Genomic DNA, 215,851 nt, shown 5'->3' with positions numbered 1-215,851 from the left:
CCCTTCTCTGTAGATGCTCAAGCAAATCTACATCCTTCCTAAAATGAGTCCTCCAGACCTGTACGCAGTACTCAAGGCATGGCCTGACCATTGCCTTATACAGAGGGACAATCACCTTCTCCCTGCTAGCAAAATTCCTATATATCATTGACAAAACCCCATGACCTGCCCTGGCAGCCTGTTTGCATTGCTCAGAAAACTTCATATCTGACTGCACAATTACTCCCAGGTCTTTTTCATTTTCTACCACCTTAAGTGTAGTACCACAAAGTTGGTACGCTTCTCTGGGGTTACTTCTACCCATATGCAGTACTTTGCATTTGTCAAGGTTAAACTTCAGTTGCCACTTCTTAGCCCATCTGCCCAAATTATCTAGATCCTGTTGCAGTAGCACACTGCCATTACTGTCATTAACAACTCTGCCAACCTTTGTATCATCTGCAAACTTCAACATTAAGCCTGATATACCTTCATCAATAATTTCGTATATCATTGATAAATATACGAAACAACAGTGGACCTAACACCGAACCCTGTGGGACTCCACTAATAACATTTTCCACGAAGAGCAACACCCATTGATTACCACCCTCTGTCTTCTCCCACTTAACCATCCTTTTATCCATTGTAGCAACTTACCCTTAATACCATTCTGCTCCAATTTGTACAGTAGTCTTCCATGTGCAACAGTGTCAAAAGCTTTCCTGAAATCCAAATATATGATATCAAAATTATTTTTTGCATCCAGTTCCTTTGTAACCACATCATAATATCCTATCAGATTTGTGAGACATGACTTTCTCTTAACAAACCCATGCTGTGTCTGAATTATTGCTGCAGTCTTGTCTAGATGATGCTGCAGTGCATCTTTAACCAGTGACTCCATTATTTTACCCGGAACAGAAGTTAAACTAACTGGTCTGTAATTACTCGTGTCACCCTTCGATCCCCCTTTGTGAATTGGGGATACATTTGCACATCTCCAGTCCGTGGGGACCTCCCTGAATCCAAGGATGCTCTCATAATTATGGCTAAGGGTTTGCTTAGTTGCTTTGCCGCCTCCTTTAATATAACTGGATAGATCCCATCCACCCCAGGTGCTTTTCTTATGTTTAACTTCAACAATTTCTCCTCCATTTTGCTTTCAGTTATTACAAAATCATTACGTATCCTGCTACAATTTGATAACCTGCCATTTTCAAACCTTGATAATTCCTCATGTGTGAATGTTGATCCAAAATACTCATTCAGTTTGTTTGCTATCTGAGCAGGATCATCAACAGTCGAACCATCGATGTCAAGTGGACCAATCAGATTCATCCCCTTCCTTTTAAAGTTTATATAAGTAAAGAAATCCTTGCTGTTTTTCTTAGCATCTTTTGCCAAGGATGTCTCAACCTTACCTCCATGTAGCAAGCTGTTTAGTCTCTTATGGCAGCATCTTATTGTCAGCTGATAAGATGGTTTTCCCATCTTGTCATTCAGAATGTCAGAGCACATTGAATGTGGGCATGTTGAATTTTTCTTTAAAATCAGAAATCAAACATTTCATCTTAAATTGGCATATGGAAATTTTACAGTGAATCATATGCAAGTTTTTTTTTTTACAAGAACTATCAGTTTGAAGAATGATTCTGTTGAAAGTGATCTGCAATCTGGATGGTACTCAACTTTGACAAATGATGAACTCATGTCTCAAGTATGAACTTGAACTATGTCTAATTCTTCCTTAACGTATGAAATAACTAAACAACTGTTTATAAAATCATTGAAGAAAATTGTATTGTTGGATCATGTCATTCCATTTTAACAAAGGAAATGTGTCCTGCACTTATGTGGTTCCAGTGAGAGCTGGCTAATCTTGCAGATTTAGTTTTGTTGGCTTCTTAGAAACAATGCAAACGGCTGACAAAAATACAGATGTTCATGTTGCATCTGTGTTTTAATTCAAGGGATGAGTGACCTTTAAAAAATATTAAAAAAACATTGTTATTGGTTTCTCTTTTTAATATTTTATATTTGAGTTTAACAAATAATGGAAGTAGTGTGAACGTATCTAAGGGGATACATTTGCATATGGGATTATTTTTTCCACCTAGTAAAATATCTAGGTGTCAAACATTATTTTTTTTTTTAAATTTGTTCGTTAGATATTAGCAGTTAGTTCTGGCTTCTCCTCTTACTATCATATTTTCTTATTTGTGAAAAGTAAGAAAATATGATACAACTAGTTTGGTTTGATTGTTTTGGGTAAATTCTAAGGCCATAAGGCATCGGTATATAGGATATTTGCAAACTGCAGCTCTGAATATAAAATGCCAATACAGAAAATTCTTTTCTGTGAAAAAATCTCAGACTCAAATGGATGGTAGTGAAAACAGATGGGGTTTAACATGATAGGCTGCTTATCAATTGGCAAAACTGAATGATGGGAATATTTTCATTTAAAAAAAAAAAAAAAAAATCCTTTTGAATGAATACATTTCATTACATTTATTACGCACTGTATTTGGCTGGCTTTGATCAGAGGTGTAGGAGTTTTGTGGTTTATAGGGTTTTTTCCTTCTTGCAAATGTACAGTCCCAACCTCTGAACACATGCAGTCACTTGCCCATCTCCTCTAATAACTTGTCATTTCTGACTGCATAATTACACCCAGGTCTTTAGCCTTGAATGTAGTACATGTATGCTATTCTGGGATTACTGCACCCCCATATGCAGTATCTTGAATGTGGGCAGCATTAATTTATCCTCTGATATTAAAATAATATTTCAATATTTGTACAGTGTACTCTATATTATTTTTCCTTAAACCAATGCTTCCCAGTATGCAGCTTCATTTCTGATGTTATAGATTCTCTGAAGCCATGCAGCCAAAAGTACCTAAACTATTATTAACCCAGTGGTGGTACCCAAAAGGTAGTAAAAATGGTGTAAGGTCACCTGACAAGTGCCCAACTTCAATTATAATTTTTGGAAAATATTTTGGGTTAATTTGAAAACAGTGCTCATATATATCATTTTTTCTTAATGGATTGCATTAATAAATTTTAAAACATGCTGTTTTACACCTTTTATTTTCAAAAAATAAAATAATTCTGCTAAAGCTTCTTTAAAAAAGAGAGAGAGAGAGAGAGCCCATATCTTATTTGCTTCCATTTTCCAGTTTACGAGACCTTTTTTAAATGCACAAAATTTCAAAATTGTGCATATATTTCTATGAATATAAATACTGAGTTCTGCCAGGAGGCAGAGATGTTATATGGTACACTCTACCAGCGAGAAGACTACACGTAGAAATCACCTCAAAATAGTACAGAACAGAATGCCCGATAAGAAACCAAATTGACTGTTTTAGTAAATAAAATGTTCCGAAATGAAATTAAATCAGTCAAAATATATCCGGATGCTGATATAAACTCTGATCACACCTTGCTATGTTCTAATGTAAAAATAAAGCTGAACACTGAGAAGGAACATCCTCACAAGAAAACTAAGGAATGAACAGATACGTGGGCAAGCAAGAACAATGTTGAACAATCATTTACTGCAATGCAATATCAGCAAGTATGATGTAGAAGATGGTTGGGAAAGGATTAAAAGCACAATTGTCAATACTTGTGAAGAGATTCTGGAAACAAAGTCAAAAATGATGCAAAAGAAATGGATGACAGATTTTGAGTCTGGATCACTGAAGAGCGATCAAGAACAATCATTTTTAATACAACAGAATTCAGAAATTGATTGAAATGAAGATAAAGGCAAAGGAGGAATGGATGGAGAAAGATGTGAAGAAATTGGGATTTTACAGCAAAAATGTGATGAATTTAATCTGCCCAGAAAATTAAAGGGAACTGCAAGAGAATTTTCAGAAAGAGAGAACTGACCTTCATAAGAAATACTGATAATGGATTGCTGATGGACCAAGATGAAAAGGTCAAGGCTTGGTAGGAATATGTTGGAAATTTGTTCAGTGATGTAGGTAGACTGGACACAACGAGAGACAGAACTGACATGGAGGGGCCAAAGATATTACAGAGGTGCGCTATGCCATCCAACAGGCATCAACTGGAAAAGCTCCTGGTCCAGATGAGGTTGCAACTGAGATGTTCAAACTTATTGATGATGATAACATAGGAAGGCTTACTGACCTATTCAATAAGGTATACCAAACAGAGCATATCCCAGATGATTGGCTTAAATCAACTTTCGTGACATCTCCTAAGAAAAGTAATCTTGTCTTGCGGCAACTTCCAACTAATCAGTCTTATGAGTCATGCTGAAAATATTACTAAAGGTGATTTGAAACTGCATATTCCCTAAATGGGAATACATGATTAGCGACACACTGCTTGGATTCCGCAACAGCCTTGGAACGAGAGATGCACCTATCTGCATGCAAGTGTTACTATGGAGATTCAGATTTTGAAAGGGCTTTTGACTGTGTACAACATGACAGCCTCATCAGCATATTACAATAGATTGGACTTGATGGTAAGGACATGCATTATCAAGGATCTTATTGGAAACAGCAATAGTCAGAGTGGGGGACACTAAGATGCAGGAGACAAATCAGTAGAGGAGTCAGGCAGAGCTGTGTACTCTCACCGCTACTTTTCAATACATACAGTAAGTCCCTGACTTGTGTAATTTTTTTTTTTTAAGGATTGTAAAATTTAAAACAGTAAAAAAAAAAAAAAAAAAAAATAAGCAATCAATAACGACGAACATGGAATGCACAAATTGCACATTTTAAGTTTACGAAACTTAGAAGTTAGGAATGAAGAGAGGAGTCTGAAAATTTGTTTTTTTTTTTTTTTTTATACGGCTGAAGATTTCAGCGAATGGGGATGCACATTTCACCATAACGTAAAACCCCAGAATTCCAGCTATCGGTATTATTGCAAATGCAATGAGATCCCGTTTATAATAGATTACAATAACCGGAAACTGCAAATTGTTTAATGGTCGTGACCTCCAGAAATATGCTTTAGTAAAATGTGAGCTCGCATGAGGTGATAGTGTTTCTGCTTTAACCCTATGAAGTTCTTTACAGAAAATTTCATTTTGACTGTTATCATGGTGCCGACTAAGAGAATAAGTGACAGCAGTAATAGTAAATCTACCAAGAAAGGGAAAGTGATTGATTTGAATCAGAAAATTAAAATAATAAGGATGTACGAAAATGGTCAATCATTAACAATTATCATGCGGAATTTAGATTTGTCAGTGTTAACAGTGAACACAATAATGGACAAAGACAATATGAAAAGGGATTGGCACCAATGAAATCAACTATAACCAAGGCTACAAAGTACATATCAGTTTTTACAGCACGATAACATGCATTCTTTCTTCCTTTTATGTTTTCTTTTCTTTTGTGCCACTCTGGCTACTTCACTGCTGTCCCCAGATAAAGGTTTTTTTTTTATTAAACTAATTGAAAAATATAAAACTTTTTCTTCATTCTTTTGTGGATATTAAGTGGCTTTTTTGTAATTTTGGCATATCAGGGATATAGCAGATATTTTATTAGTCATTCCCGAGTTACGTAAAACTCTACTTATGCAAGAAGTCCTGGAATGTATGAGGGACTTACTGTACTCCGGATGTATTGTCAGAAGCTGCGAAAAAGAGCATAAAAGTAAACGGACACATAAATAACATTCGTTATGGTGACAATACAGCATTAAAAACAAGTAGCAACAAGCAACTGCAAGAAATGTTATACAGCACTGGTTTCGAAAAAAAACCTTGCACTGGCAACTCGCATGAAGTTTAGAAGAATGCTGAGGATCCCCTGGATGAAGCAGATGATGAATGAGTGCTACAAATTATAGGACATAATTGGCAACTGATAAGCATCATAAAAAGACAATGCTTCTAGACGAGACTTATAGTGAAATACCTGGGACATATGAGAGGAAGGAAGTAAGAGTTGTTGCAGGGATATCAGGGCTTTCATATCAACATACAGAAAACAATGATTGCCAGTTGGAGTTGACGGGACATCTTATTTTAAATTGCAGGAGTATTGAACAAGTTAAAAGGTTCAAATACCTCAGCTTTTGGCTAAATGAAAGTTTTAGACCCTAATGAGTAGATCAAGATTAGAATTGAGATAGCGAAATCTGGTTTCATGAAATATAAATCACTGGTTTTGAAAAAACCCTGCACTGGCAACTTGCTTGAAGTTTAGAAGAATGCTGAGGATCCCCTGGACGAAGCAGATGATGAATGAGTGCTACAAATTATAGGGCATAATTTGCAAGTGATAAGCATTGTGAAAAGATGCTTCTAGACGAGACTTATAGTGAAATACCTGGGACATATGAGAGGAAGGAAGTAAGAGTTATTGGAGGGGAAGGGAAGATAAAAGTTTGCTGAAGGAAAATCTTATGGATGAATAATATCGAGATGGATAGGACTGGGGTTCAAAGAGCTTATCAGACAGGCTGAAGATGTTCAAAAAAAGTGATCGCAACCTCTGAACCTAGACGTTCAGGGGTTGCATTCACTATACAATATGGGGTAAGTGCCAGTTATTGTGATCCCATTTGTGAATTGAATTTTAATTGTATTAAATGCCAATTCTGATAGTGGATTATCCACAGGCTATAAAAGTAAAGATATAAAGCACAAATTTATGCTTTATTACGTTGCCAATTAATAAAAATGATATGTGGAAATCTGAACAATACTTTCCACAGGTTAGTTATAAAAATAAATTTACGTTTCTGTACATAGCTTATTACTGTCATAATGTGTACATGCTAATTGATATTTCTGCTCACTGAAGTTTTTCTTTTTTGTAAAATTTAAAACAGTAAAAAAGATAAGCCATCAATAACTAAGAGTATCGCATGCACAAATTACTATCAAGATACATGCATGTGAGATAGAGTAACAAGTTTACAAAAATTTTAAAAATAAGAACGAAGTGAAGATTCTGAAAATTTGTTTTTTATGATTGAAGATTCCATGGGAGGGGAAACACATTTCACCTTAATGACAATGTAAAAACCCACATAATTTTAGCTATCAGTACTGTTGCAAATACAATAAGATCAGGTTTTACTAGACATTTATAATAGATTGCACTAACAGAAAAGTCCAATAAACTGGAAACTGCAATTGTTTTCAGTTTATGGTCATGACCTCCAGAAATATCACAAAGGCATTCAAGATTGATTCTTATAACCAAACTTATGATAATGATGAAAGTGCATTGATTTGAATTGGTTTTCTGAATTTTGATTCTAGGAAGTGGCCGATTCTACTAACCAGTGGCAATGTTACTAACCAGAGATACCTACTTATTTCATTTTTCACTATGGGCTTGGCTTATGATTGTCTCCGAGCAGAGCACTCGATCCTTCCCCTCGGCCAATACAGCCTTTGTAAACGTGTTGACTACATGTTTTGTTTTGCATCTTTTAGTTGAAGTAATTTTTTGTGTTGCACTTTAATCAATAATTTTTTTTTTTTTTTTATCAATACATACAATTTCCATTATAAAAATCACCCTTTAGAGAGATAAATAGTTTAGTCATATAGCAAAAATTTCAACTTCCATGGTCTTGGAACGAATTACCAAAAAAACCTTTTGGGTTCACATTATATTTTCAGGATACAGAGGTGTCTCTAGAGCGGATTAATATTGTAAAGCGGGGGTTCACTGTATTACTTAAAAAAAAAAAAAAAAAAAAACATTCAATACTATTAATTACTTCTGTATACAAATTTCAAAATTGACATATTTCACGGCATGCAAAATTTGAAACTACACACTACCTGCAGTGTAGTGACCTTCTGATGAGAATATTGAGTTTTGTGATTTTACTTTGTGAAAACAAATATGCTAAAAATGCCGATGCTTATTAAAGTAGTGTAAGAAGAATAAGTAACCCTAAACAAATGTGTTGGCTGTATGGTTAGGATTGTCCGGTATTCTTGTAGGTAAATCAACAATCTGTGCAAGGTCATTAGTAACTGCAAAAGCCTCAGCATCTCGACCAGCTGGGTCGGTGTGACTAGAAAACGGAAGCCAGCTGGAGTTGTGAACATTAAAATCACCAAGGAAAATTACCTTGCTATTAGGAAAGTTGGACTGAAGAAAACCAAGTTGCAAAGAGAGGAAGTTGAAGAACTTCAAGTGATTAGTGGAGTTGGGAGAACAGTAGAGACAACAGGTGAATTTGACAGAATGAGGTAGAGAGATTTTAAGCCAGAGACGATCGAAGAAAGCAGATTCCAAATTACCAAGTCTCTGACAGTTAATGTTGGAATGGACGTATGCACAAGTACCACCTTTGAGGCAAAAAGAATCGTACAGCAAATAATTTGGGCAAATGAGATGAGCAGTAGTTGAATCAACTGATAACTGAGATTCTGTCATAAAAAGTACATGGAGTTTGGCAGACTGCAAGTGGAAATGGACATCGTTGAGATTAGAATTGATACCATGTATATTTGTGAAATGAACTAGGAAGTGTTTGGGAAGTTTAGATCTGTTCGCAGATAAGCTTACTCTTATTAGTTTGACAATTCATGGTGTATTCAATAGTAACTATATAGTATCGGTGTAAATACACCATAATTAAACCATAAACTTGAGCTATGTATGTAGCATGGAGATCATCGTTTTAATTGCATCTCATATTGTCGTTGCCTTCACAACAAGATAGCTGCTATTGCATTACTTCAAATAAATAACGCTTCTCTAGTAGAGAAGACTACTGTTATTATTTTCAGCAGTACCACCACCCAGACGATCGTTTCGAAGCTTTTCTTTTTGGCATCTCTCATATTGTGGGTATAACTTCGCAACTGTGATGGTTTGTATTACCTGCCCGCCCACTGATGATGAACCCCAATAGCTTCGAAACAATCGTCTGGGTGGTGGTACCGCTGAAAATAAATAACAGTAGTCTTCTCTACTAGAGAAGTGTTATTTATTTGAAGTAATGCAATAGCAGCTATCTTGTTGTAAAGGCAACCACAATGAGATACAATTAAAACGATGCCCTCTACACTACATACACAACTCAAGTTTAGGGTTTAACTATGTTGTATTTACACCGATACTATATAGTTAATTTTCAAACCCATAAGGATTGTGCCTACTGCATTTCGTTTTCAAAGTGGCGGGGGGTGAAATATGCTGTATGAAGTAATGAAATTTTTAGATATGGCATACACATGGCAAGAATATACCCAGATCCTTGACATAATATGGCCTCTACAATGGGAGTGTAAGTAGTGTGTATGCCCCCCATACACACTACTTGGGCTCCCAGTCACTATCTGGCAGAGTAGAGGTAGCAAGATTATACACTAGCTGATCCGGAAGCCTCCTAGAGTTACCAATAGGTTTGTTTCGGTGTACTAACTAGCGGCCTGCCTGTGAACGCAGTTTTAGAGTTGTACCCTCAAAATGTAAGGAAGATTGGATCTTGCCATGATGTCCATCATAACCTCAAAAGTCATTAGTCATACTGCATGATGAAAAGGGTTGACCGGAACTTAGCTCTGCAGACTAAACATGGTTTCCACCACTTCAACCCTCCAATAAGCAGTGGTGGTATTGCACCAGTTGATGATTTTTTTTTTGATTTGGTAGTTGTTGGTGCATCGGCTTCTGTGACCATATTGCACCTCCCAAAGTTTTTGCAGTACTTTGATCCAAGCCCGAGGTGGGAATCGAACCTGCGACCTTTGGGTTGCCGGGCAGGTACTTTACCCACTCAGCTAGCCCGGTCGGCCTGCACCAGTTGATGAGAGTCGTCTACCACCTAGTATTATCTGGTAACAGAGAGGGGCAGCATTTCTCCATGTGGTGTGGGCACCACACTTTGAACCCTGCTTATGTTAAGAAATTTATTATAGTTACACACAGAGCGTACAAATAAAGAAGAAATATATGAGCTTTCAGCTATATGGTAGCCTTCATCAGAATTAAAAATACATGAATGGCAGTTGGAATGGAGATGTGCACTGCCAGGTGCGTGAGACGCGAGGTTTAATTGTTTGTTGACGTTTGTGGCTGTGACGCATGATGACGTGGCCAGCGTTTGTCCAATGATAGAACTACTGACTGTGATCGGGTTGACTTGGCAACCACTGTTCCTGTTCAAGGATTGATCCGAAGATTTTATATTTAACTATTCCAACCAGGTACGCTTTAGGTAATGGTGGGATCTGTCTACCACCACGACATCGCGGTGTGGGTCGATGTCGTGGTGGGTTGTCCAGACATGCTCGGCGATAGCTGAGTGTTCTACATCCGCTAAACGGATCGCTCTTTTGTGCTCCGAGAGACGTTTCTCGAGTCGACGTCCAGTCTCTCCAAAGTAGCAGCTAGTGCAGTCACGGCAAGAGATGCGGTAGACCAAACCGCTCTGCAGAAGGGTGGGGACAGGTGTTTTCACGTTGGAAATGAAAGAACGCAGTTTCTTGTCTGGGAGTTGGATGCACTTTATCCCGTGTGTTCTTAGGATTCTACCGATCTGTTGTGACAGGTTGGGGTAGTATGGGATAAATGCCCTCGTGGATGGCTCGTCACTGTTGGTGTTGTAGCTGGTCGTCACGATGTCACGTGTCCGTAGATCACACCTGTCGAGGACGTCAATGGGGTAGCCACACCTCGTAAGGTCTACTTTGACCCTGGTGATCTCTTTGCGTCTTTCATCAGCGGAGCTGGAGTGTGTCCAGGCGCGAGTAAGCAAGGTTCGGGCAGTGGAGAGGAGGTGGCCTCGCGCGTGTGCTGACCGGAAGTTGGTAAACTGGCCAGCACACATGGGCTTACGATAAACTGTAGTCCTCAGGTATATGCCTTCACGTCGGACAAGTGTATCTAGGTATGGTAAAGAGCTGTTCGACTCCAGCTCAATCGTGAATTTTATGAAGGGGGATAGTGAGTTGAGGTATGATAGAAGTCGCTGACCTGAGTCTCTAGGGATGACCACGAACACATCGTCAACATAGCGACACCAAAAGGCGATGTGATCTGGTGCGTGTGTAAACGCACGTCCCTCTAACTCCTCCATCACGATGTTTGCTGTGACTGAGCTGACAGGGGAACCCATGGCCGTGCCATGTATCTGCTGGTAGACTGAGTCATTAAATATGATCGCACCCCCTGTTAAGCACAGTCTGAGGGCGGCGGAAATGTCATCGGGTGTGAGACCAGTTCTTTCGTTGAGGGTTCTATCATTGTCCAAGAGTTGTTTTGCACAAGAAATGGCAAGTTCCACAGGGATGGAGGTAAAGAGCGATATGACGTCGAACGATGCCATAACTTGATCCTGCGAGATGGATACAGTGCGAATCCTTTTTATGAATTCAACACTGTTGGAGACGGTGTGGGTGGTCTTGCCATCTAGAGGAGAAAGAAGTCTCGAGACAAATTTAGACAGCTCGTAAGTCGATGATCCACAGCAGGATACAATTGGTCTCAGTGGTGTGTCTTCTTTGTGCACTTTCGGTAGGCCGTAAAACCGTGGGATCTGACATCCGGAGGCACGGAGGTGATTACGGGTTGACTGTGATCTTCCCTTGTTTCAGCCAACTGTTGATGAGGATATTCACCTCTGATTCCCATCGTTCTAAAACTCTGTTGGGGTTGATGGTCAGGGGTTTGTATACGGTAGTATCTCGTAAAAGTAGTAGCGCTTTCGCCATGTAATCAGTGTGGTCCATTACAACCGTACGGCGGCCTTTGTCTGCCGGTAGAATGACGATGGACGAATCCTGTTTCAATGCCTTGAGGGCAGAAAACTGTGTACGGTTGAGGTTTGAAGAGACGGGGCGAGCACGGTGTAGAACTGCTGCAGTCTTCAAGCGGATTGTGTTGGCTACATCTTCTGGGAGGCGTGATAAGCTGGCTTCCACACCTAAGGCGATGTCGGTGATCGGCGGGTGCTTAGGAAGAACGGCAAATGTCATGCCAAGAGTCAATAAGTTTATTTGGTCTGCAGATAACTGTTTGCTGCTTAGGTTCAATACGAAGTCCGTGGAATTAGTGAGAGGGGTATTACGTTGGCTGCGAAATTGACGGGATTCATTAATCAAATTACAGAACTTACGTTTCTGTCGGGCGCAATAAAGATCTGATTCTCTGACGGCCTGGTGACATAAAGTGTTGACCACATCGGTGTAAACGGGATCGGGAATCAGAGTCTTAAGGTCGGCTAGTAGGGTTGCCTTGCTCGCTGAAGCACGTTGTATGTCATGATGGAGGCAGCCGATCCATATGCGCAGAGTTTTGAGGCCGAAGTTCCGACAGGCACGTCTCATGCGCTCATTAGAAAACGGTTGTTTGTAGCGAAACCCTTTCGGTATAATCTCGTTAGCTTTGCACCTATGCGCAAACCTCAGGTGTTGTCTGCTACGGGCTATAAAGATAAACTCTTTCTGTAGTCTCACGACCATGTCGTATGCTGGTTGGCCAAGAATAGTACGAACATAACGAAACAGGCCTACGCGCTCTGGATTCATTAAGAAATTTATTATAGTTACACACAGAGCGTACAAATGAAGAAATATATGAGCTTTCGGCTATATGGTAGCCTTCATCAGAATTAAAAATACATGAATGGCAGTTGGAATGGAGATGTGCACTGCCAGGTGCGTGAGACGCGAGGTTTAATTGTTTGTTGACGTTTGTGGCTGTGACGCATGATGACGTGGCCAGCGTTTGTCCAATGATAGAACTACTGACTCTGTGATCGGGTTGACTTGGCAACCACTGTTCCTGTTCAAGGATTGATCCGAAGATTTTATATTTAACGATTCCAACCATGTACGCTTTAGGTAATGGTGGGATCTGTCTACGAGAAACGTCTCTCGGAGCACAAAAGAGCGATCCGTTTAGCGGATGTAGAACACTGAGCTATCGCCGAGCATGTCTGGACAACCCACCACGACATCGACCCACACCGCGATGTCGTGGTGGTAGACAGATCCCACCATTACCTAAAGCGTACCTGGTTGGAATCGTTAAATATAAAATCTTCGGATCAATCCTTGAACAGGAACAGTGGTTGCCAAGTCAACCCGATCACAGAGTCAGTAGTTCTATCATTGGACAAACGCTGGCCACGTCATCATGCGTCACAGCCACAAACGTCAACAAACAATTAAACCTCGCGTCTCACGCACCTGGCAGTGCACATCTCCATTCCAACTGCCATTCATGTATTTTTAATTCTGATGAAGGCTACCATATAGCCGAAAGCTCATATATTTCTTCTTTATTTGTACGCTCTGTGTGTAACTATAATAAATTTCTTAATGAATCCAGAGCGCGTAGGCCTGTTTCGTTATGTTCCTGCTTATGTTGGTTCACACCTGGGTGATCACCCACAGTGTGCTTGTGCATGGCAGTTATACCCAGGATTATTAACAGTCCCACCATTGTGAAGGTGCAAGCAGAGGATTTGGCTGTCATATCAGTGTTTTAGACTCCCAAGTAGCAAGTATATATTACAAGATGTGTTCAAACTATGAAATAGAGACACTAAGCATACTTATGGAATGAGTGACAATACTTTTTGGTTGTATATTGTAATTTTATTATTACACAATTCCATTTGGAAAATATAATTCTAGCAATCATTTTCAAATACATTGCAGATATAACAAACACTGCAGTATTAAAGATTTTTTTTATTTTCCCTTTCTTGCCTGACTTAATCAGGAACATTAAGATTCATGGCAAAACTTCAATTAATATTGTTCACCTGAAACTTGGATATATCCCCAATATATCCTGATATGAATATATTCATATTACCAAACTGGTAATATGAATATATTACCAGTTTAGCCAAAGTAAATAGCCCGTCTCTTATTTGAGGTGGAATGAGTGGTCTTATTCTATTTCTAGAAAAAGTCCCCAGTCACTTCATGTTGTGAACTGTTTGGGTATTGATAGGCTAGAAAAGTTTATTTTTACAATTCGTACCAGATTACATTAAAAAAAAGTAAAATGTATTATAATTTCCAATTTTGAGGTTTATGAAATTTCCAATTAACATGCACACTGCCACATCTATATACAGTGGATTTCGGTTATTTGGGACAAATCTTAAAGAACAGAACCCAATCGAGAAAATAGGTAGGGTTTACTTCGCTTAATTGGGACAACATGCTCTTTAATCGATTTTGCACTGATATTTACAAATGAAAAGCCTTTTGTGGCAATGGGAAATTGTGGGAGCGAAGTTAAAAAATATGTAATTAATGATATTGAAATTTCGCAAGATTATTTAATGAAAAAACTTTCGAGCCTACAGACCAGTAAGGCTCCTGGAGTTGATGGAATATACCCTATAATCTTAAGAGAGTCGGCAAGCGAGTGCATTGAACCATTGAGGCTAATTATGCGAGCATCACTAGACTCTGGGGAGATTCCCTTGGATTGGAAAAGTGCAAATGTATCTCCCATACATAAGGGTGGCTCTAAAAGTGAAGTTGGAAATTATCGACCTGTCAGTCTGACTTCAGTAGTAGGGAAAATCATGGAGGCAATGATCAAGGGTGGAATTCAGGATCATTTGGATCGAATTGAAATTCTCAAGGATACTCAGCATGGTTTTGTAAAGGGAAAATCATGTTTAACAAATCTGGTTCGCTATTTCGAAAGGGTCACTCACGAGCTGGATTTAGGGAATAATTTCAACATTGTTTATTTAGATTTCAGCAAAGCTTTTGACTCAGTCCCACATGAGCGGTTGCTTTATAAGCTGGAATCCCTGGGAAAATCCTTAGATGGATAGAAGGATGGCTTCAGGGCAGGAGGCAGAGGGTTGTGATAAATGGCTATTCCTCAGATTGGGTTGATGTAAGAAGTGGGGTTCCCCAAGGATCAGTATTAGGACCACTGTTGTTTTTAATTTTCATAAACGACATTGATGAAGGGATAGAGGGCGTGATGTCTAAATTTGCAGATGATGTTAGAGTAGTTAATGAACACTGTCAAGCTGAGCTTCTTCAGAGAGACCTAGATAGACTTCAGGAATGGTCAGAAAAATGGCAGCTGTGCTTTAATCCAACAAAGTGTAAGGTATTACACCTGGGAAACAGCAATCCCAAAAAAAACTTATTCACTTGGTGGAGTTCAACTAAACCCAGTACTGGAGGAAAGGGACTTGGGTGTTACGATACGGTCAGACGTGAAATTCTGTGAGCATTGTAAACAGGTTGCAAGGAAGGCCCATGGTGTCCTATCGAACTTTTGCAAGTAGAGATAGGGACGTGATAATCCCATTATATAAGGCTTATGTTAGACCACACTTGGAATACTGTGTTCAAGTATGGAGACCGCACCTAAAGAAAGACATCGAGCTTCTTAAAAGGGTGCAAAGAAGGGTAACTCACCTGGTGAGATCGGCAAAAGGGCGTCCTTATGAAGAAAGACTTCGAATATGTGGGTTGCAGAGTTTGGAAACTAGACACCTTAGAGGAGATTTGATTGAGGTGTTTAAGGCTCTGAGAGGCAGTAAAATGAATGAGGACAAAATTTTCAAGATTATAAATGATGCTAGAACTAGGGGACATAAATTCAAGTTACGGGGGAAATGTTTAGATTGGACTGCAGGAAGTTTTATTTTAGCCAGCGAGTTATAAATTACTGGAATAAGTTGCCTTCATGGGTGGTAGAGGCCGACAGTTTGGGGAAATTCAAAGGTCATCTGGATAGTACTTTCGGGTAAGGGAAGCACATAGGATGATAGGTTTAATTTCCTTTTTATTTTATTTATTTATTATTATTTAGTTATTTTAATCATTGTTTTGTTCGGATTTTTTTTTTTTTGGCTGGTGCAGCATAAGCCATAGGCTTTCTTGCACCATGCGGCCGTTACTAATACTAATAGGGGCAGGAGACCCCAGCACTCGAGATTATCTTACGATTGTCTCCTACCATACCACATGGTTTGGTCAGATTTCTGGAGGTCACAATCATAAAGCAATTAGCAGTCCCCTGTTTATTGGGCTTTTCTGTTATTGCTTTGATCATATAAAAAAAATGAATTTTCTCTTCATTCCTATTTTTTAAGCTTCGTTACTCTGTTCTCACTTGCGAGTAGTATCGTGTTACTTGCGATTTGTGTGTGTCGTGTTCTTTGTTATTGATTGCTTATCTTTTTTTACTGTTATAAATTTTAAACCTCACCCACAAATGCCAGTGAACAGAAATGTCAACTAGTTAGTATGTACATATTAATTAAGCTATGCACGTAAGTGTAATTTTATTTTTATTTATTTATTATTATTAGCCATATGGTATAAAGAAGCCTGAGGCTTATGCTGCACCAGCCAAAAAAAAAATTCCTGAGTTACCCTGAGAGAGAGTAGAAAGGAATTGCCAAGAATGATGACATCCAGCTCAGGACCCTGGGTTTGCCAAGCCCATACTCACCAGATGCGAGCCCCAGGGGTTTGCTAACCTGTGGAAAATATTCTTCTGATTTTCACGGTATCGTTTAATTTTTTTTAATTGGTAATGTAATGAAGTCTAAATTTGTACTTAGTACAATATATCTTTACTTTTATAGTCTGTGGATAATGTTCCTCCTATTTTTTTCTGCTAATTAAAATCACTGTTTAATAGAATTAAACTTTAATTCATGACTGGCACTTACTCCATGTCGTATAGTGAATGGTATTTTACTATAGTGAGTCCATTGTAGCTTGATTTGATCGTAAAGCTGTATTTTTAACTACGTGAAACCTTGCATAATTGGGGCAGCCACGTAATCGGACCAAAATGCATTAGTCCCGATGTGTCCCAAATAACTGGAATCTACTGTTTATATATATATATATATATATTAAAAAAAAAAAAAAACCCTGAACACCTAGATCACTGTTATAACAAAACCAACCATGAAATACAGTAAATCTCACAGTCTTACTTGTTTTGGTGTAAAAACAGAACAAGTAAACTTTCAGAGTATTTAAATCCAGCAATGATAGGAGCAGAAATGTGTGAAATTAGTCTTTATATCTTCTTATGCAATCTAATACTGGAATAATGCCATTATCTTACATACAACTGTTTTTCTTTTTCAGTTACTGCTAGTTTAGTAAAAATGTACATTTAGTATAAAAAAAAAGTTATGTAGACGAAGTAACAGTTTATGTAAGTTGACAGTGACAAAGGACATCATGAATTGGTTCAAAATTTATTTTTATTTTATGTTGTAATAATGTTTCTTCCAGTATGAACTTTCCTCATGATCTTTTTTTTTTATCTTCTAAGAATTCAAGCATCAGCAGCATCCATTATAAAAAGAAAACTTAATCACTAACAAGGAGGTAGCCCTTTCATTCAATAACAAGTATGCAGATTTGAAATTTACTTGGTTTTTGTATTAATGCAATGGCACCTAAAGAGAAAAATATGGACTACCTATTAAATTTCTTCTAATAATATCTTTGTACACCACTTTACCCTCAGTGTGCAGAAACAGTACTGCACTGTCAATGTTGCATATAATAGGTTTTTGAACTGTTACTACAAAATTATATACTAAAAGTGATAAATAGCAAATTCAATTAAACTTTAAATTTTTTTATGTATACTGTGTAAAGTTTCCACACAAGACAAATCCCAACTAAATATTGTGACCTAATATGCAACTGGCTAACATTTTTAGTAGATGCAACTTTACAGTAACCTATTTTTACAAACTTCATTTGCAATTGTTTTTTTTTTTTTTTTTTTTTCAGCCCATGCTTTTATGAAGAGTTCTCATGGTAATCTTAATATTGCCATGGAGCATATCTAGAATAGTTTGGACTGGTTCCCTATGAGACAAATGGACTTGAACAATTTATATTAAAAAAAGTTAATATAAACAATTTCTAGCAATTTTACACTGATGTCACATGTAAAATTATTAAAATATTGTGTTTTAAATAATATTACTGGAATGTTGTCCTAGTTCCTGAAAATTGGGAATTTGGTTTGTCCCTTTAAAAATGAATATTATTATGGGCACAAAGTAATTGCTATTTTATACAAAGAAGAAAAAAAATTGCTAAATGGGAACTTAAAAATCAGTTTTCTTTTGTATTTTAATTATCCTTACCTTCTTTAACCAGGCAGCATTTGCATGGAATGTGACTCCCTTCAAATATATGTTGCAAATTAATCTTTAAAAATATGAAGTTTTTTTCCTACCTTACTAAATGTTTTGGAAATGAAAAATTTTTACTTGGAATTATAAATTCAAAGAACCTGCCAGATGGCACATAACTATTTACTTTTTCATTATTCTTAACATGTTGGTTTGTTTTCAGCATCTTGTAAAGAACACATTACATACACATTTATTTTGAAATTAGTGCAATGGCTGGCATGTGGATGCATCTGCTAAAGAAAGCAAAGAATTTCTCTTAGTTTCATGTGTAATTGTCATAAACAGTTTTTCTCCATTATTTTTTAAAAAATTTGTTTTGATTACCCTAGCCAACACAATAGCAATTTTATGCATAGATTTCGAAAATCTACCATGATGTCAGTTATTAAATATAGGAGGAGTTACGTTTTACCAAAATATGCCAATTTTGCATAATCTAGCCAGTATGTATGACATTCTGATTTATTTTAACCTATATAAGCTAATTCTCTTAATTTTAGCAATCGATTCTGGCCTCTGTTTTCTTGTGATAAACATAATCAGACTTCTACCTACGGTTCTTAGGTTCAAATTCCGATGCAACAATTTGCAATTTGAAGATAACGCACAGCGTTTTTGGTAAGGATTTTTGTAGGCTGTGCCAAGGTTTTCTAAGTATTAACTGATCATGACATGTCAGGGTTGTAACTCTATCCTCCACACATAAATAGCCCTTCGAGATTAGGAAGGTGCAATCCTTGTAAAAAAAATTTGAAATATTTTGCAAAGATATTATTGGACTTCTGAAAGAACTAGATGTCATGCATAAGTCAGATGAATGCCGTTTATTCATATATGCCTCAAAATCAAGTTTAAAAGCAGTTTTGCTTCATAACAGCAATGAATTTCCATCAGTTCCTGTGTTTCATTTAGTTGGACTTAGTCATGAAAGCCGTCTAAGGTTCTACATGCTATAAAATATCAGGATTATGGTTGGAACATATGCAGTGTTATTAAGGTTATTGGTTTGCAGGGGGGGGTCCACAAAATGTTTGTTTTTCATAGGACCCCAAATTAGGAAACTCCTGAAAGATGCTGTTTGAAACCCAGTTAAAGGAGGTTCAATTTGCAGCTTGGTGATCATTTAAGGCAATAGTACATGGTTTTTTTTGGTAACAGGAAAGAAGAAAACTATGATATGTTGGTGTATAATTTACTAGAGTTACAAAAGCATGGGCTGTCAAATGTTGAAAATTCATTTTTTTCTATTCCCATCTCGAATTTTTCCCAAAAAATCTGGGAGATGGGAGTGACGAACAAGGGGTGCAGTTTCGTCAAAATATTTCCACAATGGAAAAGTGGTACCAAGGTTGCTGGGAAAGTAATGATGGGGGATTACTTCTGGTTCCTTGTGAGGGAAAGTAAGCAGGAATACAAGACACTTAGTAACAAACATTTTTAAGCACATTTATAGGTATGCTGATTATATATTATTGAAATACAGTAACCCCCCCCACTATTCGTGGTATCTGTATTTGCGGTTTCGCGATCGCCGATTTAACCTAAAAAAATGTGAATTTTAAAGTGCCGTGAATATTTTCCACCATAAAAAAAACATGGGCGTGGCTAAAATTCTTTCCTGGTCAAAACAGCGCTCGGTGAGTGTGAGAGGGGAGTGACGAACAAGGGGTGCAGTTTCGTCAAAATATTTCCACAATGGAAAAGTGGTACCAAGGTTGCTGGGAAAGTAATGATGGGGGATTACTTCTGGTTCCTTGTGAGGGAAAGTAAGCAGGAATACAAGACACTTAGTAACAAACATTTTTAAGCACATTTATAGGTATGCTGATTATATATTATTGAAATACAGTAACCCCCCCCACTATTCGTGGTATCTGTATTTGCGGTTTCGCGATCGCCGATTTAACCTAAAAAAATGTGAATTTTAAAGTGCCGTGAATATTTTCCACCATAAAAAAAACATGGGCGTGGCTAAAATTCTTTCCTGGTCAAAACAGCGCTCGGTGGGTGGGGGAAGAGGGGTGACAAAATCGGGAGCGTGGATGTTTCTCGCTAATCCTTGTTCAGTATGTGTTATGTGCTTGTCATGGAAGATTTCATCATTTGCTTTTAATTTATATGCTTATAAATTGAATAAATTTATCAATTTATAAATTGATATGCTTACAAAAATGATAAATCTACCGTTTTGCAGTGTAAACAGACTTGAGTGTGTTAACAGAAGAAAGTGACTTTATTGTGGACAAGTTCTTTCTAACCCCTACAAAAATAGGGCTACGAATAACAAGAGAAATGTGAAAATATCAAAGAAGCTGATGACATTAGCAAATAAAATTGAGTTATTAGACAAAATTTCTAATGATCAAAGTGTCTCCTCAGTGGCAAAACATTATAAAATCAATGAGTCAACGGTACGATCAATCAAAAAATCGGAAAAAAAAATCCGCCGTAGTGTCCGTGAAAATGCGCTGATTGCTTCAAAAATTTGCTCTGTAACTTGTGATGTTAAATTAGAAAAGGCTTTAAATCTGTGGATAGAAGACCGAACTCAAAATAAAATTCCGTTAAGTTCACTCATCATTCGTGAAAAGACAAAACTCCTTTATCAACACTTTAGCGAAACTGGTGATAGCACTGGTGGGATAAGTTTTTTTAGATAGCAAAGACACTGGTTTGAAATTTCTAATAAATATTACATTTAATATTAAATTGTTTCTTATTTTCATTTAGATGCCATATGCTTGCATTTCACTATGTACTGTCTATGTACATAGTCATATTATGAAGGTACATATAATACATACATAGACAAAATTTTTGACTAGTTTTTCTGATATATTTCATACTTTGGAACGGAAAAAAAAAAAAGTAATAAATAATTGTACCACAAACAGAATTTAAAAAAAAAAACTTCCAGTAATAAAAATAAAGTTGGGCACCTATCAGGTTTTACATGACCTTATTTGTAACAAACTGTGGAATACTGCTGACAGATTAATCGTGTAAGGATAATTAAGCTGATTTAAGTTATGACAACATAAAGAAGCTCAGAAGAAAGTTAAAATATAACTTTTTTCTTTTAATGTTTTGAATAATTGATCCCATATTTCAACAAAAGTAGTTTATAGAAATATTTTTAAAATATTGACACTTTTTTTCAGTATCATTAAAAATTGTTCTACACTATTCTCCCTTCCCCTCATTCACACTGAGGATCAGTAAATAAAAATAATACAAAAGTGTTGTTGCGATAAAATATTGCATTTCATTCAAAACAAGTTCTAATAAATGTACTATTTCATTAGAATCACACTGAAAGCTTGGCATAAAATATACTGGGTAGGTTAATATGAAAACACTTGCTACAACCAAAGAAAAAATTAAATTATACCCATTGTGACTGAAAATAATATAAAATGTATACTGTTTTCTTACAAATGAATTTTTCTATTTACTAAATTTAAGATAGCATAAAGATGCCTATTAAAACAATTTCAAAGTCTAATTTAAAAAAAAAATGCATTTTATTAAAATAAGTTAAGACCCTCAACTTTCTACTTATTTAAGGAGTAGTTGATTTAATCTACAAATCACCACTTATAGATTACAGAGGAAGTTAATTTCTTGCAATTAAATTACTAAAAGGGGGGGGGAGTACTGATTTGTTAATAAAAAAACAATTCAGTACAATTTTAAAGCATTAATTTTAAAATGATAAATTTCATTTAAAAACATTTAGCAACTAAATGCTTCGTTACAAATCAGATCAATAATACTATTACCACAAGTGCAACAAAATGTAATAGCAATTTATGAATTAACATCATTTTCTTTTGCTCACAGCATCTACAAAAATTTTTCTATAAGCTTCAACAGCTGCTTCTAATTTCTTCACTTCTTCCCGTAAAGTTTCATTTTCCTTTTCTAAAACAGTTGCTCTACCTGCCATTTCTTTCTCTCTTTCCTTCCGTGACATTCTTGAACGACGAGATGCAATGTTGTTCTTCTGCCTCATTTCAAGGTACTTATGATTCCTTGCTCCATCTTCTTTCATCTTTGGGACCTTGCATTTTATTTCATCTTCACTTTCTTCGGATATGCTACTAGATTTGTGCAGTTCATTTTTCACACTATTACTATCAGTCTGTAAATCTGAAGTGTTATACAAGCAAGAATCTTCCACCTGAAAGAGAAGTGAGTGGGCTTTGGAGACTTGATTATCTACATTTTCCTGAGGAAGGATTACTGTGCTATTTTCTTCTGAGGTCTGATTATCCTTTAAAAAAAAATAATAATTTTTAGTTTCAGGGGGAAAAAAAAGTATATAATGTAGTGTCAAAGTGATATTAAAACGAAGGGATTCTTCAAACTAAATTTGGGAAAGTAACAACAAAAAAGGCACTTATGAATGTTGAAACTGGTTTATGTCTTATGAAAAAGAAAGGATAAAAAAAGCAACTATATTCCCAAAATATTAAGAGATCAACAAGGCTTTCATGAATGAAAGGAAGAAATATGTTTCAATACTCGATCTAATTATCAGCAGCAATTCTTCATGCATTAAGAATCTGCAGATAAAAGATCAACTGGGTAGCAGTGATCAGTGTACTGATGTGCAATTTACTTTAGACCAGTGGTCTCCAGAGTGAGGTGTGTGAATGATCCATGGGGTGATTTGGTAAGCAAAACGAGCAGTGCAATCCTTCCATTTGGATCCTATGCGAGGTGACTTTCTCTGCAATGACTATTATTAAAACCATGTTTAGAAATAAACTTGAAGATCTGGTTCAGTTCCAAGTTAAGTAGCTGTGTCCCAAAATATGAAACCAAACATGGCAATAATGAAAAATATTCAAGCGCATTGTTCCCACTAAAAAATGCTGTTGGTTTGAGTTTTCCACTTTGTACTTTAATTTCGTTTTGTATTTTTGCATCAAATTAGATTGTGATCTTTTCAAATTATATGCGAGTCTAGATATAATGCATACCATGTAAATAATTTATAAATAAAACAAATAGCATTACATTACATTTACTACACTTGTTACGTTAATGATTTCTTATCATTTTGTACTTGAGCTTCAATTTAATTTTGTTTTGTATTTTTTTTTTTATTTGTAATCTTTTAAAATTATATGTGATTTTAGAAATGCCTTCCATGTAAAAGATTTATAAATAAAAAATATATATATATTAAACTTATATATTTAATTTTTTATTCCAGGATGCGCGCTAGTCCTTTTAAGTAAAAAAAGGGTGTGTGACCAAAAAATTTTGGAGACCACTGCTTTAAATAACTACTGTTGTACTTTACTTTACTTAAGACAACTACTGTTAAGGGTAAAGGGAAAGGCTTTTGCAAGGGTGTCTACAGTAGTCACAGACAGCTTTTAAATTATATAGAGGAACCATCTGATGATGTTACCAACAGTATATTCTAAATGAGAAGCAATCATAGGAGCTACTAGGTTTTTCATACCACCTAAGAAATACCATTCCAAGCTTAGACATAAGTAGATGTCAGATGAACAGATTTGGGGCAGAGAAGAAAAATGCATGGGATGCATATAAATTATCAGGTGATACAAGAAACCTGTGGTAGAAATAAGCTAGTCTGTAACCGAGTCACAAAGGAGGTTAGGCAAACTAAGAGAAGTCTATAGCAAAGAAAAGCAGCAGACTCCTTTACTTATTAACAGTAGACGAAAGGGGTTGAATCACATTGATCCACTAGAAATCAATGGCTTAACTATTGATGATCTGCTCAGGTTGCTGACAAACTTAATAGGTATTTTGTATCTACATTCAAGCATGAGGAGTTTGTTAGGGAGGGGGTTACAAAATCTAACGGGGAGATAGATGATTTTATGATAACCTAGAGGAAAGTGGAAGAGAAACTGTTGAAGCCTAATGCAACAAAAAGGTGGATAATAGAGCCAATTATATTAAGGGATGCAGCAGAGGAGGCAAGTAAAGCCTTAGCCATAATTATGGGAGCATCTATGGATTGGTGATGTGCCAGCATATCACCAATTCATGACCAATCTGATTGGAGACCATGATGCAGGAGCAAAGGAACTGGATGAAAAAAATAATTTTGATATATACTTGGATTTCAGATTCTGTTACACATAAAAGATTGCTCTACAAATTGGAGCAAAATGACATTAAGGGCAAGTTATTTCTTTGGGTAAATGGATGGTTGTGTGGAGAAAGCAGTATGCTTATTAATGGACAGTGCTCTTCATGGATGGATTAATTTTATTAGCAGAGCCCCCAGGGTTCAGTGCTGGACCCATTGTTGTTTTCTATATTCATTAATGAGGTATATCAGGCTTAACAGCTACCTCTGTAGCCAAAATGGTCAGGAGAGGGAGTGCAATAGCACATGTTCTTTGAGTATACTGGGGTTCAAGCCCCTGACTGCTGAACACGGTCGATCTGCTAACCCACACTGGACCATCATGGCAGATTACAATCCATTTCCTTCAACATGAATTGTTGAGGAGGCTACCATACTGCAGTGGATTGATAACGGCTGCAATTTAGCTTTTATATATCTAACAGAATGAAAACAAGTGAAAGAAAGGTTTGTAACAAACCACTACAGAAGACAGCATTCGAACCCCCCCACTAGTTAACTAAATCAAGAGAATAAATCAGCTGTAAAAGCTGCTATTGTCTAATATGACCTTTTTTGTACTGATAACTCATAACAACAACAAAAAAAAAAAAAAAGAAAAGAAAAGAAAGGTTGAAAATTGTGAGACCATCAACACAAAGAAGGACCTGCAGAGACAATTTGGCAGTTACTTATGAACCACTCAAAGTAAATATCAACTCCCAAAAAGTTTTTTGAATAATTAAATTTAGTTGGAAAATCTCAATAAGCAAAATATTCTATAAGCTCTGTCAGACATTTTAGTCTCTTACATCACTTGTTTAGAAATAATTTTCTCCATCTTTACAGTTTGTTGGCAATTCTTTTACAACAGCAATCAATTCAGTACAGAATCACATCATTATGCTAATTCCTCATGTAATACCATCCCATACGTTCATCTTCAGAATATACTTTGCTAAAGAAGGCTCATAGGGTAGTAGAATTTTTTTTTTTTTTTTTTTTCCAGTGGTGGCTTGCACTTGTTAACAGTAGAGACTTTTAACAGAGACAGGATACACTTCAATTGGTAGGGTGCATCAAAAATATTTGATTAATGCTATTCAGGCAGTGTTGAGTGCTTTAGGAAAAGTAGTAGTTTGGTGGAAGGGGTAACAAACTAATAACATTGCCCAAAATGATTTTTACCTCCACTGATATAGCAGATGTTTGCAGTCAATTTTGATGTGTGGATTCCAACAATATTTTTAAATTATCAAATCACATCACAATTTCTACATATACAGCTCCAAGTTAGGGGAGTAGAGATAACATCAATCTATTGTACAAATCACAATGTTTGCACATGCCCACACATAGCAGTAATGTTGGAGAGGGTTAACATGTTTAGACTTTTCTGCTCCCTCCCACCTCTCTTTCAGTAATGGAAAGATTTATAATGAGAGTATGTGTACAGCTTATCTGCATATCTATTACATACTGTTCATTTCTTGTTTTGCTTAGCATTGTATTGTTAAAATTTATAATTTCTGATGTGCGTGTGTGCGAATTGTCTACAACAAAAACTAAGAGGAAGAAAATCTACAGTATTACTAAACTATGCTTTGTACTTTGGTTACAAGATTGGTGATCAGGACAAAGCTTGGTCTCCACATATGGTGCTGTATTACCTGCACTACAAATCTGAGAATGTGGCTAAATGGGAAAAATAAAAGTATGCCTTTTGCTGTTCCCATGGTGCAGTGAAAAATCACGCATCCACATTGACAATTGATTTCTGCATAACAAAAATATCAGAAATGTCCAGAAAAAGCAAGTGCAGCATAACATACCTGCAGTAAGGCCTGTTCCACATAATGAACACCTGTCAATACCAGATCCTTCCTTTAACCCAATATCATGGGTTAAAGGAAGCAGTAATGAATATAGTGAGGGCTCTTGTATTGCAGACTTTGCTGGATCATCCATTTCAACAGATTTGGACTATCAACCAGAAAATTATAATGCAATGCATTTAAACAAAAAGGGTTGAATGACTACATGATTTAAACTTATCTAAAGAGTAAGCACAACTCCTTGGTTCTAGGTTATAACAGTTGTAGTTACTTAAAGCAGAAACAAATTACAGTATATAGGAATACCTCGATTAGCACGGCTTCAAACAGCACGGGTTTCACCATAACACAGTTTTCAATTAAGTTTAAGTTGAAAATTTACTGTACATATTAAAACTCATTCAATAGCCTAGACACATGTATTCTACATATATGCTGCAGTGCCAACAGCTCCCCTCAGGCAGTCAGCGGCAACAACGTTCAGTATTCTCAATTCCATCCTGCCATGACAACATGATAGCTTTCAAACTTTTCATTTCACAATTTATTTTTCATCCCTTTAAATACGATCAAAAATAATATTTGCATCTTGGCTAGAAATCACTGCCAACAACACGAGTTCTGTTTGGCAGCATGTTTTGTCCCATTTTGCAAATGATTTCAGTGGTTTTGAATCGCAAATTCAGACAACTGCCGAAGACATTGTGAAGATCGGAAAAGACTTGGGATTCGAAACTTTGAACACTGTCAATGTATGCGACTGCACTGATTCACATGCAACTGGCTTAGATGATGCACCTCTCCTTGAAATTGATAATCAAACTGCATATGAAGAAGAGGAAAACAATTCTGAAGTGGATAACACTGAAATGGCACGAAAAGAAAGTTTTGGGGGGGGGGAGTTCGACATAGCCTGCGAGATTATGAATGGAGATCCAGATGTTGAATGTAGCATCAAGATACCGCAAATTTTACAAGATGGGATTTGATGCTACAAAGATGTGTACGCCAAGAAAAGAGACTTCTTCACCAGACTTTATTATTGAGATACCTAAATAAAAAGCTTTTTTTCTCATCTTTCAATGATGTTACCTTTTTATTAATAATATTTTTATAATTTAATTTCAAATTCTTTAAACTGGCTATCATGCTGAAATTGTGTATAGATTTATAATTTATTTATACTGTTTCTGTGGTAAGCATTCAATTTAAACCAACATGGAACAGTTTCGGTACCAATTATCAGTGCTATGCAGGGTATTGCTGTATATCGAATACAAAGTGTTTTTAAAATATTTTGTTATGGAACACAGCATGTATTTCTATAAAGATGTTAATGTTCTTCTGAACAAACTGAGCACTGAACACAGTCCTAATGAATATATCATATATTTACTGATGACCTAGATGAATAGCATATATTTACTGATGACCTAAATCCTGAGTACAATAAAGTACCAGGACTTTGCTTGGAATACCTGTGGTGATTCTAAGATAACTGGATTAATAACGGGCACTTGGGGAAAGTATCACAAAATACTATTGTTTTTTTATGTTTGTGGGACAGTCACACAACAGAAAAACATGTTACTATGCAGTGTTGGGAAAGAAGGAATTTTTACCAGGGTGAGCTACTACAAAATATGTTCCACTGATCGAACTAAAAAAGAATTAATGAAGAATTCTTTTAAAGCTCTGGATAAAGAAGAAAGTAGATTCTGCTTCCTAGAGCATGTTTTCTCAATTTAGCAGATGCAAAACTGAAAGAAGGAATTTTCATTGGGCCTCTCAAAGATGATGTATTAGAAACAAAGCTAAAGGATACTGAACTAGAAGCTCGGCAATTTTTTAAAGCAGTTATCCAAGGATTTTTTTTTTTTGAAAGAAAGATAATTATGAAATCTCTTGACTGCAATGTTATAAAGATACATGTTGCCAAATGTCTTTAAAAATTCATTTTCTTCATTCCCATCAGTTTTCCCTTCAAAATCTTTGGAGATTTAAGTGATGAGCAAAGAGAATGCTTTCATCAGAACATATCCACAGTGGGAAAGTGGTACAGTATAACCTCATTAATTCAATATCAGATTATTCAAAATGCTATTGTTATTGTTATTTGGTTTTTAGGAGCATTAGCAACTAAGGCCATATTGCTCCAGGAATATGTGGTGGTCATTCCCTTGACCTTTCCGCATCGTCCGTATTTGGTGGTGACGGGCTCGAACCCCGGTCTAATCAAGAAGCGTGTGCTACGCACTGCTGCTCCTTCCCACCTGGCTACGGAGGCGCAATTCAAAATGCAACAATTTTCAAAGTCACTACTGTTCCCATACCAGTATGGATTGTTTGAAATATGTCTACAATGAAATTTGAAATCTGAATCGTGTCTAGCAACTTGTGAACACGTGTACAATTCAAAAGGACTTAAATCCCTGCAAGCAAAAATCATAATGAAAATCTGCTATCATTATACAGTATATGGCATCTTTAAATTTTATTCAGTTCCCTAAAAGCTGCATGTGAAATCATAGAGAATTTGCCTGAAATGTCACTTGCATTATGGGTGCACATATAATCCAACTGGTTTAATTGCAAAGAGGGGAAAAAATAAAAATAAATAAATATAAATAAAATAAATAATAAATATAAACAAAATAAATAAAAAATAAAAACAAAACATGCAATTTTCCAACAGGTTTTGTGCATCTTCGTGTGTGTGTGTGTGTGTGTGTGTGTGTGTGTGTGTGTGTGTGTGTGTGTGTGTGTGTGTGTGTGTGCGCGCGCGCGCGCGCTCAATTTGAAAAGAATGTAATAAATGAACTTCAGATGAGGAGGGGGGAAATTTGACCATTGGAGGGTTTAAAAAAAAATAAATATTTCTTCTTAAGGAATTCACAGCAAGGTGTGTGAAATCTTTTTCAATTTCTTGCACTTAATAACAAAGATTGCCAAGATTAGTTTTTGCCACCATAACATTCGTGAAACATGATATATACGAAACTGTACATTGAAACAAGCATCGTGTTGTTTATTATGCATAATTACACATACCTTCTAAAAGAGAGATTACCCATATTTTGAGATATAATTTGATGTTTAATACTTTGCAATCCATGCAAAAAAAAAAAAAAAAGGGCGACGCTTATCTCTTCTAGCACTACCACTCATTCAGTAAACTTCATAACATAGTACTCAGCTACTCTTGCTAATTACAGCTACATATGCCAATTATACTGTGCTTGCACAAACCACTAACTAGTTTGATGTTACTGTAGAGCAGCTGAGCAAGTAAAGAGAACCGATGTGGGTAGGTAGAGTTTAAAATGGTACGTTTAATTAGTCATAAAATTTTAACTTAGTTGTGCAGAATTATTTATTTATTTATTTTTTTTTGTGTATTTTTTTAATTATGTGTCTGATGAATGGCGGCACCTGGAACGTCAGTTCAAATCTGACGTGGTGATAGAGGATATGCCTGTAGGTAGAAAAAGAGAACTAAACATGAAAAACCATTTCAGGTTAAATTAGGGATTCAAACCAAAGGAAATTTTGTGTTGAGTTTCTTTAAAAATGGGGGAACCATTTTAGAGATAGATAACCTGAAATAGTTAACCACTCAACTGTTTGCAAGAAAAGGAATTATACAGAAAATTACAATCTTAAACAAATAGTTATAAAAACATGTTTGCATCAAAAAAAATTATAAAAAAATTAACAAAATTATGCAGATACAAAATATATACATTATTATATTACAATTTAGAAAGGGGAGGGATTAACCATTAAAGTTAATAAATGTTCAGTCCAACAATAAATGTCTAATCAGTTCAAAACATGAACAGGTGTTCACATATTAAAGTTTACAAGGTAGTTATTATCCATGAGATTTCATAACGTTCAATTTGTGATTAAAATCAAATAACCAATGAAGAATTTCATCGTAATAAATATGGGGCAAACAGTTGAGATGAATGTTACAGCTTATACAATTTGTGCTACCAAGCTGATAGCAACGTGTAGGCTTTTGGATACTTAAAATTAAGAATTTAACAGATTTAGGGTAAAATCTTGGTGAAATTCTAAGAGAATTTGGGAACTGAATGAATTTAAGAAAGTTAAGTATAGGATTAAGCAAAATCGATAAATGAAAAATAGGTTTATAATTCTGACAATAATTGTCTTTTAAGAAAGTGTGAGAAATTCTGACATTACTGAAAGAAAATAGGAGAGGAAATGAAGACAGATTCCTGACCGGGGAGTAACGGGACCAGTGAAGGACAGTAACTGAACGAAATTCATTGTAAATAGGGCAAAAGAAAAGAATGTGGGTAGAATCTGACAGAAGTGCAAAGACAAAGTGCAGGATTCGAAAGATGGAGATAGGCAAGCTTAAAATTTAAGGAACCTTGTCCTGTTAAAAGAAAGCTAGAAAACTTGCTGGGGAAAAACCACTCAAAAGTAGTTTTATTAACAAATGTAACTTGTGGAATAAATAATTTTGTAATTAAACCTTTTTGGGAATCAGACCAGCAAAGCTGGCAACAGTCATGAAGAATTTTTAAAAATTCTTTGTTTTTCTTGTTTAGGACCAGAAGACACATTATTTTGAGTTCCAATGAATTCTGCAGGGAGGCCTTTATGAATGAAGTAAAGAAGTCCACAGTAAGTTAAATATAAGTCTAAAGGTAGTGAATCAGACAGAACTTGTAAGGTAGAGATAGTACAATAAGTCTCGTTTCTGTTGCCATTACAACTTGTTGTGCAGCCGACAAACTGTATGACTCACTACAATTGCAGAAAAACATCTTCGCAGTGTCCAATTACATGTATTGTTTGTGCACACGAGTAACTCGCTTTTATGAAAGGAATAATTACAAATTTATCTACGTGTTCTAACTAGTACTAGGAGGGAACTGCGCTGAAACAAACGATGCTTGGACCGAACTGTAAATCAATTTAGTGCATCTAAACCAGGCTGCACAGCATAAATGGTAACTGGTAAAAAAACAGCTTTGTATAGAGTATGCAAAATCTTATGGTTCAGATCTTAGTCCTGACAGGAAATGCAAACGATTGGAAAGACAAAAATTTTCCCACTTTGTCAGACATGTTTCAGATGGGGAAGAAAGGCAAGGCAATTATCAATCAGTAATCCAAGGAATTTTGTGGTAGTCACAAAGGGGAGAGATTTACAATTAATTTTTATAAGAGGAGGACAAGTTGGAGAAAGGGTGCCTTTGAAGACCATCACACAAGTTTTGCCACGAGAAATAGTTTTTTAAAGTGTTAACCAATCAAAAAGTTGTTGACGAACAGAATTCATGTTTTCTACTAGTGAATGGCGAGAATTTTCATAAAAAAAAACAAACTAAATCGTTCGTTTATGCAACTCATGAATAATTTGGGAAAACCTTTAACAACCACTGGTTGAGAACAGGATTCCAAAACAAGGATCCAAGAATAGACCATTGCAGACATCCAGGTGAGACTGTGTGAAAATATGATGTAACTTAACAGATCAATCTGAAAAATAATTCCTAATAAGACTGTATAGATTAGCAGGCAGTTTAGAGTTCTAAGACAGTTGAGAGCACTCTCTCACCAAAGAGGCACCCTCCAAGTCAATAAAAATTGCCAGGACATATTTAGAAGATGATTCATTAATTAGATTCAGAAGAGTAACAAGGGCATCTTCAAGACCAACTCCAGAAAGAAAACCACACTGATTATTAGAATAGCTGTCCATGTCCCAAAGCAAAGCCAGGATTCTATATGAGATCAAACGTTCTGGGACCTTACCAAAATTAGATAAAGCGATAGGTCTGTAAGACTGGGGAAAATTAGGAGACTTGCTAGGTTTCTACAGAATTCTTAAGATGGCAGATTTCCAGGAATTTGGGAAACAGACCACTGTAGACATCATATAAATTTAGAAGAACATTTGGACAGCAGAATGAAGTTTTATTGAAAACTCCCCTTCAATAAGGTCTTTGCCAGGACACTGATTAGGTTTAATCCTGGCGATGGCAGAAGATAATTTGACAGGTAAAAGGAGTAAAACCGAAGGAAGTGAAATACAGCCACTCCCCGACTTACCCAAGTCAGAATTTCACTAAATGCTTATGCAGCACTCGCAAATTTGATTGAAGCAAAAACGAAATTTCGGCGAACATGTAAATAGAATTATTTATTCAATTTTTTTTTATCTCACACACAGGAAAAATTATAAAATTACAAAAAGAGAGAGGAGACAGGCATAATGTCAGCAAGTTTCACCTTTTGAGCATCGTTGCCAGAACTCTCCAGCTGATAAGCACATTACTGCAGAAGTTGAGGGCTGTGGAGATTTAGAAGGGGTTTTTACCCAACATCACAATATTTCTCTGCATCTGCAGAATCGGCATTGGTGACTTCACTCAATACTTTAATGTTTTGGAAACCAGCACAATGCTTGAACCTATTAAACCACCAGTTGCTTGCCACAAACTTGGCTTCAGGTTCACGTTACTATCCTTAATATCTTCATAAATACTTCTTGCTTTTGCTTGAAAGCCCATTGGACTCAGGGGCACTTGCTTCTGAATCTGATTTTCCATCTTCAATATAGCACCTGAATGCCGTTTTGTGATTACTGTTGATCTTAAATGTGTTGATCCTTTAACATGTTCTTTTATATGTGCACTGTCCCTTAAAAAAAGTATTCACTATTGACGCAGCAAGACCTAATTTCGTGCAACAGATGACAAACTTTGTTCTGCATCGTACTTCCTAATTAATCATCTTCATTTCTAAATCATTTTTGTTTCGTTTCCTAACGCTGCCAGCACTTACACTTTCCATTGGCCCCTTAACCATTATATTAAGTAAATAGGAATGAAGAAAAGATTCTGAAAATTTGTTTTTATATGAGTGAAGATTTCAGTAAAGGGGAACTCATTTCACCATAATACTATAACGTAGAAACCCACAGAATTCCAGTTATTGGTATTATCACAAATTCAATAAGACTGAGTTTACTACCCGTTTATAATAGATTGTGCTAACAGAAAAGCCCAATAAACCGGAAAGTGCAAAAATTGTTTTTGTTTTATAGTAGTGACCTCCAGAAATGTGTTTTAGAAAAATATCACAAAGGCATTCAAAATTGATTCTTATAATGGAACATATGATAACAATGAAAGTGTAGTGCAATTTCCATTATAAAAATGACCTATTAGAGAGATAAATAGCTTAGATATATAGTGAAAATTTCTTCAACTTGCATGAAAGTTGGAACAAATTACCAAAAAAAAAAAAAAAAAAACCAAGTGTTATTGGGTTCACATTACAATGTTTTCCCAATACCTCCATTTAGTATTAGTAACGGCCGCATGGTGCAAGAAAGCCTATGGCTTATGCTGCACCAGCCAAAAAAAAAAAAAAAAAAACCCAAACAAAACAATGATAAAAATAAATAAAATAACTAAATAATAATAATAATTAATAAATAAATAAAATATAAATAAAAAGGAAATTAAACCTATCATCCTATGCACTTCCCTTACCCGAAAGTACTATCCAGATGACCTTTGAATTTCCCCAAACTGTCGGCCTCTACCACCCATGAAGGCAACTTATTCCAGTAATTTATAACTCTCTGGCTAAAATAAAACTTCCTGCAGTCCAATCTAAACATTCCCCCCCCCCCGTAACTTGAATTTATGTCCCCTAGTTCTAGCATCATTTATAATCTTGAAAATTTTGTCCTCATTCATTTTACTGATGCCTCCCAGAGCCTTAAACACCTCAATCAAATCTCCTCTAAGGTGTCTAGTTTCCAAACTCTGCAACCCACATATTCGAAGTCTTTCTTCATAAGGGCGCCCTTTTGCCAATCTCACCAGGCGAGTTACCCTTTCACAAGAAGCTCGATGTCTTTCTTTAGGTGCGGTCTTCATACTTGAACACAGTATTCCAAGTGTGGTCTAACATAAGCCTTATATAATGGAATTATCAAGTCCCTATCTCTACTTGCAAAAGTTCGATAGATCATCGATAGGATAGGACACCATGGGCCTTCCTTGCAACCTGTTTACAATGCTCACAGAATTTCATGTCTGACCGTATCGTAATACAAAAGTCCCTTTCCTCCAGTACTGGGTTTAGTTGAACTCCACCAAGTGAATAAGTTTTTTTGGGATTACTGTTTCCCAGGTGTAATACCTTACACTTTGTTGGATTAAAGCACAGCTGCCATTTTTCTGACCATTCCTGAAGTCTATCTAGGTCTCTCTGAAGAAGCTCAGCTTGACAGTGATCATTAACTACTCTACCAATTTTAACATCATCTGCAAATTTAGACATCACGCCCTTCATCAATGTCGTTTATGAAAATTAAAAACAACAGTGGTCCTAATACTGATCCTTGGGGAACCCCACTTCTTACATCAACCCAATCTGAGGAATAGCCATTTATCACAACCCTCTGCCTCCTGCCCTGAAGCCATCCTTCTATCCATCTAAAGATTTTCCCAGTGATTCCAACCTGTTCCAGCTTATAAAGCAACCGCTCATGTGGGACTGAGTCAAAAGCTTTGCTGAAATCTAAATAAACAATATCGAAATCATTCCCTAAATCCAGCTCGTGAGTGACCCTTTCGAAATAGCGAACCAGATTTGTTAAACATGATTTTTCCTTTACAAAACCATGCTGAGTATCCTTGAGAATTTCAATTCGATCCAAATGATCCTGAATTCCACCCTTGATCATTGCCTCCATGATTTTCTCTACTACCGAAGTCAGACTGACAGGTCGATAATTTTCAACTTCACTTTTAGAGCCACCCTTATGTATGGGAGATACATTTGCACTTTTCCAATCCAAGGGAATCTCCCCAGAGTCTAGTGATGCTCGCATAATTAGCCTCAATGGTTCAGTGCACTCGCTTGCCGCCTCTCTTAACATTATAGGGTATATTCCATCAACTCCAGGAGCCTTACTGGTCTGTAGGCTCGAAAGTTTTTTCATTAAATAATCTTGCGAAATTTCAATATCATTAATTACATATTTTTTAACTTCGCTCCCACAATTTCCCATTGCCACAAAAGGCTTTTCATTTGTAAATATTGATGCAAAATAACTGTTGAGTTCATCTGCAACGGCAGCTGGTGTATTTATTACTATCCCCTTTCCCTTACGTAAAGGTCCGATTTGGTTTGTCCTGCTCTTCTTGGCATTTATATATGTGAAGAATTCTTTATCCCCCCCTCTTTGCTCTGTTTGCTAGTGATTTCTCATAAACTGCCTTTGCCCGTCGAACCTTTTCTGTGGCTCTATTACAGATCATCTTGTAGCTGTTATAGGCTTCAGTACTTTTTATTGCTCTGTAACCTTTTCATGCCACCTTTTTCTGCTCAAGTAATGCGGCAACTTCACTATTCATCCAACTTGGAACCCTTCTCGTGGAGTATTTTTTTTAATGGTATATACGTTGGGGTATACGCATTCAGGGCATCTGTGATTAATGTTTTAAAAGCGTACCACAGTTCAATTGTATTCATTCTCTGTGCGATATCTACCCAGTTAATAGAGGCCATGTAGTACCTTAAGGCATCGTAATTTCCTTTTCTGAAATTAAAACCCATTCCTTTGCCTTTTACTTCTGCTACCTCTCTTGTCATCATCCACCGTAGAACTCCGTGATCACTTCCTGCTACTGGTTCCTCTACTGTCAGCCCTGTTATGTCATCTGATTCATGTGTGATGATGAGGTCTAGGATATTCTTTTCTCTAGTACTTTCCGACATGTTGATACAAATAACAGTCATCTAGTTGATTTAAAAATTTTGTTCCCCATGTCGAGTTTCCTTCCCATTTACTCCAATCAATGAGAGGCAAATTTAAATCACCCATAATAAGGCATTGACGCTTACTTGTCCATTCCATCCCATTTGCATGTAGAGGCTTTTGTCATAATCTTCACAATCACCTGGTCTGTAGATTACTCCTACTCGCATTATACCTTTGTTTCCAACTATCTCACACAATACAGACTCTATACTAGCATGTGAAATGTCTGAATCCGGGAAAGCTATCGTCGCACTCAGGCTGCTTCTGATAAGAAGCATTACCCCACCACCCCTTCTATCTAACCTTTCCTTCCTAAATACATTATACAAGCCGTACTGAAACTCATCATCCCCAATTTCCGGGTGGCACCATGTCTCTGTAAGCCCTATTATGTCCGCGTTACTTGTTTTGACCAGCAGTTCGAATTCGCTCATTTTATTGACGACACTTCTAACGTTACTGTATAAACAATTAAGATTTACTGTTCTTGTATATTTAACAACCCTAACACAACCCTTGAAGTTTTTTAGGCTCTCTTCCCTGATATTAGCTACCCGCTCACGTGAAACGTCTTTTCCCCCAGAACATCTAGATAATACGTCCAGTTGGGGTAACAGATAAGAACTCTTAAGGTATGTGCCAAGAGTTACATTGACCAATATTATCAGATAAACGCGTGTCAGTATTACCCACATCCCCCCTAACTAGCAGTTTCCCCTGAACCTTTAAGGTATCTTCAATAATACTGGCAAAAACTTTTGCACCACCTTTGTTTAAGTGTATCCCGTCTCTACAAAACAAATTCCTTCTACCTACAAGTGTGGGCCATGCTGATAGAAATTTACCCCCTAAAGCCTTGCAGATTCCTTCACAAGGCTCTTAACATATGATCCTTCCTATCGTGTCTGGGCAAAATTGCAGACACAGACATTATGGCCTAGCTCGCGACATTTCCTCGGCATGGTCCTGTATTTTTCCAACAAATCGCAGATCGTGTACATTTAATATCATTTGTCCCCACATAAATAATAATATTTTCTTTACCCCCTTTAAAATCTGACAATCTGTTGGTGACATCATCAATAGTTGCTCCCGGCAGACATACCCTGGTTCTGCTCCACCTATCTTTATTACAAAAAATATTCCCCGTTTCCCTGACAATGGAGTCTCCTAATAAAACAATGTCCTTTTTAACCAGAGTAGTTTGCACTTGGTTTTTCTGTTTTGAGGCTCGAATCGTGTGTGCATCACTTGGTAGATTGCTGGAGTTTTTTTTTAAAGTTTGTACCAGCTGGCAAAAACGCGTAAAGTTGAATTTCCGCAAGTTGAGTATTACTTACTCTTTTTTTTTATGTGAACCCCACACACGAGAGGTATTAGAACCTATAGTACTTAGTACCGTGCTTGAGTTGAAGGTTGAGAAGACAAAAGAAGATATTTGTTGACATTGGACTTGAACTTCTGTAGATTATAATTTTCAGGAAATACGTATGAAGAAAGGTTGTTCCAGAAAACGGCAGTTGAATGAATAAATGAGGAAGATGAAAAGTTGGTTCTGTGGGTTTGAAGTTGACAGTAAATGGATTTTGGCTAGTGGGCGGCAAATGTTCGGACTGTTTTGAAAGAGAGAGCGGAATTATAAGCCAATTCAGAAGAACAGTGCCCATGGAAGTATCTGTAGAAGAGGCATGCAGCAGAAACAGGGCGTCTATGAGAAAGCGAGTGGAGAGACTCTGTTAGAGATGAATCATTAATTAACCTAACTGCCCTCTTCTGAATGGAATCAAGAAGCCTGAGAGAGGTTTTGGGCCACCACCCCAGATGTGGGAACAATATTCCATGCAAGGCGGATTTGCGATTTATACAGAGTGAGCAGCTGTTTGGAAGAAAAGTAACGCCAAGGAGCGAAAGAGAAAACCAAGTTTTTTAGATGCAGAGGAAGCAATATTTGCAATGTGCTTGTGCCAAGAGAGATTAGAAGTCAGGGTAATCCCCAAAAGAGATATATCATTTTGCCTAGAAATCGGAGTGTCACTAAAGATAAGCATAGGAGCAGAAGAATCCTTTTTGCGAGATATAAGACAAGACTGAGTTTTAGAAGAGTTGAAATCAACCAAGTTTCTTTACCCCACTGCAGAATTACCTGAAGATTGGCATTTAAGGAATTGGTAGCAGATTTTCGAGAAGTTGAAGCTGATTGAGCAGGACAAGGTTCTCAAAATGGAAAGTTGAATGCAATGTGCTTCATCGGCAAAACTATGGATAGGATTTCCAGTCAATGGAAGAAGGTCATTGATATACAAAGAGGAAAGAATGGGGAAAGAACTGAACCTTGGGGGGCACTGGCATTAGTGGAGAAGTTAGAAGACAGAGATCCATCTACCATCACCCTCAGTGAGTGATCAGAGAGAAAACTGATAACCCATTACTAAAAACAGTTGGCAAACATAAGATGAAGCTTGTTTAGAAGACCTTTATGCCAAACACGATCGAAAGCCTTTGACATGTCAAGAGCAACTACTTGTGTTTTACCGAACCTTTCCATTGAATTAGTCCATAAATGGGTAACATAAGCAGAATATCACCAGTGATCGACACTGACGGAATCCATACTGGCGATCGTTGATCAGACGGAAGGTTTCTAGGTAGTTTAAGAGTTGGCGGTTAATTGATTTCTCCATTACTTTAGAAAGAGTAGAAGTAATTGCAATGGGACGATAATTGGATGGGAGGGATTTGTCACCCTTAAAAGGGTGGCCTGGATATGAGCAAATTTCCAAGCAGAAGGAAAAACACCTTTGGAATAAGAAAGTGAAAAAAGGCGGCAAAGGATAGGAGTAAGTTCAGGAGCACAGGTTTTGAGAACATGTGGAGAAATACCATCAGGACCTGGAGCTTTCTTAGCATCAAGATTCATCAAAATCCTTCTGATATCCTTTTGACAGAAGACCACAGGAGGCATTGAATGGAGTGTGTTGGAATGGTGGTGGTGTTTTACCAAGACTCATTAATACATTGGACTGGAAGAAAAATGGGATGCTAGCAGGTCAGCTTTATCCTTGGCCGAAGTGACAACAGAACCATCTGGTTTGGACAGAGGTGGGAGCAGAGATGGACTTAAGCTGGGGAGTGGCTGTAATTAAAATAAAAGTGATTGAATATCTTATGACAGGGCAAATCTAAAAAGGGATCATCAAATAAGAAGAGAGCATCAAGAATTAAAATGTCCAAGAAAGAGATTCAGCATTATTACTTCTTTTTTTTTTTTTTTTTTCTTGGTATGTGTAAATTAAGTCTCCATTTACGGAAGAGTAACCATGAAACTGCATAAGGACCTTTTCAATACTACTTTGCAAGCCAAGTTAAAGGACAAAACGTAAACTTACATGTTCAATTTGAACTGTTCTAAACATCCTGAAAATTAGGTTTTTTTTTTGCAGTATTCATTATTTTGTTTTAGTATGTAGTTTTGTGTAATATTTTTCCATATACACAGCTAACCTTTTCAGTAAATAGGACACTTATTTGCATGCAAAAAGGGAGAAAAAAAATAGATTTCATTTAATTTAGCTTTTCTGGGTATCTCTCTCTTGAAGATTTTGTATACAATTATATATAATAAATAAAATAGCATTTCTTGTTATGCGATGCAGAAGATAATTCGACAGGTAAAAGGAGTAAAAACCGAGGAAGTAAAATACAACCACTCCATGGCCTGTACATGTCAAACTGTATAACAGCAGCAATAAATGAACTCTGCAAACTTATTATCAATCTCAATGTAACACAGGTGCCAGCCAACAACTTTAATACCCACATTAAAAGTGAAGTGCATTACAGCCAAAAAAATTTTCCATTTTCCCCGGTTTTTTTTAACATAAATACACTTTACTTAGCAAATAAATACTTTACTTACTAATATTTTATGAGTATACAGATTAAAAGACAAAGCATAAAGGTTATATCATTCCCTTTATATTCTACTGATACACAATGCCATTATGGACTTACATTTTACACATCCATTCTGAAATAGTTGTGTAATTTAGTTTGCCAGAACTGATGACAGGCATATTTTTAAGTATTCCTAATAGTCATCAGGTGCAATACATGAAGACATTTCACTACCACTCTGATGTCCTAACCATGCCATCGACCTCATTAATATTTTAAAAACGCTTTAATTTCTGATGATTTTTTTTTCTTTCTTACACAAGTCATCCACATTATCCTCTCAGTCATTGCCTATGTCGGCGGCGCTTCTGTTCATCGATTGTCTTCCGACTGTTCACAGAGGTTGACTAGCATTACCATCATTGGTGTGAACTACCATACATTCTCCAAAGATAAACTACCAAGTAACTACCTTTGAACAGAGACAACCCCCAAAAGACAAAAGGTTTTCGTATACTTCTGGACTTGACTCTCACGGATGTGACCAATAAGACAATCTCCTAGATAAAGACTGACACCGGCATGCCATTTGATGTCAACTGCTTTTCTTGGCCAACTAGCATTCCGAACCGGGTACCCTAACTTGGTTCACTTTAATCCTCCCCTGGTAGGGAGAGGGAAGGGGATGGGTTTCTGTCTCCTCCCCCTCCCTGCCACCCACTTTTTTCTCCTGGTGGGGCCAGTCCCCACTGACCTTTCTGGGTTGCCTTCCTTATCTGTCCCCCCTTCCTCAGTCTTCACCCCTACTCTAACTGAATATGCATTTTATTTTATTTTTTTACTTTATTTTTATTATTACTATTTTTTTTTATTTATTATTATTTTTTTTTAATTTATTTTTTATTTCATTTTTGATCATTTTTATTTTTTTTTTTTTAGGCCCTTGCCACAAATCTTAGGAAATTAGGTGACAAGGCTGCCAGAGTACTTACTTCTAATACGATCTCTCTATGCCTGATCTGCCTCCTCGGGGTAAGTGTGGGCAATGGGGGGGTCCCACTAGGGGCCCAACGGCTAAAAGGTCAGAGGAACAACACATGACACTACACAACATAAACACATACCTTACACTTTTTAAAATCTCTGGCCTTCACAGTGTTCTGTTTCACAGAGAACACAACACGGAGATGGGGGAAACCTCTGGGGCCGTTACACAATGAACACTTTAACACTTCTTCAGTGTTTTAATTTCTTCCGTGCTCAAGTAATGTGAAACTAGAGCTTCTGCAGCCACTTCAATCCAAGCAGCGAAGTCATTTATTTTATTATTTTTTTTTAATAAAAACCCCAAATATGACAGTATTAGAACCTATAGTACTTAGTACTGTGCTTGAGTTGGGTTGAGAGATGAAAGAAGATATTTGTTTGACAATAGACTTGAACTTCTGTAGACTGTAATTTTCAGGAAATACGTATGAAGGAAGGTTGTTCTAGAAAACGCAGTTGAATGAATAAAAGAGGAAGATGAAAAGTTTGTTCTGTGAGTTTGAAGTTGAACAGTAAATGGATGTTGGCAGCATGTGTTCAGACTGTTTTGAAAGAGAGAGCGGGAATTATAGAAGCCAATTCAGAAGAACAGTGCCCATGGAAGTATCCGTAGAAAAGGCATGCAGCAGAAACAGTAAGTCTATAAGACAGAGAGTGGAGAGACTCCATTAGAGTCATTAATTAACCTAACTGCCCTCTTCTGAATGGAATCTAGAAGCCTGAGAGAGGTTTTGGGGGGCATCGCCCCAGATGTGGGAAGAATATTCCATGGTAGGGTGGATTTGCGATTTGTACAGAGTGAACAGCTGTTTGGAAGAAAAGTAACGCTGGGAGCAAAAGAGAAAAACCAAAGTTTTTCAGATGCAGAGGAAGCAATATTTGTAATGTGCTTGTGCCAAGAGAGATTAGAAGTCAGGGTAATCCCCAAAAGAGATATATCATTTCGCCTAGAAATCGGAGTGTCACTAAAGATAAGCATAGGAGCAGAAGAATCCTTTTTGCGAGATATAAGACAAGACTGAGTTTTAGAAGAGTTGAAATCAACCAAGTTTCTTTACCCCACTGCAGAATTACCTGAAGATTGGCATTTAAGGAATTGGTAGCAGATTTTCGAGAAGTTGAAGCTGATTGAGCAGGACAAGGTTTCTCAAAATGGAAAGTGCAATGCAACGTGCTATTATCGGCAAAAATATGGATAGGATTTCCAGTCAATGGAAGAAGTCAAAGATTTCCAGTCAATGGATTCTTGTATATAACGTCATTTATATACAAGAGGAAAAGAGTGGGGGAAAGAACTGAACCTTCGAGGAAAACAGCATTAGTGAAGAAGTTAGAAGACAGAGCCATCTACCATCACCCTCAGTGAGCAATCAGAGAAAACTGGATAATCAATTACAAAAAACATTTGGCAAACCGTAAGATGGAAACTTGTTTAGAAGACCTTTATGCCAAAGCCTTTGAGATGTCAAGAGCAACTGCTTGTTTCACCGAATGTTTTCATTGAATTCGTCCATAAATAGGTAACATAAGCCAGAATATCACCAGTGGATCGACTCTGACTGAATCCAAATTGGCAATCATTGATCAGGTGGAAGGTTTTTAGGCGAGTTGGCGGTTAATTAATTTCTCCATTACTTTAGAAAGAATAAAAGTAATTGCAATGGGACAATATTTAGATGGAAGGGATTTGTCATCCTTTTTAGGAACTGACTGGATATGAGCAAATTTCCAAGCAGAAAGAAAACCCCTTTGGAATAAGAAAGTTAAAAAAGGCAGCAAAGAACAGGAGTAAGTTCAGGAACATAGGTTTTGAGAACAAGTGGAGAAATACCATCAGGACCTGGAGCTTTCTGAGCATCAAGTTTCGTCAAAATCGTTCTGACATCCTTTTGATGGAAGACCACAGGAGGCATTGAATGGAGCATGTTGGGAATGGTGGGAGGTGTTTTACCAAGATCATTAATACATGAGTTGGAAGAAAATGGGATGCTAGCAGGTCAGCTTTATTCTTGGCTGAAGTGACAATAGAACCATTTGATTTTGACAGAGGTGGACAAAAGTTGCGGCCAATAGCTTTGGCAAGAGACCAGAATGCTCAGCTACCATTAGGGCAAGAAGCAAGTTTTCTTCTCTTAGCCTGTTTAATATCTAGTGTGGACTGATTAATAACTGCTTTACAATTGTTGTGAACTTTGGTGTAAGCAGAAAAGTAAACTGAAGGATTTGAAACAAGCCAATTACATATGCAACGTTCTTCTCTTGAAGAACGTTGCATATGTAATTGCAACGTTGCCTTAGCACATTTATTGGAAAACTAAGGTTTAAATAAAGGAAGAGATTTTAAAGTGGAGTGTGGAATAAAGGATTGCATTCCTACAAGAATAATTTCACTGACCCGATCTGAGCAAATGTTGACATCAGAAGTTTTGAAACAGTAATCTGACCAAGTAAAAAGAGAAAAAAAAAAATCTTGCAGGTCATCCCATTTTCTATTCTTGCAATGCCAAACAACAAGAGGTTGGGAACAGCCATGATATAAAGGCTCCCTTGAATAAGAGATAATCACCAAGTTGTGATCTGAGGTGCCTAAAGGACCACTCACTTTGATCATGTGCTTAGGAACGGTTGTTTGTGAGAAAAAGATCAAGCATGTTGGCTGTATGGTTAGGATTGTCCGGTATTCTTGTAGGTAAATCAACAATCTGTGCAAGGTCATTAGTAACTGCAAAAGCCTAAGCATCTCAGCCAGCGGGGTCGGTGTGACTAGAAAACGGAAGCCAGCTGGAGTTGTGAACATTAAAATCACCAAGGAAAATTACCTCACTGTTGGGAAAGTTGGACTGAAGAAAATAAAGTTGCAAACAGAGGAAGTCAAAGAGCTTCAAGTGATTAGTGGAGTTGGGAGAATGGTAGAGACAACAGATGAATTTGACAAAATGAAGTTGAGAGATTTTAAGCCGGAAACCATCGAAGAAAGCAGATGATTCCAAATTACCAAGTCTCTGACAGGGAATATTGGAATGGACATATGCACAAGTACAACCTTTGAAGCGAAAAGAATCATACAGTGAATAATTTTGGCAAGCAATAACAGATTCTGTCAGAAAAAGTACATGGAGTTTGGCAGATTGCAAGTGGAAATGGACATCATTGAGATTAGAATTGACACCATGCATATTTGTGAAATGAACTAGGAAGTGTTTGGGAGGTTTAGATCTTTTCACAGATAAGCTTACTCTATGAGTTTGACAATTCATGGTGTATCCAATAGTAACAAAAAGTTGGAGGTGGGGAATGCTGTATGACGTAATGAAATTTTTGGATATGGCATACACTTGGTAAGAATATACCCAGATCTTTGACATAACGTGGCCTCTAACAATGACCCCGCATACACACTACTCGGACTCCCTCCAGTCACTATCTGGCAGAGTAGAGGTAGCAAGTTATACACTAGCTGATCCGGAAGCCTCCTAAAGAGTTACCAATAGGTTTGGTCCGGTGTACTAGGGGCCGGCCTGCAAACACCGTTTTAGAGCTGTACCCTCAAAATGTAAGGAAGATTGGATCCCGCCATGATGTTCCATCATAACCTCAAAAGTCATACTACATGATGGAAGAGATGCGGACGGGTTGACCCAGAAACTTAGCTCTGGAGACTAAACATGGGTTCCACCACTTCAGGTCTCCAATAAGCAAAGTGATGCACTTCAAGTCTCCAATAAGTAAAGTGGTGGTATTGCACCAGTTGATGGGAGTCGTCTACCACCTAGTATTGCTTGGTAACACAGAGGGGTGGCATTCCTCCATGTGGTGTGGGTGCTACACCTGGGTGGTCACCCACAGTGTGCTTGTGCATGGAGGTCTATACCCAGGATTACTAACAGTCCCACCATAGTGAAGGGGCATTAGCAGAGGATTTGGCTGTCACAAACCTTCTGGACTTCGCCGAAATTGGGTCCACTTGACTTTAATATCACTCCGAATATCAGTTCCATCAGCATTTTAGACTCCCAGGTAGCAAGTACACCTTGTCTGGCATATCTTAAAATATTTGTGACAACCTCTCTGCCTCCAAGAACATTACAAGCAGCCTTTGCTGCTGCTTCTGAAAATACTGCTAATTTAAAGTAAAGGGAACTCTATTATTGATGATCTCATCTTTTCCAGCAGTTTATAAAGTGCTGTTGAGCTTACTTCCTCTCATGCTAATTCAGTGTTGTATGCAGTGTCTTTCAGTGTCAATGTTTTCTGAAATTCTAGAACTTGAATTTCTGCGTTCACAACACCAACAAGTAGCTCACCACAATAGGCTTTGAATGCTCAAAAAATGCCCTGATCCATGGGCTGAATTATTGCAGATATTCCTTGGCAGAAACAACTCTAATCTTGCCATCTTTCAATTTCAGGACATCAGCCAAAGGATGAGCTGAGCAGCGATCCAATAGTAACAGAGCCTTTTCTTCAAGTTTTTGGAAAGCAAGAGGCATCTCACTGATGGCACAAACTTGCTTTCAAACCACGTAGCAAATATACTCATCATCCAAGCTTTAAAGCTATTTTTATAAATCATATGTAGAGATTTCATGTTGATGTGCTTAAAACACCAGGGATTTGGGCTTTTACCAATGCATAATAGCTTTAGCTTATGATTTCCAGTCTAGTTTTCACACAGTAACTCTGTTAGTTTTCATATCTGCTTTGTTGAGCACCTTTGTTAATATCCCGTGACTTGTCAGGGAGAAGTTTATAGTACAGCACTGTTTTGTCACTGTTGTACAACTATTCATCTAAGAATTTACTATTGTGAATCATATTACACAGAAATTCAAGAAACTTTTCTGCTGCTGTAATGCCACCAAATGCAGATTCCTACAAGACTAACCCGGGACATCCCATGAAAAGCATTCCACTCCAAAGACGCCCTTCAGAAGGTTTTAAAATTTGTCATCATCTCCACTAAGTAGCTTATGAAATTTAAGTGCCTGTGCTTTCAAAATCACCCCATTTATCAGTACTCCTTCACTACACTTCTGTAGAAACCACTTGTATAAGCATTGGTCCTCACTGTTTTCACAGTCTAGTTTTCCTTCTTTGGAAACCTATTTCTTCTACAGAGTCTACGAATGAACACAATTCGCAAAATGTAGTACATTTTGTTTCGCCACTCTTAACTTTCTCAATAATCTTAACTTTTCTTAAACTGCATAATTTTTTTCTTTTGATGGCCATTCCTACAGATTTACTAATTTTGGCATGTATTTATTTCTGATACCCTAAAATTTACCATGTTTTTAGAAAACTAAATCAAAATCAAACCATCTAGCCTATCATAATGCCAAAGTGAAATCACGTGATTTCTCCATAAATCACTTTACATATATTTTTGTCTAGTTTAGCGCTTAACAGTTTTTGCTGTCCTAAGTGAAATTTCTAGCCGAAGCAAGATGGCATGTGCTGTTGTTTACAAAAATTTACTTTGTAACTAATGTAATGCACTTGAACAGTAGTCATATCTCCCTCCAGAGATAGCTGTTTGTAATTAGCATTTCACTGATATACTCTTTTATTGCATCTAGCTGAGGGGAGAAACTAGGTGTCAACAGTAATTAGTCTCGGACAAGTCTTGTTTACAAAAATTACTCTGCAACTGAATACATCTAAGCAAATACACAGCCAATTTTTAGCTAATTTCCCCTCTTGAAAATATTGTAGTAGGACGTACAGTAGATACAAGTATATACAATATTCACTTTTTCTGGTTTCCAATATGAAATTGCTAGTTGTTTGAAAGCACTACTTTTTTCATAATTTGTTTTGAGGGACACAATCATACTCACAGTGTATCCAAAACCACAGTGTAAAGAGCCATGTTATATCAAGGTTGCACTGTATACTGAATTTCTTCACAGCACAATAATTTTTCTCATACTGGCTAAATTAATCATTAACTGTATATTTACAAATGTCTATTTTAAATGAGAATTACAAAAATTCTGCAGTGTTAATAAGAGTGACTATAAATTTCTCTTGATTAATTAATACTGGCACATTCCGAACACATGCTTAGAGAACTACGTATTTTGCTACATCCAACATCAAATTCATAACATTCCCCCCCCCCCTTATCTCCAGAGTAACTTTTGCTCTGGAGATAAAAACAATTTATTTTTTGTCGGACAGTGTATTTAAGGCCACCCACAATTTGAGATAGGATTAATTATGTTGTTCCTATTAGGAAATACAGTAACCTGGAAAGTGCAGGATGGTGGAGAGGGGATTAAAACAAAGGTCTACGTGGCACACGTAATTATATATACTGTGTTAAAGTAAAAGCAGAAACATACACACATATACTTGCTTATTTACTAATGCTAAGAGTAAATTAAATAAATGTAATGAATTTGAAATGCTACTTAAGTAAAATGCTGACATAACAGGAACATCAAAAACATTATCTCTACCCCTGATAAGAGGATGCAGAATTTAAATAACACGTACAAGGGATACAGAAAGGTTGCACAAACATGACAGGAAGAATGCTTTTAGTCAAGAAGCAGATGTCAACAGACAAGTGATCAGCATAATACTGAATCAGTCTGTTATACAGGCACTAGGAAACCAGAAATAAGGTAACATGTTATTAACCCACATAAATGTTAGAGTATAATAACTATTCAAATAAACAGAGTAGAGCAACAAAGCACAGTCTTATGATGGGGATTGTAATTTTCCAAATACTGATTGCCACCAGCCAACATCCATTTACTGTCCAACTTCAAACTCACAGAACCAACTTTTCATCTTCCTCGTTTGTTCATTCAACTGCCGTTTTCTGGAACAATCTTCCTTCATACATATTTCCTGAAAATTACAGTCTACAGAAGTTCAAGTCCAATGTCAACAAATATCTTCTCAACCTCCAACCCAAGTACGGTACTAAGTACTACATGCTTTACACTTGAACTTCTTAGAGTAAATATCATTGGTATACAGGTATTAGAACCTGTATACCAATGATATTTGCATTGGTATACAGGTTCTAATACCTCTCATGTTTGTGGTTTACATAAAAAAAAAAATTTTTTTAAAAATTCAGTCACTTATTCAGCTGCAGAATTTACTTAATGACTACTTTATATGTCGATATGCATTAAAAACAAGTGGCAGCAATCAGTGTTTTGTTTTTGTAGAAGTGATTACACAAGCCATTTAAATTCCCTTCAGTAGACTTTGTAGACTTCAGTAGATTTTTGTTAAAAATTATATTTTTAACAGATACCAGAGAAAAATTTACCACAGAGTAACTGGAAGTAAGAAAACAATCTTGTTGTCAGAAAGTGTTATTTAAGGGCATCCACATTTTGAGATGGGATTAATTCTTATGCTGTTTCTAATAGGAAGCGCAGTAACCTGCAAAGTGCAGAAAGGAAGGGAGGGAATTAAAACCAAAAGGCTTTCGTGGCACATTAATTAAAATTATATAAAATTGGTAAATGGGAATTAATTCTAGAAGCTTCTAAGCTTTTTCTATGCCAACAAAAGGTAATTTTCAGGGTTTAGACCAAAATGAATGTCAAATGGCTTGGTGGCAGAGAAGAAAAAGGAGTGGGTTTTTATGAATTGTCAAGGTTATGGAATCTTACTAATCAAGCCACTTAGGCATGCTAAGGCATTATGAGAAGTCTTTGGCCAAGAGCACAAATTAAAATAGCAAATTCTTTGCTTATGTTAACATTAAGAACTGGATGAACCATATTGGTCTACTTGTATGATAAGCAAAAGTGTTGAAGGATATGTACAGGCTGCTGATAAACCGAATAAATATTTTGCATCTACATTCACATGTAAAGAAGCTTTTAGAAATGTGGATACCATAAGTCTAATACTGATTAGGCATTAAATAATTTTATAACTGAAGGGAAACTAAAAGAACTGCTAAATGTAAACAAAAGGCACCAGGGCTAATGAAATCTATCCATTTAGTTTAATACAGTATCTTCACAGACCAATATTACAAACAGAATCCCAAGAGACCCTTTTCTTGATATTTACTAATGACACTAATTTAAGTATTTCAGGCTTGATGTCTCAATTTTCTCTTATAAATGCAGAGATTTGTAGAGATTCTGAAACACACATGAATTTGCTATTTAACACACACACACACACACACACACACACACACACACACACACACACACACACACACACACACACACACACACACACACACACACTTATTCAATTACTGAAGAGAAAGTATTTTTACTTGATCTGCCTGAAATGTACCCAAGTGGACCTTAATGTATAAAAAATATATACATTACACTCAACTTTATTTTCTGGAATGCAAGAGAGGGACCAATAATGTCATGTCCATAAAGAACATCACACTACAGAACACCTAAACACATTTGCAAATGCATTTTTTTACTAATTAACTACCAAATAAAATTAACTGCAATTTGACTTTCTGAAAGTGTTAAAGTAGCATTGCTATAAAAATTTGACAAATACATGGATTTAAAAACAAAATACTAACCTGACACAGAAATATTTCTAAGTCACAAAACGTTTCATTGTTCACAGATTCCAGCATTCTAGGTAACATCTTTGAGAAAACTTCTTTGTCATTTTCGCATTCCATTAGTGAGGTATTTGCACTGCTAACAGCCATTTCAAAAGTATCATTGAAATTCTGTAATTCAGTAAATAATAATTCCTTTGCTAATGGAGAAGATGAAGGAGCAGCGTTTTCTGAATCAACAGGACTGATACCCAACAATGGTTCAAATGGTTCCAAATCCAGTGTTCCAAGAGTGTCTGGCATACAGTTGCTCAGGATGGAATTTAAAGGTGCAGAACCATCAGTTTGCCCCTGTTCGTCAGTGCAATCAAAAGCCTTGTGTTTATCATTAAGATCCACTATTTCATCTAAAAGAATAAAACACTTTTATTAAAAAAAAAAAAAGGGTTTTTTGCCAACATATTATTAAAAATAATCTGAAAATAGTTTTGCATTAATCAGAATAATAAATTTAATAAAGTTGTGTTGAATTAGGGCATAGGAATAACAAAGTGCAGCTAAACTTTATGAAAGAGCTAGTTAACATTTAAAGACAGAAAAATGTGAATTATAAAGACATACTTATAAGTTTAGCATCAAAACATTCCAGCAGCTTAAATGATAATGCAAGGTAAAAGTATGTAGTGTCAAGGATGACAAATACTAGTTTATGTGGTACCAAAGAATGACAATGTTTAACCTTCCTTTTTCTCAATTTGATAATACATACAAGATTTAACCATCTATAACAGCAGAAAACAAGTACCCAAATCCATAATGTATTCCTCAAAATTGTGGAAAGCACATATATCACTGAAATTTTCAAAATATAATGTACAAGTAAATGCATTTAATCTTAATTTTAATTTAATAAATTTCTTTTTGAAAAATGTCTGCTTAAAAGTTGGATGTATTCCCAAATATAATAATCATTTTAGAAGCAAACCACAATTTTTGGAACTTTATTGCCAACTGAATAAAATTTAAAAAATTAGGTCTGCAATTTCATTATTAGACTGTAAATCAGCCAACTCCATTTGAAATTCTGGGATTTCTATTAATCTGATTAAAAATGTGGCTTCATATGAATTTAACACTTGATTTTTATTTTTTTTCTTTCATCTGAGTCCATCAAAATATTTGTTTTGTAAGTGTTATGCATAGGGTAGGGGACATCCAACCCAAAACATAAAATGAAGACAGCAGGTCACATGGGTCCTCACCAGCAGCAAGATGTGTTCCTTGGCACTATTTGCATATTTTTCAAAATATAACTTAATTCTTGTTCATCAAAAATGTTTATATTACTATAAACATGGGAAACATTAATATTTTCCATATTAATATGGGAAGTAACACTTAGAACTGTCTACGTATGTAGACAGTTCTAAGTGTTACTTCCCATAAATTTGCTGAATTTATTCTTAATTTACAAGTTGAGAAACAGGTTGAATTTTTTACCGAGAAAATATCCTTTGATATCTGTTCCACTGGCCTTTGACAATAACTTGCTTGTCAAATAATTAATTACTCTTATAATTTCACTGGTTGAAGTTATAAGTCAGTGTTCTCCCTAGGACCTATCAAACGGGTGCACTGCCCAGCTAAAATTTAAGAGATTCTCTCGGTACCGTATGCCACTGCTCACTGATCTCTATCAATAATAATTCAAACATAGTATGCAATCGAGATCAATGCGACAAGAGCACATAATGTTAAATTATGCAATTAATTTGTGTTCCGGATTGCTTAAGCCACATTATAACAGAAAATTTTATAATATTGCAAAATATTACACTTCCCCACCTGGCTGGCAAAATTTTCTGGGGAGAACACTGTAAATTCATGTTGTGAGTTCTGCCCTCGTCTTTTTCCTGTGACTGTTTGGAAATACCTGAATTTGTGCTGCAAGTTCTTCCCCCACCACCATACAGCTATTGTCTGTGTAGTAGGCTAGGTTTCCTAGTATTTATAAAACATTACTATATGCTATACTACAATTATTGAATATGACATACTGAATAAAACATTACTTGTAATGCAATGAAGTTCATTTTAAACTATTCAACACTAAAATTTCAAGTACAAAATATGATGCCAATCTGATTATCAATTCCTGGTACTACTTATCTTGACGTTGGAACTACCACTCCAACTGTTACAAACTATAGTATAAAATAAACTACAATGATATTCACAGTAAATTAGCACACTTTTATAGAAAGTAATATATATATATATATATATATATATATATATATATATATATATATATATATAAAAAAAAAAAAAAAAAAAAAAAAAAACACACACCTTTCTGTAATTCCACAAAAACTGACAAGCAAGTACTTAGCCTAAAATGTCAGCAGACAAAAGGTATAACCTGATGCAAGAATTAAAAAATTTTAATTTAATCCTTGGAATACTTGCTGATTTAAAAAAAAAACAAACAAAAAAAAAAAACGCAAATATCAGAATGATAAAAACTACACATGATCAAAAAAACACTTAAAGCTTAAACAGAAACTAACCATCTCATTACAGCTCTGAAAACGGTAACCAATTCATTTTGTCTGAAGAAAGGATAACTGAATTAAAGTGACTGTATATTTTGATTGCATCTGCCTTTAAATATAGTGCCTAAAAGAAAACAAACAGCCCAGAGGATAATGATTTGAAATGTAAACATAGATAATTATTTATTTTTGAAAATGGGTGCACTGTACTATATACAATAAACTGCAGTATGTGTATTTTATTCCACCCACACCATGCCTGTCCAAATGTAACAGGACTTCCAGTGGACAGATTTTGATGAAAAATTATATTTGGGCCTTTAAAAATTTTTGTTAATCCATTCCAAATTTCATTAAAATTGGACAAATGGAAATTATTTCTTTTTCCTCACAAATTGTATGAGAAAGAGAAATTCATAATTAAATGTAGTTTTAATGATGTATTGTTAGCTTTAGACAGTTTGGCATACTTTGCATGTATTGTTGAAGGCACCTCCGTAGCCAGGTGGGAAGGAGCAGCAGTGCGTAGCACACGCTTCTTGATTAGACCAGGGTTCGAGCCCGTCACCACCAAATACAGAGGATGCGGAAAGGTCAGGGAATGACCACCGCATATCCTGGAGCAATATGGCCTTAGTTGCTCATGATCCTAAAAACCAAACATGTATTGTTCTGTAAATACTTGTTAATGTGGTGTGTCGCTTGCAAAGATATATATATAGAGAGAGATAAGAGACTTAGAAGTATATGGGAGAAGGTAAACATTATACAGTTGTAATTAAACTGAAAGGCCTTGTTTGGAGAATATAAAATTGTAGAGCTTTATTAAGTGTTCTATAAAATTATAATCTTAGTTGGACAACCCATCAAATTATGTGAAGTAATGCCAAGTAAGAAAGAGTTAATAAAGACATTTTTACTTGAAGTATTTTAGTTTACTAATGTGAAAAGGACAACCGGTACACAATACTCATGTTGTGTACTAACAGTACACAACTGTTCTTTGCATACCAATAAACTAATTAAAATACTTCATGGCAGATGTCTTTATTAGCTTTCTTATTCAAGTACAAGGTTTTAATTTTTATAAAACTTCATGAAGAAACCCATACACATACAGCAAACTAACTCATGAAATGGTTAATAAAAGTCAAGCAGTATCTTGAAATTGTACTTTACTTACATTCAAATATAGTAATTATATAAAAATAGATTATATGAAAAAGAATAATATTCAGAAGACTAATCATTAATACAAACATTTGTCATAAATGCCATCTACAAATTAAAATAAAATTATGTGACTTACCTGTGCTAGCCTGGATGTAACAATCTCTGGATAAGACTCCTGTCATATTGAAGCACTCCATACTCACATTGGTTACATTGGTGACACACTGAGAATGAGTCACTTCTGCAGGACAAACACATGAAAGAGCTAAGACTCCTAGGTCTGTTTCCCATTCCTTGACATTGCTGCATTCTTTTTCCTTAAAAAGTGAAGAAAGAGAAGAGAGATATGAGAGGGGGGAAAAAGTAGTGATGTACACAGCATACAGCTTTACTTCTCTTGAAATTTAAATCGTGGAATTTATTTTATACATAATTTTTTTAAATTATAATTGGAAAATTATGTAGAGTAATGTATTTAAAATCGTACCCAAGTGAAAAACATTTTAATATTTAGTTGTGTTCAAAGTGTGAGAAATGGAGATGAAAAGTGACACTTTTGTGCAATCTAGTAGTACTAGGTACATGATTATTATACTCTTTTCTTCTAAACAGTGGTAACTCTGTAAAAATTCAGAAATCCACCAACTATGGAATACTTTTCTACATCTGGAACAATGCTGACACATCCTCTAAAACTTGACTCTATCCAAAAGACATCAGTCAAGTTAATTAATGATACTTTTTTTCTTATGAACTCACTCCACTCCCTATCTCACAGTCATTTGTTCTGCATGCCTTTTCTAGATGTTTTTCCATGGGCACTGTTTTTCTCAATATCTGTGATTTCACCTGTTACTTCTAAATCGATTTAAAACACATGCACTAACTAGTCAACTATCCTTTGGAAAAATCTTTCTTCTTGATGTATTTCCAAGATACTCAGTGTCAACAAGCATCTTCAGTCTTCTCAACCCTCATTTTACTACAGTGTTATAGGTTATAATAACCTCTGATAAGGTTACTATAAAAAAACTCAAGTTTGTAGCATGCTTTTAATAATGCTGGTTAAATTCCATTATGATATTTTTCATCTAGTGGTAATACTCTTCAACTGGAATGTGCAGCCACAGCCTGGAAAACAAGGTGTCAGGGTTTTCAAGGCCTGATGTAAGTTATCAGGGAACAAATAATTACATGGGCTATTTTAAATATACATGCACCTATTCTTAACTAAGAGTAAGAACAGGTGCATGTACGCCAATGCTAGGAGCACAATAAATGAATTTCATGTAGTGATGGTCAAGTCATCAAATGCAGACATTCTGTGGAGAGTACAATGTGTACAGAAAGGACATTGCAGCTAAAGATACATAGACTAACCCAGTTTCCAAACTGAAATTTATATGTAAATAGTACTATAAATAGTACTAACATTTAATCTTATCAGAAGATATAAAACATTTCTATAACTTAAATTAATAAAATAACTATAACACAAAATTTAAAATATAAGCATCAATTAGGAGGCACATCCCACTTAGCCCTGACTAAACGAGATACTCTTATGATTTATCTCTCACCCATCCCAGTGAACCAGATTTCCATCCCTGCCACTGGCAGACAGGGTTGGAAATCTGGTTCACTGGGATGAGTGAGAGATACTCTTATGACAGGCTCTAGTATCAATTGTGTCCTCCTTTTAAACACTTATACAATAAAATTGTTAAAGTGAAAAGCCTTCTGTCCACACACATGATCCATAGATTACTGTGATCCAAAAAGCCAGAAAGGACATAAAAGATGTAATGGGTATTGCTCTTAATTAGGAAGCATATGGAATTTAAGGCAATACAACCAGTTGACAAGGATGGCCAGTGCAATGTTGAGTCAGTTTGGTATGACAAGCACAGGGAAAGCAAAAATGAAAATAGGAGTATGTTAAAGGCCAATAATTTAGAATGTCTTATAATGGAGGATTTTAACTTTCTAGATATTGACTAGAACTTATGGGTTGGTCACTCACATAGTAGTAAGACTTTTGTAGATTGATTGCACGACTTTTTTTGATCAGGAGTAATGATCTTGATCTCATTACCAGCAGTGATTATTCATGCATTAAGAACCTGCAAATAAAAGGGCCACTAGATGGCAGTGATCACAGTGTATTGATTTGGGATTTACTTAAAGATGTAACTACCATCAAGGGTAAAGGGAAGGGTTTTTGTTCTTGTAAAGGTGACTACAGTGGTCTTAGACAGTTTTTAAATACTATACAGTGTGACCAACCGATTAGGTTACCTCGGCAAATTTTAAATGGAAAGAAATCAAGGAATTAATCATAAAAGCTACTAGGCTTTTCATAACAACTAAGAAATACTGTTCAAGGTGTAGGCCTAAATGGATGTCAGATGAGCTAATGAGACGTGTTGAAGAGAAGAAAAATGCATGGAATGCATATAAATTATCAGGTGATAATTAACTAGTAGATATAAAGTAGTCTGCAATCAAGTTAGAAAGGTTAGCAAGCTAAGGAAGATTATGAGAGATCTTTGATAAAAGAAAAACAGCAGACTTCTTTACTTATGTAAACACTAAAAGAAAGGAGATGAATCACATTGGCCCACTTGATATCGATAGGTTTAACTGTTGATGCTGCAGCACAGGTTGCTGACAAACTGAATAAGTATTTTGCATCTACATTTATTCATGAGAATTCCTTAGAAAATTGGACACCAGAAGTTTATCAAATTCTAACGTGGGACTAAATGATTTTGTAATAACTGAGCAAAGTGGAGAGGAAAAATTGTTGAAGTTAAACATAAGAAAGGCACCTGGGGTGGGTGGGATATATCCAACTATACTAAAAGAGGTGGCAAAGGAAGTAAGCAAACCCTTAGCCATAAATATGAGGGGATCCTTGGATTCAGGGGAGGTCCCCAAGAACTGGAGATGTGCGAATGTATCCCCAGTTCACAAAGGGTGACAAGTAATTATAGCCCTGTTAGCTTAACATCTGTTCAGGGGAAAATAATGGAGCCACTGGTTAAAGAAGTAATGCAGGACCATCTAGACAGGAGTGCAGTTATATTTCAGTAACAGCATGAATTTGTTAAAGGGAAATTGTATATGACCAATTTCATTGGGTACTATGATGCAGTCACAAAGGAATCGGATGCAAAAAATAATTTTGATATTATACACTTAAATTTCAAGAAAGTTTTCAATACTGTGGTACATAAAAGACTGCTGTACAAATTAGAGCAATGTGGCATTAAGGACAAGTTATTACTATGGATAAAGGGCTGGTTGAGTGGGAGAAGACAGAGTGGATATTAATGGACAGTTCTCTTCATGGATGGATGTTATATAGTGGAGTAGCCAAGGGTTCAGTGCTGGGTCCAGTGTTTTCTGTATTTATTAATGAAGGTATGGGAATCCCTTGATTAGCGCGATTAATTGGTTCCGCGAAAATGGCACGCTATGCGAAATCACACTAATCAAAGTTAATAATCAATACAAAATAGCCTAATTCATTCCAAGACCTACAATATACCAAACAATATTTTTAAAAATACGTTTTTTTATGGCAATTTAATGTACAGCAGTATAAAAGCAAAGGATAATTATAAATATTTGCAGTACAGTAATCAAAAGTTTATTGAAATTAAAAAAATTACAATATATAACTCACTATTTCTTTGTAAAATATTTCAAAAGGCTGGTTTGCGCAAATTTTTCTTTCTTCCTTTCATCATAAATTTGCTTGTATGGATACACATCTTTTTCAATGTTCCTGTGAATTTGCATACTGCACTCTATATCTGGGTCTGCATCAATGATTAGTTGTTTCAAATTTTCAGCTGTGCAAAATATTCCTTCAAGTTCTTTTAATGTCAACTTCTTTTCTTGAACATTTTCTTCCTTGCAAATTTCCACCTCGTCATATGCTCATTGTTCATCAATATTAAAGAGATCAGGATCACTTAATTGTTCTGAATGTAATTACAGCAATTTGCAAACATTACTGTTGTCAATTTCATCAAAGCCCAGATCTCTTCCAATATTTGCTATTTCATCAATAACAGTGTTGACATGAATGAAACTACAGAAATCATTTGCGCAATGTGGCAAAATATGCTTCCAAACTGCTCTCATATTGCTGGATGTTACTTCAGACCATGACTCATGAATATTGTCTATTGCTTTCCTGATGTAATTTCTCCAAAATTCAACTAAAGAAACTGCACCATCTCCGGTTGTTGCTTCAATTGCTTGCCCAAATGTTCTGCGTAAATAATAGGTCTTGAAAATAGTGATTATGCCTTGATCCATATGCTCTAAAAGACTTGTATTTGGAGGTAAAAAAATAGCTTTCACGTTTTCACACAAATCAGAAAGTGCTGGTGGGTGGGTGGCCCGGGGCATTGTCTAAAATTAATGAAATTTTGAATGCAAGATTATTTTCTTCACAGTAGTCCTTAACTTTCGGACAAAAATAGCTAGTGAACCACTCTTCAAATAAAGCTTTCATGACCCAAGCTTTTCTATTAGAGCGCCAAACAGGTAGGCTTGCTTTATTAAAATCTTTACCAAAAGATCTGGGAGTCTCATTTCTATAGATAACCATGGGTTTTAATTTCAAATTGCCTTCTGCATTGCCTCCCAATAAAAGTATTATTCTATCTTTGGAAACTTTATAGCCTTGTTGAGCATTTTCTCTTTTTTTTTTTTGCTAGAAAGGTTTTTCGTTTACAAAAAAGCCTGTTTCATCAACATTAAATATTTGTTGATTTGTGTAGTTGCTGTCATCAACAATTTTCTTTAAAATTTCAGAATATTTTGTGGCTGCATATTTATCTGCACTCGCCGCTTCTCTAGTCAATGCAACATTATACAGTCCTGTTCTTTTCTTAAAACGTTCAAAACAGCCTTTACTGGCAATGAAATTTTCTTCCATTTCTGCTTCAATCACTTTTTCTTTTGAAGAACTTGCCTGAACATTTTCTTCAGTTACCGCTCTACCCAAGTTTTCTATTGTTGACTTTTCCTTTGACATTGCAAAAATACTCAAGGCTTTTGTTTTTATGGTCATTATGCAGATTTGAATTCTTTTTTGATTGCAGTCTTCTATCCAAATGGCTAAAAGATATTCCACCTCAATCATCATAACACTTCTATTTCTTGTGGTTTGTGTGTGTGCTGATGATGAAGCAGCAAGCTTACCTTTTTCCTTATATGCATTGGCTTTACTTAAAATCATCCAAACCGTTGATTCAAGCATTCCAAGATGTCGATAAATTTGTATTTTACTATCACCATCTTCAAATCTTTTTACGACTTCAATTTTTTCATCTAATGTTATCACTTTTCTTTTCTTTTTACCAGAGGCACTATCAGATACACTTTTCCTTTTATCCATAGTTAATAATTACGTAATATATAAAAAATTTAATAGAAATTAATTACATTAATTAGTATGCACAGAAATTAATGTAAACAACACATAATGGCAGGAAATAACACGGGAGTCTGCATGTTAACACACAACCAAGAACTGAAAGCAACTAATCTGCATGTACGTAATAAATGCAGTGCGGCCGGAATTGTCCTTCAGAGTGCATAATGTTAGAAAATATTTCGATTGTTGTAATAATACACCTTTGAAATAATCCATTTCTTTTTATTTTCTTATGGTAGAAAAACAAACTAGCTTCCCACACTGTACCTTGCATTCGTTTTTGTTTATTTCTCGATGGAGAAGGTATGACGTGACGTGAAATAAACAGTAACTCCCTTTTGTGAACAAAGCCGCACGCTCACTAAGAAAACAGGCAATGTTTCTATAATGTTCTCTAATGTTATGCATACTTTAGCAGTGTATTTACATTTGTAGTTTAGTACTGACTTTCATAGCATAACCAGCTTCAGTTTCTTTAGTCCAAGCCAAAATACCGTGCTAATTGAAAATTGGTAGCTAAATATAAACTGTGCTAATTCAAGTCTTGCGCTAATCGAGGGATTCCTGTATATCTATGAGGTTTAATGTCTAAGTTTGCAGGATGATTAATGACAGTAATGACTGTATGCTACTGCAATGAGATCTAGAAAAATTAGCCAGGTGGGCTCATAAATGACAATTGAAGTTTAACATTGACAAATGCAAAGTACTGCACATGGGTGGCAGTAATCCCAGAGTAACATACCAACTGTATGTAACTACACTCAGGGTAATAGATAATGAAAAATATTTGGGGAAATTGTGTAGTCAGATATGAAGTTCTCTGAGCAGTGTAGACAGGCAGCCAGGACAGCTCATGGGATTTTGTCAGTGATATACAGAAATTTGTTAGCAAGAATAAGGATATGATTATCTAATTTTAGAAGGAAATGGTCAGGCCACATTTGAGTACTGCACACAGGTCTGGAGGCCTCATTTTAGGAAGGAATGAGGAGTTGCTTGAACAAGTGCAGGAAAGGGCAACAAGATTAGCGAGGGGAACAGAGGGGTACTCTTTTGCCAAGAAAGGATTCAGTTCTGCATATTGTAGCATCTGGAGACTAAGCACCTGGGATGTGATCTGAATAAGGTGTTTAAGGCCTCAAATTGAGTGAGCAAGCTCAATGCTGATGGGATCTTCTTGCTCAGACTAGGGAGCATAGATTGAAATTGAGGATGGATGATTACAGGATTGATGCGCAGAAGGTTGCCTTTGGCCAATGGGTAGTTGATTTCTGGAACAAACTTCCCATTGTTGTTGTGGAAGTGGTTAGCTTAAAAAAAGTGGAGGAAGAACTAGATAAATTATTAGAGAGGATGGATAGGTGAAGTGGGAAGGGTTTTTTTGGCTGATGCTGTATAAGCTGGCTTTCTTGCATCATTTGCCACTACTAATACTCGTCTTCTTAAATCAGTGTTTTCTGATGAAAAGCACGAACCTTTCTATCATGTCTGTTTCTCTTCTACACACTTATTTATATTACAGTTCTGCTTCCAGTACAACAGAATTACACCAAATTCCTGATACTTAGATGGCATTTTCTGGTTTAACTTGTTATTTCAGATTCAAATTAATTTACTAAGGACAAATCAAAAAAAAACAACACTAAATGTCCTATATCAGAACAAGCTCCCAAGGTCATCATACCTACTACTCTGTCAGACAAGTCTACATGCATGTCAAGTTGTCTGCACTCTGTTTTTTACAGTAAAGGTGTAATCAATAGACATCATATTATATGCACTAAAAAGCAGGTCATATAAGCACTATAATTTTTACATTTATTACAATTAATTGAACGACAATTTCTTTGTATTCAACACATTAAAGTAATAAAACCATTTATGAAAAGTTTTAAAATCTTTAAGTTTTCTCTTTCAAACTCACACCTGAAAAAAATTTTTGTTACCATACATAATATATTTCTCAAGTGGTCCTTGTAAACTTGTGGCATTTATTGTCCAAGATTATTTGATATGCAGAGAATGACTTTTCTGTTTCCTACTGAAGTGACTGTATTGTATTTAAAAATGAGCTTTTGAAGCCTCTACTTGAAATGGAAATTCATATCCTTTCTCATCTATAAATTCATCTATTTTTCTTAAAGATGTGAAATCTTGAGTTCTTTTCTAAAAAGTTATTGTATTTTCTTCTTATTTCTTCTCCTATGCCTCCAAGCACGGCTGAAATTTGCAATTCAACTTTTTCCATCTCTCCAATTGAGCTACTCTAAGAAATTCCCAACATTTCAAGTTCAGTTATACAACTAGGTAAGCAGATGAAGGTGAACCATAAATGTTTTCTAGCAAAAAAAAAAAAAAAAAAAAAAGCATTGCCAATTTTTTTAGCATAAAACATTGTCACTCATAATCATGTTCTCCACCTTGTGAAAAAGGGAGAGGAAGAGTATGTAGCATATTTCTGTAAGTTGCTAATCTCGAAGGAGCATTTGACAAAATCTTTTTTTATACTAGAAATCAGTTTGTTAATTTCACCAAACGTCTCCTGAATTGCCTCTGCCAATCTATGTAAAGCCATGGGCTAAGAAAGTAATGGTTCATATTTAGATAGAAAACTCAATGCAGAAGCAGCTTTTACTGTATACGAAACAGCCTCACTAACAAAAATGCAGAATCTTTCACTGTAGCTTGATTCTGGCCATGATAACTGCAAAGGATCGTTACAAAATCTTCCTGTTGTAGTGTAATTCACTTTTTTGAGGGCCTTAACAAGCAAGTAAATATGGACACAATGGTTCTGCATCTAATTTTCTACATATAAAATGTACAACATAGCAGCCACAAATTCCTATCATTCTGTAGATGGACTTCCAAATTTAGTTTTCTCTAATATTTTGAAGAATTTCACAAATAATGTAGTCACAAATAGCGTTAAGGTGATTCTTTTTTAAGGTAGATTCATGCAGATTCGTCTGAAGTATTTTGATTTATAAAATATTTTTCAAAATTGCTTGCAAGACTATTTGATTGTTTAACTTATTGAAAGGATTATTGCTGCTTACCATGGTGAGACAAATACTTTGAAAAATCACTTTTCTCTTATTTTGAAGTACAGTAAGACCCTCGTATCCACAGGGGATACGTTCCAAGATCTACCATGGATCGCTGAAACCGTGGATATAGTGAACACCTGCTGACCCCATATATAAAACGTGATTTTCTTGTACATACATACGTATACTAAAGTTTAATTGATAAATTAAACACACAGTAAGACATTATCACCATTAAATACGGTAATAATAAAGTACAGTAGACTCTCGATTTACTGGGATTGGATTAACTGGGACACTTCAAGACTTCAAATTTAAAAAAAAAAAAAAAAAACAGAAATCATAAAATTCGAGTAATAACTAGAAGAGGTATAAACAGATATTTTGCAAGTCATAAATAAGTGACAAGAACGTGGTTAACCACAGGTAACTGAATCAGCGGATACCAAATCAGTAGATACGGGGTCACAACTGTACATGGATTGGTTAAATGCGACTGCTGTGGAAATTTTTCCTTGCTTTTTTTGGCTTGGTTGTAATGTATGATATGGCACCTCCGTAGCCAGGTGGGCAGGAGCAGCAGTACGTAGCACGCACTTCTTGATTAGACCAGGGTTCGAGCCCGTGACCACCAAATACGAAAAATGCAGAAAGGTCAGGGAATGACCACCGCATATCCCCAGACCAATATGGCCATAGTTGCTAATGCTCCTAAAAACCAAATAACAACATGTGATGTTGTTTTCACGTGTTGGTCAGTCTCGAATTTTTTCTTGCACTGAACGTTCTTTTTGCAAACAACACAGAACATAATAATGCCATCCGCAGTAAAATCTTTTCCACGATTACATATTAAGTTTTGTGACAGATTTAATTTTTGGCATGTTTAACGAAAACTTTTCATCTGATATAGCTGATAACATGAGAACAAATAGCAAAATAGCATTAAAATGCTTCCCACACCAATTTAAGAAATTATGCCACGCTAATTTAATTGCAAAACAGTGATTTGTTAATTATTTCTTAGATCAACATTTCAAAAAAATGAACAAATTAAGGAATATGCAGCACTGCATTTAATATCTGTGTATAATATGCATTTATATGCACTAACAACTAAAATGGCCACAATATGCATGTGCACATATGCAATTGCATATAATCCAAACTCTAGTAATTACATTGGCTCTGCTTACCAACTGCACCATTAGTGAGCAATACTGTGATCAGATTTTTTGGTCAAACCTACCCAGATTTAGAGAAGAATGTTAACACAATATGGAGAAATGTTTATCAGTCAAAGAAATGCATATGAATAAGTGGAAAGGTTTAGAAGTGACAGCACAAAAGCAAATGACAAAAACAGTTCAGGCTGTCTGATAACTTCAGTGATAAACAATGCTGATAGAATTAATACTCTCGTAGAGGAAAACGAACACTGCTTCTACCACTGATGGAAGGTCTGACATCAGTTATGGATCAGCATATTAAATTATACACAACACCCTCAAATATCCAAAGTTTGTGTAAGACACATCAAACTTTTCATGGATGCGCATACGCAGAAACACAAGAAGATTTGCACCGAATTTTGCAGTGGTACTGCAATGAAGGAGAGGCATTCCTAAGACAAATTGTTACAGGAGACAAAATGTGGGTGCATCACTGTGAGCCAAATGGAGTGGAAACATATTATCCCAAACACCAAAAAAAATCAAAGTATGCCTTCTCCAGCAAAGCCATGCTGATGTTTGAGATTTTTACAGGTCTATTCTGAAACATTATTACAAACATGGAGATGTCAATAATGCAAGATTTCTGCAAATCTCTGCTTTATTAAACACAGGTTTGCAGTATAAAGGTGTTCTACTGCAGCATGACAATGTTCATCCTCATTCAGCCACTGTAATCAATGAGATAATTCAAAACACTTCATTTTGAACTTCACCCCACTCAACCTTGCCCCTTCAAACTATCACCTTTTCAGTTCTGAAAAAAGGTATTACATGAACATTGATTTCAAATGATGAAAAAGACAAGTAATACACAAGTGGCTTCACAAACAACTGAAAATGTTTATCACAGATAACCTTAAGAGGCCTGTGGACTGATGTGAGATTTATTTGGAGAAACAAAGACTACATGGAAAATAATACTAAAATTTTTCACATATTTTCCTGTTCTTGATTTAATAAAAAATAAATTGCCTTTACTTTTTTGATTCACCTCTTACTCTTAGCATTAGTATACAAATGCATATTCCATGAATGTATATGAAAACTTTCTGAGAATATTCTCTACCTATAATAGAACAAACAATCCTAATACTTACAGTTTGCACCAGTAAACATCTGCTGTTCTCTGAACTAGAAATCTTGAAACAATTAATATCTATGTTTCCAGAAGTTTACTTCCGGGATAGAAAACTGGGGGAGGGAAAAACAAAAGTTACTACTGAGAAAATTAAAACTAAGTATTAACAGAAATTGCAATTAATGCTGACAGTTACATACAACCAACAATGAGTACACAGTAGAAATTACAATTAATGCTTTTATCTTTTACACACAGAACTATGAAAATAGTAAGCAAATTACTTTTCTATTTCCTTGAACAAGTTATTGGTCTTTAATTAGAGTAATCAGGCTGTTAAATCTTTCTTTTTATCTAAATGATAAATTCTATCATCTAGGCTACAATCATTTATTTCAAGTTTGTTATCATTTAATAGTAGCAAGTGCTACTACCACTGTTCCATCATGTTATAAAATTCTCCAATACCTCCAACCAACTAAAATGTAAAATTAAAATTGCATATTTACACATAAAAATTACTTTAGCTAAAATATGATAAAAAGCAAGGTGAAAGCAAGAATGAAAAACAAGAATAAAAAAAATAGTAGTTTTCTACATCCCAAGGTGTCTTTGTCAATATTAAGAGCAATGCTATAATAAATGAAGTAATACCAGTGCAGGATGGGAAAAACACAAACTGGATACCACTCACCCAACATCCTATTGTGCCACTTTCTATCCTAAGTAATACCTTGCTCAAAAAAAAAAAAAAAAAAAAAAGTGCTTGATTTGAATGCAAATTATGGCTAAAACAAGTGAGAAGTGGTAATGACATCCAGTAATTCCAACCAATGGTAATAATATGGCTGGTGGGCACCATAAAGGGTCTCTTAACAAGAAAGACTTCATTCTGAAACTGCAACATCAAGAAACTGGGGACCTGTAGGGAGATTTGGCTGAGGTGTTTAAGGCTATGAGTAAGCTAAATGCATGGCATAATGGTATTCTTAATCTTGCTCAAACACACATGAAGGGGCATAAATTTTAAAATTGAAGAAGGATGGTTGCAGGACAGATGTGTGGAAATTGCTTTCAGCCAGTGGGTAATTGATTGTTGGAACAAAATTCCATCTGGTGTTATGGAATTGGGTAGTTAGAATAAATTTAAGGAAGAACTAGGCAAATTATTAGAGGGGATGTACATTCCATTTTTTTTCCATTTATTTGTGTACACACAATTATCACACACACACATATATATATATATATATATATATAAAGTGTGTGTGTGTGTGTGTGTGTGTGTGTGTGTGTGTGTGTGTGTGTGTGTGTGTGTGTGTAAAGAATAATTGTATTAAGAAGCTAATTAATCATGGGGTGGAGTGTGACTGTACGAAAAGGAAGATAACATAGCTTATGGATTAGGGACACTGCATTAGCAAAGCGTACCCTACAACCATAATTATATATATAAAAAAATATATATATAACATTCACATTACACATATACTAGACATTATATTATACCTCCCGGTGCACTTCGTACGTGTATCTCAGAGTCAAGGGTGGCTCCTAGGCAAAATCCCATCTCCACTTAGTTCATCTGTTTTGGCGTAGAACCTCAACAAATCACCTAAAAAACATGTGCAAGGTATTTTACCACTGCCAACATAAGAGAGCTGTTGCCCGGTGCCCTTCTCTAGGCCCAGGTTTATGTTATGTATTTGTGTCGAATGCACAAGTCCTGCACCCACTAAATGTAGTGCAATACCAGTAGGTATCGACAAATGAATTACAAGTGGGGAACTTCCACAAATTATCCTCACTTACACCCACTTCTTCTTCTTCTTTGGTCCTTAGCTGGCAGCTGGGGGAGGCGGTTGGCCACGCAACCAGTATGCTGCTGTAGGTGCCGCAGGGTTTCGGACTTGCTCTGTGATGTTCTTCCATACCTTACGATCAATAGCGTCAGTCCTAGATGGTTAAGGTCGAGACGTCGGCTCTTCAAGTCATTTTCCACTTGCTTGGCCCACGTTTTCCTAGGCGTGGTCCGTTGGATGCTCCATTGGGTGGGTCGTTGTCTCCAAAGGAGTCTGGATGGTATTCTGTTCGTGCCCATTCTACATACGTGGCCAAACCATCTAAGCCTTCGCTTCTGGATTTGGTCGGCAATGGTTGGTTGCTGTTGGCATCTGGCGCGGATGGTATCATTAGTGATGCGGTCGCGAAGAGAGATGCCCAAGATCTGCCGCAGGCATCGCATTTGGAATACCTCAAGTTTGTTCAAATCTAACTTGAGACAAATCCATGTTTCCGATCCGTAAAGAAGAATGGGCAGAATCAAAGTCCGGAAGAGTCGGATTTTAGTCTTTGTGGACAGACACCATTTGAGCGAGGCGAACGCAGTGGCCGCCTGTCCAATTCTGCTGTGGATTTCCATGGTGGATGCAACTTTCTTCTCCTGGACCAGCGACCCAAGGTATTTAAAGTCCTGCACTTGCTCGATCTGGACGCCTTCGAGATAGATAGTGGCTTGCGACCCATCTGTTTTCAGGGCCTTTGTCTTACCAGCATTGATCTTCAAACCGTATGGCCGGGCAATGCGGGCAATGTCGTAGAGGATGTCCGTGGCTTCAGCGTCGTTACTGGCAAGGATAGCACTATCATCAGCAAACATCAGGTCAGTCACATAGTGATCCTTGTCATATTGTATGCCCTGTCTGTTTCTGAATGCTTGCCTCATAATGGCGTCGACCATGATGTTGAAAAGCAACGGGGAGGCTACATCCCCTTGGCGGACTCCAGTTTGGATGGTAAATTCCTCAGATAAATCGTCCTGGATGTGCACCTGGCTGGTTAAACCGTTGTATGCAGTTTGGAGGAGTGTGATGACTTTTCGAGGTACATGTTCAACCTCTAGTAGTTTCCATAAGGCAGGCCGGTGGACACAGTCGAAAGCAGACTTAAAGTCAATGAAAACAATGACGGTTCGCTGTCCACACCGGATCCTCTCCTCCATCAGCTGACGAATGGCAAAGATTTGATCACAGCATCCTCGCCCGGGTCTAAATCCTGCCTGTTCTTCTCGACTGGTTTGCTCGCGACGTTTTTGCAGTCTTGACTGGATGATCTTCATAAAGACCTTTCCGATGATGGAAAGGAGACTGATGCCACGGTAGTTCTTGCAGTCCCGGTTATCACCTTTCTTGTGGATCGGTACGATAATGGCTTTCCTCCATGTTAGCGGAATTTGTTCAGTGCACCAGATGGTTTTGAGGAGCGAGTGTAGTCGGCGAAGCAGTACATCTCCCCCGGCTTTGATTGCTTCTGTGGTGACTTGGTCCACTCCTTGTGCCCTGCCATTCTTCAGGGATTGTATGGCTGCTTTCACTTCTTCTACTGTAGGCTCAACATCGACCATGGAGACCTCAGGGGGGTCGATCGAGAGTGCTGTTGCTGGCGGTCCCTGAGGTGGGTCGTGATTATACAAAGCTTTGAAGAATTCACTCCACCGTTGCAGGCGTTCGGATGGTGATCGCACGAAGGTCCCATCAGCATTCTTGATGTTGTCACTAATCAATTTAGTCTTTCCACTCAGACATCTGAGGGTGCGGTAGAGAGCACGGTACTCGTTCTTGGATGCCGCCACTTCAAGATAGTCTGCCACTTGGTTCCAGTATGCTTCTCTTTCTGCTGTCATTCTTTGTCGGACTTCTCGGTTTAGCTGCCGGTACCATTCAAAGTCGACCAACTTTGCCTGTTTCCGTTTGTCCACGAGGTCGAGGCACTCGTCTGATATCCATGGTTGCGTTCGACGTCGGGCAGGTGGACATAGGGGCTTGGCACATTCCAGGATGGCATCAGAGATCTGCTTTTCTTCTTCATTTATATCCTCGGGCACGGCCAGCATCTCGAAGCGGTTGGATAGGGCGATCTGATATGCCTGTTTGTTGCAGCATTCATTAGCTGCCTCCAGTCCAGCTTGGCTGACCGAGATGATCTTTTTGCATTCCGTAATTTGAGCTGCACCTTAGCCCGGATGAGGTAGTGATCAGATCCGCAATCAGGTCCCCTCATGGCACGAACGTCCATGAGTGATGAGCGAAATTTGGCATTGATCAAAATGTAGTCCAGGATTGCTGGACTACATTTTGATACTTACACCCACTAATTATTATATTAAACAGATATATACAATATGTTTTTTTTTAAATATGCTCAGAGTCTCTGAATTACTGAGAACCAAGAAAAATATATATAACATACATCTTGACAACAACAACTGACATAAATCTCGTCAATAACAATTGGCCAAAATCAATGCAACATTAACATAAATCAACACATAGCAATCCATATAAGTCAACACAATAACAATTAACTTAAATCTTCTGTTTACACTTAAACCTTTTGTCTTTTGTGAGGTTAATTCCCAGAAGAAGCTAAAGTTCTTAGCTGAGTCCTCAATATGAAAACTGATCTTGAGAAGGTTTGCAGAGCAGTAAAGTTGTTATGGTCTTCAACTAAGATATTTACATTGTTCTCCAATAGGTTTGGAACCGCAGACATTAAATCCGTTCTAAGTTGAGAGTACAATGGACAGTTCAGAAGTACATGAATCCACGTTTCATATTCCCCACATGTGCAGTATGGATCAGGCTCCAGATCACACTCAAATAACTTAGCACAGAGGGACCCATGCCCTGTTAGTGGATAAGAAGTTGTCATAGGAGGTCTAAACCACGAAATAACTCCAGGGGTTATTGAGAATTCCACTTGCGCAATATACTTTATTGTTACAAGCCCAAATTCGCTCTCATCCCATCTTTTTTGCCAGACAACAGTAAATTCCTTCCAAAGCGTTTTCTTCTCTCTTTTAAAGTCGCTGGCTGGGTCAATCGTAATTCCAAGCATCGTCTTAGACTGTCCTTTTTTAGGTAGTAATTGTTGTTATTTTGGTTTTTAGGAGCATTAGCAACCAAGGCCATATTGCTCTGGGGATATGCGGTGGTCATTCCCCGACCTTTCCGCATCCTCCTATTTGGTGGTCACTGGCTTGAACCCCAGTCTAATCAAGAAGCGTGTGATACGCACTACTGCTCCTGCCCACCTGGCTATGGAGGCACCATTTAGTAGTAGTAGTGGCAGCATGTGATGCAAGAAAGCATGTATGAGCTTATGCAGCATCAGCCAAAAAAAAAAAAAAAACACGCCATTCCTTCCAAATGCCTGTCCAGTTCCTCCTTAAATTTATTCAAACTATCAACTTCCACAACAACAGATGGAAGTTTGTTCCAGCAATTAACCACCCGCTGGCTAAAGGCAAATTTCCCGCACATCTATTCTACATCTGTCTTTTCTTAATTTGAATTTATGCCCCCTTAGGTTTGTAATCTGAACAAGTGGAAGGATCCCATCAGAATTCAGTGTGCTCAACCCATTCAAGGCCTTATATACCTCAATCAGATCACCACACAGGTGCCTAGTCTCCAGCCACTTCAATTTGCAGAACTTAAGCCTCTCTTGGTAAGAGGATCCCTTCATTCCCCTCACCAATCTTGTTGCCCTTCTCTGTACACGCTCAAGTAAATCTACATCCTTCCTAAAATGAGGCCTCCAGACCTGTACGCAGTACTCAAGGCGTGGCCTGACCATTGCCTTATACAGAGGGATAATCACCTCCTTTTCTCTGCTAGCAAAATTCCTATATATCATTGACAAAACTCCATGACCTGCCCTGGCAGCTGTCTGCATTGCTCAGAAAAGTTCATATCTGAACTACACTTAAGGTAGTACCAACTGTGTGGTACTACCTTAAGTGTAGTACCACACAGTTGGTACGTTTCTCTGGGGTTACTTCTACCCATATGCAGTACTTTGCATTTGTCAAGGTTAAACTTCAGTTGCCACTTCTTAGCCCATCTGCCCAAATTATCTAGATCCTGTTGCAGTAGCACACTGCCATTACTGTCATTAACAACCCTGCCAACCTTTGTATCATCTGCAAACTTCGACATTAAGCCTGATATACCTTCATCAATATCATTGATAAATACAGTATACAAAACAACAGTGGAGCCAACACCGAACCCTGTGGAACTCCACTAATAACATTAGTCCACGAAGAGCAGCACCCATTGATTACCACCCTCTGTCTTCTCCCATTTAACCATCCTTTTATCCATTGTAGCAACTTACCCTTAATACCATTCTGCTCCAATTTGTACAGTAGTCTTTCATTTGATACTAGAGAGCTATTACGTGCTCGATAATTCCTATATTCTATTATATTATGAATGAACAGGGCTTACCTTTATTTTTTGATATAGGAAGCTTCTTTTCCAACTCTCCTTGTCCAACTCGCTAATAATTCATGGGGAAGGCGATATCAATTTTGCAAAACATTGTCATAAAGTTAGATTTTGGAGGTCTAAACGGGCTAATAATTAAGGATCGATTTTTCTTTTTGGTCCTGTGGCTGGAATTTTGAGTTAAATTTAGGGGTCTAATAATTGGGTAAGGGGCGGGGGTGGAGGTTATTCTCTACATTCCTTAAGTTGGACTAGAACTTTTCGGGGCATCATGTTCACAGGAAGAGAGTTACTCACAATTAATCCGAAACTTTTTTTCTTTTTTTTTTCCGACATGAAAATCATAGCAAAACCCATGAACAAACTATACACATTCTTCAGAAATCGGCCTTCAAACACCACATTCCAATCACAGCATGACCTCGTATACCATGCAAAAATTGTGACGCTGTCTACGTAGGATCCACCATGGGAGTGGCACAGCTTCGAGCAAAACAACACGAAGCTTCGGTGCGGGCGGGTCGTTCAAATGCATCGGAACTTTCGTTCCACGCAATAAATGAACGACATACATTCGGCTTTACTGAAACAAAAATTATAAATATTCAACACAACTACTACAAACTACTCACTGCAGAAACCTTAGAGATGAAACTACATGAAACTTCAATCAATATCCGTAGGCCATTCTTTCTATTGTCCGACGATTGGTCACTTATACACATGTGTGAAGAACAAATACTACAACATAAGGAAAGAAAAAAAGTTTCTGATTAATTGTGAGTAACTCTTCCTGTGAACATGATGCCCCGAAAAGTTCTAGTCCAACTTAAGGAATGTAGAGAATAACCCCCGCCCCTTACCCAATTATTAGACCCCTAAATTTAACTCAAAATTCCAGCCACAGGACCAAAAAGAAAAATCGATCCTTAATTATTAGCCCGTTTAGACCTCCAAAATCTAACTTTATGACAATGTTTTGCAAAATTGATATCGCCTTCCCCATGAATTATTAGCGAGTTGGACAAGGAGAGTTGGAAAAGAAGCTTCCTATATCAAAAAATAAAGTTAAGCCCTGTTGATTCATAATAGTAGTCTTTCATGCGCAACAGTGTCAAAAGCTTTCCTGAAATCCAAATAGATGATATCAAAATTATTTTTTGCATCCAGTTCCTTTGTAACCACATCATAATATCCCATAAGATTTGTCAGACAAGACTTCCCTTAACAAACCCATTCTGTGTCTGAATTATTGCTGCAGTCTTGTCTAGATGATCCTGCAATGCATCTTTAACCAGTGACTCCATTATTTTACCCGGAACAGAAGTTAAACTAACTGGTCTGTAATTACTCGAGTCACCCTTCGACCCCCCTTTGTGAATTGGGGATACATTTGCACATCTCCAGTCCGTGGGAAACTCCCGAGTCCAAGGATGCTCCCATAATTATGGCCAAGGGTTTGCTTAGTTGCTTTGCCACCTCCTTTAATATAACTGGATAGATCCAATCCACCCCAGGTGCTTTTCTTATGTTTAACTTCAATAATTTCTCTTCCACTTTGCTCGCAGTTATTACAAAATCATTAAGCACCCTGCTACAATTTAATAACCTTCTGCCATTTTCAAAACTTAATAAATCCTCGTGTGTGAATCACGAGGTAGTAAATCAAACCCCAAAAAGCAATATATAAATCTACAGAAATCGCATCACCAAGTATTTGGAGTGCGTTGTTTGAAACAGTCCTTGGAATATTATTGATCGTCAAAAGAACTGATCTTTGTGTGGAAAACGTTTGTTTCACTTTTACCTTTGATACTTTTTGGTACCAAACACTTGCTGTGCATGATATAATAGGCAAAAATACAGTTTTATAGTAAAGGTTCAAGGTTTTCTTTGATAATCCCCACTCTTTCCTTGAGACTCTGATAACTGAGGCTGTGAAAAAACAGATTTTGTCCCGGAGTTTTGAAAGAGGGGATGAACAGGCAATGCAATTTTTTTTTTACTGATGCTGTATAAGCTTGCTTCCTTGCATCATTCAGTACTACTAATATTAAATGCTCAGCCAAAGTTGTTGTTGGTTTCTAGGCACATCAGAAACTAGGACTGTATTGTGCCATGTGTGTTGGTATGTACAAGTGTGTTCACTTGTACAGACAAATGTGGCAATTTATATGTTGATTTACGGAGCTGAAAAATCCAGAATAACTCACAGTGGGGACTCCTACTCTCTCCATCTGATATGGAATAACTACAGACCTGATTGAGGCCTTTAGAAATTCATCCAGTCATTAATAGGACTCAAACTAATATGAAAACAAGTGACTAAACCATTATACAATTAAGAAAGGAACTTAGCCAAAGAGGAATCCTAAACATCCTCCTCTCGAATAGAAATCAAATAACAGTCTATGTGGCCTCCAGATAACCTTATCCAAGTTAATAACATTCAAGACAAAACAAGAATATTAGGGACCAATGAAAACTAGTAGTCAAAAAATGCAATGGGTACTGAACTTGTCCAGCACCATCTTGTGAAAGACGCTGTTGTTGTTGTTGTTGTTGTTGTTTGGTTTTTAGGAGCATTAGCAGCTTAGGCCATATTACTCCGGGATATGCGGTGGTCATTTCCTGACCTTTCCGCATCATCCGTATTTGGTGGTGACGGGCTCGAACCCCGGTCTAATCAAGAAGCGTGTGCTACGCACTGCTGCTCCTTCCCACCTGGCTACGGAGGCGCCTGTGAAAGACGCATTTGCAGAGATTGCACTTAGCATGTTCACTGCTTCCTGAATGCAAATATGCAGCTTCTGATTTTAATCCATTTGGAAGGGAAACCACTCTACTTTTAGAACTTTTTCTTCCACTTTGACCAAAGAAAACCAGATATTTCTGTCAAGCAACCTTCACCAGAGGCTGATTAATTCAGTCATAATGAAAAAAAAAGCCCAAAAATGTTTTTACCCTTTCCAATCCAGAATGACTCAATCCTGGGTTAAAACCATCATCGGAAAAGCAAAAAGCAAAACTGTTAACCCAAATGGTCTCTTATTGTCCGGATGTGGATGCACTAATAGTGTCCAAGCACAGTGTAAAAGCATGATGATGGTCTTAATTAATTAATAGCTTGGTAGTGGCAAAATAATGCAAGGAAGCAACCTTATAAAGCATTCATTAGCACATCCCCTCCAACAGAACTAACATACCAGGTGGAAGCCTATTCCAACAATCTCTCTCTCTCTGTCTCTCTGTGTGTGTGTGTGTGGCTTAGTGCAAATTTCCAGATTTCAGGAATTTCCAACAAATTTCCATTACTCTGCAATCATCCTTTTCAATTTAAATTTGCCCCTTTTGTGTGTCATTTGATAACAAGTAAGGATGCCATCACCATTTAGTTTACTTAATTCAATTCACACCTTAAAATTTTCAATCATATTCCCTTTCAGGAACCTAGTTTCCAGCAGCTGCAGTTTGCAGGACTGAAGCCTTCCAGCCACAGCACCCTTTCCAACAGAACCATGTCATTCCTAAAATGAGGCCTCCAGACTTATACACAGAACTCAAGGTGCAACCTAACTGTTTTCTTTTATAATGAAATAATCCCATTGTCTCTGCTGGCAAAGTTCCTGTATATCACTGACAAAACCAAATGAGCTGTCATAGCAGTTGTTAGCACTGCTCAGAAAACTTAATGCCATTTTCTGCAATTACCCCAGGTCTTTTCATTCTCCATTTCCATAATGAGAGGTATGGTACAATCACATATGAAGCTTACTATGCAGTGTAAACAGGCAACCAGGAAAGAACATTACACCCCATCTGATTTAATCTTTACTATATGATCCCCCTTCCTATGGATCATTGTGAAAAACAGTGATGGACTGGCTAGCTCCTACTGCAGTGGTTTTCAACCGGGGTGCCACAACAACATTCCAGGGGTGCCACGTAATTTAGTTTAAGTTACTTCTTTTTTTTTAAATTTATATGTTTATTTCATTATAAAAAGGTGTACAGTATCTTTTTAATTTTGTTGTGATCTATAGTTGATGTTTACTTAGTGCCTCTATATAAAGAATAAAATTATATACTGTATATACATAATTTGTACTTTGAAATGTAATTTTTATAATTATATTATTATAATAAATATCAAATAACATATATTGTTGGTGAGGGGAATGAAGGGATCCTCTTATCAAGAGAGGCTTAAGTTCTGCAAATTGCAGTGGCTGGAGACTAGGCACACTGAATTCTGATGGGATCCTTCCACTTGTTCGGATTACGAACCTAAGGGAGCATAAATTCAAATTAAAAAAAGACAGATGTAGAATAGACGTGCAAAAATTTACCTTTAGCCGGTGGGTGGTTAATTGCTGGAACAAACTTCCATCTGTCATTGTGGAAGTTGATAGGTTAAATAAATTTAAGGAGGAACTGGACAGGCATTTGGAGGGAATGGTGTGATTTTTTTTTTTTGGCTGATGCTGCATAAGTTCATACTTGCTTTCTTACATCACATGCCACTACTACTACTACATTGGCAATAATTATCATGCACTAATATTAAATGGCATTAGGAACCATTAATAGGCATTATGCCCAAGATTTAATGGTGTCGATTACAAGTAATTTTTTTATTGAAGCCTTTGCAGGTTTTGATAGTTAAAAAACATACTATTACTTCTGTGGGTTGGAAAGATATGGATGACACGTTACGAACTTTTACACAAGCAAAGAGATAAATACTAATAATAATACATAATATATACGCTACTTGATCAGGGGCGAAGCCATCCCGCAAGGTTTCCGAACGGCACCCACGCAATGTTTGCAACAACCAAATGAAACCAGCCACGGGCCCCCCCAACCCCTCAGTCCCACCGCAGCAGTGGCCATGGAGTTAGGGTAGTCTTGTCACAGAAAATGATCTACTGGCGTAAAAGGCTCCCCAAAACGCCCAGTAATGTTACCATACGAAGATTTATAAATGTAGAATTATCGTAACAGAATTAATGTGTAATTCACGGAAATGCAAACATCACTTCATTGTTAGTAATAATGAACTAACAAATTTTACTATGAATATGCTTCGTGACGTAGATCTGGATACTTACATGTGGAACCACTGCTTTTGGCTACAGAAAGAAATATTAATACCAAGAAATACAAATCGCAAATTCTCCAAACAAATCAGAACAAAACCCCACGCAACGGCACTACCAACACCAAACGAAATGAAATTTCACCATACAGTGCAATCTAAATATGACGTAAAATAGCTATACTTAGCAACTCTTCGGTGCAATAAGCCAATCAGAATTTCCAAATTAAATGATGTCATTTCTACCCAATAGCTGCCAACTTCCCGATGTGACAGATACAGCAGGTCACATAGGTCACTGTGACAGGTATTCGTACAAATTAAGATGTACGGTGAGCTAAGCTATACATACAATCTAGATGTACGGTATATTCTTATGTACCAGTTGACCTTTGAAGTACAGAACTGAAAAAATTGGTTACAATTTTTAAGATCGAATTATACGACGGATAAAAATCAAACTCTGAATCAAAATCACATGCTTTGGGCTAGAAAGTCATGAATATGACTTTTTGAATATAATTTATTACACATATGTTAATACATATTATTGCTCACTTATTAAAACTCAAAAATTTGTTCATTTTCTTCATAAGAAGAAAACAATTCGTGAAATTCGTCAGACGTTTTTCGGCGGTTTCCTTTTCGAGTTCTCGAAAATTACATTAAATTAAAATTAAAATTAATTTTGTCTTTGTCAACTTTTATCGAAAAAGGTTCTTTCGTATTGAGACATTGTTCACAGAAGACCCAGTATATTAAGTACAGTACTAAAGAGGCAGCCAGGAATAGTTTGGTCAGATAACAAAAGCCTCATATGTACATATAGTGCACAGTGGCGGCTCGTGATTCTGATGTACGGGGGTGCTGCTTCTTAAAGTTACATTGTTTTAATTGCCTTGGTTATAAGAAATGTAGACATACACCGATTAGCCAAAACATTACGACCAGCGACTTGTTATGCCAATCGAAGCAACTTCAGGTGAACTACAGCACGTGTGCGGGTGGGGACACGGTACAAAAAACACCTGATACTGAGCTCCAATGATCAGTGTTACTCTTGTTCTTCAGAGGGGAAAGGCAGCGGACTTAAGGGAGTTTGACAAAGGTCAAATGGTAATGGCCAGACGACTGGGTCAGAGCATATCCGAAACGGCACGGCTTGTGGGATGCTCACGATCAGCAGTACCTACCGAAAGTGATCCGTGGCGGGGAAACCCACGAACCGCCGGCGAGGTGTTGCTCGAGGTGAGCGAAGGCTCTCCCGGATGGTACGTGGCAAAAGAAGGGCAACTGTGGTACAACTCGCCGGTAATTCGAATGCTGGTGACAGGAGTAATGTGTCACAACACACAGTACATCGAACCCTGCTGAAAATTTAACCCCAGGGGCTGTTGAGTATCTGGTGAGTATGGGCTTGGCACACCCAGGGACCTGAGCTGGATATCATCATTCTTCTCTTTCTTGGTGATTCCCTTCTACTTCTCTCTCTCTCTCTCTCTCTCTCTCTCTCTGGGTAATTCAGATTTTTTTTTATTTGGCTGGTGCAGCATAAGCCTCAGACTTCCTTGCACCATATGGCTAATAATAATAATAATAATAATAAATGGCGCTGCATAGCCGCATGCCGCTCTGAGTGCCCATGCTAACCACGGTTCACCGACGACAGCGCCTACAATGGGCACGCGAGCATCGAAACTGAACCTTGAGTGATTGTAAGGTCGTTTGGTCAATGAAACACGTTTCCTGTTGTACCATATGGACGGCCAGGTATGTGTGCGTCGTTTACTGGGGAGGTGATAGCGCCTGCATGCACCGTGGGACGAACCCAAGCCGGTGGCAGCGGTGTTATGCTTTGGGCGATGTTCTTCCGGGAAACCCTGGGTCAGTCATCCAAAAGAAGTGCATCCAGTTGATATAGATCAGGCCTGGGCAAACTATGGCCCACGGGCCGAATGCGGACCGCGAGCTTTAATTGTATTTTCGAAAAAAGTTTACTTATTTTATGCCTTTTGCAACGCCTTTTGGAAAAATAAATTTGTGTATGTAATACTTTATAGAATTTGTCGACTCGTAAATTGTTTTATCATCTCTCTATTGTTCAAATTGAGATAGAATTTGAAGTTGTGAGCGAACCGGAGAGCGCCAACGGGCGCTTTTATAACGGTATAATTTGCGATTATAAACTAACCGCGCGAAACTGCGGTAACAGACAACGTGATGACGACAACGGCTTTGCTGCGGTGGCGGAGTAATAGGATAGGACTGCTGACCGGCCGCAGTTCCAATCTGTTCTCCTGACGGTCATCCCGCAGTTAGTTTTTTGCGTTATCTTCGGTTATAATCTTGGTGCCAGTAGCGATAAAAATAATATTTACGCCCTTTTAAAAATTAATAAAAAACGAAAAATTTAACAAGAGCATCGTGTCTTGAATGAAGAATGGAACACAAAATATTTTTTTGCTAACATAAATAACAAGCATATTTGTCTCATCTCTCGGGAGAGCGTCTCAGTGTTGAAAGAGTACAATATTAAAAGACATTTCACTACTAAACATTCCGAATATGGTGCCAATTTAACTTCGGAAGCGAGAAAGAAAACTGCTGATGGATTAATTCAAAATTTATCTAGACAACAAATGTCCTTACGCGGCTAACTAAGGAACAAGAGGCTACTGTAGAGACATGTTTTGTTATTTCTCATAATTGCAAAAAGCAACAAGCCATTTTCTGATGGAGACTATATTAAAGAATGTACGACTGAAGCTTGTGGAATTATATGTCCTGACATTAAACACAAATTTGAGAATATAAGTTTATCTCGGCGAACCGTAGTAAGAAGAATTGAATGTATCGATACAAATTTGAATGAGCAATTATTATCAGTATTAGAATCCATAACATGGTACTCGATAGCTCTCGACGAAAGTAACGATCAAAAGAATACTGCGCAGTTATTAATTTTCATACGTGGATGTACCTCTCATTTTGAAATTATTGAAGAGCTTCTTTCACTGGAATCTCTTAAAGACCAAACAACGGGGCTGATATATTTGAAAAATGCTTAACAAGATATAATTTACAATGGAACAAAATGGTAAGCGTAGCAACTGACGGAGCACCAAGTTTGACAGGTAAAAATGTTGGAGCGTTAAAGAAAATTCGGTATAAAATTTGTGAAAATTATCCCGATTATAATTTAATTACAATTCATTGTATTATACATCGACAAGTATTATGTAAAAATGTGTTAAAAGTTGAATATTTCACATTTGTATTATTAAACTAGTAAATTTAATACGATCGAGGGGGCCTGAAACACGGACAATTCGTTAATTTTCTTCAATATATTGAATCCGAGTACACAGATATTCCTTATCATAGCCAAATTCGATGGCTAAGCTTAGGAAAAGTTCTTCGAAGAGTATGGGAACTTAAAGATGACATCGTTCTATTTTTAAAACTGAAAAATATTACGGACTTTCCCGAATTAACTGATAATAACTGGATTTGTGATTTTTTGTTTACCCTGGACATCGTGACACACTTAAATACTTTCAACACCGTGTTACGAGGGAAAAATTTATACGCCCATGATATGGTAAAATGTTTGAATGCATTTAAATTAAAACTCCAGTTGTTCCTTCGACATACATTTATTAATTAACAAGGTAGACCACTTTCCAACCATGAAGTTGCTGAAGATTCCAGAAAACAAATTTTAAAAATATTGTAAAATTATCAACGCGCTGAATCACGACTTTTCACGAAAATTTGGCGACTTACGAAAAATTGAGACAAGTTTGGCAATAGTGCGCGACCAATTTTCTATAGAAATTGATAGTGCACCGAGTGAACTACAACTTCAGATTAGAGATGATCTGCAGTGTGATACCGATTTAAGGGAATTGCACCGTCGTGAGGAAATCTGTAAATTTTACAATACTCTTAATTCGGACAAATTCGACGAACTTAAAGATTTTGCCCGAAAAATGTTTGTTATTTTTGAATAAACGTACATATGTGAACAAACATTTTCCATCATGAATCTAAATAAAAATTCTTTACAAAACCATCACCGATAAACATTTACAAGCAGTTTTAAGAATCTCAACTACAAAATTAACACCAGAAATCATAAAAAATGGTAAAAGATGAAAAACAGTTCCATTCATCTCATTAAATTCTTGGTTGTTAGAAAATAATTTTTTATGTTATATTTCTTCTTCATGATAACAAATAATATATATCTAAAAATAGTATTTTACGTGAGGCCCGCCTTCTTTTTGAATTCCTAATGTGGCCCTTCAGCCAAAAAGTTTTCCCAGGCCTGGTATAGATGAACAGTGCACTGTTGAGTCAGCTTGGCGTGACATAAGCACTGCGAAAGCAAAAATAAGAGTAGGAGTGTGTTATAGGCCTAATGACTCAAATGAGTACAATGAACAATTGTACAGAGAAATAGAGTGGGCAAGTAAATCAGAATGTCTTATAATGGGGGATTTTAACTTCCCAGATATTGACTAGAACTTGTGGGTGGTCACTCACACACTAGTAAAACTTTTGTGGATTAATTGGATGATTTTTTTTTCTGCAGCAGCATGTTTGAGACGCAACCAGAGAGGATAATACTCTTTATCTGGTTATCAGCAGTGATCATTCGTGTATTAAGAATTTGCAGATAAAGGAAAAACTAGGTGGCAGTGATCACAGTGTACTGATGTGGGATTTACTTAAAGATATAATTACCATTAGGGGTAAAGGAAAGGGTTTTTGCTTCCGTAAAGGTGAGTACAGTGGTCTGAGATAGTTTTTAAATTCTGTACAGTGGGATCAACTGACGATGTTACCAACAGTAAATTCTAAGTGAGAAGCATTCAAGGAATTCATCATGGATGCTACTAAAAGTTTCATATCTATTAAGAAATATTGTTCAAGGTTTAGGCCTAAATGGTAATCAAATGACGTAATGAGACCCGTAACAGAGAAGAAAATGCATGGGATGCATATAAATTATCAAGCGACTCAGAAACCTATGGCAGATATAAGCTACTCTGTAATCAGGTCACAAAGGAGGTTAAGCAGGCGAAGGCAGATTATGAGAAATCTTTGGCAAAAAATGCTAAGAAAAACAGTAAGGATTTCTTTACTTATATAAACTCTAAAAAGAAGGGGATGAATCTGATTGGTCCACTTGATATCGATGGTTCGTCTGTTGATGATCCTGCTCAGATAGCAAACAAACTGAATGAGTATTTTGCATCTACATTCACACATGAGGAATTATTAAGTTTGAAAATGGCAGAAGGTTATCAAATTGTAGCAGGGTGCTTAATGATTTTGTAATAACTGAGAGCAAAGTGGAGGAGAAATTATTGAAGTTAAACATAAGAAAGACACCTTCGATGGATGAAATCTATCCAGTTATATTAAAGGAGGCGGCAAAGCAACTAAGCACACCCTTAGCCATAATTATGAGAGCATCCTTGGACTCAGGGGAGGCCCCACGGACCGGAGATGTGCAAATGTATCCCCAATTCACAAAGGGGGATTGAAGGGTGACACAAGTAATTGCAGACCAGTTAGTTTAACTTCTGTTCCGGGTAAAAAATGGAGTCACTGGTTAAAGATGCATTGCAGGATCATCTAGACAAGACTGCAGCAATAAGTCAGAGACAGGATGGGTTTGTTAAGGGAAAGATTTGTTAGAAAAATATGATAGGATATTATGATGTGGTTTCAAAGGAACTGGATGCAAAAAATAATTTTGATATCATATATTTGGATTTCAGAAATCTTTTGACACTGTTACGCATGGAAGACTATTGTACAAATTGGAGCAGAATGGTATTAAGGGTAACTTCCTAGAATGGATAAAAGGATGGTTGAGTGGGAGAAGACAGAAGGTGGTAATTAAAGGGGGCTGCTCTTCGTGGACTAATGTTATTAGTGGAGTCCCACAGGGTTCGGTTTTGGGTCAACTGTTGTTTTGTATATTTATCAATGATATTGATGAAAGTATATCAGGCTTAGTGTCGAAGTTTGCAGAGGATACAAAGGTTGGCAAGGTTGTTAATGACAGTAGTGGCAGTGTGCTACTGCAACAGGATCTAGATAATTTGGAGAGATGGGCTGAGAAGTAGCAACTGAAGTTTAACCTTGAGAAATGCAAAGTACTGCATATGGGAAGAAGTAACCCCAGAGAAACGTACCAACTGTGTGGTACTAGACTTAAGGTGGTAGAAAATGAAAAAGACCTGGGAGTAATTGTGCAGTCAGATATGAAGTTTTTTGAGCAGTGAGACAGGCTGCCAGGGCAAGTCATGGGGTTTTGTCAATGATATATAGAAATTTTGCTAGGAGGGAGAAGGAGGTGATTGTCTCTCTGTATAATGAAATGATCAGGCCACACCTTGAGTACTGCGTACAGGTCTGGAGGCCTCATTTTAGGAAGGATGTAGATTTGCTTTAGCGTGTACAGAGGAGGGCAACAAGATTGGTGAGGGGAATTAAGGGCTCCTCTTACCAAGAGAGGCTTAAGTTCTGCAAATGCAGTGGCTGAAAACTAGGCACCTGCGCGGTGATCTGATTGAGCCGTATAAGGCCTTGAATGTGTTGAGCACGCTGAATTTTGATGGGATCCTTCCACTTGTTCAGGTTACGAACCTAAGGGGGTATAAATTCAAATTAAGAAAAGACAGATGTAGAATAGATGTGCGGAAATTTGCCTTTAGCCAGCGGGTGGTTAATTGCTAATTTAATTTAACCTATCAACTTCCAAAACTTCCATCTGTCGTTTTGGAAGTTGATAGGTTAAATAAATTTAAGGAGGAACTGCACAGTCATTTGGATTGAACAGTGTGATTTTTTTTTTTTTTTTTTTGGCTGATGCCGCATAAGCTCATACACTTGCTTTCTTGCCTCACATGCCACTACTTCTACTACCACACGTTTCTGGCCGCTCTGCAGAGTTTTGTATCATCACAGAGTAACATGGCGGAGTTGAACTTATGTTTCTGGAGCCGCTGTACAGAAAAAACTATACATGTCTACATGCTTATATTGAAATGAGCAGCAGTCTGGGAAACAAGGTGCGGCGATGTCAGAGACTGCTGAGAGTCATCGCGGAACAAGTAAATAGATGGGCTGTGTTAGGGTAGCTAAGAATAGGAACAGGTGCCTGTATACTTGAGTGTACAACAACGCTAGGAGTTTGGTAAATAAATTTGATGAATATATCGTGTTGGTCAAAACTTCAAAAGCAGATATTGTTGGGATAACAGAGACATGGTGTCACACATGTGTGACACCGACAGAGACATGGATAGACAGGATGGGAAGGGAAAAGAGGTTATGCTATTGGTAAGGAAACACATAAAATCTAAGAAAGTGCAGCCAGTTGACATGGATCAGTCAGTTTGGTGTCACATAAGCACAGAAAATGCAAAATTGAGGGTAGGAGTGGGTTATACGGCTAATGATTCTGATGAGTATAATAAACAACTGTACTGAGAAATAAAATCTACCAGTAAATCAAATTATCTTATAATGCGAATTTTAATTTTCCGTAATATTGACTGGAAATTGTGGATTGGTCAAACGCACCCTAGCAGGGCTTTTGTGGATTTATCAGATCATTGTGTTCTACAGCAGCATGTTTGGGAGGCAACTAGAGGGAGTCACGCTCTTGATCTGATTATCAGTGGTGTTTCTTCATGCATTAAGAATCTGCAGATAAAGGACCCACTAAGTGGTAGTGATCACAGTGTGCTGATGTGGGATTTACTCAAAGAGGTAACTACCATTAGGGATAAAGGGAGCGGTTTTTGCTTTTGTAGAGGCGAATACGGTGCTCAAGGTCTAAACCTTGTTCAAGGTTTAAACTTGTTCAAGGTTTAAACTTGTTCAAGGTTTAGACCTAAATGGTTGTCAGATGAACTAATGAGATATGTGGCAGAGTAGAACAATGCATGGGATACATATAAATTAACAGGTGACCCAGAAGGCTATGACAGATATAAGCTGATATGTAATCAAGTCACAAAGTTAGGTAGGTAAAGGCAGATTACGAGAAATCTTTGAAAAGCAAAGAGTTCTTTAGTTATGTAAATTCTAGCAGGAAGAAGATAAATCACATAGGTCCATTTGATAACTATGGTTCCATCGTTGATGATCCAGCTCAGGTAGCTAACAAACTTAATGAGGATTTTGCATCAACGCTTACACGTGAGAAGTTATTCAGGAAGGGGAATGCCAGAGGTGAATTAAACTCTCGCAGTGAGCTAGATGATTTTTTAATAACTGAGAGTAAAAGTGGAGGAGAAATTGTTGAAGATAAACATAAGAAAGGCACCTGGGGTGGATGGGATTTATCCAGTTATATTAAAGGAGGCAGTAAAGGAACTAAGCAAACTTTTAGTCGTTATTATGAGAGCTTTCTTGGACTCGGAGGCGATCCCCATGGACTGAAATATATAAATGTATCCCCAATTTACAAAGGAGGATCAGAGGGCGAAACAAGTAATTACAGACCTGTTAGTTTAACGTCCGTTCCGGGGAAATTAATGGAAGCACTGGTTAAAGAAGCACTGCCGGATTATCTAGACAAGACTTTAGTTATAGTTCTGACACAGCATATCGTTTGTTAAGGGAAAGTAATGTCTGAGAAATTAGATTGGATACTATGATGTGGTCACAAAGGAACTGTATTCAAAAAATAATTTTGATATCATACACTTGGATTTCCGGAAAGCCCTTGATATTGTTGCAAATGTAAGAATTGGAGTAGGTTGGCATTGGGGGCCAATAGCTGCTTTGGATAAAGAGAATGGTATTCAATGGATACTGCCCTTCGTGTACTAATGTTGTTAGTGGAGTACCCTAGGATTCATTGTTAGGCCATTGTTGATTTTTGAATTTATTAAGGATATTGATGAAAGTATAGTGGTGGTGTGTGTGTAATAATGCGGTCTCTGAGGTGCTTTTGTTGCAAACACTAACCGTAACGGCAGATACACGGAGGGCGATTTAATCGATACTGTGTATGCTATAGGTACACTCCATCACCGCATTCACGTACACGGAAATTCAATGTCAGTATGGATAAACGTGGTGAATTAACCGAGTTTTGAAAGAGGGATGATAGTGTGTTCCCGACGCATGGGTCACTCTATCGCGGTGGTGTTAAAGTGTAAAGTATAAAGTATTTAGGGTCTAATGGTACTAGAGTTCCCCCCCCCCTCCATCTCTGCGTTGTACGCATTGTTTTTGAAACACAGTACACTGTGAAGGCCGAGAATTTAAAAAGTATATGGGTATTGTTCGGGGTTGTTGAATGTCGTGGTGCGTTCTGTCTTCAGACCATTTAGCCGTAGGATCCCTAATGGGACCCACCGTTGCCAACCCTTGTCACAAGGAGGCAGGTCCGCTGCCCAGTAGATTATAATTTGTACTCTGTCAGGCCCTGCCGCTTAGTTTTCGAAGATTTCAGCGGCCTATTGTAAAAAAAAAAAAAATGGGATAAGTTTGATTTGCCCGAAATTCCGCGGTGGTGGTGCCAAAATTGCACTGTTCCCGTTCGACAGTATCAAATGTGTATCAGGAATATGCCATTTCTGGAATAACATCTCATCTTGGACAGCGCTGTGGGCAGAGAAAGGTGGTGGCTGAACGTGACCGTCGACGTCGCGCATTGTTTCAGTGAACCGGAGAGCGACATTCGTGAAAATCACCGCCGATTTCAACAGAAAAAGAAAAAAAAATCGAATTATAATATTAGGGTCTCCCGTGAATGATTACCTATACCTGTTTATGCATTACGTCTGTAAATTCCGTGTGTTCTCTGGTCGATCTCCCTGTTTTTCTTGACGAAAAACCCAGTTTCTGGGGGGGGGGGGGGGAGAACCTTATTATCTGCGCCTGAGATCGACAAAATCAGCCACAGAGCGAAAAAATTCCATTAAATTTCCTCTCGTCATCGACTGGATTCGAAACCGCACATTTTCCACCCGTGTGCGGAGGACGGCGGTGATACCACTGTGCTACTAGCGTAGACCGACTTTAATGGAAAAAAAATATGAAATTATTAAATGAGGATTACCCATAATTGATTACATAAACCGGTATTTGGGTCTGTAAATTGGGAGTGTCCTCTGAGCGACTTGACTGTTTTGCTGGACGAAAAAAATCCCAGTCTGGCAAAAAAAACCTTGCTATCTATATCGAAGACCGAGTAACTCAGTCACGGAGTGAAAAAAGCCCATAAAGTTCCTCGCGTCATCGACGGGTTTGAAACCGGGCCTTTTCCACCTGGTGTGGGGAGGACGGTGATAATACCACTGTGCTATCTGTGCAAACTGACTTCAACAGCAACCATTAGCAGCAATATGGTTATGGGAGCCACCGACCCACAATAGTCCCCTTGCTAACACCACAACACAGGACTTTATGCTTCAAATTGGTGAAAGAACATTTGCACTGGATCTTAGATCATTGGAGACAGGTCTCCTGGTCTGAAGAGTCCCGCTTCTAGTTATTTTTTTGGAGGGACGGGAGGGTGCGTATTTGGCGGGAACCGCACGAAGCTATGCATCCGTCATGTCAACAAGGAACTGCTCAGGCAGGTCGGTAATGTTCTGGGGTGTGTTCAACTGGCACACTTTGGGACCTCTGATACATCTAGACGCATCTCTGAACGGTCCAGGATACGTGTCCATCCTTGCAGACCATCTGCATTCCTTCATGGTCATCCTGCACTCACTAGGCAATGGAGCCTTCCAGCAGAACAATGCGCTACCCCACAGAGCTGTGGCGAATAGAACATGGTTCGAAGAGCATTCCACAGATTCTCCCACCATGGAATGGCTTTCCCGTTCACAGGACATGAACCCTGTGGAGCATTTTTGGGATGCTGCAGAAAGGTCCCTTCGTGTTTTGGATCCTCCCTCCAGTAATGCGACGGAATTATGGACAGCAGTGCAGCAAATATGTATGAAAATACCAGTGGAAAGCTTTTGTGAACATGTAGACTCAATGCCTCGCCGTGGGACTGCCGTTATCCGAGCGAAAGGTTGGCCTACCCGTCACTAGGTAGGTATCTACCTATGATTTCTGTACATATCCCATCGTATATACAGAAATCTTGGGCTCTAGATACATGTGAAAATACCACTGAATTTTGGCTTCCCTGCAACAATCAATACTAATAGCATGGGAATTCAAAATTACTTTATAAAATATACTATGTTGGCGTGTCCTACTTTAATGCAACCTGTTGATGGGATGCCACCGTTCATATCCTTTTTTTGCACCAAACAGTTGACTCATGACCACCATAAAGTCGAGGTACAAACACAGTTTTACTTTGTGAACTCCCAGGAAAAATATGATACTGTCCAGACCGGCAGAATTTCTTAACAAGTACAGGTCACTGTTGAAAAAAAGCCGTGAAATAGGGTTGAATTTGAAAGTGTCTGCAATTCTGCCCAGACACGATAGGAGGGAGTATATGATGAGAACCTTGTCGATCAATTCGGCCCTGGAAAGATTGTGCAAGGCTCAAGGGGTGGAATTTTTTTCAGCCTGGACTGTACTTGTTAACAGGAGAGATTGCTTCTACAGGGATGGAATACACTTAAATAGAAAGGGTGCAAGAATATTTGCTGATGCTATCGAGGCAGTGTTAGGTGGGTCGGAAAACTGCTAGCTTGGGGGGAGACAAAGATGAATAGATTAACAGTAGCCACTGGCAGAGGTGAAAGAGATTCTTGCACTGCTTCTATTGGAATGAGCAGAAGCCTGAAACACAAGCTGCAGGATATTTCAGAGACTGCTGGGAGTCATTGCGGTACAAGTAAACACATGGGTTGTGTTCAGGTAGCTAAGAATAGAAATAGGTGCATGTATACTTGCGTGTACACCAATGCTAGGAGTTTAGTAAATAAATTTGATGAATTTGAGGTATTGCTCAAAACATCAAAGGCAGATATTGTTGGGATATCAGAGACGTGGTGTCACCCAGATATAAGGAATGCAGAACTGGAATTTAGGGAGTACAACGTCTACAGAAAGGATAGACTGGATAGGAAGGGAGGAGGGGTTATGCTATTAGTTAAGAAATATATAAAATCCAAGGAAGTGAAGCCAGTGGACATAGCAGGACAGTGCAGTGTCCAGTCAGTTTGGTGTGACATAAGCATTGGGAGATCAAAATTGAGAGTAGGAGTGTGCTATAGGCCTAATGACTCTGATGAGTATAACAAGAAACTGTACAGGGAAATAGAGTGGGCCAGTAAATCAGAGAGTCTTATAATGTGAGATTTGAATTTCCCAGATATTGACTGGAATTTGGGGGCTGGTCACTCACACACTAGCAAGGCTTTTGTGGATTTATTGGATGATTGTTTTCTACATCAGCATGTTCGGGAGGCAACTAGAGAGAGGAATACTCTTGATTTGATTATCAGCAGTGATTTTTCATGCATTAAGAATCTGCAGATAAATGAACCACTAGGTGGTAGTGATCACAATGTGCTGAAGTGGGATTTACTCAAAGAGGTAACTACCATTAGGGGTAAAGGGAAGGGTTATTGCTTTCGTAAAGGCGACTACGATTGACTGAGACAGTATTTAAATTCTATACAGTGGGACCAACTGATGATGTCACCAACAGCAAATGCAAAATGGGAAGCATTCAAAGAATTTATCTTGGAAGCTACTAGGCTTTACATACCAACCAAGAAATATTGTTCATGCTTGAGGCCTAAATGGATGTCAGATGAACTGATGGGGCATATGGCAGGGAAGAAACATGCATGGGATACATACAAATTAACAGATGACACAGAAGCCTATGATAGATACCAGTTGATCTGTAACCAAGTTACAAAGTAGTTTAGGCAGGCGAAGGCAGATTATAAGAAATCTTTGGCAAGGGATGCAAAGAAAAACAGCAAAGAGTTCTTTACTTATGTAAACTCTAGAAGGAAGGGTATGAATCAGATTGGACCACTTGATATCGATGGGTCAACTGTTGATGATCCTGCTCAGGTAGCTAACAAACTAAATGAATATTTTGCATCGACATTCACACATGAGGAGTTATTTAGCGAGGGGAAAGCGAGAGGTGTATTCAACTCTAGCAGTAAGCTAGAGAATCTTTTAATAACTGAGAGTAAATTTGAGGAGTCATTGTTGAAGATAAACACAAGAAAGGCACCTGGGGTGGATGGGATCTATCCTGTTATATTAAAGGAGGCAGCATAGGAAGTAAGCAAACCCTTAGCCATAATTATGAGAGCTTCCTTGGACTCAGGGGAGGTACCCACAGACTGGAGATGTGCAATTGTGACCCCAGTTCACAAAGGAAGATCAAAGGCTGACACAAGTAATTATAGACCTGTGAGTTTAACTTCAGTTCCAGGAAAATTAATGGAGGCACTAGTTAAAGAAGCACTGCAGGATCATTTAGACAAGACTTCAGTTATAGCTCGGACACAGCATGGTTTTGTTAAGGGGAAATCTTGCCTGACCATTTGATTGGATACTATGATGCAGTCACAAAGGAACTGGATGCAGGGAATAACTTTGATATTATATACTTGGATCTTAGAAAGGCTTTTGATACTGTTGCACATGGAAGACTGCAGCACAAATTGGAGCAGTGTGACATTGGAAGCAAATTGCTGCTGTGGATAATGGGGTGGCTGAGGGGAGCAGACAGAAAGTGGTAATCAATGGACACTGCTCGTCGTGGACTAATGTTATTAGTGGAGTCCCTCAGGGCTCAGTGTTGGGTCCATTATTGTTTTCTGTATTCATAAATGATGTTGATGATGGTATATCAAGCTTAATGTCGAAGTTTGCAGACAATACAAAGGTAGGCAGGGTTGTCAAGGACACTACTGACACTATGCTGCTGCAACAGAATCTGGAAAGGTTGAGAAGATGGGCTGAGAGGTGGCAAATGAAGTTTAACATTGACAAATGTAAAGTACTACACATGGGAAACAGCAACCCCAGAGCAATGTATCAACTCTGTGGCACTACACTGACAGTGGTAGAGAATGAAAGGGACCTGGGTGTGGTTGTGCAGGCAGATATGAAGTTCTCTGAGCAGTGCAGATGGGCTGCAAGAGTAGATCATGGTGTCTTGTCAATGATATATAGGAATTTTTCTAGCAGGGATAAGGAGGTGATTATTCCTTTGTATAAGGCAATGGTCAGGCCACACCTAGAGTACTGTATACAGATCTGGAGGCCTCATTTCAAGAAGGACGTAGAGCTGCTGGAACGAGTACAGAGAAGGGCAACAAGATTAGTGAATGGAACAAAGGGGTGCTCTTACGAAGAAAGGCTTAAGTTTTGCAAATTACAGTGTCTGGAGACTAGGCACCAGCGAGGTGATCTGATAGAGGTGTATAAAGCCTTGAATGGTCTGAGCATGCTCAATGCTGATGGGATTCTTCCTCTCGCTCAGAATAATCACCTGAGAGGGCATAAATTCAAATTGAGGAAAGACAGATGTAGGTTAGACGTGGGGAAATTTGCCTTTAGCCAGCGGGTGGTTGGTTGGTGGAACAGACTAGGGATGGACCCTTGTCGTGGAAGTTGATAGCCTAAATAAGTTTAAGGCTCAGCTGGACAGGTATTTTGAACGAACAGAGGGGTGAAGTGGAAGTGGTTTCTTCTTTTTTTTTTTTTTTTGCTAATGCTGCATAAGCTTGCTTTCTTGCATCAAATGCCTCTACTAATGCTAATGCTAATGCTAATGGAATCGTACCCCCCCCACATGTCGTAACCGTATACAGTAACCGAAGGAGTAGATTGCTTCTATCTCGTATAGGTTATCTGTAGTTTCAGTGTGAAATGCCTTTAAGAACTCCTCAAAAGATTAGAACCCAGACTTCTTGAAAGGAGAGAAAAGTAGTAGTAGAGGCATGCGATGCAAGAAAGGAAACTTATGTAGCATCAGGAAAAAAAAAAAAAAAAAAACATTTCACACATCCATTCCCTCTAAAAGTTTGTACAATTCCTCCTTGAATTTATTTAAGCTCTCAACTTCCACAACGACAGATGGAAGTTTGTTCCAGAAATCAACTGCCTGTTGGTTGATGGCAAATTTTTGCACATCTGTTTACAACTGTCTTTCCACAATTTGAATTTATACCCCCTCTGGTTTATAACCCTACTAGATTACTAGATTACGAACCTGAGGGGGCATAAATTCTTCCTCAGATTACGAGCCTGAGGAAGAATCCCATCAGAATTGAGCTTGCTCAACCCATTCAAGGCCTTATACAGTGAATCAGATCATCTCATAAGTGTCCAGTCTTCAGACGCTGCAATTTTCAGAATTTAATCCTTTCTTGGTAAGAGGATCCCTTCGTTTCTCTCACCAATGTTGTTGTTGCGCTTCTCTGTACTAGCAACTCTATATCCTTCCTAAAACGAGGTTTGCAGGCCTGTATGCAATACTTTGTTTAAGGCAATGGTCAAGCTTGGCTTGACCATTGCCTTATACAAAGGGATAATCACATCCTTTCGCTACTGGCAAAATTCCTGTATATCATTGACAAAACTGCATGACCTACTCTGGCTTCCTATCTGTACTTCTGAGAAAACTCATATCTGACTGCACAATTACTTCCAGGTCTTTTTCATTTTCACCACCCTAAGTTTAGTACCACACATTTGGTAAGTTTCTCTGGAGTTACTTCTACCCATATGCAGTACTTTGCATTTTTTAATGTTAAACTTCAGTTGCCACTTTTCAGACATCTGCCCATCTTTTCTATCTCCTGTTGCAGTAGCACACTGTCATTACTGTCATGAAGAACCCTTTATTATAAAGGGCATTTGTTCCAAGTGACGAATGCCCTGTACAATAAAGTTGCCCTCTAAAGACGACATTAAAAGGATTGTACAAATTGAAGATACTAAATTTAAATTTTAAAGTTAATTTGGGGAATTAAACGCCTGTGGTAGAGATGACGCATAAAAAGAGCAGCAGTGATAGACTGATCGCGCATGATGTTCATGACAATTGCCTGTAGATACAGGACTGCTTGTAGATTATATCGAATACAATTTCCTAAATTGCTTAAGATTTTGTGTTACAGATTTCAATTCAGTTATTAGACTTAATCATCAGAAATGATGCTTTGTAATGGAGCACATAGAAATTTTGTTTGAGAAGGGACTTGTATATTCTTCATTGGTAACCTTTGCAAGCGTATTCATTTGATACTACAATGTTATGATATAAAGCAAAATATCCTTGAGAAATTTTATCACCATAGGTGTGCCTATAGTGTTTTGATTTTGGGGTTCGTTCTCTAAAATAAGGGGGCACGTTATTAGACTTTAGTTTTTCCTATGGACATTTTTGATGATGTACATTCTCCATTTCTGCAGGAAAACATCAACATTAACTGTTCTAGCAAAATTTTTAGGTGCTTTCCTTTACTTGTAATTGAAAATTTTATAACAAATCTTTTTGTCTCTGAAAATTTTAATAGAGTGACTGGTGCAGCATTAGTCTCAAGCTTCCTTGAACTATATAGCTAATAATAATAATAAGTGGTTTTCAACCTTTTACTAAGAAAATTTGGGTTCTGCTTAAAAAAAAAAAAAAAAAAACCCAACCCTTTAAGAAGAAATGCAACAAATTGTAATTGTAAAAGAGAAGCTAATTCCTATTTGCTTTTAAAGTAAAATTGTAACAATTATCATTATCAACTGATATTGATAAACGTGTCTATGACTTTGAGTTATTCTGTTGTTGTAATGATATATCCATGAGCAATAATGTTTTTTTTTTTTGTAATATAAAAATTACGAAAACCACTTTGTATATTTGTGACATATGCCATTATATTTGTGTATATAGTTTTGGCTAAGAAGTAGTGTTATTCTGTTTGGCAAAGTTAAAGTTAACCACGTTTCCAAATTTTCTGTGACCCTCTGCATATCATTTCACATTTGTTATTTATCAAGTAATCTGTTTTCGTAAAATGATGCAAGCATAAAACTTTTATGAGATAGTCACAATGATTATTTTTATTATTAGGAAAATAGTTTTTATTTTTCACGTATCATTTTGTATTCCAGTTGAGTTCAATCATAACTTAATTAATTTAGTAATTCACTACACTCCTTGCAATTAAAAGAAATTTGAAGTAAATGGTCTGTAAAACATTCCACTTATTACGCTCACCGATTCTCAAGGGCGTGGAACACGTTCTGTTTAGCTTTCGGAATTATCTGGTTCTAGGTTGGCCAATCACCTCGGAGTTTTCCAATGTTTGTTAATAGAGGGGAGTTGTGGTGGTTATTATCCGGGTCCTGGCTAGTAATGTGTCCGAAGTAGTTGATCTACCGCCATTTTGAGTATATTCGTTGATTTATAATTGTGTTAATTATTGTAACATCCCCACAATTCGGAAAAGAAATCTGCTTTTGTGAGAACAGCGGTGTAAAAGATTACATGATGCCGAAACGGCTATCATATTGGACTGTCAGTTCAATATTTTGCTCGGATTGTCTGTATTCAGCTGGGTAAGAGTTAGAAATGGTATATCATGTGGCTCCAACTTAAACACATATCTGATTTGTTTGTGTGGCGATAACAGCTGTTTAGAAGCGCATAAGTTTTTGGTTTACAATATGTTTGTGAAGTGAAAACGAGACATTATAAAGAATGATGATGAAAAACGCTGAACGCGTAATCATATGAGCGGGTCATGAAAATGTCATTTTTAAGTACCCAGACACGGGGTACAATATTGTATTCAACAATGACCTTAAGCCACATGCTGGGCTTCGTTATAGTACTTTGTTGTATAGTCGCTTCATTAGGTATGTATTTATTCGTAGATGCAATTTAAAGGTGCGTTATGAATTTGTTGATATTAGCTAGTAGTTGCATATGACATGTGTAACCATGTGGTGGAATTATAAACTCGCTTTTCGTTTTCAGTAGAGAATGATATTTATAAGTGATTTGATCAGGTAATATAGTGTACGCTATTCTGTCGTTTTGGTTGAATAGTAAAATGTTGAGCGGACTATCGGGAGATTAAGACTTACTCGCTAAATCCGATTGGCCGTTGAGCTGATGTAGCCCCTGAAATTACTAGAATATGAAAAAGTAGTGTATTATGAAATAAATAAATGAAAAAATATAAATTGGTGTAATTCTGTATTTTATTGCACTAATCAGTTTTGTAGAGTAAAACAACTTTAAATTTTGCTATGTCGCATAGTGGCATTGAAAACAAACATGCCGTCTAAAGAAATGTCGCTGAAGGGTCAGATGACACACTCAACCGGCTGTTCAAAGGTGTTGAGGAAAACCCCGGTTCCCTTGCATTCCTGCGATACGAATCTTGTAAAGGACTCAGGACACAAATTTGGTTATTTAATATTTTTTATGACATCACAAACTGTGAAAACTGCTAAGAAAGTATTTCAGGTTCCTGAAATGCTTTCTTAGCAGTTTTCACAGTTACTATGTCACAATGTCAACACTTTTCTTGAAGTTGAAGTAACTTCAAGAGAACAAAAATATGCATAAGGTGTTTCTGTGTGGTAATTAATAAACTGGAGCAAGGCCAGCCTACTAATTAGTTGGTAGTTAAATTCACTTTATTATTAATTCAAAAATTTTAACAGATGGTAATTACCATCGGACTGAAGCAGCTACATCACTGGGTTCCAAATAGACAAAAGCCCGGTTCATTGCATGCTGTCCACCATTTCCAGAGTATCAAGGTCTATTAAATCAGGATATATTGTGCCTGCTTTTAATGCATGTGAAAGCACGGGTTGCTTAAAACTGATTTTTTATTGAATATCTGTAGAAAGTTCTTAAATTTTTTGCCCCTAACTGAATGAAAAAAAAAAATCGTTTGATTGTCCTTTGTTTAAATTAACTTCCAGTAGTGCTTAGCAATTGAGGGTAGGGTGATAAAACCCCAATTGTTGATATTATCATGTTTCTGATTCGGGTGAATTCAGGCCATTAGATGAACTAGTTAATCCCCTTGGGGGGGGGATCATAACATTTGATTAGTTTTTCATTAAAAACATTTGAATTTTACATGCTAATTATGATTAATTTCCTTGCAATAGCAAATAATTTCAAATGAATATTTTAGATTAGGCTCACATTGTTTTAGTTTACTTTGTTTTTGAACTGGTTGGTCATTATGTTATAAATGCTATTACCCCATGAGATGACTGAATGGCCCACATGATCTTTAACCATACCAAATCCCAGAGCCCTGTCGCCACCAAATACGGAGGATGCAGAAAGGTCAGGGAATGACCACTGCATATCCCGGAGCAATATGGCCTTAGTTGCTAATGCTCCTAAAAACCAAATAACAAACAAACAACAAACCAAATGTTGAGTGCTCCCCCCCCCCACAACTGTGGCAGACCTGACAGTATGGTAGCTTTGCCCGCTGCGTCATATTGAAACTGTGGCAGTGCATTTTAATGCTGTTACAATATTGTATCATGTTTGAGTCATTCCTTGGACATAATTAGTGATGCCGATCAGAATGGTCTTGTGTGACCTCCCCATAGTCAGTTTTTGAAAGAGACTGGCTCAATAGAATGATTTTCTTCATGAAATTTTGAAACTTTGTATATAAATACTTAATTTTTTCTTACTTTGACATAATTGCCTAGAATTAGAGTAGAATTGTTAAAAATCAAATTTTATTGTAAAAAATGATAAAATATGGTTAAAAGTTAAACTGATTATTTATTATTATTATTATTATTATTTTTTTTTTTTTGAAGCACCTATTTTGATATTTTCTGCATCTGTTTATGTATCACTTAATTCAATTTCATAAACTTTTAAGGTCTGAGAATTCCAAATCCTAGATTAAAATTGAAGAAATTCCAGCAAACTTTTCAGCAAGCCAAATTCAGACAATGGCCGACAAATTTCTTGCATCAAATGCCTCTACTAATGCTAATGCTAAATGCGATGCCCTCCTGATTTTCAAAGCTATTTTTGTGCTGCTATCTATTAAAACTATTCACTATTAGTTGGAAACAAATAAGAGAGAGAGCAAGAAGGGGTTATAACCCCACCATATGATTAAAAGTGTAGTTTTTTTTTTTTTTATAGTGCTGCATGATGATTAAAGCTTCTCCATAATACTGATTTATGCATCCGTCTCCTCTGAAAAACGTGGTCTAGCCATGTTTTGTTATTAAGGTATAACATAAGTGACATTACACTTATCTGATCTAATTTGACAGTGTTTGACTGCTCAGGTGTAAATGCTTTGAATCACACACACAATTCTTTTTTCTGAGAGTATTTATGGAATGCAAGGTATGCGTGTTCATTTTGTTATAGATATCCTTCCTGTTATTCAGAACCTAACTCACATATTGTTAAAGGTGCATGTTGCATTACCATATAAGAGTGCTTTTACTTATAGTAAATACGGAAAATAAAAACTACCAGACAGGTTTTGACTTTCATTGAAGCCTTAGAAACAGGATAATTTATTATGGAATTTACAGTGCTGGAAATAAGGTGGAGCTTAGAAGTCATTAAATTTTTATGTTCAAAAACAAAAATTAAAAATGTTCATGTTAAGAAAATAAATTCCCATTACACTGAAAAAAAAAAACAAAAAAAAACATGGTTATATTAAAAAAAAAAAAAAAAAAAAAAAAAATCTGCATTTGTACTGAAACTAAAATAAAATGTTCTTTTTATTCTCTGTGATCATGTGCACCACTTACACTGGTCTATTATTATAGGGCTGACTTGGTTGGTTACAATAATAGGAAATATTGATGTGTCATCACTGGAAAATGTTTTCCAATATCACTTCAGTGGCACACACAATTATTTATTTAAATTTCTGTTTGGGTTTGATACTTATAAACAATGACTCTCGATCTGATTATCAGCAGTGATTATTCGTGCATTAAGAATTTGCAGATAAAGGAACCACGAGATGGCAGAGATCACGGTGTACAGTCTGTCCTCGTATAACACGGATTTGCACTACACGAATTCAATCATACACAATTTATAAATAGGGGAACAATGTTGCATATAACACGAATGTAATTCGCTTATGCACGATTCACCTTTGTGTTTACAAGAAATGGTAGTCGAACGGGGTGGAATCACCCCCAACTGAACATAACACAGTAGGAATGAAGAGAAGATTCTGAAAATTTATTTGTTTTTATGATTTCTTGGAAGGAGAAACACATTTAACATAATAACGTAAAAATCCACAGAATTCCAACTATCGGTATTATCGCAAATGTAATTAGATCGACTTTTACTACCCGTTTATAACAGACTCCACTAGCAGGAACCACCAGTAAACTGTAAACTGTTTTTATTGTTTTATGGTAGTGACCTCCAGAAATGTGCTTTAGTATAACTTAAGCATGTATTAATATGTGACAATAGTATGTTTCCGCCTTTACTGCATTGCTTATTCAGTTTGTACACAGGCACTGCGTCATTTATTCAGTTGCTAATTGTTCGCTGTGCGTTTATGTATATCAAGCTTGCCTCCTCATTTTTGTTCATTTTATAATTGTGCTCTATTCTCAAAAAAAATGAGTAAAATACTTGAAAAAAGTGTGAAAAGGAAGTGTAGTATCTCTCTCTGAAGTATTTTCACCAGAAAATACTTCAGAGAGAAAAAGAAATGCAATATCAATAGAAGAAAAATATGAAATTGTGAAACGCTTGACCAGAATGAAAGAACATGCGATATTGTGCGTGCTACAAGCCTAAAGGAGGGAATGCTGAGAACAATTAGAAAGAATGCAGAAAAAATAAAAGCAACTTTCATAGCAGGAACAACACAAAGTGTAACAAAATCAGTTAGCTCAAGACACAAAGAACTGGAAGAGATGGAACATTTTTTATCTGTTTGATAGAAGATCAAACAAAGAAGAGATCAGGAACAAGTTTGCTTACGATAAAAGCAAAGGCATTGGCAATATTTGAAGATCTCAGAAATAAAGCTGAAAACCCCCAAGAAGTGCCTCCCTTTACTGCCAGTAGTGGCTGTTCAATAATTTCAGGAAACGTCATGCTTTCCATAATGTGAAATTATCAGGTGAAGCTGCGAGTGCAGGTGAAGCTGCGAGTGCAGATGAAGCAGCAGCAAAGGCATTTCCGCCGATACTGAAAAAACTAATTGGGAAAGAGGGCTCACTGGACCAAATTTTGAACATATATCAGGCTGCTAAGGATAGGTTGACTGTTATGTTAGGGGCAAATGCAAGTGGCGACTTGAAACCGAAGCCTGTTGTTGTTTATCATGCAGCGAATCCATGAGCTTTAAAAGGGATCGCAAGGACTACCCTGGGTTTTACTTTAGGAACAGCAAAAGAGGGTGGATGACAGGGCAGATGTTCACTGACCTTCTACTACATGTTTGAGGATGTGTTTCGAAGCTACTGCAAAAAGAAAAATTTAGATTTTAATTATTTTGGACAATGCACCAAGTCATCCTCCAACCCTTGCTGAACTGTCACCAAACATCAAAATCCTGTTTTTACCACCTAACACATCTCTTATCCAGCCACTCGACCAAGGCGTAATTTCTGCTTTTAAGCACTATTACACAAGACGCACATTTAAGATGCTGATAGCAGAAACAGAGGGCGAAAATGCACCAACAGTTAAAGACTTCTGTAAGCAATTCAACATTAAGAATGCAATTTACATAATTGTGGAGGCTTGGAACGAAGTGACAAAAGAATGCTTACATGGTGTTTGGCGGCCTGTTTTACCAGATTTTATTTGTGATTTTAAAGACTTTGATCCTGTAAACAAGCTTCCTAAATTAAAAGCACATTGTGTTGCCCTCGCAAAGCAGGTTGGCTTTGAGGAATTGGAGGAAGATTATTTAGAAGAGTTGCTTCAGTCTCTTGAAGAAGAACTTTCAACTGAAGAACTGCAACAACTTGTTGCTGGAGGGCAGGTGGAAGATGAGAAAGATGACGAAGTTGAATGCCTGAACGCCACCATAAAACCGCTTTCTACTTCAGAGCTATCTTCAGTTTTAAATTCATTTGAGAAAAGTATGCAATGGCTAAAAGATAACGATTATAATGCAGAAAGAAGCAGAAGAGCACTTCATACAATTCGGTCGCTTCGGAGCCATATAAGCAGCTGCTTTGTGAAAGAAGGAAGATTGCGGAACAACAGAAATTAGATGTCTTTGTGAAAACCCAAGAAAGAGAGAAAATGAGCCACAGCCCTCTAGTTCTGGCATGACCACATTTCGTCCAAAGTCCTCATCAGCATCTCCTCCACCTCCCAGTTCCGATAATGATGACAACATGACAACCTGCTGCCACTTTCCCCATAATTCCACTGCTTCAACCCTTTCTCAAGCCCTTTCCCTCAAGCTGTCTTCATTTACTTTTAAGGTAAGAATCTAAATTTAAATGATTAAATTATTAATTTTACATTTTTCAACTGTGTAAGTGTTTTATTACAATTATTTATTGTGTTTGGTAATGTTTTGGTTACAAATGTGTGTCCAATCTTGGGTGGTTGGCACCTAACCCTATTTTTTCCATAGGCCCTGTTGTTTATATTGCACGATTTTGCATTGCATGAGGGTGTCTAGGAACACAACTATTGTGTTATATGAGGACTGACTGTACTGATGTGGGATTTACTTTAAAGACATACCTACCATCAGGGGGTAAAGGGAAGAGTTTTTGCTTTCATAAGGGTGGTCTCAGACAGTTTTTAAATTCGATACAGTGGGACCAACTGGTGATGTTACCAACAGCAAATTCTGAATGGGAAGCATTCAAGGAATTAATCTTAACTAAGAAATACTGATCAAGGTTTAGGCCTATATGGATGTCAGATGAACTAATTAGACTTGTGGAAGAGAAGAAAAATGCATGAGATGCATATAAATTATCAGGCGACAAAGGAGCCTATGGTAGATATAACCTAGTCTGTAATCAAGTCACAAAGGAGGTTAGGCAAGTGAAGGCAGATTACGAGAAATCTTTGGCAAAGGATGCAAAAAAAAACAGCAAAGACTTCTTTACTTATATAAACCCTAGAAGGAAGATAATGAATCTGGTTGGTCTACTTTGTCGATGGTTCAACTGTTGATGATCATGCTCAGATAGCTGACAAACTGAATGAGTATTTTGCATCTACATTCACACATAAGGAATTATTCAAGGAGAGGAATGCCAGAAGTTTATTAAATTCTAACAGGGCTTAATGATTTTGTAAAAACTGAGGACAAAGTGGAGGAGAAATTGTTGAAGTTAAAATAAGGAAGGCACCTGAGGTGGATGGGATCTATCCAGTTATATTAAAAGAGGCAGCAAAGGAAGTAAGCAAACCTTTAGACCAGGAGTTCTCAACCAGGGGAAATTCCTCCCAGGGGGGAATTTTAGGGTTTGGAGGGGGGAATTGGGACCACAGATTGACAGACTCAAAGTGTTGAAATATTGATCTTTCTACAGACTACAATTCTACAGATTATATATAATCTAAGGGACATCACACTTTATTGGATGTCACTTCTAAAATTAAAAATAAAAGATAAATATTTCACTTTTTTATCTTTTTGGAATGCACCTTTTGAGTCTAATAATCTTGGAAAGTGGAGGAATGACATCAATCTTGGTAAAGGGGGGGGAATTACATTCTGACATATGGTGAAAAGGGTACATGAGGCAAAACAGGTTGAGAACCACTGCTTTAGATTCAAGGGAATTCCCTACGGACTGGAGATGTGCAAATGTATCCCTAATTCATAAAGGGGAATCAAAGAGTAACACGAGTAATTACAGACCTGTTAAAATAATTTTGATATTATATTCTTGAATTTCAGGAAAGGAAAGCTTTTGATACTGTTGTACATGGAAGACTACTGTACAGACTGGAGCAGTCTGGTATTAAGGGCAAGTTGCTACAATAGATAAAAAGGATGGTTGAGTGGGAGAAGACAGAGAGTGGTAATCAATGGACACTGCTCTTCATGGACTAATGTTATTAGTGGAGTCCCCCAGAGTTCGGCATTGGGCCCATTGTTGTTTGGTATGTTTATCAATGTTATTGATGAAGGTATATCAGATTTAATGTCCAAGTTTGCAGATGATACAAAGGTTGGCAGGGTTGTTAATGACAGTTTGCTATTGCAAAAGGATCTAGAAAAGTTGGGCAGATGGGCTGAGAAGTGGCAACTGAAGTTTAACAGTGACAAATGCAAAGTACTTCATATGGGTAGAAGTAATCCCAGAAAAACATACCAAGGTGATATAGAGAATGAAAAATACCTTAGGGTAATTATGCACTCAGACAGGGGCGGATTTAATGGTGGACGCACTGGGCGTGCGCCCTGGCCCCAAATTCTGAAGGGCCCCACAAAACTCCAACTTTACACTTTTTTCTAATGACACCAAGTTTGGTTTCATATGTGCAATTATAATTACATACAAGTTTACAATCGGCGGTAAAACCTGATAGTATGTTTATATTCGCTTATTTTCATTATTTCAACCGCTCATTGGAACAATAGAATCGTTTTTGCTACTTTGTACTTTCGAAGGTTCTCCTGCAGTGCAGACTTACGATATACGCAAATATCGTATATTGTTGAAATTATATTAAGATAAAATTAATTCCTGTTGTTACATCAGCGTCTGGATTTTCGTAGTTTATGAATAATTTTTGAATTTTAATTAATCATTAATTTATTGCACTATAATGAAAATTTTCTTCTCTGGTATTCTAATCATTCAGGTCCTTGTTCACATGCATAATGAGTCAGAACAAGGATTGTAAATTTGCTTTTCTTGAATAGTTGACGCCATGCCTTAATAGGGAATCTGTAATCCAGTATGTAGTGTACTCACAAGCTGTTTGTTTGTTTGTTATTTGGTTTTTAGGAGCATTAGCAACTAAGGCCATATTTCTCCGGTATATGCGGTGGTCATTCCCTGACCTTTCCGCATCCTCCGTATTTGGTGGTGATGGGCTCGAACTCCGGTCTAATCAAGAAGCGTGTGCTACGCACTGCTACTCCTTCCCAGTACTCACAAGCCTACCTTTCCCTGGCACCTCCCCCTCTGCCACAATGCTCCATTAATCCCTACTTAATTTTATTGCTTAATGTAAAAAGCTTTGTAAGGTGAAAAAAAAAAAAGCCTTTAAACCCATTTTTGCAGACCTGAAGCTCTTTCTTGTTATACTTATGTTATTCGGATGACAATCACAATTTTAAGGGGGGATACACTTTCTTTGAACACCAGTGTATATACATAAGCTAACACATTTTATATAATTATTGGTTCTAAAGAATTGAAAAGTGGAATAAAAAGAAAGTATGTTACTTTAACTATCATTCACAAGCTCAAAGTGATAGAACAACTTGAAAATGGTATTCCTGGAAAACAAATTGCTGAAGAATTTGGTATTGGCCAACAGACTGTCAGATATTAAAAAAAACAAAAAAGACATTTGATTTAAAATTCGATGTGGGAAGTGATAAAAGCAGTGTATTAAATAGACAGACATTAAAAAAGTCAAAAGAAGTGTTGCTGAAAGAAGCTGTATTTAAGTGGTATTCACAGCAATGATCAAGTGGCATTGGCGCACTATGCCAGCGCCACCTGATAAATGTATAAAAGGACAATCCATCTATCAATGGATAAATGTATTGTCTTTTTATCGTTTTTAAATAAAGGCTCTACTGTGATAGTTTTTTATTTAATTTCATCAGCAATAAATATTTTATTTATTAAATTTTTCATTTATTTGTGTTCTAAGTTTTTGTTCTTTTAAGGCTATCTTTTGCTCAACTAATCCAGATTTTTGCTTAATCTGGATGACCTCTCCCTCCAGTTAATCCGGATTAGCGAGAGTTTACTGTATGCACTATAACAATCTTATACAGTATGTATAAAATAAAAAACATTTTATTTTTGTAAAAAAAATTAGTGACTTTTTCAAGTGGGTCGACAAAATGGTCTCTCGACAAAATGTCTGGGACATACAACGGATGATGTCTTGAACCCTTTACAGTAAATGCATAAAATTTATGGAGGTTATGTTCCTGAAAATTGATGTGAATACCAAAACCACAAACATTAAGATTAAAGCCTTATGGATAAAAATGGACCTTTATTACAGAAATCAAATCAAAAGCTATTTTAGCCTAGCAACATAAACAATCGCATAGTGATTAGCAGTTGGGCCTGGATTGTGTAGGATGCCCAAATTTATATAATTTGGGCATCCTACACATCCTACACAATTTAGAAATTTACACTGCAGACATTTAAGAATATTATTTTACATTTAAAAAAAAAAGTCATACCCTAAGTAAGTAGATTTTATACCTCTAATACTTAAATGCTTATAGTCAGCTTGCAAACAGCTTTCACTTTGATATCTTATCAGATACAAAGTGCAGAAAGATACTACAGTATAATGTTATTGTTTCTAAAGATTAAGAACAAGTTATGCATTATTGATTAAAAAAAAAAAAAAAAAAAAATTGCCAAAATCTCCAGGCAGATGGAAGCTTTCTATTTGATATCACACTCAAATGCATACAGGATAACCCATTTATGAATACAGTGAAACAAAATATATTTATAATGGTAATATTTATTATTTCAAATTTCCAAAGCATATGGTTGACTTTTAAACACAATTAAAAAACTACTCTCTCTATATAAGTTAACAAACTTTAGTAGTTTATAGTGTGGCTGTGAAGGGAAATTTTGTATTTGAAATTTTTCTTCAGTTGGGGGAGAGATTAACATACAATTTCTACATTCCAAATTTATTCTGATCTTTTTTCTTTTTCTTTCTTTCCTTTATTTTTAAGGTATTGGAACCTGTAGTATTCTAATGCCTTGTATAGGTCAAAGTCTTTATGAAAGTCAAAAGTTGACAGCTATATAATTAGCAATAGATAACTTGGTCTCCAATTCTGAGCATTAGGCTGATGTGACATTTCATGAATACCAAACAACTTTTGCAGTTTTCACAGTAGATTGCAGTGTTTTTCAACATTAATGCTGTTACTTTCATCTAGTTATATGCAGTCAGGAGGATTACTTTGCTATTTCATGCATTTAGTGGCCAGTAGGATTTAAACTGCCTAATTAATGCAATGGTATTATTGCAAATACCAGAAAAAACTTTGCCTTCACAATGAATTGCCCTAGTATTACCCTACTTTCAAAGAAATGGCATCACCAAAAGGTTACTCCCCATTTGTTTAAAAGAGGCCATATAATGTCTGATGAGGGACCATAAGTCCTCAGAAAAGCTGTAATGCAGTGTCTTGTCTTAATTAAATGGCCTTTTTTTGGATGCCATTTATTTGAAAGTAGTGTAATGTTAGGGCAACTCATCATGAAGGAAGAATTTGTTTAGCAATGAGCAATAAGACCATTTCATCAACCAGGCAGTTTAAATTCTTCTGACCACAAAAACACAGGAAAAGACAAGAAAAGTGTTCTCCCAACTTAAACCATTCAAAGAAAATTTGTGATTCATGAATATGAATTGAAGGGCCTATATATGGATTTTTGGGGATGTACACTTGTAATTATAAATGTTTTACAGTTATGAACTGTAATTTATAGTGCCCTCTTCTGTTTTGGGGTGGTGTGAAATTATAGTGTGTTCATAATAATAAAGAAAATACTTTCAGTTAGATATTTTATTTATTTACTTAATTTGTTGTTACTCACCAGTCATTTAAATAACTTGCTGGAAAGAATCTTATTTCCTTAATAAGTTGTATTATTTTATGAAAACAGATAAAGGGGCAATATATTGCTAAAGGAAATTATGTGTAATATACAAAAATAAACTTTTTTCATATTCGTTTCATATTTATATTTACATAAATATGAAATGAATATGAAAAAAGTTTATTTTTGTATAGTTTATCAAGAATACATTACCTGATATCTAGCACAATAATTTGCTGAATAATTTATTATAGACCAGTTTTTGAATCAGCCGCATGAACTAATTATCAGGCAAAAAATGCAATTTGGTTTAGATACTGCTAAGCATACTTCACACTGTCAAGGCAAAATTTATATTTCAGTTCTGTCTTGTGGTGGAGTGAATTCATGATTAGCTGTATCTGATCAGATGTGGGGTAAGTTATGATTCATAGATGTAAAACAACAAAAAAAAAGGTAATAGTGCCTCCTCTTCATTTTATATTTAAAGGTGTATTGCATTATTATTATTCTACTGTATTATTTTCAATTAAACAACCTAACAGCTTTTACTTAACATAACTTATTTACCTACTTAAAGTCAGTGACATAATCACAATTCATTTAACACAGTATTTGTACTGTTTCTCCCTCACATTTCCTGTTAACTAGTTCCCACTGTGTGGGGTGGGGCGTGTGTGTAGAGATATCATTGTTAAATCTGAGGCTGTGCTATTAATTTGTGTACTTAAAATAAGCCATTCAAGCCAAGTCTGCTTCAGTTCCATATCACATAACACAAAAAATTATTACTAGATCTAGGAATATGTGAAAATGTGTATTTTGCTAAGTATTTTGTTAATACTAATGTAACTTTATTCTTGTTTATAGCAGTTAGGCCAGCAGGAACATCTACAATGCGGTGTGAATACTATAATGAAACATTATGTATCAGTAGTAGTCGTGGTTGTAATGGCACTGAAGAATGTAAGCCAGGTGAGAATGAAAAAGGAAACCTCTGTTATGTTCTTTGGCAAAATAACAGTGATGGTTTTTCTCTTAAATTAAAGGGTGAGTTATTAATAGCATTTCTTTAGGATTTTATAGATAATAATAATTTTGTACACTCTTACAAAAATTAAGTTCAATTCTCAAAGTTATTTATAATATTAGCATTAGCAGAGGCATATGATGCAAGAAAGCAAGCTTATACAGCATCAGCCAAAAAAAAAACTTCCCATTTCACCCATCCACTCACTCCAAAAATTTGTCCATGTCTTCCTTGAATTTATTTAAGCTATCAACTTCCACAATGACAGATGGGAATTTGTTCCAGCAATCAACTACCTGCTGACCAAAGGCAAATTTCTGCACATCTATTCTACAACTGTCTTTCCTCAATTTTAATCTGTGCCCCCTCAGGTTTGTAATCTTTGCAAAAGGAAGAATCTCATCAGCATTGAGCCTGCTCAATCCATTCAAAGCCTTATCAGACACTTCAATCAGTTCACCTCTAGGTGCCTCCGTAGCCAGGTGGGAAGGAGCAGCAGTGCGTAACACACTTTTTGATTAGACCGGGGTTTGAGCCCGTCACCACCAAATACGGAGGATGCGGAAAGATCAGGGAATGACCACAGCATATTCCCGGATCAATATGGCCTTAGTTGCTAATGCTCCTAAAAACCAAATAACAAACAGATCACCTCTAAGGTGCTTGTTTCCATATGGTGCAATTTCCAGAACTTAAGTCTTTTTTCATAAGAGTACCCCTTTGTTTCCCTCACCAGTCTTGGCCTTCTTTGTACTCATTATAGCAACTCTACATCCTTCCTAAAATGAGCCCTTCAAAGCTGTATGCAGTGCTCAAGGTGTGGCCTGACCATTGACAAGGGGTTAATCACCTCCTTATCCCTGCTAGCAAAATTCCTGTATATCATTGGCAAAGTCCCATGACCTGTTCTGGCAGGCTGCCTTCAGATATGAAGTTTTCTGAGCAGTGCAGATGCCTGTCTGCACTGCTCAGAAAACTTCATATCTGACTGTACAATTACCCCCAGGTCTTTTTCATTCTCCACTACCCTGATTACATTTGCAAATGGAATTTTAATTCTATTAAATGGCGATTCTAATAAGCGAAAATAGGAGGAATATGATCCACAGGCTATAAAAGTAAAGATGACAAATTTATTATCGAATGTAAGGAGAATAAAACAAATAAAATATATTTTATTTATTTTATAGATAAACTGATGAATTTCAGGATTTTTACATTATGGATTATCATTCAAAGTAAAAATTCAGTAGTATAAGCAATTATTAGAATGTAGTGGATCCTCACTTTATGATTGGTTCACCATACGATTAAATCACTTTATGTTGGACTCTCCCTAATAAAATACACTAGAGCATTAGTTATCCGGAATAATTAATGTCAGACCCCTTCTGGATAGCAAAATTTTCCAGATAATCGAGCGTAAGGTATAATTAAATAAATTCTGTTATAATGTATTAAGGTAAAAGAAAAAGACTTAAATAGTGTGAAAAAAATGAATTTCTCTCTATACATAAAAAAGTTTTCCTCCTAATGCTATATATTTGAGCCAATGGGAGAAGAGAGTGAGACAATTACATCACTACAAATGCAATTAAAAATTATTGACAACTGCCTCCATAACGCTCACCACCTCATGCACATGTTTCACTATCTAATTGGCATCAAATGGTGCCGTGGCATCAAACGTTCCATTGTAATGTTTTTTGTACATTAATGAATATTGCATATTTGTAAATATTTTAAATATTTGTATAGTTTGTAAATATTTCAGTTAAATATTTTAGCCCTGCTCTTTCGGATGCAACAATATTTCTCATGCACTTAGTTAATTGATAGAACTTCTTAATGTACCATTATTTTGAAATTCAATTTGATAAAATTAATAGCAAAGCTTTACTGAAGGTACTCACCTCAAATAACCCACTTAGTTGTATGGTGTTTAAGGCGAAAGTTGTGGAAATTCAATTAAACGTTTGCCTGTTTAAGGCGAACGTTGTGGAAATTCAATTAAATTGCATAAAAATAAAATTGTTAAAATATAAATAGAATAGAGACTATTAAAACTGTAATTAAAAATTTTTGCCCAAAGGAGGAAGATTTGCACTGCTCCATCTCCTGGTTGTCTTATATAAAATTTTTTAAAAGCTGTGAAAACTAATAAATAGTTTTTAACAAATTTTATATAGGACAACCAAGGGATGGAGCAGTGCATGTCTTCCTCCTTGGGGCAAAAATTTTTAATTACAGTTTTAATAGTCTCTATTCTATTTATGTTTTAACAATTTTATTTTTATGCAATTTAATTGAATTTCCACAACGTTCGCCTTAAACACCATACAACTAAGTGGGTTATTTGAGGTGAGTACCGTCAGTTAAATTTTGCTATCAATTTTATCAAGTTGAATTCCTCATGCATTATGCAACCTGAAGCAAAAGGCCTTTTCCTAAGTGACCTATGTAAATGCAGGTAAATAATTACATAGGTCATTTCCTGATTAGATATCGATCATAGTGACATAGTGTTTTTTGCTAGGCGGTACCGGGGATCTCCACCAACTCTGCATTTTTACTCTGTGTAGAATACAATATGCTGCATAAGGCCAGAGTGTGTTAGTCTGGGTTTTGTTGTTCCTCTGGCCACTTAGCCAGCCTGGGGGCTTGTGGAGAGCCACTAACACCCCCAGTTTCCGTCACCACCCCATTGAGGCAGGCCAGGACACATTAGGAGAGAAGAAAGCTCTGGCTGGGCAAACTGTGATTGACTGGCGAAGGCATCTTCTGCTCAGTGCTGTGATTTGGATGATTATTGTGGAGGCATTTTCTTTCTGCTTGTTTTGTGTCATCGAGAAAGGGGTGCTTATCTTAGGTAGGGTGTTTACCCCCATCCTGCTGTTTTTTAATCGGAAAAGGAGTTCGCAATCTAAAAACAGCAGTAAGTGGGGGGGGGAAACACCCTACGTATAATATCAACCTAGGAGGACAGTGGGCGGAGTCACAACTTGTCAGTCACTGTTTTGCTGGAATTTTACCAAATTTTTTATTGGAAAGGAGATAATGGGGAGATAGAAAGAGGGTAGGATAAAAGGGGTAGAGACCAAGGGAGGCAGTAGTTGAGGCACCTGTCTTATTTGAAAGGGGAGACAGTAAGGATACCCCTGGAACAGGATGCCCATACTGGTCCAGAGGGTGGGAGTTGAAAGTGGGTGGTGAGGTGAGCCACCAGGAAAAAGGGGGACACCTAGGGCGGAGAAGGGTATTTATCGGAAGGAGACTCAACCATCCCAGGTAGCAGGAATAAAAGAACATAGGGAAAGAGATCCCTTTGGTAGAGTACTTTTTGCAGCTCTGTCCCACACTGACCTAGAGGTTACCCAAATGGCCAGTGTCAGCATCCCAAACCATGCAGCTAGGAAAAACTACAGCATGGCATCAGCTTGGATAACCATGAGGTCCCTGAGGACCTGCATAACCATCAGTCTGTGCAGTGAAGAGACTAAGAACATGCAATTAATAATAACTTTCATTCACTCAACATTCACACAGTTTTACTTTTTATAGTTTTTTCTTACACTTCCTGCTTTATTTTATATATTAGATTAGATATCGATCACTGCGTTTCGACAACTGTGTCTTTTACGTAGAAAACGTTTGACTTACTCCGTCATACCTCTACATATTACGTAGAAAAGTGTGCACGGGTGATGGCGAGCAGGGCGATTTTTTCATGATATGATGGTATCTCTGGAACGGATTAATATCGTAAAGCATGGGTCTATTTTATATTATAAGGAGATATATGTTATAGGCTGATGGCCACAGCTGAGGCAAAATGAGTTTTGAAGCCTGAAATCTGGTACAGTTTAGGTATTATGTTTATCCATATGGTAACTACTGTCTACTAGTGAATGAACAATCTCCAATAGCTATATTTTTCCAGTGAAATTTAATTTATAGTGCAGGTGTGGACTTAAACTCTTGCTTTTTCTGAAAAATCTCCTCTTTTTTGGGAAGCATCCATGCTGTTTGTAAAAGACAGCTTTTTTTTTTTTTTTTTTTTCATTTGTTTAGGCCCAGAAACCTCCTGTTTTCCTCCTACTTATAAATGCTTGCTCTCTGGCTTTTTTGAAAGTCAAAAGTTGGCGACAGCTATGCACATACCAGCTATATACATCTATGTGTTGACCATAATTGCTCAACCAAACATTATTTCCATGATATCTACTTGTTCCTGTTTGAGTAGGTAGGCCTATTTCAATTCAGTAATCTTTTAGTGATACAGATTCGCACATATAAAACATAAAATAATTAGATTGGAAGAAAAAGGTAGTTTAAAATAGCAAGTATAGTAAGAGTGACATCAGCACGCATATCTGAATACAGTCAGTATAGAATAAGAAATAATTTGGAGTATGACAGTCAAGAAATGTGTGAAGCTGAAATAAAATAAACTATGTGCCGTATTAAGAGAGAGAAGAAAATAATGTTGGGGGGTTGAATTAAGAATGAGTGTGTTGTAAGGGGTGCAGGAGTTATATAGTAATAATAGTAATAGTATTTGCCTTATAGTGCAAGGAAGCCACAGGCTTTTGCTGCACTGGCAAAAAAACTCAAGTAGATAAGAAAATACAAATTATATGCTTCCCTCCTCGTACAGGTAACTATCCAATTTTCCAGTGACTATCCACCAACTTTCATATCCTTTCCTCCAAAAAAAACCTTTAAGCTGTTCTAAATCTCTAAAATTTCAAATTCCCTAACTATTAGTGAAATATGAGGGGCAGGAATTTTCCTTCTATCTTCCTTTTGCCTACTTAACCCTCCCCCGACACTTTTGACATATTGCAATGAAACGTGCCTGGGGCCATATAAATACAGCCTTTGACATGTGTTCACTTCCCCTTTGAAGATGGTATGAGCAAAAAGCCCTCATCAAGCGTCGGGTATTTATCTCCCTTTATACCCCCAATTATTCACCATGCATGGATTTAGGCTCAAAGCTTGCTTTCATTCCTTTGTCCTGTTACAAGGATCATCTATCTTTAGGCAGATCTTTCAATACTATTTCCATTTATTCTAATTATACCTTATCTGGATGCAATTATCCCTGAACAACTTGAAAAAATCTAAAGAGAATTCCTGACTTAAATTTTCTAAAATATCTATAATATTTCTTAATATCTTATATATTTTATTTAAAATGAAATCTCTTGATTTAAAAAATTTAATCCAAAATGAAAACACAGATCCTCTACAAGAGAAAATCACAATAAACTAGCATTTGTCTGATTTTATGAATATTAGCCGGTCTCAATTACACAAGTTGTCTGTCCAACTTGTCCTAACTATCCAGTTGATCTTTGAATTTATTCAAACTGTCGGCCTCAGCTACTTGTGAGGGCAGCTTGTTCCAGCATCAATGACTCGCTGGCTAAAAGAAAACTTCCTACAATCTAATATAAACCTCAAGCCCTGTAGTTTGAATTTATGACCCCTAGTTCTGGAATTCTTTATAATGATGAGAATTCTACCTTCATTCATTTTAATAATCCCTCTTAGAGCCTTGTAAACCTCAATCAGGTCACCTCTGAGGTGCCTGGTTGCCAAGTTCTGTAGACCACATATGTATATCAAAAAAAATTTAGAATAATAATAATATAATGCAAATAAAGCCAGATTAACCTCAAATCAAATTAATTTAGACTAGAATCCTCTTTTATAGACACAGAAGACAGTTAAAATGAAATATCATGGTAAGGGTTTACCTTATGTGTCCAGTAGAATTGCAGCATTTCTTGGTTTGTTAATTTTTAGCATATGTTGTCTCTTGAATGGTAATCTGAGAATAAGTATTAGTAGCAAATGTTGCAAGAAGGAGAGCTTATACCGGTCAGGAAAAAAAAAAAAAATCCCATTTCACCTATCTATCCCTCTAATCCTCCAATAGTTAGTATTAGTAGAGGCATATGATGCAAGAAATCAAGCTGGTATAGCATCAGCCAAAAAAAACCGTTCCCATTTCACCCATCCATTCTCTCCTAATTTTTGTCTAGTTCTGCCTTGAACTTATATAAGTTTTTGACCTCCACTACGACAGATGGAAGTTTGTTCCACCTATCAGCCACCTGCGGCTAAAGGCAAATTTCAACACATCTATTCTACAATTGTTTTTTCTCAATTTGAATTTATGTCCCCTCAGGTGAGTAATCTGAGCAAGAGGAAGAATCCCATCAGCATTAAGCTTGCTCAAATTATTCAAGGCCTTATACACCTCAATTAGATCACCTCGCAGGTGCCTAATCTCCAGAAGCTGTAATTTTCAGAACTTAAGCCTTTTTTTGTAACATCAACCTTTTGTTTCACTAGTACTAGTTTGTCTAGTTCATCCATGAATTTATTCAAGCTATCCACTTCTACAACAATAGATGGACATTTGTTTCCGGTGTCAACCACCCACTGGTTAAAGGCAAACCTCCACACATCTGTTCTGCAACCATCCTTTCTTAATTTGAATTTATGCCCCTCTTGTGTGTAGTCTGAGCAAGAGGATGAATCCCATCAACATTGAACTGCTCACTCCATTCAAAATTTGTACACCTTAATCAGATCACCTCTCAGTTGTTTACTCTCCAGACATTGAAATTTTCAGAACTGAAGCCTTTCTTGGTAAGATAACCCCTTTGTTTCCCTCACCAATCTCATTGCCCTTTTCTATTCCAGTTATCAGCTCTACATTCTTCCTAAAATGAAGCCTCCAGACCTGTTGTAGTCTGACCATTACCTTATACAATGGGATAATCATCTCCTTATCCCTGCTAGGAAAATTCCTGTATATATAGTAATTGACAACACCCAGTGAGCTGTCCTCAGCTTGTCTGTAATGCTCAAAGAACTTCATATCTGACTGCACAATTACCTCCAGGTCTTTTTCCACTACCCTGAGCTTAGTACCACACAGTTGGTACGTTACACTGGGATTATAACTACCCATATGCAGTGCTTTGCTTTTGTTGATGTTAAACTTCAACTGTTATTGCTCTGCCCATCTGCCTAATTTTTCTAGATCTTGTTGCAGTAGCATATAGTCATTAACCACACTGCCAACCTTTATATCATTTGCAAACTTAGACAGATTATTTTCGACTGCTCAGATATCAAACAAACTGAATGAGTATTTTGCATCTACATTCACACACGAGGAGTTATTAAGGTTTGAAAATGGCAGAAGGTTATCAAATTGTAGCAGGGTGCTTAATGATTTTGCAATAACTGAGAACAAAGTGGAGGAGAAATTGTTGAAGTTAAACATAAAAGGCACCTGGGGTGGATGGGATCTATTGAGTTATATTAAATGAGGTGGCAAAGCAACTAAGCAAACCCTTAGCCATAATTATGAGAGCATCCTTGGACTCAGGGGAGGTCCCCACGGACTGGAGATGTGCAAATGTATCCCCAATTCACAAAGGGGGATCGAAGGGTGACTCGAGTAATTACAGACCAGTTAGTTTAACTTCTGTTCCAGGTAAAATAATGGAGTCACTGGTTAAAGATGCATTGCAGGATCATCTAGATAAGACTGCAGCAATAATTCAGACACACCATGGTTTGTTAAGGGAAAATCTTGTCTGACAAATTTGATAGGATATTATGATGTGGTTACAAAGGAACTGGATGCAAAAAATAATTTTGATATCATATACAGTCAGTCCTCGTATAACACATGTTTACATTACACGAATTCGATTATACACGATTTATAAATAGGGGAACGATATCTTATATAACATGAACCAAATTCGCTTATGCACAATTCGCCTTTGTGTTTACAAAAAATGGCAGTCGAACGCGGAATCACCCCAACCGAACGCAACACGATAGGAATGAAGGAAGATTCTGAAAATGTATTTTTGTTTCTTATATCAGTGAAGGGGAAACACATTCCACCGTAATAACGTAAAAACCAACACAATTCCAAATCGGTATAATCGCATATGCAATTAGATCGAGTTTACTACCAGTTTATAACAGATTCCACTAGCAGAAACACAACTGGAAATTGTTTTTGTTTTATGGTAGTAACCCCTAGAAATGTGCTTTAGTAAAATGTGAGGTGTTAATAGTGTATCTCTGCCTTTACGGTGTTGTTTATTCAGTTGCTACATGCACGCAGCTTTGTTTATGTGTGTCAAGCATGCCTCGTTTTGTAATTTTGTTTTATTCCCTAAAAATGAATAAAATACTTAAAAGGTGTGAAAGGGAAGCGTCCTGGTGAAGACACTACAGATTCAGAGAGAAAAAGAAAAGCAATATCAATAAACAGAGGCAGACTGGGTCAAAAATTCTTACCCGGGAAAATTTATAGTGGCCTCATACTAGCGTTTATGGCCAAAATCACACCGGCGTCCGGCCCACCGGGGTTTTCCCAGTAAGGCTTATGGCCAGTCCGCCTCTGTCGATAGAGAAAAAATATGAAATTGTGAAACGCTTTGAGCGAAATGAAAGACGACGTGCTACTGCACGTGCTACAGACCTAAATGAGGCAACGACGAGAATTACAAAGAATGCAGATAAAATAAAAACAACTTTCATAGCAGGAACAACTCAAAGTGTAATTAAAATCCATTAGATTAAAACACAAAGAATTGGAAGAGATGGAACGGCTGTCATCTGTTTGGATAGAAAATCAAACAAAAAACAAGTTTGCTGACGATAGAAGCAAAAGCATTAGCAATATTTTATTACGTAATAGTCGTAATAAAATACATAAGTATTTTATGTCGTAATAAAAGTACATAAGCCGTAATAAAATACATAAGTATTTTATTACGACTATCGTAATAATCGTAATAATTATTACGAATTATTACGATAAAAATATCGTAATAATCGTAATAAAATACATAAGTATTTTATTACGATTATTTATTGTGTTTGGTAATGTTTTGGTTACAAATGTGTGTTCAGTCTTCGGTGATCGGCACCTAACTCTATTTTTCCCATAGGGCCTGTTGTTCATATTGCACGATTTTGCATTGCACGAGGGTTTCTAGGAACACAACTGTCGTGCTATACGAGGACTGACTGTATTTGGATTTCAGGAAAGCTTTTGACACTTTTGCGCATGGAAGACTGTTGTACAAATTGGAGCAGAATGGTATTAAGGGTAAGTTGCTACAGTGGATAAAAGGATGGTTGAGTGGGAGAAGACAGAGGGTGGTAATTAATGGGTGCTGCTCTTCGTGGACTAATGTTATTAGTGGAGTCCCACAGGGTTCGGTGTTGGGTCCACTGTTGTTTTGTATATTTATCACTGATATTGATGAAGGTATATCAGGCTTAGTGTTGAAGTTTGCAGATGATACAAAAGTTGTCAGGGTTGTTAATGACAGTAATGGCAGTGTGCTACTGCAACAGGGTCTAGAAAATTTGGGCAGATGGGCTAAGAAGTTTAGTTTATATTACAAATAAAATAAAATCTTTAAATAAAAAATATGTTATTCCTATTACTGTATTGTTAGACAAGGCTTGTTTTTATTTTATTTTGTTTTAATTTTATTTTATTAATTTATTTTTGATATTATTATTATTATTAGGTATATAGTATGTACAAAAATAAATAAATAAATAAACAGTAAAATTTTGACACTTTTGGGGACCTCGTTACTACAAAACGTGAAAATTTATGTCCCTTGAACTTTGTATTAACAAGATTCCACTGTATATATAAAAGTGTAATTGTATAAATGTATGACAGGTGTGAAATTGGGCTCAGTACATGTAGAGTCAATGTGTTCTAACAGGTTCTCCAAATTAGACTGCAGTGGGGGCAACCCACCAGGAAGTTCTGTCGATGTCATGTCCCCTCTTCTGAGGCATGACTTTGGGATTTGCTGACATTGGCTTCAGCTGGCCTGGTTGGTGTCAGAGGAACACTGCATGTTCATAGTTTGATCTCTGTCCCCCCACTAGGGAACCCTGCCGCTGTGATCTTACTCCCCTATGATCCCCATCTCTCTTCCCGATTTGCCATTCCAACCTTTTTGCCTGGTGGACTCTACCACCATAAATAATTTCCTGTTCTAAATAGTCCATCCTTGTGAAGGATGGGCTCCTTCCTCAGGGGTGGATGAGCTCCTTCCTCAGCTCTATTGCTTTAACTTGCTATTTCCAGGTGGAAAGTTTCCTATCATCCACCTTCTTTATCTTCATCTGTTCCTCTCCTCCTCATCTGTCTCCCCTGCTTCCTTTTTCACTTGCCAGAATGTCCCGCAGCCCCAGTCCTCCCTGGGATGTTCAGATATCATCCAGGATTTTCCCACCACCAGAGACCATTTCTTCTATTCCCTGCTGCACCTGTCTTGCATTCCCTGGGCAGAGGATGAGCAACATGGTGTCCAACTAGGGGCACTGCAGCTGAATGGCTGGTGGGGGGGACAACCCAACCCAACACTGCACTATGCAGACCAACATTAAAACTCACACTAATCTCTGGCATTTACAGAGTTTTTATTGTAACACAGAGTATACAAATGCAGGGTTGTGTGGGGGGGGAATTCTAGAGTGCTGCTTGACAATCAACGCTATACACTATGTCCAACTCATCCTCATTTAACCTTTCTGGAACAGCTTTCCTTTGCCTGTATTTCCTGAAAATTACAATCTACAAAAATTCAAGTCTAATATCAACAAATATCTTCTCAGCCTTCAACCCATGCATGGCACCAAGTACTACTCTTCTATCCTCACTATCAATACAGAAGGAATAAGCTGGCTTTCTTTTAAAAATAGTGCGTTAGGTGTTAATGACTTAGTTAATTTGGATAATTGCTTAGTTAACCTTTGACAGTTTTGTAGTAAGTAACAGTTAATACAATTTGAAGTAGTTTTTCTAGATTCATTATGCTATGACTGTTATAAGTTAGTTTTACTTATAGTGGGGGATGAAGTTTGTTTTTTTTTTTTCAACTCATTAAATACACTGATAAAAATTTCATCATGGCAATTATTATTATTATTATTATTATTAGAAATAATTCCTCATACTTCAAAATACACTGTACATTGAAGGAACTATAAACTTAATTTTAACTTGGATATCTTAAATTCTTGAACTTGGACATCATTTGAAAGGCTTCTTGAAAATGGTTAACAATATGTTGCTTTGATATATCTGGTGTCAACCCAGATATGAATATACTAATTTTAGTGAATAATGTGTTTATCTTAAGTTTTTAAAATCTTTGCTGCTGTTCTTATTGTTAATTTATTGATATTTGATTTATTTTTTTATCTCAATATGGTTAGGCATCAATTGCACTGTTTGAATATGTGTGTATAGTTTTGACTGAGGAAACCTCATTTGGTAGGACAGGATCAGCATTTATTGTAGTTTTATTCAAGGCTTGACAGATTATGCAAAGCCCTACACGCCACACAAAAAGGGATTCTTTCCCCCATCCCCCAATTTTTTTTTTTTTTTATGGCATAAAGTCCTAATAAGAATAAGAAGAACGATAATGCCAACCATTGACCCCCAACTGTGCACCTACTAACTCTTTACTCATTTAAGTCAGGCACTGGAGACTGGGACAGCATACCTGTTATCATGGTGACAGTTATTGTTGTTTGTCATTCTTTGATACAGTCTCAAAAACTTCTGTGAATGTTACAGTAATATTTTATTATTAATGTTAATAAAAGCATTCTATTTTGTCTAGTCATAGCTACCCACCGCCTGGTAATATCTACTCGCCACAGGTGAGTGTGGTGAGTAGATAGCCACAGTCAAGCCCCAGCAGTTATATTCACTATTTCAGAAATGGATGGAAAGTTGTCAATATTTATAGCAAATGAGTTGATTGAACAATTCATTTTAATATGTTCAGATTTAGGGAGTGAGGCATTTTCTAGTTATTTAGACAATGCCTCAGGTGACAAAATCATTATTTCCAGGTATTGTGTTAGAGGCCTTGTCAGTACCTTCAGTTACTTTGTTTATATGGTTAATATTATTTTTATTTTGATTTGACTTATCTGAATTCTCAATTACTTTGGAGTTCATATCGGAAGTTTGTATTTTGTATCGCAGTGCCTTATCTAATGCATTTTTTCATAATTTCCCTAAGTAATTTTTTAAGTCAAGCATTAAATTGTGATTTAGTTTCTCTACTACATTAAGTCAAATTAATTGTTAAATCCAACTTGTGCTTTTTGACAGTTAATAACTCTTTAGTTGCCATTATAAACTTTTCAGATAGTTCAGAATAGTCTCTCAGTAATAATTTTAAACTGCATTCTTTATTTTCAGTTTTATCTTGTAGTAAACATAAGTTCAATATGAAATTTTTCCATAGCTGTGAAGACTTTTCCAAAACCTTGGAGTTAGGTCAGTAGTCAAGTTCAGTAAGCAAACTGTTCACTTGAATCTTGATTAATTCCTGCATTATGTATCTCAAAGGTGAATTGATGGAACCATCATTCTCATGATTAGTTTCCTGTTCATTGTCCAATTGTCTTTCACATCATTTGCAAACTCTTCAGTAGTTTATAAATTGTAATTTTTACTATGACAATCAGGACAACTATAATGGACATTAAGCGAATGTGATAATTTTTTTTAATGTGCTTACTCCCTAGCAAGAGGCACATGCAATAGGCTTACACTGAGAGTAGACCAAAAAGTTATCCACCACTTTCACAGATTACACAAGTACTTTTATCACTGATATCTACAGGCATAGTGAGAGCTGAATGCCAAGAACTGAACACTAACAAACCATTTCTGTCAACCTCATTGGTTGTCTCTGGTGACCACTGAGTTTAATTAAAATCAAGGATTTAAAATAAATTTTTAAAGCCAATAAAAAGGGCATTTTTTTTTTTTAAGCTGTGCTTTAAACAGTACCTTTTCATTATTATGAAAAGATTCCTCTAGAATTATTTCCTTGAACATTCCCTATTTAGCATTTGTATTTGTAAATTACCATATAGTTCCATTAAAAAAACTTAAAAGAAGGTATCTGACATGAAAAAATCTTAGAATGTATCTTAGAAGCAATCTCTCTTGGGAAAACTAAAATCCTTCCCCTTTCCATTGATAGTAGTTATTTCTTTGAATAAATTATACATCAATACACTGACTGCTTTCCAGTGGTTGCTTATTTAAAAGTTCTTAATACCCAATGAATCCTTGCTGATAACCAGATTGAGAATGCTTTTTTCTCTTGATACCTCTTTCTCTATCAGCATGTTAGAAGTGCTGTTGTGGTGCCTTTAACATACTAGTATAGAATATAGATCCAACAAATCCAGATATTGCTCTGCAATCAGGTGAGTGACCAGTCTTCGAGTTCACCTAATCTCTAGAAAATTGAAGTCTGCATAATAAGAAATTCAGATTTGCTGGTTCATCCCTTTTTTTTTTAATGTAAAGATGTTAATTTAAGTCGTCTGGTCTTTATCATCATAATATAATCACCCTAATTTTTGTTTTTCAACTTATGCCATACTAGGCTAATTCAGTGTGGTTATATACTGGATATGCTCATCCTGAATTTATATGTTTGACAGTTAAAAGGATAACCCTTCCTACTTATTTGTCATGTCCATCCTTTCTGATCGCACTTTATTTACCATATTCAAATTTTGCATCCAGTATATATTAGTGATACCATGTTTTCTGATATTTCAGGTTTATTACTTCCAGTTTGGATGCCATACATAAATATGTTAATACTTATCCTGCTTTCTCACACAGACAGTAGAGGTAACTTAATCGAAACTTTCCTAGATGATCAACAACTGAATTTACTGAATACCGGATCTCACACTTATATTAGGGGTTGGCTACAGGTATCACTTCTGCAATACACTTAACAATATGTTCTCCATCAATTTATCCTAGTATAGAATGGTTCGTATTAAATGATCCTTACAACAGTGATCATTTTCCGATAGTATGTTCCATACAGACACAATCGACTCTTACAGAAGGAACCAGAACAGTATGGAATTTTAAAAAAGCTAATTGGAGTGTAAATATATGCAATTAATCAAACTGGATAAGCAATTAATAGAAACCCTGCCAATAGATGATGCTGTCTTATATATCAACGATCAACTGCTAGAAGCTTCCAAAGCTACAATACCTCAAATAAGTAAGGCAAGGCAGGCACGGTACAACTCTTGGTGGAATGCAGAATGTGCAACAGCAAAAACAAAACAAAATCGTGCATGGAATAGATTCCGGAAATATCCAACTACCCTCAATTTGATTGTGTATAAAAAAGCCAAAGCTGAAGCGAGGAGAATTCAGAAAGAAGCAAAGAAAAATTCTTGGATCGTGTTTGCTTCCACACTTACTAGGAACTCTAGTCCTGGTTTGGTGTGGAAAAAAATTCGGATTTTAAGTGGAAGATATCCAAGCACACAATCTCCAATCTTCCATTGGAAAGGGCAGGACGTTTATGCAACAGACCAGATACCAGAAATTCTGGCTGACTCTTTCGCTTCCATATCAGCAGTTACAAGCTACAACACTGAATTTCAAAAATATAAAGAGCAAGCTTGAACGGAGTAAGTTGAATTTCTCTACCAAGACATCTCATCCCTATAATCTACCATTTCTAAAAGAGGAATTACTTACAACCATTACAAAACTGCCTAATAGCGCACCAGGTCCCGATGGCATTTATTATACTATGATCCAACACCTAAACTCTGATTGTCTGGAAATCTTACTAGCTCTATATAATAGAATTTTTCTGAACAACCTGTATCCATCCATATGGTGGCATGCAATTGTCCTTGCATTTCCCAAACCCGAAAAAGATCCTTCCTATACATATAATTATTGCCCGATTTCACTGACCAGCTGCTTAGGGAAAATCCTTGAGCGAATGGTGCATAATAGACTTACGTGGTTGCTGGAAAAAGAGAATGTTTTATCACCCCACCAATTTGGATTTAGAAAAAAATAGATCAACACTTGTCAAAGTGGAAACAAATATTAGAAACTCATTTATAAGAAAGCAGCACATGGTGATGGTAAATCTAGATCTTGAAAAAGCTTTTGACACAACATGGAGATTCAGAATTCTACGAGATCTATTTCAATTAGGATACAGAGGACAACTTCCACAATTTATAGAAACATTCCTTGCTGACAGAACATTTCAGGTATGATATAAAGGCTGTTTATCTACAATATATATACAACAGGAAGGGGTTCCCCAGGGCTCAGTATTAAGTGCAACCCTGTTTGCACTGCGGGTGAACAATATCACAAAGGTTATACCACCATCATTGGAAATATATATGTATGCAGATGATCTTTCAATTTCATTTCAATCACAAAGCATGAACACAATTGAATGACAGCTCCAATTATCCATAAAAAAATAGAAGTATGGACTAAAAATAATGGATATAGAATATCTGAGAAAAAATCAGCTGTTATATACTTCTGTAAAATGCGTGGTCTTCATCCTGTACCGGTCTTATACTTATATAAAATTGCTCTACCTGTTATTCAAAATTTCTCCTTCTTGGGCTTAACATTAGATAGAAAACTAAACTTTCATGAACATATACTAAGACTTCGAACTAGTTGCCTCTTAAAACTTAACATCTTACGCACAGTATCTTCAATGGCCTGGGGAGTCGACAGGTACACATTATTACTATTATATAAAACTTTGATTAGATCTCGTTTGGATTATGGATCTCCTATATATGCTTCAGCAAGAAGGAGCATCTTACGTCGCCTAGATACTATTCACCATAATGCTCTCCGCATAGCTCTAGGAGGATTTAGAACTTCACCAATTTACAGCATGTATGCAGATACATTGGAACTCCTGCTGCACCTTTGATGAGATTATCTACTGTGCATGTATGCGGCAAAAATATACAGTCAGCCATCACATCCAGATTGGTCCATTATTCACGATCCACCATGGACGAGGAATTATGATTGCAAGCCAAATGAAAATAAACCAGTAGGACTGCGTCTCAGACACTTATCTCAAGTTTGGGAAATACATTTCCAGCATATTTCTGCAGTAGATATAAACTCAGAACCTCCTTGGATTCCGACTGTGCCTTTGTCCATATCATATCTTACAAACAGGAATAAAAAAGAGATCTCTCCAATTGTTATGCGCATTATAGCCTTAGATGCTAATATGCCATAAAACAAACAAACAAATCCAATCGTTACACAGAAGCTCCATGCACTGCACAGTTTTTAAAATAGAAACAGTCATCAGATTTACACGGATAGTTCAAAATCGAACAACTCAGTAGGTGCCGCAGTAGTTTTACTGGAATATATTATATCCATCTCCTTGCCTCCTCGTGTTTGCAGTATTTTCACAGCAGAATTATATGCTATTAAACTAGCACTGGATGATATTACCGGGCATCAACTTCTACCTGCCCTAATCTATACTGACTCCCTTAGTGCAGTAGCAGCTCTACAGAATAGCAAATATTCCTCAAATTCCTTGATTCAGCACCTCAAAAAACAATTCAGAGTTTTGCATAAAGCAAGAAAACAAGTGTCTATCTGTTGGATTCCCAGCCATGTTGGAATCCCAGGAAATAATCATGCAGACCAAGCCGCAAAAAATCCAGATCTTAATATACAAGATAACTTTCAGTTTGTACCATTTACAGATTATGGGTATGTATTTCATACCAAATATACTTCCATTTGGAAACAACTTTGGAGGGACCAACCGTGCAATAAACTTTGCAGGATAAAAAAAGATCTATGTTCGTGGCATTCTAGCTCACGTACAAATAGGCAGGAGGAAGTTATATTAACAAGACTGCGCATTGGACATACCTTCCTCACTCACAAACATTTACTTCTAAGAGAAGATCCTCCATTCTGCTCTGTCTGTCAGATACAACTTACAGTAAGGCACATCCTGATTGATTGTCCATCCTATTCAGCCGTTCGAACCACATCCTTCCAATCATTAGCAAACTTGCAAGCTCTTCTAACCCTCTCATGTACTTGGTGACAAAGCAAACCTAAGTGAACTCTTTATATATATTAAACATCTAGGAATAATAAATACACTCTGATATATTCATCCATAAATGATTAAAATGAACATAATGATACTGACAGACACATATTGGCCACAGTTGTCCTTGTGTCATGAAATTTTTTATAACAACAACAATAACAACTATCCTGCCACTGCTACAGAATGTCTCTAAAATTCCAATGTGGTTACCTACTGGATATGCTCATTTTGAATCTATATGTTTGACAGTTAAAAGCATAACTCTTCCTTCCATTATAGCTGTTTGTTGCATCATTCTTCTTTCACAGTGTGTGAAAGAAGAATGGTGTGAGTTATGTGGACTATGCCACGTAGCTCAGAGTATAAAAAGCTAAACAGCTTTGTCTGCTAGAACAGTGGTAATTTGCATCTGGTTGTGCAAGTCAAAGTGATAAAGTAGCAGTTATGGGTTGTAGTAAAGATGTCACGGAGTCTCAAAAGGGCATGATTGTGGGAGCTTGTGCTTTCGATGTTTCTCTATCGGAAACAGCACATCTTGTTGATTGTGCATAGCCCACTGTGGTTAAGGTGTATGAAGAGTGGTGTTAAATGGATCAAACTACCTCCTGCGAGAATTGTAAAGGATTATGCAAGGTGGATATTTGTGCAAAGGGTGCAATGCATTTATGGACTGAATAGCAGTTCACTGTTATTGCAATACAATATAGGGAATGCAAGAACAGTATCCCAAATGACAATGTAATGCACATTCAAACGTATGGGGTTCTACATCAGACAACCCAAGAGACTCTCCCCTCACCTCTGATCAAACTCCCTCATTGATGGCAAATACCATGGTGTCAACAACGTGCTGGTTGGATGCTAGAAGACTGGAAATGAGTGTGCTGGTCATTTGAGTCCAAATACCTGGTGCAACACACCAACAGAGCCTTTGTGTGTAGTGCAAACAACACAAGTCCATAGATCCATCGTGCATGGTGCCCACTATCCAGACAGGTGGTGGTGGTGGTGGTTGCTTAATATAGGAAAAGAACTTTGATTCCGATTGCATATGAACTACTGGTGAGGTCTACTGGCAGCTCTCAGGAGACCATGTGCACCCTGCCATGTTGCATTTTTATCTTTGGATCTTCCAAGATATAATGCACCATGTAATCTGGCCTCCACTGTGCACAAGTGGTTCAAGGAACACAGTGAAATATCACCCATCTTAATTGACCTCCAAATGAACACGGATGTTTTGGATTGGGAACTGAGGCATATGGACACGCAACTGTCATCTATTCTGACATTGTGGAAAGCCTTGTAGGCAGCATGGCTGCAGATCCCTATGGACACGATCACTGAGTGTATGGCTCAATAGAATGGTTCAAATCAGCACAAGAATCTACCTCTGCTTTCTTTAAACTATTATTAATGTAAAACTTTGTTGTGTTACTAGTTTTCTAAGAAACCTAATTCTAATGTTCTGTGGTTCCAATGTGTCTCATGTTTAGAAAAGTAGTCCCTTCTGTTAACAAGTGCAGGATATGCTGAGAAAAATTTTGCCAAATGAGTTCTGTGCAATTTCTCAAAGTCCTTCTCAATCAGTTCTAACCTGGAATTGATCGAAAGTTCCTTGGGCATAAACATCCTCCTATCATGGCGCCTCCGTAGCCAGGTGGGCAGGAGCAACAGTGCGTAGCATGCACTTCTTGATTAACCTGGGGTTCGAGCCCGTGACCACCAAATACCGATGATGCATGCGGAAAGGTCAGGGAATGACCTTTCCGCATATCCCCAGAACAATAGAAAAAAAAAAAAACCCTATCATTCCTGGATAAAATTCCAATCTCTTTCTCTCTCACATTAAAGACCTAACTTGCCCTTAATATTATTAGTGACTGAATATCACCCTTTGTTCTCTTAAAAGATAATTATTCTGTGATATCATTATCCTTAGTTTCTAGCAGACATACCCTGGTCCTATTTCACTTAATTGTTACATAATACAGTCCCTCTTTCTCCGAGAATCCAGTCATTCAGAATTACAGCTTTTTATGCAACTGTTGCCTTCTGCCCACTTTTTTGTTTTATTTCCCCCCCCTCTTCTCCCTGTAGCAAGGTGCACTAGAGAAGACTCTAGCATTGTGTGGGTTGCCTGAGTTCTCTAATACCTTACAGGGCATTAATTCTTTTCTTCAGGCAGTAAGTTTCATCCAGCACAAAACACAAAGTTCATACTTAATTTCCTTGCTCTTCTTGCACCTGGGATACAAAAAGGAATCACCTGTGATACTTTTGTGACCTTTCAGAGATAGCTTCAAATTTGTGCCACAGTCGGTACAATGAACAAAACTAGGACTTGCTGGATAATTACCTTCAGCAATTCCCCAGTCAATCATGTCATTCTGAGTTACATTATTTTCCTCAGCTCTGGTTTTCACCTTAAGTACAGCTGAATTTCTAATTAAAAATTACAAAAATTGCAGTACACTACATGCTATAATGTTTGGTGCATTCAATAAAATATTCTTTATAATATAAAGAAGTACTTCTTAAAATATCCTGCTTTACAATCTTATATAGAATGGTGACACTAATTGAAAACTCTACTGATTATTGTTATCAACTTTACTCTAATGGTTCAAAACGATACATTCTTTCAATTTATATAATGACTACAATATTTATTAAGGCAAATATACTATATAATTCCACAAAGAAATGCTTACCTGTGATGCTGGATTTTGATTTCAAAATCTTGATTTAAAAACTAACTACATAATAGAAGATAATGATTAATAGAAGATGAAATGAAATTTAGAATAAAATGAATGAAAATACTACTAAAATTTACCAAAAACGTGCTAGTTAATCCACTGTCATTCAAAGATGGTCTGATATTCCAAATTAGCTACCATTGGCATAGAAAATAATTTATCTCAATTTGTGACCCCTCTCCAGGGTCACAAATTGAGGTAAACTGGTACAAATCCTGTTATTCTTCATGCAGAGAAGTAAATATTTGAATTAAAAATTACATGCATTTCTTATATATTTTTAATAAAGGTGTCACTTTATAGTCTATAAATCTCTTACACAGAATTCTTTTCAAGCAGTAAGCTAATGATTCTTTCTACTTACAGGTTGTTGGGTTGGCAATCCTCAAGATTGCAGTGACAAAACACGCTGCATGGAAACAAAGAGAGATCCTAAAGTGCAGTTGCTGTTTTGTTGTTGTGAAGGTGAAATGTGCAATAGGCACATGATTTCTTCTTCACCTGCATTATTAGCACCTGTACAAACAGGTTGGTATATTTTCTAAATTTACTAGAAATTAATTTTTGTTTTATATTTAACATAGATTATTAGATTAGAATAATTTAGAAACTTATTTTACTAAATTATAGTACAGTAGATGCCCTATTAACTGAGCTCTGCTTAACTGATTCACTGGATTAACCAGCAATTCCCTTTAACTTCTTTGAAACATACTATTTGATGCCAGAGGAACACTGCAACTTGCAGTTATCATGAGTACAGTGTGTGCTTACAGCTCATTAGCAAAGGCACATGATGCAAGAAAGCAAACTTATATAGCATTGGCCAAAACACACCCACCCACCCTTCTCATTTTATCCATCCACTCGCTCCAAATGTTTGTCTAGTTCTGCCTTGAATCTATTTAAGCTATCAACTTCTACAATGACAGATGGAAGTCTGTTCCAGCAATCAACCACACGCTGGCTAAAGGCGGCAAACTTCCGCACATCTATCCTACAACTATCTTTCCTCAATTTGAATTTATGCCCTCTCAGGCGATTATTCTGAGCAAGAGGGATCCCATCAGCATTGAGCATGCACAAACCATTCAAGGCTTTACACACCGCAATTAGATCACCTCACAGGTGCCTAGTCTCCAGACACTGTAATTTGTAAAACTTAAGCCTTTCTTTGTAAGAGCAACCCTTTGTTCCATTCACTAATCTTGTTTCCCTTCTCTGTACTCGTTTGAACAACTCTACATCCTTCTTAAAATGAGGCCTCCAGGACTGTATACAGTACTCAAGTTTTGGCGTGACCATTCCCTTATTAGCAATTGACCATTCCCATCTACACTGCTCAGAAAACTTCATATCTGCCTACACAATTACTCCCAGGTCCTTTTCACTCTCTACCACTGTCAGTGTAGTACCACACAGTTGACATATTACTCTGGGGTTACTGCTTTCCATATGCAGTACTTTATATTTGTCAGTGTTAAACTTCAATTGCCACCTCTCAGCCAATCTGCTCAACTTTTCTAGATTCTGTTGCAGCAACACTGAACTCCGGGGGACTCCACTAATAACATTAGTTCACAAAGAGCAGTGTCCATTGATTACCACTCTCTGTCTTCTCCCACTCAACTATCCCTTTATCCATAGCAGCAATTTGCTTCCAATGCCACACTGCTCCAATTTGTGCAGCAGTCTTCCTGTGCAACAGTATCAAAAGCCTTTCTATGATCCAAATATATGATATCAAAATTATTCTTTGTATCCGGTTCCTTTGTGACTTATCATAGTATCCAATCAAATTGGTCAGACAAGGCTTCCCCTTAACAAACCCATGCTGTGTCCGAGCTATAACTGAAGACTTGTCTAGATGATCCTGCAATACTTCTTTAAGGCACTGCAGTGCCTCCATTAATTTCCCTGGAACAGAAGTTAAACTAACAGGTCGGTAATTACCTGTGTCTCCCATTGATCCTCCTTTCTGGATTGGGATCACATTTGCACATCTCCAGTCCATGGGTACCTCCCCTGAGTCCAGGGAAGCTCTCATAATTATGTCTAAGGGTTTGCTTACTTCCTTTGACGTCTCATTTAATATAACTGGATAGATTCCATCCACCCCAGGTGCCCTATGTTTATCTTCAACAATTTCTCCTCCACTTTACTCTTAGTTATTACAAGATTATCTAGCTTACTGCCAGATTTGAATACACCTCTGGCATTCCCCTCCCTGAATAACTCCTCATGTGTGAATGTCGATGCAAAATATTCATTTAGTTTGTAAGCTGCCTGAGCAGGATCATCAACAGTTGAACCATCGATATCAAGTGGACCAATCTGATTCATCCCCTTCCTTCTAGAATTGACATAAGTAAAGAACTCTTTGCTGTTTTTATTTGCATCCTTTGCCAAAGTTTTCTCGTAATCTGCTTTTGCTTGCCTAACCTTCTTTGTGACTTGGTTACAGACCAGCTTATATATATCATAGGCTTCTGTGTCCCCTGTTAATTTATATGTATCCCATGCATTTTTCTTCACTGCCACGTGTCTAATTAGTTCATCTGATATCCATTTAGACCTATAGAACAATATTTCTTAGTTGGTATGAAAAGCCTAGTAGCTTCCAAGATTAATTGTTTCAATGCTTCTCATTTTGAATTTACTGTTGGTAACATCATCGGTTGGTCCCACCGTATAGCCTTTAAATACTGTCTCAGACCACTGTAGTCACCTTTACGAAAGCAAAGCCGACCGGGCTAGCCGAGTGGGTAAAGTACCTGCCCGGCAACCCAAAGGTCGCGGGTTCGATTCCCGCCTCGGGCTTGGATCAAAGTACTGCAAAAACCTTGGGAGGTGCAATATGGCCACAGAAGCCGATGCGCCAACAACTACCAAATCAAAAAAAAAAAAAAAAAAAAAAAAAAACGAAAGCAAAAACTCTTTGAGTAAATCCCATTTCAGCCCACTGTGATCACTGCCACCTAGTGGTTCCTTTATCTGCAGATTTTTAATGCATGAAGAATCACTACTGATAATCAGATCAAGAGTGTTACTTTGTCTAGTGCCTCTCGAACATGCTGCTGTAGAAAACTATCATCCAATAAATCCACAAAAGCCTTGCTGATGTGTGTGACCAACCCACAAATTCCAGTCAATATCTGGGAAATTAAAATCCCACATTATAAGACACTGATTTACTGGCCCACTCTGTTTCTCTATACAGTTGTTTATTATACTCATCAGAGTCATTAGGCCTATAACACACTCCTATATATCCATGTCGACTGGCTGTACTTCCTTTGATTTTATGTGTTTATTTACCAATAGCATAACCCCTCTTCCCTTCCTATCCTGTCTATCCTTCCTGTACACATTGTACTCTGCAAATTCCAGTTCTGCATTCCTTATATATGTGTGACACCATGTCTCTTTTTTCCCAACAATATCTGCCTTTGAAGTTTTGACCAACACCTCAAATTAATCAAATTTATTTACCAAACTCCTAGCATTGGTGTACACACAAGTATACATGCACCTGTTCCTATTCTTAGCTACTCTACCATAGCCCATGTATTTATTTGTTCCGCAATGACTCCCAGCAGTCTCTGGAATCCCCTCCACCTTGTTTTCCAGGCTGCTGCTCATTTCAATAGAAGCAGTGCAAGAATCACTTTCACCTCTGCCAGTGGCTACTGTTAATCTATTACTCTGTGCCCCCCCCCCAATATTCACAATATTACATTAATACACCAATCGCTGAGTTAAAATAATAATTTAATACTGTATATACCAACAATACAGAGGATACTGTAACATGGGTCGGAAAACTGCTATCTTGGGGGATACAAGGACTAATAGTTTAACAGTAGCCGCAGGCAGAGGTGAAGGTGATTCTTGCACAACTTCTATTAGAATAAGTAGCGACCTGGAGCGAGGGGTGTTGGGGGTTTCAGGGACAGATGCCAGTCTTCGTGAAATAGGTGGGTATATGGGATGTGTTAGGGTAACTAGGAATAGGAATAGGTGCATGTATACCAATGCTAGAAGTATAGTAAATAAATTTGATGAATTTGAAGTGTTGGTCAAGACGTCAAAGCCAGATATTGTTGGGATAGCAGAGACGTGGTGTCACCCAGATATAAGGAATGCAGAACTGGAATTTGGGGAGTACAGAAAGGATAGACAGGATAGGAAGGGAGGAGGTGTTATGCTGAAAAACATAAAATCAAAAGAAGTGCACCCAGTTGATATAAATGAACAGTGCATTGTTTAGTTAGTTTGGTGTGACATAAGCACTGGAAAGCAAAAATAAGAGTAGGAGTGTGTTATAGGCCTAATGACTCGAATGAGTACAGTGAACAATTGTACAGAGAAATAGAGTGGGTTAGTAAATCAGAATGTCTTATTATGGGGGATTTTAACTTATAACTTTAACTTTATAACTTTTAACTTTATATTAAGATATTGACTGGAACTTGTGGGTTGGTCACTTGCACACTAGTAAGACTTTTGTGGATTTATTGGATGATTGTTTTCTGCAGCAGCATGTTCGAGAGGCAACCAGAGAGAGTAATACTCTTGATCTGTTTATCAGCAGTGATCTTTCGTGAATTAAGAATTTGCAAATAAAGGAACCACTAGGTGGCAGTGATCACAGTGTACTGATGTGGGATTTAATTACCATCAGGGGTAAAGGAAAGGGTTTTTGCTTTCGTAAAGGTGAGTACAGTGGTCTCAGACAGTTTTTAAATTCTGTACAGTGGGATCAAATGACGATGTTACCAATAGTAAATTCTAAGTGGGAAGCATTCAAGGAATTAATCGTGGATGCTACTAAAAGTTTATATTAAGAAATATTGTTCAAGGTTTAGGCCTAAATGGTTATCAAATGAACTAATGAGACTCATAACAGAGAAGAAAAATGCATGGGATGCATATAAATTATCAAGCTACACTGAAACCTATGGCAGATATAAGCTAGTCTGTAATCAAGTCACAAAGGAGGTTAGGCAGGCGAAGGCAGATTACGAGAAATCCATGGCAAAAGATGCTAAGAAAAACAGCAAAGATTTCTTTACTTATATAAATGCTAAAAAGACGGGGATGAATCTGATTGGTCCACTTGATATCGATGGTTCGACTGTTGATGATCCTGCTCAGATAGCAAACAAACTGAATGAGTATTTACATCTACATTCACTCATGAGGAATTATTAAGGTTTGAAAATGGCAGAAGGTTATCAAATTGTTGCAGGGTACTTAATGATTTTGTAATAACTGAGAGCAAAGTGGAGGAGAAATTTTTGAATTTAAACATAAGAAAAGCACCTGGGGTGGATGGGATCTATCCAGTTATATTAAAGGAGGTGGCAAAGCAACTAAGCAAACCCTTAGCCATAATTATGAGAGCATCCTCGGAATCAGGGGAGGTTCCCACGGACTGGAGATGTGCAAATGTATCCCCAATTCACAAAGGGAGATCGAAGGGCGACATGAGTAATTACAGACCAGTTAGTTTAACTTCTGTTCCAGGTAAAATTATAATGGAGTCACTGGTTAAAGATGCATTGCAGGATCATCTAGATAAGACAGCAGCAATAATTCAGACACAACATGGGTTTGTTAAGGGAAAGTCTTGTCTGACAAATATGATAGGATATTATGATGTGGTTACAAAGGAACTGGATGCAAAAAATAATTTTGATATCATATATTTGGATTTCAGGAAAGCTTTTGACACTGTTGCACATGGAAGACTATTGTACAAATTGGAGCAGAATGGTATTAAGGGTAAGTTGTTACAATGGATAAAAGGATGGTTAAGTGGGAGAAGACAGAGGGTGGTAATCAATGGGTGCTGCTCTTCGTGGACTAATGTTATTAGTGGAGTCCCACAGGGTTCGGTGTTGGGTCCACTGTTGTTTTGTATACACCTAATTCTGTTTTTACACGATAGATACGTTCCTGAAAAATACGTGTAAAAAAAATTCGTGTAAAAAAAAGACATTGTATTTATGGAAGGAAAGACGATTGGTTCCGGATCTAAAAAATCAGTAAAAATAATTAAAAAAAAAACACATAAAAATATTCGTTTTAAGCTTATTATTTTATTTCAACAAAATACACATGTAATAATATGTAATGAAAATGTATTAAAGTAAATTTGTATGCATATGAAATGAAAAAAATTCTTCATGAACAAAAAAAATCTGTTTTACACATCGCAAGATTTTATTCATTTTCACTTTCTGATAATAAACGGCGCATACGTTTGCGTACGACTGGAATATCACTAGAAATGTTGTGGACATAGTCTTCTTCCTCTATTATGAAATTCTATCTGTGATCTCTTGAGAAAAATCAGCACGAGTCTCCTCTGGTGCTGATGTTTCACCGGTTTTTACGAACGAATTCAGTTATTAATCATTGTCTTCATGTTTTGGTTAGGCCGTTATATAATTCTCTGTAAGAGGCTGTCAACAACTTCAGTTCACGTTGAAACTTCCCAGCGCGTTCTTCATTAGGGTCATGTTTGACAAAATGATTACCTAATTTTCTGGCCAGTTGCAGACCTTCTTTTATTAAATCTGCATTTAGAACAGAATCATTTTCTTCATTATCACTACGTTCTGTGGGATAAGGAGTCCCAAGGACAACCTCTAATATTTCATCTTCGCTTAGGGCTTTGTCGGTTAACAATTCATCAATATCTTCAAACGAGAGATCATCGAATCCTTCTCCACCAATTTTGTGTGCCATTGTAATGATGTTGGGAAATTCGGTCGTATTAGGGATGATGGGATCTTTGCTTTTTACACATTGTGGCCAAACCGCTTTCCAACACGCATTTAAAGTTGCTGGTTTTAATTCAGTTAACACTAATCCAACTTGATTGATACAATCCATAATTGAGAATTTCTTCCACACATTAATGACTGTTAGTGTTTCATCATTCAGTTTGTCCAAAACGTGTTGGAATGTTCGTTTTACGTAGTATGTTTTAATTGTCGCAATTATACCTTAGTCTAGCGGTTGTATCAAAGATGTAGTATTAGGTGGCAGAAATAAAATTTGTATGTTTGGGTGTTCCAAGACAGGATGGCCGGGTGCATTGTCAAGAAATCAGAAGAACTTTAAATTCGAGACCTTTCAAATTCATATAACATCTGACTTCTGGGGCGAAACATTTGTTGAACCATTCTGTAAAGATAGCAGTTGTCACCCAGGCCTTCTTGTTTGACATCCAGTGAACAGGCAGTTTATTGATATCTACACCTTTCATTGAACGTGAGTTTAGGGCTCGATTTACCAGCAGTGGTTTCAACATACGATCTCCTGAAGCGTTGGAGGAAAATAACAAGGTCACACGATCCTTAGCTACCTTAAAACCGCCAGCAGTTTTCTGCGATTTGGCTACATACGTTCTGTTCGGCATTCGTTTCCAGAAGAAACCAGTTTCATCTGCATTCCACACTTGATCAGGAGTGTATCCTCCGTCTTCAATAATTTTTGCAAGTTCCTGCGGGAATACTTTAGTGGCCGGTTCATCTGCAGATGCAGTTTCACCTTTAATTTTTATATTAGGAAGAGCATTCCTTTTAAGAAACCCTATCATCCAACCTGTACTCGCAGAAAATTCATACTTTCTGTTTAACTTTCTGTTTTTTGTTTGAGATGAAGTGCTTGGCTTCTTTTCTTTAATCTGTCTGTAAATTCTTAGTGCTGTTTGCTTGATGGCATTTCCATCTACTGGTACTCTTTTTTGTGACTGATCTTCTATCCATATTACCAGAGCCTTTTCCATTTTTTCCTTGACAATATCTGTTGTATATGATGATGAATTAACACTTACTTTTGTTCCAGAACATACAGACTTCCTAATTGCAGCTTCATTTTTCTTAATAGTTCTTACGGTAGCTTCATGTACACCAAAATGCTTTCCTACAGACGTAGCCCCTTGTCCAGTTGCAAGACGATCTAAAATTTGAATTTTAAGTTCCAAAGAACTCGCTTTCCTTTTCATTTTGGTAATAGGCGAATTATTTGACATTATATAAGGGCTGCCGAAAAATATCTCAGTTATAGTTAATAAAAAGAAGTACGAAAAATTTGTAAACTTACAATTTATTGACTATAGGCAAAATTAATAAATTTATATGTGCACAAATTTCACTAAAGATTCTTTCACTTTGAAATAGAACTTACTACTAAATGTCTTTCGAAGATACAATGCACGAATACCGTAGATGTGCACCAAATTCAATAAAAACGTTGATGATTCATAGATACCTAGACGTACACATTGGTAAACAAAAGCACGCATTTCAAAACGCACACACTAGCTAATCTATCACACTAATAAATAGCTGATAATCACACTAATCTATTGGTGCGTGTAATATAGAAATGATACTAATATGCCACAAATAAAAAAAAAATTCTTAGAATTTAGGCAAAAAAATTCATAGAAATCGTGTTAAATCAAAATGACTCGCGTAAAAAGAGATTGAACTATTTATTTTGAATTCGTGTTAAATCAAATTCGTGTAAAAAAAGTTCGTGCAAAAACAGAATTAGGTGTATTTATCAATGATATTGATGAAGGTATATCAGGCTTAGTGTCGAAGTTTGCAGATGATACAAAGGTTGGCAGGGTTGTTAATGACAGTAATGGCGGTGTGCTACTGCAACAGGATCTAGATAATTTGGGCATATGGGTAGAAGTAATCCCAGAGAAATCTACCAACTGTGTGGTACTACACTTAAGGTTGTAGAAAATGAAAAAGACCTGGGAGTAACTGTGCAGTCAGATATGAAGTTTTCTGAGCAATGCAGACAGGCTGCCAGGGCAGGTCATGGAGTTTTGTCAATGATATACAGGGTGTTTCAGTTAAACGTTTCAGAACTTCTAAGAGGGGTAGGGTACATCCTGACAACTCGAAATCATATAGCAATGTGGGGTCGGAAATGCTTTCCTGAAGCGGTGTTGTACACAAAAGCACCATAAAGAAAAGAGACCGTAAGTGAGAAATCGTTTTAATAATACATGAAAAGAAGCAAAAGGTACATGGATTAAAGTAAGTGTTCGAAGTTTCTTCCACAGGCTACAATGCACGCCTCACATCTCCGACGCATGGACATCCGAACATTCTGGAATACTCCAAGCGAATTTCGAATTTATTCGGCAGCTACTGCGATTCTTGCAACCAGCTCCTCAGCATTGTCAACAGGGGTGTCATAAACTAGCGATTTCATATGACCCCAGAAATAAAAATCAAGACATGATAGGTCGGGTGACCGAGCAGGCCAACGCACGGGACCACCACGTCCGATCCACTGTTGACCAAATGTGACATCCAGGTAGTTACGAACATCTCCGCTATAATGGGCAGGGGCTCCATCGTGTTGGAACCACATTGTCTGTTGCGTCGATGCAGAAATCTGTTCATCTCTCAAAAGTTGTGGCAATACTTGCTGCAGAAAGATCAAGTAGATAGGTCCGGTTAGACGACACGGTAACAGGTAAGGTCCGATGAGGTGATCTCGCAGGCCAACGCACGGGACGTGGTGGTCCCGTGCGTTGGCCTGCTCGGTCACCCGACCTATCATGTCTTGATTTTTATTTCTGGGGTTTTATGAAATCGATAGTTTATGACACCCCTGTTGACAATGCTGAGGAGCTGGTTGCAAGAATCGCAGTAGCTGCCGAATAAATTCAAAATTCGCCTGGAGTATTCCAGAATGTTCGGATGTCCATGCGTCGGAGATGTGAGGCGTGCATTGTAGCCCGTGGAAGAAACTTCGAACACTTACTTTAATCCATGTACCTTTTGCTTCTTTTCATGTATTACTAAAACGATTTCTCACTTACGGTCTCTTTTCTTTATGGTGCTTCTGTGTACAACACCGCTTCAGGAAAGCATTTCCGACCCCACATTGCTATATGATTTCGAGTTGTCAGGATGTACCCTACCCCTCTTAGAAGTTCTGAAACGTTTAACTGAAACACCCTGTATAGGAATTTTGCTAGCAGGGAAAAGGCAATGGTCAGGCCACGCCTTGAGTACTGCGTACAGGTCTGGAGGCCTCATTTTAGGAAGGATGTAGATTTACTTGAGCGTGTACAGAGAAGGGCAACAAGATTGGTGAGGGGAATTAAGGAATCCTCTTACCGAGAGAGGCTTAAGTTCTGCAAATTGCAGTGGCTGGAGACTAGGCACCTGCATGGTGATCTGATTGAGGCGTATAAGGCCTTGAATGGGTTGAGCACGCTGAATTCTGATGGGATCCTTCCACTTGTTCAAATTACGAACCTAAGGGGGCATAAATTCAAATTAAGAAAAGACAGATGTAGAATAGATGTGCAGAAATTTGCCTTTAGCCAGCGGGTGGTTGATTGCTGGAACAAACTTCCATCTGTCATTGGGAATTTGATAGGTTGAATAAATTTAAGGAGGAACTGGACCGACATTTGGAGGGAATGGTGTGATTTTTTTTTTTTTTTTTTTGGCTGATGATGCATAAGCTTGTACACTTGCTTTCTTGCATCACATGCCACTACTACTACATAATCTATTTACAATAACTGATTATGAATAAAGCCTAAAAACAAAATAAAATACCAAAATTTTTAAAGTGCAATAAAACATATAAGGTTAAAAGCATTAAAACTGTACAATTGTACCTTTCGGGGGCATCCGCCTCCTTTCTCAACAAGAAATAATGCTTGCACAGCACATCCTTAAGTATCAGGTTCACGGCACACGTGGTTGATGAGGCACATGAACAAAAGTTCGTACACATGCCCCAGCACCGGAAGCAGCTCGGGAACTTGGTAAACGGAAACGCTCATCTTTTGAGAGGACTATAGCCTCAAAAAGGGGGTGAAGCCACACACCCCTGTCCCTATTCATAGTATTGTTATCGGATGAGCAAATCCACAAGCTCTCGAGCCACTTGCGGTCCCAGAACCTATGTTCCCGATCAAGGATGACAGCATTTTCTGGGGAGACCTGGTGCTTTTAATATCATTAGTGCCAACATGTACAACAATTTGTTGTACATGTTGCCACTAATGATATTAAAAGTAGGAGACTGGCAGAATTACTGAACAAGTACAAAAGATGATATCTGCTCTACAACGTCATCATCCTTTGCCCCCTGGCAGACATACCCTGTTCCTGTTCCACCTATCCTTTTTGCACAATATGTGTTCCCTGTTTACCTGACAACAACTAGTTCCTTTGGGCCAGTGCATTCTGCCTTGGGGGTTGCTGCTGTGTTGCGTAATGTAGTAGACTGCACCCACCTGTTGATTTGTATATTCCCCAAAGTCAGTTGTGTGTTTGTTCCCAACTGTGTTTGCACCAGTAAAAATATTTATTTTGTTATTACAGTACATAATTTAATAAAATATGAGCGAGAAAAGAAAGTGTTGTTTCTATGAAAACCAAGTTGGATGCTCTGAAAGACTTAATAAAGGTAAGTCTAAAAAAATGCTGTTGAATTAGTGTGAGTGGTAAAAGATTGGGGAATAAAATATATCTAAAAGGAAGGATTTTGCACTCATTTTGTTTCACAAAAGTCTTGTTAAGTTCTTGCTCTGTTTTAAAGAAACCAAACTTAAAGATAGTATACTGTATTATGGCTGTGGTATATTCATGAAAGGGAACATAGAATTCCAATCAACAGAGAGTGAAAGCAGAATCAAAGAAATGGCTTTGGTCTTCCATCAGAAGTTTGTTGTGGAAAGTGTTTTATAGCATGTGCTGGATGGATTGGACATTAGAATAACGAAATGATATTCATGTATGGAGTATTAGCATGGAGAGATTATCCACTGGTCAGTTTACTGCTTAAAAATTTGCAGAAGATTTAAGGTCCTTTATGAACAGAGGAAAATGGATTGGAGAACAATTGTACAATATAATTAAATATAAATATAGCGAAATGCGTAAAGTGTGGTACTCACCTTGAATATAATCTGCAATAGTTTTATGAAAAGGCTGTTGGCTAGATATAAGGTGGAATGGTTAAGTTAATGCCTTAAGGTGGGATGAGATTTACCTTATTCATCCCACCTTAATGCATTAACTTAACCATTCCACCTTATATCTAGCCAACAGTCTTTTCATAAAACTATTGCAGATTATATTCAAGGTGAGTACTGCACTTTAAGCATTTCACTATTTTTATATTTAGTCTGTTATCACGGTACTATAAGAATTCTATAACTTTATACTTGTACAATATAATGAAACATATCTAAATTATAAAATGTTACCTACAAAATGATGGCAAAAAAAAGTGAACAAGAAGTCCAAAGAGAGAATAACAGTAGCTGCCTGCGGCAATGCAACTGGAATTCACAAATTTCTGCTTTTTTTTTTTTTTTTTTTTGTTGTTGGTAAATCAACTAATCCTAGAGCTTTTAAAAAATATAAATTGTTAATCTTTATCAGTTTACTACTATTTGCAAAAATCAGTATGGATGGATTCTGCATTATTCAAAGAATGGTTTTTTCATGAATTTCTACTTTCTGTAAAGAAACATTTGAAGAAAATAAATCTCAGGTGGTAGATGACTTTCATCAACCGGTGAAATACCACCACTTTGCTTATTGGAGGCTTGAAGTGGTGAAACCCATGTTTAGTCTCTAGAGTAAAGTTTCCGGCATCCCCTCTCCCCATACTTCTCCTTCAACCCATGCACGGTACTAAGTACCATAGGTTTTGATACCTTTCATGTTTGGGGTTCTCATAAAAAAAAAAAAAAAAAAAAACTCCTGAAAAGGCTATTCTCTTTCTGTATAATATTCCTTCATGTCCCAGTTGTGAGGAACTTAAAGAAGGGGGATGAAAACCATGTTTTTACCACTGAATATAACATCCTTGATCTAGCTTATAAAAGAGGTTTTATAATATCTAAAGAGACACCATAGGCAAAAGTTTTTTACTTCAATTTTTGGGGAAAAAAATAGAATTTTTTTCTATAGAAAAAAATAGAAAAAAAATAGTCTTGTAGAGTCATCAGTATCCAAGCTATGCTTATAATAGCATTATGGGGTTAGCATGGAACAAAATTTCAGACTCAACATTTATTAAACCTTGGAGAAAACTCTGGTCCAAGGTTGACAACACTAAAGAAAATCCTGAACCACAAGAAGATAAAGAAGAACATAGTTTATTAACTGATTTCAGGCAAATTGAAGATTCCAGAGATTTACAGCAAGACATATAACAGTGGATTCAACATTATGGCCACCATGGGCTAGTGGTGTAGCACAAGCATGCATAAGTACATACACTTGAGTGACTGTGATTCAAGCCCCCATGATTACTAAATATGGTAATATTCTTATATTTTCTCTATCTTGTGAGCTTCTCTGAATTTGTGTAGTCATCCGGGAGTTATAAACTGAAAATATATTTTATTTATAATGTTTTTGAACAAATCACTGATGAGTTTTTTGAAAATGAAATTATGAACAATGAAGAAATCATTGTAACAGAAACAGATGGATCTGAATATGAAGAATTGTTTGAATCAAATCCAGGCCAATTATTTCTCATGCAACCACCAAATATGCCCTAGATACAGCTTTACATTATATTTAAAAACAGCCTGATTCAGCTGTCAGCAAGCTGATGTTTATAAGAAAGTGAAGGAACTATGCTGCAAAATGTCACATTTCATTGTATAAACCAGGGGTGGGGAACCTTTTTAGTATCAGGAGCGAATTGCAAGCGTGTAAAAACCTGGGGGCACAACTTTGCTGAGAAAAATAATGAATCTTAAATTTTTACAAACTCATAGGTATGCTCACGATCACACCAAGCAGTATTAATTAAAATGTTATAATGCCTTAATTAACCACACAGTTATAATGCTTTAAATACCGAAACACCAAAGACACCACAGTTGAAATGTTTTAGTGAAATTTTAATGAAATTTCTTACCTTGCACCTTAATGAGAAGGTTGGCCCCGCTTTGCTTTGAAAAGCTCAGAGATGTTATATGGCACTGATTATGTTCGAGCCCGTGACTACCAAATACGGAGGATGCGGAAAGGTCAGGGAATGCCCACCACATATCCCCGGAGCAATATGGCCTTAGTTGCTAATGCTCCTAAAAACCAAATAACAACAACTATAACAGCACTGATTATACAGCAATTCTTAGTTGATTTGCAAGATTATCATCCGTAAGTCTAGCACACAAGTGGTTCTTGTCTAAATTTGATGTTGAGAAAAACTGTTCACATCAGTAAGTGGTATAAAACAGCGATGCAGTTTTCAATGCATGATTCCAAAGTGGATATTTTTCAGTACTACATAGGATTTATAAAACTCCAAAAAAAAATACACTATTAAATTTGAATTTCAAAGTATTATCTGATTGTAAATGAATTAACTCTAGTTGCAAGGAATCAGGAGCTTCATCTGGCATCATATCAAAAGGAGTTTCACACATTCTTAGTTTGAGTTCATGATTTTGTAAATCTTGAAAGCTCTTCTGAAATTGATTCAAAAGATTGGAACTCTCTGCAGCATATTCCACTATCGATTCTGGTTTCAGTGTATTAGGTGGTAGGAACAACTTCAACATTTAAATGACTTAAAATCTTTTGGATGGCCTGGGGCATTATGCAATAGTAATAAAACTCTGAAATCTAGATTTTTTTTCCACAAGTTCAATAGCACAGAACCTAACTGGGATTTCCCAATAATTTTTTTTTTTTTTGCCTAACAACCAGCAAACCAAAGCGGAGATTCACAAATGTTGAAAAATTACATCCAACATAATAGCAGAGTTTTCTCCGCACAAAAGCTCAAAAATAATGTGTTATTCGAAGTTTTCTAACCATATTAGAACGAAACTGTGCTGTAGAAATACCGTGTTATATGGGGGTTGCCTGTATACAGGGTGATTCACTACCAGTGCGACAAACTTGCAGGAGGTGTAGGGGGCACAAAGACGAATCAGAACCACATAGCATTGCAGGGTCTGAAATGCCTTCATCATGCGGTAGAGGACGTTGAACGGGAGGTCGCGGGGAACAGCGATCCCACTGGAAGTCAGCATTTGCGAACTGTTTCTTTTGAAGAAACCAGGTAGCAAAAGTCCTCCGGAGTGGATAATCCGCAGGCTCCAATGATTGGACGCGTTGCAGATGGTATGAACTCATTTGGTTTGTTGACAGTATCCTCCATACAGTGGATTGGGAAATACCCAATTGTTGGCCTATCGCTCGAGTACTCGGATTGCCTTCTGCAAGACATAGGACATTCTTCTCGTTGTCTGGCGTCCTCGTCGTTCGCTCTCGATTTATGGTACCTCTCGTGAAACAACCAGTCTCACGTAACCTTCTGTGCACATGTGCAAAAATCGTATGATGAGGAGCACACCTGTGCGGCAAATGTTCCTGGTACAAGCGCAGAGCGGCGCGCCCGTTACAGTCCGCAGCTCCATACGCGAAGTGCATGTCAGCCAGTTCAACATTTGAATACTCGTCCATCCTACTGCCTCGGGAACCGGTTTGCAAATGCTGACTTCCAGCGGGATCGCTGTTCACGCGACCTCCCGTTCAACGTCCTCTATCGCACGACAAAGGCATTTCGGACCCTGCAATGCTATGTGATTCCAATTCGTCTTTGTGCCCCCTACACCTCCTGCAAGTTTGTCGCACTGGTAGTGAATCACCCTGTATATACTCTGTATATGTATATATATATATATCAATTATTAGGTATTTCATGCTGTCACTTGTCCGCTTATGATTTGATACAATGAATCCAGTGAGTCTGCTGCTGTTGGAAGAAGTGCAAGAGTGAGTTATAATGATACTTTCTGAAATACATTGCCCCAGAAATGAAGATTAAAGATGTGTTATCTCATTGCCTCTAATGATTAGTTTGGGCTGCTCATCATAATGTGTAGATCCCTAATGGTTGCCTCCTATTAACATTTTGAATGGTTCCATAATATCTATATCATTGCTTTTTTTTTTTGGAATTGGATGCTTAACTTAGCATGATAATGAATCCACAGAACCAGTCCTGTGCAATGTTTTTGGGATGAACTGGACTGCTGGATGACTAGTGCATTGCAATCATCTTGTACTGCATAGCTGTCTACCTCTTGGAATAAATTATCTTCTGCATGTTGCTGTTAATTGGTTGAAAGTATGAACAGTTTTCAGACTACACCAAATTAAATCAACAATTGCATCTTGGAGGTCTATTCATAATTTGGATTTAGATTTATCATATGAATCTTACCCATTCTATTGCTATCCGCTATAAGCAGAAAAGCCCCATGATTTTGAAACTACAAAAAAAAAAAAAAAAACTTATTTTTAATGAATTCTGTTTTTCACTAATGAGTATCACTTGTTATACTTCTAGACATCCCACCAATCACAACTCTGTACCCTTCAGCAACACTTCTCAGATAAAGAAACTGTGAATGATATATTTTTTATTTTTACACATAATTAGCCATTGCCATACCATCAAATTGTATCACTATTTTCCAGACCTTCACCTTTAAATCTATCTCGTTATCTTATAAATATTTCTAATTTTACCATCAGAACTTCCTCAGTACGACCTTAGTTGCCCATTAACCTCAAAACAAAATAAACCAAACAATCCTTTAGCCATAATTATGATAACATCCTTGGATTCAGGAAAAGTCCCCACAGATTGGAGATATAAAAAGTCTGTCCTGTTCTCAAAGGGGAATCAAAGGGCAAAGTGAGTAATAAAAGACCTGTAAGCTTAACCTCTGTTCCAGGGAAAATAATGGAGTCGCTGGTAAAAATTTGCCGAATCATCTTGACAGGAATGGAGTTATACCGAAATCACAGCATGGATTTGTTAAGGGGCGATTTAACCAGACTGATCGTGTCTGACCAGTCTGGTTAGCTAATCAGACCAGTCTGATCTGATTAGCTACTATAATGTAGTTACAAAGCAGAAAGCTTTACTAAAATATACTTACTTTAGTAAAGCTTTTAATACTGTTCTACATGAAAGACTGGTGTACAAATTGGAGCTGTATGGCATGGGCAGGTTAATGCTATGGATGGTTGAGTGGCAGGAGACAGAGTGATTATTAATAGCCATTGCTTTTAATGGATTAATATTAGTGGAGTTGCTCAAGGTTCAGTGCTGGACACCTTATTGTTTTAAATATTTATTAAGGATATTGATGAAAGCATATCAAGTTTAATGTCTAAGTTTGCTGATGATTCAAAAGGTTGACTGGGTAGTATGGCAGGGATCAGGGTATGTTACTACATCAAGACCTAGAGAAATTAAGCAGATGTGCTGATTGCAAGGGAAGTGGCAACTGAGGTTTAACAATTGATAAATGCAGGGTACTGTGTATGGCAGGGGTCGGCAACCCGCGGCTCTTTAACTTTTAGCCCACATGTACGACAAGCGTAGCAGACAGCAGGAGCGGGCAGCGACGTGATAGCAGACACTTTTCAGTTTAGTTTGCCTGCACATTGCAAGGATTGATAAATAATATTTCAAAAAATATATATTTTTTTAATAAAACACCTTCCCACCACTCTATTCCATTTCTTTAAAAACTTCCTCCCAGCTTGAGCTGAGGTGTGGCTCTTTGAATTCTTTTTTTTTTTTTTTTTTAATTAGATCAAAAATGACTCTTCACTCAAAAAATTTTGCCAACCTCTGGTGTATGGGTAACAGTAATCTCAGAATAACAAACCAGTAGGGTGGGGCCACACTTACGGTAGTGGAAAATGAAAAAGTTATAGTGGTAATTGTGCAGTACAGCAGTCCTCTGAGCAGTGCAGATAGACTGCTAGGACAGTTCATGGGTTTCTGTCTTATTATGTACAGGAATTTTGCCAGCAGGAAAAAGTTGGTAATTATCTCATTGTATAAGGCAGTGATTTGGCCACATCTTGAGTACTGCATACAGGTCTGGAAACTTTTTATTTTAGGAAGGATGTAGAGTTGTTTGAACACATGCAGAGAAGAGCAAGAAGATTATTTAGAGGTACATAAGAGCACTCTTACCAAGAAAGACTTCTTAGTAAGAGTATCCTTTTTAGATTCTGTGATTTCTGTATAACTCCATTCCTGTCAAGATGATCTTGTGATAATTCTTTGCTTAGCAACCCTATTTTTTTCCTAAACATCTTCTGCAAATTGCAGCAACTTGAAACTAGGTATCTGCATGGAGACCTGATTGAGGTTTTTTCAGGCTTTGGATAGATTGAGTAGGCTCAGGGCTGGTGGCACCTTTCCTCTTTCTCAGACTACACAACACATGAGGAGATATAAATTTAAATTAAAGAAGGTTGGTTGCAGATGAGACGTGTAACAATTTGTTTTCGGCCAGAGAGTGAGTTTGAACAAACTTCCGTCTGGTGTTGAAATGGGTAGTTTTTAATGAATTTAATAAGGGATTGGACAAAGGGGATAGATAGATGATATACAAGTTTTTTTTTTTTTTTTAATTCTCCGTAAGCTTGATTCCTTGCATCATTTGCCACTACTAATACTGACCATCTTGCTTCAGTGATAGTTTTGTGAGAAGTCTTATGATAGTCTCACCAAGCTGGATTTTTGCAGAAAAGGTGTCCAGACAAGTGTGCATCTCCCCAACAAGATTAAAGAAGGTGTGACACCTTGAATGAAACAATCTTTAAGAGCTCTGCTTAACCCTAATGGACAGTACTCGGTATTCCATCAAAAATCTGTTCCTGCTCACAAAACAAAACTATTTTACAGTAGTTCACAAACAGCATTTCTGGGTTCAAGTCTGTTGATATGTCTTATGTGAAAGCAAAAAGACACTTTGAGTGGTCTTCAGATATTGTGTTACTAATTATGTAATTGACAAAGTGCTGTCTATATCTTAGAATATTTTCAATATTTTTCATTGTTATGAATTTGTGGCAAGGTTAAGCATGCAGTTTTTAATTGTAGTTATCAAAAGTTTTGTACATATTTTTCTCAGTTTACAAATAGAGAAGAAAAGTTGCAAAGTAATATTTATATTTCTTATTAAAGTTGGAAGACCTACTACACCGGTACCTATTAAGATGGCAGCCACCAGTGTGGGAGTTGGTAATATTGTGATGTACACTGTTCTTCCACTTTTGGGAATTGCCTTAGTAATTATTATTTCTTACTGGTTGTACCGACGACACAAAATGTCTCACTTCAATGAACTTCCTACCTCTGAGCCTTCTCCTTTGCCACCACCATCACCTATTTTGGGACTTTTGCCAATACAGTTATTAGAAGTCAAAGCAAAAGGAAGGTTTGCAACTGTATGGAAAGCACAAATACTTGGTGAACATGTGGCTGTGAAAACATTTCCTCCTCAGGTATGATTATAAATTAAACAAGTTGCTGTTTTATGAACTATGGCAATTAAGACTTGTTTCAACAATTTTGATTGATTTAGTTCGTTGCATTTTAACATACTGAGTGGTTATAAAATAAGTTTCCCTATTCAGGAGACCCAAGTGTCAAAACAGAGTTAGAGTTAGTGCTGTGAAAATCGGTGAGTATGTCATTTAGGGTATGGGGAAGTGATTTGTAGGGGAAAAAAAAAAAGAAAAAAAGTCGTTCAAATTTCTGCCATAAGGGGAGAAATTGGCACTGTAAACATGAGGTGGAATACTTAACTGAGGATTAGATTTTAATATCAGAATTTAGAAAAATACAGATATTGTTCTATGTGCTTTCCTTCACGTGAAATGACATTCTGAAAACAGAGGACTGCGTATGACACAGTTTTGCATAGCATCTCATTGGGGATGTTGACTACATGCTGTTTAATGCTTGCTTTCAAATCAACAAGCATCTGTATGCCGCCACTGTAAACTCTGTCTTTCAGGTATCCCCATAGCCAGAAATGACAGGGATTGAGATCTGTGATCGGGCTGCCCAGAACTGCGGAAAGTCTCTAGAAATGATGCAATCATTTCCAAATGTTGAAAGGAGCAGTTCCTTCACTTGTTAACCAACGTGGAGAGGGGCACCATCTTGCATGAACACTACGGTCTCCAAGCATTGCCTTTCTTGCAGAGTGGGAATAATGTGATCTCTTAAAAGAGTGCAGTACCATGCACTAATTACTGTACACCTTATGGGGCCATGAGGTGTAGACTCTTAAAATAAAAATGGTCCGATTATAAACTCTGCTGTGAATTCACACCATACTGTAACGTATGGACTTTGTAATAGTTTTTTATACACAGCAGATGGATGAGAAGTTTCCCATATTCAGCAGTTTTGTGCATTTACAGCCCCTATGAAGAGTGAAATGTGTCTCATCAGACCACAAAATCATTATGGGCCAGAAATCGTAGAGCAAAGTCTATTCATTGTTGCTGATCACAAGACTTTAGTTCTTGCACTATGTGAATCTTGTACAGGAACCAGTGTAAAATTATTCGAAGCACTTTACATACAGTAGATCAGGGAAGGTTCAAGTCTCTTGACACACCTCTGGTCAAGATGCAAAACACTACTGACTGGTAGTGTTTTGCATTCTGACCTGGAGGCCATTGCAACCACCACTTCATCCACTACCTCCTTTCCGATACATGGTCGTCCCCTGCCTGGAATTACACCTAGCTCCCCGGTCGCTTCAGATTTCTTTATTAGTTTCCAAAGCCCCACTGACATCAAAGGTCCTTTATGCAAACCTTTAAGTTTCGGATATTCATATAGTGCTGCATTACCGTTGCTATTATTCTGGTAGAACAGTTTTACTAAAAAGTCGTGATCTTTTTTGTAAGAGCCATAATTGTTATTGACAGTGGCATGTCTTGAAGTAAATGAAAACTTTTACATATGTGCAGTGCTGTTTCCCCCGGTGGTGGAAATTTGAACTAATTTTTTTCTTTCTACAAATCGCTCCCCCATACGTTAAATGACAAACCCACCTATTTTGACAGCGCTATCTAACCGTTTTGACACTAGGGTCTCCTGAATAGGGAAACATATTTTATAACCACTCGGTATATTTGGAATATACATTAAAAAGTAAGAAACTAAATATGTTTATTAGTACTAATAATAAGTAATATATGTTTATTAGTATTATTTATATTAGTTTATTGTTTGTTAATTGTATTGGTTATTGTTTGCTATTTGTTTATTAGTACAGTCGATTCCGGTTATTTGGGACACATCCAGACTAGTGCATTTTGGCCCGATTAAGCGGCTGCCCCAATTATGCGAAGTTTCACATAAATAGTTAAAAATACAATAGACCCCTGCTTTACGATCGATTTTCTGTACAATCAAATCACGTTACGATGGACTTGCCATAGTAAAGTATCGTTGACTATACAATATGTAGTAAGTGCCGGTCATTGTGATCACGTTTGTGAATTGAATTTTAATTCTATTAAACAGCAATTCTAATTAGCAAAAATAGGAGGAATTATTATCCACAGGCTATAAAAGCAAAGATATATCAAGCACAAATTTACACTTTATTACCTTACCAATTAAAAAAATAAATGATAGGTGAAAATTGGAAGAATATTTTCCACAAGTTAGCAAAATAAAAATAAATTTATGCTTATGTGCATAGCTTAATTAATGCATATTGTAATATGTACATACTAACTAGTTGATAATTCTGTTCACTAACATTTGTGAGTGGGGATTAAAATTTAAAATGGTAAAAAAGATAAGCAATCAATAACAAAGAACACAGCGCGCACACACACAAATCGCAAGTAACATGATACTTGCAAGTGAGAACGGAGTGCTGGCAACCCAAAGGTCGTGCGTTCGAATCCCGCCTCGAGCTTGGATAAAAGTACTGCAAAAACTTTGGGAGGTACACTATGGCCACAGAAGCCGATGCGCCAACAACTACCAAAAAAAAAAAAGAGAGAGAACGGAGTAACAAGTTACGAAGCTTAAAAAATAGGAATAAAGAGAAGATTCTGAAAATTATTTTTTTATGCGATTGAAGATTTCATGGAAGGGGAAAAGATTTCATGGAAGGGTTTTCACCATAATGTGAAAACCCACAGAATTCCAGCTCTCGGTATTATCGTAAATTCAGTAAGGTTGAGTTTACTATCCGTTTATAATAGATTGCACTAACAGAAAAGCCCAATAAACAGGGCACTACTAATTGTCTTTATTCTTTTATGGTCGTGACCTCCAGAAATCCAGCCGAACCACGTGGTATGGTCGGAGAAAATTGTAGAGTAGTCTTGAGTGTTGTAGTCTCCTGCCCCGATTAAACGGCATGTTGTCCCAATTAAGCAAAGTAAACTCTTGCTATTTTCTCGATTAGGTTCTGTTCTTTAAGATTTGTCCCAAATAAACGGCTGCCCCGATTAACCAGTGGCCCAAATAATCTGAATCCACTGTATCATAAATATTTAATTAATTATTTTTATTTTATGTATTATTTATTTATTTTTTTTTCATACAGAAATAGGAAGGTTGCATTTTTAGTGACTATCTTTTTCCTTTTAACATGTTTGCTTCTCTTTCTATTCATGAGGATCCTTTATTTGTGCCTTGGGGAACATCTGTGGGTGCTTCTCTGTGACGCTGGAACAAGTGAACAGTACTTTTTAGTAAATGGGTTTCAGCTGTGAAGGATCATTCCATGTAACACTGGCACTTGTTGTTTGTAATGTTCTAACATAAACAGGCATTTAAACAAGATACAGAATCCACATCACATGAATAGAATTCTATTTCAGTATCAGAAGACATATAAATAGCTGATTCAATGTCATCAGCTTCAACATACTTTCCCTGTTCCTTTTCAGTCCTGATGTCCCGGCGCCTCTGTAGCCAGGTGGGCAGGAGCAGCAGTGCGTAGCACACATTTCTTGATTAGACCGGGGTTCGAGCCCGTGACCACCAAAAATGGAGGATGCGGAAAGGTCAGGGAATGACCGCCGCATATACCGGAGCAATATGGCCTTAGTTGCTAATGCTCCTATTAACCAAATAACAAACCTGATGCCCCAGGCTGTGGATTCATTGTATAACAATCCTTTAAGGTAAAATTTTATCAGTAGACATACACTAAGGTCGATGTTTCAGTTTTCAGAAACTAAAGAATTAAAATTCAGCAAGCATAATTTTCAAAAAATGATATCTTTTCTTCTTGTGGAAAATACTAAACTAAATAAAATAAAGTTCTTCAACATAAGCAAAGAACATATGAAACTGTGAACCAAGTGTTCAGCTTTTATTGTGCTCTCTAGACAGTGCGATTGATGCTAAGTAAAATCCTAGCTGTAATGCAATAGCCCATAGTTCAATCAGTGTGCCGGTATGGTGCAGTTGTTCATTTCATATACTTTTCTTTTACTGCATTCATTTATTGACCCCAATTCAATGGACACATTTGCATTGAGGTACAAAAATTAGTTTGTCTTGATGCAAATTTGTGTTCAGGCATCAAACTTGTTAACTGATTATAACAAAGTATGTGTTGTTTTATGCATCACTTAATCCATAAGTATTATTAGACAAAGTATTTGTTGCTTATGTGTTATTTGTCTGCTTCATCCACACCACTCTTAGTACCTGTCAGCAAAAATGTATTTTTTTTTTTTTTTTTTTTATTTCTCCATTAAAAATTGTACAAATCACTATTAGTTATTGCAAAAAAACTGGAAAAATATTGGATTAAGTATGAAATGCTACTAAGGCTTTAGTTTATTCCCAAAGTAAAGAAGTGAGGGATGTGCCCTTGCAAAAGTTCACTTTGCAAAGAGCTACCTCCATTTGCTGGATTTTAGTGGTTTGTGCACTAACTATAGCAAATCAGCTACTGCGAGCACATGGTAACTGTAACCCCTGTTTGCTCAGCTGTGGTGTCAGCATGCTTTCACATGTTCAATTTGTGTTGCATCAGCTAACGGAATTTCAAGGAAATTGATTCTATTGGGAGCTATATCGTAAACTTCTAAAAACTGATTTTGCTTGATTTTACCCTTCTGTCTCACCGTTGAGTATAATTGATGACAGAGTTTTTTCCATCTTTTTTCAAAAGTTCAGTTTTTCTTTTCACACAAAAAAAAAAAAAAAAAAAAAATCCTACTTTAAAAGTGAATTTTTTTTATTTTGCAAATATCGATGTTAATATATTGGCTACCAGGTGTGCTCTGGTGGTCTACATTGAAAAATAGAAATGCATCATAATATCAATATTTGCTGTAATGTGTGATGTTTTATTAGACTTTGTGGTGCAAAACTAATTAACAATGTCTTTCAGTAATATTTCCAAAGAAATATAATGTAAAAATTTCAGAAGACATAAGTACATGTAAAATTTTCTTTGTGTTGTAAAATTTTAAAAAGGTAACATGTTTGTTTTGTGTACAGTATGTAGATATGATATCAATTTCAAAAAGAGGGAAATGCAGTGTAATTAGATTTGTAAACAAATAAGCATAATGACAACATGTGCATAGAAAGAAATGCAGAAAAATATATGTTGCATTTCTTTGTAATAACGATGTCATGTGCACCCATTGTCTGTTTACATCTTTTTTGGTAGAATATAATATTCCTCTTAGTTGTGATCATGGAGGTGTATTATTCAGAAATATGTTTCCTGATAATGAAATAGCAATAATATATGGTGGTGAAAGAGCAAATACAACAGCCGTTGTTAGTGAAATTGTATGGTTAGGGAAAGAAGAGGTACTGATAGTTCTGAATGTCCTATTATCTTCAGGGTCATCTCCTGAAATTGATTCAGAACTTTCTGGGTAACAGATCCTTCCAAATCCATTCTCATTCTTCACTGTCTTGGACATATGTACAAGAAGAGGGAGTTTCTCAAGGTTTAGTGCTGAGTGCCACATTCTTTGCTATCAGGATTGGCTCTATAGCAATTGATGCATACCTGTATGCTAACAATCTTGCCATCTCATTTCATTTTCAAAATATGCAATTAGTCAAAAGACAACTACAAGGCACCATTAAAAGAATAGTCTCTTTGGCCAAAAACAGTGGATACCAAATTTCTAAACCAAAAACAACTATGGTACTCTTCTGTACCTCACATCCTGATACAGACGTTCAGTTAGATTCCCATCATATTACGTTCCAGCTTAGTATTAGATCTCTTGGTTTAATATTTGATAAAAAATTTAACTTCCTAGAACGTATACAGGTAACCCTCGTATAACACGGTTATTAGGTTCCGTAAAATGTTGTGTTGTGCGAAACCGTGTTATATGGTACTAAGAAAAAGTACAAAAAGGGGGAGGTTACGTTCCAAAAGCTAACAAAATGCTAACAAAAATACATCATTCTAGATTTCGTGTGTCTTCTGCTCTCTTTAAAAAATCAGTAATCTGAGATTTTGCTTAATAAATCTTTATGAATTTCACCGTATGGAACTAAGCATTTTTGAAGCTCCCTTTTGAACTTTGGGCTCCTTTCATTCAAGAATCTGCATTCAAAAAATAAGATTCTAATTGCTTGGCTAACTTTGTCTTCCCCTATGCTTTTTAGTGTAAAATTTGGAAGTTTAGAATTTTAATCTGTGATATCATCATCTGAATTGATTTGATTTTACCTCCAATGCCATTTGCACCAAATCTGCTATGCCGGCTTATTTTTCTACCAGTAATTCTTGAATGTCTTCAGTAATCATATCCCTTTTTTATTTTTTTTTCCTAAGAGCATTGGCGACTATGGCCATACTCTGTGTATATTGTCCTTTGGAAAAGGACAATATACACAGATTGTGTATATTGTCCTTTTAATTGTGTCTTGAGGTTGATTGTCTGTTTTGCTGGACAAAAAACCCGAGTTTCTGGGAGAAAAAAACATGCTACTCTCGCCCGACTAACTCAGCCACGTTGTGAAAAAGACCCGTAAAAATTCCTCCCTTCATCAACGGGATCCGAACTGAAGTCTTTTCCAGCTGGTGTGGAGAGGAGGGTGATTCTATCAACTGTGCTACCCACGAGGGCTACAGTAATCATATCATCAAAACCTTCCTCTCCTATCAACGTAGCAAGTTCTACTATCGCACCGATTCCATTTTCTGCCCGTTCGATCATATTTCTTGAATGAGCTGACTGGCCATACATTTTCCACATGCTTTTAATATCAATGGTTTTACTTCTTTCAGTGATAAAGCCATGATTCTGATAGAGTCCACAGTTGAGAAATGTTTCCACGCCTCCATTACTTCAATAGATTCGGAATCAATTTTTTCCAAAATCCATTGTAACGATTTTCTGATGGAATGAGTTTTAAAGGTGGATATAATGCCTTGATCTAATGACTGAATGAAAGAAGTTGTATTAACCCAGTACAACTGTGGCGGTAAGAACATAACTTCTTATGTTCGGATGACTTAAACCTTTTGGATGGCCTGGTGTGCTATCCAATAGTAATAAAACTTTGAAATCTAGATTTTTCCACAAATTCAACAAGTACAAGTACAAGCACAGAACGTAACACAGGAATTTCCAAACAAAATAAAATTCAAGGATTTCTCAATAATTTTTTTTGACTAGCGAGTCAACAGCGGGGATTCAAAAAGAGTGGAAATGTTGAAAAATTACATCCAACATAATAGCAGGTTTCCTTGCAGAAAAGCTCAAAAATACTCTGTTATGCGAGGTTTGTCAAAATTCTCTAACCGTGTTAGAGCAAAACTGTGTTATATAAGGTTTTTTTTTTTTTTTTTTTTATGTGAACCCCCAAACACGAGAGGTATTAAAACCTATAGTACTTAGTACCGTGCTTGGGTTGGAGGTTGAGAAGACGAAAGAAGATATTTGTTGACATTAGACTTGAACTTCTGTAAATTGTAATTTTCAGGAAATACGTATGAAGGAAGGTTGTTCCAGAAAACGGCAGTTGAATGAATAAATGAGGAAGATGAAAAATTGGTTCTGTGAGTTTGAAGGTGGACAGTAAATGGATGTTGGCTGGTGGTGGCACGTGTTCAGACTGTTTTGAAAGACAGAGCGGGAATTATAGAAGCCAATTCAGAAGAACAGTGCCCGTGAAAGTATCTGTAGACGAGGCATGCAGAAGAAATAGTACGTCTATGAGACAGCGAGTGGAGAGACTCTGTTAGAGATGAATCATTAATTAACCTAACTGCCATCTTCTGAATGGAATCAGAAGAGAGAGGTTTTGGGGGCACCACCCCAGATGTGGGAACAATATTCCATGGCAGGGCGGATTTGCGATTTATACAGAGTGAGCAGTTGTTTGGAAGAAAAGTAACGCCGAGAGCGAAAGAGAAAACCAAGTTTTTTAGATGCAGAGGAAGCAATATTTCTAATGTGCTTGTGCCAAGAGAGATTAGAAGTCAGGGTAATCCCCAAAAGAGATATATCATTTTGCCTAGGAATCGGAGTGTCACTAAAGATAAGCATAGGAGCAGAAGAATCCTTTTTGCGAGATATAAGACAAGGCTGAGTTTTAGAAGGGTTGAAATCAACTAAGTTGTCTTTGCCCCACTGGAGAATTACCTGAAGATCGGCATTTAAGGAATTGGTAGCAGATTTTCGAGAAGTTGAAGCTGATTGAGCAGGGCAAGGTTTCTCAAAATGGAAAGTGGAATGCAGTGTGCTATCATCGGCAAAACTATGGATAGGATTTCCAGTCAATGGAAGAAGGTCATTAATATACAAGAGGAAAAGAGTGGGGGAAAGAACTGAACCTTGGGGAACACCGGCGTTAGTGGAGAAGTTAGAAGACAGAGAGCCATCTACCATCACCCTCAGTGAGCGATCGGAGAGAAAACTGGATAACCAATTATAAAAAACAGTTGGCAAACCATAAGATGGAAGTTTGTTTAGAAGACCTTTATGCCAAACACGATCAAAAGCTTTGACATTTCAAGAGCAACTACTTGTGTTTCACCGAACCTTTCCATTGAATTAGTCCATAACTGTAACATAAGCCAGAATATCTCCAGTGGATCGACACTGACGGAATCCATACTGGCGATCGTTGATCAGACGGAAGGTTTCTAGGTAGTTTAAGAGTTGGCGGTTAATTGATTTCTCCATTACTTTAGAAAGAGTAGAAGTAATTGCAATGGGACGATAATTGGATGGGAGGGATTTGTCACCCTTTTTAGCAACTGGCTGGATATGAGCAAATTTCCAAGCAGAAGGAAAAACACCTTTGGAATAAGAAAGTGAAAAAAGGCGGCAAAGAATAGGAGTAAGTTCAGGAGCACAGGTTTTGAGAACAAGTGGAAAAATACCATCAGGACCTGGAGCTTTCTTAGCATCAAGATTCATGAAAATCCGTCTGATATCCTTTTGACGGAAGACCACAGGAGGCATTGAATGGGGCATGTTGGGAATGGTGGGAGGTGTTTTACCAAGATCATTAATACATGAGGTGGAAGAAAAATGGGATGCTAGCAGGTCAGCTTTATCCTTGGCTGAAGTGACAACAGAACCATCTGGTTTCGACAGAGGTGGGAGCAGAGATGGGCAAAAGTTGCGGCCAATAGCTTTGGCAGGGGACCAGAATGCTCGGCTACCATTAGGGCAAGAAGCAAGTTTTCTACTCTTAGCCTGTTCAAACTCTAGTTTGGACTGATTAATAACTGCTTTACAATTGTTGTGAGCTTTGGTGTAGGCAGAAAATGACACTGAAGGATTAGAAACCAGCCAATTACGATATGCAACATTCTTCTCTTGAACAGCCTTAGCACCTTTATTGGAAAACAAATAAAGGTTTAGATAAAGGACGAGATTTTAAAGTGGAGTGTGGGATAAAGAATTCCATTCCTGCAAGAATAATTTCACTGACACGATCTGAGCAAACGTTGACATCAGAAGTTTTGAAAGTAATCCGACCAAGGAAAAGAAGAAAAGAAGCCTCGCAGGTCATCCCATTTTGCATTTTTGTAATGCCAAACAACACGAGGTTGGGAATAGCCATGAGATAAAGGCTCCATTGGAGAAAAGACAATCACCAAGTTGTGATCTGAAGTGCCTAAGGGACCTCTCACTTCGACCGTGTACTTAGAAGGGTTGTTTGTGAGAAAAAGATCAAGCGTATTGGCTGTATGATTAGGATTGTCCAGTATTCTTGTAGGTAAATGAACAATCTGTACAAGGTCATTAGTAATTGCAAAAGCTTCAGCATCTCGACCTGCTGGGTCGGTGTGACTAGAAAATGGAAGGCAGCTGGAGTTATGAACATTAAAATCACCAAGGAAAATTACCTCACTGTTAGGAAAGTTGGACTGGAGAAAGTCAAGTTGCAAAGAGAGGAAGTCAAAGAGCTCCAAGTGGTTAGTGGAGTTGTGAGAACGGTAGAGACAACAGATGAATTTGACACAATGAGGTAGAGAGATTTTAAGCCAGAGAAGATCACAGAGAGGGGATTCCAAATTGCCAAGTCTCTGACAGGGAATATCAGAACGGATAATTTGGGCATCTGAGATGAGCAGTAGTTGAATCAACCGATAACTGAGATTCTGTCAGAAAAAGTACATGGGGTTTGGCAGACTGCAAGCGGAAATGGACATCGTTGAGATTAGAATTGAGACCACGTATATTTGTGAAATGAATTAGGAAGTGTTATTTTAGTTTTTTTTTTTTTTTTTTTTTAATATTAATTTTTATATTTTTTAGTATTTAGAAGGTTGTTTAATAACTGCTCAGCTGCAGCAACCCTGGCTCTTGGGTGGTGGAAGAAACCTCACTACATATCACTTGTTTATATCAGCTCATTACATTACATGCAGAAGTTATTGGATATTTATGTAAGTCGCCAGCAATGTATTTTCTCGCAATATCTTCACATATAGTGTAGATATTTGATAGCACAGTAGTGAGAAGGTATAATACATTTCTGTGCCCTTTTTTTTTTTTTTTTTTAAATTCATATCAAAGCGACTTAAGGAGAAGCAAATAGCTGAAAAATGAATCATTTCATGTCACACGTATATTGTGGAAGAAATGCTCTGTTTTATAGCAGGCAATTGATACAACTTCAGTAGTGACTAATATCATAAACTGGACAACTCAAACTGTTCTATTAATTTCAGTTTATGTTGTGTTTAGTTTTGCATAACACACATCTGCTAATGACATTTTTGAGAGACAACTGCTATCACATTGTATGTAAAAAATCCCTTTGATCTGCCTCACAAGAATAGACTTGAGCTGCCTTTTCTTTAAGAGACTAACTTGTAATGGCCATGGTGTATATTTCATTTTAACTGATTACGATGACTGATTATGTGTTTAGTACAATAGTTTCTACATCATAATTTAAGATTACTGTTATATTACGTACAAGTTAGTGCAACGCATCATATTAATACACGGCTAAACTCTGAATTAGCAAATTTTTGCAAAGGCGGCATCTTTATATCTCATATTGTGAATACCTTCACGACGAGTTGCCATAATATTGCACTACTTCAAATAAGTAACGCTTCACCAAAGGAGAAGACTGTTACTTATTCTCAGCAGATACCACCACCCAGATGGCACCATTTCAATGCGGTGCCTCTGTAGCCAGGTGGGAAGGAGCAGCAGTGTGTAGCACACGCTTCTTGATTAGACCGGGGTTCGAGCCCGTCACCACCAAATACGGAGAATGCGGGAAGGTGATTTATATGGCCTTAGTTGCTAATGCTCCTAAAAACCAAATAACAACAACCATTTCAATGCTATTTGGCCCTTCTTCAGTGAGTGGGTAGGTACCCTAGTGATGCAATGATGCCAAAACAGTTATGAAATATAACTCCACAATATGAGAGATACCTGATGGTGTATAAGATGAATTAAGACTTTTTTTTTTTTTCCCCCTCACCTTTTTCCTATTATATATGAGGTCAGCATTTTTTTTACTGTTTTGGCATGAAATTTTTTACGGCCGGATGCCCTTCCTGACACCAATCCTTACCCTTTATCCTGGCTGGGGATACGCGGTGGTCATTCCCTAACCTTCCGCATCCTCCATATTTGGTGGTCACGGGCTCGAACCCTGGTCTAATCAGAAAGCATGTGCTACGCACTGCTGCTCCTGCCCATCTGGCTACGGAGGCGCATAAGATGAATTAAGACTAAAATGCTTTAAGGGCTTAAGCCTCAGGCTGTAAGAGAATTAGACTATGTACAAGTTAGTGCAGTGCATCATAATGTACACAGCTAAACTCTGAATTAGCAAATTTTTGCAAAGGCGTCATTGTTTAAGTTATATTTCATATTGTGAATACCTTCACAACAAGTTGCCATGATATTGCACTACTTCAAATAAGTAATGCTTCACCAAAGGAGAAGACTGTTGTTACTTATTCTCAATGGATACCCCCACCTAGATGGCACTGTTTCAGGACTATTTGGCCCTTAAAATTACTATTATTTGAAGTTCAGCATTGTTGTCTTATTTCATTTTCATGCAGGACCTCCGTATCTTGTTATTCTATTGTTGAAGTTGAATTCAGTTGCAAATTTGACAGGATTCATTTAGTTATTCTGTTGCTGCAGTGGCTTATCAGAGTGTGCAAAGGGATGCAGACATTTGATCAGTCAGGAGGACTTGTATGTATGTGCTACTTTGTAGCACATACATACAAGTATGTGCTACTTCAGAATCCTTTATACCAAAAGGAATTTGTCCAAATTATTTCTAGGGTAGAAGGCACTTAGCCAATATTATGAATAGGAAGTTGCTAATGAAGCTGTTAGTAATCTTCCTGCAGCATCAGTAGGACAACACAGTTAATCCCTAACTACTTGAGGTTAGGATTGACTGTCTTCTTACTTAGTGATTCTTAGAAAGATTTATTGCTAGGAATACTATAAATTTGCTATCATTTCATTCTTGTAATTACCACAGAATGGAATGTTAACAAAAAAAAAAAAAAAAAAAAAAAAATTTAATCACACCATGATAGCATTTGATTCAAATTTTTTAAAAATTTTATTTATTTATTTTTTTATTAGAATCATTATAATCACAGTAATAATTATATTATTACTGAATTTAGGGTTTTGGTGTTATATTTACTTCAGATTTTTTTTTGGTTCTGCCTAATGTTGATTTCTTCTCTATCAACAGGATAAAAGCTCGTGGTTGATAGAACAGGAAGTTTATAAACTTCCCCAGATGAATCACAACAATATTTTAGCTTTTATAGGAGGAGAAAAAAGAGGAGACAACATTCAAGCAGAATATTGGTTAATTACTGCATATCATGAAAAGGGCTCTCTATGTGATTTCTTGAAGGTAAAGTTATATCTTATTTACTACCTGTAAGTTTATTGAATTAGATACTACATACATAAAGGGTGACTTTTTTATTACATATGAATTGCCATGCTGCATAGCAGGCAGAGGTCACATTCATAAAGGAGATTTGCTTGCCCTGCAGTATCTGCTGAGAAATACAGTATATCATCTGTGCTGTGAGATAAAAAAGATATTTGAATTTCACATTGAATTACCTAATGTGTAATTAGTTTTATCAGCTTAAAAGAGTTTCAGGTAAATCAGTGATGGGAGTGGGATCTTTTTAAATAAAGTGCAGCCTTGATATAATGCAGTTGTCAGGCAACAACTTTAATACTTGTGTTATAAGCAAAGCACATTATAGCTGAAAAATTTTACCATTTTTTTCCCCTATTTTTTTAAACACAAATAAACTTTACTTAGTAAATAAATACTTTATTTACTAATGTTTTATGACTATATAGACTAAAATACATAAAAGGTTATATTATCCCCTTTACATTCTACTGTTGTTATGGACTTACATTTTATGCATCTGTTCTGAAATAGTCATATAATTTAGTTTGCCAGAACTGATGACAGCATTTTTTCAGTACATTCCTAATAGTGGTTAGATGCATTAGTAAAGACACATGATGCAAGAAAGCAAGCTTATATAGCATCAGCCAAAAGCAGAAAAAAAAAAAAAAAAAAAACACCCTTCTCATTTCACCCATCCAATCACTTCAAATGTTTGTCTAGTTCTGACTTGAATCTATTTAAGCTATCAACATCTACAACAGCAGATGGTAGTTTTGTTCCAGCAATCAACCACCTGCTGGCTAAAGGCAAACTTCTGCACATCTATCCTACAACTGTCTTTCCTCAATTTGAATTTAGTGGGAATTTCTATAGGCAGACAAGAGATCTGATCTGGAACAGGAACATACCACTGAAGTGTAAGAAAGCTACATACCTGACCTATTACGTATCAGTTGTAACATATGCATCTGAAACTTGGACTGTGATGAAAAAGGATGAATGCAGGGGGCAGAAATCAGATTTGTGAGGAGCATAGCCAGAAAGACAAGGCACGACAAAATCAGGAATGATGTGATTTAGGGAGAGAATTCAGTTTGAAAAACTTCAGAATAGGATTGAGAGGTCTCATTTGAAATGGGTTGGACATGTCAAGAGGATGAACGAAAGGTGTTTGCCCTGAAGAATGTTTGATTTAAAATTAATGGACAAAAGACCAAGGGGTGACAAAGAATGAGGTGGCAGGACATAATAAAGACCGATGTCATTAAGAGAGGAGGAAACTGGAGTGAAATCAACGATGGAGAGAAGTATATGGACAGGGCATGGTAGCGAGGCTTCTTGCGTCGACCTGTAGAATAGCAGAGCGGGGGACAGATGATGATCCCCCCCCCGAAAGGCTGGCAGGTTTTTGACTCGCCTAACATTGTCTCAATAGCATCAGCAAATATTTTTGCATCCTTTCTATTTAAGTGTATCCCATCCCCCTAGAAACTTGTTTCTCTTGTTAACAAAAGAAACCAGAAAAATTCTACCCCTTGAGCCTTGTGCAGTTTCCCCAGGAATTGATTGTACTCCCTCCTGTCATGTGTGGGCAGGATTGCAGGCACTTTTAGTTTCAAACCCAACTCGCAACTTTTTTACAACTTTGTTCTGTACTTGTTAATTAAATGCTTAGATCTCCTGCTCTTAATATTATTAGTGCCAAGGTGTACAACAGTGTTACCTTTTGTGCTCTTAAAAGATCATAGCTATTCTAGAATATCATCTACTTTAGTCCTTTGGCAGACATATCCTCCCTTGAGCCAGAAACTCCCATAACAACAGACACGTCCTGGTCATATTCTACCTGTCCTTTTTTGCACAATATATTTCCCACTTCTCTTGTCAATCGAGTCACCAACTATAGCTACTTCCTGTTGGGACCTCCTGATGTGAAGGATGTCTTTGTGTTGTCTGATATTGGTGTATGGGCTTAAGCATTGGACTGAGTGCTTGATGGTTCCCTCTGTTTTAATCATTCGATGGCATCAACCCTGTTCTTCAATCCCTCGTATAATCCCATCAGGACATCAAGATTGTGCTTAACTCCCTCATGCTCTTTGCAGCGAACACACAATGGCATTCCCTATGGCTGTATCTTGTCTCGCTGAAGGTAGCTTCCCAAAAAGATACTAACTAATAAAACATATTCCAAGTAACACACATAACATTATCCTGATTCATAAGAGAATTGCCTTCAGAAATTCTCCCCCAATCAAAGCATTCCTGCTGCTTTGAGCCCAATGCTTTGCTCCTCTAGTCTGAGGCATGATTTTAGTTTAAATCTTGTTTAAGAGCAACACACAAAACTGAGAGATTGAAAAGAATAAAGCTACACTAATCCTGCTTATTTAACAGCAGTACAAACTATACTTTTTTAGATTACGTAACCCACTATGATAAAGTCATGTTTATTAAAACATGTTTGTATTGCTTTATGGACTGTAAATGTTAAAATCTTATTTATAAACAATATTTATGAAGGAAAACTGAAATAATTACTTTTATAATGCTAGTGGTTATATGAGATTTTTTCATTTAGTCACTAATTCTGTGGTTACTCTAAATATAAATTATTCAGTTCTTAATTATAATAGTTGTTTTATTTCATATCCTAAGTGATCATATGGGCTGTTTTTTTTATGCCTCAAATTTAGCCTCTTATGCTGCAGATTCCATTGGAGGTTTATGATTGAAATTTCTAGCTATTATTATTCTCAATTATTTCTAGCAATAAATGATTCTTTCTCTAAATTTGGCATTTGGATTAAAATGTGGTATTCTGTGGTCAGTAATACTATATGATTTTGTGCAGCATAATCTTACAGTAATATGTGGATATTTTGAATTGGGCTTATGTAGTTTCATGTATTTTAAATATTTTGAACAAAAAGGAAAATGTCTTATTTAAATTGTAATTACAATACATGAAAGGTCAGTTAGATCAACCACTCAGGAATCGTTCTTCCTTTCCACGAAAATGTTTGCTGTTTTAGTCTACTTTCCAGACTCATTGACGTATGAGATTGTTGTCTATTTCTTTCCCCTAATAACATTTCTGTTTACAGTCCAATTTGAAACAAAATTTATTATTCCACCACCACCTCCTCCTATTGGTGTGTCTAAGTGCCCTGATGGGGGGGTGATTTTATCCCCCATTTTCAAACAAGATGGCAATTATTTTATTTAAACATCACCTGTTTGTAACTCATTTGTTTGCAGTCTGATCCAAACAAAATGTATTGTACTTTTGGGGAGGGCGAATTGAGAATGTACCCTGATTGGGTTACTTCAGTTTGTCTGCCATCTTAAATCACCTTCACTTGAAAAGAGTGGAAAATCTCTTTGAAGCTCTTTTATTTACAGTTCAAAATTATTTGATAAATTGGAAATATCTGTTGACATCTTGCTTTCTGGGCTGTTGCATGTTCCTATAGAAGCAGTGCAAGAATCACTAACACCCCTGCCTGTGGATGCTATTAGAGTGTGTGTATCCTCTCCCAGCTAGCAGATTTCTGACCCACCTAAGTCGTGTCTTGGCAGAATTGCAGACACTCAATTTCACTCTTAACTCGTGACTTTTTCTCAGCATTGCTCTGTACTTGTTAATAATGATTAACAAGTAGAGCAATAATACCATTTGATATTTACCAGTATCACCATTTGTATCCTTAAAAGATGATAGATGCTTTACATCAACTTTAGCCCCTAGTGGGCGCCTCTGTAGCCAGGTGGGAAGGAGCAACCCCGGTCTAATCAAGAAGCACACACTTCTTGATTAGATCGGGGTTCGAGCCCGTCACTACCAAATACGGAGGATGCGGAAAGGTCAGGGAATGACCACCGCATATTCCCGGAGCAATATGACCTTAGTTGCTAATGCTCCTAAAAACCAAACAACAACAACACCAACCCCTAGTGGACATACCCTAGTCTTATTCCACCTGTTCTTTTCTTTTTGCACACAATATATTTCCCTGACAACAGAGTCACCAACTATAGCTACTTCCTGTGGGGACCAGGGATCTCTGCAGTAGAGGATGCCACTATGTTGTCTGATGCTGGAGCATGGGCTGCAATGTTGGGATGAGCCTCTGAGTGCTTAGTGGGTCCCTGTCTTTTAATCATTCAAAGCCATCAGCCCTATTTTTGAAGTCCTTATATAAGTAAAAAATTAAAGTAAAGAAGAAAGTTTAAATTGCACAAAATACAGAAGTTTTTCTGTCTTTTGTTGAATTCCTGTTAAATTTTCTAATCAGGAAAGAAATTCAAATAATAATTCTGTGATCTCAGAGAAATGAATAATGGATGTTATGAAACAGCAATACAACAGGAACCTTACTTGACAGAACATTTCTGCTTTCTCCTTCTTCAAAAAAAAAAAAAAAATTGTGGAAGGACCATGTATATTTGATTAAATTTATACTTATTAACATTTAACACAATTAAAGTTTCTTGTTTTACATTCTTTTTGATTTGAGCTCTTCATATTCCTTTTTTTTTTTTAATATTAAACATTTTCATAAAATTTTATTTTTTTTCATCACATTTGTAACCTAATATCATCTAAATTAATATATGTTGCTGGATTGTGGTTAAATTTGCTTGTTTTTATAACCCATGATTTAAATATTTACACAAGTATATTCTATAATTTGCACTTCTCACTAATTCTGACTAAAATTTCTGTATAAAAATGCTCTTTTAAAAATTAAAAAAAGCATTCTCAAGTTCTTTGGCTTAATATTTGTTTCTTTCTAGGCAAATATTATAAGTTGGATAGAAGTTTTGACTATTGCTGACTCTATTGCAAAAGGACTTATGCATTTGCATGAAGAACTTCCTCCATGTAGAGGGGAAAGTTACAAGCCTTCAGTTGCTCACAGAGACTTCAAAAGTAAAAATGTCCTCATTAAAAGCAACATGACTGCATGCATTGCAGACTTTGGCCTTGCTATTGTATTTCATAATGGACAAAATCTAGGTGATACTCATGGACAGGTGAGGGGTTTTTTTTATTTCTTTATTTTTTAAAGATCTGAATATATGTGGCTGAACCAGTTAATTGCAGAGTAAAGTGAAAAGTAATTTCAAAGTTGCCTGTAAAAAAAATACACAGGAAAAAAAATGTGGAATACTGAGTTTGTTGCAAATTGAAACCAATCCCTATAGAGGTAATTGAGTGCATTTCCATTTGAAATGTGAAAAGTTTTTGATTATTTTGCAATTTTTATAGTTTTTGCTCTGTTCTTAATGTTAAAATAACAGATGGAATATTTTCAGCTTTCCCAACAAATAGCACAATTTGCAAAAGGTACATACAGGTTTAGCAATGACTGCACTTTATGCATGCTATAAAAAAAGAAAAAACATTCAGGAATGTGTATAGTTAATGATAAGGTAGTGTGTTGATAGCTTTACATATATAACAACGATAATGCACAAGTTGGAAGCTATACAGAATTATTTTATGAACAATACCTGATGTATTCAGGTATGATTTTGACAGTTTCTGGTGTACCCATCATTAGTGCAGAGAAAGAAGTAACAAAGAAACAATCTTGAAAAAATAATCACAGAAAAACAGTAACAGAATTAAAACCAGCAACTGCTAAAGAAAACTGAAGTCTCGATTAAGAGAGAGTTTTATTTTGTAAATCAGTACTTGATTGCTAGTATTGTACTTTTCTGGTGTCAGCTGTTGTTGATAGTAGAGAACTGTTGGATGATAAGTCAGCGTTTCCCAAACTTTTTTATTCGCGGAACACTTTTCATCTCACAACATATTCGTGGAACACTTTTCATCTCACAACATATTCGCGGAACACTTACGAAACACAAGTTTAGTGGGATCCAAAGAACTATTTCGTAATATTTTATTACATACAATGCACTGTGCACCAGGAGCATCTTTATTTCCAACACATGTAAAGCCGAAAATCAAATAACTGTCATCATACTTTTGTTTTGGTCTTTTATTAGGTGGTTCCCATTTTTTCACTTCAGATTTTTGGAGAACAAAAGGCTGCAATTGTTCATCCTCACTTTGAAGTGGGACAATATTGTGTTCGCTTTCATCGACCACAGTTGCACTACTAGAAGTAGTTTGCTTCTTGTTTTAAAGTTCCTTTTTTCAACCACAAATCTATGGTCACATATTTTAATAATAATATTTCGAAATACTAATAATTAACAAAAAAAACTTTTATACAAGGAAGTGAGTTTAGTTATGATATCGGTTCGCTTCCTCCTGTCCTTCAACCCGTGTACTTCAGGCTAAATCGCATACAAATGGCATACTAGATCACCACATTGCTACTTTTTTGTAGGTGTCATTACCTTACGCATACTTCTCTTTGCAAAGCCTGCCAAAATAAAGTGTTCTGCGGTCTATTCAATTGATTATTAGTCTATGCCAGTATATTAATAACCAAAAAAAAATTATGTTAAATATTATAATGATACAAAAGTAGTGTACGCTTCAAATATGCAAAATTTATTTATTTTATTTTTTTAATTATTAATTACAATATTTCACAGAACACTTACTTGTTCACATCTCACGGAACACAGTTTGAGAAATGCTGGTATAAGTAATAGTGGAGATCAAAAGATATAAGAAAGCTAGTAGGCTTTTTCTAAAAAAAAAAATCTATACAACCTGTACCTCTGTCTTATGCTTTTCCCACTGCAGGAAGCCACTGATCCAATTGCCCCTTAAACCTCACCTGTCAGCTTCCTGGGGTCTAGTTTATTACTCTTCTCCAATAGTTTATATTTATGCCCCATGGTTTTTGTGTTCTATTTCATTGTGAAAATTCTACTGTCATTCAGTTTGCTTCCCCTATTCCCTTATACACCTAAAGATTCCCTGTTTCTGTACCCTGTGGCAATCTGCCACTAGTTCCTTTGTAACCTCTCAATAAAGTAGGCCCTCGATTTAATGGACAAAAAATTTCTGTCCCAAAAGAAAAACAGAACTTTTTTTTTTTTTTTTTTTTTTTTTTTATTCGCAACTAGAGCACACTAAAAGGTTGAGTCAATGAGTCAGCATTATCTTATCATGCATCCGGTGTTGGGCTCAGGGTATTACATCATCTAGGTGAGAGAGGAAAGGGGTTAATAGAGGGAGATTGATTAGCAGTATGCGGCAACACTGTCAGTCTTCCAGGGCAGTTCGCCCTATTCTATTGTTTACGTTTTGGTTGTTTCTGTGTTTTATGTAATTGTGATTTTTGTTTTACATATTTCATAATAAATACATAATATTTGTCTATCATTATGGCCTCGCAGGATAAAGAAGTAAAGTGTAAACATGTTAACTTGAGTGTTGCACAAAAATTAGAACTGATTGAGAAGCTTGAAGGTGGTGTAACTGTTGCATGTGTGCACGAGATTTATAGAGTCAAAAAAGTAAACAGTTTCAGAGATTCGCAAAAATAAAAACTTAAGGAGTTTGTATTAAAATACAATCTAGGTGGTTGTTCCAAGACTACTTCTACAGTTGGTAGTCACTCAAGTGGTGGTGTTGTTAGAGGTATTGAGTTATTGAGGTATTGTTAGAAGTCAGCTGCTGAAAAGCTTGCTAAGCATATGGGCCCAAAATTTCAGAGGAGTGATGGATGGTTGTGGCGTTTTCGAAAGTGCCATGGCATTGTTAATAAAAGAACTTGTGGTGAATCTTTAGGTGCAGATGAAGAACAAGTTGAGGCTTTCAGAAAATATCTAAATTACCTCATTAAAAACGAGGACCTCATTTTATCACAGCTTTATGATGCTGATGAGACTGGGCTTTTTTATCATGCTGTTCCTGAAAATACCCAGACTTACAAGCACCCCTGGTTGTAAGCTAAATAAGGAGCGAATTTCAATTTATTTTGTGCAAATGCTGATGGCTTGCATCGGCTTAAGCCCATGGTAGTTGGTAAGGCAAAAAAACCTTTTGCTTTAAAGGATTTAATGAACCAGTTACCGGCGATATATTCTCACTCAAAAAAATGCCTGGTTTGAAATGGATATTTTCTATGACTGGTTCTTTAACCATTTTATTCCTGATGTGCGACGCTATCAGATGCGCTTAAAATTCCTTCTCATGAAATAAAGGCTGTTTTCTGCTAGATTATGCACCTGCTCACCTTAATGCTGAGAGGTTAGTTAGCAGGATTGAGAGAATTAAATGTGTTTTTCTGCCTCCTAACACTACTTCACTGATACAGCCCATGGTTCAAGGTGTAATTGTTGCATGTAAGAGGTTTGATAAGAAGTTTTTGGAAGAGGTGATGGTTGTTTTGGAAGAAACAGAAGATGCAGAAGAAGATACAAGTGGCACCAGGACACTACAAAATTTACATGCATACAACATCAGATCTGCTATCTTCAACTTAGCAGCTGCGTGGAAAAATATGAAGATTACTGCCTTTTGTATGACGAAGAACCTGAAATGGACATTGAGGGTCTAATTTTTGGGAGACACTTTTCTGAAGGCCGGCAACAAAAATGCAACTGAGAATGATGTGGATCAGTGGCTCTAAAATGATGGTGATCCGGGCTATCAAATTTTTTCTGAGGTAGAGATAGTGGAAAATGTTCTTCATGGAGAACAAGAGGACGATGATGATGATGACAAAGATGAAGAATCAGTTGCGTCTCATCCTAAATTGTCTGTTATAAGACAACATATGGATGACACCATACATTATATTGAATCATCATCAGACCATGATGTGCTTCCTTATTATGATTATTTTAGAGAATTTCAATCTACAGTAATAAGGAAGCAGCACCAAGGTGTAAGGCAACTGAAGCTTGATGATTTCTTCAAGACCACTTTATCAACTGGACCTGTTTCACCAGAACCTTCTACCAGCAATTATTATGTATCTTTTTTTAATATTTTTTATTCAGTGGAGTTTAAGAATTTTAAAATATTTTTTCCTCTAAAATGGATTTAAATGAAAAAAAAACTAATGTTCACATTGAAAACAACTTTGTGTGAGCTTTAAGAAAAAAAAAAAAATAAATAAAAAGTGATGGAGACTCCATTAGTTACATTGTATAGTTTTTGATGTGTTTAATTAAAATAAAGTTTGGTTCCTTGTAAATTTATTTTTATATTTTTAACAGATGATTTAGTAGTGTATAAATAACCCAATGTACATTATAATAATATTTTATTAATTTTATTTTATTAATTAAGTTCGTTATTAATATATGTTTTTAAAATACATTAGATTTAACGGATTTCCAATCGGCAATAGTGGACACCCCTTCCCCCATTAGTCCGTTAAATCAAGGGTCCATACTGTATATGGACGCCCCTTTGCTAGAGAATAGAGAGATTGCACAGAAGGCTTCTCATTAAGATGCTGTTGAAAGCTAAAAATGGCAGAAATAATCTTATTGTTGAAAGTATTGATCCAGTCCTTCTTGTTGTTAGTTCTCAACACATCCAAATTTCTGAGTTCACAACACCAGCAAGTAGCACACCACTATATTAAGCTTTGAAGTCTCGAATAATGCCCTGATCCAGGACATTATTGAGTTGAATTAGTGCAGTTGTGTTCCTTGGCAGAAACATGACTGATCTCACCATCTTTCAGGACATCAGTTGAAGGATGAGCTGGGCAGTGATCCAGCAGTAAAAGAGCTTTTTCAAGCTTTTGAAAAGCAAGTGGCATCTCACTGATGTTGCAAATTATTGTGATTAATAATACTGAAAAATTGTTGTTTCTCGGTGTTATTAGAAACCTGCTCTCTATATCTAGTGCAATGCCTCTAAAATTTTAGGGCATGAAAACATTTCAAGTGAGACACAGTGTAATGAGAACTGCCATAAAAATACTACAAATCATCATAATTGTCATTACTAGAAATACATGAGTAGTGAATGACCATTAATAGTAATTCTTAGGTGGCATTTGAGTTAAACCTTGAGAAGCACTGCTCTAGTGTAGCATCTTGCAGTTCTCAGGTTGTATGTAGAATTTTATGCACTGGGCAGACAAGTTTTTGCTTTCCAAAGTATTGTTTACCAATATCAAGCAAACTCACATTGATGTTGAATAGGTTATTGATAATTAAGCTGTGTGGTGCATGCTCTCACTGGTTGCTCCTAATGAAAACTGACAGTTTTATATTAGGGGCAACCAGTGAAAGAACACATCACACAGCTTGATTATCACTGAGAATGTGCTGCTAATAAATTCAGCAACTTTGTGCATATCTGAAATTTTTTTCAGTATCACTTTGTGTCAGAATCAATTTTAAATAAATTTTCTTATAGTTAAGGGTAAATACTATGTGCCTGCTTAGATAAAATAATAAGAATAAGAAGTAATAAAATCAAATTCATTTTATATTCTGTTTTAGCATTCTTTTCTTTAACTGTGATAACATAAAAATTTTCTGTTGTGAGTAGAGATAGCAGCCATGGCCTCTTAGTAGACAGCAGGAAACTGAGACAACTCTTCTTGATTTTGACAGTAGCTTGAGGGAGATACCTCACATCTAGAAGTAAACACAAAAATAATTTAATTCTGCTGCAAACATTATCATAACTTGTACAGGGACTCCCCGACTTACATAATACTTGACTTACAGAAATCCGACTTTACGTAAGTTTTTCCTGGCCCGTGAAAACTTAAAAAAACCATGGAAACATATTTTGCATCCCATAGGAATAAATGGAGGTATTGCAAAAATATCATAATGAAAATATCCCAATAACACTATTTTTTTTTTTTTTTTTGTAATTCGTTCTAAGTCCTTGGAAGTTGAAAATTTCGCTATATTACTGAACTATTTATCTCTCTAAAAGGTCATATTTATAATGGAAATTGCACTACACTTTCATCATTATCATATGTTCCCTTTATAAGAATCAATTTTGAATGCCTTTGTGATATTTTTCTAAAGCATGTTTCTGGAGACCAAAACACAATAAAAACAATTTGCACTTTCTGATTTATTGGGCTTTCTGTTAGTGCATCTAATTATAAACAGGTAGTAAACTCAATCTTATTGCATTTGCGATAATCCCGCTAACTGGAATTCTGTGGGTTTTTACATTACGGTATTATGGTGAAATGTGTTCCCCCTTCACTGAAATCTTCAATCATATAAAAAACAAATTTTCAGAAACTTCTCTTCATTCCTATTTACGTATTACAATGATGAAGGGAAAGCAACCAACAGAAAGTGCAAGTGGTGGTAGTGCCAGGAAACTAACAAAATTGCTTTAGAAATAAAGATGAAAATGATTAAGAAGTATGAAGCAGGACAAAGTCTGTCATCTATTGCAAGGGAATTAGGTCTCACTGCTTGAACAGTGCATACTATTTTAAAGGACAGTGTGTGTATAAAGTAACCTGTCAAAGGATCAACGCACTTAAGATAAACAGCATTTAGGTGCTATATCGAAGATGGAACAGCTGTTAATAATATGGATTGAAAATCAGATTCAAAAGCGAGTGCCCCCTGAGTCTAATGACCATTTCAAGCAAAAGCAACAAGTATTTATAAAGATATTAAGGATAAGTACGGCGAACCCCAACTCAAGTTCGTGGCAAGTAACGGGTGGTTTAATAGGTTCAAGCATAGAGCAGTTTCCACAGAACGTTAAAGTAGGTGGTGAAGTAGCCAGTACCAATTCTGCAGCTGCAGAGAAATTTTGTGATGTGTTGGAAAAAATTATTGATGAAGGCAGCTATTCAATGCAGCAAATTTTTAACGTTGACAAGACTGCTCTGTATTGGAAAAAAATGCCGGATCGAACATACATTGTCAAACAGGAAAATACAATGCCAGGTTTCAAGGCGTCAAAAGACAGGGCCACGCTCTTGCTTGGGACTAATGCAGTGGGGTATTACAGGTTAAAAACCACTGCTTGTGTACCATTCTGGAAATCCTCGTACATTTAAGGTTATCAATAAAGCCACTCTACCCATGCTTTTCCGATCAAACCGGAGAGCATGGATAACAATATCTCTCTCTTTGAGGATTGGTTTAAATGTTGCTTCATTCCCGAGGTTGAAAAATATTGTAAAGACAACAACGTTCCTTTCAAGATTTTGCTTCTATTAGATAATGCTCCTGGACATCCTACGCATACCTAGATGATTTAAATTCAAACGTGAGAGTCATATTTCTACTGCCAAACACTACTTCACTCATCCAACCTATAGATCAGGGTGTTATTTCGAATTTAAAAGCATACTACTTATGCACAACATTTGCTCAGGCATTGTCTGCAGTAGACGGTGAGAAAAATTTTACGTTAAGAGACTTTTGGATATCTTACAGTATTTACCACTCCATCTTAAACATTAATAAGGCCTGGGGCGGAAATTACTAAAAGTTGTTTAAATGGCACATGGAAGAAAATATGCCTACAGCACATAAAAGGCTTCGAAGGATTTGAAAAAGACGAATCATGAAGCGGTTACAGATAAGGTTGTAAAGGTTGTAGAGCTACTTCAGTTGAAGGTTGATGCCAAAGACGTGGAGGAGTTAATAGAGTAAGAAGAGAAGGAATTTTCTAACCAAGAACTTATTGACTTGCAGGCAGCGATAGTGAAAGAAGAAAATGCTGACGAAGCTCAAGATGGACCAAATGAGGAGCCGAGACACTTCATCACCAGAGAGATGGCAATGGCATTTCATGAAATTGCGTCGGCAATGGCGAGGTTTGAGCAGATGGATCCTGACAGCGAACGATTCTTAAAAGTTAACAGAGGAGTGAATGATATGCTTGCTTGCTTGCTACAAAGAAATCTACAATGAAAAGAAAAAAGCCACCATCCATTCATCCATTAATATGTTCTTTCGTAAAGTTGAGCGGCCGACCCCTTCTAAATCTCCACAGCCCTCAAACCGTGCAGCTGCGTACTTATCAGCTGAAGATGTCGATTCTGGCAACGATGCTCGAGAGGTAAAACTTACATTATGCCTGTCTCCTCTTTTTTTTTTATAATTTTAAATTTTGAAATTTTTTTAAATTGCACGCTTTTGTAATTTTTCCTGCGCATGAGATAAAAAATTGAATAAATACAATAAATAATTCTATTTACATATTTGTCTAACATTTCTTTTTTGATTCAATCAATTCAGCGAGCACAGTTGCTAGTGCTGCACAAGCATGGGAAATTCCCCAACTTACGTAGTGTTCTGCAGAAAGCAACCCTTACATAAGTCGGGGAGTTCCTGTATTTAATGTTTTCCTTACATAATTCCCCCAGCCTGATTTCATATGGCATCCATTTGATTTTAAAAATAATTATTAAATAAAATATTTCTTAAATTAAGGAGTGGGATATACAGGGTGTTTCAGTTAAACGTTTCAGAACTTCTAAGAGGGGTAGGGTACATCCTGACAACTCGAAATCATATAGCAATGTTGGGTCGGAAATGCTTTCCTGAAGTGGTGTTGTACACAGAAGCACCATAAAAAGAAAAGAGACCGTAAGTGAGAAATCGTTTTAATAATACATGAAAAGAAGCAAAAGGTACATGGATTAAAGTAAGTGTTCGAAGTTTCTTCCACGGGCTACAATGCACGCCTCACATCTCCGACGCATGGACATCCGAACATTCTGGAATACTCCAGGCGAATTTCGAATTTCTTCGGCAGCTACTGCGATTCTTGCAACCAGCTCCTCAGCATTGTCAACAGGGGTGTCATAAACTAGCGATTTCATATGACCTCAGAAATAAAAATCAAGACATGATAGGTCGGGTGACCGAGCAGGCCAACGCACGGGACCACCACGTCCGATCCACTGTTGACCAAATGTGACATCCAGGTAGTTACGAACATCTCCGCTATAATGGGCAGGGGCTCCATCGTGTTGGAACCACATTGTCTGTTGCGTCGATGCAGAAATCTGTTCATCTCTCAAAAGTTGTGGCAATACTTGCTGCAGAAAGATCAAGTAGATAGGTCCGGTTAGACGACACGGTAACAGGTAAGGTCCGATGAGGTGATCTCCCATAATACCGGCCCATACATTGACCGAAAATCGAATCTGTGCTGCACGACGTCGTATTGCATGCGGGTTCTCGACCGCCCAGATATGGTCGTTATGCGTGTTGAAAACTCCTTCCCTTGTGAAGGATGCCTCATCGGAAAACAACACTTCAGCAGGAAAAAGGGGATTTGTAGCACATTTTCCAAGGTACCACTGTGCGAAAGCAATACGAGGTTGAAGAAACTTCGAACACTTACTTTAATCCATGTACCTTTTGCTTCTTTTCATGTATTATTAAAACGATTTCTCACTTACGGTCTCTTTTCTTTATGGTGCTTCTGTGTACAACACCGCTTCAGGAAAGCATTTCCGACCCCACATTGCTATATGATTTCGAGTTGTCAGGATGTACCCTACCCCTCTTAGAAGTTCTGAAACGTTTAACTGAAACACCCTGTATAAAAAATAGCAATAAGGGAAACATGTAAAACATTACTACCAGAGAATGTAATCTGGTAGCACTTATATAAAGAAGCAGTTTAGATTTATCTCACTTTTTCAAGTTAGCAAGTAAGCGACAACTGTTTTTTATCCATAATAGAACTTGTATTTTGCTCTCTTCCTTGTCTTGTAAGTGAATAAAAACGCTTCTTGTTTGAATATTTCTAACAAGAACATGCTTCTTTCAGGTGTACTTTAAGTCAAGTGGACAATTGTTATATTAGACAGCTTTAGTGAATCTCATTTGGACTCTACCCTTGTTTCTACATGATTTACAGTGGCAGACGAAAAGCTGTGATTGAATTTCACGGTTTTTTTTTAGTAATAACCATAAGTAGTATGTTGAAGTGAACCACAATCCTGGCACTTAGAGAAAAAAAAAACAAATGGTTTTGTTAGTACAAGTGACTAATTGCAAAGACAGCTGTAAATTAAACAAGATATCTACTTAATATTGTGTAGAACCATGTTTTTTTGCCTAAAACACACCAATAGATTCATCTTTGCACGGACTTGACTAATTTGGGTAACATTTTGGTAGTATACTAGCCTGTTCACGCTATCGCTATCACAAGGTCTTACAATTCCTGTAGAGTGGGGAGAGCAGCTTCTGATGCTGGATAGCCCTTTAATGGCAACCTGTAAACCCATTTCTCATGGGATTGAGGTGGGGAGGCCTGTGGTTAACTATGGGATTATGTTTCTTAAACCAATGCAACATGATATTAGCACTGTAGCATGTGTGTAACATTCGGGCATTAGTTCATGGGAATTGAAGTACCAAAAAAAAAAAAAAAAACATTGCAGATGATCACTCTTATCCCCCCCCCCCCCAATCAGCCTGTAGTATTGTAATTAACACTTGAAGAGTCCATGACCTGCTGTCATCAGATCCCAACCATGCTATCAGTATGACATAATTGGAGGTAGGAATTGTCAAACAAGAAACACAATGAATATCTCTTGCTGCATCCTCTGATTGAAGTGGTTTATTATTTCCCTTACGTTGGAAGGCCTGTTGTTCTATACAATCCTGATAGTTTTACATTCTCTTGAGATATCATTTACTGGTTTTCTACCACAGATTTTGAACTGGCTGTTCCTTGGCCTTCTTACCATTTCTTCTATACCTATCACATTTGGCCTCAGCATGAATTTTTGAGGAGGCTTCCATCCTGCAGCGGATTGATAATGGCTGCAGTTTACATTTTTTTTCCCCTTTTTTACTGCAACATTTTGGTTTCAGAAATTCTGCTCCCAACAAATGGTCCATATCCAAAGAGTAGGAGGCATGTCGCTTGCATGTTGTGTTACCTACAGTATCTTCTCCATGGTTACTGGTTATGCTTCTTCCACCAGCAATATATAGCCCAAGTCACACAGCACAGTCATGGTATACACCGATGAGCCAAAACATTATGACCACCTACCTAATATGACGTTGGTCCTCCACGTGCAGCCAAAACAGCTTGTACCCAGCAAGGCATGGATGCTACAAGATTTCTAAATGTGTCTTGTGGTATCTGGTACCAACACGTAACCAGCAGATTGTTTAACTCCTGTAAGGACCATGGTTGAGACGCCACAGATCAGAGTTGCTGTTCCACCACAAAACCACAGATGCTCGATGTGTGGGGAATTTGGAGGCCAGGTAAATACCTGGAAGTCTTCCTCATGTTCTGCGAACCAGTCTCGAACAATCCGGGTGGTGTGGCATGGCACATTATTCTGCTGAAAGACTGCACTGCCAGAGAGGAAGACCATTGCTACGAATGGGTGTACCTGGTCAGCAATGATGTTTAGGTAGGTGGTAGACGTCAGAGTGCCTGGCACATGGATGACTGGACCCAGGGTATCCCAGCAGAACATCGCCCAAAGCATGACACCACCGGCTTGTTTTTGTCCCACGGTGCATCCAGGTGGCATCACTTCCCCAAGTAAATGACGCACACGTACCTAGCCATCCACATGGTGCAACAGGAAATGTGATTCATCGGACCAGACGACCTTCTTCCAATCACTCAAGGTCCAGTTTCGATGCTCACGTGCCTATTATAGGCGCTTTCGCCGGTGAACCGTGGTTAGCATTGGGCACTTGGAGTGGCCTGGGCTACGCAGCCCCATTTTCAGTAGGGTTTGATGTACTGTGTGTTGTGACACCTTACTCCCGTCACCAGCATTCCAATTACCGGCGAGTTGTGCCACAGTTGCCCTTCTGTTGCCATGTACCACCCAGGAGAACCTTTGCTCACCTCGAGCATCAATGAGCCGTGGTCGTTCAACACCTTGTCGGCGATTCGTGGGTTTTCCCTCCTCATACCACTTTCGGTAAGTACTAACCATGACTGACTGTGAGCACTCCACCAGTCGTGCCATTTCGGATATGCTCTGACCCAGTCGTCTGGCCATTACAATTTGGCCTTTGTCAAACTCGCTTAAGTCTGCTGCCTTTCCCATCTGAAAAACAAGAGTAACACTGATTAACAGAGCTTAGTATCAGATGTTTTTTATACCGTGTCCCGACCCGTGCATTCACCATAGTTCACCTGCAGTTGCTTCGATTTGCATACCGACTCACTGGTCATAATGTTTTGGCTCATCAGTGTATGTGCTAATTTACAGGCAGCCCTGTGCTGCATCGCTGTTTGTGTACACAGCAGTCAGTATTTAAGAAGTAATTGGGGGCTCAAAATTGAGCGTGCAAAACAGTTACAAAATGAGCGAACATATTTTATAGTGATGTGTGCACCTAACTAATTTGCTAAAACCGTGAAATTAAATAAGTCAGCATTATAGTTATAGAAAGCACAATTGTTATGATTAGTAATACCGAAAAACAGTTATTTCTTCTAACCTTCAAATGAAAATATACAAATAAGTTCAAATGAACTGAATTTTAACGAAGCTAAAATTTTGTGTTACTTATGGTGCAGAATTACCCATATGTTTATTCACCCTTTTAAATTTCATCTGATGTAATTAAAAAAAATTTTTTTTTTTTTTTTTTTTTTATTTGCGTTGATAGCAGATATCTGTAACTTTTCTAATTAGTGTGCCATGGTGTATTATAAAATATGCACAAAAAGTTGTAATCAAAATTAGCTGAACTACTGGCATACTATATATGTGTACCCGTAGCCAGTACGTCCAGCATGCCACCTTGAGTTATCCCCCCCCCCCAGTTAATCCACAAAATAGATTGATATGCTTGTCACTGTCTTATAAATTTCTATGGTGCTGTGTGGCCATTCTGAAGTATAAACAGAAAATTTGCATGTTTAGCTGCCTGACAAAAAGTCTCTAGTTATTATTTCCAAATGAATACTGATCTCTATTGCACAACTTTCACATATAAAATTATACATTGCCACAAAAAAGGAACAGAAATAACATTGCAGACTGAAAGCTGTTTTCCAGATAAATGTAGGTTTTCCAAATAAAAAAATGCAAAAATTCAACTTATCATACATAGAATACATAGGATAAAGTATGTATAAAAATTAATAATTGATACATAACATCTACTTCTCAAAAAAAAAATAAATAAATAATAGCAGCAGCACTAGAGCAGATGTGTCACTCTGGTAGTCATTAAAGATTTGTTGTGCTCAGAAGTGTTTTCAGCCTTTACAACTTTGTAATAGTTATTTGTATGATAAATAGTAACGATGATAAATTCACTAGAACTGGTGTTGAACTGCCAACTCTCATGTGTTTGTTGTGCTGGCTAAGTGTTGTCAACTTTTAAAGAGTCAGTATTAATCCTGTATGATGAAAGGAGAGCATTAAATTTTTAGAAAATCTCAATAAAATTCAAAAATTTTACAAATCTTCACATGTGTTGCCATCTGGAGATTGTGTGTTTATGCACAAGGCAAATACATGAAAATATTTAGTATAGTTTGTTTAGTAAAAAAAATATGCTAAATATATTTACAGTCCACATTGTCATATGCCACAGTATTATGGCTGTAAGCACTTCAGCAGTCGTCTTCAAACTTTCAGCATCTATGGAACCAATATTATTTCTGTGGAATCCTATCGGTTAATACATGTTTTTAGAGCCGACCGGGCTAGCCGAGTGGGTAAAGTACCGGCCCGGCAGCCCAAAGGTCGCGGGTTCGATTCCCGCCTCGGGCTTGGATCAAAGTACTGCAAAAACCTTGGGAGGTGCAATATGGCCACAGAAGCCGATGCGCCAACAACTACCAAATCAAAAAAAAAAAAAAAAAACATGTTTTTAGGTACATAAAACTTAAAATTTTTAGAATCATGATATGTACTTTACTAAAACATTAATTATTATTATAATGGTGAGGAGAAGTAGTAGAAAGGGTGGTGGAAAAGGTCTGTATGGCGACAACAGCTGAGCCTGCATAAAAGCCAACTAGAAATACTAGTATAAAAATTAACCCTTCAATAATTTTATTCAATATAATAATAATTAACCATATAGAATACAAAATGAATGAATAATGATTATATGCCCTACTGGAAACTAGAATTTTTATTACCATCTAAAATTAGTAATTGGTCGTTGTTCACGACAGTATACTCAAATTAATGGCTTGGATGTGCTTGCATTTGTTTGTAAAGATCGTCAAAGTTTGGAGTTATTGAGGTTATTTGCAAACACATTTCTGGTTTGGCATCTAATATGTTTCTTTACTTGTATACTTGGAAAAGAATCTTTGGCAAAGATAAGTCGTAACTATAAATACTAATTTAAAGATTAACCCATTGATAAATTTACTATGAAATATTAATTATATATACCGAGTGCTTGACTGAACACATAGCATTAACTTGAAAACTACAGTATGAGGTATATATATCTACCATTTGCAAAATTCAGGCCAATTTGTATATAAATAAACTTTTTGTCACAATCAGCATAGACAAAATTGTCTATATGCATCAGAAAACCAATAATAATTCGCAACTCGAATCAAGCAATGTACAATATTTCCACAGTTGCTTGTAGTACAGCCACAGCCAAAGTCACAGTAAGTGTAACTCTTTTTATATTGGTTCTACCCAAAATTATTTTTCAATGTGAATACAACACCAGGCATCTGTGAGGGCAAAAAGGACAGATACATCTGAACTTTCCTTTCATGCCAACTATGAGAACCATATGTTTCTTTATACACAATACGAATATACAAAACTCCTAATAGCGAAACACTTGAAATTAAGTTAAACTAACGCTATAAATGTATGTAGACCATACACGATTTTGGACTCATGGACCTTTATGTGCATGTGTAAATAACATTATTTGTATTGGTTAATAAAAATAATCTCTTTGCGGTATGCTAAATTGAATCTTATTATTAGTATAAAAGAGAGTGGAGATTGTTAAGCGTCACTTTACTTCTTGTGAGCACAGACCACCCTGAAGTAACTTTGTACCTTATTAAGAAGTTTAGTCTATAATATTTTAGTAAATTTGACAATTGTCTTCAATTTCCAGTCCGGTATTGCTGGATGGTTTAGTTTTTAGTGGGTTGATGTGCATTGGCTTCAGTTTGCTCCTGCTTTTGGTAGTGAGTAGATTACGGAAATTGAATACAGGATTATTTTTAAGAAACCCCTATATATTAACAATTTTAAAACCATACTATCGTGTCATAAATTTAGTTTTATATAATGTATTAATTGGATTAATTTTATGTGAGCGTCTGGCCGAAGAACTTCCTGTAAAAAGATATGAGTTAATCTCTATATTTTACAAATAGTATTAAAGGAGGAAGGATTGAGCTTTATTGCTCTTATATGTTTTGTAATTTATATAGAAAACAAATAGCCCTTTAAAATTATGTTGCAAATAATTTTGTTACGGTATGTTCAATTTTTTTTTTTTTTTTTTCCTTCCAAGTGTAAGTGCTATTTTAATTTTTTTTAAATAATATAATTATGAAAAAAAAAAAATTATAATTTTTGCGAAACTTCAGAAAATGTCTCGCGGAACCCTGGGGTTCCGTGGAATCCAGGTTGAATATCACTGCACTAGAGTACACGGTAAGGCAGAAGGTATTTTAGCAAATATCAAATTAAAGAATTTTATTATATGTCGTCAATCTTGATTTAAATTTATGTGTGTGTATGTATACGCTACCCTGCCATTAATGTCTGGACACCTGCATATCTACAAATAACCTTTATTTACAGGTAAACTAATAATGAACATTTAGGCTTCGTGATAGCCTCCAGTCTCCATGGAACACTCCACCAGTTGTTTGTAAATGTTCTCCGATATTTTCTGCCATTCAGCCTTCAAAGCAGCGACCAGTTCACTCTGTTTTTTGGGTAATCTCTCCTCACTCACCTAGTGGTTCAATTCATCCCCGAGGTTCTCTATAGGATTGAGTCAGGGCTCTGGACTGGCTGGTCCAACTTTTCAATGCTTGTGTCCTCAAACCAGTCTGTCACAACACGAGCAATATGACCTGGAATGTTGTCTTGCTGATACAGGTATGGGTCTTCCCTGTAATGCTGCCACAACGTAGATAATGCATTATTGTCCTGGATGTTTGGATAGACCTCAGCATTCATAATTTTGTTCAAAACAACCAATGGTCCCAGGCCAAACCATGAAAATTATACCCAGACCATCGCATTGCCTGTCAGACTTCATTATTGGGACGATACAGTTCGGCAGGTAGCCTTCTCTGGTCATCTGCCACGCCCAGGCATGACCATTAGACTGGTAGACCATGTACAGTGATTTCACTCTAGAGCACAACTTTCCCATCGATCTACAGTCCAAGAATGGTGGACCTTGAATGGTGTATCACGTTAGGCAGGGTGATTAAGTGGTATGTGGATTGCAGAACTGTGATAACCCATATTATATAGCATCCTACAGACTGTGCTATGACATTGATTGATTCCTGTGTTCCATGTGGAAGGTTCTTTGCAGGGCCCTCCTGTTGTTCCATTAGCTTCAGTGGTTTTCCAGGTTATTTTGTGACAGTTTTGGCATCAGTCTGCTTCCATTCACAGATCATACCACCATCCGTAGACCAAGGGATCTTCAGCACTTCTTTTAAATTAAAAATGTGCTTACAGCACATTTTTAAGTAGAATTTTACTTATTAATTAATATTTTGACTTGTGCACAAATCCAGAATGTAACTTATGAATGTTAAAAATGAACACATTTTATACCAGTTTGTCACTTTTAATAGCCTGTGATCATAAATTTTATTTTGCTGACCTCTGATAAGCATTAGTGCTTGCTAGTAATTAAAGTTTACTGTTTTCATTTATTTTTATCATTTTTATAGGTGGGTACTAGACGGTATATGGCCCCTGAAGTACTGGAAGGTGCTATCAACTTTAACAGAGATGCTTTTCTAAGGATAGACATGTATGCCTGTGGTCTAGTTTTATGGGAATTGCTTTCTAGATGTTCTGCCCAAGCAGGTACTGTCAGTTGGTACAGCAAATATGAATTTCAGATATTTGAGTGAAAAATCCAATCATTTTGCTTAGCATACAACTTAATTTGCATCTCTCTCTCTCTCTCTCTCTCTCTCTCTCTCTCTCTCTCCCTCCCTCCCTCCCTCCCTCCCAGCCTTTCCCCCACCCCAGTAAAATTTATAATAATCAGTTTTCTAATCGTTCATGAAGTTATTATTATTATTATTATTTTTTTTTTTTGCCTTTCCTTTTGCCCTTCAGTTATGCATATTAAAGGAGAATTTCATACATGGAATTTCTTTAAATGTTAAGTGACATTTGAAGCTTCATTTAACTAAATGGTTCATAATGTTTATTTTTATCAAGATTGTGTTAAAAATGAGAATTAATCTCAAGAGGATTTAAGTATCTACTAAGTAATGACTGTATTTAATATAAAAACAGTAGAGACCCACTTGATTTTGTAATTTCTTGAGTATTTTTTATTATTTAAATTAGGCTAACTAGATTCAAATGTAAATTTTATAAATATGAAACTATTGTAAATTTATACAAAGTATGAATAACATGAGACAGTGAGACACCAAGAGGTAAATCACTAACTCTATGTATGAGAAACTAATTTTATCCTGAACTATTTCTTTAGATTGCATCACTATGCTTCTGTGCCCACATAAATAAACTAACAAAGCAGATAACAAATAACTCATTCAAGTTACAGTATTTTGCAAAGCAGTTGTACTTTATGACAGTTTACTATACATGGTGTGTCTGTGAGTAATTTATCTTTCATAGAAACCTGAAGTTGAAATGCAATTTAAAAATAGTGGAACTTCTCTATTACGAACTTCTATTTAACGATTCTTCAAATAGGCCTCTGGGGTTAGGTATACTCATACTATGATTTTTTAGTGTTTCTCACCAACCATGGAATAAAACAGAAGACGAAAAACCCAAATTTTTAAAATATTTAATATTTAAAATAAATTTATTTACAAACAAAATACCATATTACTGATAGTAATTTTAAAATAAGACAACTGTGATTTACAGGATAACAAAATACCGAATTTAAAATGCAATAAAATATACTAGGTTAAAAGCGCTAAAATACTAACTGAAGCTTTCAAAGGCTTCTGCCTTCTTTCTCAACAGTGTAATTTCTATTTTGCGGTGCATCATTAAATACCAGCAGGTTCATGGTGCGTCTCACGTGAACGTGTACTGTTCCCGTCAGAACCGGAAGTGGCTCAGGAGCGTTTCTGGCAAAAACGTTCATCCCTTCCAAGGATTACCACCTCAAAGAGGGGATGAATGCGTGTGCCCCTATCTCTATTTATATTTTTCTCAGTAGAACTAATTCACAAGCTCTCAAGTGATGACCGCTCTCAAGTGATCAGTGATGACCGCTTCATCTGGGGAGATTTGATGTTGCTCCTCCCAGAAATGTTTAGCTACGGCGGATTTACCATAGTCTGCATTTCTTGTCGCATTTGTGTGCTCCCCCAGACGATCTTTGAGACGATGTTTTGTTTCTCCCACATAACACTCCCCACATTCCGGGCATTTAATACTGTATACGACCCCACTTATATTTTCATTTAAGACAGGGTCCTTTACCTGTGACACGATTGTGTGCAGCTTCCTGCCTGGGAGCTGCACACAACGTGTCTGGTAATTCCTTAATACGCGAGCTAAACGCTCGGATAAACCCGGATAGTAGGGAATGTATGCGGTGGCTATTGGCGTGAAGGACTCACTTCTACTCTGCCCTTATGGCCTTAGCTGCCAATGCGCCATTAAAAACCAAACCAAACCAAACCAAATCTACTCTGCCCTCCACTATCAGTAATATGGTATTTTGTTTGTAAATAAATTTATTTTAAATATTAAATATTTTAAAAATTTGGGTTTTTCGTCTTCTGTTTTATTCCATGGTTGGTGAGAAACACTAAAAAAAAAAAATCATAGTATGAGTATACCCAACCCCAGAGGCCTATTTGAAGAACTGTTTAGATGCTACGGCCATACAGTTGTGCGGTGCGTTAGAGAATACCAGAAACATAGTGCTAGAGAAGCTAAGCATGAACAACATCTGAGGTTTGCCCACCGATGTAAGACGTATAACCTCACACCTCGTGGCTTTCAAGTTAAACCTCCTTTTGAAGACGAGCGGTTGTTTAATGTTGCTAAGTGGTACCAAAGAAAGATCCTAAGCATTTGGATTGATAAGTTACATAAGAACTTGTACCACATTAGGAGAGATAAGAATAGGTGCTTAAACAAGATAAGTGAGAGATTAACCTCTGTGCATTTGACATTAGTGATTAGTGTGGTATCGAATAAAACAAAACGGGTTTCTGACAGTTACAGACAAAGACAAATGAATAAGTTCGATAGGCTTAAAGAACAAACCATGTCCAGGAGTAATAGTGATAATAGTACCAATAGTAACTTTATTGTTAATATCAGTAGTAAACAGTTGACTGATGATCAAATAGAAGTGTTAAATCTAGGACCTAAGTTTGCTACGATTCCGCCCAAAGTGCCCATAGCAGAAATAGCTATGGGCATTGAGAGAGCGGCTATTAAGTTACCTGTGTGCATGGCCAATGAAATCCGTGTGAAAACAGCAGCTATTTTAAGTCAAGCCAAGAAAGTTCCCTCGAATCTTAATACAAAGCAAAGATTAGCACTAGAAAGTCTTAAGCAGGACGATAATGTTGTGGTCCTACCTGCTGATAAAGGTAGAGCAACGGTGGTTTTGGATAAAGAAGCATATGTAAGCAAAGCATTAGATTTGTTAAATGATCGCACAACCCATATGATTATTCATAAGAATCCCCTGTCGAATCTGGAACGACAAGTTAATAAGATGGTGCAATGTTGGATGAAATCCAATAAGATTTCAAAGGAGCGGTATTGGGCATTACATGCCACAGGAAGCCAGATACCGAGATTTTACGGTTTGCCAAAAATACATAAAGTGGGTGTGCCACTCAGACCGATAGTCTCGTTTATTGGCAGCCCCACGTACGCATTATCTGGTTTCCTAGCCAAACTATTGTCACCATTAGTTGAACTCTCTGAACATAGTATCAGAGACAGTAAAGAATTTGTACAATTCATAAGAGGACAACGTATAGAAGAAAACGAGGTTATGATATCCTTTGATGTAACATCGTTGTTTACCTGCATCCCAATTGACCATGGGATACATTGTGCGTACATGGCTTTAGAAAGAGACACCACCTTGAACAATAGGACGCAACTAAACTTAGAGGACATATGTAAAGGAATAGAGTTATGTCTTTCGAGTACTACCATGGTGTTTAATAACACCATGTACAAGCAGGTTAACGGTGCAGCTATGGGCTCCCCCATCAGTGCCATCATAGCTAATTTAGCGATGGAGGAGCTAGAGTCCAGACTATTTAACACTACAGTTCTCCCTATGCGTCCGTGGAAAAGGTATGTTGGTGATACGTTTTCAGTTATTCGGGACGGGAGTGAGGATGATACGTTGAATTTTCTTAACAGCTTCTCCCCGTTCATACAATTCACCTCTGAGGTAGAGGAAGGAGGGGTTTTGCCGTTCCTGGATGTGCTGATTTGTAGAGAAGGCCAGCATTTGAAAACAAAAGTATTTAGAAAATCTGTGTGCAGGGGCCAATATTCACACTACAACTCAGCGCAGACTAATTATCACAGGAACAGTGTAGTAAGAGCATTAGTGGATAGGGCAAAATCCCATTGTAGTACCTCAGAGGATAGAAACTTGGAGTATGAACGTGTTACGGCGGATCTTTTGAAGTGTGGCTACCCCCGGAGGATCATAGAGAAATACATTAGTGGAGGGCAGAGTAGAAGTGAGTCCTTCACGCCAATAGCCACCGCATACATTCCCTACTATCCGGGTTTATCCGAGTGTTTAGCTCGCGTATTAAGGAATTACCAGACACGTTGTGTGCAGCTCCCAGGCAGGAAGCTGCACACAATCGTGTCACAGGTAAAGGACCTTGTCTTAAATGAAAATATAAGTGGGGTCGTATACAGTACTAAATGCCCGGAATGTGGGGAGTGTTATGTGGGAGAAACAAAACGGCGTCTCAAAGATCGTCTGGGGGAGCACACAAATGCGATAAGAAATGCAGACTATGGTAAATCCGCCGTAGCTGAACATTTCTGGGAGGAGCAACATCAAATCTCCCCAGATGAAGCGGTCATCACTGATCGGGCGAATAGATTTTGGGACCGCAAGTGGCTTGAGAGCTTGCGAATTAGTTCTACTGAGAAAAATATAAATAGAGATAGGGGCACACGCATTCATCCCCTCTTTGAGGCGGTAATCCTTGGAGGGGATGAACGTTTTTGCCTGAAACGCTCCCGAGCCACTTCCGGTTCTGACGGGAATAGTACACGTTCACGTGAGACGCACCGTGAACCTGCTGGTATTTAATGATGCACCGCAAAATAGAAATTACACTGTTGAGAAAGAAGGCAGAAACCTTTGAAAGCTTCAGTTAGTATTTTAGCGCTTTTAACCTAGTATATTTTATTGCATTTTAAATTCAGTATTTTGTTATCCTGTAAATCACAGTTGTCTTATTTTAAAATTACTATCAGTAATATGGTATTTTGTTTGTAAATAAATTTATTTTAAATATTAAATATTTTAAAAATTTGGGTTTTTTTGTCTTCCGTTTTATTCCATGGTTGGTGAGAAACACTAAAAAATCTTAGTATTCTATTTAACGAATTTCTCTATATTACGAATTTTTTCGCAAAACATTGCACCTCGAAATGAAATTACGTGTAAAATTAACCCCATATAGCAAAGTGTTAGTCTCTCTATAATGAATTTTTAAAAAATTAGTAAAAGCATTTTTGAAGATTTTCAAGCATTTACTGCTAAACAGCCACTCAAATATACTGTCTCCTTCCTTCCGAAATTGCGCATTAGCATCTGAAATTAAATAATCATCCTTTTAGTGAACACATGTGGCCATTGATGCCCATGGGAGGGTCTTTGTTTCATTTTTGTTACAGTTATTAAACCAAATGGGTTTTCTTAAAAGTGGTCGTAAACTTTACAGTAAATAGGGTAAATTTGTAAATTGATGTTGGCTCAGGGGAAAACGAAGTTCGCTGCAGTAAACCTTTAGCATGCTGCGGCGGCAATACATAGAATGCTACCATAGTCGGATTTTAGTAACGCCTACTGAGTGACATTCGCTTCTCACCTCAACTGTACCACGTGACCCTGTCAATCATTATGTGATATGTCCATTCTCATCTAACTGGACTCCCAGTAGATGGTTTTCATGAATTTTTTTTTTTTTTTTAATTTCGTTTGTCATCAATCACATAGGCTATATGCTCTTGTATTATTTTTTCTAAAAAGTAGCATACGTTAATCATAAATTTTCTTTTGTGTATATATGAATGAAAGCAGAATAAAAGAAATTCACAAAGTTGTATATTTCTTCAAAGTGACTGATAGGAAAGGTCACGTGATACTGTTGAATTGGCAAGCGAACGTCACTGCGTAGGCGGTACCAACAATTCGCTATATGGCCAGTGCAGCGAAGTTTGCGGTGTATGTATTATCGGCAAGAGCTGCAGTAGAGTAATTTTTTACAATTGCGGAAACAATGTCGAAGAGAAAGTGTTTAAGTATTAATAATAAAGCAAAGATTGTTATGATATTGAACAGGGTTTTAAGAAAAAAGATGGTGCTGAGAAATATGGCATACCTGCAAGATGTTTATCTACGATTTTAAAAAAATCGAGAATCAATTTTAAATGCAATTGAAGGAGGAGCAGAGAAGAAGCGAATTAAGTTGTGTATGTACAAAGATGTTGATAAAGCTGTTCTAAAATGGGTGCAAATGATACGTGAAAAGAATATCCCAATATCGGGCCTAATAATTAAGCAACAAGCTCTGAAATTTGCACAGTCCCTTGGACATACAGAATTTAATGTGAGCACTGGGTGGCTAGATAAATTTAAGCGCCACAGAATTGTGGAAAAGGTTATTTGTGGAGAAAGTGTTAATGTAAGCGAAGAAGATTGCAACAGTTGGAGGAACAATACCTTAAAGAAGATTTTGGAAGAATATGAGCTTAAGGATGTTTTTAATGCTGACGAAATGGGTTTATTCTTTTAATGTTTACTGAATAGAACACTTGCTTTTAAGGATGATAAATGTTTTGGTGGAAAACAAAGCAAAGAAAGAATCACAGTGCTAGTTGGAGCAATATGACAGGAAGTGAAAAATTAAGACTTGTTATCAATATAACGGAATATCAAAAAACCCAAGATGTTTTAGAGGCACAAAATCTTTGGAAGTTGACTATACCTTTAATAAAAAAAAAAAGCATGGATGACAAGTGATTTTTTTGAAGAATGGATATTAAAACTAGACAAGCGTATAACAAAAGAAAAAAGTAAAATCGTGTTGGTAACTGACAACTGTCTGGCACATCCTGCCAGTATTTCTGCCAAACTTAAAAGTGCAAAGTTGTTGTTTTTACCACCAAACGTAACGTCAAAACTCCAGCCAAGGCATTATTAAAAATTTTAAATTTCATTATCGAAAGAGAATAATAATGAAGATTGTCAGTGTGTCAATCAGTATAATGAAGATTATCAATGCGTCAATCAATTGTCAATAGAAACTTGGAGGTTACAATTAACCTTAGAGATTGCATCTCTGAACTGGCAAAAGTTTGGACAAACAATGTCACCAAATACACTATTCAAAATTGTTTTTCGAAAGCGGGATTTGCATTGAATACAGAAGTCGAACAACAACTGGACGAACAAGATGAACTGCCCCTTTCACAACTGAAAAACTTTTGGACATTATTAGAATCGTCTGGAAACATCGAAAATGAAATAACACTGGATAGTTATGTTTATGTAGATCAAGATCTGACTACAACAGAACATCCAAATGAAGATGAAATACTCCTGAACAGTGTTAGACGCGACCATGATCACGAAGAAATTAACGATGATGCCGAAGATGCATCAGAACAACCCGTAGAAAAGCCAACTCGCGAAGAAATGGTTAATGCTTTTAAAACGGTTCATGTGGGTCTACAGTTTTGTGAAAATGTTCCTGATAATGTTTTTAATGCTCTGAACAAATGTGGGGTTTTCTTTGAGAATCAGACAATTTTTTAATTGTACTGTGCAAACGAAAATTAGATTTTTTTTTAAAAATTTGTGATACTTAACCGGCGAAAATTGTGTAAACGTAATTTAAATAAGTGTTTTTGAAATGAAATACATTAAAAATAAATGTAGATTCGTTTTCATTTTCTAATAAGATAACAATTTCTAATAAAAAAGATATTCCATGTATAACGAAATTTCTCTATAACAGATTTTTTTGCTGGATTTATCGAATTCGTTATAGGGAAGTTCGACTGTATTTCCTTTATTTCTGTATCATAAATTGTATCTGGAAAAATAAATGGTGAATCGTATTTATTAAAATCATTTTAGGTTTAGTTGATGAGTATCTGCTCCCATTTGAGGATACTGTTGGTCAGCATCCTACACTGGAAGATATGCAAGAAGTTGTTTCATATAAAAAAGTTAGACCAAAGTTAAAAGAGCAGTGGAGGAAACATATGGTAAGTTTAATTTAATGTATTAAAATTAAATTCCTCCCTGAAAGGCTAGTCCATGTATTTTTTGGAACCATTGTGTAATAGATTCTTATTTATTGGTCTTTTTTGTACATATCATTATTATGCGTGCTCTAAATGAAAACTTGAGAAAATTTCCATCATCGTCAAAGTGAAAGTTGAGCACCCCAAAGTAATTCCATTGGCTTTTCTTGGGCCTTTCATTTCATTTTAGACCATTCTCTGTAGTCCTTTTTATCTATTACCCTCAGTGGTTAGCAAGATTTTGTTTTCCTGTAGAAACTCCTTTGCAAGTTCCTTTAACAACTATAATATAGGAATGATAACATAAGATGTTATTACTGCTTTTTATAAAACAATGATGAGACCACATTTGGATTATTATATTAGGTAATGCTGGAGGCATCACCTAATAAAGTACATAGGACTTCTAAAGAGAGTCCAAAGAACGGCAGCTAGATTAGAACTGCTAAAGGCTGTACCTATGAGGATTGTTTTAGAAGATGTGGGCCATGGAACTTGAAGATCAAACACCTAAGGAGTGACCTGATAGAGCTGTTCATTCCTCTAAGGGAATGAACAGAATGAATAAGAGAAGTATTTTTGCATTGGCAGGTGAAATTAGAAGAAAGGGGCACAAATTAATTTTGAGAAGCAACTGGAGATCAGATCTCACGAAGTTTACCTTTGGGCAGAGTGATTTTGACCAGTGGTTTCCTCCTAAGCTAATTGAGGTAGAGAGTCTGACAAAATTCAAGGCAAAATTAGATGGTTAATGTTTTGTAGGGTTTACGTTGTCAACAATGAAATTAGTTAGCTAATTAGTTTGTTTAAACAATGATTGATTTATCCAAAGAAATGAATATGTAACCTGTAAAATCAAGCAAATTATAATAAACAAATGTTAAAGAATGTTCATTCTTCATCATCATCATTGACTAAATGCACACTCGTTGATCACTCATTATTGGCTCAGCACTCGTTGGTTTGTTGCACAAGGAGTTGTCTTCTTCAGAAATGCTTCAAGAGGTGTTTATTTCCAAGATAATCTTCTTTTCTTTATAAATTTAAATAGCATGCATAAGCATTTTTTAATGGAACGCACAGATTTAAACTAACACAATTTGCACAGAGTAACAAGTTAAGGGGGAAAAAAAGGAATGAAGTGAAGATTCTGAAAATTTATTTATGTTTTTTATACGATTGAAGATTTCAGTAAAGGGGAAATACATTTCACTGTAGTCATAATAACGTAAAAAACCACAATTCCAGCTATCGGTATTTTCGCAAATGCAATAACATGGAGTTTACTACCCGTTTATAATTGCTTGGAGTAACAGAAAAGCCCAAATGTGTTTTAGAAAAATATCACAAAGCTGTTCAAAATTGGTTCTTATTTCAGAAAATATGATAATGATTAAAGTGTAGTGCATTTTAATGTTTTGAATTGGTAAACTTATACAATTTACACTATAAAAACAACCCTTTTAGAGAGTTATATAGCGAAAATTTCAACTTCTGAGGTCGTGGAATGAATTACCAAAAAACATTATTGGGTTCACATTCCGATATTTTCACAATACAATGGTGTCTCTGGAAGAGATTGATATCATAAAGCGGGGTACACTGTATTGTACAGCTACGCACGTGGTTTGAAATGCAATATTTATGAATGTTTAACATTCATTTTTTGCAATTAATGTTCATATTTTCGATTTTGTTGATACTTGAAAAAAAAAAAAACCTCTTAAACCTGTTAACTACCTGCAGTCAAATTGTGATTGAAGGATTTTTTTTTTTTTTTTTTTGCTAATAAGTTTAGAATAAGTGCAGAATAAGTTTCTTTTGCATAAAGATCAAATGCATTTATTTTTAAATTCAGATTGTTAAAAGTTAAAATAAATACAGTAAACCCTTTAAAATCTGATTCCCCTTGGAGATGATTGAGAAGTGCCAGATTTAAAATTTTTTCTAAATTTTAGCAAGGTATACCCAGTGGACAAGCAGTTTTGAAAGAGGCACATTTCAATGAATATTAAACACTAACAAATGATCTTATTTACATCTATAAAAATTTATAATGACTGAAAGGTTACAAATATTTGAAATGTTTGTTGGTTACAAATATTGCAAATGTTTAATTTATTAAATGGTAAAGAATGTAGACATGATACATCATAATAAACACCAAAGCACTTGTTGTCGAGTACTGTAATGTATTTAAATTATCATGTAGACATTATCATTTTAAATGCATGCCTAGTATAGTACCAGACATAATATCGGTGCATATGCTCCAGAGAAAAGTACTTTTGCATCGGAGGATTATATATCGTGAGGCTTCTTAACTTATGTTGCCATGCCATTTGTGGGGGAGGGAATCCTCTTTAATAAATTCAAATTTCTCCCTAAACTAGAATGCTTTTGCACTTGGTGTGACGATGGAATGAATGGCAGGCTGAAAATTTGATCTTGAGTGAATAGGTGAGTTTTCTACCAGCTTCAAGAGTCATCCCCCACCCTATCCCATCCCATCCCATTTCTGCTGCTGATTTGCACTGACTGTCCCTACCATTCCTACTGCATAATTTGCCTTGGCTAGAACATTCTGTGATGAGTCCTCTTTGCTATGTGCCCATTCTGCCATTGAGTGTTGTGATTCATGCAGATTTATGATTGTTTCAGAATAAGTATTTTTTTTTTTTTTATTGTGAATAATTGCAACTGTACATGTTTTATAAGTAGCAAATTTTATGTTATTTTATTAAAAATTGAGTTGTATGACCTCAATATGGCAAAACATGAGTACAATGAGAGTTTTTAGCTATAGTTTTCACATCTATCACTGAATGTGGAATAATTAACCTCTCTGTGTGTGTGTGTGTGTGTGTGTGTGTGTGTGTGTGTGTGTGTGTGTGTGTGTGTGTGTGTGTGTGTGTGTGTGTGTGTGTGTGTGTGTGTGTGTGTGTGTTCTAGTGTAGTATTTGTATAACAACAAACTAAACGACAATGACTCAATACTCCAGTGAATAGAGCTATAGGCACTGTGCAAACACAAGCCACTCTGGTTTTTATATTGTTTGGCAGATTGCAAAGCTAAAAGAAACCACACATCATCGACAAGAAACTGTAGATATGGTGTGCATGACCCATGAGGATGGCATTGCCAAGAAAAAATTGAATGGCTGCTGCTGTTGAATGACACTATGTATTCGTATGTATATTTGCAACATGCTAAATAATATCAAACAAGTGATTGCAGCTATAAAAACAAGTGGACAGTTTAGTCTTCAACTGGATGAAATTTACATCAAAAGTGCATCTTCATTCACAGTTGATGTGAATGCACAGCTTATAACATATATATATTATCTAGGGCTAACAGATATAGAAGAAGAATTTCAATATTGCCAAACACTAACCACAATAATTTTTGTGGGGGGGGGAACAAAACAGTCGAGGATACATTTGCACATCAGACTGTGAAGACTTTCCCTGAATCCAAAGATGCTCTCGTAATTATAGGTAGTTGTATGCTTACCTCCTTTGCTGTCTCTCTTAATATAATTGGATAAATCCCATCATCCCTGTGTGCTTTCTTTACAGACAAATTGTTAAATTTGTTGGTAAAGAAGCACTAACAATTTGTCCTCTAATTTCCTCTTCATTATCACAAAATCATTCAACTCCCTGTTAGAATTTAACCCACTTCCAACATCCCCATCCCTAAAAAGTTTCCTGTGTGAACTTAGTTGCATTGTCACCAACCTGAGCAGGATGATCAACAGTTAAACCATTGATATCAAATGGACCAGTATGAATCATCCCTTTCCTTCTGATCTTTACATAAGTAAAGTGTGCTTTTTTTTTTTTTTTTTTGCATCCTTTTGCCAAAGACTTCTCATAATATGCCTCAGCTTGCCAAACTTCCTTGGTGACATGATTGTAGACTGTTTTATATCTACCGTAGGCTTCTGTATCACCTGAAAAAATTTATATATATCCCATGCATTTTTCTTCTGTGCCACAAGTCTCATCAGTTCATCTGACATCCATTTATGTCAGCCTTTCTTAGTTGATATAAAAAAGCCTTGTAACTTCTATAATTGCTTCCCTGAATGCTTCTTATTTAGAATTTGCTATTCTGCCCTCCATATTGTGGAGGAAATACTAACACCAGAACTATTTCCAGTCAGTAGAAGGTCATTGATATACACGAAGAAAAGAGTTAGCAAAAGATCAATATTAGTCAACTCCAGCATTATATGAAAAGGTAGAAGACAAAGGGCTAGCTATCATTACATACACTGACTAAAACTGACTACCCATTTGCCAAGACAGAAGGCAGACCATAAGTTGGAAGCTTGTTTATAGAATATTTATGTCAAGTGCAATCAGGAGACTTAGAAATGCCAAGAGTACTTTTTCTCCAACTTTTCCATTGATTTCTCTAAAGGTGTGTAATGAGTAACATTGTCAGGATATCACTGGAATGTGCTGGCTTACTCTGCATTGACAGTCACTAATCAGATGGAGGGTTCCAAGGTAGTGTAATTTGATTGAGTTTTGGTGTTCCACCCAAACTGAATCAAATTCCTGGCACAATATGTTACACATGATGGTTGGCTACCCTTAGTCTAGAGTGTATCAAGAATGATCCAGCCAATGTGGTTGGATACAGCTTGTTAATTTGAGAGATTAGCATATATTGCAAGAAAGCAAGCTTATACAGCATCGGCCAAAAGGGGGGGAAAACCGCCCCATTTCACCCATCCAGTCACTCCAAATGTTTGTCTAGTTCAGCCTTAAATTTATTTAAGCTATCAACTTGCACAACAACAGATGGAAGGCTGTTCTAGCAATCAACTACCTGCTAGCTAAAGACAAACTTCTGCACATCTATTCTGTCTTTTCTCAGTTTGAATCTATGCCCCATCAGGTTTGTAATCTGAGCAAGCAGAAGAATTCCATCAGCATTGAGCTTGCTCAAACCATTCAAGGCATTATACACCTCAATCAGATCAACTCGCAGGTGCCCAGTCTTCGGACGCTGTAACTTGCAGAACTTAAACCTTTCTTGGTAAGAGCACCCCTTTGTTGCTCTCACCAATCTTGTTGCCCTTCTCTGTACACACTAAAGCAACTCTACGTCCTTCCTAAAATGAGATCTCCAGACCTGTACGTAGTACTCAAGGTGTGGCCTGACCTCCTTGTCTCTGCTAGCAAAATTCCTATATATCATTGACAAGACTCCATGATATATTTCCTTTTTTTTTAAATTTATTTTATTTATTTATTATTATTTTTTTTCATATCTGTTTCATTTTAATGACTTCTCCATCAACATGAGTTTGCATACAAACACAGTATTTGATACATGATCAGATGTAGCCCCCTGATGAAATAAAATTTTTAATTTTTTAAAATTAATTTTTTTAATTTTGAATTTAATTTTATAATTTTTATCTCTATTACCCTCCCCTCTTTTTCTTTTTCAGCTTTTGTACATATGATTAGCCTGTTAATTCAGCCTTAATTTTACTTAATGATTTTTTTTTTTTTTTTTTAGGTTTTTAACATTCTTTCTCTCTTATTTTCTTCAACTAGGCCTGGCATTTTGTGGTTAATAACTTCTCCATCTATATTTGCTTCTATTTCATTTTACTTTCATTTGTAATACTTATATATATATATATATATATACACACACACCTGTATCCTGTTTCGCTGCTTGGCACATTCAGGTACACACTGTTTTTCTTCTTTTTGTTTTCTTTTTCTTTTCCCTTCCTCTTCTTCGTTTTCATATTTTCTTTATAAATATATATACGTATATATAGTCAGTTCTGTTATAGCACGCCACATATGTTCCTAAAAATCTCTGCATTATGGCATTTCGTGCATTAAAAACAATAGGGTATATGAGAAAATAGGGATAGGGGCAGGGCACTCAAATAAATAAATAAATACAGTGGATTCCGGTTATTTGGGCCACCGGTTAATCGGGGCAGCCGTTTATTTGGGGCAAATCTTAAAAAACAAAAACCAATCGAGAAAATAGCCAGGGTTTACTTCGCTTAATTGGGACAAAATGCCGTTTAATCGGGGCAGGAGACCTCAGCACTGGAGATTACCCTACGATTATCTCCAACCGTACCACGTAGTTCGGTCGGATTTTTGGAGGTCACAACCATAAAACAATAAAAACAATTAGCAGTCACCTGTTTATTGGGCTTTTCTGTTAGTGCAATCTATCATAAACGGACAGTAAACTCGATCTTATTGAATTTGCGATAATACCGGCAGCTGGAATTCTGTGGGTTATTATGGTAAAATGTGTTTACACTTCCATGAAATCTTCAATCAAATAAAAAAAATTAATTTTCAGATCTTCTCTTCATTCCTATTTTTAAAGCTTCCTAATTTGTTACTCCGTTCTCACTTGCGCGTGTTGTGTTACTTGCAATTTGTGTGCCCTGTTCTTTGTTATTGATTGCTTATCTTTTTACTGTTTTAAATTTCAGTCCCCACCAACAAATGTCAGTGAACAGAAATGTCAACTAGTTTAGTTAGTATTTACATATTACAGTACGTATTAATTATTCCGATTATCACGTATATTCTTCCGATTTTCACGTATCATTTAATTTTTTAATTGGTAAGGTAATAAAGGGTAAGTTTGTGCTTAATATATCTTTACTTTTATAGCCTGTGGATAATATTCCTCCTATTTTCGCTAATTAGAATCACTGTTTAATAGAATTAAAATTCAATTCACAAACGTGATCATAATGACCGGCGCTTACTGCACATCGTATAGTGAACGGTACTTTACTATTTTGAGTTCGTTGTAACGTGATTTGATTGTACAGTGAACTAATTGTAAGGGGGGTGGAGTAAATTGTATTTTTAACTATTTACGTGAAACTTCGGATAATTGGGGCAGCCGCTTAATCGGGCCAAAATGCACAGTCCCGATGTGTCCCAAATAACCGGAATCGACTGTATTACAGTAAATATAGCACTATAATATATACATACTAATTAATATTTCTGTTCACTGACTTTTAAATTTTACAATCTGAAGGGAAAAAAAAAAAACAGTTAAAAAGATAAGCAGTCAAGAACAACGAACACAGCATGCACAAATTGCACAAGTGACATACTCAGTAACAATTTCACACATTAAAAATAGGAAGCTTAAAAAATATGAATGAAGAGAAATTCTAAAAATTTATTTGTTTTTTTATATGATTGAAGATTTCATGGAAGGGGAAACACATTTCACCATAATAATGTAAAAACCCACAGAATTCCAGCTAACAGTATTATCGCAAATGCAATAAGATAGAGTTTACCACCCTTTTATAATTCGATTGCACTAACAGAAAAGCCCAATAAACTGGGAACTGAAAATTGTTTTTATTGTTTTTTTGGTAGCAACCTCCAGAAATGTACTCCTTTGCTCACACTATCACGCCTCACGAAATTTCTGTTCGAACAGAAAAATGTGAGCTCCTGAAAACATGAGTTGGCCTACAATATCACGTGTTATCATATGAATACAGCGAATGACAATAGTGTGTCTCCAACCAATACAACTACAGTAAATGGGAACTATAGCTGTCATACAATTTTTTAAGCTTCGTAAACTTGTATGTATTGTTGCGCAGGTCGCTATGTTTAGCTTGGTATCGGGTTTTGCATTCACCTGGTGTTACTCGCAGATGAAATCGCACATGAGCCAGCACGAAAATTGCATTATACCCACATTGTTCCCTAATATATTAGTTGTGTTATAGCAAATTCGCATTGCCAAAATGCACGTTAAAGCAGAACTGACTGTACTCAAATAAAGGTTAAATAAAATGTATGCCAGTAGCATGGCAAACGAGCAGAGTGAAAATGAGAATGGGGGGGGGGGAGAAAATAAGAGAATATTGTTGGAGAAACACTCCTAAATAATTTAGAAAATGAAGGCCAAATACAAAGAAATTTAATGGTGCTCCCTTGATTTCACCAGTTTCCAAATTGTGCGAAATATCACTAATATGGAAACGTAATCTACCAACAATACGAGACCAATAAATTTAAAATGACAAAATAAAATAAAATAAGAAAATAAGATAGACTGACTATTATGCCCCATCTCGTTAGAGGACCATGAGGCCATAATGGTCAGGGAATCACTGCATTTTGAATGCTAAACAAACCCATGCCACAACTAAATGATACAGTGATTAAGTAGCCGAAGCAGTAGATTTGCATAACGTGGTACTCAATCATTGTATCATTCAGTCGTGGCATGGATTTGTTTAGCGTTCAAAATGCAGTGATTTCTTGACCATTATGGCCTTGTGGTCCTCCGACAAGATGGGACATAATGGTCTTCTTCCAGTCACATAGCTCCCTGGGGAGCTGTTGTGGCCACCAACAAATTCCTCCAGCTGCATTAATCATGTGCTCTACGAGCACATGATCGATGCAGAGGGTCATGCTGAGAAGTTCACTGATTCCATCCTTCCACCTAGTTGCAGGTCTTCCTCTGCACGTCTTACCCTTGATTTTTCCTTCCATTATATTCTTCAACAGGAAGTTTTCCCTTCTTACTATATGACCAAAAACTTGAGTTTTCTTTTGTTGATGCTATGAAGAAGAATTTTAGGTCTGTCAATTTTATTCAATACCCACTCATTTGTTCTTCAATCCAAGTAGTAGCAGTAGTAGTGGCATGTGATGCAAGAAAGCAAATGTATGAGCTTATGCAGCATCAGCCAAAAAAAAAATCACACCATTCCCTCCAAATGCCTGTCCAGTTCCTCCTTAAATTTATTCATCCTATCAACTTCCACAACGACAGATGGAAGTTTGTTCCAGCAATTAACCACCTGCTGGCTAAAGGCAAATTTCCGCACATCTATTCTACATCTGTCTTTTCTTAATTTGAATTTATACCCCCTTAGGTTCGTAATCTGAACAAGTGGAAGGATCCCATCAGAAATCAGTGTGCTCAACCCATTCAAGGCCTTATATACCTCAATCAGATCACCACGCAGATGCCTAGTGTTCAGCCACTGCAATTTGCAGAACTTAAGCCTCTCTTGGTAAGAGGATCCCTTCATTCCCCTCACCAATCCTGTTGCCCTTCTCTGTACACGCTCAAGTAAATCTACATCCTTCCTAAAATGAGGCCTCCAGACCTCTACGCAGTACTCAAGGCGTGGCCTGACCATTGCCTTATACAGAAGGATAATCACCTCCTTTTCCCTGCTAGCAAAATTCCTATATATCATTGACAAAACCCCATGACCTGCCCTGGCAGCCTGTCTACATTGCTCAGAAAACTTCATATCTGACTGCATAATTACTCCCAGGTCTTTTTCATTTTCTACCACCTTAAGTGTAGTACCACACAGTTGGTACGTTTCTCTGGGGTTACTTCTACCCATATGCAGTACTTTGCATTTGTCAAGGTTAAACTTCAGTTGCCACTTCTTAGCCCATCTGCCCAAATTATCTAGATCCTGTTGCAGTAGCACACTGCCATTACTGTCATTAACAACCCTGCCAACCTTTGTATCATCTGCAAACTTCGACATTAAGCCTGATATACCTTCATCAATATCATTGATAAATATACAAAACAACAGTGGACCCAACACCGAACCCTGTGGGACTCCACTAATAACATTAGTCCACGAAGAGCAGCACCCATTGATTACCACCCACTCAACCATCGTTTTATCCATTGTAGCAACTTACCCTTAATACCATTCTGCTCCAATTTGTACAATAGTCTTCCATGCACAACAGTGTCAAAAGCTTTCCTGAAATCCAAATATATGATATCAAAATTATTTTTTGCATCCAGTTCCTTTGTAACCACATCATAATATCCTATCAAATTTGTCAGACAAGACTTTCCCTTAAGAAACCCATGCTGTGTCTGAATTATTGCTGCAGTCTTGTCTAGATGATCCTGCAATGCATCTTTAACCAGTGACTCCATTATTTTACCCGGAACAGAAGTTAAACTAACTTGTCTGTAATTACTTGTGTCACCCTTCGATCCCCCTTTGTGAATTGGGGATACATTTGCACATCTCCAGTCCGTGGGAACCTCCCCTGAGTCCAAGGATGCTCTCATAATTATGGCTAAGGGTTTGATTAGTTGCTTTGCCACCTCCTTTAATTTAACTGGATAGATCCCATCCACCCAGGTGCTTTTCTTACGATTAACTTCAACAGTTTCTCTTCCCCTTTGCTCTCAGTTATTACAAAATCATTAAGTATCCTGCTACAATTTGATAACCTTCTGCCATTTTCAAACCTTAATAATTCCTCATGTGTGAATGTAGATGCAAAATACTCATTCAGTTTGTTTGCTATCTGAGCAGGATCATCGACAGTCGAACCATCGATGTCAAGTGGACCAATCAGATTCATCCCCTTCCTTTTAGAGTTTATATAAGTAAAGAAATCCTTGCTGTTTTTCTTAGCATCTTTTGCCAAGGATTTCTCGTAATCTGCCTTCGCCTGCCGAACCTCCTTTGTGACCTGATTACAGATTAACTTATATCTGCCATAGGCTTCTGAGTCGCTTGATAATTTATATGCATCCCATGCATTTTACAGGAGAATACTGCGTATTCTCCTGTAACACCACATTTCAAATGCCTCAATTTTCTTCCTGTCAACTCTTTTCAGATTCCATCCTTCACATCCATAAGTGGCAACTGGAAAAATTAACGAATCAATGATTCTCGGTTTCGTCTTTAGAGGCAAATCTTGATCTCTCCATAATTTTGTCAGATCAGTGACCAGTGTTTTAGCAATTGCCTGTCTTCTCTTTACATCATTTGAGCAGTCACTGTGTTTATTTATTCTTGACCCTAAATAATCAAATTCATCAACTTCTTCAATATTTTGCCCATTAACCTTCACTTTACTGGAACCGAGATTATCACGATAATTTTAGTTTTACACACATTCAGAAAAAATACTTTTTTTCTTATTTGCTTCACATACTCTCCTCAGAGTTTCTTTAAGATGATCTTTAGAATTGCAAATTAGCACAGTATCATCTGCATAACGAAGGTTGTTTATCTTCAGTCCTCCAATTTTGATGCCAGTCTCTAAATCTTACAAAGATTCACGCATGATATCTTCGGCATAAAGATTAAAAAGTGAGGTGACGAAATACAGCCCTGCCTGACACCGTTGCCTATTGTGAAAAAGTCCGTGTTTCCCATGTTGGTTCTCACAGTTCCTTCCTGTTCCTGTTACAGTAGCTTAATCAGCTGAATTATGTGGATTGGGAAACCCATATCAGTCATCATTTCCTATACTTTCTCATGTTGAACACAATCAAATGCTTTTGCATAATCTATAAAACACAAAATGACTGGAACATTGAATTCTTTGCATTTTTCAATAATCAATCGTAGACTTAAGGTCTGATCACTGGTTCCTCTGCCAATCCTGAAACCTGCTTGCTCTTCTGGCATTTCTTATTTGTTTTCTTGAGATTCTGTTTAATATGATTTTAAGAAGAATCTTGCTAGCATGAGAAATTAGGCTAATAGTCCTGTAATTTGAGCTAATTTGAGCAAACTTTCAGATCCCCTTTTTTGGTAAGGGAATGAAAATTGATTTCTTCTAATCTGATGGCCACCATTCCGTTTCCCAAATTTTTACAATCATTTTATGAAAAAACCCGGCACCCTTCACATCTGTAGCTTTGATCAGTTCAGCTGGGATTACATTAATTCCAGGTGACTTGCCACACTTCAGTTCTCAGATGGCTTTTTCGAGTTCTTCCTTCAGTGGAACTGGTTATGATTACACCCTTGAAAAGGGGATGGCAGATCATTAGTGTCAGCAGCTGCTCACAGTATTCTTTCCACCTTCCTTTAATTGTGTTCTCCTCTGTTAAAATTGCCCCTTTGGAGTCCTTAATTACATTGTTTTGGTCGGAACTTTTGTCTTAAGGATTTAATTACATCGTACCTCTTCTTAGTGTTGTTTCGCTTGTTGTGGTATTCGATTTCTTTACACTTTCGATTGGTCAGTCTATCTTATTTTATTTTGTGATTTAAATTTTATTGGTCTTGTATATCCTCAGCAAAATATTTCAAAAACTTTTCCTACTGCAAGGGTTGCGGACCACACTCTCCTTCTCTCAAGGAGCTGTTTATGTTTGGAGGATAGATTTACAACCTTGACAACATGTCATGATCAGTTAATACTTTGAAAACCTTGGCACAGCCTACAAAAATCCTCACCAGAAACACTAAGTGTGCTCTCTTCAAATTGTAAATTGTTGTATCGGAATTTGAACCTAAGAACTATAGGTAGAAGTCTGATTATGTGTATCACAATGGCACCCAATTGTGTAATCCAGTATGTGCTTTTGCAAAGACGTTATTGGACTTCTGAAGGAAATAGGTGCTGTGCATAAGTCAGATTTAATGGCGTTTATTCATAGATACCTCAAAATTAAGTTTAAAGCAGGTTTGCATCATAATGGTAAGGAATTTCCATCAGTTCCTGTGTTTCATTCAGTTGGACTTAAAAAGAAAGTCATGAAAGCATGTATAAAGTTCTACATGCTATAAAATACCAGAAATGGTTGAAACATATGGAGTGATCTTAAGGTTATTGGTTTGCAGGGGGGGTTTCACAAATTATTGTTGTGTTTTGTTTGTGGGACAGCCGTGCGACAGAAGAACGTTATGTTGTGCAACACTGGGACGAGTTCATACTGGGACAGCGTAATGTAAAATATATTCCTTTAGTGCAATCAAACAAGGTTCTTCTTCCACCTCTGCACATCATACTTGGATTGATGAAAAATTTCATGAAGAGACTAGATAAAGAAGTTAATGAATTTGCATACTTGAGAAGTGTGTTTCCTAATTTAACATATGCCAAATTTAAGGAATTTTCGTAGGACCCCAAATTAGGAAACTCCTGAAAAATGATATTTTCGAAACACAGTTAATGGAATTTGAATTGGCAGCTTGGGGATCATTTAAGGCGGTAGTGCATGGTTTTTTGGGTAATAGGAAAGAAGAAAACTATGAAATGTTGGTGTCTAATTTACTCAAGTGCTACAAAAACATGGGCTGTCGAATGCCATTGAAAATTAATTTTCACTATTCCCATCTCGAATTTTCCCCCAAAAATCTGGGAGATGTGAGTGATGAACAAGAGGAGCAATTTCATCAAGATATTTCCACAATGGGAAAGTGGTACCATGGTCACAGGGATCCTGTAATGATTACTGCTGGTTCCTTGTGAGGAAGAGTAAGCAGGAATACAAGAGGAAATCTCATAGTAGCAAACATTTTTAAGGACAATTACAGGTATGCTGATTATACAGGATGTTTCAAAAGTGATGGTCAATAATTTAAAGGTGAACTGTACAGACTACAATATGCAAAAAAAAGCCTAGTAAACATGGGTCCTTAAGTGAATCGTTTGAGATATTGCACATTTCTAGTTGGGATCCACCGCTGACGTGTTTGTTTAGGTTAGGTTATGCTCATTCTCTCCCTTTCCTCCTCTCTCAATGCTCTGAGACATAGCAGGCATACTAGTACTTGCAAAGGATAGTCAACATGGAAAAGAGGTTGCAGCAACGAAAAGTACTTAAATCCTATGGATTTTTGTATCTGGGGGTCATGAAAAAAGCTTGGTGTACACTTCTGACATTAATAAACACAGTCGAGAAATTGCAGCATCAGGTTGTGGAGCCTTTCAGCAAATCAGAAATGCCTGAGAGTATTTGCAACTCAATGCAGAGAAGACTACAAAGCTGCATACGAATCCAAGAATAGCATTTTTAACACCTTTTGTAACATCCTGTAACATCTGTAAAATCCTGTGGTGTTGAAACCAAAAATTAAAAATGTATTATCTTATGTTTAATAAAACTACCCTTAGCAAAAGATTCACAGCTTTTTGCTAAACTGTGCTTTCATAGTCAGTGGCAGATCTTAACAGAAAATGTGCATTATCTCGAAAACGGTTCATTTGCAGTCCGATGTTCACTGGGACTCTTTTGCTTATTTTAGTTTAAGGTTCAAAAAGGTGAAAGGGTGAAAAGTAAGGTTGTACTTTTCACCTTTAAATTATTGACCATCATTTTTGAAACAACCTGTATATTATTGAAATATAATTATTTCATTATGATGTATGATATTTTTTTTCTGAAGATAAATTAGTTATAGAGAATGTATATTTTTTTACACTTGTATTACAAACTTGAATTATATGCATATACAGTAAACCCCCGCTATTCGCGGTATCTGTATTCGCGGTTTCGCATATTCACGATCGCTGATTTAATATAAAATGAAACCTAAAAAAAATGTGAAATTTAAAGCGCCGTGAATATTTTTCCACATAAAAAAACATGGGCGCGGCTAAAATTATCTTTCCTGGTCAAAACAGCGCTCAGTGGGTGGGGGGTGAGGGGTGACAAAATCGTGAGCATGGATGTTTCTCGCTAATCCTTGTTCAGTATGTGTTATGCACTTGTCATGGAAGATTTCGTCGTTTGCTTTTAATTTATATGCTTATTATTTATCAATTTATAAATTGATATGCTTACAAAAGTGATAAATCTACTGCTTTGCGGTGTAAAACAGACTTTTTCAAGTGTGTTAATGGAAGAAAGTGACTTTATTGTGGACAAGTTCTTTCTAACCCGTACAAAAATATGCCTACGAATAACAAGGGAAATGTGAAAAGATCAAAGAAGGTGATGACATTAGCGAATAAAATTGAGTTATTAGACAAAATTTCTAATGGTGAAAGTGTCTCCTGAGTGGCAAAACATTATAAAATCAATGAGTCAACGGTACGAACAATCAAAAAATCGGAAGAAAAAATCCGCCGTAGTGTCCGTGAAAATGTGCTAATTGCTTCAAAAATTTGCTCTGTAACCAGTGATGTTAAATTAGAAAAAATGGAAAAAGCTTTAAATCTGTGGATAGAAGACCGAACTCAAAATAAAATTCCGTTAACTTCACTCATCATTCGTGAAAAAGCAAAACTCCTTTATCAACACTTTAGCGAAACTGGTGATAGCACTGGCAGGATAAGTTTTTTAGCTAGCAAAGGCGCTGGTTTGAAAGATTTGTTTGAAATTTCTAATGAATATTATATTTATTATTAAATTGTTTCTTATTTTCATTTCGATGCCATATGCTTGCATTTCACTATGTACTGTCTACGTACATAGTCATATTATGAAGGTACGTATAATACATACATAGACAAAATTTTAGACTAGTTTTTCTTATATATTACATACTTTGGAACGGAACCCCTTTATTACAATGGGAGCCATAACTCAGTATTCGCGTTTTCGGTATTCGCGGCATTTCTCAGGAACGTAACCCCAGCAAATAGCGGGGGTTTACTTGTATATCCCTTTATTTTAATATTAAACATTGGTATAACTTGTGATGTAGACTTTTTATGGCAATTTTTGAAATCACTGCGTTTATTTCCTCCAGAATTACATATTTTCATTGCAGATATATGACAAAAAATATTTTTTGTTGGCTAACGTTATTGGTCATAGTAGTGGTTCTTGAAGGTTTTTGAAAGTTGAGAAGTTTGGGTGCACTTGGGTATTAGATTCCCATTAATTTTGTTTACCATGTTAAAACTTTTTAGTTACTCTAACCAACCATTGGGGCAAACTTTTTTGAAGTCTCATGTACTGCTTAACATATTACTACAGTTGTAAATGTAATTGATCTTCCTCTATGTTTCATTCTTCTATAAATATCATAAAATAAGAACATACAAAATGTGATCAAAAAGTTTAGGAACTGAACTAATATTTGAGTAACAATTAAACTTACTGCTTATTTAGATGGATCTCTCCTTAGAAGGTTAGTCTTTATGCTATATACATTGATTCCAGTGCTTTGCAACTTTTGGATGCATTTGTGATAAGCTTCTTTTGGAGTTGCTAATAGTTCCTATTCTAGCTTCTGGATAAAGTTCTTCAGTCATTGCGAATCTGTGACCTTCCAAATGCCAGCTTGGGCTTGTGGAGGAGGGGACAATCACAGGGAGCTGGTGAGTATGGCTAATTGAGTGCTTTACAAGAAATACTTGACTGGAAAGCTCCAAGTATGTAGGAGCATTGCCATAATGCAATCAAAAAATTCCAAAAGCCCACTTTCTGGCCATTTTCTCAGAACAGCATTGCTATAGATTTGTTTTTTAATATTCCTGATTTGTTGTTTGACCATGTAGAACAAATTCATAAATGAACCTGTGAATCAAAAAATGCAATAAGCATGATCTCCACATTTGATCAAGATTGCCTTGCTTTTTTGGACCTTGGAGAAGACAGCCTTCCATTGAGAGGACCAGGCCTTTGTTTCTGGGTCATAGCCATTACACCAATGATTTTTCATGAGTAATCATGGAAGAAATAAAGTGTGGGTCAGCAACAGCACGTTGCTGAAGATCCTGACATGTGAAAAGAATCCTTCACTCTCCTTGATCATTAATGAGGATATGAGACACAACTTGGCTGAAATGGATCACATTCCCAAACCTTGTGCTATATTGATTAATATTTCCCTTAAGAAATGCCAATTTCACTAACAATTTTTTGAATATTTAAATGTCAGTCATTCGTAATCACATCACAAATGGTAGCAATTGAATCGTTGGCTTTTGAAGTTGGTGGCCAAAACAAGGATCAACTTCTCTGAAAACTGCTTTTAACATTTCATGGGATTCTGCTGCATTTTTTCCTAATTTGAAACAATTTGATGCATGTTCGTGCTCAGTAAAATTGCTCATTTCAAAATGGAATAAAACACCTTTTCAGCATGTGCTAATTCAGACTGGCTACAGATAAATGGGTGATTAATACATTTGTCTAGGCGAATCACCAAACATGTTGCAGCTTGCTACAGCACTAGTTGCAACTTGAATTTCAAGATACAAAATCAGTCCCCAAACTTCTTGATCACACTTTTCAATATTGCATGTGTTTCTCTTGAATGAAGTATAGGTCATTGTGAAAATTCATCTTATTTACAGAGTATGGCAGCATTCTGTGACACAATTGAAGAGTGCTGGGACCATGATGCTGAAGCCAGGTTGTCAGCAAGTTGTGTACAAGAAAGGATATCATTCCTTTGTCGAAATCATGCTGTAACAGGCTCAGGTATTTGAATTGTTAAAAGAAAAGTATTATAAATCCTGTAATTTTTAAACTTATCAATGTGTATTTATTGACTCTTAATATTAAATACCATTGTGTAAAGTTAATCTTAACTTTGTTAGTGGTAGCAGGTCCAGACGGTGTCTCTTAAAAATAATGCTCCCACATCCCTTAACCCTTCACTTTCTTTTCCACTATTGGATGTAAACTTTCTTTTTAGTTTCAGGAAAAAGTTCATGAGTTTTCTTAAATTCTACTTGGAGCAATATCTCATCTTTTCTTAATGGATTGCAATACTTACTGTGTGTAATTTTTTAGTTTTTAATAAAAAAATTAAATATTTAAACCTTTTTTACACCTTTTATTTTCAAAACAAATTATTAATTCTGCAGAAAAGTAAAAATTATATTTTAGGCATATAATATAAAGATGGAGCCCGTTCCATTTTCCAGTTTCAAAAAATGTTAAAAGTCCATTTTAAACTTGTGCATGTACATATATTTCTGCTTATATTTATAAATAGTTTTAAAAAATACATATGTTACATAAGATTATTCCTGTCCATTTTAAAATTTTTCAGAATTTATTTCCTGACGTGCCACGAAGCACATGAAATTTGAATATTCATGCATGTTGCTAACTCTCTGCACTGAATAAATAGTGCCTTCCATGTTTTTGTGTTTATTATTCAAACAATGAATCTTTTAATTATATGTAATTTATAACCTTTGATGATTGTTAGATCTCATGGAAGAGTTTTATAAATAACTTGAGCTAGAAACAAACACATTCAAAGCTTCCTAGCATTAGTAGCCCATGCTAGCATTAAAAGTATAAAGAACATAGTGGGCTGTATCTGCTATGTACCTGCATACCATAACTCTGAGAAAGAAACAAAAATCCATACTAGTGAAAAATTTGCCTATATTTATGAAGGTGCAGAAAGTCACACTTTTTTTATCCTCAGCCAACAATAAACGTGGCCTCATTATTTTCGAGTTACACATTACAGGTATAGCACTGACGTTGCAGGGCTAATTAATGATTAAAATGCTAAATTTTTTTCTAGCTTCCTAAATACAGACAAACGTTTTATTCCAGTATTTTTGAAGTGATTTTTAACAGCATTTGAACTATTAAAAATTGAGAGAACTTGTCAGGTGACTTGCTACTGTTTTTGCAACTAACTGGCTTTTTGCTTCAAGAGTGGCATCAGATCAGACAGGTGCTGCTGCTGTTCGAAATTGTGCGTTGTCTTTGTTAGTTCAAGGTGATTTGCTTTCCCTCCTCCAGTAGTTATATAGCACTTAGTACCATGCATGGGTCGAAGCTTGAGAAGACAAAAGAAGATACTTGTTGACATTAGACTTGAATTTCTGTAGATTGTGATTTTCCCGAAATACATACCAAGAGAGGTTGTTCCAAAAAATGGAACTCGAAGGAATAAATGAGGAAGAAAAAATGTGTTCTGTGAGTTTGAAGTTGGACAGTAAAAGGATGCTGACTTTTGTGGCAAGTGTCCAGACTGGTTTGTAAGAATGGGGGGAATTATAGAAGCCAATTCAGAAGTACTGTGCCCGTGTAAGTATCTATAGCAGTGTTTCCCCAAGTGTGGTATGCTACCCCTGGGGGTACACAAAAGGTCTTCAGGGGGTATGTGGCAATTTTCAGCTATGTACCACTGATGCATAGAATCATTATTAAGAAAAAAATACTATAGTAACAAATTATTTTAAACGTATATATTTCCCAATAAATTATATATTTCGTATAAATTCTCCTACTCAAGTTGTGATAAGTGCTGCATTTGGGTAATTTGCAAAATCGCATGTGACCACTCGTGAATCTTCGTTCAGCCTCTTATCTGAACGCACTTTAGGAGCCTGAAACAAAGCGATGAGCGTACGACAGTGACTGATTAAAGATTGTTTATATGATCATTAGCAAATGTGTAATTATGACAGTTAAGTAGATATCAATGCAGTGTGCTTCATATTTGATCATATCACAGATGTGCTGCTAGTTAAAATAACAGGAAATAGGTTAGCATTACCACAGATTACTTATATACAGATAGCCCACTATATGTATTACGACTAAATGCGTATTTAGGCACTATATTAACCAGGATGTATATTGTTTTTTTTTTATTTATCTTTTAAAATATCTATTTTTTGTTTAATAATGCATAGAAGTTAGTATGCATAATAAATATTATAAATTCTTTTTTACCCTTTAGATTCTTAGGTATGGATCATTGGTTAAAAACTGGGTTTATAAAATGCACAAAAGAGAGTAATAAAGCAGATACAAGTAGCTGCAAACAACAAGAAAAGGTTGATATTGTATCTGGACCAAATGAAATTGACAAGGGTGTGCCATCTGACATCTCTAAAGAACCAGCTAAGAAGAAGGTTAAAAAAAAAAAACATAAGTACAATATGAATTACTTGAAATGTGGATTTTCGTTGATGGGAAATGAAGAGGAACCTATTCCAGTATGTCATTTGTTGTGAAACTTTAACAAATGAAAGCATGAAACCATCTAACTTAATTCGCCATTTTGAATCGAAACAATGAACGCAAGGACAAACCTGTAGAATTTTTTCAAAAGAAACTCAGAAAATTATGTCGATCGTGTCAGGAGGTGAAAATAAAAAGGCATTAGAAGCTTCATATCGTGTGTCACTCTTAACAGTGAAAAGTGGTGCAGTGGAGAGAATTGGCAAAACTTTGGTCAAGCCTGCGGCAAAGATAATAGCAGAGTAATGATCAGAGATAACGCAAAAAGGTCTTTCGATCGGATTTGCCTCTCAAATAATACTGTTCATCGGAGAATCACTGAGATGGCTGAAAATATAAAACATATTGTTATCCAATATACATTTAAGAATCATTATTATGCATTGCAGGCCGATGAATCTACTGACATTGTGAATTTTGCAAATCTTCTAGTGTTCGTTAGATACGAAAAAAATCAAAAACTTCATGACGACCTTTTATTTTGCCAGCCCTTGCCAGAACATACAACAGGAGAAGAAATATTCAACATTATGGAAAAATTTATGCACCAAAACAAACTTTATTGGAAGAGTTGTGTTGGAATAAGCACGGACAGAGCAAAATCCATGGTCGGATCTGAAAAAGGACTTGTTTCAAGGATTCAAGCTATTGCACCACATGCAAAGTTGACACATCGTTGCATACACAGAGAGGCTTTAGCTACGCATATGATGCCTGCAGACCTAAAAAAGATTCTGGATGAAGCTGTAGAAATCATAAATTATATTAAAAGCTGTCCTTTAAATGCCAGACTTTTCTCGCAACTATGGGAAGAAATGGGTAGTAATCATAAACAACTTCTTTTCCATACCGAAGTTCGGTGGCTTTCTCGTGGAAAAGTTCTAACTCGTTTATTTGAACTTCGGAATGAACTTTTTCTTAATGAAAGTTTTGAATTTAAAAAATGTTTACGTTTGGAAATGGCTCAGTCAATTAGCGTACCTGGCAGATATATTTACTGTTTTAAATAATCTTAATTTGGCCTTACAAGGCAAGGAAATTTCTATATTTTACATTCAAGATAAAGTGAACGTGACATTGGCAAAAGCAAGTTGGTAATGGAGAAGTGAACGCATTCCCATCTCTTCATGAATTTCACACAAGTTCGAATAAACAAATTGATGACAATGTGAAGATTATTATAATGCAGCATTTACAAAGTTTACAGATGAATCTAGAAAAGTATTTCCCTGAATTTGACATTAATATTGAGTGGATAAGATACCCTTTCAACATCAATCAATCTATGCCAAAGGGTCTGTTGCAAACGGAATAACAACTTTTGGAACTAGCTTCTGATAGATTCTTAAACAACAAATATAATGAGAATACATTATCATCATTTTGGTTACAAATACAAAATGAATTTCCTGCATTATCAGATAAAACTCTAAAGTTCATTTTTACATTTCCAAGTTCATATCTGTGCGAAGTTGGATTTTCGGCCCTTGTAGACATTAAGACGAAGAAAAGGAACCGCATTATAGATGTCAAACCGCATCTGAGATTGAAATTAACCACAGAGCCAAATTTTGCTGAAATATTATCCCACCACAAGAAATTTCACTACTCACATTGATGATAAATTATTTTAATTAAGTAAAAAAAGTAAAGTGCAGCCATTATCAAGCCGCTGCAGGATGGAAGCCTCCTCAACAATTCATGCTGAGGGAAACGGACCATAATCTGCCACGCTGGTCCAGTGCGGGTTGGCAGATTGACCGTATTCAGCAATCAGGGGCTTGAACCCCGATCTACTCAAGTAGTGTATGCTGCTACACTCCCGCTCCTGACCACTCGGCTACAGCGGCCTAAAATTTATAGTATGTTTACTTTATTAATTTTGTTCTATCAAATATAAATTATAAACAATTTTTGTTTATGTACACTTAAATTCAAATAAAAATAATTATAGACATTTATGATGAAATCCTTTTTTTTTTTTTTTTTTTGACAAGGGGGTACTCAGTACTTACAAAAAATTAAGGGGTACACGGAGGTCAAAACTTTGGGAAACACTGATCTATAGAAAAGGCATGCAGCAGAAACAGAATGCCTAAGAGACAGAGTGGAAAGACTTCATAGGAGATGGGTCCTTAGTTAATCTAACTGCCCTCTTTTGAATGGAGTCTAGGAGGCAGAGAGAGAGGTTATGGGTGTACCACCCCAGATGTGGGAACAATATTCCATGGTAGGGCAGATTGAGATTTGTACAGAGGAGTAGCTGTTTCAAAGAAATATAATGCCAGGAGAAAAAGAGAAAACTCAGTTTTTTAGATGCAGAGGAAGCAATACTTGTGATGTGCTAATGCTAAAAAAGATTAGAAGTCAGGGTAATCCCCAATAGAGATATGCGATCTTGTCTAGAAATCTGAGTGTCATTGAAGATAAGCATAGGAACAGAAGAATCCTTTTTGCGAGATATAAGACAGGACTCAGTTTTAGAAGGATTGAAATTAAGTTATCTTTGTCCCATTGGAGAATTATCTGGAGATCAGCACTCAAGGAATTGGTAGTTGCTATTCGAGAAGTTGATGCTATGTGTGCAGGGTAAGGATTCTCAAACTGGAAGGTGGAACATGACGTGCTATCATCAGAAAAACTATAGATAGGATTTCCATTCAATGGAAGGTCATTAACACATAAGAGGAAAAGAGTGGGATTAAGAACTGAACCTTGGTGAACACCAGCATTAGTGGAGAAGTCAGAAGACAGTCTACCATCCCCCGCAGTTAGTGGTCACAGAGAAAACTGAATATCCAATTACAAAAAACGGTTGGCAAACCATAAGATGGAAGTCTTTGATATGTCAAGAGCAACTGCTTGAGTTTCACCAAAAATTTTCCATTGAATTTGTCCATAGATGGCTAACATAAGTCAGTATATCACTGGGGGAATCCATACGGGCGATCATTGATCAGATGGAAGCTTTCTAGATAGTTTAAGTTGGCAGTTAATGAATTTCTCCATTACTTTAGATAGAGTAGAAGTGTAATGAGATGATAATTGAATGGGAGAGATTTGTCACCCTTTTCAGAAAGTGTTTTAATATGAGCAAACTTCCAAGCAGAAGGAAAAACACCTTTGGAATAAGAAAGTGAAAAAAGTGACACAGAACAGGAGTAAGCTCAGGACCACAAGTTTTGAGGACAAGTGGAGCAATATCATCAGGACCTGGCACTTTCTTGGCATCACGACTGTTCAAAATTTTTCTGCCATCCTTTTGACAGAAGACCACAGGAGTACAGTGAATGGAAAGTACTGGGAATGGTAGGAGGTGGCTTACGAAGATAATCAATACAAGAGTTTGAAGAAAAGTAGGATGCTAGCAGGTTGGCTTTCTCTTCAGCTGAGGTGGCAATAGAACCATTGGATTTTAACAGAGGTGGAATAGAGATGGTCAAAAATTGTGGCTATTAGCTTTGGCAAGAGACAAGAATACTCAACATTTGGACAAGAAGCAAGTTTTCTACTCTTAACCTGTTCAAACTCTAATTTGGGCTGAATAATACTGCTTTACAATTGTTGCAAACTTTGGTGCAGGCAGAAAATGAACATGGAAATTTGGATGCAAGCTGATTGCAGTTTGCAACATTCTTATCTTGAACAGCCTTAGCATATTAATTGGAAAAACAAGGTTTAGATAAAGGACAAGATTTTTTTAAGATGTAGTTTGGAATGAGGGATTTCATTCCTACAAGAATAATTCCACTGACATGATCTGAGCAACACTGACATCAGAAGATTGAAAACAGTAATCCAACTGAGGAAAAGAAGAATAGAAATTGTGCAGATCATTTTGAATTCTTGCTAAGCCAAACGACACTAGGTTGAGAACAGCCATGTGAGAAATGCTCTCCTCTTTTCCAAAAGAGGAGAGCATTTCCTAGTTATGATCTGAGGTGCCTAGAGGCCCACTCACCTTGACCATGTAATGGAAGGGTTGTCCATGAGAAAAAGATCGAGAGTGTTGTTTGTGTGGTTAAGGTTGTCTGGTATTCTGGTAGGTAAATTAACAAGTTGTGTGAGGTCATTAGTAATTGCACAAGCTTCAGCATCTTGACCAACTCTAGCTGTGTGACTAGAAAACTGAAGCCAGCTGGAGTTGTGAATATTAAAAGCTCCAAGGCTTCACTATTAGGAAAGATGACTGAGAAAGTGAAATTTCAAAGAAAGGAAGGTAGAGTTAGTTCCAAGTAATTAGTGGTATTGGTAGATCAATAGAGGCAACAGATGAATGGGGTAGAGAAATTTTTGAAGACAGAGGAGATTCCAAATACTAAGGCTCTGATGGGGAATATCAGAGCAGACATATGCACAAGTACCACCTTTGAAGCGAAAGGTATCATGCAGCAAATAATTAGAACTGAGATGAGCAGTGGTAAAATCAACTGTTAATTGGGATTGTGTCAGGAAAACTGAGAGGGACTTGGCAGACTGTAAGTGGAAATGGACATTGTTGTGATTGGATCTGAGACTTGTGTATTTGGGAAATGAACGAGGAAGTGTTTGGGTGGTTTAGATCTTTTCTCAGGTAAGTGTGTTCTATTAATTTGCCTGTTCATGGTGTACATGGAGAAAGAATATACCAAGCTCTTGACATAATGTGGCTTCATACATGCTATTAGACATCTTCCAGTCACTATCTGGAAGAACAGAGTAAGCAAGATTATACACTAGGTGATCCAGATGCATCCTAGAGGTTTGATCTGGTGGACTATCTAGTGGCCAGCCTCTGAACACCATTTTGGAGCTGTAAATGTAAGGAAGATTGGATCTTGCCATAATGTACATCATAACCTCAAAAGACATCAAACATACTGCATGATAGAAGAGATGGTGGGTTGCCCGAGTTTTGCTCTGGAGACTAAAACATTTGTTTAACATTCAACCCACCAATAAGCAAAGTGGTGGTATCACACCAGTTGATGAGTCATCTGATTAGTTGACATTTGAGATTTGTAATTTTCAAATTTTGCATACATCATGGCGTAGAATATTTGAAATAAATCTGGAAATGAAATAACTAATAGTATGGTGCATGCATGTGTTTAATTTTTAACAATTATTTATATATTACTAAGCAGAAATGCACTTAAGTCTTATAAACTGAGAAATGCAAGAGACCTATACCGAAATTTATATTTTGGTTAGATTTTTTTTTATATATATAATTCCCAGCAGAATTAATATTTATTTCTTCTTTAAATAAAAAGTGTGAAAAATGCAGCATTTTTTAAATATTTATTTTTTTTAATTCTACTCATCACCACAATAATAGAAGCCATATTTTAAATATTCATTTTGTCTTTTTTTTTTTTTTTTTTTTTTTTTTGTATGGAGCTGACTTGCTTGTAGACAGACTTGGTGAATGATCAAGATTACATGTCACTTGATCTGTCGTATTGAGGTATTTTCAACTAATCTTTGCATCTCCTAGGATTTTCTGTTCTCTCCATAGAAGCTTTCTCTTTTGTTCCTCTTACTAAAAATTTATCCATAATTGGATGGTGTGAAATACGAATTAAAAATAGTTATGCAGAAAAACCACCATGTCACTCCAGCACTCACGACAAAGCCTTTCCAGGAACTTGTATCTATGTACATCCATTTTTCTGAAAGGGGAAAATAGCTAAAAATTGGCCAAGAACTTGTGTCTGATGTACATCCATTTTTCTAAAAGGGGAAAATAACTAAAAATTGGCTGTATATTCACTTCGATATATTCAGTATTTAGTTGCCTAGTAATTTTTGTAAACAACAGGATTCGTCAGTGAAATTACTGTAAACACCCAGTTTCTCCATTCATCTGGAGATGCAATAAAAGAGCATTTCAGTTGAACACTAATTACATTCAGCTAACTCTAGAGGGGAATATGGCTACTGTTCATCAAGTGCAATACATTAGTTACAAAGTACATTTTTGTAAACAAACAGCACATAACATCCTTTCATCAACTAGAAGTTACACTTCAGGAAGCAAAAATTGCTAAGGGCTGAACTAGACAAAAATATACCTCAACTTTATGATTGATTTATGGAGAAACCATGTGACTTCATCTTGGCACTATTATAGGCCAGATGGTGGTTTTTATTTAATTTTCTCAAAACACAAATTCTAGGGCATCAGAAATACATGGTAAAATTTTGCAAATAGTTACAAATATTTTCTTAAAACTAAGCACATAAAAATCTGCCATTTTGGATACAAAGCCTGAGGTACCACCAGGGGTATGCATACCCTTTGTTGAGAACCACGCCATTATTACATGTTCTATATTCGAGCCAGCTTTACTGCTAATTAAACACATTTTCCAGTGCACTAGAATTTTTTTTATATATATTTGTGAGGGTCCTTTATTTGTGCCTTGGGGTACTGGAACAAGTATGCAATGCTTTTTAATAAATGGATTTCATCAGTGAATAATCATTGCTCCAGATAAAATTGCCATCTGTTGTTTGTTGCATTCTAACATCAACAGATGCATTTGACCAAAATTCTGAATCTGCATCACTTGAATGTAATTCTGTCTCAGTATCAAATGATATATTAACAAGAGCTGATTAAATGTTATCAGCTTCAATCCATCTCTGTTCCTTTTCAGTCCTGATATCCCAGGATGTGAATCCATTATAACAACCCTTTAGGGTAAAATTTTTTAGTAAAACACTTGCACAAATTTTATCAGCAGACCCATTAAGGATGTTTTGTTTTTCACAGACTAAAGAATTAAAATTCAGCAAGCATAATCCTCAAAAAAATTATCTTTTCTTCTTGTGGAAACTACCAAACCAGGTAAAATAACTTCAACATAAGCAAAGAACATATGAAATTGCGATAGTACAGCAGACTGTCGAAATAACAGCACCTTGAGATCGGATGTTTACATACAGTGTAGATGTCTTGCAGTGCCAGAAAAAGAAAATGGCAACTCGTGATTACTGTATTGTTTACGTTTGCCATTTTGAAAGTGAATTCTGTACTGATATCACGGTTTATACTGCTGTTATACATTTATTTTAAATTAAAAACCCCTCACTATGGCTCCTAAAGTTAAAAACCTCACAGAGAAAAGAAAAACAACAGTAAAGCTTAGTGACAAACTTAATATAATCCAAACTATTACATTAGGGGTCACCCGGAAAGTTAATTCATATACCCACATGTATTGTGTGTGTTCTCTGGTTGTTTTGCTGGATGAAAACACCTTGCTATCTAAGCCTGAGACCAGCTAACTCAGCCAGGGAGTGAACAAAGCCCATAAAATTCCTAGCATCATCAACAGGATTTGAACCTGGGCCTTTTCTGCCGGTGTGGGGATGACAGCAAAGATACCACCATGCAAACTAAACTTGATATAATAAAGAAAATAGAACGAGGGGTAAGCAGGATTGTATTAATGGCAGATAATATTGGATTGTCAATATGTTTGTTTGTTGTTTTTTTGTGCAGTTAATAAAATTGCATTCTTGATCTCTATTTGTTATATAGCTTCATTATTCCTGCATTAAATATATTAAAAATAAAACTTTCTAGATAACAGCACCTTGAATCCCTGAAGGTGCTGTTATTCTGAAAGTCTACTGTATACAGCTTTTATAGAACTCTAGACAATCTGATTGATGCTAAGCAAAATCCCAGCCATAATGCAAATAGTCCATGGTTCAATCAGTGTGCCAGTATCACTCAGTTTTTTTTTTTTTATTTCATGTGCTTTACCTTTTACGGCACTCATTTATTGACTGAAATTCAATGGATGCATAAAAATTGCAGCTCATTTTGACGTGAGCTTGCATTCTGACAGCAAACATGTTAAAGATCATATTAGTATTCAATTTTAACAACAGCATTATTTCATTTTTCACAAAAATTCGATCACTAGAATTTTTGTTAAGTTTAATATAATTTTTTCTAACTAGTCTTGTGGGGTGGAGTTTCTTATTATTTAATATTTTCTTTATTACAGATACCAGGAATTATTCAGCTACCTCATGTATAGTTCCAACTTACATCACATCATCTTCATCCTCATTATTTTTCGAATGTAATGACCAGCCTCACTCGTCCGTAAATGAGAAAGAAAGTAAACCTGTGTGAGCTGTTTCTGATAGAACTTGACCACACCAGTGTTGAGGGGTGCTTCCTTTGACTGAATAACCATTTGTTTGTAAAAAAGTGGTTAAAAATTCTCTTTCTTTTTACAAAAGGCAAAAATGCTTGTGCCTTTACCAGAACTAGAGAGAGAAGAAATAGTGAAACGAACTTGTAAATGCCTTTTTCCCAGTAGATTGTAAATTATGAGGTTTTGAATTTTCATGACTGAACATGTTTGTTTGCCATACTCAGTTTCTATGAGAGAATAAGTTGGTGAACCCTTAACTTTTGTTAATACCATCCTCTCCTCAACAGTTGGTTCAGGCTGTTAGAGTTTTAAGAGTACGGGTCTCATAACACACAGACACATACTATTTGTTTGAACAAAATAAACAAATAATTATTTTTTATATATAGTTCATTTGATTTTATGCAACATCTGTCTTGCATCTCAGCATAGTTCCAGTAATGTTCCTAATCTGATAATCCTTATATTTAAAGGATTAATATTATATGTACATTTTATTCAGAGTATTAGTTATATGTATCACTGTCTCCTCCCTTCCCCGGTATTTTATTTTCACCAGTGCAAATATTGATTACAACATGAAATAAATTAATAGTGCATCATATAAAGTACGTGGAAGTGCCGCAACAAAAATGGTACCTACTATAGCACTGATTGTGTTGTTTCAAATTAACAGCACACACACATGAAACTAATTGTTCAGCATGACTGTTACTCCTAATAATATTAAATGAGCAAGGTATGATTATAAATGGGGAACATCTTGGCAAAAATATTCATATGTAAATACCCACAATTCATTTAAACTGTTCAGTTAAAAAAAAATTGTGTACTGATTAAGTTAAGCCAACAAGTGGTTTTTATTGCAATCATGCTTAAAGTATTGCATGACAGACAACCTTATATGGAAGTTACCTAGTCTTATTCCTCAACTAGAATGTACTTTTTAAAGTACATCCTAGCTTTTTTTGGTTTAGTAATTGAAGCCTCATATATATATATATATATATATATATATTAGATAGTATGAACCAGAGCTGTGATGCTCAATATGTTCTACGTTGATATCAATATCTGTAAAATAATAAGAGAAGTTTACCTCAATATAGTACGTAGAGCACCTCCGCATGATACTCTCCAGAAATTAAAACGAAA

At 36.7% G+C, this 215,851-nt stretch overlaps 2 protein-coding genes across 3 annotated transcripts; one reads left to right on the top strand and one right to left on the bottom strand.

The window, feature by feature from the left end:
- Positions 1-21,705: 21,705 nt before the first annotated feature.
- Positions 21,706-75,490, bottom strand: LOC150075233 (uncharacterized). The gene is made up of 5 exons (XM_090389261.1): positions 75,365-75,490; positions 63,977-64,070; positions 53,270-53,450; positions 49,421-49,812; positions 21,706-22,425 (listed from the first exon to the last, which is right to left on the bottom strand). The coding sequence occupies exons 3-5, from the start codon at positions 53,328-53,330 to the stop codon at positions 21,973-21,975; spliced, it is 906 nt and encodes a 301-aa protein (XP_090245387.1). The 5' UTR covers positions 53,331-53,450; positions 63,977-64,070; positions 75,365-75,490; the 3' UTR covers positions 21,706-21,972.
- Positions 75,491-92,721: 17,231 nt separating this feature from the next.
- Positions 92,722-215,078, top strand: LOC150075232 (activin receptor type-2A-like). Of its 2 annotated transcripts, none has more exons than XM_090388876.1 (10): positions 92,722-93,207; positions 104,992-105,168; positions 125,316-125,477; positions 144,003-144,322; positions 157,020-157,187; positions 162,012-162,251; positions 179,008-179,146; positions 186,660-186,790; positions 203,888-204,014; positions 214,541-215,078. In XM_090388876.1, exons 1-10 carry the CDS (start codon positions 93,093-93,095, stop codon positions 214,669-214,671), a joined length of 1,710 nt encoding a protein of 569 aa, XP_090245002.1. In that variant the 5' UTR covers positions 92,722-93,092; the 3' UTR covers positions 214,672-215,078. The 2 variants fall into 2 exon arrangements, with proteins under 2 accessions (XP_090245002.1, XP_090245001.1); XM_090388875.1 differs by having other exon boundaries at positions 104,989-105,168.
- The last annotated feature ends 773 nt before the right edge of the window (positions 215,079-215,851 follow it).

This window comes from Mastigoproctus giganteus, chromosome 14 (assembly GCF_048544385.1).
Source record: "Mastigoproctus giganteus isolate SK-2022 chromosome 14, ASM4854438v1, whole genome shotgun sequence".
Lineage (NCBI taxonomy): Eukaryota > Metazoa > Arthropoda > Arachnida > Uropygi > Thelyphonidae > Mastigoproctus > Mastigoproctus giganteus.
The sequence above is the reverse complement of the archived record's forward strand: the minus strand, read 5'-3'. Positions and strand labels throughout refer to the sequence as shown.

Excerpts from the sequence above, each read along its gene's own strand:
- LOC150075233 (XM_090389261.1), bottom strand. The coding sequence starts at position 53,330 with ATGGAGTGCTTCAATATGACAGGAGTCTTATCCAGAGATTGTTACATC. Across the intron at positions 49,813-53,269 it reads TTACATCCAGGCTAGCACAG|ATGAAATAGTGGATCTTAAT; the intron begins GTAAGTCACATA and ends TTATTCTTTTAG. Across the intron at positions 22,426-49,420 it reads TAGAAATATTTCTGTGTCAG|GATAATCAGACCTCAGAAGA; the intron begins GTTAGTATTTTG and ends TTTTTTTTAAAG.
- LOC150075232 (XM_090388875.1), top strand. The coding sequence starts at position 93,093 with ATGAAAATGTCATTTTTAAGTACCCAGACACGGGGTACAATATTGTAT. Across the intron at positions 105,169-125,315 it reads TTTTTCTCTTAAATTAAAGG|GTTGTTGGGTTGGCAATCCT; the intron begins GTGAGTTATTAA and ends TTCTACTTACAG. Across the intron at positions 186,791-203,887 it reads AGCAGTGGAGGAAACATATG|AGTATGGCAGCATTCTGTGA; the intron begins GTAAGTTTAATT and ends TCTTATTTACAG.